The sequence below is a fragment of the Paramisgurnus dabryanus genome, chromosome 13 (assembly GCF_030506205.2).
Source record: "Paramisgurnus dabryanus chromosome 13, PD_genome_1.1, whole genome shotgun sequence".
Classification (NCBI taxonomy): Eukaryota; Metazoa; Chordata; class Actinopteri; order Cypriniformes; family Cobitidae; genus Paramisgurnus; species Paramisgurnus dabryanus.
The window spans coordinates 9061085-9344827 of record NC_133349.1 but is presented as its reverse complement, the minus strand read 5'-3'; the positions used below and the strand labels follow the sequence as shown (position 1 = coordinate 9344827).

The window sequence follows — 283743 nt, the reverse complement described above, 5'->3', positions numbered from 1 at the left end:
TATTTATAGTATTTATTTTCTTGAAATCATTTAAGGCAGAACACAAATAATAATTTAAAATAAACCAAGCATTTTGGATGGAAACAACCCAGCATAGGTTAAATTTCTACCCAACGGTTTGGGTTCGTCCCTTTTTGACCCAACGGTGGACCCAATGAGTGAAAGGAAATGCATCGTAGTTCATATCATAGAGATAAGCATTCTCCCATTTCTTAACTCTTCGCTATTCAGGATTAATGAGGTGAAAAGCCACAGTACCGTCTGCTCAACGTTTAGTTGTTTCATGTTTCAATCCTTTTCTCATTACAGGAAGAGCATTTGTCACTTTGCATTGTTTCTTTCTACATAAAAGGGAAACTAATGGAAGATAGATTGTCAGGCTAGGAAATCTTTTATTGGATTAGTTTTTGCATAACTTGTTGAAACAAACAAGACACGCTTTTTGCTTGATTCTTTTACAAATGTTGTTTCAGTGCTGGTACGAAATCCCACACGTGGCCGTGCACTGAACATCAAATAGTTTATAATTGGCTGTTATTGCAGCACGTTGAGTCAGACCAGACTTTACGCCGATACTTACAGTTCTGTTGTTTTTCAAATACACATAAATGTTTTTTTTTTAGCAGGTTTGTAGAAGATTACAACAGCCAAGCACTAATGAAAACATGCCAGTGTTATTTTGGGGGATATTTTCGGGTAAAATTTCAGGGAAGGTCAGAATATCACTACGAAAATTTGACACATAAAGGCAAGAAGCACAGCGTCACATTCTGTCTAGGGCAGGGTTTTTTTCTGGGGGACCCCAGAAGATTTTTAGAGAAGAAAAACAATGCAAAAATAGTTAAAGTACTATGTAGCCAATTATTTAAGTTTGGAAACTTTAAAATTTATGATTAAAATAAAATATAAATAGATATATATTTTACGAAACGGGCCTTTCTTAATTGGGTGGTTGCTGTCATCATTAAGTTTGAGAACCCCTGGTCTAGGGGGTTTATCCGCCATGTTTATCCTTATAGAAAATAATGTGTTTGAATTTTTAATAGGCTGCACTTCTCACCAAGTGTGGGACCCGTTTAAAGGAAAACACCACCGTATTTCAATATTTTACTATGTTCTTACCTTAACTTAGATGAATTAATACATACATGCACTTTTAATCTTTGTACAGCACTTCTTGAATGTGTTAGCATTTAGCCTAGCCCCATTCATTCCTATGGCTCCAAACAAAAGTAACCATACTTACTCGTGTAACTACTCATGTAACAGTCTTTTAATCGGGAAAACATGGAAGTGTTTGGTGGCTTCTAAATTCATCCCTGTTCGGAGCCATAGGAATGAATGGGGCTAGGCTAAATGCTAACACATTCACAAGGCGCTGTACAAAGATTAAAAGTGCACGCATTGAAAAAAGATCGGTATGTATTAATCCGTCTAGGTCGAGGTAAGAACATTATAAAATATTGAAAAACGGTGGTGTTTTCCTTTAAAGGGATAGTTCATCCAAAAATGAAAATTCTGTCATCATTTTCTCATCCTCACGTTGTTCTAAACCTGTATGAATTTTTCTGATGAACACAGAAGATATTTCGATAAATGATGGTTGTAACCATTGACTTCCATAGTAGGAAAACAAATATTATGGAAGTATTGTGATGAATGATGAAGAAGATATTTTGATAAATGATGGTAAGCACACAGTTGACTGTACCCATTGAATTCCATCATATTTGTTTTTCCTACTATGGAAGTCAATGGTTACAATCAGCTGTGTGCTTACCATCATTTATTAAAATATCTTTTTTGTGTGTGTTCATCATAAAAAAGAAATTCATACAGATTTACAACAACATGAGGATGAGAAAATGACAGGAACTATCCTTTTAATACTCAATATAAGCAGTATTTAATAAAGGTTCAATTTAAACCCATTGCAAAGGGAGTATTTAAATATAGTTGTTTCTTAAAAAAAATGTTTGGATGTAACTTTGTTTCCCAAGCAAATAAGGGTGCTTTAAAACCCATCACGAGTTAAGTGGAGTATTTTGCCAGGCCTTGATGTTTTCAGTTACAAATGTTTAAAAATATCCAAATTGACTCTAATCTCCAGCATTGCTCTTTTGTTTTCAAATGAGCTGTGCAGTTTAAATGGAGTGCTCACGAACAGCCAATAAAACTAATAACCAGCAAAAACAATAAGCACACCAAGAGAAGCATCGAGACTGTTTTATTAGCTACAGATGGCAGCAAAGTAAATACGCTGCTCATTTACCCACACGCACCGGATGATGTTTAGAGGAAAAGGACCGAATAACAATCAACAGTTCTTCTTAGTTCGCTTTTAGCTTTTGTGCCTTCTGATGGTTTACACGTGGCCCTGTCGCTTTTCATCACCACGTTTCTTTTTTTGTCTCGAGTGGCATGAATGTTTATCCGTGGAAAGAACAGGCTCTGTGTTCTTATTGTTTGTGATTTGTGCTGTTTGGTGTTCTCTGTCCTCTGCGATGATTAACTCGAGTTAAAGACCTCACCTTGCCCCCGTCTCTCCTTTACCTCCACCGGTATATGGTATATAAACAACCACTACGGAGTAAAAAATGTCAAAGTCGAAGCTTGTTGTGTTTAAGTAATTTCTCAATGGAGCTCAGCCGTTTTGTGGCTGTTAAATGTCTATTCACAATCTCCGCTGTTGGGATCTGGTTATGCTGGCTCACCACCATGTCGTGGTGTTGTGTATTACATCTTCGCAAGATGAAATGGCAAAACATTCTTCATCACCTGCTGGCCATTTTTTAAGTTTCATGTTTCATATATTAATTTTGTGAATGTTCATGCAGATTTAGTTACTTAAAGGTAACGTTCTTCCTGAACCCATTTTTCAAACTTTAGACAGTGTGTGCATAAATAATATCTGCAAAATGACAAAGCTCAAAGTTCACTACCAGGCGATATATATATATATTATTTTAACACAATTCCCCTTTCAAAGCCTACAGCGAACAGCCGGTTTGGACTACAGCCCTCTACTTCCTGCTTTAATGACGTCAGTAGAACAGTTTTTTGACTAAGCTCCGCCCACAGAAATATGTCAGTCGCCAGCTAAGCTAACGGCAAGCTAAGATGCTGTCGAATCACAACACACTAAACAAACTGCATAATCAGAACTCATTACGTATTTCTGAAGGAGGGACTTCATAGAACAAGGAAGACATCAGCCTGTTTTTAGGACAGTGAACACAGTCCTATACAGATAAGTAAATTGTGTGAAAATTAAGAGATTAAGGATCAAGAGACTTTTTGGTCAATTCCTGTTGTAAATTTTGGAAGTAAGCATCCCTATGCTGTATGCAGAGCCAGTGAAATAAAAGGTGTATGGCATTTGTGTCCCATGTGACCATTTGAAAGACTTGAAATAATGAAAAGCATCGTAATTTTCTCTGGTTCTTGTGGCATCCCTTTACCACAGTGCCCTTCAAGGGCACAAAAAGGCTATTTGGAGGTTACCATTGCTTTGAGTTTTTTGTTGCAATGAGGTGTTTATATAAAACAATGCATGCCTTAACACTAATTGCAAATATTATTATTTAAAATTGTATAATTTTTTGACTTTGTTTTATTCTTTTTATAGCTGCCATAATATACCATATTTTCCGGACTATAAGTCACACTTTTTCCAAAGTTTGGCGGGTACACTGCAAAAAAATGATTTTCAAGAAAAAAATATCTTAGTATTTTTGTCTTGTTTTCAGTAAAAATATCAAAAAATTCTTAAATTAAGATGTTTTTTCTTAATGAGCAAAACGACCCAAGAAGATAAGTCTCGTTTTAGACCAAAAATATCAAATTTAAGTGATTTTGTGCATAAAACAAGAAAAAAATCTGCCAATGGGGTAAGCACAAATATTAAAAAACATTTCTTAAACACTAAATTCAAGAAAAATTTGCTTACCCCATTGGCAGATTTTTTGCTTTGTTTTATTCACAAAATCACTTAAATTTGATATTTTTTATTTAAAAACTAGAATTATTTTTTGGGGTCATTTTGCTCATCAAGAAAAAGCATCTTAATTTAAGAATCTTTAGATATTTTTACTGAAAACAAGACAATTTTTTTTCTTAAATAATTTTTTGTAGTGTACTGGAACTTCTAGTCAGGTGTGACTTATATGTCAAAATGATTTCATATGATCCAAGAGAAACCATTACCGTCTACTCTACAGCCTCGAGATTCCGCTCTATGCTGCTCCTGTATTTATGTAATTCAATGGATTCAGTGATGCGAAATGACTTCGGGACCTTTTTGAACTTTATTTGACTTGTCGTGTTAATTTAGCCTATTCAGCCTCTCAGGTATGTTCTTTATGCTATTGTTTATCGTGTAAATAACTGTTTATGTTACTTTAACATTTACAGACACCTGTTCTGTGCTATTGTTTAGTTGAATAACTTGCCTTTCCAGATTAAATTCTTCAGCTTGGATTTTGTGAAATCATTTTCTAAATAAACGCATTTTTGACTGATGCGACTTATACTCCGGAACGACTTATAGTCTGGAAAATACGGTAAGGTGAAGGCATTTCTTAAAACAAAATTTTGTGTCTGTTTTCATAGTATTGACTTTTTCTGCTCACTGACTCATCACGCTTGTCCCGTTTCCATAAATATATGACTCAAAATAACACGCATAGCGCTTGAGTGTGGGCTGCTGTGTTTTGGCTTTACTCATTCCAGCTCCTAAAGTTATCATCATCTCACTTCCTCCTCTGGACATTCCACTACTGTGCCGACCTTTTCTCACTTCAGTGGAGTGGCTGAGATGCAATAAACCAGATTTGATTATGACTGACGTCTTGTTGAGAAAGCCCAGACAAGTCTAGAACGCACGCCATGCTTTGAAAAAGTGGAAATTGAGGGTCGGCGACCGGGCTGTCACGAAAATCTCGCCCCTTATCACGCCCGTTTCCTCTTGACCCAGCGTGACCCACGACTTATGTTACACAAGTCTTGCGCTCTAATTTTGTTAAACCACGAAGATCCGTTGCGCCAGGACGGTCTGCGTTTCAGAGGTACGCCACAAACTTCCCCTCAACCCCAGTCAGGCAAAGTTGACAAACGCTGAAAAAATGTGTTGCTGACATTAATCGTGCAGTCGGAGGTCTTTAAAACAGCTGCGGAGATGGCTGGTGGAAAACAAATGGCTTAATAGCAAAGGGTCCTGTTAATTAGGCTTAATGAGAGGAGCCTATAATGGGTCCATCCCAACACATTTTAATGACTCCTTGATGCCAAGTGGCAGATGCAGTTACCGCGACAACATCCTTTTCCATATGACATAACCGATCTGACTGTTTTAGACGTTCAGATAGCTAATTATGAAAAGTTCACATCTTGGAAAATTTGAAGTAATTCTCTTCATTCTTTTTTTAATAGCATCATTATAAGATAAAACGGCACAGATAGCCAGAAAACCTACAAACATCTGTCTTAAAAGGATTAGTTGACCCCACCTAAATATAAAAATAGTATAATTTCTTCAATCATATTTTATCTATACAATGAAGGGGGGGGGGGGGGGTAAAATGCCTATGCGCTTTAAAAAAATACTGGGTTATTTTCATCCTTGTTTCGGGTTGTGTACAGACTTTTTATTGATTGATAAAGATATTATCTTTTAATTTCCATCTTTGGTGAGCCTTTCACTTAAAGGGACATTACACTTTTTTTTGAAAATATGCAAATTTTTCAGTTCCCCTAGAGTTAAACATTCGATTTTTATCTTTTTGGAATCCATTCAGCTGATCTCCGGGTCTGGCAGTACCACTTTTAGTATAGCTTAGCATAATCTATTGAATCTGATTAGACCATTAGCATCACACTAAAAAATAACCAAAGAGTTTCAATATTTTTCCTATTTAAAACTTGACTCTTCTGTAGTTACATTGTGTACTAAGACCAACAGAAAATTAAAAGTTGCGATTTTCTAGGCAGATATGGGCAGGAACTATACTCTCATTCTGGCCTAATAATCAAAGACTTTGCTGATGTAACATGGCTGCAGCAAGCGTAGTGATATTACGCACTACCCGAAAATAGTTCCCTGCCATTGATAGTAACCAAGGGGACTATTTTCGGCCAGTGCGTAATATCACTCGGTTATTTTTTAGTGCGATGCTAATGGTCTAATCAGATTCAATAGATTGTGCTAAGCTATGCTAAAAGTGCTAGCTCCAGACCCGGAGATCAGCTGAATGGATTTCAAAACAAAAGAATCAAATATTTAACTCTAGGGGTGCTGAAAAATGAGCATATTTAAAAAAAAAGTGGAGTGTCCCTTTAAATGTGATTCGGTCATCACTGGGGAAAAAGCGATATAAAAAACAAACATGATGTTTTAAGTGAGTTCTGTCAGTTCTCATCTGCAGAGTTTTAGGCATCCGGCTAATGAAATATATCAAAATTCACTGGGTTCTCCAGGCTCAATGGTGTTTACCGTGGGGGTCACTGGGTTTGAGTTTCTGCGATATGCTTGAGTGCATGCAGGGAGGATGTGATTGCGGTGTGAGGGTGTGTAATTGGGGCTGCGCAGCCGCCAACACCAGGCTTTCACGGCTGCCTTGCGCAGCGGAATGCATCTCACATGAGGGTCCACGCTAGCCAGGGCCAGGAAATACGCAAGAGGCTGAAATCTTGCTTTTCTCCCCCATGATTCCTCAAAGGCCATCACCCCTATCGAGGCGAACGATTTTGTGCTGGTAAACACAGCTCTGGCTGCGGCAGCGTCACACCTGTCTATGGCTCACAGGTGAGCTAAATAGACCGGTTGGCCAACGACCTCGGCTCGGGCCCAGAACAGCTATACTCTTAGAAAGCTAAGCCAGAAAAGCGTTTGTCCTCTTTGAACTCTGCAATTTAATGACGAGCGATGGATTTCCGAGCTATAGAAGGTTAGGAAAAAGAAAGCTGCAGCTGTAGATCTTCGGGGAGATTTGTGATTTAGTTGTATTGGCTTGGGGCTGCTGTGTTTTTGTGTGTTAGGGAAAGTCTGGCTTGCAAACTGTAAGGTTAGTTTTAATTCTGAGTAGTTCATTTGTAAGATCCCATTATCAACAACAGTTCAATCTGTCAGGGGTTTTCAAACTATGGTCAAACGGAATCGAAAATGTTTTACTATTATTAAGTAGATTAACTTGTAAGGTTTTTAAATAAAAAATTATCTTAAAGTAAAAACTTGTAGTGTTTCAACCTTTTTAATATATTTTCAAGACCCTTGTGATAGTACATCGACTTAAAATAGGTTAAATGACATGTCTACCATAGCCTGACAGGGTCTGTATCGCTTTTATTCATACTTTTAAACTTGGGGTTTTGGGTAGTAACTAGCCTGGCTAACACCAGATTTTGCTGTTTATTGGGCGCTACGAATGTCTATCAAATGCGTCTGTACGTAGCTCATAGCCAATTGGTGTGTCGCACCAGACGTCGTCATCGTCTTGCTACCCCCTCCCTGTTCTGTGATTGGTTCCCTATTTTAGGCGCAAAATAGGTCCATAGTTTCCATGCTACACTTGTAGCATGAATAAATTTGCGCGCTAGGCAGCATGGGGAAACCCAGGCTAGGTAGTTACCCAAGCACAAAAAGAACTACAAAATTTGTCTGCTTTACGGCATACGTCACTTCCTCCACTTCCTCAAATTCGGACGTGAGAGTGCGACTATTTATTTTCCCGATGTTTTGTCATGGCCGAAGTAGCAACATAGAAAAAGAAACCCAAGGTTTTGTCGGAGGAGACCAGAAAGAGAAAACGGGAAAGTGACCGAATAAAAGGAAGGACGAGAATCAATATTGGACAAGCATTCGCTCGCTGGCGTGAACTAAAGGAGGAGGAGGGGTTCTTGACCGATGCTGACTTGGCTGTCATGCCTTTGGACTAACGTTAGTAAGTAATGTTATATTGCTTGCATATATAAGTCCTGTCTGGTGCCTGAACACATTTTTTTTACGTGAGTTATGCTGGAGGCTGCTTGGGGAGTGTTGGGAGTAAAGGGGATCACACACCAGCCGCGCAGCTCAGTGTCGAGTCGCATCTAGGACAACTCGGCGGTATTGTAAACCGGAAGTGCACATTAAATAAGGCAAGCTTCGTCAGATAGCGTCTACTTCAAAATGCAAAATATACGTTAGCAGCCAATGTTAATCGTAGATATGGGACAAATATGATGTTATTTAATGTTAAACAATGTGAGTGGCGCTGTGTGGCGCGACAGGGAATTGAGCAACTTCCTGAGTCCCACCTGGCGGCGCCTGTGTGCGTATACTCATAGAAAACAATGTGTTAGATTTTTTTAGAACGGTGCGGCCGGTGTGCGATCCCCTTAACTTATATCACATGACTCTGTGGCGCCATGGTATTGTCACGGACCTACGACACGGGCGACCTGGGTTCGTTTCCCTTTTAAGGCGAAATTTATTTTTTATATAAACTTTAACCAGCAACCACTGTTAAAACTGGCTTTTAAATGTGAGCTACGAGATCTTTTGGCGATCTTTTGGAAAAAATAAAACCCATGAAATTATATTCATATGACATGCTGGAAGGCACACCGCAGACTTTGTGACTTAAAGACCGTCTTCTTTTCCTTTGTGACAGTGCTGTGGCCCTTTTGGCCTCTAGGGGTGCTAGACATAAAAAAGGCTAGCGCCCCCTAGTGGCCAAAAAGTTCTAAGGAGTGCCTTTAAATAGTTTGAGTTTTAAAGCTGCAGTCCGTAACATTTTTGTTCTCTGAGCGGACTGTCGGAACATCGATGAAACTATTGCGCGCTCACCTGAGCACGCGAAACTAAACGAAAAAAAATTCTGCACATGAAGGTTTTGCGTGAGCACATGAAACTAAACTTTAGATTTTTTAACTCCAATGTCACTTTAGGGGCTCGGTAGATTTCAAACAGGGGTCCCAAAAAAAAATTGTAGAGAAAAAGACAAAATAGAAAAAGTGTACTGTGTAGCCAATTATTAAGTTTGTAAACATATAATATAATTTGCTGTCTATATAATATCACAATTACTATTTATTTGAAAAAGTTTAAATGTTTCTTTACACAAAATATATATATATATATATATATATATATATATATTTAGGACAGGGGGTTCCTTGCTAAAGCTTGGAGTCCCTGCTATAATAAAGTTTGAAAACCCTTGAATTTAACAACATACAGTATGTACTCATGTTTTATGTATGTTTGTACGTAGAAATCAACTAATGGTTTGACATAATGTGCAATTCGCATGCTTGTAACAGATATTTCCAGAGCGTGGTGATTGGGTTCATTTATCAACGTATGTTTTCATATCATTGTTGTTCGTCATATCACAGAAAGACAGAACCGTATACAGTGGTGTGCCACAAATCTTATGGGCCCCTGCCTACAAATAGTGACATCATACACAAATGAGACTTTACCCTGACAAACTACAGCAGCTCTGTCATGACAATCACAAAGTGTCTCATGTTCTGGCTACCATTCACACAAATCAACAATCAACATTTACGCGGGAGCTACGGTTTCCAATGATTTGTACGTTTTTATAAACATGTAATATATTTTCAGCTTTGATTTGCATTGTGTACTGTGTATCTATAATATAATTACATTGAGGGGGTCCTTGTATATAGTCAGGACGCCAGGGGCTTTGTATGCCAGTGTTTGTGTGGTCCTATGCGAAATTTATTTCATGGTGTGGTCGTTGTGATTATTGTGCCATATTTTTAAACTTCATGTTTTTCCATGCAGGACTGTAGGATCAAAGGTGGCTTGCAAATGTCAGAAGTAATATTTTTACCGGAGGAAAATAAATTAAACGGAAACATTTTAAAGCAAAATTAATCCGCAATAAATTGTACCATGCTTTTTAACCTGCCAATGTTTCTGTTGCTTGGTTGCCACCATCATAGTACTGAAAGGACCCGATTGAACATTGTGATCTAATATGCTGTTCACACTTAATGAAATACTGTATGTCATCGAATAAAAACTTCACAGGCTTTTTATAAAGTCTGCCATCAAGGAACACCACATGCTTTTCCATTTTGTTTCCTTTAAAAAATGATTGAACCTTTCAGGTTTTTTGATTTTGCCTTTTTGTGATTAACATTTCCTCATCTGTAGAAAGCCAACAAGTCCAAGTTTCCACTTTCTAGATGGTTCATTTCTGCTTTACATCTTCAGTTCTCCATTCCTCGATTGTTTGATCGTACCATCTTGATGAATTAAATGATGATGAAAAAGGAAATTATTACTGGTTTGGTAAATGGTTTTAACAGAAAATCGCTATGCAACGGTGAGAAATAATCAGTAGTCCCTTTTAAAAATGTTTTTCCTGGCTTGCAAAAAGAGGAAATTCGCTAAGTGAATTATGGGAAATGATTTTTATCGACACCTCTGACGATGCCATTAAACATCAGTGTAATTATTCCAGCAGCGGTTAGCTCAAGGTTTTGGAGAGCTGAAGAATGAAAGTGCCTTCACCTGATTTAGTGAGTGTTGATCTGCCTTTATGACACACTTAGCACCTCATCAGGCTTTCCCACATGCAGCTGTAAAGATCTAGAGCCTTGCCCGCCACACGTGGAACAGAACTCATATTTACACAACAGATCACACCAGACATGCCTCTTTGGCACTGTGACGAAAAAAACACTTTTAAAGGGACGGGTTACATTACAGCTGCAAGCAGCTTGATCGGGCCCTCGGACTCTGGTGCACATTGAGCATCCCTAGCCACTGAACTGAGGATGTCTGTAACATTCTTAAAAATGAAGGTGCTTAACGTTGCCATAAAATAACCATTGTTGGCTGTATGGTTCTGTAAAGCACCTTTAAAATCAAAATGTTTCTGTTTCACAAAAGTTTCTTTGTCGTGGAAAAGGTTATTTTCTTAATTAAAAGGTAAGAAAAAAACGAGAAGCTCAGATGCAAAAAATAATTTAAATGCCACCTTCATCAAAAATGAGATAATGTTATTAAGATGTTCTCGGCATGTGTTTTATGTTCATTAAATACTTTCGCTTCAAATATGCTTAATCTCACGCCATTCATAAATACTGGTTTGTTGGCAGAATCCATTAAAGGGATAGTTCAGCCAAAAATTTACTCACCCCCAAGCTGTCCAAGTTGCATATGTCCATCGTTTTTCAGACAAAAACATTTTCGGATATTTTAGAAAATGTTTTAGATCTTTCAGTTGATTAAATGTAATGTTACGGGGTCCACCCATAGTCCACGACCTTCAAGTCCAAAAAAAGTGCGTCCATCCTTCACAAATTAAATCCAAACGGCTCCAGGATGATAAACAAAGGTCTTCTGAGGGTAATCCGCGCGGTGTTGTTGTAGAAATATCCATATTTAAAACTTTATTAACGAAAATAAATACCTTCCGGTAGCGCCGCCATCTTAGTCGCGTCCGCATTCAGGATAAGAGCTTACGCAGCCTACGGAGGCTACTCTGCTGCTTCTCTGTGCCCCTGCCCTCCGAATTTGTCATACGTCACTAAGAAAAGTGCGTACACTACGCTAATACTCTCTCCTGAATGCGCGACTAAGATGGTGGCGCTACCGGAATGTAGTTATTTTTTGTTAATAAAGTTTTAAATATTGATATTTCTATAACACCGCGCGGATTACCCTCATAATACCTTTGTTTATCATCCTGGAGCCGTTTGGATTTAATTTGTGAAGGATGGACGCACTTTTTTGGACTTGAAGGTCATGGACTATGGGTGGACCCCGTAACATTACATTTAATCAACTGAAAGATCTAAAACATTTCCTAAAATATCCGAAAATGTGTTTGTCTGAAAAACGATGAACATATGCAACTCGGACAGCTTGGGGGTGAGTAAATCATGGGTTTAATATCATTTTTGGCCGAACTATCCCTTTAAGAATTTGAAAAAAGCCTCACTTACAAAAAAACATGTCAGACGCATTTAGAGGGTTTTTGCATCTGAGCTCTTTATGTGGTTCTTTTAAGAATTTTTTGACTTAAAGGATGGTTCTTCTATGGCAGGGGTGTCCAAACTCGGTCCTATAGACGGTTTCAGCAGTAACAACATAAACAAGCGGCTGTCGCGGTCCGCACGTAACTTCCGGTAAACTCCGCTAAGAATAAATAACAACAAAGTATACTTTAAACGTAGTTTATTTATATAACAAGCAAAAAACAACACAAAGATTACCTAGGAAACCAAAACATTTGTTATTTTCGACGAGGCATTTGTTCAAGAGATCAGTTTAGCAACTAGTCAGACCATTAAAAAAATCCAGACGTTTATTACATGGGTCCGATGAAACCGTCTATAGGGCACTTCTCCTGCGGATTTGGCTGAAACTTCCCTCAACACACCTGCCTGAAAGTATTTCTAGTATGCCTAATAAGACCTGATTAGCTGGATTAGCAGGTGTTTTTGTATTAGGGTCAGAGCAAAACTCTGCAGAGACACCAGCTCTCAGGAGCAGGGATCTCATTTACTGTATACAACTGTGCGTAGGATCCTTACTTAAAGTCTATACGCACAAAAGCCAAAAAGGGCATACGCCAAAAAATATTAACACTTATAAAACAAAGCAATGTTTTATAACATATTTTTCGGATGCATTCTCCGGAAGTCGCGTTGCTCGACCGCATACGTGATCGAAGTTATCACATTTCAGTTAAAATGCATTAGAAAATTATGATTTATTTCTTTTAAGACATACAATCATTGTAGTTTCATTCTTACCTTGAAATGTAACGGTTGCTTTTCTGAAATTGTGAAAATTGTAAACTGCAGCCTTAGACTCCCAAAATCAAAGACGGCAATATATTAATAATTCATAAAAAATCCACGGCCGTAAATCCATGTCTGGTCATCTCGGATTTTGTTATGCAGATAAAAATTAGGATTGGGTGTTTTGGTAGTTTTTCATTATGATAAAAGTGTATTATTTTTTGTTATTTCTCTTTGACATCTGAACAAAGGGTTTGTTGTAACACCTGCTTGAAAATTTGGTTTAAACACAAATAATTCAATAAAATTCTGTCTATATACTGAAGGTGCATATTGTTTATATATCTGCCTATAATAGATAGATATCCACACATTCATCCATCCATGATCCTTCATCCTTGTATTATGCGTCAATGCATATAAATTCGTGCTGGGCATAGATTAATCTCATACAAAATAAAAGTATTTTTTTGCATAATATATGAGTTTGTGCTGTGTGTAATTATTATCTATATATAGACGGTTTCATCGGACGCACGTGATACACGTCTGGATCCGAACGTTACTTCCGGTTTCGTTTTTTTAATGGTATGACAAGTTGCTATACTGATCTCTTGAACAAATGTCTCGTTGAAAATAACAAATGTTTTGGATTCCTAGGTAATCTATGTTTTTTTTTTTTTTTGCTTGTTATATAAATAAACTACATTTTAAGTACTTTGTGGTTATTTATTATTAGCGGAGTTTACCGGAAGTTACATGCGGACCGCGACAGCCGCTTGTTTATGTTGTTACTGCTGAAACCGTCTATACGCACAAATTCATGTATGTATTTAAGAAACATTTACATGTGTGTATATATATTTATTTATATTTTTCTATATTCTATATTATATATATAAATAAAAAAATTAAACTCAGCACAAGTCATATATTATGCAAAAAATTACTTTATTTTGTATAAGATTAATCTATGCCCAACACTAATATAAATAGATTTTTTTTGAAAGGGCTGCACATTTATAACAACGAAACATAATTATGAGTTATTTATCTTGATAGTATTTACATTGTTTTCATTTCATTATCATTTTATACCTGAGGTTTAATTGTAACACTGTGTTACAACTAACCCCGCTGTGTAAAAATTTTTTCAATCCCAGCTATCAGTTACTAGAAGTTTGACAAATTCACAGGAGATCATATTCTGACAGTAAGAGAAAATGACCAAATGCACAGATTGCCTGGCCCTGTATAAATATGTAAAGTAGCTGTGTTACAATTAACCCCGCGTTAGTTTGTGCCCCGCTCACCTCAGCTCTCTCTGGTACCAGCATGCATCTCTGTGGTAATAATATGAACTATTTAGGTGCAAAGCTCTCCAGAAGTTCAACATCCTGTAGGGAAAAACGAAATGGTGCTTCCAAAAGTCATTTATCACTAATACTTCATGTCTTTAAAGCAACAGTGTGGCTTATGTGGGTAAAAACAATATGATTAGTGTAATGAGAAGCAGACACTGTTTCTGGTCACTAAGATACACTTCCCATGATGCTGTTTACCAGACTAAAATGTTAATGTATTGTAAACTACCCAGAACTACTCAATATAAGACCTGAACTGCACACAATTCGTGGCATGTTTTATGATGTCTGTTTTTTTAAATGTAATCTCATACATTATGCATTTTCCTTTCAAACGGAGCATTTCGAGTGATTTATACTGTGAAATTTGAAGAATGTGGTCAAACACCATAAAGGGATCAAACTCGGGGTGTTGAATGCTGCATTGAGGGAAATGTTGCAGTAAATCAGCATCATTTCCAGCCTCCTCATCAGCGGCTTAAATGCCTTTTAAGCACAGACCATTTTGTGCTTTTAAAAGCATGTGTTGATGTCAATGTGCCATAACTGAAAATTTTAATCAAGTGGGCATTTAGTCAAGTGAGCATTGTTACTTTTATCCCGCGGCAAATGCTCACTGACAGATGCTTGTTGGTGCCCAAGCTCTGCTCTGTATTTAAGAAGGCTGGATTAACTTTGACTTACTGGCCTGAGTAAAAAGAGTTTGATTTTGGACATGTTATTGGTCCATAAAATGTCTTGGAATGATACTTGACATTAATAAGTCTATAAACAAGATGGAGCTACATTACCGCATAGGAAATACTTATTCACAGTACTTTTACTGTTTTCTTGCTGTATAAGGTGTTTACAGTTTGTTATTGTTGATTTGTTGTTTACAAAGTATTATTAATGTCATTTCAACAGTTTTTTACTGCATACGCTTTGTACAGTAGGTTATTGTAGTTTTATGAGGCATTCTGGGAAAATATTACTGTAATTTTAAATATAGCATTTACTGCAAAAAACAACATCAAACATCCATTCATATCTTAAAGACATTTGTGTAATATATTTGGTTCAATGTATGTTTTCACTTTAGATCTGAGATAACTTTCTGACTTTCACTTCGACACGGTAAGATTAATATTAAGTATAATAGTGCGTTCACACAAGACGCAGAAGAGGCGGCAAGTGCTAGTGGTTTACATGTTAAGTCAATGCAAAGATGTGAATAGGCATCCTGCGGCGTGGTAAGGATTTTGAGTTGAAAATTTTGAACTTTGGAAGATTTTTGAGACATGTTAACCAATCAGGAGCTTGCTCTAGCAGTGACGTGATTACAGGGAGTGAACAGAGGCAGATAAACTAAACAACAATGGAGTACAATCATCATCACTACACGAGACATCTTTGTACTTTTACAGGAATTTAAAGGATCTTGTTTTTTTCCCAAACAAGAATCTGGTAAGTTTACTCAATTTGACTTAATTTGACTCAATTTGAGTTTGAAATTTGATTTAAGCGTGAATGTCTCGAATGACAAAAATTTTACGTGCGACTTTCACGCGTGAATTAAGCGAGTAAACTCAAAATGTTCAAGCATCCAACTACACTCGAATGGCCCGTTTTTTTTCACGTCTGGTGCGAACGCACATTAAGGGCCTGTTTACATGAGAACGCTCGAGGGTGAAAACGTAAAAATATTTTATTGGATGTGCCTTTCGTTTACACGGTGATGCCGTTTTTGGTGCTTAAAAACACAAAAAAGTGAAACCACCCTTAAGAGGGAAAATCTAAAAACTGATTTACCCTAGCGTTCCCATCTTAAGGGTAAAAACGCAAAAGTCTGCCCTCGTCGCGTACGCGTGTACATCACAAGCATACACCAGTTCATGAAAATAGCTACAAACATGTCGGATTATTTTCATATGTCGGACCTTCATGTTGCTATAGCAGCTCTGATAAATATACAAGTCTTTCCAGCAGTTGTACGAAATATTCACAGCTAGTATTTCTGATCAGAGCATAAATTACCTTCATCAAATTGTTGATGCGCCAGTTCGTCTGAAGCAAACCAGACGGCTTTGGATGAGACCTGGGAGAACAAGGAAGAAGGTTGTATGCAGACGTGCGGTCTTGGTGGTGTTGTGTGTCAGTGTTTCACATTGCCACCTAGCCCCCTGGAGTGCATACTACATCTAATATCACACACTTTTGCGTCACCATATGCACGCAGATTTCCCCCTCAAAACGCTTGTATAAATTAAAAGTGATAACGCAACACCACTTTTGCGTTTTCTTTTCAGAACGTAGCCTAAGGCCTTGGTGTTGACTTAAAAGTGCATTGTGTAACTCATTTTATCTACATAGACGTCGGGTTAGATAGAAGTCGCCATTTTGTGCCGCCATGTTTCTACAGTACAGTAGCCCTAAACTGTTCATGTGTTGTGACAAAGTGGCCTCAAATAATAACGTGTTTGTCCTGTGGGGCTACAGTAGCTTCTCTATGCATTTCGAAAGGAGTGGTGAGCTGTGGACTGAGCCATTGGTTGCAATTCACAGTCTCACCACTAGATGCCACAAAAAATCTACACAGTGGACCTTAAAGAGCACCTATTGTCTGATTCATGATTTTACATTTCCTTTTGTGTATAAGTGTGTATTAGTACATGTTACAATATGCAAAAGGTACAAACCCCAAAGTAAACGATGACACGAGTTATCGTCTCCAACATAAATCTCTTTTCTTGGACTACAACAAACACACAGATTGTAGGCAACAGTTTACTTCCTGGAATTGGTGAAGTAGACAAGACCGACTTTATCATAATTCCACCCGCCTGGACTCACAGCCTGTAAGTTAACTCCTGTTAGCATTGCATTGTGCGAAAATCTTTCAAACATGGTAAATAGCGTCACATTTTCAGCTGACATCAGAGGTATTCAGTCCAATCACAACGCACAGGTTAGCTGACCAATCAGGCACAGTTTTGTAACAAATTCGTGCATTTCAGGAAGACAGGGAAATCTGAAGCTATAAAAATGTCATAGATATGTACACTAGATGTCGCCTTGGCTACGGCAGTTCATTGGACCGAATGCGTCAACTAGAGCGGCCATCTTGAAACAGGGGACCCCGCATCAACGTCATTGTTGGCAATGGTGTAACAGAAATAAAATCACCATAAATCGTCATGAACGTGATTTTCTTGTTTTTCTTTTGTTTCGTTTAATGTATTTAGCATTGAGTCCAGAAAAAATTAAAGTTTTGATTTTATGAAAATGTACTTTTTCTAACTATAATGCATAGTGCTAGTAGCCCTTACATCCATACGCAGCACAAAAGTCTGGCATCGTCCATGAATTCGAAGTACAGGCGGAGATAGCAGCACTACCTAGCTACCTATGACAAGACCCCTGTTCTAAGATGGCAATGGTTTTGACGCATGCTTAGAACCCCAAGGCGACATCTAGTGTATACTGTATATCTATGCAAAAATGTAAGGTATGTGGAAAATAATGTGTTTTTTTTAACAATAAACCACGTGAACGCATTGTATTATACCAAATAGATAAAATAATGTTGTTTTTTAGCAATGAAATAGGTGCTCTTTAAAATCGCTAGTCAGAAATAAAACATTCACATAAAACATACATAAAAGCATACATTAAAATTAGGGCATGTTTGTATGTCGGTTTACTGTTAGGATCAGGAGTGTACATGAGGATAGTGTGCAGTTTACCACGTATTTACAATATATGTACATTGTATTAGGTACATAGCAGTTAAAGACATTTCCTGATTGATTGATTGAATAATGGGTTCATTCTTGGTGTGGGAACTCTCATATGGGAAAGTATGCATACGCTCACTGTCACTTTGAATGAACTACTCTTCTGTAAAGCATCTGTAACCATTTGTCAGAGTTAAATAAAAGATCCTGTCATATCCTTATATATGCTAGTCACAGCTGAGAGTTGAACTCTTGGGAAGAGCCCCATTGTTTGATTTGACAGAGTACAAGAACTCATCCTTTTGAGCTGCAGCTGTTGGCCGGAGCGGACCGGATTGCGCTTACCCTCTGCAGGTACGTTAAGGTGAGCAATGACAGGCTTTTAAAGCCTCTCCTTTGATGTTTCGCCCCCCTCTAGGAGCTAAAAGGGTAACGTGAGCCGCAGGAGAGCACAATGACTCTCTCACCTGCACCCTTTGAAGATCCAAGCATGCCTAGAACATCTCAATCAGAGTTTCTATGAACGTTTATGGTCCTTTATCTTTCGTTTTTTTGTTTTGAGTGGCTGTATGTTTCTCAGCACTCTGGTTACAGCGGCTCTTGTTCAGGATGGGACCAGTGTCAGCTCTGCTCCGCGCTCCGATCAGCATCAAGTGCTCGGCCTCTGTACGTCAGTGAACCTTGAGGGACGCTTTCTGAGCTGACCGATTCTCAGGCTGGATTTGTTTTTTTAGGAAGGTTTCCCATGACTTGCCTTTGCAGTTTTGCACTTTTGAAAGTTAGAGGTGCAGAAGGTTCTTCGCAGCGATGCCATGAGAACCACTTTTGGTTCCTCAAAGAACCATTTACTGTACTCACAGGTTCTTAAAATAACCTTTCATCTCTTACCTTTCTAAAGTCTGAAGGACCTTTTTCCATTACAAAGAATCTTTTGTGGTACCAAAAAAAAGTGTTCTTCAGATGTTCAAGATTCTTTATGGGACCATACAGCCAAATATGGATCTTCAATGGCATCTTCCAGCACCTTTTTTTTTAAAAGTGTGCTCTGACCTTTTATCTTTAAAAAATATTTAAAGAGCACCTATTGTCCGATTCATGATTTTACATTTCCTTTGGTGTGTAAGTGTGTATCAGTACATGTTGACGATAAGCAAAAGGTACAAACCCCAAACTAAACGATGACGCGAGTTATCGTCTCCAATGTAAATCTCTTTTCTTGGATTACAACAAACACGGATTGTAGGCAACAGTTTACTTCCTAGGATCAGTGATGTAGACAAGACCGACATTATCATAATTCCTCCAACTTTGGACTCACAGCCTGTAAGTTAACTCCTGTTACCAACCGAATCTTTCAAACATGGTAAGGAGCTTCACGTTTCCGGCTGACGTCAAGCAAATCACAACGTACAGATTAGCTGGCCAATCAGGGACACAGAGCTTTCCAAATCAATGCGTTTCAGAAAGAGAGTAAAATCTGAAGCTACAAAAATGTACGGTATGTGAAAAATAATGTGTTTTCCCAGGTGAAAAATTAGTACACTTCCATAGTGTACTTAAAGTGCTTTATTTTCGCACACTATTTTTGTACTTAATATACTAAAAATTCATCTTTAGTACTTCTTAAGATGTTCTTAAGATTATCTAAGTGTACTTCACTGTGCTATTTTGAGACACCATGAATATTAACTAAAATGTGCTTTTAACATACTATCTCTGTATTAAAAAATGTATTTAGTTAACACTTTTACTAAACTTGAACTCAACTTTCATACAAAATGTACTAAAAGTGGTACCTAAATAAATTTTTAAAATACATTTTTAGCACATTTTAGTTAATTTTTATGGTGTCTCAAAATAGCACAGTGAAGTACACTTAGATGATCTTAAGAACATCTTAAGAAGTACTAAAGATTAATTTTTAGTATATTAAGTACAAAAATAGTGTGCGAAAATAAAGCACTTTAAGTACACTATGGAAGTGTACTACCTTTTCACCTGGGTTTAACCATAAACCACGCAAACACAATGTATCATACCAAATACACAAAATAGTGTTGTTTTTTTGCAATAAAATAGGTGCACTTTAATGTATTCTTGCTTTTTAATTGATCCTGGCCTAAATGTCGCTGTAATTTTCAGGCACACTGCATTGATATTTGCCCAAACAATTACTACAGCACAAATAAAAGAGTTTTAAAGAGTAACTAAACCCTAAACCAACTTTTTTTAGTTAATGATCTGTAAGAATTATGCTTTATTAGTGTTGTTCATTGATTTTAGTAAGTTTTTTGACATTTGGATATAAAGTGTTTCAATACTACAATATATGGTGTAAAAACGTCTGAATGCTGCCCTCTTCAGGTTGAACGGTGGCTACTGCAGTTGAATTTTCCTATTGGATGTTGGGTCCAAGAAATAACTCGTGACGTAAGCAGGTTCAAGCTCACCACGCCCTTGTTACGATCTCACCACACACTTAGTTCGTCCCCTCTATCTCCGTTGGGATCTGCCCACTTTTCTTGCATTTTTCAAATATTGCAGTGGGTGGAGTCAGGCTCTGACCAGGGGTTTAGTTACTCTTTAAAGACACAATTAAATATAAGTAGCGATTTTTCTCTATGTAACGTATATCCTAGTAAAACGGCTTCTGAAATGAATAAAAGGTAGGTGGGACTGGAATTCGTCCATCAAGAATCCCTTACGAAAATTAACCATGGTTTTACTACAGTTAAAACCAAAAAACCATGGTTACTGTAGTAAAACCATATGGTAACCACACAATAACCATGGTTTTCAGAAACCATTGTAAAACCATGGTTAGCAGTGGCGGCTCGTGACAGCTCTTCCGAGGATGCGCTAATTCAAAAAAAGTGTTCGGATTGTCACGTGTGTGGTTCCCTTTTCCAAAATGTGTCGTGTGTGGAGAGATCCTGTGTGCATCACGTGTTTTGTCAAAATAAGTGCCGTTTATGATAAAAGAGACGCTCACGTTCCCTAAATACATGCAACACACTCCCTTAACAGTAAACTCTGATTACGCATGTGATTTTGCGAGTATCTGGCACACGCGAGCGTCTCCATTCATGTTCAAGGCAGCAGGCACTTATTTTGGCATGACACGTGATGCACACACAATCTCTCAAAGCACAGAACACATATTTTGAAATGACGAACCACACACATGACAAGCTACATACATGTTGTGACGAACTTCGCATCGTGAGCTTCAAAAAAAGAAGTCACCAACCCCCACTGATGGTTAGTGTAGTAAAACCATCGCTGTGTCCCAAACCGCATTTTTCCATACTATATAGTAGGTGAAAAGCACTACTTCTCGTACTCTTTGCCTACTTTATAGGATGGAAGTAGGCAGTTTGGGACGCAGCACATGGTTTTGCTGATAGTTATCAATACACCAAAAAAAACATGGTAATTTTTTTTCATAAGGGATTGATTGGATCGTTGGAAGTTGGGTCATGTTGCTATTTGCTAATCGGTAATCTTTTCCAGTTCCCTGCCCTCTCTCCATTCCTCAAGTTCGGAAGTAATGAGAGATAGTTTCGAGGAGATTTGTGTTTTTGATTAAAGATTATGAGGGCACATGAATTTAAACAAAAATAATGAAACTCACAGTTAAGTCATTTATAAAAATACCACAGTATTCCAAAAATTTTTGATTTTTAATGTTATAAACATAATGATTTTTTTTAACTAGTTTCTGGCCACTGGCTCCTTCAACATCTCAAACAAATGGACCACTTTATGGATTTTTGTTTGGGGGGTCTTTTGTGGTTTTCAAATTGAACAGGTTTTTTTTGTGAACTTTATTTCTATAGCTCAATTGGTAGAGCATTGCATTTGCAACACAAATGTGATGCACTCTAAAAATGGTTGGGTTATTTTTTACCTTTAATGGGTAAATATTGGATAGAACACACCGCTGGGATAAAATTGACCCAATGCTGGGTTGTTTTAACCCAACTGCTGGGTTATTATAAACCATGGTTGCATAACAACAACAACCCAACGTTGGGTCATTTTTCACCCAGCATGTGTTATGTCCAAATAACCCAGCTGTGTGGGTATGATTCCCAGGGTACACACATACTAATCAAATGTATAGCTTAAATGTAATATAAGTCGGTTTTGGTGAAAATGTCTGTCAAATTCATAAATATAAATGTTCAAAATATGGCATAAATGGGTGATTCTCACGAAACCATTGAAACACCACGGCACTAATGATTTTAGCTATAAAATGTGTAATATAGTAATATTAAAAAGCATCAGAATTAACACAATAATGTGTTCTACCTTGCACAATGTGTGATTTCAACATAAGAATTTATAATTTGTCAATTTTATCTCATTTTCTGCTGAAATTCTCATTACCGCAATGTGTCCGGCTGTGTTTGATCATGCGTTATGTTGTAATTTAATCAAATTAACACAAAAATATTTAGAAAAAAAATAAATGGATGTTTTGCTAGACTACTTTAGATGACAGAAAAAATATTTACCGAATATTCATGTATAATAATAATGAAGAAAAATTAGGAAAATGATGTGTCCATGCCTGATGTTCTCATCCTCCGCAACACTTTTTGAGAACAGGTTAAGCACACATACAGAATTTGAATAAAGTTTGATTTTGAGTGACCAAGCACATGGACCAGTTACTTCAAGATGGCTACCAGGTAAGATAATTTTTTTACAGTTAATTTGAAATATTGTCTTGTCAGAATGCTTACACGACATTTTGATTATCATTACCGCAACAGATGCTTATTAAAGGTGCTCTAAGCGAATTGAAGCGTTTTAGACCATAAAACATTTTTTGTTACATACCGGAAACATCTCCTCACTATCTGCTTGCTGCCTGTCCGCTGATCAAACTGTAAAAAAACGTGATCTCTGTAGACAGCCCAGGATTCACAAACGGCAATATCAACAAATGGCCAAACCTACAAACAGAAACCATAACAAAGTGTTCCAGCCAATAAACGACAAGAAGGATTTGGGGGTGGGGGTTGGGCGCGTTCATGAAAGCACGGAAGGGAGGGGGAGGGGGAGGAGTTAGCTACGCTCTGTCTGTTTGAAAACAGTTCAAACATCAACAGGAAGTGACGTCGCACATTATTCGCTTAGAGCGCCTTTAAATGTTCATTTAATTAATAGAAGCATAATACTTTGATTTTAAATGCATGTGCAGAATCTCCAAATTATGTTCTTTCAGGTTTGTCATGTCATTTTGAAAATATGTCAGGGTTAATGTTTTCTGACTGTTGTGGTAATGAGATTTTTTAGGACAAATTTTTTAAATTATGTTACAAAAAGTGTTAAATGATAAGTAGAAGTGTTTAAATTAATGTTCCCATTTACTCCAAACTTTGTTTTTCAATGTCTGGTGGGAAAAAAAGTAAATTTAAGCAAAGTTTTTGTGAGAATCACCCAAATAATGGTCCCTAGCTGTCACTTGGGGTACAATGATGCATCTATAGAGTTCATATTAGTTCCTCAGAGGTACATTTTGGTACAAAAGAGTGCATATTAGGTACGTTTCAATGTGTCAAAGACACATATTGGTAGCAGATGTAAACACATCTATACCTGTATGGTACATAGTAAAGGGTACTCGTTATAATAAGCTTACTGTTGTGAATCAAGCTAAGGACAGTTTTCCGCACTGATCGTTTATGTACTTTCTTCATATTCTTTCCTGTATTTTAAACAAAAACTTTACAGATTGCAGCTTTAAGTAAAGAAAGATTCTCCACACCGATCAAACATCTCTCCCCCTAGCATGGCCACAGGAGGGAGTCAGAGGGTCAAGAACCTTTCCCAGCATCATTTAAACAGGTCATCGGCGTATTAACAGATACTATTGTTTCCACTCACCGCTACAGCTGGACCAGAGGAGCCTGTGCGAATCAAAGCCAATATAGCCAATGGCAACGTTTTATGTGCAGACAGGTGAAAAAGATACTCCCGTAGGTCAGGGTAAGGTCACCAGGCAGAGGACAGATGAGTGACTCTGCATGAGGTAATATCGCAACAGCCACACACACCTATTTGGCTTGGCAAAGGGAGCCCTTTGTTAGGGCAGAGAGGCGCTGATAGCTTCTGTCCCCCTCTGATGGGGTCACAGGGGCCCTTGGTTGAAACAAAATAGGCCATGCACCTGAAAAGGTCCAGCATCATCAAATATTGATCCATATTTACAGCCTTGAATGTTTATGTTGCTCGTGATTATACAACCGTTTAATTTTAAGGCTTGTGCTTAAATGTTTAATTTTAGTTGTACAGTTAATTAAAAACTGACATTTTCTGCAAAATCGTACCCAACAACTCAATTTACGTGCTCATGACGCTTTGGATTTCTAAAAATGCAAATTTTCAAACTTTTTTGCATGTTTTTGAGAACCCCATTGCTTTTTTTAGTGCAAATGTCAGGGGGTTCGATCCCATGCGAGGCACAACCTAACGCTTTTTGGTTTTGGCTCAATCATTCAAAAAATATTTGAGTTTGATTAATTATATTTTTACACAAGCAAAACACACATCTCTGCTACAAATGAACATTTGAAGTTTGTTTCTATTACTTACCATTCTTGGACAATTACACCAAACGTGACAGAAGTGCAAACGTAACAACTTACCCCATAGGTGGGGGTTAATTGTAACAGGCAGGGGGTTAGTTGTAACACTTGCTAAAAAATTATGTTTTGCAGGCAAATATTTCAATACTATTTTGTCTATATACTTGAAGTGGATATTGTTTATATATCTGTCTATAATAGACAGGTATCCACACTGTATTCATACATCCAGCCCTTTTCTAACAATAGTTCAATTATAAATGGATACAAATGTCAAAATATGTGCGAAAAAGCAGCACAATAATAACAAAACATTTTTTTATATGTGACCCAGTCTGTGATAACCATACTACAGTTTCAAAATCAAATTCTGATATAATGAGCATCAAAGTCTGATTTTAGCCATTCATTTCATTATGATTTCAATCTTTGACGTGACCTTATTCAGTCAATATTAAAGATATGAACAAAATTACATTTGAAACACAATTTTTTATAAGACACATTTATGGCACATTTATTTTGTTAGCAGCCAGCAATCATTAGTGTGTAGCTTAAAACAACGGCAAGAATTACGCAAACATTAGCAGTTTACATATTGTAAGTGCTGAGGGGTTAGTTGTAACACAGTGCACCCACACTTATAAAACATATACCGTGCAATGCACTGTAAGTGACTTTGGATTAAAGTGTCTGCCAATAAATGTAAATGTAATATGTACTCGTCACAGGCCAAACACTGTAACAGTTATTTACTGCAGTACAGACCAAGACCCCGGCAGTATTTTCTATTTATATCAGCAAGTCTTAGTTGCTAAGATGTTGTGATCTATAACTTTCTCTTCACAACTTTGTGAGTCACTCCGAGAGTTCCGATCCTTTTTCCATCTGGAATTAATGACCACATTAATCTGGCCTTTCTGTTACTCATCACCCATAATTCCCCGCTGTGACCCCTGTGACCCTCACCTCCTCTTGTGTCTCTCCTCTTCTCTTCCTCATCCTCTCTTCCAGCAACATTCACCTCTGCATGACTCTGGTTCTGGCAGGGAAACAGCTCCTGTCTGTCTGTGCAAGACCTGCCTGAACCAACACCAGTTTAATCCCCCGGATCACCTTTCTCCCGTGAGGACGCAAGTGTGGATCGGTGGGACCAACTCCAGGAATCTTGTCTTTTAAAGTGGGTACATACATGAAACATTATTGTTGGCACAGTTTTATTTTTAAAGGAAAATTGACTTCCAACTTTTGAGAATCATATTTTAAGAGAAAGAAATTATAACTACTGACTTTAAAAGTGGAAAAAGCCTTTGCCAACATCTCTTAACACACATGGTAATTTACTATGGATGGCTACCGTTTAGGTGTTATTGTACAATACTGATATTAGAAGGTAATACCATGGTACTTTAATATATGTGACCCTGTCTGTGAAATCCAAGTTAAAGTCTCAATCTATGATATTTGGATCATTTTAGTTTTTCAATCATTGATTTCAGATTGATTTCAATCTTTGACATGACGTTACTCAGACATTATTAAAGATATCAAGGTTATTTTTCACACAATATTTTTATAGACCCCTTTTGCGCGGACGTCACAGATACGTCACGGCGCTAGTTGAAGGCAAAACAAACGGAAAACTTACTGGAGGCGGCTACACAAGGAGCTTTTAAAATGTCGTCTTGTTGTGTTGTTGGTTGCCAGAATCGACAGAGAACAGGCAATTTGAAGTTTTATCGGATACCTGCTGCCACTGCCAGACAAAAAAAAACCGACGACAGCTATGGTTAAAGCTAAGAAAACTCACTAGCTACCGTCTGTTAAAGCGTTGAGGGGAATCTTTCTGCCTCCAGCTAAGCCCCGCCCACACAAATACGTCACATTGTTTACCAACTGTAAAAGGGTCTATAGAGCAGGGAAATTAAGTATATCACCAGATGTAGCCATCAAGCCAAATATTGAATTCATACTAAAAAATCAGAACATTTAAGTATACAAGTTGAGTCATAATAAATATAGTGAAATGACACAGGGAATAAGTATTGAACGCATGAAGAGAACAAGGTCCAAAATGGCATAGAAAGCCAGGAGATCACCTGAAATCTGTCAGTATTGAGAGAGAAACCCTGCCCCTATCAGTACTAATTGATATCAGCTGCTTTAGTCCTAATTCATGGCCTATAAAGACTTCTCATTACCCAGGAGGCACACAGGAAAGACTTCATGATGGGTAAAAGCATGCAAAGAACTCTCTCAAGATCTTCGTAATCTTATGTTGAATGGGGGGGAACAATTCATAAAAACTAAATAGCTGGGTTTAAACAAACTGGGGAAAAGTACTTAATCATTTCCATAGTGTAATATTTAGGCAAGGCAATTTTACCATGGAATCAAAGGACACCACAGTAATACAATTGTACGTGTAAAAACTATTGTACCATTTCTGTGTTTTTGGGAGAACAAAAATGGCAAAGCTGAACACTATGCTTAGTCTTAAGGATTACTGTCCTTTGACTTTGATAAATCTGTTTAAATTGTTGCAAGGAGGATCTTACTTATAAGAAACCTCAAAAATAATGTCCCCCGTAGCTGACGCGGGCCCATCTAGAATCGGTAGCTCTCCCATGAAAAACTGCTCACATCTGCTTAATTTCACCTCCCTGTGGCAGATCACAGAATAAATTACCGAAAGGGAGGATTTATTAGCCATGTTGATTTAAACCCATCGGTGATCGCTGTTTTGCATCCTCTCGAACGCTGGACTGCGGGAAGCATATGTAGGAATAACGTGCGAGCCAGTTACTGCAACGTCTGGTGTTCGATAGTCAAAGAAGACATGATGTACTGCAATGGTAACATGTCAGATGAGGAAGTACCCTAAAACAGCAGAAACAGAGGGGGGTCTGCAGGCATGAGAAGCATCTTAGCTCTGTACACTTATATGTGCAGAGACTGAGGTCAGTGAACCTGAGAGTAAAACAAACCGTTAAGCTAACAGAGGACGTCGTGCATCACTGCACATGCATTTTTGTCAGGGGGAGATCTCAAGGCTCGCAGACTGGTGGGTATGGGGCTTTTTTTAAGCACAGTTTATTAAAGTCAAGGAGGCCGCATTTACATCTGATGTAATTGTTTCACAGGCATCTGGCACAGATTGGATCTTGGTGCGTGTGGGTAAATAGCAAAAACACTTGGAAAGGTCCAAGTGCGAATGAGGTATGAATGGCACTATGATGGCCATTATAATTATAAAATGTAAGCATACAGGTGAGTTTAAGAGCTAACACTATATTTTTCATTTTATTGTTATCGTTGAAGTTATTGCCATTTACACCATTACGCATAAAGTAAATAATGTACAGTGTTTAAAAGTATAGAAACACTTGATTAAAATGTTTTACATGATCTTAAAATATTTTAATCTGAAAGCGTATTCTTAAATTAATGGTTCTCAAATTGGGGGGCGGGTCCCTCTTGAGGGGTGCGAGATGGTTCCAGTTTAATTATATGTAATTAGAAATATAAGGCTACTAACCAGCAGCACTACATTGTATCATTTAAAATGTTTTGTTTAATTCCAATTTTTAAGCTTGAGATTGTTTTATGTCATGAGGATGCACCCTATACAAGGCTTAAATGTTTGAGATGACCTTTGTAAAAACATTTTTTTTATTAAAAAAATAAAATTTTGTTTTAAAATATTGTTTTTGAAATCAATGATGTGAACCAAAAATGAACCAAAACTACCCCAAAATAAATGGAAATTCTTCAATATTATTTAAAAATCATCTCAGGTTGTGATGTAGAGGAGGTGATGTTGAATTGCTTCTGCAGAGACGTGAGTTATTTTGGATTTTTACGCTTCAAACGTTATCACCTATGGGTATGAATGATGAAGCATTATTCAATGTGATGTTATAATCTTTTCTATGTGAAGATATGATTGTTGTCTTAATTATGTGATGTGATGTGTTGTTTGATAAATGTGTTGATGCCTGATGAAGATCATAGATCGAAACGTTGCAAATATTTTTTTTGCTAGAAGATAGAAGAGTGTACTTGATTTTCTGTGTTTGTGTCTACATTTGGACTTCATTGTCTTCTCCTACTGTACGCACCTAGTGATCACCTACAGGTGTGCGACATTGACTAAAAAACTAAAATTTTGTTTGTAAATATTTTTTTAAATCAATGATGTGAACCAAAAATGAAGAAAATCAAGCCCAGAATAAATGAAAATTCTTCAATATTGTTTAAAAATTATCTCAGGTTGTGACCTGAACAAGCTGCTTGATAAAAAGCCAAGTTTACAATTTTCGAAAGTAAAGAGTGACTATAAAGATCCAAAAATATAGTTTTGCTTTATGCTTTTAGTCACAACATGTTATCCTTTGACTTTTTTTTAAATTGCATCTTGTATTACTGTACACTCCCAAAATAAAAGGCACCACTGGGGTACCGTTTGGTACCTCTAGTTAATACCTTTATAACTTGTTTTGGGTACATAATTGTACCCTGCGAACCTATTGTGTTAAATGGTTTGTTCCTCTAGGAACAAAATTTTACCTCCATGGTATCTTCTTTCTGACAGTATGTTATATTGTTCATATTATTTATTGTCTGTCCAAAATGTTTATATTGCATTATTTTATTTAGTTGTTTCATGTTCGCTGTTATTCTGAAGAGCTGCTAAATTATCTTATAATTATCTTATATATTATTTTCTGAAGAATGACAATAAATGTTTATTCTATTCGAATTCCTATAGTTACCTTTGTTTATCCATATGCTTATCAATGGGTTTACTGTTACTCTAAAATGTGAACAAATATCAATAAAAAAGTGTTAGAATAGAACAATATTTGACTGAGATACAATTGTTTGAAAATCTGGAATCTGGGGGTGCAAAAAATCTAAATATTGAGAAAATCGCCTTTCAAGTTGTCCAAATAAAGTCTTTCATAACACATATTATTAATGATGAATAATTTTTTAAAATATATTTGTGGTATGAAATGTACAAAATATTTTCATGGAACATGATCTTTACCTAATTTCCTAATGGTTTTGGCATAAAAAGCGTCAATTTTGACAACTTATTGTTGGCAATTGCTACAATTGAAGAGTTTCGTTGCAAAACGAGATAAATCCGTTTTTAACATTTTTGTCAAAAAATGTTTATTATTATGTTATCATGTTATTATTTTGTTTTATGGTGCTACTTAGCTGTATTTTTTAAGTAATAAGGTTTAAATAAAAAAACAACAACTGCAGTTGAATTGATATTAATTGGAATGCTTAACCAAAAAACAAGATTCCTGAAAAAAAAAACTGAGTTATCTCGTTTTGCAACAAAACTCTTCAATTATACCTGTGCAAATTTGTGGTCCAGGGTCACAAATGGTAAGAGGGAGAAGTGTGCAAACAGTGGGCAAAATACACCTAATCCTACGGAAATTTGTGTTATAGTCACTAAAATGTTTATTAATGTATTTGTGTTGCTGACACGATTTTCCGCTGTTTTTCGTGCCTTATCATTTCATTTTATATTTTGTTTTCTCATCATTTCTTCCTATTTTTTTTACCATTTTTGCTTGGGGTTTGGGTTAGAATTACTTTCTGCGACTTTTGAACCCAAAACCCAACTCTAACCACAACTCTAGGCGAGAATAGTTTTAAAATTGGACGAAAAACATGTAGAAACCAATGTCTAAATTACATAAATATAAAATGACACAATAGAGAAAGTCGTGGCACAGACACAAAAACATTTGTAGAAATTCTTTCTGGGTGGCACGAAAAAACATAAGTGCTCCAGAGGCACGAAAAACAACAGAAATTTGTGTCAATAACACGAATACATAAATCTAAATTTTTGTGACAATAACATGACTTGCCGTGAGATAGGGTAGGCAAATTAATAAGTCATGCCATAATTTGCACAAAAATGTTCTGAAATATATGGTTTTATTTTATTTAATAATTTAAGTAAAAAGATATTGGGAACTCTCCAAAATAGGAATTAAACTGCACCACTTGACTGAACAGCGATGCATCATTATCCATCCAAACTAACTGGGCAGTGACAAACTAAACAATTTACTTCCATAATCCACTGATAACACACCACAGATCTGTGTGACGCTGTGCAGTCTGCTGTATAACTATTACAAGGTACTTATGTAAACAAATTTACATTTTTTAGATATGCCTGATGATAAAAAGTCAGATATGTGTCAAATATCAGATATTTCACTATACATATGCGATTAATGTGATATGCATGTTTTCGAAAGGTCAGTTGAGTTTTAGTGTATGTGTGTGTGTATCAGAGCGAGTGCCCTGTGGTTAATTGGATTCAGACAGGGGTAACTGTTAGGAGGGAAGAGTGTGGCTCTTGTTATCCGAGGGTCTCCGAGCAGCATCGGGCGGATAACACAAGCTCTGCACCCCCCAAAAACTCTTACACAAGACCCTATGGCACAGCCAACCAAATACACACACATACACGCACGATCTAAAAGCTCATAAACATTTACAGGAACTCTTCCTTGTCTGCTAAGTTCAGCTGGGACCTGTGAGCAAATGTGTATTTACGGATGTGCATTGCACAGGGGTGGTAACTCAAGTTTGGACAGTTTTATATAGTTAGAGTACAGCCTGAAAACGTGCCATAAATCTGTTTTATTTGCTGTTTGCTCTGATCACACCTCTCTTGACCTGTGACCTCTTTGGCTTGACAGATATTGTGGTGCTTTGGGTTTTCTGGCCTTTTTTATGTTTTCCTCTTTTAAATGCATCCACCCTTCGCTTTGGGGTGGTCGGTGCATTTCTTCTGAATAAAAGAAACTTTACAATTCAAGTAATTTTTTATTTCATTCCATTTTTACAGCGTACGTAATATAATTATGTAAAAATGTATATAAAATGTATAAAGTGGAGCATGCAACAAGTAAGCAAAATACCAATCGTGCCATCATTTGAGCAATATAAATAAGTAATATTTTAAATTTATGCATTTGGCAGATGCTTAAATTATCCAAAGCAACTTAAAGTGCATTCAAATCTATACATTTTTATCAGTATGTGTGTTCCATGGGTTCCAACTCAGGACTTTATGCACACCTAGCGCAATTCTCTACCATGAGCTTATTTAATCATTTAAGTAAAAACTGAAGCACTAGCAATCAAGCCTTCATTTTAAGGAAAATAATACAGTGTTGAGAGTAATCTCAAATTGACAAAATTTGAGACAAAATCTCAATTTGTTCCATTACTGTCCTTCAAAAGAAAAAAGAAGAGATCTGGTATGATGCAAAATACTCCAGCAATGAACTCTATCAAAGTGCACAACATGATGAAACGCTGCAGTCGATCTGTACTCAAAGACAGCAGTGGGAGCTCATGATGTTCTGATAAGACACAAAGTTACTCAGAATATCCACTGTGTCTCTGACATCAAGGAATGCCATCAGATAACAAACCATATGAAGTCAGACAGCACCGTAAGTCACTCGTTGTGAAAATACGTGGTGAGGAGAGAGAGAGAAAAGTGAGAGGAGATGAATGTTCAGTAGGAGCACAAACCTCCTCACCCTTTTCATCAGCACGTTTGGCTTGAATTCAGACAGCACTACTGAGGCCGGTGCATTTATGGCTTATTCTTCAGTTAGGCGAAGACGTTTTGTTATGATGAATTGAGACTGGGCAGTTTGAATACACTGTAAAAGTTAAAAGTTGGATCAACTTAAAATATTACTTCAGTTGATAACATTTAAAACATTCATTTTTTTTTCAACTTAAATTTTTCACCTAAAGTGTTTCCAATTGAAGGAATATTTTAAACCGATCCATCTTTTTACAGTGTATCAGATGTGGCTTTATTTATGTGTTCATTAAATAATTTGAATGGTCAGCTCAATGTAGCTCAAACATTGCATCAGCAGCGCAAAGGTTGTGGGTTCAATCCCAGGGAACACACATACTGAATAAACGTATACACTGTAAAACTTTTATACTCAAAACTTTTTTAGTGATTTTGATTAATTTTGCTTTTGTAATTGCAGGTTTATTATTGTGGAGGTTAATTATATACTCAAAACTTTCGTGGAACCCGATTACCTAAAAGATACTTTCAATTTGTAAGTTAATTTATATATAAATTACAAGTAATCCAAACTTAAACATTTTTGGAGTAGTTTCTTGGACTGAGTTTAGATTAAGCTAGGACTAGCCCTTATTTATATTAGGACATTTAAGTTGTTTTTAAACTATACTGATCTCACGGAAAGTCGTGTTATAGTCACGAAAAATTTAATAAATTTATTTGTGTCCATGGCACAAAATTCAGCTTTTTTGTGCCTTGAGCACGAATGTCTTTGTTGTGTCACTCGCACAAATTTCTATAAATAGTTTTTTGTGTCCGTGGCACGACTTTCTTTTTCATTTCATTTTATGTATTGTTTTCTCATTGTTTTTTTCTATTTTCTTACCATTGTCGCTTGGGGTTAGAATCACTTTCTGTTACAAATTTAGACATCCTAACCTAAACCCCAACTCCAGACGAGAATAGTTTTAAAAGCGGAAAAGAAACCAATACATAAAATTCTATTCAATTTTATTTATATAGCGCTTTTCACAATTGTTAATTGTTTCAAAGCAGCTTTACATGAGTAGATGTAGAGGGGAACATAGAATAATCAATAGATAATATAGGAAGTATAATACACAGGCTAAAGGGGATCGCACACCAGCCGCGGAGCTCAGCGCCGTGCCGCGTCGAGTCGCGTCTAGGACAACTCAGAGGTATTGTAAACCGGAAGTGCACATTAAATAGCGCGAGCTTCGTCAGATAGCATCTACTTCGAAATGCAAAATATACGTTAGCAGCCAATGTAAATCGTTAATGATTCGGGACAAATATGATGTTATTTAATGTTAAACTATGTGAGTGGCGCTGTGTGGCGCGACAGGGATTTGAGCAACTTCCTGAGTCGCAGCTGGGCGGTGCGGAAAGGCCCCACCTGGTGCCACCGGTGTGCGTATACTCATAGAAAACAATGTGTTAAATTTTTTTAGAATGGCGCTGAGCGGCGCGGCCGGTGTGCGATCCCCTTAAGAATAAACCGTACAAGCGAGCGTAGTAATAATGTAACGTATACAGTAAAGTGCTAAGTTAAGCCAAAGTTGGCTGACTCTCCCAGGGATGAAAAAACCCCTAGGAGAAAAAACCCTCTGGGAAAACTCCTTGAAGGACAAAAACCCTTGGGAGGGATTAACATATATATATATATATATATATATATATATATATATATATATATAAACACGGTAGGGATAGGACGGTGGTCGTTGGTCACATATCAGCTGGGCATCACGTTGAAGGACAGCCAGTAGATCAGTGGTGCAATGACCTTCACAGCAGCAGGAACTGGGTCCGTTTGTCTCATTGTCCTCTGGGTCGAGGATGAGACAGGGAGAGAAAAACAGAATTCTATTAGCGTAGGGCTGTTCGCATGTAATGCAAGTGTCATACAGTATTGTGGTTTAAAATCCGCTCGGTTCCAGACAGGCTACCTATTGCGGCATAAGTATATTACCCATATGAGGTATGTGAGTGCTTTGTAAGTGCTTTGTTCTAGACAAAGTAGACAAACTAACTATTGCGGGATAAGTACAAACCCCAAATCTAACCCCAACCCCAAGCGACAATTATTTAAAAATAGAAAAAAGAGAAAACGATACATAAAATGACATGAAAAAGAAATTCGTGCCACGGACACAAAAAACTATTTATAGAAATTTGTGTGATTGACACGAAAAAGACATTTGTGCCATGGACATGAATAAATTAATAAAAATTTTTTGACTATAACATGACTTTCCGTGAGATCATGTTGTTTAAAACATACCTTTGCGAAAACACATTGCTGCTGAGCATTTTGCTGCTGACAAAAAACTAAACACGGTGGCACTGATTAAAAATAGGTGCAAGCTGTTTTTTAGTTAAGACATCTCAAACATGCATTTTAGTCTGGGACTAGTTTTAGGCCCAATACCATTTCTCTGTCTTACCCCTTACCCTTAGTTTTGCACGTTCACGTGAGATATTCCACCAGTTGGGATAGCCCTTACTCTCACGTGAATGTGCAAAACTAAGGGGTAGGGCTAAGGGAAGGGGTAAGACAGAGAAATGGGATAGGGGCCTAACCACTGTCTGGAAAATTGCCCCATATTTCATTGTAGGTAATATTTAAGTACACTATAATTAAAACTGCTGCTTTACTTTAAGTAGTGTTTATCAATTATTTATTTTTTGTTCACAAGTCACAGAAACAGACAACTTGAATGTAAGTGTGAAGAATCTGAGCTCAGTTCTGGCATGGACTTTGCACAGTTATTGTTTATATGATAAAGCAATACATATCCGACCTACAGCCTGAGCACAGGCACTGCACTTCTGAAGAATGCTAACAACAAAACCAAAAAATAGCAAACTTTTTTAAATCTTCAACATAAAAAATGAGTTTTTCTCTTTACTGAAAACCACATAAAATATCACTTAATAAAAAAAATGCTCTCATGCAAATCATGCTGAGAAATCCTCCTCAACCAATCGTGTTGATTTAACATTAAACTGAAGTAAATTTGTGCCAGAATCTTTCTTAGCTTAACTGGCAGATTGAATGCAATAAACCTCACCAAACATTTGTAATTATTTGCAGTGTTTGGTAAAATGAGGCTGTTGTATTGAAATGACTCCGTTTAATTTGAGTTAGTTAAGTTCTTTGAGTCATTTTATCTGAGTTTGTAGAACTCAAAGCGGTGAACACACATAAAATTTCAATAGACTTAATTTAAACTTTTTTAACGTTTTCTCATTTTAAATGAGTACATTGTACACTCTAAGAAAGGATGTGTTTATTATTTACACATTTTTGTGTTATGCTTTTAACACATGTGTCTTTTTGTGTTAAATAAAACACAAGTTAAAACAAAAGTAAAACAAAATGTGTTGTTCCAATAAAAACAGAGATGTGTGTATTCTGGGACAACACATTTAGTGTGTTGTCCCTAAACTAACACTGATTGTGTTGTTTTTAACACATCTGTGAACTGTTTGGGTGTATAGCTGGAATGCACTGTAAGTCGCTTTAGATGAAAGCATCTGCTAAATGCATAAAAGTAAATAAAAATAAATAATTAAGTGAGATTTCTTGCATAATCTATTATTTATCATTACATCACATAATACCAAAATCCAGGTATTACAAGGTATGCATTTTTATTACCATGTGTGTTCAAACTCGTGACATTTTGCACAATGCTCTACCACTAAACTATAAAGGAGCACAACATTGTTTTTTTTTTAACAAGGTGCCCATAATTAAAAAGTTTCATTATTTAAACTCACAAACATTAAATATTTTCTTTATCTGCAACTTCCAAAAGTCTGCTTGTTATTCTTCAGTCAGAAAACGTTTGTTGTGATATGTGTCCCTTGAATCCAAAACCTCTCTGTTATGTGTCATAATAAATGCAGGGTGTTCCAGTGTATCCCGCTTACATGGCTATACTCAGGCCTGCAGTCATTTACCGTACCGCAGCGAACATAAACACCATGTGGGAATGCAAACAAACTACCCCTCTCTCTCCTAACTGTTTCCGCTTTCACTCGCACCCGCTCTGGCAAACTCACTTCCCTTTGTGATTGTGTTTCAAAGGGCCGCTCGGGCACAGCTATCGGGAACTTTTTAAAAATGTCCCTTGAATAAGCACAGACGTGATGGATTGAGTTTGCAATTAGGCTATGTAATGATTTTAATGGCATAACGAGATGTAAGCAGACAGATGTACGCCAGACAGGAAATACAGAGCAGTGGGGGAATGCAGGTACACTCGCTCCTGACCAAAATGCCTTGCTGGAGTCAGGTATCTGGCCAGCTCTCCACCACATGGGAAGATGACTTTGTATTCAGTGAAGTTCCTTTGAAGTTGTACTTCAATTGGAATTATGGTTGGGTCTGATTGATTGTATATTTGCTAAAAGGATACTGAAAATACCTTTACAGAAAACGTGTGGAGAACACCTTCGAAACATCTGCACATGCTCTAATGTTGCCACAAATCATTTTTACAGATAATTTTTTATGCATATGGCAGGGATCTTGAGCATTTTTTCGTCCAAACGTGACATTACATCACATTTTTTCATCAGTATAGTGAGTGGGGCATAAATTGTAAAGTGCAGCATTTCTCGAATAATTTTAAAAATTTGCAAAATAATACGTGCATTTCTCAGAGCCATTTGTACAAACTGCACAACATCATGGATTTCCTGCAAAAGCGTTTAACTTGTTCAAAATCCTACTTCATCTCTAGAAAGTAAATTTTTATGTCAGTGAACATGTCAGCTCCATTAAAAATGGATGTCATTTTCATGTTCAGCCATGTTGTCAGTATGACAATTATATGTGTCAGTATTTTCTGATGTGAAACTTTATGGCTACATAATGATGATAATGATGATTGTAAATTAACATGGCTAAACTTTTAATTTTAACATGAAGTTACTCATTTGTTAATGTGAAATATTGCATTGCAAGAGTTTGCACAGAATTTACATTTACACCTTTACTTTTTCTTTAAAAAGTTACACACATTGTGGTATTGAATAAATCATGTTTTACAGTATAAATACAAAATAATAAAACTAAAAAACTGTAAAATAAAAAAATATTAAAATCTCAACTCTTAAAATTTTCTCACCATGGACATCCTGATGTCCCACGCTGCGTAGCAAATAATCCCTCAAAATGTCATACTGTGGGTTCACACCAGACGCGAGTTCAACATTTTGCGTGAGTAGATTACATACAAAGTCAATGCAAAGACGCAATCAGACGTGTCCTCGCATGGGGCAATGCTAATGACGCATTATGGGCGGCGCGTTTGCCGCAAAAACATACACTATTCGCCTCAAACGCGTCTTTGCCCACATTGAAAATATTCAACTTGAGTAAAAAAATTTGCATGACACGAAGTTAAATCCCGCGAGTAATATAGAGCAAGTAACGCGATGCCCTGCCTTTGGTGTGTACATAGCATTAAACATGTACAGTGAACTAATGCTGCGTTCAGACCAGCCACGGTAGAGGCCTCAAGGGCGAGTGATTTAAAGTTAAGTCAATGTGAAGACACGTTTTGAACTTTGGCGGAAAAACACGCCGCGTTAACCAATCAGGAGCTTGCTCTAGTAATAACGTGATTACAGAAAGTGAGTAGAAGCCCCTCCCATGACTAGAATTTCACACGCGGCTTTCACGTGCGAATGAAGCGAGTAAACTCAAAATGTTCCAGCGGCAAACTAGACTTGGTAGACGCGAATTTGATGCCCACAGTAACGCTTCACACATTCATTCCCCTTCAGCAATTTTTCACTTCAGTTTAATTTATTAAAGTCTTATATATATATATATATATATATATATATATATATATATATATATATATATATATATATATATATATGTGTGTGTGTGTATAAAGAGTTTGGTTTCTGCCAAAATCAGTATTATATCAAGTCTGCATTTAAAAGTAAATTCTTAATTTTATGCAAAATCCAATAGCCGCCGTGTTATTCTGTCATCTTTTCTCCATTTTATCCCAAAACCCAATAAATGCCACTCCTCCTTTTCTACAGAATGCAATAAATCAGCTCCACAAATTACATCTCACCTTTCCACGCAATGTAAACAAACAATGGCGGCACGTTGAGTACACAGAGTCCTAGTTTTTGTCATCTACTTTGTACGTAATCAACAAACAAACAAAACCAAAATAATACTTTAATAGCATTGATAAACCTGTGGTGGCTGTGACGGGAAAGAAACGTAAGCCCATCAACTTCTAATAATTTACGCGAGAGGCAATCGGTTGTTCTCCCGACAGCATCTTCTCTCGTGCTAACACATTGACCCCAGGGGATCTTATGAAAAACTTTCCATAATTTTACTCAAAGTCAACGAGAATCACAGCTGATCTCTGTGATAAAAAGGTTAAGCGACGATGTCAAGTATAACCGCGCAGCAATGACAGTGTTCCTAATATGACAAAGTAAGTGTTTTGATTAATGCCATTAATGTTTATTTTTTTAATCATTGTGTACAACTGTTCAACTAAATGAATATAATAAAATGTCATAAATGAATGCACATTTATACATTGATTGAATAGATTCATAGAATTTTGAAAAAAAAAAAAACTCATGGATTTTTTGCAGTTTGTGGAATTTTTTTTTCGTTTTTATAATAAATCTTTGAAAATCAAGTTATGGATTTGAATTTTTTATGTTTTTATAACCTATACAGTAGATGCTAAGTGAAAGTTTGTAACAGAAAATAGTGGTTTTCATCTTGTCACTTTCTTGGGATAGAAAACACGTTTTTACCGAAATTTGTCAAAATGGATTTATTGCGTTTTGGAACCAAACTTTTCAATATAAACTATATAAAAAAGTAAACTCTCCTTAACCTTGAGAAATAGCAGGAAACTGCAGGATTTCCTAAACCTAAATAAAATTAAATCCTAAATTCTAATTTTAAAGAAATTAGTCTTTTTACATCATTCTGCTTAAAAACGCTTAAGATGTGTTTCGTGCCAAGTCACATTAAACACTGAAGATGCCTAAAGAAGACATTTAGTCCTGAACATTTATTATTTTTTTATTTTTGGTAAATATTTCCTGTATTTTCTGTTTGGATCTTAATAAAATAGATTGAAAAATAAATATGGATGGACATTAAAACTTCTACAAAAGTCTGGTGGTGGACTTTTGATGAAAATTACATATAAGCAGTTAAAAATGTAGCAAACAGCAGATAATTCAACAACGAGAATTTGCTTTTATGTTGTACACAACTGACTTGATAATGTGGAGGTTGAACAAAGTGTTTTGAAAAATTTATTTCTAAATTGAGAAATGTTCCAAAGCGACTGAGAGAAACTGTAACACAGACTGAGCAGTTTGATTTCCTGCAAATTTGTGAAAGTTTATAAATAACTTTAATTACAATATCAGGGGAATAATTGATTATTTTAATTTTTTGTCTTAGTTGTGCGGCCCTTTCAAAAGTATCTATCCATGTATCCATAATAAAAGGATGCATAGATAGATAGATAGATAGATAGATAGATAGATAGATAGATAGATAGATAGATAGATAGATAGATAGATAGATAGATAGATAGATAGATCGATAGATTGATAGATAGATTGATAGATAGATCGATAGATAGATAGATAGATATCTAACTGACTACTCTTAGTACACTCTTAACATGACTGAAGACCTGATAAATTAGATGCAGATTAGAACAATGTTTAGACAAGGTAATGCCTTAGTCCATATATATGGCTTATGCTGGTCCCCCTTGATCCATCTGTCCTTATTGCTTGATTTATGAAATGGTGATATCCACAGAATATTATAAATCTGCTGCCTTTTAAGTGGGCTGGATTGATTTTTAGCACACATCTAAAGCAGAAGTATATCAATGATGACATCTGCATTTGTGTAGCATTATGTCTGTCAGACTTAATGAAGCATGTGTCTGGTCCATATACTATGGTAATTGTGGGAGCATGGGGCCAGATAATGAAGGCCACGGAAGATATCCCATCACCATCATTTCTGTGTCACTTTTTGTGAAATAGACACAAGGATTAAAGGATGAATGTAACCCTAATTATCCATGTGAACCAATAGAAATGTTTCAGTTAAATTAACATTGGCAGTTCTTATAATCTTTTTATTATCATTTGTAAATATGTTAAAAGGAATGCGTGTATTTTAGGTGCTGCATTTCTCTTTGTTTGTTTGCTTTCCCATCTAAACACGTGTCCACATTTCCACAAGTCTTTCAACCCACTAATCACAATGTTTAAAATACTTTTTAGGCACGATATGAAGCATTTTGTTATTTTCAAAGCATGGCAAGTATTCAATTAGATATTTGCAATTTCATTCTTAACCCCTGGGTGAAATCTGATTGTGTGTCCATTTATCCATGTAATTACAGGAATTCTTCTGCTGACAATATCTGATCGTGTATTCAGTGCTGAAAATGCTTTGATCCAAAGGATTCCAGCAATCTGTAAATGAAACCCACATGAAATACCAGAATAAGAACTACCACTAATCAGGCCTTTGAAGTGTTGATATGTTTCCTTGTTATTCTGTAGTAAAGTCCCACAAGTTCAAATTGTGTCGTTTATGTGGTGCTCTGGGTCTAGAGTAAAATAAAAAAATATATATAAGCAATAAACACTTAAAAATAAAGGCTGCAATTAAAGCAACCACATTATTCCCTTACAGCACAGTAATTTAACATCACGATCAGTTAAGAAATCAGTCATGTCCATGCATTCACATTTATTACAAACCCTAATTGAGGATGAAAAAGAATGAGTGGTCTTACATTTTATTAGTGAATGAATTGTGTACAGCCCACGGCTACTCTTTCATTTTAAACTCGGCCTAAGCCCAGAGCAATTAATAGAAACCATACAGCATGAGCCATTAAAATGGACTCAAAGTTCTGGCGTGGGTTCAGCTCCATCTTATATATTAATTAATTTTTAATTCAACAAATGCTTTGCAGATGTGCTACATTCTTTGTGCCCAGCAGACAAAAATCAGAAAAAGTAAGCTAAAAAGGACTGCCAATTTTAATTATAAACATACACCTTTTAAATTTCACCAATTGTGTATGCATATATTGTATACTGTATAAAATAATACTATCCAATAAAATACATGTATGTATATTTGCTTAAACTTACAGCTAAGCACAATTCACACAGAGGTTTGCCACATTTTCATAATATCTAAATCTTCATTAAATGAAACATTTCATTAAACCTAAACAGCTAAAATTACATGTTTATTGTGTATAACTGCAAGTTGTTCAACAAATGTAGGCTATATACAAATAGGCTTGGAACAGATAAAAATAAATTACATTTATCAAAAACAGACGTATTTCATTGTCAACAGCCATAGTTCATATATGAAATTAAAAAGAAGTGTAAGAAATTAAACAAATATAAATAATAATCAATTAATCAAACAAAAAAGAGAAAGAAAAACATAAAATCATAAATAATAATAAAATTAATAAATAATAAACTTAAAGTAAAATATAATACAATGGGTTACAAATAGTTATTGGGTACAAAGATCTTTGAAAAAATGTCTAGCTTTTTCATTTGAAAGGTTATCAAGAGATTTTGCAAAGTCTATTACAAAAAGTGTATAAGTTTGCAAGTGCAGTCAAACGATTTGTTACGTGCTGCCAATCTTAACCAATGAGCATCCTACACGTCATCAACACGAGCCGGTAGTAAAACGCGCGATATTTTGAACAAAACAAACAACTTACAGCCGTGAGCTTAACTTTTAACCGTTAAATCTGTTAAAACCGAACGGCAAAGAGTGACTTTAATCCTTCAGTCATGTCTAAGAAAGCACCAAGAGCAACACTGAAGTTTCGTATGAAGAAGAACGCGGATGTACGGATAGGAAAAAACGCCGATTTAATGGTGAGTGAACGATCATGAACCGACAATATAACGTTACTCTTTGTTTAATTGTAAACGCAGTTCAGCTCCTGTCCACAATGTTGTCGTTTTATCAGACTATTGCGTGTTTTATGATCTGTATTTTAAATATAACAGCTGTCTGTGTCTTAAAACCCTGTCGCGTTTCCTTAAAATACAGGCTATGCCCACACAAAACATTAAAACCTGGCAGCGCTTTAGCACGCATTTTAATGGGTGAGCCGTATCTATTTGTTTAGAGAAGGGAATACAGAACATGTAAATGAGCTCGATACATGTGATTTTGTGAGTTCATTTAATGTTGCTCCTTGTGATGAAGTTGTTTATGGCTGTTTATTTGTTTGATGCGACACCAGTAACCAGTACTATTGAATATCTCAGTACAAACATCTGATGTATCGTTAGATATCAAGTTAAAGTGTGTTTCTATTCCTTATTGCATTATATAGTCAACCAAGCAGCCTTTAGATGGTAACCAGCATCATTCAGGTTTAATTGTATTGAGCTTTTAATGTATTTTTTTTTTTTTTTGCTTTTGCTTTTGCTTTTGCAAAGCAGCTTTACAAGGTTATTTTAGCACAAAAACAGTAGAGACAGGAGAAAAGCAGAACATAGCAAGTCATATAACACAGCAAGTGTGGAAAATACAGTTTTGTTTTTCTTTTCATGTGTAAGCTCGGCATGCATTGCAGAATGCGATTTGTCTGTTGAATATTAGGTCTGTTGTCTGGCTGTTAAAGTATTGTACCTCTACCTTACCTCCTAAGCTTTAAGTTAGTTTATAAAGCTTTTAGTTTGATTTCAGGCTTAGTAGCAAGAACAGGACAATATTTAAATTCAGGGCATTTCTAATCTGGACCTTTCACCTGTACAATATAATAATTGTAGCAGGACATGCACAGCACAAGACAGCAAAATTTAAATGGTGTGCAACCTGTGTATGTTTCTCATTTACCTTGTCACTTAGGCTTAAAATCTAAGTTTATGATCAGTAAATCTGTACTAACCACACAAGGATGAACTACACATTAAAACTAAAGATAGGTTCACAGCTGCCGTTGTCTAACTTAGTTTATTCAGTATGTTCTGCGCAGTAAGTCACTAGCTACGTTTACATTAATAAATCCTATCATCGCGTTTACATGAACACTTAATAATGTGTTCAGATTCATGTGTGTGTTTATTTGGTACAAGCTTTAAATCAAATTTGATCATTTGACATGCGCATGTTGCAGAAATATGGTTTCAATATACACATACAAGCCATCCTCCTAAAATAGCTGTGCGTCTTTCAGGTCATAATTAATAAACGACGAGCACATGGAGCTTTGTGCCGTGCTGATTATCAAGCAGCAGCAAAAACACCCATTCACATGTGCCCCAAAAGCGTGTTTGATTTCACCGTCCGCAAGAGTGAGTCCAAACGCATTTGTGAATCGGAGTATAAATCATTGAATGACCGGACAACGCTGTCTCGTATCACTCACTTTACAGAGGATTGAAAGGAGATTAGGAAAATTTTAGAATGATAAGACAGTCACTTCATGTGACATCCTTTAACAACAAAAGCTTGCATTCTGTGAGTCCTACATCATTACGCCAATTGTAAAGTCATTGTATTTGCTCTCCAATCAGGTAGGTGACAGAAATGCACTTTAAGTGGGTATGCCAACCACCATTAAAAAATAAAAGAAGTTTGCACATGGGCAGAGCTTTCTAGTTTGTTATCAACCTGATCAAGTGTTTACGTATACCTTTTGTAAGCTGTTAAAAAGGACAAACCACCCCTTTCAAACCGATTACATTTTTAATCCGTTTGGTTCTTCTTATTCCGATTGAGGTGTTTACATGCATGCCTGGGAGTCAATCATTCTGATTGGCTGTTCAGCATAGCCAACCAGTGCACAAAAATGTAAAACGCAAGTGATGAAGCACACAAACAACAAAGTCAAGAGGTAACATAACCAAATGCATATCTTATTTTTTTCATGTCTCATTCCAATTTCATGAATATTTTAAAAAGATATGGCTTTAAAGACATTACAAATATATCACAAATTCCATCTGTGTTGAGCAAAGTTTGTGCAAAACTGTTAAACGAGCGATGTTATTTGTTAACATTTAGTTAATGCCTCAGTTAGCATGAACTAATAATGAAAAATACTTCTACAACATTTATTAATCTTTGTTCATTTTAATTTCGACATTTACTAATACAATTATAAAATCAAGCATTGTAACCGTTATCATTAATTAATGTACCATGAACTAAAATAAATAACTGTATTATAGACATTAACTAACATTAACAAGAATTAAAGGAACAGTATGTAGGATTGTGGCCAAAACTGGTATTGCAATCACAAAACTTGTGGCTAAAACTGGTACTGCAATCACACAGTCAGTGGCCAATACACAAAATGACAACATAAACATCAGTTGAGGGCTGCAACTCCACTTTTTAAATCACAGTATCCTGGCCAGACCACTGTTGTCAGTGATACAAGTATTTAAAATGAAAATGATTTCTTAATGCCTAGTGATATATCAGGGCCATTTTATGATTAATTGATATACATTTCTTACATACTGTTCCTTTAATACATAATTTGTCACTGACTGTACTATGGCTGATTATGCATTGTGTGTGTGTGTGGAGGATGGGGAATGCTGCCCATGCACTAACAGGCTCCTAATAAAAGGTCCATTGCAGCTGGTCTTTCTTTATGGAGACTGGAGGTGGGATGTAAAAGCCTACTGAAAGGTGCTCCGCTTTACAGGGGTCTAATCCAGCCATTAAACTGAAAGGAAAACTTCAGGAAAATGAAAGAAAGGCTCAGTTTACCCTCCTATGAATATGTACCGGTTTGATCTGGTTTCCTGTGCTTTTAATGGCAAAATTCCTAATAACGTCCTTCGCACATAGCCTACTGATCCTGTGGATCAGTAGCTCTGCTTGTAATGTTGAACGTTGTTATTAATAGGTTTTTGCTTTCAAATGAAGTTCCCAGATTGTATACCTTCAATTTGAATGTTTTTGGATTCTGTATTTATTTTAGTTGCAGAGGCAATTTTACGCCTCAGTTAGCTCAAGTAGGCTATGAGTAGGTGCCTGTCAAAATACGAAACGAGAACAGGTTTGTTTACACATTGTTGAATCATAAAACAATGACATGATTTTGTTTGATCAGTTTGGTGAATCATATCTGATCCAGTTTACAGTTCTGCTAAACTTGCATGAAAATATATCAGCCTGCACAATTTTTTTGGATTTAAAGACAATTGACTTGGCAGCGACCCTTTTCCATGTCCTGTCAATACAATCACTAATCTTTGTGTTCCCTCTCAGCTGCATCAGTTTTGACTCTCGGATGCTTTGGTAAAGACCGGTCACAATCCCATAACAAGTGCAGTCTCTCTAAGCACAACAACAGCTTGCGAGATTATCCCAGCCATACTATTTCATCCCTCCTGTTTATAAGAGCTGCTTGCCCGTTGGGTCAGTGGCTTAAGACGTTGCTTTGTTCTCTCATTGAACTGATAGAGCCTGTGCTGCATTTGATGGTTGGTTGAACACGAAAATAATCCGCTTCATCCTGCAAGGAAGCTGTGAAAGTATCTGTTTTCTTTTTCCAGATTTTGTCCTGAACCAGGACCCCCTTCTGCCCCCTGACAGCAAAGTGTGCTCCCTGGTGTTATAGCTCTTTAGATTTTGGAGGTCAGACCAGAAGCTGTTGGCATTTTTCACACTGGGTTATTACGAGCGGCGCTGGCTTGTTTAATGTAATGGCATGATAGGTCATTGAAAGCATTTGAGCCGAAATTTGTGTTTATTTAGGCACTGATTGGTGCAGTTTTTCAGAGATTTAAAAATGTGTGGTGAGGTAACTGGGAAATAATGTCAGCCAGAAGCGTTTGGGTATTTAAAACGCTATATTTGATGAGACATTCGAATTAAATTGATTTGTAATCTTCATAATAAACCAGGATTCTGTCTTTCTTTCACATCATTAAACATGGGCTTACCTAAAACTTTTTTAATTTTTTTTATAAGATGAGAAACTAAAATCTCGCTCGTCTCGTTTTTCTCTCTTGTTTTAATTCAAAGGAAAGTCACCTAAATTTTTTTTTTGCTTGCTTCCTGAAATCAAATGCTGAAATCTGTTGGGGTGGTTTTCCAGACAGGTCTTATCCTAGTCCCAGACTAAAATGTATGTTTGAGTTGCTTAAATTAAAAAAACACCTGTTTCTGACTAATTTTAACATAAGAAGAGTTTGGTTCCAAAACGCGATAAACGGCATTTAATAAAAAATAGTGACCACCAAAATCAGTATTGTATCAATTCAGTAGTAAAAAAGTATATTCTTAATTTTATGCAAAATCCAATATACACTGTGTTATTCTGTTAGCTTTTCTCCTTTTTAAAAAAAAAAAAAACGCGATAAATGCCAGTCCTAATTCTCTGCAGAGTGCAATAAATCGGCTCCACAAATCACAGCGCAACATTCCACGCATTTCAGTAAACAATGTAGGCGCTTTGAATAAACATGGAATCCTAGTTTTCCTCATCTACTTTGGAGTTAGTGATCCACAAACAAACAAAAACAAAATAACACTTTTGATGGAATTGATAAACCTATGGTGGTTTTCTGTGACGGGAAAGAAACGTAAGCCACTCGGGCGAAGGAAAATGCCAGCTGTTTCTCACACAACAGCATCAAACTTCTGTCATGCTAACACATTGTCCCCAGGGGATCGTATGAAAAACGTTCCAAATATTTTTACGGGAAGTCGACTAAAATCCAGCAGGACCAAAACCTTTTACAGCTGATCAATGTCAAATTTTAGCGACGATGCCCCAAGGATGACCTCAGCAATGACAGTGTTCTTAACTCTTTCACCGCCGTTGACGAGATAACTCGTCAATTAAGAGAAAACGCTTCCCTGTCAAAGACTAGAATTTCCGGCTTTCCGCACTTCTGCAACTTATAAAACCTGGAAGTAACGCCTCACGAGAGCGATAAAGAACTCCGTGTATGTTTTAAAGATTGCTCTGCATCTGATCTCTATCAAAAGTCCTTCACAAAAATAGAATTATCTCAGTTTTTGCTCAAAATTGTTGTTGAGAGGAGATAAAAAAGAACTAATGAAGGTTTTTTGTTTGAAAGCAGAGGGTCTGTTCTTTCATTTGATATATTGTTTGTTAATATATTTAAAGAAGAACATTTTCTGGAAGGCATAAAACTTTTGTGAAAATCATGAAAAATGCATGCCGCTGGCTGGCAAGTTTTTTTATAAAAACGCTGGTGGGGAAAGAGTTAATATTACAAAGTAAGTGTTTTGATTAATGCAATTAATGTTTCTTTTTTTATCAGTGTACCACTAGTCAACTTAATGAATATAACATGGCAAATATGAATGCAAATTATAATTATTATAATTAATTGCACTTATTATATTATGATTTATTGCACTTTGCAGAAAAAATAATTCGTTTTTATAATAAATCTTTGAAAATCTTATGTTTTAATAACCTAAAGATGCTATGTGAAAGTTTGTAACTCATCTTGTTTTTCATCTTGCCACTTTCTTGATATAAAAAACTGAAATTACTAAAAATGGACTTATTGTATTTTGGAACCAAATTCTTTATATATCGGTGACGTTTTTTTTTTTTTGTCTCAAGATGCACCACCGTGGTGTTTTTTGTAAGGTATGTTTGCAAAAACTTCAATGACCAAATATAAATAAGGCCTGGTCCTGGATTAGCCTAAACCCTGTCTGAAAAACCGCCCCATAGTCTTTAATCACTTGTTAGCCAACAGACAATTAGCAACCATAAGTTTTTCAGCAGTAAAATTGTGCCAGTGTCAGTCCTGCAGTAGAGCAATTCCAGTGTTATGGATGTGAAATTTGCAGTCAAAACTTGAAATATAAATGATCAGAGTGCATGTATTACCAATATATTGAACCATCTGTTTATATTTTTCGTAACCCCTGATGATAGAGTCCAGACATCAGAAAAATATCAGTCTATTTGCGTGCTCTCTATTTTAGATGAAGGGAAACTAAAGATGACATAAGTTTTTGGGAGAAAGGATGACACTTCAAATAACATTCAATATTAATTTTTTTATGGACAATTATGAGGAAGATACAGCGTTATAGTCATAGATGTGACATATCTCCTTTATGCACTTACTTAAATATAAAAAAATGCTAAACTTTAACAGAGTCTTTGCATCGGTATTTAAACCACCAAAAATTGACATATGAGATATCAGTATGGTTAAAAACTTTCCTTTTCATAATAATTTTGACATTTGCATGGCATTGCCAAGTGTACATCTCTACAATGTACACCCGTCTTAAATCTTAGAGGTAGATGACACAGATTCTTTTCTCTGCTCCTATCGGATTTCAAATCAGTTTTTTTTTTGCACCTTTCTGCCTTCAGTAAAGTTTCCATGTGCTTTCCGTGTCTGCATGAGGCAGTAGATACCGCCTCTGCTCTAATCAGTTCAGCCCGGTTGTTATGTTTTGGCAAAGCCTCTGGCACAGGGATCTCGAAAACACTCTCAACACCAGCTGTTGGACAAGTATTCAGACGCCCCTGCGATGACCCACAATTATGAAAATGAGGTATTAATAGATTTAAATTGCATCCAAATGGCTGTCGTGTAGATGTACAAGGAGTGCTGCCTTTTTCCCCGCTGAAATCATTAGGGAAATAGCTGGATTAGGTTCAGTAGATGTGGCCACTTGTTTCATTTGTCTGTGTTTAAGACATGGAGTGCAGAAGATGATTGATTTGGTTTGTTTGACTGAATGAGTCTTGTGAATAAAGAAATACTTTTAAAGTATGCACAGACATAAATGCCTCTTTGTATTTAGATTATGTAATTATTATAATCTGAAATCAAAGGTGATTGTTTCAAAGTATATTAATAATACAAATGATGCAGTTTGATAAGATCATGTATTCATCTTAGCAGAAACTAGTGCCATTAAAGCAACAATTGCATGTTGTGATCATATCAATAACAATATATGGAAAATTTTGGCAGTTTTGTATGTTGATTCAGAGTTGACATCATCTGAAGTCCTCGCAGGGTTTGGCATTATCTCCTTACAGATGCTGGGTCATAAAATCTGAATCCAAACTGGAGCTAGTTATTAAAGTTGCCAAAGAATGCATTGAAATAATATGTTCAATTGTTCTCTGATATCTAAGTTATGTGGCTTTATTAAGTGCAAAAATGATCCAGAAACCGTTTTATAACCCTAATGTCCATTTATTACCCTAGGATTTGCCCGCAGAATGAAATGGTCTATTATTACCTTATTTGAAAGTGTCATGAATAATAATAATGTTGAGCCAGGGCTCCAGACTAACTTTTTTCACTAGGAGCACAGTGGCCCCCAACTGAAAATTTTAGGGGCTCAACCAAAAAATTTAGGGGCACACATCGTAAATCAACATGCTAATCAAAAAATGACATTTCTACAAATTTCCACTGTATTACTAATAAATACTTTGATGATAGATGAAGAAAGTACAATGTGCTGTTTCAAATTCAGTGTCACGTCACAAAAAAAAGGTCAAATTTACTGGTCGCACATGTGCGACTGGATGTAAAATTCAGTGGCACACTCTCAAATTTTGGTGGCAAAATTCCACCATTTGGGGGCAGTCTGGAGCCCTGTGAGCTCTGCTCTGATTGGCTCTTTCACATAGGACCGCCTTTCAGTAGCTCTCTATAGCTGTGTCCCAATTCAAGGGCTGCAACCTTATGAGCATTCGACCTTAAAAGGTGAGCACTCTGTCTTTCAAGGTGGAAGCCTCAGAAGTTCGCGAAGAGAACTGAAATGAGACGGTATAACCTTCGGAGGACCCATAATTAGCGTCACCTGCTGCACGCGCCCACCTGCATGTTTCTGACTTATTAAAATAAATATGACATCAGAAAAATCATTAATTTATTTTAGAAATATGACACGTTGATGTATATTAAACTATTCAACAGTATACCAAATTAATCAACCTTATAAATATACGCAACATAAAAAGAATATTATTAACACAAAACATAACTTATAATACTAAAACAGTGACAAGAAAAATTTTTTTCTGATAAATACATTTTTATTTAAAAAAGGTTTTAATTGTTTATTTTAGAATATCCACCAATTATATGCAGCCGTTGCAGAGGCACAATGACTCTTGGGATATCCTCGGCTGTTAAGGATCCATTTGTTCTATCCTTAACAGCGTGGAGAAATGAGGATGCATTTTGAGGCTTCATTCTAAGCATCCTTTTAATTGGGACGGCCTTACTGGCCTTAAGTCGCGCTGCTGTGACTCAGTCGGTCTTAAGCTGTGTCCCAATTCAAGGGCTGCGACCTTCTAAGGACGTATTTTATGTGTGTAAACAGACCTTATGTGTGAGCCTGTATCTTACAAAGATGCAGACTTTGAGGAATAATCATTTGTTTGGAGATTGTTATTGGACATTTCTGTGTGGTATTTTTTTGGTGTTTTTGTATGGACCTGCAAAACGTAACTGTAACGTCAATAGTAGAACTACAGCCTAAACGCTAGCATATAGAATTAACTCAGCAGTCACAACTTTGTTTCAAACATTGTAACAACATTGTACTTAATGTATTGTTTGGCCGTACATGACAACTGTAACATCACAGTCAGAGTTACAGTGAGGAAAATTTGATCACCCTACTATATTGCAAGTTCTCCCACTTAGAAATCATGGAGGGGTCTGAAATTGTCATCGTAGGTGCATGTCCACTGTGAGAGACATAATCTAAAAAAATCCAGAAATCACAATGCATGATTTTTTTTTAACTATTTATTTGTATGATACAGCTGCAAATAAGTATTTGAACACCTGAGAAAGTCAATGTTAATATTTGGTACAGTAGCCTTTGTTTGCAATTACAGAGGTCAAACTTTTCCTGTAGTTTTTCACCAGGTTTGCACACACTGCAGGAGGGATTTTGGCCCACTTCTCCACACAGATCTTCTCTGTCGCTGTGAAACACAGAGTTTGAGCTCCTTTCAAAGATTATTTATTGGGTTTAGGTCTGGAGACTGGCTAGGCCACGCCAGAACCTTGATATGCTTCTTACAGAGCCACTCCTTGGTTCCCTCTAACTGAAGGAAGGAGGTTGTTCCCCAAAATCTTGCAAAACAAGAGGGGCCTGTCATCCTCTCCTTAGTGCAGTTGCCCTGTCCCATGTGCAGAAAAACACCTCCAAAGTATGATGCTACCACTCCCATGCTTAACAGTAGGGATGGTGTTCTTGGGCTGGTGCCCATCATTATTATTCCTCCAAACACATTTAGTGGAATTATGACCAAACAGTTCTGTTTTGGTCTCATCTGACCACATGACTTTCTCCCATGACTCCTCTGGGTAATCCTTATGGTCATTGGCAAACTTAAGACGGGTCTGGACATGTGCTGGTTTAAGCAGGGGAACCTTCCGCGCCATGCATGATTTCAAACCATGACGTCTTAGTGTATTACCAACAGTAAACAACAGTAAATTTTCCTCACTGTATGTTGAGATTGACCTGTTTTCTAGCGGTCTTTTGTGTGCACAAGATTTACAAAAGAAGGAGGAAACAATCGTTTTTGAGCTTTCCATTCTACGGCACTTTTAATAAATACCGTTTAGAGAAATTGACTGCAGACATGCTCACGCTCATAGACATCCTAGGATCTGATCCAGTTTTGACTGTAATCCAAATACAATATTCAGTCATGAATGACACATGTGTTGGGATGTGTATTGTGTACATGAATACAAGATGTGAAACCCAGCCCTATGGCTTATTGTGCAAAACAAAATCATGTTTTTTGATGCAGAAAAGCTTTCCTGATGTTATAAGCATGCTTTAAGTTACATGATCAAATTTATTTATATAGCACATTTAAAATCAACAGTTATGCCTAAAGTGCTGTACAATAAGAGTTGTTAAGAGAAAACACATTGTATCTGTCAGGCACACAAAAGTCTTTATGATCTACAAAAACAGATCTACACACTAGTATTTTTCTTCTGTTGTGAAAGGTTGTTTATTTAATATCAATGTCTATAGATCATTTCTGTTGTGTCCATAGGCTCAGTTGAATCTTCTGGTTGTCCTACATCGTCTAGCAGAGGAGTCCAGGGTCAAAGCCTTTGAAGAAAAATCAGCAACCATCAAAGATCACCACGTCAGAGCTGTCGCCAAGGTATCTAGGGCAACTATACTGATGAAGAGACATGCATTAACCTATAATATATCTCATCTCATATAATATAATATATGGTGTTAGAAAGTGCCTTTGTCTTTATTTCTGAAGCAAATCTATTATATATTGAAGAAGATGGCCCTATGCATTATAATATGCTACATTTCGCCATTCATTATTTTATATAGTCCATATATATTGGTTTTCTTAGTACATTTTTAACTGATTGAAAACAGTTTTTTTATTGTCACGTAGGCTTTATTTGTATTGATTATCGTTGTAAAAGCCAGAAAATCCCTGGTCAATTGAACAGCATTGAACTTTAAAACAAAATGTCCTTCCAAGTCCGTTCTTTATACTGCAATTGATTTATTTTAGCCGGAGGTCCAGCGTGTGTTCAGGCAGTGATGCTTTCATGTAAGGACAGTGGGTACTTCAAATTGACTGGGTTAGGTTTCAGATGCATATTAAATGAATCAGGCTGCATTGTTAGCAGATGTCACCTATGGCCGCTCTATTGATCTTCTCAACAGTATGCGTTACAGCAATCAGTTTGATCATTGGTGACCTGCCAAGAGGTACATCAGGTGCAGCTTATCTCTGTCCACTTTGTTACCAGTTCAAACCTTTTTTGCCATCTGACTGGCTGAGATCACACCATCACGTAATAAACAGGAAGAAATAAACATCTGTACTGATTTTGAGGCTGCATAACAACTTAAACATTGTGCAGAAACATTTTTGGGAATTTGAAGTTTTGTGCCAGTGCCTAGCGTAACAACATAAAACCCTTAATGTTTGTTGTGATGTTCTCTTGAAACCATAATTCGTAATCCGTCCAATTTTATTCTATTACTAATAATAATATTAATAATTATAATAATAAAATCTGTTTTTAGAACCCAAAAGAAGGTCCCTCCCAAAATGTTAACAATACATTTACATTGACTGAAGTATATCTGAAATTGCTGTGTTGATTAATGTTGGCGTTTTGAAGTTTAGCTATGCGAGTCTTGTGCTTTAGATTAGGCCCAGCTGACGCTCCCCTTATTGTTATTTATTTATTCATGTATTGTTTTGAAGCCGAGGTCTTACGTGACCTAATCCTCAGCAACTGCACAAACTCACATCGCAGCCGGAATCCAGCCACGTCATCTTGCAAGCACCTTTTCGGTGGATTTTTTTTCTCCAGGGCTGTGGATGCGAGCGGGGCACCACATCAAATGAGTCAGAAGAACACTGAACAGAGATCCGGCCAATTTTAAGTCATCGCCCCGCGTTTATTTTCACTGGGGAGGAGAGCTTATTTGGTTTAGATGTAATTGTGTGCAGAGACGAGTGCTTCTTGCACAGATGCTGTAGCGCAGCAGACCTCACCTTATTTCAAATGAAGAGTGTTCGAGATGACCTTAAATGAAGATGTTAGAAGTTTCACGCTTTACAGAGTTCAGACACCGACTGGTTCAGCTTGGCCACCTATGAATCAGGTGTGTAATGTAGAGAGCTTGTGTATGGAAAGGGGGTGTAAAAAAAGAGGGCGTATTTGCCAAAGTGTACCCAAGAAAGTAGCCAATTAGCTATTTTTGGCTTTATTTATTTATTTTTGTGTTCAGTTTCTAACTAATCATTTTCTTCTCTGTTACAGAAACTGTTAAAGAGTGTACGTGGATAACATGGACAACTTCCTATCAAACTTTTTTTAAACAAAAGCTTTGACCCCGTGAACAGTTTAGTAGTCATCATGATGTGTGCTAGACACCAAGACAATTGTATTTGTATTAATTTTCTATTTATGTCGGCATGTCTCATAATCCCACATGGATGTTATTAGTGTTGGATTTTTTTTGCTTTTTAAAGGTCATGGGAAAGATTTATGTAAACTTTAGATGATGGACAGTATCAAGCCCGGAAATCTAAAGCGGCAAAGGTGACCCTCAGCTCTTAAGATCGAATTATTACGCAACACCTGTTAATAAACAATTTGTACCACTTAACATGGGTAACAGACGGTTGAGTAACCGTGCAGTGTTTCTTTCCCCGCTCTGTAAAACAACAAGATGTTTGGCTGTTGGCCATCGACAACAGTGGGACCATTATCTGTGGCTGCTCACGAAAGCAGGTCTTAGCTGGAAAGTTAACTCGGATGATGTTACGCCGTCCTGTGTTGACTTGGTATCAAATGCACCACTTGTAATGAGATAGTAATGATTCAATTTGAAATAAAAATGATCTGTCTAACCTATCCATGAGAAAATTAAGTACTTTGGGTGAATGTTGTGAAGCCTTTCAAGAACATGTCCTGGCAAATTTTAAATGATGAAACATAAGAAATTTTGTTTTTTATATTATCAATGAAGCTTGTTATTAATTTGATTTGTGGTTTTATTTTCATGTGAATGTTGTATTTATTTCATGAAAATAAAAAATATCTATATACTTCCGTTTCATGGTGACTTTAATACCATCCCAGCTTATTAAACAAAGGCAACTTTACGTCTGCTTTGTAGATTTTTTCAAAATGTGTGACCACTAGGTTTTGGTGCTCATAAGTGAACTTCTCTCATGCTCTGAAATATAGCATTTATATTTTTTTCATTTCTTTTCTGTCAAGTTGCACAGACTGTGGTATATTATAAGCACCAACTGCCTGGTACATCTTCACTTTATTCAAGAAGAGGTAGAGGTATCTTAGTAGCTAGATGTAGTGTCGACACAAGTGACAATCAGTTTGGTTTCAGCTTAAATAACTTGTTTTAATGTCTTGTTTGTGTGGGACCAAAGGGCTTGACCCCCAAGACAAGAGGAAAGTAAATGTTTAGGTCTCACTTTGCTTGTGTATTTACAAGTGTATCCCACTCATGGTCACGTGACCTGGGAGAGACCCTTCTCTAATCCTACTGTCAGAATTAATTGGGCTGTCGGCGATTGATCTGCAGAGTGTTTGTGCTCTGCCTAAAACAGACCTTTACAACAGTCTTTAAAGAGAAACCTGTTGATAACACTTTCCAGTAGGTCTTGGGCGGCTCTGTTATCTATGTATGTTGTCTTCATAACTGTGAAGGGTGGTATCTACTTTTCAAATCAGGGAGTTTTGTCTGTTGTGCTGTTTGAGATGTTGGCGAATCTTCTGCATAACCAGGCATTCATGATTTAATCCGTCTTGCTGACCAGAAGAGGGCAACACTGCTGAAAACACCCGATAGCAGAGTTGATCAGTGTTGTACACAATTTACACAAAATGCTGACCTTTGGAAAGGGGTACATTTCTCTGTATGTTGGTGAAGATGGATGCCACACATGCAAATACACCTTTTGGCCTTTATGGACATTTCCCACAGTCTTTGCTGATCTTGTTTAACTTCAGAGTGTGAAACTCCGCTTGCACATTATAGACGCATAACTTCAGTTGTCATGAACTCGCAGCAAGGAAACGGTAAGACGAATAAGTTGACCCGCTGCAGTTCCAGGCGTTTCCCATTTTGTTCAATTACTGCATTATAAACTGCTATTTTTGATTTACTTGGCATTTCAAATGATGCTTAAGCTATTTTCTAATAATTACATGTATAAGGTATCACAAGTACATTACATCTCAATTTTGCAGTCAAGACTTATTTATTCCCATTTACCACAGACAGGGTGCAAATACAGAAGTCAGTTCCAATCTAAACCTTTTCTTGCGGTACAACTGAAGATCAATTGAGACTGCACCGGCCATTAAACCTGCTGGTGTCAACACCAGTAACCGCTCATGTCAGTGGCTGGGGATGCGTATAAAGTGATTCATTTTACACAAAACAAAATTAGTTCAGTTTTATTTTAATGAACTGATGGAAGCCACGGATGCATGGTAATGGGCATTTAGCATTTCATGTCTATTTTTATTTCCATTACTTGTTTATAAAATTGTGTATTAATTAGACTGTTTGTTATATAATTCAATTATGACAGCGCATTTATACATTAATGCATTTGATAGGCACTTTTATACAAAGTGACTTACAGTATATTCAATTTATATGTAGGATCGAACCCATGACCAGTGCATTGCTAATGTAATGCTCTACCAGTTGAGCTACATGAATAACTGTATCTATACCAATTTTACGGGAAAAAAGTATTCAATATTTTACAAATTATTTTTATTACAGTAGTAGTTGCTTTTTTCTATTATGTTTTTTCTAAAAGGGGACATATTATAAAAATCTGACTTTTTCCATGTTTAAGTGCTATAATTGGGTCCCAAGTGCTTCTATCAACCTAGAAAATGTGAAAAAAATCAACAAGCTAGAAACGTAGTTTTGGGAAACCATTCTCCACAAGCATGTAAAAAATAGGTAATTTTGGCTCCCCTTGTGATGTCAGAAGGGGATAATAACCCCCCTTAATCTACACTATTCAACCACGGCACTGCCATTTAGTGCGGAGATCAGCTCATTTGCATTTAACAGGACATGGCACATTTTTGCTCACACCTACAAAGTGGTAAATTTAACATAGAATAAATTATCTATATGTTTTTTTAAGCAATAACTTCACATACATACTCTGCGGACATAAAATCTTGTGAAATGCCCCCTTTAAAACTGAAAAACTACTTTTGGTTTTGTGGCGCTTTCAGTCATTTGGTCTCATTCACTAAGCATGCGTTCGCACAAATTTGTTCGTAAAATGTGCATACGGACATTTTAACTTACGAATCATGATTCAACAAAAACGTTAGTACTAAAATGTATTTTAAATGTATGCAAAAATGTAAGAACAACTTAAACACACGTACGCAATAATCATGAACAAGGAAAAATATATAAAATATATAACACAGATATATATTATAGGGTTGTTCGTGATTATTGCGTACGTGTGGTACGCATTTTACGAACAAATTTGTGCGTACGCATGCTTAGTGAATGAAACCCAATGTTCTAACGTATAACATTTAAAGGGATAGTTCACCCAAAAATAAAAATTATGTTATATTTTACTTAAACAAATCCGTATCAATTTCTTTGTTCTGCTGAACACAAAGGCAAGGCAAGGCAAGGCAAGTTTATTTGTATAGCACATTTCATACACAGAGGTCATTCAAAGTGCTTTACACAGAAATGAGAAAACAATATATAAAAAAGAAAAAGAAAATGTAAAAATAAGATTTACACGATAAGATCACAATAAAGACAAAGATACATGAGAATTTAAAATAACAATTAAAGAAAATACATGTGATTTTAATAAAACAGTTTAAAATGTTAAAAAGAATAAAACAGGAGTAAAAGGAAGATATTTTGTGCAATGTTTGTAACCAAACCGTTTTTGAGCACCATTGATGACGTCCATATATTTTTCTTTCCTACTATGAAAGCCAATTGTGCTCCTTTTTCCTGTATGATTACAAAACAAAAAATTATACAGGTTTGAACTTGAATGTGACTAAATAATGACAGAACTTTTATTTTTGGGTGACCTATCCCTTTAAAGGAATATTCCATTTTCTTAAAAGAAAAATCCAGATAATTTACTCACCACCATGTCATCCAAAATGTTGATGTCTTTCTTTGTTCAGTCCAGAAGAAATTATGTTTTTTTGAGGAAAACATTGCATGATTTTTCTCATATTAATGGACTTTAATGGACACCAACACTTAACACTTAACTCAACACTTAACAGTTTTTTTCAACAGAGTTTCAAAGGACTCTAAATGATCCCAAACGAGACATAAGGGTCTTATCTAGCGAAACGATTGTCATTTTTGACAAGAAAAATAACAAATATACAATTTTAAACCACAACTTCTCGTTTAGATCCCGTCCTGAAAGCGTCAGCGTGACCTCACGCAATACGTCATGAGGTCACAGAGAACGAACGCGAAACTCCGCCCCAGTGTTTACAAGTGTGTTGAAAGAGGACCGTTCCTACGTTGTTGTATGTCAACTGATACTAATTAATGTCTTTGTGTCAGTTTATTGTTTACAATGGTCCGCAAATGTGCGTTTTATATATGTAACACGTGACCTCCCTACGTCACTACGCATTTACGTTAGGTCACGCTGGACCGGACCTAGACAAAAGTTGTGGTTTAAAAGAGCATATTTGTTATTTTTCTTGTCAAAAATGACAATCGTTTTGCTAGATAAGATCCTTATGCCTCGTTTGGGATCGTTTAGAGTCCTTTGAAACTCCGTTGAAAAAAACTGTTAAGTGTTGAGTTAAGTGTTAAGTGGTGGTGTCCATTAAAGTCCATTAAAATGAAAAAATCCTGCAATGTTTTCCTCAAAAAACATAATTTCTTCTGGATTGAACAAAGAAAGACATCAACATTTTGGATGACATGGTGGTGAGTAAATAATCTGGATTTTTCTTTTAAGAAAATGGACTATTCCTTTAAGCATGTTTACAAAATGTTAATTTAGTTCTTTCTCCAAGGTATGCTAGTTTTTATTCATTCTTTTATTACGCTTTTGTTTTAGGGTTCAATTACGATAGTAACTATGCATTAAACATCACCAAAGAAACATCATATACAGTCATATACTCCATATTCTCAGAATTTCCTTTTATATAAAGAGAACATCATGCTATTGATGTGTTTTTTTGTGACTCATGTAGGGCTGAGCTAATGGAACGTTTCCTGAGATGGCACTAGGGTCTGGTTTTTGTGGGCAGAGGGTCCTTCTGCTTATCCAGTCCAAACCCAGGTTAATGAACCGGAGGCCTTCTTATGCCCACACCCATACACGCGTCATAGTGATGCTGTTGCCCCTCTGCGGTCTTGCACGGTTTGTGGTGAGGATTCCGCTTACGTTATTCAGGGGACTGCACTGACCCTTGCGGTTATAAAACACTGTGAAGAGAAGGTATCCAAGCCTTCTGATGCCATTCCAGGCATGTGCGTGTCAGGTCGGCGTCAATCATCGGTTGGTTTTTTAACTTAACCATAACTTGTAAAGCACTTAGCTTATGTTGAGCTGGAAACACGCCTTCGCTCGCCAAAATGTTTGCCACGACGCATTGGAAAGAGTTTACTATGGAACAGCGGTCAATTAGGGTATTGACGCAATGCTGGATTCTCACAAAAACTACTTTATGCTGAAAGCTAATTGTAGTTGTTTGCTGTAGACTTTGCACCATTGTTTTATTTTGGTCTTGCGTCGTCTCCAACAAAACTTCTCCATCCCCAAGCCCATAAGAAACAACATGGCACCTTCAAATGGACAACGTGTACCACAAGAGAATGTCTATGGTATGTTTATTTATGTGCAGGACCCGCAGCAAACACTAAAGTTTCCTTCAAGTCACTTTAGATAAGCTTTTATAATCCCCCATCATAAGATACAAACCTTTATAGTATAAAGAAAAGCAAACAGATTAGATCCTATCCAATGTTTAATAGATATGTTTCTGCAGGTAATGGGCGGAAGGTGAGAATTAAAACGTCTGCTATGCTTGATTTCATTACACCATAGAAGTCATTACTTTTAAAAGGCTTTGCATTAGTTTGTTTGCGTTGTGGATGCCCTCATGCAGGGCACCCGGCCTGGGGCCCTCTCTCTACACACCGGTATTTGTGCAGCTGGATATTTACAGATGATGTTCCAGGTGAAGGAGTTTAACACAGTTCCTCACCTCGCTAGTTAACCATCAGTGCTTGCTGGCTTGCGGCCCAAACGTATACCTCTCTCGCTGTTGAGTTTGTGTGCTTGGTCTCTGTCTCTGGGGCTCTGCTATAGCTCATTTGCACTTTCATACCCCCAGGCTCCTTCACATCACCCCCTTCGCCTGGCCTGCTTCTAATCTGGCTTTTCGAAACTCTTGATTTGTTATACTTGTCCAGAAACCTGCATAGCTGTGGCCTTACAATGCCTGAGACCAACTCAGAGCAGATTTAATCAGATAACCTAATGGAATTTACTGGGAATTGAAACTGGACATCGAGTTTGGAGACCTGACTGGCTGGGGTGTAGTGCATGTCTTTGAAAAGGCCTCTGTTGGGAGGTATTGTGCATTGATTGACAAATGGTGTAGACACAAAATCCTTTTTCTGGACAGTTTGGAGTCTTTGAGATCAGTAGATCATAATGTAAAATAACCACACATGCAGAATGGTACTTGGGCTTAGTAAATTCTATCATTTTTTTGTTTAAAGGAACAGTCCATTTTCTTAAAAGAAAAATCCAGATAATTTACTCACCACCATGTCATCCAAAATGTTGATGTCTTTCTTTGTTCAGTCGAGAAGAAATTATGTTTTTTGAGGAAAGCATTGTAGGATTTTTCTCATTTTAATGGACTTTAATAGACACCAACAATTAATACTTAACTAAACACTTAACAGTTTTTTTCAACGGAGTTTCAAAGGACTATAAACAATCCCAAACGAGGCATAAGGGTCTTAAAAATAACAAATATCCACTTTTAAAGCACAACTTTTCGTCTAGATCACGTCGTGATGCGCCAGCGTGACCCCACACAATACGTCATGACGTCAAGAGGTCACAGAGACGAACGCGAAACTCCGCCCCAGTCTTTACAAGTGTGTTAAAAGAATACCGTTCCTATGTTGTTGTATGTCAACTGATACTAATCAATGTCTTTGTGTCAGTTTATTGTTTACAGTGGTCCACAAATGTGCGTTTTATATATGTAACACGTGACCTTTCTACGTCACTACGCATTTACGTTAGGTCGCGCTGGACCGGACCTAGACGAAAAGTTGTGGTTTAAAAGAGCATATTTTTTATTGTCAAAAATAACAATAGTTTTGCTAGGTAAGACCCTTATGCCTCGTTTGGGATCGTTTAGAGTCCATTGAAACTCCGTTGAAAAAAATTGTTATGTGTTGAGTTAAGTGTTAAGTGTTGGTGTCTATTAAAGTCCATTCAAATGAGAAACATCCTGCAATGTTTTCCTCAAAAAACATAATTTCTTCTCGACTGAACAAAGAAAGACATCAACATTTTGGATGATATGGTGGTGAGTAAATTATCTGGATTTTTCTTTTAAGAAAATATAATATTCCTTTAAGGGTCTTTTATGTGTTAGAAGATAGTAAATCAATCACGTCTAAAGCTCTAGATCCTTCTGGACTGTAGCCCTAATGTTTAAATGTATAATGGGATTTACCCATATAGCTGTCTGGAGTCTGGGCCAAACCTTATTAGTTACAGATACCTTTCCAAAGATACCATTTAGGTTATAACTTCCTGTAGCTCAACTAGTAGAGGAGCGCAAAGGTTGTGTGTTCGAAACAAAGAGAACAAGCACACACACACATAAAATGAATACCTTGGATGCCGGTTGTCTGGATAAAAGTGTCTGCCAAATGCTAAATGCTAAAAGTTTTGTATTTAAAAATCTCCTTGATCTGCAAGAAAAAGCTTGGTTTTGATATACAAACCAGCTATTTTAATTTCTGGATGGTTGCTGCGAGACTACATAGTTGAGGTATGCCAGAGTCCAATAATAACCGTTTACTCTGGTTCAACCCCAGGCAAAGTATGGATGATGTAACAAGAACTGATAAATTTGTTCAATAACAGGGCTTTTAATATTAACATGGTCTATAGAGGGAATTAGAGCCAGCACGAATCAGGTGCATTTGATTACAGGAGGGTCCAGATTTTTATTAGAGTTATTAGAGGTGGAGAACTTTTCGAAAGACCAATGCCTGTTCCTGATCTGCTCCACAACTCACTTTCTACTTTTGATCTGATTTAGCCCACTCAACCTGAGTTGAACTCTTTATTATTGGCATTATTACATCTGATCGGAAGACAGCGACATTAAATAGATGCTTCTTGTACAAGCATCAGAACGTTTTACAACAAACCAGGTTTATGGAAACTATTTTATGAGTTGGCAATGTTAATCGCACAAATAGACATAATTATTGGAAAAAAGCAATCCCATTGTCACTTGGGCAAAAGCAGAGTGAAATAAACGTACAAATAGATTGTAATGATTCATACTATTCCACCACCTTGTAGAATAGCATTTTATTGTGAGGTTGTATTAGTTACAAATAATTTGCAAAACACAACATATCCTCCAACCAAGTTTTGGAAGCAGGTAAAACTTTATATATTAGGGTGTAAAATTATATTTTGCAGTATAATTTTGCTATGATGACATGTACTGGGATAACATTTTCAATTTAAAACACCAGAATTAATTGTATTTTATTACACGTTACACTATTCAACATTTAGGGCAAAAAACATACCCGTTTATTTATTATATGATATAAACACACCATACAAAACAGTCACAACTTTTAAAAAATGAACTTTTAAGTGTACCAAGGTCAAACAATCGATTTATTTGAAGAAAAGATGCAAAAGCGATGACAATCTGCTGTAAATATCAGATCCGGTGTACACTGATTCAAAAACTGCTGCCAGAAGAAGCGATAAGAGTCATTTATTATTGTGAAAAGGCATTGGCTCTCGTGTGTCTCGTAACCGATCACATCATAATGCCAGCTAAGAATGTGAAGCGCTATTGGCTCTTATGATCGACTACGTCATGCTGGTTTATGTCTGAATGAGATCTGACTGTGCGTTCTTCATATAAAGTAATCGTATGTTTTACAACGCGAATGGTTTGTAATACTTTTATACTGTTTATGCAATAAATACCTGACTGTACTTTTACTTGCGTGATGTGTTTTATATGGTTGAGAAGTGGTTGGGTTTAAGGGAAGGGTGAGGGTGGGGTTAGATGCTCCAAAATATCTTTAAACCATAAATGTTAATGAAACCGTTTCTACATTTACAAATTTATACAATTAAATGTGTCTAATCTGATGTATAAGGCAAAAAAACTTAAAACGTAACTGGTTGTAAAAGCTACTGCCACTAGAGGACACTAATCTCTTAATACATGACTTTACGTCGTAATAAGGTTATTGCACAAACGACTTATGAGGTCGTTATTTTTTGGAGAACAGTCTCGCAAAACAACAACCTGTTAGATGATAATGATCTTCAGTAGCCGATGCATTGTGATGTCTTAACAAGCTTTGTTGTCTTTGTATGATTGTCAAAACTAGGGCTGCACGATAAATCGCATGTGATTGTCATTGCGCATCTCGTCAGTAAAGCCGGTTTCTTAATTGGTAGTAAATCGCCATGATCTGCTTTCAGATGAAGCGACATTTACTACACAGAGTCGTAGTTCACTGATAATCGGGACACTTTTGCATTCGTAATTTATTGCAGACATATCACCTGCGAAAATGTATGCGATATGGCTCAGCTTGTAAGTGAACTATGGCTTTGTGTAGTAAATGCCGCTCTATCTGAAAGCAACTAAACTAGAAACTGACTTTAGGGGGCGTGCACACCAAAGCTTTTACGCCCGCGGCCGGCGTATTTTTTCATTTGATTCCAATGGAAACTCAGCACTTTTCAAATAAGCCAGCAGCTAGCGTTTTTTTCGCGCTGAAAACCGTGCCATTGCGGTTTTTCTGCACACGGCGTTGAGCGTCGAGAGTTGTAAGAGATTCAACTTTGGGTGAAAAGCTCCGATCATCAATGTCTGTTCTCACACGGCCGTTCAATCACAGTGGAGGAGGGGTGGGACAAGTAACACAACAACCAACTGGCTCAGAGCTAAAGTATCATAGCTACCAAAGTGTTCGGCTGAAGAAAGTTGGCGCTTAGCAACACATTATTTTCCAAAAAGCGCATTGTGCTCCAGTTGATCAGCTATGGAGTCCATTGTTATTGGCCGAATACCTGAAGCGTGTGCCAGAAATGTGACGCCTTTACCATATTTGGAAGATCAGCTCTCAACAGGAGTTAATATCGTCTTTACTACCTTATCAATACGAGGCTAAATTTGATCCAGATTAAATAAATCATAAACCATGTCTACATTTGTGATCGTAGAAACATCACACAACAAGCGCTACTGTACACTGCTCAAAACGTGTGTTTAAATCATGGTTTGAATAGTCTGTAGCAAATTCTTTAATTATGAAAACATAGGCTACTTACAGGCTATGAGTAAAAAGCGGGCAGAATTATGATATGTGCATCGAGTCCACATTAACTTGCTGTTGATGTAAACAGTTTCCTACAATCCTTGCGTAGTCCAAGAAAAGAGATTTCAGTTGGAGGACTCGCGTCATCGTAGACGTTGGGATTTTTAACTTTGCAGATCGTTAACATGTACTAACACACACTTATACATCAAAAGAAGTCTAAAATCATAAAATCGAAAATAAGGGCTCTTTAAAATAACTTGGTTGCTTTTGTTTTTGTTTTGTTTTTTAAGCCAGTGGAAACACATTTTTGGAAAATAAGCTTAAGGGTGTGATCATTTATTCCCCTGCCCTAAAGACAAAAAAAGTTTGAAAAACTTCACCCTCACCCACACACTCACAAACAAATTAATATGTAACATGACATATTACTTCACAATCACAAATAATTTGGGCCTTCGTGTAAATATCAGTTGTTTAATTGTATTGTATGGCATTGTAAAAAACAGATGTCACCTTATTAAAAAGCCAAACATCTGGTTATTGGCACATAGCGACAGATCTGCAGTAGATTGGTGTGATGCACGAATACACTTTCACTTAAAAAGCCACACTCAGTTGTTCTTGCTTAATCCCGCAGCGTTTCATTTTCACTTCATTCCCTTGAAACATCTGTTGACAGGAAAGCGTGCATTCAATGGCCGAAATACTCCAGCACTTTATGGCTTTAAACAGGACACAGAGGGTCCAAAAGATGGAAGAAGACCCCCTGGAGGTTTTCACAATCAGTAAAGCTGATTAGATAATATAATTATGCAGATAAATGTTAAATCAAAACTCTTTGTTGTTACTCTTGGTGGTTTGCCTGGAAGGAAAATATTGTGATTAGCCTGAATAAAATGACACATCTTAGGAAAAAATGTTACACAAATGGTTCAGATTTTTGCATTATATTTGCGTAAGAGATCACATTTTAAGGGCACCTATTTCGTTGCTAAAAACAACGTTATTTTGTGTATTTGGTCTATATTATACAATGTGTTTGCATGGTTTATGGTTCAAAAAACCTTGTTTTCCACATACCGTACCTTTTCGTAGCTCCAGATTTCCCTGTCTTTCTGAAACCACAGATTTTTGTACAAAACTGTCCCAGCTAATCTGTACATTGTGATTGGTCTGAATGCCTCTGACGTCAGCCGGAAATGTGACGCTCCTTACCATGTTTCAAAGATTCGGTTGCCAAGTCCAAGCGGGAGGAATTATGATAATGTCTGTCTGTACTACATCACCAATCCCAGGAAGTAAACTGTTGCCTATAATCTGTGTGTTTGTTGTAGTCCAAGAAAAGTTTTAATATCTATTCTATACCTCATTTGTAAGTCGCTTTGGACAAAAGCATCTGCTAAATTACTAAATGTAAATGTAAAAGAGATATACGTTGGAGACGATAACTAGCGTCATCGTTTACTTTGGGGTGTGTACCTTTTGCATATCGTTAACATGTAAAGGAAATGTAAAATCGTGAATCAGATAATTGGTGCTCTTTAATGCCTGATTGAGCTCACTGAGTGCGTTTACATGCACAGTCTTACTCTGACCGTGCTTAATAAACTGATCATGTGTAAGATCATGCATAATTTTCTTTAATTGGGAAAAGATCATGAACAGCTAAAGCAAAATCGGCCCTTCAATTTTATACTTCAGTTTTTATGGTTATCTTTTACACACAGAACCATGCGCACATGAACAAAAACTACGTATATGTAACGCAAAATCAGTGTAATGGTCAGAAAACTTGGTCTGCTCTCGACTCACGCATTTGGTATATTTTCAAATATTCAATGAATATTCTTGTACACACTTAATCATTGATCATCACCATATTACAATTTTGAGTATAGACAATAAATGCACATAAGAATAACCTGCATGTAAACACTTTTGATACTTTAATATTGTTTTTAAAACTAGTCCAGTTGTGCTTGCCCCACAATTAAAGTGGAGAATAGGAGGTTAATGATTAATGGTGGCAGGTCCAATGAAATTTAAGTCTGCAAAAAAAGGAGTGATGATGAATTCATTGTTTAAAGGGGGGGGGTTCAATGGTATTTCAAGCATTCTGACTTATTAACACAGTTATAGAGTTGTTTCCTCATGCTAAACGTAGGCAAAGTGTCAAAAAAGCATTTGGACGTGTTACAGAGTATTTCTGTGCCGAATGCACTTCGCCAGGGTTCGTACAAGTTTCGGAACGTTTTTTTCGATTACAGGTCCAACTGACGTTTCAGGGGTTTTCTATACGTATCACTTCTTTATATGGGCACTTTCCCCCGAAAAACCCCGCCCACCCGTCAATCAGCGGGAGACGCTAGAGCTTGCAAACATATTATCACGCGACACAGCTTTGTTTAATTTCAAAACTCAACAATGGCACGAAAGATGAAGTGTGTTTTTGGATGTAAGGAGAAGAAATCCATGCAGCCTTATGAAAACAATGGATATAGTTTATTATCCGGGGTAGCAGCAGAGTTTTGCGTGTGTGTTTGATGCGCTGGATTTTCCCAACCGGGTCACAATTGCATGCGGTAAGACTTCTGTCTTACGTTCGAAATAGTTGCGTGCATATTATATAAATGACACGAACATGTAGTGAATCATAAGTTATAAGTGTTGTATAGTGTTGCATGATTCGTACTCGCTCCTCCCGTGGTATAACTACTCCTTCTTCATTTTTTCGTACGTTATCGGAAAGATTTGGTAAAGCTAATCTTTCTTTTATAAATCTGAATAAAATAAAGACTCTTCGGAGATATAAAGGATGTAATACTACTCTATAGGTACTCTAGATTAACATCAGAAATGCAGAAACAGTGTGTGTTACGTGAGCTTTGAAGTCTATTTAGTAGGGATTCAGATATTGAGATTGGAGATGTTTTGGGGCATCCCAGCTTTGTTGTTCGAACAAGAGTATTTTTGTGGATAGAGAGATCGATTTGACACAATGAAATGGGTTTCTACAAGAAGTTGATTTTTAATAGTTATCCGCTTATTTTGTGCATGTAAATGTATATTCACTGACAGTTCAATTGAATTGTTGTTTAAATTTGGGATGAATCTTTTTCGCATATGGTTCTTCTGGAATGTTTGTTATTTGTGTTGTATAGACTGTTTCATCATACGCACAAATTCAAAATGTGTCATGTGTGTTGCTTGTATTTTCAACGCTTCAGCTAGAATATGAAAGAAGGTTATCTACTTATTGTTTTAGCTTGTTATCAGAAGTGAACTACTCTAAAAGGACTTTGTTTGTTATTGATTCTTAGTGGAGTTTACCAGAAGTTACGTGTGTTCCACAAAAGCCATTTGTTTATGTTTTTACTTCTGAAACCGTCTATACCCAGATTTTATTCCTTGTTCAAATGTTTTCATCTTAACAAGTTTCCCCTGTTTGCGATGGCGAGAAACACCTGTGTCTTGTCCGCATCTTGAACGTCCTCCAGCGTAAAACTGTTCTCTTTATCTTGGTACAAAGTCAAGGACATTGTGAAAGTGAGATGGTAACATTGCTAATGTTTTTAAATCCAAACCGCTCACTCCCGCAGAAGTGTGCAGAGGTGAATCACGCGAGCTGATGATTCCAAGAGAAATGAACTTGTCACAGATGTAAGCCAATCATAACTGAAGGACACCATGAAAACATTTATTACGCTCCCAGCAGCGTGAAGACAATCACATAAAAATTCCAGGTAATGTTTTTTAACGTCAGTGTTAAAGCCAGCAGGGTCGTGTTTGAGCAGATGGGGGAGAACTGGCCTCGTCTCCCGAGGGATGAAATCTATTCTGCCATGGATTCCCTCCCCGTGTTTATCTTTAAGCTTTATTGGATGTTGATGTTGGCCCAGGGAGAGAAGCTCTTGTTTAACGGCTATTTTTTAGGGGTGAACGGAGGGGGTCGATCTCAGACTTCGGTTGCAGCAAACTGTTGTGCTGTCTCACAAAATTCTGTGCAGTGGTAAACCTGGTAATTCCCCCCAAAATACCACACTTTGTAGACGAAAAATTAAAATAAAAACAATGTTTTCACAAAGAAACGAAGACAGAGTCGAAAGCTGGTCAAAAATTGCAAACATTGAGTCAAAGCTTTAATATTAAGCAGTTTTGTCACACTTTAATTCTTGTTATTAAGTTTATTTTCCATTAAAATCACTTTTCTTATTTGATACTAATCTATAACACATCATATTGTTAAAATCATATAAATTGTGCCCCCCCAGTGCCCCCTTTTTGGTTTGGGCCACTGCCCCTCAAAATGTGTGTGCACGGCCCTGCTTTTCAGATAATGTGTTCTGCACCACACCAGGCTAACCAAAATATATAAATGTGCTGTTCAGTAGATCTTATCAGTGATTTATTTGTAATGAATTATTTTGAAATATCAGGTTCTGTGTTTATTTTAAAAATATTTAAAGATTAACCAGAGCCTCCAGTCTACCTCCAAACAAACAAAATTGGCAGATTATATTAAAACTGAAGTATGTGATTTTTTTCAATGATGAAATACTTTCCCAGCTTAATACACCCTTAAAAATTACTTGTTGCACTTACATTTTTAAGGTTAATCAACTTGTATTTAGAAGTAATTTCAACTTTCTTGACTACTAAGGAGTTGCTATAAATTATTAAAAGGAAGTTCAATTATTTAAACTTTATAATTTATAGTAACTATTCAGGTTGCTAGTCAGGAAAGTTAAAATTAATTGTAATTAATTAAATGCCATTTTTTATGCAATACTGAGTTTATGGTGGGACATGGCAATTTTATGCCTGCGACCGGCGTATGTTTTCAATTATATCCAATGGAAACACGGTATTTAAAAAAAGCCAGCAGCTAGTGTTTTTTCCACGCTTAAAATGTTTTTAACTTTGGGTGAAAAGCTTGTCAATGACAGTTCTCACGTGGCCGTCCAATCACAGTGGAGGAGGGGTGGGACAAATATCACAACAACCAAACGGCGCATCGTACAACGGCTGATAAACAAAGCAGAAGTATCACAGCAACCAAAGCGCTTAGCTGAAGAAAGCGGGCAGTCGGCTGAAATAATGCTGCCAGTCGACATCCACCGGGCGTAAAAAAAGCTTTGGTGGGCACGCCCCCTTAATGTGCATTCAACCTACCTGTAAATTTTTATCCAGCCCAGTCTCACAAAATTTCGTTATATAGTCACATATTTTTTTTTTCGTGATATTATCACGAATTTACACGTTTTTCGTGATCGTATGACGAATTCCTGTTTTCGTGTGATTATCACGTATTGGTTACTCAACTTTTTTGTCCTATTTTCTTACCATTGTTGCTTCGGTTTAGGGTTAGATTTACATAAAATGACATCCCTTCCCAATCCCAACTCCAACCATAATGCCAGGCGAAATATAAAAAAATAAATCAGAAAAAATAGTATAAACCAATGTATAAAGTGACATTCTAATCCAAGCACCAAATCTAACCCTAAACCAAAGCGACAATGGTTTAAAAATAGGAAAAAGCAGTTGAGTAACCAATACGTGATAATCACACAAAAACAGAAATTCGTTATATGATCACGAAAAACGCGGAAATTCGTGATAATATCACGAAAAAAGAATACTAAAAATACGTGACTATCACGAAACTTTGTGAGAATGGGTAGTTTTTATCAATATGTGGGTTCCCTGGGATCAAACACATGACCTTTGGTTTGGTAACACAATGCTCTACCGATTGAGCCACTGGAACAAGAAACGCGCATAAAAGTTTTTCGATGACCATCAAATTGTGTCTCTGTTTCTTTGAGTGTCTCACGTATATCAACACAACCAGCAATGCTTGCTTAACCTATACTGAGTTTATGGTGGGACAATCTGTTTGTCTGATGAGATGGAAGAAGAGATGAATGTTCAAATGTTAATCAAAACTTCCAGGATTCTGTTTAGTGATGCTTGTAAGTAAGGAGAAATTACACCACAGCTTGACGTAAACCTTGACCTTTGTCTTCTATATTATTAGGAGTGACCCACCAATTCCAGCTCTTCACAATATTTAAGTAACCATAGAAACCAACACATAGACTTTTTGAGGTTATATATTATTTTTGCTCTGCTGGTGACTGAATGACATCACACGACGTGTGTAAAACGCTGGATTAGGACAGTGCGCACCTGAGCTGAGTTTATAGATGACTCATGGGAAAACAAACCCCAGGTCCAATGGCCCCTGACTGAGACTGGCAGGCCCTGATTCGCTGGGTAACACAGGGCAATGCCAATATTGACGCTGCCACCGGAGTGTTGACGTGACGGCACAATGGCAACTGATTTGAGGTCAATAGGACAGGAAAGTTCATATAAATGCTGCCATATAACCTCACATATAGATTTGCTTTGTTTTAGAAATTGTTATTAGGTTAGAAATGCAATTCTGTTCATTTCGAAACCTTTTTAAAAATTAAATTCAACTTAATTGTTTTAAATAGCATCATTCCCATGTGCACTCGGTTTCTTTTTTTGTATACTTGTTTTGGACCGATTTTATCAGAGTTGAAAAATATTGCAGCGTGATATCTCTGCATCAAGGAAACATACCGAATTTTTTGGCCGAGCTTCACTAGTTTCCTAGTTCGATGTGTAATTAAGTTGTTTTCTTGCATTAACCGGGTCAACGTCACAACCTAGCCTCTCACTTTCATTCCTGTCAGTTCCTGTCAGGTTGGTTCACAGCACTTATTTGACATAAGCTGGATGTTTTCTCAAGAAATTTAAGTAATCCCTGACAGATGTAGTGATATACACAAACGTCGCCAATGCATAACTGCGATGGAATTTTGAGTAACTGCATCCATTTTTGTGTCGATTTAAGTGATTCAATATATTGCGATTGTTTTTAGACCCAAACCATGTTAATTGAGAGAGTTTTCAAACCCCGCTATCCTTCGAGCGTTCTGGTTTACGCACCGGCCAGAACCTGTTCAGCTACGCCTCCGTGTTAGCATGACTGCCAAACAAAACATGGAGGTGTATTTGGTTTCAGAAGACTAGAAAAAGGCACCAAGTTGAGAAATGTGGCATTGGCCTGGTCTTAGTTTTGCTTAGTCTGCAGAATAACATGCACTGGTGAAGAGACGTGGGCTTTAGTCACTGCCCAGTTTTAAATATGTTGAAGACCTTTTTTGGCACACTAATGGCTTTCTTCGGTGCATGTGAGATCTTTGGAGCTGTTCACCCTAAACAAGTCTGTCGGTCATGATCTCACTACTGTAGGGTTTGACTGAAGGTGTATTATTCATATCACCCGTTGTGATATTTATTACCTGATTTGTGAGAAATCTCTTTGATGCTATCTTAGGAACGCTAGAATCCTTTCAAACTGTGAAATATATAACGCTGCCTCTCCGGGCTGAGGTCTTTTATCACTCCTTCCTGACACGTAAATCCACCAAGGAGGCCGTTTTATGAAGAATTGGTTCTGGAAGGAGATTGTTTACATTTCCTCTACCTCTCTTCACCATGCCTGTCATCATTTATGGCTTTTTGTTTGTAAGATGCGAGACTGTGACCGGTTAGATGATGGCCATCGTTTCTAGCTGTGCCGTGATGACGAACAGCCTTTATCAGTGGATGCCATCTCAACCTGTCAACAGGGCCTTGCTTGGTCATAGATGGGCTGAATGCTCCATGGCTCCTTTTCAAAGCATGTGCCAGAGGTGCCCCTTTCTTCTCCATCTCTTTATGCTACATTTATTACTCCACTTAGATGATATCCTGTATAATTGTGCTTTTTATAAGGTAATGAGGTCATATTGCAGTGACTTCGAAACCACTATGCTTTGGAATAAGGAATGTGTTGAAAAGCACACTTCACCTCTTATGAAAACATTTTTCTTTCGTTCACCTCACTCCCCAGCAATGGGTGTGCGTAAACAGCCATCAGTTGTTCGTTTGGCACATGCGTTGGATAAATATTTAAAGATGAGAAAATTTCAAATAAATTGCACATTTTATTTTGTAACATTAAAGAAAATATGGGTGGGGTGCAACCAGGGTAGCATTTCTTATTTACAAGATAAAAAGGCTCAACTTGTCGATTGCAAAATTGATCTGGACAGTTCCAAAAATGTGTCTTGTGATGCAAGAAGGATTCAGCACTTTCATCTCTGGAAAAAAGCCTGCTATGAAGTTATGCGGATCTGCTTTTTGAATATGAGGAGCTCAGATGCAAAAGCCACTAAATGCCAAATGGGAAAATTATATTAAAGGATAAGTAAATTTTCTTAAAAAAATCCAGATAATTTACTCACCATCATGTCATCCAAAATGTTGATGTCTTTCTTTGTTCAGTCGAGAAAAAATTATGTTTTTTAAGGATTTTTCTAATTTTACTGGACTTTAATGGACCCCAACATTTATAATGTGTTTTAATGCAGTTAAAATGGCAGTTTCGAATGACTCCAAACGATCCCAAACGAGGCATAAGGGTCTTATCTAGCAAAACTAGTGATTTTTTGCAAGAAAAATAAACAATATGCACTTTTAAGCTACAACTTCTCTTCTTCCTCCGGCTGTGTGACGAGGCAGCGCGACCTCACGTAATTGCGTAATGACGTGGAAAGGTGACGTGTTACATATATGTAACGCACATTTGCGGACCATTTTAAACAATAAACTGACACAGACATTAAAGGAGTAGTCCACTTTAAAGATGGGGCCCATTGACTTACCATAGTATTTTTTTGACCTACTATGAAAAGTCAATGGACCCCATCTATAAAGTGGACTACTCCTTTAATTAGTATCATTCGACATACAACAACGTCGGAATGGTCGTCTTTCTCCACACTTGTAAACACTGGGGCGGAGTTTCAATACGTCATCCGTGACCTCTGGACGTGAAGACGTATTAAGGGAGGTTGCGCTGACGCGTCACAGGACCGGAGATAGATGAGAAGTTGTGGTTTAAAAGTGCATATTTTTTAATTTTCTTGCCAAAAATGACAATTGTTTCGCTAGATAAGACCCTTATGACTCGTTTAGGATTGTTTAGAGTCCTTTGAAACTGCAATTTTAAACTGCATTAAAACTGTTAATTGTTGGGGTCCATTAAAGTCAATTAAAATGAAAAAAATCCTGGAATGTTTTCCTCAAAAAACATAATTTCTTCTCGACTAAACAAAGAAAAACTTCAACATTTTGGATGACATGGTAATGAGTAAATAATCTGGATTTATTTTTTAAGAAAATGGACTAATCCTTTAATCAATTACTTTTGCTTCAAATCCACTTAATCCTGGCCTCAGTCCTTTCAGAAATACTGGTTTGTTGGCAAAATCCATTAAGAGTTTGAAAAAAAAAACTCATAAGAAAGCATGTCAGATGCACTTAGAGAGTTTTGCATTTGAGCTCTTCATTTATTTGAACGCAAATGAAATATTCTTCGTAATTTTACTGTGAAATCCCTAAATGCACCTTTAATGAGGTGAAGATTGGAGACCCCACATCGACCTGAGTGACATAACAACCTCTTTGGAAATCTGTCCTTGCAGGTTCCAGACCATTAAAAACCAGACTTTTTCTATGGTATGTGAATGCATTATTTTGTGTCTGGTGGTGCAGGTCCTGCTAGCTCACAAGGTTTTTCTTTAGTTTTTCAGTTATATAAGAAAGAACAGGGTCCAGATCAGTCACGTGCCATTTTTGGCCTCCTTTGACTGCCATTTATTACTAAATTATAGAACTGGATTATGCAATCTCCTAATAGTACATTTTCAGACTAATGTGGAAAACATTAGATGTTAGATTGCCTGAATCAACATTTTTGTGTAAATAGTCATATAAAATGTTTTATATATGACTATTGATTTATTTTTAAATATTTTTAAATGATTACTGCATTTGTAAGCTATGAAATTGTAGATGTTCTGAATTTGTGTATTCCATATGCCTTAAATTAAAAACAGAAGTGTTTCTACGAGGAATGTTGCAAAAGCAACAAAAAGGATATCTAATTTCGACTATCCGATTTTGATGATATATAAACTTTGCTAAGTAAACTCATGTGATAACAGACCCACTTTGTGTGTGTGTGTGTTTGTGTGTGTGTGTGTGTGTGTGTGTGTGTGTGTGTGTGTGTGTGTGTGTGTGTGTGTGTGTGTGTGTGTGTGTGTGTGTGTGTGTGTGTGTGTGTGTGTGTGTGTGTGTGTGTGTGTGTGTGTGTGTGTGTGTGTGTGTGTGTGTGTGTGTGTGTGTGTGTGTGTTCGTAATGAAAGGTTACCAAAAAAGTCATGCAGCCAATAATAAAAAAAGTTGTCATTATTTAATCATCCTCCTGTTGTTCTAAACCCATATGCTTTTATTTTCTTTGAAAAAAATTTTTATACAATAAAAATTCATGTTTGGCAAGCTTCGAAACGCTATAAAATATTCCATATGATTTGTGTGCTATGTTCCAAGTCCGTCTGAACCACGTTACGTCTTATAAATATAGGTTGTGAAAAGGTTTTTTTGTAGCAATGCCGTATAAGAACCATTTTTGGATCCCCACCAAAAATTTTGTACCTTTGAGGTACTAACATTCACTCTTTGGTACCAGTATATACCTCTGAGGTCGTAATATGAACTCTTTAGGTGCAAAGGTTTTGCCTTGAGCATGAATGTCTTTTTCGTGCACTTTCGTGTCACTCAGCACGAAATTCAGCTTTATTTCATGCCTTGAGCACAATCGTCTTTTTTGTGTCACTCAGCATTAATTTTTTATAAAAGATTTTCTATGACTTTCTATTTCGTGTCATTTTATGTAATGTTTTCTTATTTTTTTCTATTTTTAAATCATTGTCACTTGGGGTTGTGGTTAGATTTGGGGTTTAGGTAGGATGTATTTTTATTTATTGGTTTATACATGTTTTTTTTCCTCTTTTAAAACTGTTCTCGCCTGGAGTTGGGGTCAGAGTTGGGGTTAAGGGCGATTTATAGTCGTGCGTAGGTCCTACGGCGTAGCTACGGCGTAGGCTATCCGTAGCCTGTGCGTAGCTCTGCGTAGCCTGACGCGCACCTCACAAAATTTCTAACAGCGCGTCGGCTCTACGCGGACCGTAAGCGCTGTGATTGGTCCACCAGAACCCCTCCCGTCAGGTAAAAAAACTGCGTCATAGGTATTTCCGTTTGAGACGGTGAAAACAAAGATGAGCCAAGTTGAGGAGTGATTTAACTCAAACTGAAACATAAGTCGCTGTTTATTTACTTCCATCATTGCTGGTCTTCTCAAATTATACACAACAAGTTGCTATTTCTTCTTCGTTTGTGGGTTAACTTGCTTAGCTTCTTCTTCTGTGACGACTTCTGCTGCTACTGTGGTTACACGTGTGATTACTGCCAACCAGTGGTTTCGCGTGTGTTTGCACGTCGACGCGGACGGCGACGCACAAGTATAAATGAAAACCGACGCGGAACCTACGCCGTCGCTGCTACGCCGTAGGACCTACGCACGACTATAAATCGCCCTTTAGGATGTCTAAAAACTAACAGAAAGTGATTCAAACCCTAACCCCAAGTGAAAATGGTAAGAAAAAAGGTAAAAACAATGAGAAAACAATACACAAAATGACACGAAAAAGAAAGTTGTGTCACAAACACGAAAAACTATTTATAGAAATTTGTGCGAAAGGCACGTAACCATAACACGGCTTTCCGTGAGATCAGTCTGAATGTAAGACATTTCACACAATAGTTAGCGTTCTGTTGTGGAAGCAGCTTCATCCATCTCATATGCAAGACATGTTTTGAATTCTCGTATGCAAAGCTTTCTTGTTTCGTGTGTTATTATTAATTATATGAAAGAAGCGAGTTATATGAGGTCTCTTCTTCCTGTTGTATATGAAGGTTTGTGGGACGTCCTGGCATCACCCTGAGTGGGTTAAATATCTGGGAACAGCTATAGAGAGTGTAATTAACTTTAGTTGGTGCCCTGCTTTGCTGAACCATGACCTCACTCAGCCCACCCCCTGTGTGAGGCATGTTAGAGCAACATTAGCAGTAATGAGCTTTTATTTGACAGATCTTTCTGCGGCAGGTTGCCTCCCAAGACTTACACTCAGAGGGAAAACCAAGGAGCAAAAACTGCGCCTAGTGGGAGTATGGTATCTGCTTTAGAAATGATAGAGGCTTTGTGTATGTTTTTTAGTGGGCTCCAAAAGGCCACCCTAGGTGGAGTTTTTACCAGATGGAGGGATTCACCTTAAATCATCTCAATATTATTAACTTGCTGAGGAACAATGTTGGTGGAAAAAGGAAAGGTGGACGAAGGAGGTTGTTTTTTATACACTACCGTCAAAAGTTTGGAAACACTCATTCTTTAATTATATTTTTTCAATGTTATGGAATAATTGTGAACTCTTCAAAATTATGGAATAACACAAATTTAAGGCTGTGACTAAAAGCATCTACAATAAATAAAAACTGGTATATTATGCGTACAATTTGCAAAATCCTGCTCATGGCATTTTATCAAGCAGCTTCTCGAGGTTTCAACCTAAGATGAATTTTAAAGAAAATTGATGGAGTTCACATATTTTCTGGGCTCGTATTGGCTGCATTTTCTTCAATATTTAATCATAGTCATCTATTTCAGATATTTTGTTAAAAAAATAGTTTTCTCGAGAAATAATTATGTTTTGCTCAAGTATATTTTTGTCTACGAAAGTTATTTTAAACATTAGGGGCGGTTTCCGGGAGAGGGATTAGACTAGTCCTAGACTAAAATAAATGTAAGAGCTGTCCACACTGAAAACAACTTGCACTGACATCTTTTAAAATACACCAGTGCCCTTTGTTTTGCCCAAAAATGCACACAAGTAATGTCTTTAGTAAGGCGTGTTTGTTAGTTATATTTCCTAATTAAACTACTTAGTCTTGACTAATCCCTGTCAGGGAAACCACCCCTTAAACCTTAAGATTTAAAGATTTTTTTTACAGATAATTTCAGTCAAGTAATTCCAATTTTAAAGATTTTAAAGTTTAATTTACTTAAAAAAACTTAAAAAAATTTTTTTTGAAATTACATTTTTCACTTAAAGTGAGAACATTAAAGGTGAAAAAACTAATTATTACTTTTTACTTTTTAAGTTACAGTAACATAAAAATATAAGTTAAACCATTTCAACTTGTTTTTATAAGTTTTGTCAACCTATCAAAGGTCAAAACTAATAATATGTTGAATTGACTTGCAAAACCAATTTTTTTTAACATCATGCTGCATTTTTAACAGTGTATAAAAAAAGTTTATAAACATTAACATTCTTATGTATTGTAATACTTAAATATTAACGAATTCTTCATTATTAGCCACACGTTCAGAGTCCAGTCTGAGGTTACACAAAAGACATAAACTCATCAGAACTGTGGCAAGATTGGTTTGGAAAAAAGTATCCAACTTAAAAAATGTGTCGCTCTAAAAAAACAGAAATCTCACATATGTCTCCTCTAGAGTTGTAGAAGAGATCTCAGCAATGTGAGAAAGTGTCAATGATTTGCCTAGTCTACAACAAATATTATTAATTGCATATTATTAAAGGTCAAAATTATTAAATATTTTTAAAATTAATAAAATATCCGGCAACACTTTATTTCAATAGATATTTCACTTTAGACATTTTACTTATTATAAGTAACTTTGCAACTTATTAACTACCAATCTTTACAGTATTAGACTTTCTGCTTAAAATCTAACACTTTATTGTGATGATCCCTCAACAAACATTCATCTGACTATATGTATCTTTGCAGGTGCATTTCTACTTATTCCACTAACCTTAATCTCTTCCCTAACCCTAACACTTACAGTCTACTAATACTCTAATGACAGTTAGTTGAAATATACTGTAGTTGCAAATTTATTTATAGTTAGTAGAATGTCTAAGGTGGACCATCAAAATAAAGTGTAACCAAATATTCAATCTTATTTCAATGTATTTCAACAATTGCCTTCGTTTATTTTTTCCGATTTCTCCTAAGCAAGTTCATCAGAGCAACCTCTGAGCAAAAAAATGTTCCTCAGACAAAAGAATCAAGTCTGCAATGTGAGATGTGTGATTAACTTGGTAGTCAGAGAAATAAAGCGAGCGAGTGTAGGAATCCTGACCTGCGGACCAGGTCCTCGCTGCCTGCCGGGCCGGTAGAAAGAAACTCTCCACAGAGGCGTCCTGGAATCTCATCCCTCCCACCCTCCTTTTTATTACTCTCCAACTCCCGCTGTGGACCAGGGGGGCGCAGGCAGCTCAGTCTCCCCCGCTTCATCTACACCTATGGAGGAGGGCCCGGTATGTACGGCCCAATCGTGAAGATGGAGACCTCCTGCTCTTTAACTCCCCCATGTCCTCCTATTGTTTAGAAGAAAGGAGCGGTGTGTCACATGGACGTTCAAATAGGGAAATGAAAGTCATTTCCCGCATGCCTGTGGTCTAGGTAGATGGCTTTAGTATAGTTTCCTCTCAGGGGTCTGCTCACTGAGGAGATGAAGCACAGCATGCTTATGGGAAATCACCTTTTTGGCTTTGTGTCTTTAAGCAAGCTTTGTGTCTGCCTGATGTAGTGTTGGGTCGCAGTGGTCACCATAAAATCTTCTGAATTGTAGCTTTAAAAAGAATGTAAAATAAATAAATATGTTTATTGGACTGTTTAAAATGTTTGTGTAATGGGTTTCATGATTGGAAATGGGGATGAACGCAATGACATGGCAATACCAATTTTATTATTTTTTTGTTAAAGGGACACTGATTTCCCTTACGAAAAAGAAGTACACTTCAAGTTAATTTTAATAAGTATACTTAAGTAATGTTGGAGTATAGTTTTAAGTATACTTTATGTAGTAAGTGTACTAACATTTATGTTCTAGTAGTATACTTGTAAGTGTACTGCTTGAATACCGCTTGGGACTAAATTGGCCCACTTTTAGTATATAAAAGTATACTTCTAAGTGTACTATAAGTGTAAGAGTAGTCAACTTTAAGTGTACAACTAGTGCACAATTAGTTCTTCATTTGTAATGCAAGTGAACTCATGAGTATACTAGTAGTTTTCTAGACTTATACTTCAAGTGTACATGCAAATATTCTGTTAGTGTACTCTTAGTAAACTCGAAGTTACTTATTGTGTGCTGCAGGTATACTTCCAAGTGTTCTTTTAATATACTTTTAGTTAACTAGTAGTTTACTAGTCATATACTGAAAGTGTACATGCAAGTGTTCTGTTAGTGTACTCTTAGTTAACTAGTAGGTTACTTATTATGTGCTGCAGGTATACTTCCAAGTGTTCTTTTAATATACTTTTTAGTTAACTAGTAGTTTATTAGTCATATACTTCAAATGTACATGCAGAAGTGTTCTGTTGGTGTACTCTTAGTAAACTAGTATGTAACTTATTGTATACTGCTTGTGTAACAAAGCACTTTGACACTGAGGATCCATCTGCAGGTTTTTATTAAACACACTCATATTCCAACAGGCAAGGTCAAACAACAGCAAACACAGCAATGTAAGGCAGGCAAATCTCGTAGTCATGAAACAGGCAACATACTCATAAACCGGGTAAAACAAATAAAGATCAATAAATACAGATAGATAAGCAGGCAGGCAAACCACTCAGCAATGACAGCTGGTACAAATCAAGACTTTGCACTGACTGAATGTTTCCAGAGAGTTTATATAGGCTGTCCAATGAGTTTCAGGTGCAGATTAATCAGTCCAGGCATGCGGGATTATGGGAAATGGAGTCCAGAACGAAAGTTAATATTCAGGGGGTTCAGCCATATATATAGATATATATACAACCTCAAATCAGAAAAAGTTGGGACACTGTAAAAAATTGTGAGTAAAAAAGGAATGGAATAATTTACAAATCTCATAAACGTATATTTTATTCACAATAGAATATAGATAACATATCAAATGTTGAAGTGAGACCTTTTTAAATGTCATGCCAAATATTGGCTCAATTTGGATTTTATGAGAGCTACACATTCCAAAAAAAGTTGGGACAGGTAGCAATAAGAGTATAAAAGTTAAATGTACATAAGGAACAACTAAAGGACCAATTTGCAACTTAATTGGCAACATGATTGGGTATAAAAAGTGTGGCAGTGTCTCTCAGAAGTCAAGATGGGCAGAGATAGTCTATATTCTATTGTGAATAAAATATAAATTTATGAGATTTGCAAATTATTCCATTCCTTTTTTTACTCACAATTTCTACAGTGTCCACTGTAGTGTCCCATTATATATATTTTTTTTTTTTCTTTTTTTATTGTTTGATTATCTCACTGATAGCATACGAAAGATTTAGCTTCAAATTGAAAGTACAATTAAGGTATATGTCAGGTATAAAAATTAATACACAGGAACAATTTATTGTACTTTAAGTGCAATATATATATATATATATATATAGTATGATGTTAAGTTCACTTAAAGTAAAGTTGAGTAGTAAACTACTAGTTAACTAAAAGTATAGTAAAAGAATACTTGCAAGTATACCTGCAGCACACAATTAGTAACTTACTAGTTTTCTAAGAGTACACTAACAGAACACTTGCATGTACACTTTCAGTATGAGTACACTAGTTAACTAAAAGTATAGTAAAAGAATACTTGCAAGTATACCTGCAGCACACAATTAGTAACTTACTAGTTTACTAAGAGTATACTAACAGAACACTTGCATGTACACTTTCAGTATGAGTACACTAGTTAACTAAAAGTATAGTAAAAGAATACTTGCAAGTATACCTGCAGCACCAAATTAATAACCTACTAGTTTACTAACACTAAAGATTCTCCATGAAGATAATACACATTTGTACTGTACACTACATATACTTTCAAAATTTACTTAAAATATACTGTTTCTAAAGGATGCTAAATAATGTATTTTATAAATATGCTGTCAGTGAATTATTATAATGATAACTTTAACAGATAAAGTATACCTAAAATAAACTTTAAAATAAGTTCAAATTAGTATACTTTAAAAATTGCACAGAACTTTAACTCCAAGTATATTTTTTTAAAGTATACTTTTAGAAAATATATTAAATTATAATTATTTTGAAATATATTAAAAGTTTAATTGTAAGCAAATATGTTGTAAGCATACTTTCAATATATTAAAAGTTGGTACATGCTAAGTTAAATATACTTGAAATACAATAAAGTATATTTATTTTTTACCAGGGCTATTCATATGGCTTTTTGCAGCTTTCTTGATGTAGCTTTCGTTGTTGCATTTTTACTTAATACTTTTAAGTATATGTCAGTAAACAAGTATAGGCCAAATATACTTAGACATTTCGGTCAGTGTAGGTCAAGTATACTTTAGTACAATTTAAGTATATTTCTGAGAAGTACCTAAAGTACATTTTAGAGTGGTACATAAAAAGTAAACTGAAAGTATACTTTTTTATTTTAAGTTTAAAAGAAGTATACTTATAGCACACTTGAATAAACTTCTTTTTCGTAAGGGTTTCCAGCTCCCCTAGAGTTAAACATTTCATTTCAATCATTTTGGAATCCATTCAGCTGATCTCCATGTCTGGTGGTACCACTTTTAGCATAGCTTAGCACAATCCATTGAATCTGATTAGACCATTAGCATTGCGCTAAAAAGTAGTAGTGATATTATGCAGCGCCTGAAAACAGAATAAGAGTATAGTTCCTAGCCATATTGGCTAGAAAATTGCAACTTTTAATTTTCGGTCGGTCTTAGTACACGATTTAACTACAAAAGAGTCAAGTTTTAAATAGGAAAAATATCAAAACTCTTTGGCTATTTTAAGCGCAATGCTAATGGTCTAATCTGATTCAATGGATTATGCTAAACTATGCTAAAAGTGGTACCGCCAGACACGGAGATCGGCTAAATGGATTCCAAAACTGTAAAAATTAAATGTTTACCTCTAGGTGAGCTGGAAAATGAACATATTTTCAAAAAAAGTGGAGTGTCCCTTTAATTTGACTAAAATGAATGTCTCAGGAAGTGAGATCTAATCTCAACCTGGTGATTCATTTGTGTCATATAAACTCCTTTGATGAACATTTGTGTGTGTTTGTACACATACAGCTCCTGGATTTTTGTCATTTTTGTCATTATTTATACATGCATTGTGACTTTTCAGTCCAGTGTTTTGTTAAATTCCAACAAAAGCAAACCTCAGGAGTGGCATGAAGTCACCCAAAGTCAATATAAAACATTGCGAGCATGATAGGACCCATGAAAGATGTGATTAGAAATCATGGTTAGCTATTCCATTAAATATTCAACTAATTTCAATAAATTTAAAGTTGACCATTCAAGTCAATACGATATAGTGAGGCAAACCTGTGTGTCAACAAATGTTAGGATGTGGCCATAAAAAAGCACTTCCCCTCTAATGGAGAATGATATCGTTCCCTCAGTGGTAAAAACAAACAGAACAGGATGGGACGTCTGGAGCCTGTGAGAAGATCTACTAATCCTTCACCCCCCATCTGTGTGTGTTGTGTTGGTATGTGTGCTATGGATGAGACCTCCAACTGGCTTTGACAGTGATGGAGACGGGGTGAGTCGATCATTCATCGTAGCACTTCAGAACTCAACCCTGCACCTCCAGAGACAAACCCATAAAAAGTCCCACTCGAAGTGATGGTATCATTCCCTTATATTGGTAAAAACAGATCCCCTGTCCGTTTTCCCGTGCCCCCTCTGACAAACACTCACTGCTGAAATTGTATAAGCAGCACCTGGTCTCTTTCCTTCTCTTAGCCAGTTATAGTTAATGTGTGGCTTGAGCTAACTGTTCCTCGGCAAATCTGTCGGGACAAGTTTTAAGAATAATAGTCTTCTTCTCCAAATTGCAAATGCATTTTAACAGGGTAATTATTCATATGAGTTTTTATCAATGTTCAGTTTCATTTCTCACACGAATGCTGATATATATCTCAATACCTCATCAAAAATGTTAGGAAACATCATATTTCTTTTGCTGATGGTCTGTTAGGAGTTTTCAGCTCAGGCTCGTACTGAAAGTACAATAATTACATCTAATATTTGGAACATCTGGATATGTTGTTACATGTGAAATCTTTATTGGCTGTCTTAACTTACTCTCTCTCATCCAATCCGCTGTCTTCCTTTCCACAAAATATATTACTGTTTGGATAATTCGGGCCAAAACTGCACTTCTATTTTTATTCTGTTTAAAATGATGCCCCACGCAATATGTTTTATTTTATTGAAATAACACCAAACACCTGGATTGAATTTTCTCTACCTGACGGTCCATCAAAGTCTATTTAATGCTTCATATATGTTACTTATTGTGCAATGTTTATATCAATATGAAGTCCGGGGGCCTCCAGAATCTGAAACCCAAGGAGATGGTTAGCACAGCCCGAGTGGCCCATTAGCTTAATGGCTGTCTAAAGTTTCACTCTGGATGTTTTGCTGTTATGGCTGAGAGCTTTGCGTTTACCTCTTTATGGCTTCCTCGGATTCACAACGTCCGAGAACAGGGAGGGAGATGAACAAAACAAATGTGAAGTGAATGTGACACTAGTGCTGTAGAGCTGGGATCTGTGCTGAGACACGGCTCTTTAATGGGCTTTCCTTTCCTTAAGTGACTGTTCTGGTCAGTGTCCACCGCGTTGTGAACAGCGCTGACCCCAAGTCAGACCTTTGACCTTAGTCCACAGCTGGTGAATGGAGAACAGAGAGAGGTGTTCCCAATTTAATCCACATTCCCACTTGCTTAGAATGGGGTCATGGTATGTCACATCAACATTGGTAGATCACTGCAGAAACATACAGCTTATCTGCATTTACATTTATGCAGTTGGCAGACGCCTTTATCCAAAGCGACTTACAGTGTAGGTATGCATTTTTTTTATCAGCACACTGTTAAAAAATGCATTTTTTTGTCAAAACAACATATTTTTGTTACTTTAACTTAAAAAAATAAGTTAAACAATTTCAACTTGATTTTATAAGTTATGGCAACTTCACAAGCTAAAACTTAAAGGAAAACACCATAGTTTTTCAATATTTTACTATGTTCTTACCTCAAAATAGACTAATTAATGCATACCTATCTTTTTTCAATGCGTGTACTTAATCTTTGTAGAGTGCGTCGTGAACGTGTTAGCATTTAGCCTAGCCCCATTCATTCCTTAGGATCCAAACAGGATGAATTTAGAAGCCACCAAACACTTTCCTGTTTTCTTTATTTAAAGACTGTTACATGAGTTAATTACACAAGTAAATATGGTGGCACAAAACAAAACGTGACGATTTTTTAAGCGGACACAAATGAGAATTATATTGTATGGTGGAAGAGCACTTAGTTTGCAGCACATTGACCTCAGGCGCAGTAATATTGACGTAAGTTTGAACAAGAGGGGGAGTAGTCAGGAGTGATGATGTTACTGCGGTCGAAGTGCTGCAAACCAAGTGCTCTTTCGCCATACAATATAGTTATCAGTTTTTATCCGTTTAAAAAATTGCCATGTTTATTTTGTGCCACCATACTTACTTGTGTAACTACTCGTGTAACAGTCTTTAAATAGGGAAAACATTGATGTTTTGGTGGCTTCATCCCTGTTTGGATCCTAAGGAATGAATGGGGCTAGGCTAAATGCTAACACATTCACGACGCGCTGTACAAAGATTAAGTGCACGCATTGAAAAAAGATAGGTATGTACTATAGTAAAATATTGAAAAACGGTGGTGTTTTCCTTTAAAATAATATGTTGAATTGACTTGCAAAACCAAGTTGTTCTCTGGGTTTGAACCCATTAAGTTTTTGGTTCAATTCGTTTTGGAGTGTACGTCATTGCTGTAATATCCTGAAATTTCATTTAAAAAATCCACATCTGCACATCATGATTTATAATTTCTTGTTATTTAGACACCGTAATGGTTTCATTTACTCTTAAAGAGCCATGATGTCAGCAATCGCCATAGTCTCATTAATTATCCATCACAAGGACGTAAGATTCCCGATTAGCAGTATATTGACATCCTCTGCACCCGGTGTTTATCATATTGACCTGTTGACTCAACAGAAGAGCTGAGACAGTCATGATGATTCACATACGGCCATGACTCAGTAATTAATGCTGATTTGATTTACAAGCCCCTCTGTGCTGTCTCAAGATCACGGTTCCTATGAAATACAAATACAATTGCAGCTGGGAAATACAAAGCTAACTGCGTCACTCGCTTGGCTCCTTCCAGGAAAGAAGTGCAAGCTTCAAAATTATTGGATCCGACAAAAATGTTTCACAATGTCACTTTAAAAATATACTTTTAAATTCATGAAATTCTTATAAACACATTACCCACAAACAGTCTTGGCTCATTGGAGGCAAAGTCATTAAATCCCAGTCTGTCTTTTCATGCTCAATAGCAAAGACTTGAGTTTTATTTCGACTCCTGCAGTGAAAACCAGCATGCGGCTGCCCGCATTCATGCTTGTATAAAGCTGGTATGAGCACATTAAGAGAGACCTGACCGATTGTCCTGTTGCTTTTATCATGACCGGTTTGGGGCTGAAGGGAGTAAATATATGAGCTCTGACTCATGGTAGGGTAGATGTTTGACACTGACCATGGGGCTGTTATCTTTACTTTCCTTCGACTGTAAGGAAACTCTTCTCAGTCACCCCTGGTTCTCTTGACCCTGCTTGACCCAGCCTGCCCATTCCCCACTTGCTGTCTAAACAAGAGACCTAGCCGACGGCTTGTTTGAGCTATTTTCAATTGGTACAAGAGGCTGGACGAGTGTCACATTTGCCTGCCTTGAAAAAGAAGCTTCTTCTACTTGAAACCAATGTGTCTATGTAAGGAAGGAGGCTCTACAATCTATGATTGTATTTTATTTGTTCCCCAATCATGGTGTGAGTTATTATCACTGTGGTTTTGACCTCGATTAAAGTTATTTTCTTTTTTCTTATTTCACTTTTTGGCCGCTTACATAAAAAATATAACCTTTGGAGAGAAATAGTGATCATATAATCTATATTATGTACGGTTTGTTATTTTAACATGGAAGCTAGTTTTAATATTAATTAACTTTGTGTATTTGATATATGTACATCATTGCATTTGCTATGCACTGTAGATCACTGATTGGTCTGAGAGAATTGTCACTACCAGCGTCATGGCTATAATGTTAAAGATTAGCTTTACCTTCATGCTAGCCTGCGCTGTCTCGAGTAAACCTGTTGTCATCTGTGCTTTGCTATAAGTTCCCAGACTCCCTTTTAGTGATGAAAAACATCCACAGGTTGAGAATCAGGAACAGCGTAACAGTTTTATTCCAGACTTGCAGTTTTTGCCGGCACATTCGTGACACGCATGTACGCATATATGTTTAAATGCAACTTAAATGAGGTTCAGCGGAGCGCATTGACCGACGCCACGGGTGTTTGTACAGAATCTTTTATGTGATAAACACGATGTGCAAACATCTATTTGTGGTGGTCAATTTTAATTTTGTGGTGGACTGAGAAATAAATAAATGTATGGGAATGTACAACGACACTCTCACTTGTATGATGTCACAGCAGTAGGCAGCGCAAATATCACGACACACCTATAATCCCTCCCACTCTGATGTGATACTAAACTTGATGGAAAAGCTAACCAAGCCAAAGTGAGGTGAGCTGACCTGACCAGACCAAACCAAACCGTGGGGTACTATGCAATGGAAAAGCGCCATTACAGGCTGAGTCCGAAGCGGGAGGAATTATGATAATATCGGTCTTGCCTACATCACCAATCCCAGGAAGTAATCTGTTGCCTACAATCCACGTGTTTGTTGAACTCCAGGATAAGAGATTTACGTTGGAGACCAAATCATGAATTGGACCACAGGAGCTCTTTAAAGTTTCTTTATAGAAATAATTGTGCATTTAGTATTTGTTGAGTTTGGTAAGCGAGTGTTGAGGTATATGGCACATGTCACATTTTGATTTATATGCTCAAGGTAAAATATATCCCAAACTCACTTTCCCACTTTGTCATCTTTGATTAACAAGCAGTTCGCACTCACCCCTAAACAAGCAGCAATTTTTCAGACCTCCAATATCCGTCACCCTGTCTGCTCCCAGCGACAGCCACTCACTTGAGCCTCTTCTCCACACATCCAGGGCTCAGAGGTCAAATCAGTGAGAAGTCACATTGTTTAGAAATACTTCAGCTCAAATACTGATTTAAACAAGCCATTGTGAATTATACTTAAAGACGCCATGAAACAGAAGTAGCGATTGTCTAATTCCCGATTCCATACCCCTATTTCCTTAAATACCTCCTATCAAATTAAGGCGAAAATGGCAAAAAATTAAACATACATAAAAGAAGCCAATCTAATATAAAAAATATGTAATAAATAAATATAAAAATGTAGGCTATTAATAGAATGTGCTTTGGCAGGCAACTCATCTGGAGCAGTTGGTGTTAGGTGTCTCTATCAAGGACACCTTGACACTTGGTCAGGTGGAGCCGGGGATTGAACCACCAACCTTCCGGTTTGTAGACAACTACATGAACCACTGAGATCATGCCTCCCTTATATAATTGCCCAAATACTACTCTTTTCCCCCTAATATCTACTGTATCCCAACCAATAGCATGAGTTTGGCATTATTGTACCTGAAGCCTGGAGGTGAATCACAAGGTGTTATTTTTGCAATTTCATTGGGTGCCACTAGTGGTGCATAAATTACACCCTTAAAGCATGAATCTGGGAATGCTGTGCAGTATAAAAGGGGAAACATTCTTATCTTTAGTTGATTAAGACCACGGGCCCTTGACCTTACACACTACTTACATAATGCACAGAGACTTCCTAACATCTGCTGCACAGAAGAGGTGAAAACAAAACCTTCAGAGACTTTTCTCACACTCTCTGCGCGGTTTAAGCGTGAAAGCGTATTTACAGTAAAAGAATTGTGTGGACCATGTGGCTCCCATTATCACTGATCTCCCCTCCGGTCCCCGCCATGGACGGAGCCCCTTTGCGCACCAGCACATGCTCGGGATGCTAGAGTAACTTTAGTGCACTGTGGAAAGTCACAGCTGATCACCTGTGTTGATTTGAACTCATATTAGTCAAGTTGAGAGCGATTAAACTTTGACATCACACAAAGATTATGACGAAGTTAACCGAGGGGAGCTGGTTATTGCTTTCATTAGTTTTTCGTTCCATTTATAAGTGACATCATCTGACACAGTGGCCTATTCCGGCTCCGAAACCGAGAGAGTATTGAAGCGGTGCTCTATATACGTCGCTTCCACGCCAAACGGGAGAATTTATTGGCCATTTTAGGGTCGGTAACAGTTTACTGTGGAGCACGGAGCCGAGCTTCCATTGTCCACAGTCATCTGGCCAGAAAGGCTCCTGGGAGCAGATAAATAGAGAAATTCTGTCCAGGGTGAAAGACTGACCATGTGCTTCTCTCCATTACTCATCCTTTTATTTATTTATTTGTTCAGGGAATAAAGTGCTAAATTTATGGCCTGTGCTGGCTCCGTAGTCATAGAAGGAATTTGCAAGGCAGTAAAAAGTTTCATTGTTCCAGTTGCTTCTCGCACACTACCCTAAAACCAATCCACTTTCGCTCTGCATCTGTTTTCTTGGGGTTTTTTTAATTGAGGAAGGTGATTGTAGACACAGTGACAACTTAATTCTGTTCTTCAGATGGGAACGAAGAGAAAAGGAAAGCTGTAGAGATGATTTTTAGTAGTTAGCCACACTACGAATAAACACCTATTATTGGACATGCAAAAATAGTTTTTAGCTTTGTAACAACATTTACCACATTTGCACCCTCATGATGCGATTATAATAGGATTTTGGCAATGATTATACTTTACCTCGAAGTAATCGAAGTAAGTATAATCGTATTAAAAGAGAAGGCGTACACCGTTTTTAATCGCAGTGTGTGTCCATGTGAACGCTTTAATCGCATCTATACCGTACTAACTGAAGTGCGCATGTGTTTAAGTCACACACCTTCAGCGCAAATTCATTTTAAACTTGACATTAGGGAGTTATTCTTGAACTCTGTCAACACGACTCGCTGTCAGCAGTCTGTCTTCATCCAGAAATAGCTCAATTAACGCCACAGCAGTGTATAAAATCGTTATAATATAATATTTATGTCTTCATCACAGAATAGCGAAATACGTCCATAAGAACACGTTTGTCATTTAACGTAAGTAAGTTTAATTTGTGCTCTGCATTGGCTACATGTGAATAATCAGAAAAAAACTGCATGTAAACAGGAGTGAAGAGTTTAGCTCCAGTCATGTAAACACCTTAAGGGGGTCGCACACCGGACGAAAAGCGCAGCATCGCATCTAGGACAACTCGGAGGTATCGTACACCAAAAGTGCATCATAAATAGCGCGAAATTAGGCAGATAGCATCTACTTCAAAATGCAAATTATACGTTAGTACCCAATGGTAATCGGTAACGGATTGGGACAAATATGTTGTTATTTAATGTTAAACTATGTGAGCGGTGCTTTGTGGCGCGACAGGGATTTGAGCAGTGTCCAGTGTCACAGCGGACTATTTTTAGATTCATGGTGCGATGCGGCACTGCGCTTCTCGTCCTGTGTGCAACCCCCTTTACTGCAATTAAGTCCTTATTCTGATTATCGGAAATAATTGCATTAATGGTGTACATGTAAATGTCACGGCCGGGGCGGACCCAAGCTAGCTACCAGGCCACGCCCCTCTCTACTTTCCACCTCGAGGAGGTTCCCAAGACCACCCCAATGACCAGACAGACGAGTATACTACAATTAAAAGGAATCTTTATTAAATATTTAAAAGGAAGGGGAAAAAGGGGAAGGGCAGTTTAAAAACAATCTGCTTCTCCAGGGGATGGGGGCCAAGAGTCTTCTTCCTTGTTTCTCTTGAGCTCGTGGCGCCCTCCGCTTCCTCCTGGAGGCAAAACAAGGAAAGTACAATTAATGTTGGTCCAGCACCGAGTCACAACTTATCTGACTGTTGTTTCTGTCTCTCTCTTGCCCTCACGTCACCCCGCCTCGACCTCACTGGACGCAGGGGATCCACCACAAGGCGTGGCTGCAGACACAGGTAAGTTACCCTCTGTACGGGTAGGTTACTCACAACACTTGGGCCTTTGGTTCGCTCCAAAGCATACGTGGAGACAGAGGTAAAGGGTTTCTCACCACTGACACTGCTTGCTTTTCTTCGAGGCGTTGCTGCAAACACAGATAAGTAATACACTGCACAGGTAGGTTACTCACAACACTGGGGCCTTTGGTTCACTCCGAAGCATTCGTGGAGACAGAGGTGAAGGGTTTCTCACTACTGACACTGTTTGGTTTTCTTCGAGGCGTTGCTGCAAACACAGGTAAGTAATACACTGCACAGGTAGGTTACTCACAACACGGGGGCCTTTAGTTCACTCCAAAACATTTGTGGAGACGGCGGTAAAGGGGTTCCCACTACTGACACTGCTTGGTCCTCTTCGAGGCGTTACTGCAAACACAGGTAAGTAATACACTGCACAGGTAGGTTACTCACAACACTGGGGCATTTTGTTCACTCCGAAGCATTCGTGGAGACAGAGGTGAAGGGTTTCTCACTACCGACACTGCTTGGTCTTCTTCAAGGCGTTGCTGCAAACACAGGTAAGTGATACACTGCACAGGTAGGTTACTCACAACACGGGGACCTTTAGTTCACTCCAAAACATTCGTGGAGACGGCGATAAAGGGGTTCCCACTACTGACACTGCTTGGTCCTCTTCGAGGCATTACTGCAAACACAGGTAAGTGATACACTGCACAGGTAGGTTACTCACAATACTGGGGCCTTTGGTTTACTCCAAAGCATTCGTGGAGACAGAGGTGAAGGGTTTCTCACTACTGACACTGCTCGGTCCTCTTCGAGGCGTTACTGCAAACACAGGTAAGTAATACACTGCACAGGTAGGTTACTCACAACACTGGGGCTCTTGGTTCACTCCAAAGCATCCGTGGAGACAGGGGTAATGGGTTCTCACTACTGACACTGTTCGGTCCTCTTCGAGGCGTTACTGCAAACACAGGTAAGTAATACACTGCACAGGTAGGTTACTCACAACACTGGGGCCTTTGGTTCACTCCAAAGCATTCGTGGAGACAGGGGTAATGGGTTCTCACTACTGACACTGTTCGATCCTCTTCGAGGCGTTACTGCAAACACAGGTAAGTGATACACTGCACAGGTAGGTTACTCACAACACTGGGGCCTTTGGTTCACTCCAAAGCATTCGTGGAGACAGGGGTAATGGGTTCTCACTACTGACACTGTTCGATCCTCTTCGAGGCGTTGTTACAAACACAAGTAAGTTACACACTGCACAGGTAGTGGTTGGTTTCTCTCCTCTGGCTCGGGCCTCAACATGGTATTTTCTTCGCACAATCTGCACGGGGCCCGGGCGGCTTCGGTTACTGTCAATACAGCACACACACAGCAAGCTTAGTGAAACACACAGTAAAAGTCACACTCACCACAGCACTCTGCACACGCACTCCACGTGAAGTTAAGACTTGGCCGCCTAGGTCTTGGCTGCTCGAGAGGCGGGTTGGGCGTTCTACACGCCAGCAAGAGAGAAAAGATTTCACAGATGAATATGTTCAACAACGCCCCTCTGTGTCTCCTGGTTACCTCTTCGGCTCACCTACGCATTTGTTCCCCGCAGGGCCGGTAACCTTCAACACCCCCACAAAGACACCAGTAACTCCTCTTCTAGATAGCACAGAGCGTTTGTTTCGATTGTTTAATCACGCTTTGTTGTCCAACCGATTCCCCAATCATGCATCCAACAGCGTCGCGTTCTCTTTTCCACATCCAAATCACACGATAACTTCCTTACTCCAACGTTTCCAACATCTCGTCTTCCCTAAGGGATTAAAGTGAGTCAACCCAGCCGATCTCCACCGTAGCAACAAGCGCAAGCAGCAGATTCACAAAGTGCCACCAACCACACCAACGGACATCTTCAAAGGTCTTTATATGCTCAACCTTCTCTCCTTATCGGCCTATCAGTGATCGCTGTGTCGATCGCTCTCACCTGAATGTTATCGGGCTTGATTTAGTGTTTTTGGGGAAACCCCGGGAATTCCGGTGTTTTGCATCAGTCGTCCGAGCGGAACCAATCTCACACACTTTTGGTTCCGCCCTCACAGATCGTCACTTGGTGACATCAACGTAGTCAATATACATAATTTAATGTTAGGGCGTACATTTGTAACGTCACAGTCGGTGTTATGTTGAGATTGGCTTGTTTTCCAGCTGTTTTTCACATGCACAATGTTTACATAAGAAGGAGGAAACAATCGTGTTTATGTCATTACCATGTACAGGGCTTGTATAATTCATCTACACCTAGGTAAATACAGATTTACATTCTAAGGCACCTTTTAAAAAATTTAAAAAATAGTAAACACCAGCTGTAGTTGACCTTATTTGACTCTAATTTTGTAAAAAGAAGAAAGAACAATTACACTGTGTGTTAGCATTAATTCTGAGGAACCACAAGGCCTCAGTCATTTGCACCCGCTATCCTGCCCGCTAAGATTTTGATGTACATCTGTAGTCCTAGATTTGTATATTGTACTTACACTTTGTTTATTTTCTAAGTAATTATTTCCAAATCCTGAGGCGGGCTGCTTTGGCACTACATGTAACGTGTGATGTAGCTGTTAGGCCCCTTTCTAGTTTCCTGTTAACATGCATTGACAGCGTTGCGGCCGCCACAGCGCAAGATGGATGAGAAGTCTGCGTGTGACATCTTTAACCCGTTACTAGTGAGTGTCTGTTTATTTGAATTCTTGAGAGCCGTGATCACGTTGAGTGGAATTCTCTTGGATTTCCGCTATATGGGTGAAAGTAGTGTGGATAACCGCTGCGAAATGAAAGTAGTTTTATGTAGAACATTGGTTTATTTAAGTCAGACCTCAGTCTGGGGATGTTATTCGGCACTGTTGTTTATTTTTTATTGAGCGTATCTTTAATTGTTGAATTTGCGTAGATTTTAAACGGCTGAGCAATGTGTTTTAAATTCTCCTTGCTTTGTCGTTGTCACTCAAATTAAAATACGCCCGTAGTCTTTCCGAGGGAATTAGTTGTACTTTTATTTATTTTTAGCCTTTCTGAATTACATTATAAAAGCAAGATGCTTTCAAACAACATCAATAGCTTTACCGAAAGCATTTTGGGATTACTGCAGTAAATAATTTCGACTTGTCACTCGGTTTGAAACAAAAATCATGTTTATAGTACATATACGGTATGCATTTACCATACCATTACATACGGTGCAAAAGTTATGCAATTTATCAGTCTGTGCATGTGCAGCCCAGGATGTATCATATTTATCACAAGCTATGGTGGAAGGTTGATTATTACCTACAAATGGAAATGTTAGCTTTTAGATATTAGGTAATAATTTCTGACCCACTTCTTCATGACAAACGCATACACCATTTCTTTAAATGAAAACAATATTATCCTGGGGATGTAGGTCAGGGGTGGGAGGAATACCTGTTATTATTTTGTCTGGGCTATAATTCAATAAGGCATAAAGCAAATGGATGAGTTGTAATAAAGCAGGTATTTACTTTTCCCACTGTGAGGCTGTAATCCAATACTGAAGATCACCAATATTTAAGAGGATATATCGAGCTGTACGCAATGACCGAATTTTATGTCTCCCAGTCAGATGAATTCAGACTGTATGTGCAAAGAAAGAAGTGTTTCTATATGTAAGTGTATGCACAAAAAAAGATCCTTTTGATTACTAGTTTTATTGCCAAATTCTACACTCTCAGAAAAATGCTCCCAGGCTGTCACTAGGGCAGTCACCTGTAAAAAGGTCCTAATATCATTTAGGTAAGGATCATGGGCAGCATGCACCATTGTAATGTACCCTAAGCATGCAAAATAATTTACAAGTATCTAAGAAAAGGGTTGTACTCTAAAAATACTTTATTTGTAACAAACAGGAAATAAAGAATTTACAAACGGCTCTCCTCACGTTTCAGCACTTTGGACAGCGGTTTTTTAGCAAAGAGTTTTTTTTAAGCGTTACTTAAAAATGTTTCTCATCTCACCATATCCACAGGTACAGAGTCATCATATACAATAAATCCGTGAGGTAGCATAAAAAAAAAACATTTAAAAACAGACGCATTTGTTCAAAGCAAAGCATTTATTTACTTACCAGGCTGCAGGTGAAGCAGCTCTTTGTGCCTTCTAACGTCTCATAATTACTCCTCATTTATGTCCAAGAGATTCAATAATAATCTTTTACATTCAATCCTTTAATCTTTCATATTTAAAAGCATTTTTGTGCTGCTGCGCATTCATGTATCTTGTGATAAGCAAACCCGCGTTGTCCTCCCGTGTATAGGCGCATTTTACTAATGCGCTCTTTAAATAACATAAAACACATTGCCTCAAAATAGCAACGCGCCAACAATGCACCTGAACACACCTCGTTTTCAGACCAGAACGCCCATGGGCGCAAATGCATTTGCTATTTAAACAACGCGGCGCTAAACGTGAAAATTAGGGTGGAAACTAGCGAAAGACACTTGCGTCGCGCATTGCGCTGCATTGCGCCGGGTGTAAGATAGAGCCCTCTGAGTCTCCTGCCTTCATAAACCATGAATGGACTAACGTCTTGTCTAATACATCAATTAATTCAATCAGAATAATGACATATTGGCAGATGTTACATCTGAAATGGCATTTATGTTTATTTAATGGGGACATTTCACAAGACTTTTTAAGATGTCAAATAAATCTTTGCTGTCCCCAAAGTACGTATGTGAAGTTTTAGCTCAACATATTATATATATAATTTATTATAGCATGTTTAAATTGCCACTTTGTAGGGGTGAGCAAAAATGTGCCATTTCTGGATGTTTCATTCAAAATGCAAATACGTTGATCTCTGCACTAAATGGCAGTGTTGTGGTTGGATAGTGCAGATTAAGAGGAGGTATTGTCCCCTTCTGACATCACAAGAGGAGCCAAATTTCAATGACCTATTTTTTCACATGCTTTTGGTTTACCAAAACTAAGTTACTGGGTTGTTTTTTGTCACATTTTCTAGGTTGATAGAAGCAATGGGAACCCAATTATAGCACTTAAATATGGAAAAGTCAGATTTTCATGATATGTCCCCTTTAAAGCTCCTGTTCTTTCTGTGTTTTTGAAGCATTGATTGTGTTTACAGTGTGCAATATAACAAGTGTTCGCGGTTTTTTTCACACAATTTACTTATCTGTATAGCGCTGTTTTCACTGTCCTCCTTGTTCTATGAAGTCCCTCCTTCGAGTTCTGATTGTGAAGCATGTTAAGTGTGTTGTGATTCAATAGCAGCTTAGCTTAGCAGAGCCATTTGAGCCAAAGCTGGTGACTGACGTATTCATGTGTGCGGAGTTTAGTCAAAAAAAAACGTTTTACTGACGTCATTAATGCAGGAGGTAGAGGGCTGTAGTCTAAACCTGCCATCCGCCGTAGGCTTTGAAAGAGGAATTCTATTAAAGAAAATACATCGCCTGGCAGTGAACTTTGAGCTTTATCATTTTGCAGGTATTATTTATGCTCTAACAGCAACATTACACACTAACTAGGGTTTAAAAAATGGGATCAGGAAGAATGTGACTTTTAAAGGTATATTCCATTTTCTTAAAAGAAAAATCCAGATAATTTACTCACCACCATGTCATCCAAAACGTTGATGTCTTTCTTTGTTCAGTCGAGAAGAAATTATGTTTTTTGAGGAAAACATTGTAGGATTTTTCTCATTTTAATGGACTTTAATAGAGCCCAACATTTAATACTTAACTCAACACTTAACAGTTTTTTTCAACGGAGTTTCAAAGAACTATAAACGATCTCAAACGAGGCATAAGGGTCTTATCTAGCGAAACGATTGTCATTTTTGATAATAAAAATAAAAAATATCCACTTGTAAACCACAACTTCTTGTCCAGATCAGGTCGTGATGCGGCAGCGTGACCCCACGCAATACGTCATGACGTCAAGAGGTCACAGAAGACGAACGCGAAACTCCGCCCCAGTGTTTACAAATGTGTTGAAAGAGGACCGTTCCTACATTGTTGTATGTCAACTGATACTAATCAATGTCTTTGTGTCAGTTTATTGTTTACAATGGTCCGCAAATGTGCGTTTTATATATGTAACACGTGACCTCTCTACGTCACTACGCATTTACGTTAGGTCACGCTGGATCAGACCTAGACGAAAAGTTGTGGTTTAAAAGAGCATATTTGTTATTTTTCTTGTCAAAAATGACAATCGTTTCGCTAGATAAGACCCTTATGCCTCGTTTCAGATCGTTTAGAGTCCTTTGAAACTCCGTTGAAAAAAACTGTTAAGTGTTAAGTATTAAATGTTGGGCTCTATTAAAGTCCATTAAAATGAGAAAAATCCTGCAATGTTTTCCTCAAAAAACATAATTTCTTCTCGACTGAACAAAGAAAGACATCAACATTTTGGATGACATGGTGGTGAGTAAATTATCTGGATTTTTCTTTTAAGAAAACGGAATATTCCTTTAAGTTCAGTTCAACGACTGTTTAATGCTGATCGATTGTGGCATTAATGAATTTGCACAACAACTGCCGATCGCCAGTGTGAGTCCCGCTCGGGCGTGTGCGAGTACACGAAATGCTGGGATATTTTTAGACGTTGTGTACTTTTTTTGGGTAATGCCATAGTGAAAACAAGGGATCATTTACCCATGAAACACTAACATTAAAGTGTTGGGATAAGCTGTTCTTTGTTTTAGTACTGTTTTTTTATGTTATTCTTCACAATCAAGGTTTGACTTGTGTCTACTAGTTCACTTGTCTTTATTCTTTTAGTTGTCTGCTTTATAAAAGAGATGGTGACTCCAGTGATTCAGAGTTATAGACATTTTAGAGATGATGTTTCACCCCAGCTGATGATTTCACTTCTTGGCAATAGGTAATGCACTTTGTCTTTGTTCTAGTGTTTACATTTATGTTTTATTTGTCCCTTGATGCATATTTAAAACGTTTACAGTTAGTGTATTACTGTCAGCAAAAGCAATGCCAGTAAAGGCCAACTATTAAATTATGTTCACATGAGATATACAGTAGCAGCAGTTATGTTCATGTACATAAAACAGTGGTTTTATTTAAGCTTGTCCAGACATAAGTCCATTTTAATAATTTAATGATGAATAAAACTGATGGATTTTTTTGAACTCAAGAATAAGATTAAAATATTAAACCATATACTGTAATGTGGAAATTGTCCTTCTTCTGATTTTGGTTTGTTGGTTAGTTTGGCTAATGCTTATTTTCTCCCTGCTCCATAAAAACATAAACTACAGAATGTAAATACATGTGCCGTTCTGATGCATTTGGGCGATACTTGAAGACTTATCATAAAATAAGTTATTCAGGGATCTTCCACTGTTTGAACCATATGTTTCAGACTATGTTGTAGGTAAGTGATTCATTAGCTCGGATAGACTCAGTTGTAGTGGCTGTGTTTTCTCATCAACTCTGTCATCACAGGAAAATGGTTCCGTCTGGGAAGAGTATGGATGGCAAGTGTATTGGAGATGAGTTCAGTTCATTTGTTTGATGTATTTTCGAACCCGTATCTCAGCCAAATGTTAGTGTTGGTTATGTTCAATATGATTAGTATGAACATGATCTGTTGTGCAAACATCACATTGTAAAATTATCCACTATTGATGATATATATTTGGGCATATTTACCACTTCAAAAATCTGCTTGGCTAGTAGTGTTTTCGGAAAGCTTGTGTTTTTTTCAAACAAAAACAACGTTTAGGCAACTGCTCACAGTTATGATGGCATCACATCTCCAAAGATCTAGATACGGCATCTAGTGAAGAGTTCGAGCCCAATGTCCACACCCTTCTATCTCCATGAACTGATTTTATCTGCTTGTAATAAACAGAGCTTGTCATCACAGCTGAATGCAGATGACATTTGAGGTCCGATATTCCATTGCTTCTTCCTGGACACTCGTGTTGTCTCTACAAACCGCCAGCGTGTGCTAAGAGGGTATTTTCCACTCACTCCCCCCTTTGACGTCTGAGCTCGGTCCTGGGTTTGACCATTTGCGATGGGGTTTTCACAGATTTGGAACAGGCGCCATGGAGCGCAAAGCATGTGCTGAACAGCCCGCAGATGTGCTCATATACCTGCTTGCACCATAACAGATTTAATATGTTTAAAATTGTACTTTAATCAAAGAACGCCCAATTAACGTGGGAGCATCAGGTTGCATACTGGAAGTAAAAATATATTTCAGTTCCTATCGCTTGGAATTTCGGAATGACACCGCTGGGGCACATTAGAGGTTAATATGGGAAAGTGAGTTGGTTGTAAATGGTGACTATTATTCCCGAGAGCCTCAAGACCTTTCCTCGTGACCCTTTGCGGAGAGGAAAACAAGCCGTCAGTGTTTCCCAACCCCGTATCCAACCCCCTACACAAACACCAGACATATGCTTTCTCCCTCGCAATCCCATGAATCTTTGAAGCTGTTGTATATTCAAATCATGGCTCTAAATCTCCCGTTATTTGCACAAAAGCTACTTAAATTATGATTGATAACTCTCCGTTTTTCATTTTAAGTAACCACCGAATCTCGTCCAATGCCGTGACTCCTGCTGCATCTGGCCTGTCATATGTTTTTCCCGGCATCTCTCCACGAAACCTGTTAACTCATCGCATCACAACATGCTCTGCCTCGAATCTGGTAAATTACATGTCACAATCGTTCATGCAGATGTGGCTTCTGTCTGTTACTTATTTCCATATCTATTTGTCTTTTTCCTTCTTTTGTTTACAATAACGCATAAATCGCCTTCACAGTGATTACGTCTGACAGAGGTTCAGTACACACGCAGACACCGGCCAACCAATTGTACGGACGGAAAACCTATCGGCTCATTTGTCAAACTACGCAACGCACATTTAGGTTATGCAAAACGAAAAAAGACTGTCTCACTTTCTCTCTGCTGACAGGTTTCATAAATAGAATCAGGTCTACCATTAGTCTACACGAAGCACTACAAACATGAGACCGATCAGTCAATAGCAAACGGGCCTTTTGAAAATCGACTCTGTAACATTTGTTTCTATAAACATTGCTACGTTTAGGCTATAAATCTAAATTTGCCGTGAAAGGTTTTAACAAACCAGACGCTTGTGTCTAAACAACTTCATCGTGGCTTCTTAAATATAGTTCAGAGGTTGAAATTAATAGTCACGTGTCTCCGAAGACACAAAAATAAATTGCGCTATGAATGCAAAAACATCTGCTTTATAGACTTCATAAAATCTCTAAAATTTTAAAATTGAAGTATTTTTGCGCCTTTTGCCACAGAGGAAAGATGTGTAAAGTAAGTATTGCAACTTTTAGGAGCATACTAGCATATAGACAACCTCATTAACTAAACGTCATTTTAGACGATTATATATTATATTATCACTCTTGTATGACCAGTAGTATTACAAGCATGATCACTGAGTCGCACAAGGCATGAGAACACATTGTAGTTGGTCTATCACACATTCCTGCCCCTGCCCACCTGTATTAGATGACCTCCTAAACAACTCCAATTACCCAGGCATTGACAGACGGACAGATGAGATGCTGCTCCGGGGGTCCGCAGACGTCTGTGGACCCTAAAAGAGCGAGGGAAAGGCGCGAGGCACAAGAAAGAATGAGGGAATGATGGAGAGAGCCGAGTTCGTGGTGGAGAAACAGCAGACGTTGAGGAGAAGCATTGAGTGAGACTGGATAAATCTCTCAGCGGTCATGGTCTGGATGGACCTCTGGTACACCATTAGCAAGGTCATCGTGTTTTTCACCCTCTCAGTGTCCCCCAGGTCTGTTTAATGGGGCCTTGTGTTGGTTGCTGGAGTTTCCCAAAACTGCTATCAATCCTCAGCTTGTTCAGCGGTGCTGCAAAATACAGATGATCCAGGCGCCACAATGTTTGGCCTGAAGAGTTTTAGTCTTGATGGAAACAGCTTCACTGGTGCTAAGTCATTAATAATATTAAACTCATTTTCAAGGAGGAGACGTCTTGTGTTAAAGAAATGTAAAAAAAATAACTCTTAAAGGTTGTAGACAGGGACCTCAGCACACCGCAAGAGTTTCCTGGGTTAAGAGACACCATTAAATCCAGCATTAACTGCCTCTCAGGGACCAGGAAGTGAAATGTTGTCTAAAGATTTATTATTCAACAAATGCATGACTTCTTTTTCATACTATTTGAAACACGAGAATTTGGAGCTTCTGGTGGAAATTTCTCTGTTACACCCCTGAAAGTGTTCTTCAATAATTCTTTGAGGTACTTTAATAAGTTCAACAAATAACCATCTTCATAATATACATTTTTTGCTACTGAGAGTCTTAAGCTCAAGAGGTCCAACACAATCTCATGGCGGTTTGTAACTATTTTACAAAGAAGCTAATTCATATTCATACAATCTCATTTGTATGTTTCTGTACAATCTGCTCTCAGAAAAATGGTACAAAACCTATCACTGGGGTCCTACTTTTTACCTAAAGAGTGCATATTTGGTCCTAATGCTGGGTACACACCAAAAGATTTTTTTACATCTTATAAGATTTTCAAAATGTGATAGACCACAAACATGATGATAAGAAAATCCCAGATTTAACTGTTTTGCACCTATAGTGTCAAAGACAGCACACCACACACGAACAGATTTTCAACCAGAGTCTTGATTGTAAACACAGGACATCTCGCAAAATCTTGCGAGATTTCAGAATAAGCATGGCGGACGATATGTAGGAAGAAATTTCGATGATAGTGTTTGGAATGATTTTCACCGAAAACTCAAGGGAATAATTAAAGGGTTTGGGTAAAGTCGTGGAGACAGCGGAAACATGGTCTGTACAAGTTCACTTTGCATCAACTTCACCATGTGCTGCACAATGACTGCTTCGGTCTTCCATAATATTGCTTTCTGATTGGATATTGTTTCATTTCATGTGATAATCCCAAGAGCGTGTGTGCGTTTGTCTTTGGGCTTCCCCCCACACATCAAGATTTCTGATCGTAAATATTAAACATGTTTAATATTTACAATTTGCGATCGGGGCAGCTCAGACGTTCTTCCGAACAGGTTCGGACACACTTAATTCACCTCACACTAAGGGAAAATCTGATAAGATAATCTGTAGAACCATCAAGATAATCGGGACATAGCAAGGATTGTTGGAAGAGGGGAAATTGGCTAGCCTAGAAATCTAGATGCACCCTAGCGGCCGCAAAATATATTTGCTGCCAGGGTTTAGTCTAGGCACTCACAATACACTTAACAGCTCCAAAAACCAAAATTTGGTCAGGCCAATCACATCGTGTGTAGCGTCTGTGGGGCGGGCTTAACATGATGACGACAGAGCTGCGACGGTTCCTACTTGAAAACTTCGTTCTTCGTTGCTCTGATTGGTCATAGCGCTATCCTATTGCGTGCAGAGGTATTTTGAGGGACAACCTTATATCCCGCCCCTTGCATTGAGCCGTTTGTGTGAAGAGTTGCCAGACCTTACATCTTGATGTAGGTCTGGCTAACCAGGCTAGAAATTGGCCCAATATCAGCCCAATAATCTTTTGGTGTGTACCCAGCATTAATGGAACATATAGGACCATTGTAAAGGGGACAACCAAGGGCATGGCAAATACCAAAGAAAACAAACATACACACAACCTTGACAAACCGTCCCTGTGACAGCTTTTGTGTTAATGTTAGACTATAGGTTTTTGAAATCAGATTGGTATCATCCAGTAACAAAGGAAAGGTGATGCCACCCTGGTTTATGTGGAACAGAAGTATGAAATGCCAGCATTATATACCTTCTTGAAGTGAATATTACATATAAAGTATAAAATTGATGTCTATCATGGGGGATTCAATAAATTCTATACACTTAAAAAATGCTGGGGTCAAAAAGAGACTAACCCAACTCACTGGGTTGTTTCAACCCCAAATGCTGGGTTGTTTTTAACCCACTGTTGGGTAAAATATAAATATCTTCTGGGTTAATTTAACTCAAAGGTTGGGTTTGTCCCTTTTGAACCCACACTGGGTTGCAAACACCCCAGAATGTTTAAAGTGTACCAATTGGTAATTTTTTTTGTTTAATCAAAATGTACAAGTCAGTTTAACTAACTATTATTTATCTTGAGGTGAGTTAATAAACTTATAAAATGTAGTTGAAATAAGTCAACTTCATTGTATAAGTTGTAGCAACTCATCTCTTGTCAAGATAAATAATAGTAATTTGACATGACTTGTGAATCTGAATTGATTAAACATAAAAAAGACTAATATTCAACAATTAAAGTTTAAAGTTCAATCAAAAGTTTTTCAATCAAGCAACTTTTTTCAACAATTAATTAAAAGGAACAACATATGAAGATACTGTAACTGGGTTTTTACATAGCCGTAGTGGGTTCTTGTATAGCATCAGGTTGATAAAGGTTAAAGGTGCATATAAAATGGAGTCTTGGTACACGCTAGATGTCCACTAAGGTCATAACAGAGGTAATGATGTGATGGGACCAGTGGTATGGAGAAGCCTCATATGTCCTTGAGAAGATTAAAACAGTAACTCCATTGTCCAGCATCTCTATACATGCTAGCATACCTGCAGCTCTTTCAGATCCCATATAGAGTGCCAAAGCACAATGTACTCATCCAAGCACCAAACCATTGCTTGCATTCACAAAAGACATATCAGCCCTTTTGTAACCCGAGTGCAAAATCATATTCCCTTGATCAATGGCACATGGTGGTTTCGGTGTCAGTTTCATGAAGGAAACATTTATACAAGGCTAACACACCTAAAGACAACTCACTTTCACATCACCTACACCTGTTAGACGAACTTCTGCTTTTGGCTGAGAGAGCTTGTGGTGCGCTACAAAATGTATAATATGCATTTTAGATTTCGAAATATGTAGGTTAAATGAAGTTGTTTAAACTGTGATGGTTGAAGAATATATTCTTTAAATTAAAATGGACATGAAGATTACCATGTGAATAAATAGGTGCCAAATAACTGGACTGTGCACAGTGTCAAGCTAGTTTAACTATAAGGGTTGACCACTAGAATCAACACAACATTTGTTTCTCAGAAATGCTACACCATCTAATTATAATTTGCTAGCATAAATAAAATCAAAACATCAGCTCGCTTGACCGTCACAAATTGGATAGCTGGAATTTATTCAAACAAACACACTAGTTTATATAACTGCGGCGAAAAGATTGAATCCATAATAATAAACGACAATATTTCACTGCGAATATAATGCGTAAAATAATACTTTGTTTTTCATAATACTTTTGGCACCACTTTAGAGTGTTCGTAAACGAATTTGTCTCTTTGGGGATGAATGTGCTTCGCTGCGAAAACACAATCATGCAGAAAACACAGCTTAGTGCCATTACATGACATCATCTTCTCAAACAAACTTCCTCTCCAAGATTTGCCCCGAAACGCAGATTTACTGTGATAATATTGGAACGGCCTCTGGATCATCTGTAACGAGGTGTCTGAAATGAGTTCAAAGGGATCATTTGAAACCATGCCATTTTTCTTGTCAAGTTCCTCAATAGTCGTAGATATTTTATCGTAGATTCACTTTATCCTGTTTGATTTGACACGATTTTGAAGTGTGTTCAGACTTGGCAAACAGCGTCGGCTTGAAACTTGAATGGCTGAACCTAAACTATCAATCGTTTCAATAAACATTACAGTGTTTCAACAAACACAGCAGCTCCGTCGTATGAAAAGTTAGTTTAACTTTAACATCTTTCTGGTCTTCTTTGTTGAATATGTTTATGTGTGGACAAACTAACATCTGGGATTAAAAAAACGAAAAATAAAAATGTTCCCAATCAATTAAAAGCACACGTTTGGTATCTAACACACCCTGGGATTTAATTTATTCCATAAGCTGACGTTTTACTATTATTTTTGAACAATTGGCCCCTGGTTACGCGACCCTTTTTCCTGTTTATTTTGTCCGAAATGCGAAAGAGAACTCTGTCAGACGGCCCTTCAGTAAGTTCAACAATCAAAAAGGCCGCTCATTGGAAACAGATGATGGTTCTTCTGGTCTGCACCACAGCTTCGGAAAAGAGACAAAGTTGAACGACCTCTTAGATGCCAGTGAAATTTCTTTTCAACCAACATCTTAAATTGTTTGGTTTAGGGTCGCGGTTTGCGCTAGCAAATATGAATGTATATGACCAAAATAAAGCTTTCGTTTTGAGGCTGTCAAGCTAAAGTGCATACTGTGGTATTTTGAAGTTTATCAACCATGCATTCAATGTGGTAACGCTTTTGAGTTCGTGTTTATCCAGAGGAAAACTGAAGCTCATTTTTAAAGCTCAAGAGACCTTTGAAGATTATACAATGCGTGAAGATGGTACTCCTAAAATTTGTATTCTCCCATAAATAGAGCTATGAAACTAATATGGAATTAGATCATATGGATTCGGAAGATGTTGATGAAGAAATGCTATGACTTTCGATTGTAGACTTTGATATTGTGGCAAATCTGAGCAGTTTGAGACCTCTTTAAGATGTCTTGTGAAACTCTAGATGAGCTTTTATGAGATTACAGTTTTTAATAGAACATGATACAATACGATCCATCTGACTTCCATTTAATCTTATTTTTGACTATATGGAAAAGATTATATTTGCTCATAATGTTGTAATGCACCTATATCTTTTACATCACATTTACATTTATGCATCTGGCAGAGTGACTTCTTATGCATTACAATGTACATGTATGTGTGTTCCTTGGGAATCAAACCCACAATCTTTTGGGCTGTCAACCTTAACTACTGTTTAAAAGACCATTTTCATGGACAGTGAAACATCCAGTAGATGACTGTACAGGTGATTTATCCAAAGCCTTTGAGATAAATCACTAGCCACTTCTGGTTGTGCTTTGGATTTTCACGACCAGCGGGGGAGATGTGGAAGGCTCGGAATGAGGGGAATATTACACCCATGCCCGCAGTTTACCCAGCTGCTTTGCATGTCTAAAACAAACTCGACATCTGCTTTTACTTCATGTTTAACTCTTGTAAGGAAGGTTGAGTGAATGGAACTCAAAACACAACTTCTGGTTTCTTCTGGATCATATGAGCAGGATATTAGACTGGGATTCAGATAAAGGCAGATACCACAGTTAGCTCGATTTGTGACTGGAAAAATCTGCCTGCATGATGCCCGCCATTTCACAGCAGGAATTTATTTAGGTTTATGACTCCCGACATGGTAGACAAGAGGTAACGTGTAGTTTTTTCCTTTCGGAGTCATTTTCAGTGACAGTCACCTGCTGTGATGTGGTCCTCCCTTCATAACTTTGACCTTTCTCCTGTCCGTCGCTTTGAGTAGTCGCTTAATTGTTCGCCAGGAAAAGACGAATGATCTGTTATTCCATAACCCAACTCCCTACCAACAAATGGCTTAATCACCGAAAACAAACACAGCCAGCAGTGAACTTAACTCCACTTTATTGATGACTGCTCTTGTATATCCCAATAAACTTTCCACCTTACCACTTCATCCGAGTTCGGCTTAGTGACCCAGCTGTTAGGTTTTGCTCCTTGTTAACTGCGATAAGTGACATTTAGTGCAGCCCTAAAAATAACCGTAATAACACCCTGGTGCCGATGATGAGGAAGTGTTGATGCCCCGTCTTGACGTGTTGCAAAGAAACACCCCACTGTTTCCTTTAGCTGAGTAGCTGTCTGTCGCCATGGCAACGCAGCGACCCCATCCCACAGGTGTAGATGATGAGTGGTTGTTTTGAAAGCACTTATAGTGCTCGGCTTGTCTCAATACACCTCTCCGGAATGTTTGGCATTCTGCATTCTTGCACAATCATGTTTTTTCATATTTCTTATTTTTCAGGTCACGTTTGAATGCCATCCCAAAAAGTGTCAAAACAAGATGCTTTTTGTTGGGCAATTACAGAGAGCATGTCTGGGATGGTCGCCTCTAGGCAGCACGCAGTGTATGCCAAGGAAGGCAAAAAGCATGCAATATGCGGGTGGCTACTCCTGATGCAGATAAACCTTTATAATCTGGCACCGACTCGCTGATGCAACCTGCACACTGGGTGGAGCAAACCTGGTTGTTCTTCAGCTCTGCAGTAAGTCCACAATTGTAAATTATGATACTTTTACTATAAAGTTTTGAAATGCATTTAGGATTTAAGAGAATAGCAAAAAATAGAGCACAACTATAACGATAAAGAAACAGATTAACTCATTGGAATCACTTTTAGCATGATTTGTAATTACAGCTGATAAATGATAAGTATTTAACAGCCAATTGAAATACTTTCAAAGAGCATGCACATTCAAAAGTAGACACACGCATAAAATACACATACAGTAGCATTTGTATTGGTCTTGATGCTAATAAAGTTATCATTATTGTTATTGTAGATGGGACAGTGACAAAAACGGTTTGGCAAGATGAGGAATTCAAAAATCTTTAAATAAAAAGCATGCATCAGGTATATTTCAAGGCACATAGTGTATTTATGTTGATTGTAAGCAATACAAAAATTACATTTGCACCATTTTTATGAAAGTTAAGACTGAATGGACCTGAATATGTCAAATGGTATAACCGCCAATTGCGCCAAGAAATTTGAAATTAGAAAATATTGTATCCACCTTGATGGCATGTAAGCATAATCATAAAGAAAAAAAATATGTTAAAACGAAAATACATTTTATTAGTTATTTCTAAATGTAATTTTTAATGTGTTTTTGTAATATTTGTCCAGAGATATGCTGAAAAAAGCTCTGTTTTATGAATAATCTTTGACAAATGATGTAAAATGTATTTTAAAAAATCATATTACACTAAACTAGATGATTATATTTTATTCCACATTTTTTATGAATATATTTATATTTTCATTAAAAAATATTAGTTACACCAATTGACACAGACTGGTTACACCACATTGACATCTTTGCAAATATCCTCTGAATATTCTTTTAAAATGTAAAAAAAACCCAGACATTTTAGACTTGGTCCTCAAAAAAGAGAATGTATGCATTTTTTTTTAAATTTTAACCCTTTAGATGTAATTGAACCATACAAACACAAAATAATTCACGTCATTGACCCAGATATTGATATATATATATATATATATACTATCAGATGATATGTTATATATATACTATCAGATGATATGTTATATATATATATAACATTGCGTTCCTCGCTCTAGATTACTCAAATTTTCCGTTGAATTTAATATTTTGCACGAAGACGCATTTGAGGCGAATAGTACGTGTTTTGACGGCAATCTCGCCACCCAATTTGCATCATTCGCCCTGCATAGGAAAGCATCTACAGTATTCGTGTCTTTGTAGTGACTTTGTATGTACCCAGTCAACACATGAGATCACATGATGATCACAGTGACATCAGTGTGAGCTGTATGTGAGCTCATTGTGATTTCAAAATGTTGAGAAGGTTAAGAGGAGCCAATACAACACAAGGGGGGCATTCTATATCTCACTAGGAAAAGGTGAATACTGGAGGATCAAACCATTCTCATAACTGCCCAGTCCACAGCAACCTGTTTTAGATTCAATCATAGGTGGACTTTAGTCCTTTTTAGTTAAAACCGGGTGATGTATCCCGACTATAATACAGAACATGCAGGTGGCACATCAAGCTTGAATTGATCTGAGGACTCGTAAATATAAAATCTGCAAACAGGTCAGGAATAAGCTTACTAAACGCATTCAATTGGCAGTCCTGGTTTTAATAAATGTAAAGGCAATCTGCACAGGAAGATTAAACATGACAGATGATAAATTCTCTGAATCCAATTTCTTCTCTTTAATCTGTCCATATATCGTTAACATGAGGAAGATCATTTTTCCTATTTTCTAAAATCACTGGGCTCGTCTACTGAAGTTTCATATATCTTCCTCTGGTTTAATCTTCCCACTTTTTCTTTTTCTCCCACTTACAATCATCTCTCCTCAAGAGTCATACTAATATGAAACAAAGCAGCTGTTCGGTTATAAAAGCAATATGTTCATTGTGCAGTGATCGGCTTTTCGTTTGTTCCTTATTGTCTAGTTTGTGAGTTGAGAAATGAGGACGAGGCACTTGTTTAGTATAGACTTTGACCGTAATGCTAAGATGCTTTCATCACAAGGTTGCAGGACTCTTAACCAGCTGAGGTCAGACGACGTCCGCCGATGCATGCGTCCTGGTAACTTTGATGTGTCCTAATGGCGCATAAATCTAAAAGACAAAGTTAGGAATTACAGAAAAATAAAATGATACCATACAAATCAAATAGATTAAAGGACATAAACAAGAACAAAGACTTGCGTGCACATCTGTGACCTGTTTGCAATTTCAGAACGAATAAAATGTAGGTTTTAGTACCTGAACTTTCAGTGCCGAAGCACGAGAGCGATCCATTGCTACGTACGTGTCGAATGCATGTGCGTGAGCCGGGGTTGCGTGGACTTTTTGTCATTATAGTTTAAGGTAATTAGTTTTTTGGGTTGCATGCAAGTAGACCTTTGTCTTCAGCGCATGGCTTGGGGATCTGATGAGACTTCCTGACCAAATGCTTAATTCCTCCCCGCTCAACCGCATGCACATTAAAAGTCTTTAGATGTATTTTTATAAAACTTTGTAAACAAGTTTATCACAAGCATGAACCCTTAAAGGAAATTTCCACCGTAAAACGTTTTTAGACTTTAAGTACTCGATGCCTTTTGTTTTGAAGCTTTAAGCTGTATGTAGTTATGCTTTTGTTTGGCTTCTAGCCTGACTGGATGCAATGATGTAAAATCATTAGCGTACCAGTTTTGCTTGCCATAACATCACACATCACATGCGCAATGTTATAGTATCCTGGAAACTGTAAGTGACGTCTGCAACTGGATTGTTTCAAAATGGCGGATGGTCTGCGGATGTGAAAAACCCTTTAAAAGGACACTCCACTTTAAAAAAAAACAAATTCCCATTTCCAGCTCCCCTAGAGTTAAATATTTGAGTTTTACAGTTTTGGAATCTGAAGCTGATCTCCGGGTCTGGTGGTCCCACTTTTAGCATAGCTTAGCACAATCCATTGAATCTGATTAGACCATTTAGCACCATGCTCAAAAATATCCAAAGAGTTAAACATTTTTCCTATATAAAACGTGCCTCTTCTGTAGTTACATTGTGTACTAAGACCGACTGAAAATTAAAAGTTGAGATTTTGAAATGGCTAGGACTATACTCTCATTCTGGCGTAATAATCAAGGACTTTGCTGCCGTAACATGGCTGCAGGAGGGGCAATGATATTATACAGCAGCCGAAAATTGTCCTCTAAGTAACTTTAAATAGCAGGGGACTATTTTCAGCATTGCGTAATTTTTTTTTGTAAATAACCAGTTTTTAATCTGACTCTTGGTATTTCTGAATTGCCAGAGGCTGAGATTAAGTGGATTTGGAGTGAAAGTATTTGATGAACGTATAATACGAGGTGGCATCTGAGCAATCTCTGTATTTACTAATGATTAAGACTAAGAGTCAATATTTATCAATAAAACGAGCCAATGAGGTATAGGGCCCTATATTGCACCCAGCGCAATTGACTTTGTCAGTGACGCATGTATCATTCGTATTTTCACCGGCGCACAGCGGGTTTTTCCCTCCACAGACGCACGTCGGCAAACTAGGGAATGAACTTGCGCTCCCTGGGCGGTTCAGCGCAAAAAAGGAGGCATGTTCCGGCGCAAACCATCCCTGATGCTATTTTGCAGTTTCAAAAAACAATTGCGCCACTGACCAGAAAAAACTAGCCTAAAGTCAGTGGCGCGTTGCGCGTTGTTCATTATGCTATTTTAAGGGCGCATGCTTGACCATAATATACACTTTGCTTATCTAATCTACACCGATGCAACAGTTATTTTTGCAAATCATAAATTGTTACAATAAAAAATATTAAAACATGAGATAAGGGAAATCATTGTGGTAAGCATTGTGGTGATAGTTTTTATTTATTTTGTGTGGCTGGCTGCGTTAAAAAATTATTTAACGTTATGTCCAAACCACACCTATGAATAATGAACCTACTTCAGACCAACCCCTTATTGATTTGCGCCTGGTGCAAGAGTTATTTCTCCCGCCGGGAAAATAGCAACAGCGCTCAAGATCCACCCACAAACTCACTTGCGCTTTCCGCTTCGCACTTGCGTTTTAGATCGTTAAAATAGGGCCCATAGTCTCATCTGAATGAAATAGATCACTGTTGGAGAATTTGATTCTAAAATTTGTTAAAACGTCTAACTTTTTATTGCACTTCTTATATTATTGTGTCCCTAAGATGAATTACTTCATTTTCGTAACTGTTATAAGCAACTGCTATATGACTCTCTTTAAGAGAGAAATAAATGGATAATAAGTTCCCACTTTTGACACATTTTCTAGCAGTGGTTCTCAACCAGTTCAAGACTTCAAAAGCCATTTTACAAAAGTAAACACAAAAGAAATCAAACATCGTGAAACAAATTTCTAATACAAAAACTACGACTAGAAAAACTCAGGCTTGCTTTCATAGTTGAAGTGTTTGGTTTGTAAATGTCCCTAAAATTCAATGGTTCATGCCAGTAATTCACCGCACATAACAAATTGTGGTTGGCACACAGCATGTTTATACTCGTTGCAACTGAACCCTTATTTATTGTGCTGAGTTGCATTTTCTGTATAACGTTACTTTAAGCAACTCGTTTTATGCATCCCCAATAATCTGATTAGTGGTCAATCAGTATGGTTTTTGTGTTGGGGTGCATCCTTAGTTATGTGAATGGTTCGGAGATGAGCACATATCATGCAATCTGTCAGTTCTGAAGTGAAGCTATAGCCGCAAGAGGGGAAAGCTCGATACGCTTTCTGGTTACAAACTTAAAAGAAATGTTGTTTGTGCAGGAAAAAGCAATAGTGGTCACTGGTCCTGTTTACCGCTTGAATTGGCTTGAGCCATAATAGCATGGAAAAAGTTAGATAGAAACTGAAAATCTAATTTTCAGTAACACATGGCGTTGTTAAACTTTCATTTTCATAGCAAAGACATTAAGAGATAATTGCTTGAGTATAGTTTGAAATAAACAAGGGTTGTGCTTTAACTAGCTAAAGTCAAATCTGTACCTCATTTGTTTTCTGACTTTAGTACTAAACTACTATCAGATGAAATATGCACGAAAGCATTTGACTGTGTAACCCGTATGATTTGCAAGGTCTGATTCTCATATGATTCATATCTAAAGGTTTTTGAAAGCTAAGGAACAGACATATAAATAATATTATTATTTGCTGAATTTAATTGATTTAAGTATATTCAGTTAGCAAGAAAAGGCCATAGGTTTGACATCAGTGTGTTATTAATTTCTGCCACGCATCATGTTTAAATATGTAGAGAAGTCCAAATGAGATACTTGATTGGAAACTCATGTACATCATTTATGCCATATTGATGCCATTACCTTTGCCTAAAAGCATTCAAATTAAAGGTTCCATGTGCAGTCTGTCCAGTTCATCTGTATTTACTAAACTCATGTCGTGCGTGCGGCATTAGTCAGTACTAGTTGTAGTGTGTGCGGATGGAGAGTAACTACTGTGCAGTGTGCATCAACTTGAACTGATATCCGTCATCAGTTTGGCACTTCATCGTTTCTGTCCCATGTGAGCGTGCGATGCACTGGGCACTTGAGGAAGCGGTTTTCCGTCAATGCACATGAAAGTTAATGTGTTTAAGGTTCTGCATGTGTCTGTGATTGTGGTTTGACCGGGAAGAAGGTTCAGTTCATTGACGAACAGCTACTCGTGTCCTCAGCTAAGAGCCGTAAACTACAGTAATGTATTAATAATGAAAATGAGCTTTCATCATTGACTTATAATTTATCACATATCAGCGTACTAACCAGGTGCAATGCGATAAAATGTCAAGCAATATATCTTTTGGGAGTGTTTGTTTAAACCAAGTTCAACACGCAAAAAGTTTTTTGGATCCTGCTGGCCAACCTCATTACATTGATCAAGAATCCTGCCGCACAGAGATGGATTAAATATCAAACGTTGATTGTTTATATTTTGTATAGACATCCAAAGTTTCAGTGAGTACACAATTGCTGCTTCAAACTTGATGTGGGTATAACAGGTGCAAGATCAAACGTTTGTGGCCAGGTTGGCTTCAAGAGATCTTTGTAATGATTTGTATTAAGCTTCCAGTCCCTGTCTATTGCATGTAAACACCTGTAATCCAGCTGCTGTCTTTCAAAAAAGTGCTCAACATTCACTTTCTCACTTCGCTTATCTCACTTTCTGTCTGTTTTAGGCCTGATCCACACTTATAAGTGGCATGTAGGCTATTTATTCAGCGCCAATATATTAACAGTTTGAAGTACTCAATTTCCTCTCTAAGCACACATAGCATACAATTAGTTGAAAATGCGTTGTAACACTTTACAAAAAGGATTACTATTATTTAAAGCATTGGGTATCATAAACTAACAATGAACTTGAACATAAGCTCTTCTAAAAAGTTACTAATCTAGGTTACACTGTCCAAAAACGCGATAGCTGTCATATCATGTTTAAGAAGGTTGCGGTCGTTATAGTGTTGCCAACTGCCTTTAAAGTTAATCTGCTTCTGCCTTTTGTCAACCAATTCAGTGGCTTGTCATAAATTAGTAAAACATAAATAAATATTTTAGTAAGCTAATGCCCCGCCCCCTGATAATATCATGTATCGCGATCTCACAGGCTGACAATCAGTGGCGGCTGGTCAATAAAAGTTAAAGAGGAAAGCAACTTTTAACACGTTACCAAAACTTTAAATATATAGTGCAAATTAAAACAAAATAAAATCATTAAGTTGTACTATTTCATGTTATCATTTAAAAAAAAATAAAACTGATTTGTAGCGTGTGTGTCATATGTGTGTGTCTGGGCTGCCACCCAAGCAAGTGTGTATGTAGGTCAGTAATCTTTATTGGCTTGTTTTAGATCCGCCGTGGGGCACAGTGCTGTGTGCCCCAAACCCTCCCACTTTTTTGTTAGCAAATCAATATTGTATTTTATGTTTTTGGCCTTGTGATTGGGTCGTTCTCAGAGTCTCATAACCGCATTGCAGATTGTCATGTAACTGATAGTTACAGTACTGATCAGTGGAAGCAGGCGAAATGAAAGAAAATTTGATTTTATCCTTACAAAATTACCCTTTACAAGGCATTCAGTTGAAGAATAAATAAAGGATTAAGAAGCTTGGACCAGATCGACCAACGAAGTCAAGTGATTGCAGTCTGTGTGCTTTTCCACCGTTTTCATGGCAAACGGAGTTGGCTAGCTGGATGCAATGTAATTCATGCCTTTTATTGTTTTACCAGTTTGCCGTTTTAAAGTCTGAATGCGTGATGAGTTGTGGCGAGTTTGAGTTGGCTTTGCATGGACATAATGAGAGTGAGAGTTCAGATAATCCCAGTAACTATATATTCCATGGTGTGTGTGTGTGTGCATGCGTGCGTGTGTGATAATAAACCCACATTATACTCAGATTTAGAGATTTATAGTACATTTATTTCATGCTTTAACAGTCAACTGTAACATTTTCAGTATTTTAGCTAAGCAATAATGATACATTATCACTTGATACATGGCTATTAACAGTCCTACATTACTACAGTAGAGGTTTGATTTTGAGTTTGTTTGTGCCCACCCAAAATTTTAGGCACTAGCCGCCACTTCTGACGATAGGGCTCACTATGGGGCAAAGTATACTATTATATTCTTATTCATATTTGTTTTTGTTTATTATTACATGAACTTGTTAAAATGATTGCATATTTTGTTGCTTTAATGGTTAGACAAATTGAACCTTTTTGTAAAGCATTACCGTGCTATTTATTAACTCATATTAAAATGATAGAGCGAACAACAGTATTTTTTGTGCCAAAAATATGTCTGATGTGATTCATATTACATACAGTGGCAGTCAAAACCAACAACTTTCATTCAGTCATTGTTTTATTCAGAAGCGGTTTAAAGCACAAATGCAGCAGAAATCCTGTCAGGCTTTCGCTTATGGTCTGTTTAGATAAGCAGTCTGAAGCGAGCCTTAAACCAGCCCAACACTGGACAGAACCGGGCATTGAAACAAAAATTGCATGGAGAAATGACGCAGGGAAAAGATTAAATGTTTATAGTGATCCGAGACAAAACATTAAACGTGGCAATTAAACAGTTAAAACTGGTATATTTTCCCAAGTGTGAAATAAAGTTCATCCTGATGTCCGTACCTGGCAATGTCCTCCTAAATTTTCCAGAATATGGAGGCTTAAGAAATCCCTTTCTATTTATGCACTGAATCAGACCAGGACCCTGAATTTAGAAACTTCTGTGAATGCATAAAATGAGGAGAATCGGGAAAAAATGTCTTCTTTTAGATGCTGCCAAACTGACGTTTCCTTACAGTGCCAAGGGCATGCATCTTGAGAGACTTAATAAAATCCATAAATCGTGTGCATGGAATGCTGGGAATTGTTTGGCAGACGGGCAGCAACAGTCCAGCGCAAATGAGAAGCAGTCAGTGGGGGAGCTACAGTAGAGACCAATGCTCAGAGGCAGACATGAGGTCACACAGTCATTAATATCACACTGATCTCAGGTCAGGTTTCAATCTGCCGGGTCCCGTTCTCTCACTTTTTAGGCAGACGCGAGCGTGTGTTGGGGCCACGGGAGGCACGACAGAACTGTGATGGACAGCTGTGTTGTGCAACGGTTAAATAAACACACACAGCAGATGCATGGTCTTCAAGAAGAATTTGGCAGCTTTGATTGAAGAGGAATTTACTTGCAAAAAATGAAGGCATTGTCATTTGTAATTAACAAGATAAATTATGCCATTAACGCTTTTTTGTGCTGAGATTCCATTCTTGGTGAAGAATAATTTTTCTTTATTTATTTATACAAGGCTTTTTGAAAACCTCAGTTCATTTTTATGTCTTAAAATAGGAAGACACCCTCCTTAAGACAATAAAGGTCAGGGACTAGTTTACCTCACTGTAATCAATTTGTTTGAAACTTTTATTCCCCACGTCTGCACTGGTAAGGCAGATTGTTGCCAAAATGCAATTGGTTTGTTTCCAAGAAAACACAGCACGTGCTGATAAAAGCATGCCTAGAATGCACTAAAAGTCTATGTGGAATGATATTTGCAATTCATTTTTTTTACATCTGCATTTCATTGGATGGAGGAAGTGGACGCTCGAAACTCTCAAAAGGTACAAAAGCAATCACTGGGGCAGTACTCTTTCAAAAAAGTGCATATTAGTACAGTCTAAAAAAACAATGCTAAATAGCACTAAATCACTGGCTCATAATCATAGGGGAATTATTTTGAGTGCCATATAGCACCTATGTAGTACCTGTGTAAAACCCTATTGTGCTATATAGAACCATATCTGGTGCTAGTGGTGCTATATCACATGTATGGTTCTTCATAGTTGCTATAGTCGGTTTCAGCAGTAACAACATAAACAAGCGGCTGTCGTGGTCTGCTCGTAACTTCCGGTAAACGCCGCTAAGAATAAATAACAACAATCTTCTTTAAACGTATATATATAACAAGCAAAAAAATTTCCGACGTGACATTAGTTCAGATCAGTTTAGCAACTAGTCAGACCATTAAAAGAACCGAAACCGGAAGTAAAGTTCAGATTATTTTCAACTAAAAAAATCTTAGTATTTAGTCTTGTTTTCAGTAAAAATATCTAAAAATTCTTAAATGAAGATGCTTTTTCTTGATGAGCAAAACGACCCAAGAAAATTAAATTTAAGTGATTTTGTGCATAAAACAAGCAAAAAAATCTGCCAATGGGGTAAGCAAAAAAATCGTGAAAATTTTTCTTAAACACTAAATTAAGAAAACTTGCTTACTGCATATAAACACATACACATTCATATATATATGAATATGAATGTGTATGTGTTTATATATACATAATAATTACAGACAACACACTTATAAATTATGCAAAACAAAATCACTTTTATTTTCAGTGCAAATAACCACGATTATTCTTTGCCTAGCACTAATTAATATTAATATAAGTGGATTAATATTTCTAAAATTCAATCATTTGTTTCTTTAGAGTAACACACATTGATAAACCTCATAAAAATTAGCCATTTTTAAAAGTTAACCATTGTTTCTTGGCATTTTGATTTCCATTTGTAAAACAATGGATAAACTATGGTTACTGTCAGTGTTGTAGTCAAGACCTAAACCGAGACCAAGACACGATTAAGACTTTGAGGGGCTGAGACCAAGACAAGACCAAAATCAAAGAAAGTCGAGACTGAGACAAGACCAAGACCATCAAAAATGTATGGAATTTCATCTTGGATATTGCGGGCCTTTGCATTAATTTTGTTGACAGATTTATTTATTTTTTTTACTACCCCACATTCATCTCTTATCAGCACAACAGTAACAAAAGAAACCAATGTCAATGATTTTAAGTCAGTGATTACTTTTAAAGCCAGAAGTTTTTTTATCCAATCACATTAATGATGTTAACACATCATTGATGTTAACACATCATTGATGTGAAATTCCCGCAGCTGTGGTTTTGACCGGTATTGAAATAAAATCCCAAAATCACTAAGTCTGAGACCAAGATGAGACTAAGACCAAAGGCATTCGAGACCGAAACAAAACCAAGACACTCAAAAAATGATCTTGAGACTGGTACAATGCCAGTTAATGTGGCAAAAATCATAGTTAAACTGTGTTAACCATTGTTTCACTATTGTAACCATTTTTTTGTAATAAAACCATGTTTAATTTTCATCTGGAAAATAAGACCAATTTTTGCATGCTGATTTTAAGCCTGTATATCTCTGACTGCCATAAGAAAAACTGTAATGCTATGCTCTGTGCTCAAAGAAAAATAGAGAAAGTGTAAATTCACGTCTCTCTTCGAGCCTGGCATGGAAGGCTTTAGCCCACCCAGCACCTGTACTTCAATATGCCAAGTTGGTAATCAAACCTTACTCAGCATTCAGCACCACATGTGAGGTGGCCATCTGAAGAATGACCTAACAGTCACACAGTGCGCTAAAACACACAAACGCTCTGATTGGCCATCTCTGGTGGGGAGGGTGTGATGAGAGCATGCGAGCTGCGGGAGAAGTTTTTGCAGCTCATTAAACGCTCTTTAATCACGTCACGCAGCATGCCAACACTTAAGTCCCCTTTCTCTTCAACAATTGCGAGATGCTTGATAAATGTGTTTAATAACTTCAGGAAACGAGAGCACTTACGCTAACCATCAATCTGGCCAGAGGCGACGATTCCGAGTCCAAGGGATTTGACTTTGGCTCGTACCAGGGACTTTTTTTACATATGTGTAGACAAATTGGCAGGCGAGGTGTGTACCAGTGTGTTTGTGCCTTTGGGAGTGAGGGATTGGGGAGGGTTTTTTTGGTATGAGACAGACTCTTTCCAGGTCGTTTGAGTCCTTGAGGGCTCAAGGGGGATGAAAAAATTAGGATGAAACTAAAAGTGTTAAATAGATGAAGATGGAAGACATTTGGAAAATCTGTCATGATTGTGGCTTGATTCATTGTCTATGAACTTAAAATGTACACCTTATAAAATGCTAAAATGTCAATTGTTTCTTTGGAATAACACACATTGATTAACCTTTTTGCCATTTTGATTTACATTTGTAAAACAATGGATAAACTATATGGTTACTGTCAGTGTTGAAGTCTAGACCTAAACCATGACTAAGACCAGAGGGTGTTGAGACCAAGACATGATTAAGACTTTGAGAGGCAGAGACCAAGACAAGACCAAAACTAAAGAAAGTCGAGACTAGGACAAGACTAATTCCCATCAAAACATTTATGGAATAACATCTTGGCTATTGCGGATTGACAGATTGCTTTTTTTTGTAAACAATAAACTGACACAATGATATTAATTAGTATCATTCCACATACAACAACGTCGGAACGGTCCTCTTTTTCAACACTTGTAAACACTGGGGCGGAGTTTCGCGTTCGTCCTCTGTGACCTCTTGACGTCATGACGTATTGCGTGGGGTCACCCTGGCGCATCACGACCGGATCTAGACGAGAAGTTGTGGTTTAAAAGTGCATTTTTTTTTCTTTTAAAAAATGACAATCGTTTCACTAGATAAGACCCTTATGCCTCGTTTGGGATCGTTTATAGTCCTTTGAAACTCCTTTGAAAAAAACTGTTAAGTGTTGAGTTAAGTATTAAATGTTGGGCTCTATTAAAGTCCATTAAAATGAGAAAAATCCTGCAATGTTTTTCTCAAAAAACATAATTTCTTCTCGACTGAACAAAGTAAGACATCAACATTTTGGATGACATGGTGGTGAGTAAATTATCTGGATTTTTTTTTTAAGAAAATGGACTAATCCTTTAAGTTAGTGATTGCTTTTAAAGTCCATTGTTTTTTCTCCAATCACATGAATGATGTTAACACATAACAATGCAGCAGCAATTTAGTGAAATTCCCGCAGCTGTGGATTTGACCGGTCTTGAAATAAAAAAAAGTCTGAAACCAAGGACAGTCGAGACAGAGGCAAGACCAAGACCATCAAATAATTACCTTGACGTATGTCGAAACTGAGACAGGACCAAGACCATTAAAAAATTATGGAATTACATCTTGGATGTGGGAAAGGGAGGGGGTTTCTGGTTTTAGGTACGAGACACTCATTTGAGGTCGTTTGAGTCTTTAAGGGCTCAAAGGGGATGAACAAATTAGGATGAAACTAAAATCAAAGTGTTAAGGACATGAAAATCGAAGATATTTGGAAAAACTGTCATAATTGTGGCTTGCTTACACAAGATATTCTAGGGACGAACCCAGCTTTTGGGTAAAAAATTAACACAGAAAATTTTTATTTTTGACCCAACATTGAACATAACGCAGCCTTTTTAGTAGGGATGTGCAAACATATTGATACAGCTAACTATCGTGATATTTTTTCCACAATAGTGTATCGATATGTCGATCTCTACTATCGATATTTAAACAAAAAACAGAAAACTGTGTGCATCAAATGACCTCCTCCTCTGCCACTGCTGTAGTTGTCGCTGTCCAGTTGTCTTTCATATACGGCCATTCGGCCAATGTCTCAGAAGTTAGCGGGAGTAAGAAAATAGCAGAAAAATTAAAAACACCTACAGCTTTCAAATCGTATCGTGATACGTATTGTATCATGAGGCCATTGCCAATACACAGCCCTAATTTTTAGTTAGTGTGTAATGATTGTAGATATTGTTGGATTTATTTTCAAATTTACAAGGTAATAATAATAATTTGTTACATTTATATAGTGCTTTTCTGCAGCACTCAAAGCACTTTACATATGAATGGGGGATTCTCCTCAACCACCACCAATGTGCAGCATCCACCTGGATGATGCAACGGCAGCCATATTGCGCCAGAACACCCACCACACACTAACTTATTAGTGGAGAGGAGACAAAGTGATATTGCCAATTAGTATATGAGGGGATGATTAGTAGGCCAACGGGCAAGTTTGGCCAGGATGCCGGGGCACACCCCTACTCAGAGGTGGAAAGAAAACTAATTACATTTACTCACGTTACTGTAATTGAGTAGTTTTTTGTGTACTTTTACTTTTTTGAGTAGTTTTTAAAATATGTACTTTTACTTTTACTTAAGTATGTTTTGTTTAAAGTATTGTACTTCTACATTTTAAATCATATCCGTTACAGAGTAAAAAATATTTTAAAAAAGCAAGGTGAAAAGACGCCCAACTGATGATTGATGGGCGGGGACGCGCAAAAAGAACCATGGAGACGGACGAGACAGGCGCGCGCTAATGCAGACCCGCCTCCGTTCAAATCTTACTAAAGAAACCCATTGTCAAATTTAAGCGACCACTTTCCACTGACGCGAAGCGAGTGTTTCTTTCATATGAAAGGTAGGATTCATGCTTTTGAGTACGAAATTGCCGAGCGTGTTTTTGCCGCTCATTTGCACGACGCGTTTTTAATATATGCGCATTATCTTCCGAGGTCTAGCAGCTTCGCGTCAAGTCAATCACAACTTCAGAACGTCCTCGAGAATGCGCAGGTCATTAGACATTGCAGAGAGAGAGAGAGAGAGAGAGAGAGAGAGAGAGAGAGAGAGAGAGAGAGAGAGAGAGAGAGAGTGAAAGAAGAATAAAGGTCTGACATCAGGTACCCACACTGTCAGAAATAGGGGTACAGTAGGGGTCCATTTCTGTCCCCCAAGGTACAATCAACACAAAAGTACCCCATAGGGCTCATTATTGGACCTCAAGGTACACGTATGCACCTTTTTGAGGGTCAAAAAGGTACATATTTGTTCCCAAGCATTAAAAGGTACATATTTGTACCATTTCTTTAAAGGATAAGGTACAATGTTAAGAGACAGCCTCTTGCCATTTTTTTATTTTATTTGTTGTTTTAGACAACTGCTGTAAATCTGGTGAGTAACGTAAATAACTATTGTGTCAATTTTTGTTTCCTTTAGTTGGACACATGGGTATTGAAGTAGTATTAGTTTTCTTCAGTTCATTGACAGTGTGTTTAATTTTAAATTTAAATTTTAAATTTTAATGAAAAAAAAAGTTAATTTCACTTAATAAAAACTGTGATATGAACTCAAAAACTCCAATTGATTAACCATTATTTAAACTGAATAAATACTGAATAACTGAATCCCTCACACACACCGAAAAAAACCCGCGCTTTTATTTTGACACGCGCCCATCCCCCCACATCTCACGGTCGGAGTCAGTTTCACACAACAGTATCTGTCTGCGTCCTGCAAGACGGAGGCGTGGGTTGTAGTAGGCGTGACTTGTAGTAGTTGGAGGCGTGTCTTGTACTTTTCTAAATCGCGGTCCACCACGCGAGATCTACCTCAAAGTCAGAAGTGAAATTATGAAAGTTTTAAGACTTATTTTAAAAATAAGCTTGTATGTTAGCAATTTGGGCATCAATGTGTTTGTAGTGAATTTGTCATTAAATAAGATTTAGAGTCTGTTTGAAAACAGGTCAGGTTAGGACAGGCTGAGGATATATGATGAAAGCCTTTTAATGGTAAATTTCGTTTTGTGCATACATTTGTGCATATTTCAAAAAACGTATGGGTGGAATGTTTTTGGCACTGTGATTCTGCTGGTTAATTAAATAAAATACAATGAATTAATTTATTAATTACTCGTATTAATAAAATGTATATATTAACACGTTCAGGGATTAATAATAATTGAAAGTGATGACAATGGCATTTTTCATCAGATGTTTATATTAACAACAAAAAGAAAACGACACTAAGCCAGGGGTTTTATTATAATTTATAATAAATTAAAGAAGTTCCTTATGAGTCTATTTTTTATGTTATCCTTTGTATATTTATAAATCAAACCGTATGAGATACATACACAGCACACAGTCAAGTACATTATAAACAGTATAAGCTTATACTGCAGGCCTACAAACTCTCTCCCGTTTTAATAATAACACCCTGACCTCTGCATTACATCTGAAGCCTCCAAATTAGGCAATTTTGGGAAAAGATTATCATCTTAACTTTCGAGATGTATAGGAGAGCTCGCGTGATCCGTGAACCGCGATGTACCGTACACACTGCATATTAATTAGTTGTCACTAATATGGTTGTCACTTATTAATATGGTTGTCACTTATTAATTCGGTTGTCACTTCACCTTTTAATGCTTAATCCTGTTCTGACAACCGCATAATACAACCGAATTAACTTCCGCAAAATGCAGGGGACAACCGCATTTATAAAAACTCTGCATAGTGTGTACATTACAACTAAAGTGTACAAATGTGGATCATGGATATGACAGGTCTCTCTTCTGAAAAACTAAATTCCTAGAAGGGGAAAAGTCTTTTGCGTGCGGTGCAGAAATTGACAGAGAGCGTTTGCTGACTGTTGCCATATCTTGCACTAAAAAAAGCGAACAGGAAAACTCCAATAATAAACCGAAATAAATCCAAGTGCTTATATCAAAATATTGGGTCCCGGTACCTTTACACTTTAATAACACCAAAAACTTGTTCGCTTCATGAGCAAAAAGCAAGCCATAAACGGTTAAGCGCCAAAACAGTACGTACAAAAAACCCGAGGACCTGGCAACACTGCATGACAGCGCGCTGTTTTACAAAGGCGTGCAATGCACAACTCCAAGACGGTGGTTTATTGCAAAACATAATAATGTTAAATTATTTTGGTCAAAGCTTTGAGACGAGACGGCAGAACGTTGCTATGGTTATCTCTGTGTCAATCATCACATTTTCGGGAGTGAGTCTTGTTCCATACAGACATGTAACGAACATTTAAGGGATTCACTCCCGCATTTAAATGCGGTTGTCACTCCCGAAAGTTTGCAGTGTGTAATAGAGGATAAGAGCTTTTTTACCGTGAAAGAGGAAGATCTCGCGTGGTGGACCGTGATTTAGAAAAGTACAAGACACGCCTCCTACTACAAGTCACCCCTACTACAACTGACGCCTCCGTCTTGCAGGACGCAGACAGACCCGACTCGTTTCACAGAGCAGCGCAGGAGGACGACAGACACTTAAAGAACATTAACAGGTAAGCACTGGAAACTCATTCATCATCTTTAAAACATTTTTAAACTTTAAAAATGTGTTGTTTGTCGTGGTTCTTCATTTTAATACTGATTCGGTTACGGTTATTTGTGTAAAGTTGTATAAGACGAGTCAACGCGAAATTGACACAGCACTATTGCCTCATACTCCTCAGACTCATTTTTATGAGCTGGTTAATGTTCATTAAGTACACCACAGTTATGTAAGTGGAGAAATAATTCATATTTATGTGTGTTTTCTCACAGTTTAGTTTGAATCTCTCTCAGTCAGTCAGGGGGAGATTAACTGACAGACTGTATAACGTTACACGTCTTACCAAGAAACCTTTTAAAGGTAAGTTAACGTTACCACATTTATTAATTTATTTATTATGTTGTTTGAGTACACCACAGTTCTGTAAGTGGAAAATTAATTTATATTTATGTGTGTTTACTCACAGTTTAGCACAAATGTTTCCCGTGGAAGTTTGAATCTCTCTCAGTCAGGGGGGAGATTGACTGACAGACTGTCTACTTGCCACCAAACAGTAATTTACCCTGAAACCTTTTTAAGGTAACGTTTTTCCACATTTATTAATTTATTTATTATGTTGTTTGAGTACACCACAGTTCTGTAACGTTAAGTGGAAAATTAAAAATATATTATGTGTTTTCTCTCTCAGTAAGGACTAACGTAAACTGACTCTCTGTCTGCTCTCAACCAAACAGTCATTTAAGACCTTCTAAAGGTAACATTACCACATTTATTAATGTATTTATTATGTTAAGTGAGTACACAACAGTTCTGTAAGTGGAAAATTAATTCATATTTATGTGTGTTTTCTCACAGCTTAGCGCAAACGTTTCCTGCGCAAGTTTGAATCTCTCAGTCAGGGGGGAGATTGACTGACTGACTGACTGTCTACTCGCCACCAAACGTCAAAAGTCAGTTACACAGAATCCTTTTAAAGGTAACGTTACCACATTTATTTATTTATTATGTTGCGTGAGTACACCACAGTTATGTAAGTGAAAAATAATTCATATTTATGTGTTTCTCTCTCAGTAAGGACTAACGTTAACTGACTGTCTGTCTGTCTGCTCAACCAAACAGTGGAAAATTAATTCATATTTATGTGTGTTTTCTCACAGTTTAGCACAAACGTTTCCCGCGCAAGTTTGGATCTTTACCATTGAGGCTGGCTGACTGTTCTCGACCAACCATCATTCACACGCAAAAACTTTAAAGCTCACGTAACACACGCTGTTTCTGCATTTCTGATATTAATCTGGAGTACCTATGGAGTAGTATGACATCCTTTATATCTCTGAAGAGTCTTTAGTTTAATCAGATTTATAAAAGAAAGATTAGCTTTACCGAATCTTTCCGATAACGTACGAAAAAATGAAGAAGGAGGAGTTATAACACGGGAGGAGCGAGTACGAGTCATGCAACACTATACAACACTGTTTTAACTTATGATTCACTACATGTTCGTGTCATTTATATAATATACACGCGCCTATTTCCAACATAATACAGAAGTCTTACTTACCGCGTGTAACTCGTCATGAAAATCCACCGCATCAAACACACACACGCAAAACTCCGCTGCTAATCCGGATAATAAACTATATCCATTGTTTCCATAAGGCTGGATGTCTTCTCCTTACATCCAAAAACACACTTCTTGTTGTGCCATTGTTGACTTTTGAAATTAAACAAAGCTGAGTGGCGTGATAAGCTGTTAGCAAGCTCTAGCGTCTCCCGCTGACTGACGGCTGGGCGGGGTTTTCCAGGGGAAGTTTTCCGGCGGAAGCCCATATAAAGAAGTGATACGTATCGAAAACCCCTGAAACGTCAGTTAGAACCGTAATCGAAAAAAATTAGCCGAAACTTGTACGAACCCTGGCGAAGTGCATTCGGCACAGAAATACTCTGAAACACGCCCAACTGCATTTTTGACACTTTGCCTACATTTAGCATGAGGAAACAACTCTATAACTGTGTTAATAAGTCAGAATGCTTGAAATACCATTAAACCCCCCCTTTAAAGGTACCACATTTATTTATGTTGTGAGTATACCACAGTTCTGTCAGTGGAAAATGTATTCATATTTTTGTGTTTTCTCACAGATAAGTATGAACGTGCCCAGAGCAGTTTTCGATCTTTACCATTAAGGAGGCTGACTGACTATCGTCTACCACCCGTCATTAACACAACAAAAACTAAAGAAATGTTACTCCATATGGACCTATTCATTTACTCATTATGCTGTGAGTACACCACAGTTTTATCAGGGAAAAAATTTATATTTGTGTGTTTCTCACTGCTTGGCAAGGACAGATGTGGCCCTGTTAAAAATGTTTAAATGTCGTTTGGTTTAAGGAACAGCACACTGATTTTGTTTTAAAATATTCCTGTTTGGACAGTCTGTTAAAGCCATAAAGGAATACTTGATATATTTCATAAGTAAAGTGTAAATGTAATATTAGTTTTTAATGTTGTGAATTTGGACTGAACAGCACACTTCTGTTTTATATCTAAACCTTTTGTAAAATAAATGATTGTTCAATAAACTGTGTATTTTATCTTTTCTGTTATCATTTTTTATACTAATGTTTAAAATGTACCTTTACGCTGAACGATTGGCTAAACCAACACAAATATATTGAGTCATATGCACTTATAATTTAAAGTTTACAGTACTTAGATTGAGATATATGTATAAGTTTTAAAACCATAATCAATGAGTGTACCCTGTCAAAGCCGATTTTGTACCCTTTTTGAAGGGTCCATATTTGTACTGTTAAATAAAGGTACAAAATTGTCACCAGAGGTACAAAACTGGTCTCTTAAGGTACAAATCACAAGGGTACAAATTTGTACCCTCTGCCAAGGGTACAAAAACTGTACCCTTGAGGGTACAGCCCCAGTGACAAGCCATTGTACCCCTAAAGGTACAATTATGTCCTTTCTTTTCTGAGAGTGCAGGTCAGGGAAGCTAGAAGACAATAAACGTGTCAAAAGTATATAGCCATGGCATTTATCTCATTATATGCTCATTTAAACTATATGTAGTTTAATAAAATAATGTATGTTACCAGCAATACATCAATTACAACTATAGTGATTGTATTTACTAGCTGCTGACCACCTTCAAAAGTGCCTAACTCACATGTAAAAATCATTAAACAATTCCATAAATGTTTCTTAGTTTAAAAAAGCTTTTTATTTTATTAACTTTTTGTTATTGCACTTTAATTGTAAAGATGTTCCTACAATTAAAAACAACTAGTTTGAGATTTATATCCCCATGTCGTTTTTGAACTATACTAGAATCCTCCACCTCTCCCGTTGTAAATTTAAAATGAGTTACTTTTTACTTTTACTTGAGTAGATTTTTAGACCAGTAACTTTACTTTTACTTAAATAAAATATTATTAAAGTAACTTTACTTTTACTTGAGTACAATATTTTATTACTTTTTCCCCCTACTCTTTTTCGAAAGACATCCTGGGATTTTTAATGACCACATAGAGTCAAGACCTCGGTTTTACATCTCATCCGAAGGACGGTGCTTTTTGACAGTGTAGTGTCCCCGTCACACTATACTGGGATGTTAGGACCCACACTCACTAACACCTCTACCAACAGCAACCTAGTTTTCCCAGGTGGTCTCCCATCCAAGTACTGACCAGGCTCAGCCCTGCTTAGCTTCTGTGGGCAAGCTGTCTTTGGCCATAGGGTGATACTGTATGGCTGCTGTCAAAACTCTGCATACAGGATTTGATCATTAAAATCCTAAAATCAAGTAAAGCTCAATCGACAACATTTGTGTCAATTACCAAAAAACAGTCAAATTGTAGAAGCACCGTTTTTATTTTTATTTTTTTGGGTTCTCCAAAGAACATCTCACAATTTTTATATTTTTTATCATTTGTTGAACCTTTTCAACTACAAAAAAAATAATTTTGTGCAACAGAATGAACAGAGTCATGTGCATGTTAAAAGATCTTTATGGAAGCACACAGTCTGACAATTTTTAAGGCTGTAGTGTTATAAGATCACTTACTAACCTTGTCTATATAAAATGATGCTCAATCTTTCAGGTTAGTTGTCATGACAATGTGATGCTGGTTAAAAGCTAAGTAATGTTTACATGAAACTGCCCAGCAAGCAATAGCCTCTGTATAGGTTATACATAGACCCGATATAGTCCCGCTATGTGTAACCCACTTCTAGCCAAAGTAAACTTGAATGTGGTTACACATCGTTTTTGCCAAAATAACTTGCGAGATTCCATCATGTAAGCAAAGTCAACAGTGATTGCAAGTTGTTTGGTTTCATTTATTTATTTTATTTATTTTTTTTTAGCTATTAAATGTTCACTTAAAGCCCAGATTTTGTCTTGTTTTTGCCTGGACGTCTGGGCTGTGTTTGGACGGGTATTAGACACAGCTAGTTTGTCAGTTTATTCACTTAAATCAGTGAAAAATATACTTGTCTATTTTTTGTTGTCTTGATATGTTTATACTAACAGCCAGAAAGATACGACTTTCCCAGACAGCAGGTGTGTCACGTCATGTTGCGCTATATAAGAACTCCACATGTTGGCCGGTTTAGTCTGACCTGATGACGACGACAGGTTCAGATAAAGTATGTGTTTGTCAATGTTGGCTTGCTTTGTGTACAAAACAGCGCGAGCTTTGATCCGTGATGTTTTTAGCACTCAGCACCCAGAAGCCTCAGGGAATGATGTAAGGAGCTCTTACCTCCTTGAACCCCAGCTGTGTGTTAAACTGTGAAACAGAGCGAACAGCAGGGCTTCTCAGTCACGACTGCTTTTGAGCATTGTTGAAAATGAATGAAGGATTCATTTTTAAGAATTCAATTTGTTCAATTCAAGAAGTTTCTCAGCAGTTTAATCTTAGGACTCTTTTAGGTTTCCGAAGAAGCAGTTCTGGTTTGTGTGACGGGAAGTACATTTAGTCAAAATTAATGAATTTGTTAAAACGTTACAAAATTTTCAAAATGAGGCTATCAACACTGTAAGAAAAAATGGTCTGAATAAGTACCCCAGCTGTCAATATGGCTCTACCCTTAAAAAAGTACAGCTTTGCACCTAAAGAGCCCCAGCCTTTCCTCACCTGCATTAGGGGCCGCACCCCCGATCTGAGCTATCATTGAAAGCCAGCATCCGTCTGCTTGAGCGCTTGGACTGAGGGTCGGATTTACTGTCGTAAACTCCTTCCTCTCACGCTGCGTACCCTAACAATATCCAGCGTTGTAAGGAGCGTGGTCATCCGTACATTATTAAGCCTATAATTCCACCTCCTTATTTAAGATCTCTTTCATAGTAAATCAAAGAGGTATTTGTCAGGTCTCGCAATAAACGGCATATTGCTCCCTAACGTTCCTCACAATGTTTCCGTGCCAAGTGCGCTGACTGTTCTTTACAGCAGGAAACCAGCCTTCATTTATGGCCACCTCACATACCGGTTCCAAGAAATGGCATTAGGGTGTAGATACGTTTACGACCAGCAGCACGCACAGAAAGTTCATGGAGCTCAGTACTTGAACTAAAGCAAAGCAATTACTATCGAAACATTGTGAGGTGATCTAAAGAGAGAGATGACGAAGAAACACCTGCTTGCAATTTTGAAAACCGAGACTCCAGAGTCTGATCTCAGCTCGGCTCAAGCAGCAGAACAGAGGATGTTCTTGACACATGGCCAGTTGATCAGAGAGACTGGCCACATTAAATTTAAAATACATAAACTGATATTATGGGGTCACTTTTTTCCCCTGAATCCCATTTTTGGAGCGGATACATATGGGCCTTGTTTCTGGAATAGAACATGGAGGGATGTTGTAGGTTTTCTCTTTCTGCAAGGAATAGATCTCTCCTTTTTTGTGCATTTGTTCCATCTTGTTGCATTTGTGAGACTTTGAAAACTCGACAAAGGGGAAAATGTCAACTGGGTATTCTTTTATGTGTTTTTAAGGATTTTGAGAAAGGAAGAATGTTGTTAAAGTTTAATATTCAATTTTGTTACAGTTTTGGTTACGTAAACATAGATAAGAAAAGTTATAATTTAAAGAAAAATTACATTTGGATGTTACACTGTAAAAAAGTTCACTTAAAATGTTACCTGGTTGCCTTAAAAATTTGAGTTAATTCAACTTCATATTAGGTGACACAATTTATATATATATATATATATATATAGTTCTTGCCTTTATTTAACAATGAGTTTTAGGAGAGGACAGGAAAGTACAGAGAAGAGAGAGAGGGATTGGCAAATGACCATAATCCGAGAATCAAGCCGAAAGTGCGAAAGCACCACATGTTGGAGGGCTGACCACTACACCATCGACTCCGACAGTTGACACAATTTTTAACCAACTTTTTTAATTGAATCAAAATTTTAAAGCAAGCAGATAACTTACTTTTTTAAGTTGAACCAACAAATCTTTTACAGTGTGTACTATTGCTCCTTTATTATCTCTTACGGAAAATAACAATGGCTTGCCGTAGTTTCCATGTTTTTTGGCGTATTGATTACCATTTACAAGTAACAATCATTTTACCACAATTTTTGTAAAACAACCTTGGTTATTTTGTGGTAACTGTGGTTTAACTAGAGTAACCCTGGACTTTTGGTTTGAACTGTGGTAAAAACTTGTTTAATTTTTAGGGTTACTTACGATTCTGCTGTTACATGATCTGAAACATATTCTTATACTTACATTTAGCAGGTGCTTTTTAACCCCTTCAGGCCCACTGGAATGGACATCACATGGTTTAATCCAATAAAAATGTTAAGTAACCAGTCAAAATCAGGCACACTTATTAAACAACTGAAAATCATTTTAAAATAGAGTTTATTTCAAGTGTATGATGTTTAAGAGAAAATACTGAGTATATCATTAAGTGTAAAAAGATGGTTTTCAATATGTGGGATGTTGGACCACCATCCAAATGAATTAAATTTAAGTGTGAAATTAATTAAAACAGCAAGAAATAATAATGAGTCAGGCATTCTATGATTTTCTTCTCATGCCTTTGAGCAAGGATTTCAATCTCCTTACTTTGACGTGAATATAAGGTTTGGTACTGAATTCCTGAGAGCCTAACCACACGCATTATGTTGCAGGTTATGTGTGAGAGTCTTTTCCCCATGTACTGTACCTGCTTTGAATTTGATGCAGATATCCATTTACTAAAGTGCACACATGCCTCTGTCCTCCTGTCCAACTGGAAGCTAATTTAGTGTCTGATTCCCAGCAACATTTAAGTATTGGGACAGCTTGTCCACCTTTTGAATTGTCCGTCAGAGAGAGCAAAGTAAATTTCTTAATTTTCTATGATCATTCGCATCACCGTGATGTCACAAGTGACAGCGTTGACAGAAATGATGACGGTGATGATGACGCTTGATGCCTGCATGACCTGCACAGGGGGATAGGCACACCCACAGGTCAGAGGCTGGCACGTCCGACACGGCGGGTGAAGACAGAGTGCGTCTGAGCTGCGGGAGAATATGTGAAGCAGTTCAGTGCGCTGCGGTGATAAGAGAGACGGAACAGTGATTCTGATTGTGTACCTAAAGCCCTGAAGCTGAGCGAGGAGCCGTGCAGGAATGTACACAGCCGGCACAAGTTTGAAAACAAACAACTTTTGGAAGTGGCCTTCTATTTCACGCCCAGATTGTGTCCCTGAAGTGTTGGAAAGGTGTTTTTAACCTTGCGTTCCCTTTATCATCACTTTAACTGGGTTTGTACCAATAATTGAATAAAAGTTTGCATAGCCTACGGTGCATCATACTGACCTTTTCTGTGCTTAGGGGAAGATGTTGATCTGTTTCTTTATCTGTATTTTAGTCTTGATTTTTCAGTCAAAAATATCTAAAATACATTAAATTATGCAAGATATTAATACTTGTTTTAAGGCAATACTGCCTAACATTGACTTGTCGTATCTCTTGTTTTTATGTTTAATTCATAAATCTCACCCAGTTTGTTAGATGTAAGCACACAGATTTTATCAAAAAATACTTTTAAAGATAAAGTACAATATTTCAGGTAAACAAACACAGGAAACTCTTCGTATCAGGGCATGTATGGCCAAGGCGCACGACGGCAACAAACAGAGATGTTGGAGTTCTTATCAATCGCACTTAATGTGTAGCTCGTCTCTGAACCTCTCTGTGTAAACCTCAGAAAGATAAAAACTCTTCTTCCCCTGTGAGAACAGATTTTACTGCCTAGATCAGATGAAAGATTTCCTTTCAACACGAAACAGAAATAAACAGATCCGCAGAGATACACTAACACTGTAAGATAAGTTCTGTTTTGCTCTTGTGCTTTTTGTCCTTTTGGGGCCCCGTCAGACATCTAAACATTTGACAAACTGCACATTGTACTTCTTAAGTGCTTTCTGTTGTACTGTAAGTGTTATAATTACACAGCTCTTTAGAATCAAACTCAATGACATCCTCCAGCAAATATTTATGTATATTGACCGGTAAACTGTAACATTAATCGGTGCCATGGACAGCTGTGTTAGTTTAGTATCTCTTTCTATTCATATATAAGACTAATCATTTGCTTCATATTTATTTATGTATTTATTTACTTGAAAAAAAAACGTCTGCTAAGTGCTTAAATGTAAACATAATTGTAAATGTCAAGGGTTTCCACCTAATACGTTAACATGTAAAGTTTAACTATAAAACAATTTGGAATAAAATCATTTTTAAATATAAAAACTGTTATATGCAGATAGTTTTTTGCTGAAGTAAGATGAAATGATAAAAAAGGAGAGTGGTTTGAAAAGCAGGTCTAGGATTATCAGCTTAGCCTTTTGTTTGGGCGAGTGAAAGTATGGGAAATGGGGGAATATGGGTAGGCACAAGAACTCCTTATAAAACTAAGACTATTAAATGCAACCAGTTAAATCTGTTCTGTTGTGATCAGTTATTTTACAACAGCAGAAGAAATCTGTCATTGAACCTCCCTTCATGGTACAATTCATATTATTTACGTGCGATTTTTGTTGTCTTCTAGTCAAAATTTCTATAAACCCTTAAAACAGAATTGTCCTGTGAAACAACATTTATTTAATTTAGATGCATTTTGGCTCATTTTACTTGTTATTTACTTGTTTGTGGAAGAGCTCAGATGCAAAACCATCTAAGGCTAGTCAGTAATTGAAATGTCTTATTTTAATAACTGTTACTTAAGTCATTTTAATGCAAAACCCTCTATAGGCCTACATAAAACAAAAATCTCAACTTACTCTTTATGTGCTTTCTAATTAAAGGTAAACAGCTCAAAATTGCAGTCAATATTCTTATATATTTGGTAAACCTACATTTAACCATGTAAAAAATGCACATTGAAGCACTCTCTTCGTCGATCATTCGAACTGTCTTTTGTTCATTTAGAGGACTTTGCTGAAAAATTGTTGTGGTATTTAATGGATTCTGCCACAAACCAGTATTTCTGAATAGCCTGAGGATGGAATTAAGCAGATTTGAAGTGAAAGTATTTGTTAAACTTATAATACATGCAGAGAGCATTCGGTCAATATCATCATTATTATCAATATCATAATTTTTGACGAGGTGTTTAGTGGCTTTTGCATACAAGCCCTTCATATGTTTATTGTGATAAAACTGCAGTGTAACTTTGCAGCACACTTATGTCCAAAATACATTCTTTTAAGCTTCACTATATCTATTTCAATACATATCTACTATATCTACATGCAAGGTTGTGTCATATAAACTTTATCATTGGGGCATTTCACAATGCTTTTTTGGGATGTCAAATAAGTCTTTGGTGTCCCTAGAGTAAATAATTTATTATAACATGTTATCATTTTTGTAGGTTTGATCAAAAATTTGCAGTTTTTGGATGTGTCCTTTAGAATGCAAATGAGCTGATCTCTGCAATAAATGGCAGTTATATAGTGCAAATTAAGGGGTGGTATTATCCCCTTCTGACATCACAGAGGGAGCCAAATTTCAATTCAGTTTTTTTCATATAGTTGCAGCGAATAGTTTACCAAAACTAAGTTGCTAGGTTGATCTTTTTCACATTTTATAGGCTGATTAAAGCACTGGGGACCCAATTATAGCACAATAAAAGTCCGTTTTTTGTGATATGTCCCCTTTAAAACATTTATAGTTCATATATTTTTGTAAACCTGTTAAAGAAATTGTTGCAGTGTTCTCACTTTAGTTCTAAACAAACTGTGATGCAAGCAAATGGCGATGCAAGCCGATTGAGATCAGTGGTAATTGTTGAATAATTAAACCTGACTTTTTCTATTACTGTTCCAGATGAACTCTCTCCAACTGAACCTGGAAAGGTGGCTTGTACATATCCAGACAAACTTTCTTTGGATCACTAAGGCACAAAAGAATTTTGGATCTGTTGCAACTTTGCTGAAGATGTTTAGAGAAGTAAAGGCAAAAGCGCGTGGTGAGGTAAAGAAGGTGTAAAGAAGATGAGGGCATCATAATCTGCTCTTAACAAATGCGGGTTTAGGAACAACCCCACAGCAAACACACACACACATTCAAACCCATATACTCAAACAAATGCCTGCACCAACGCATGCCCCATAAAGTCCACCAGGGTCAAAGAATTTCAAAACAGTTTAGGCGATCCATCATAACTGTCATGTAAAAAGGTTGGATCTGAGCATTTAAAGAATAAAACATCTATGCTCAAAATCCTTGCTCTTAAGACACATAACAGCTTTTTAGATGAAATAACAGCACAAAAATTATTGGATGAAATTCTGGACATTGGGTGAAATAAGGTGAAACCTGTCAAAAATATTCCAGATAATATATAACCACAAAGGAAAAAAACAAAATATTTATCCAGCCATCCATTCTCAACATGTTTACCAATTATGGGGATGGAGCATTTTTAGTACCAAAAATGTTTTGTGAGTTAATCACACCCAGCCTGTTTCTCTATAGAACTACTGAAATGCAAAGCAATGTTCATAATGTGTAGAAAAAACAAGTATGTGCATTATTTATATTTGATTTGATTTATTCAGCATTGTAGTAGTAATTTGTAAGGGTAATTGGGTTTCACAAACTAATGGCAACGTGCATAAAATCTGCAAATTTTATGCACAAAGAATGCACAAAGATCTTAACTGTTCCAATAATATGTGACCCTGTCTGTAAATCCAAGTTCTTATAATCTCATTATGCACTGTAAAAAAAATGCACCATGAAGTTAAAATAACAAGGTTTTCCTTCATTTCAACCTACTAGTTTCGACCTGTGATAAGTTCACATAAGTTCACAACCTTTTAAAATGGTTTAACTTACCGGTATTTATATTTTATGTTACATTAACAAATTATGTTGATTTGAAAAAAATCCTGTATTTTCTGCTCATTGACTTCATATTAATTTTAATCTTTGATGACCTTACTCGATCAATATTAAATTAGAAGCAGAATAAAGCTTCATGTGCTCTTATGATTTTTTGTTGTTGTTGTGTTCTCTTTTCGGCAGTTCTGTTCTCTCTCTATATTTGTATTTGACTGACGCTTCTCCATTGCCCAAGGAGTCTCGCTATCTGATGTGTCAACCGGCATGTAATTGCTGTACGTTCAAGGTAAAAAAATTTAAAGCCTCTCCGGAAATTGACTAAATGTGAGGTGCTGGTGGCGTCTATGCTCTGAAGAAACTTGTGTTGTTGTCTCACAAGCAAAGGCACATTAAATAAATAAAAAAATTCAAACTTACTCAAATACTATGATGGGAATAGTTTTGGTCTTTGTTCCTAACTAAAACTTATATTCCTTACTAGACGGCGTTCAGTAGACCTTCAAATAGGGCTTGCAGGACTGCATATCTCCATTGTCAGATTCAAGCTGCGTGCATTATCAAAATGATGCAGAACATTGTTGTCAGCCTCTGGGGAGTTTCTAAGAAGTCTGGCTTATATTTAAACATGCTAAATGAGCTCAGACCATCTTGAATGTCTGTGGCACGTGTATATTGAGGTTAATCTACAACATGTTTTGTGATAACATGCTACAGGTTTGTTTTCGCTTTTACTTTCGTGTAGCTTCAAATATTTAAAAAATGCATCCATAGCTGGTAACAAAAGCTAATGAATGCAGATATGTGACCCTGGACCACAAAGCTAGTCAAGGGTCCAATCTGAGGGTGCAAATAATCAAAATACCTTTAACCCTTCACTGGCGCTGTCTCGTGTGTGGGACACCTAAGTTTACTTTAATATTTTGCATGTATATTTTAATCCATCACAACAAACTATGTATCATTGGAAAGGTTTAAGAAGGTAGCTTTATGTTTCAAAACCTTTTAGCAGTAATAATAATGCAGTGACAGTCATTTATTAATTTGTGACAAGAGTATGCAGCAAACCGTTGACACCTAGTGGCCTTTGTTGGTAAAACCACTAAACATGAAACACAAACCTATTTTTGTGATAATTTTATGTATAAAATATATACTTTATTGCATTCTTTTTATTTCTTAAAATAAATGTATAAACATTTTCCACCTCCAAACACTTCCGTGAAAACTTTAAAGTGTTTTCTTAAAAACAAGACCAAGGTGTACATCACCTTCAAGTTGTCCAAATGAAGTCCACATATTACTAATGATAAATACATTTTGTTCATTTACAGTAGGAAATTATATATCTTTATGGTACATGATCTTTACTTAAACCTTTCCCCGCCATCCTTTACACACTGAAATAAATGATTTTCAATAAAAAGTTTTCTTAGTATTTTTGTCTTGTTTTAAGTCAAACAAATTAGCGTCGCACACCTGAAGTAGATAGGTGCGTAGGATAAGAAGACACAAAGTCTCGTAACATACACAAAAGGCAATTCCCGCACACTATCTGCTTGCTGAAAAAGTTTTTAATAATCGTTGCGCTGCAAAGTTTCGATTATTAAAAACTTTTTTAGCAAGCAGATAGTGTGCGGGAATTGCCTTTTGTGTATGTCTTGTTTTAAGTAAAATATCTAAAAATTCTTAAATTAAGATGCTTTTTCTTAATGAGCAAAACGACCCAAGAAAATAATTCTAGTTTATAGATCAAAAATATCAATTGAAGTGATTTTGTGCATAAAACAAGCAAAAAAATCTGCTGCTGCTACTAGGGCTGCACGATAAATCGTATTTTTATCATGATAACGATATGTGCGCCCCACGATTAGTTAAAGAAAATCGTCGCGATTAATGTGTAAAGACCCAGCACAAAGCAAACTGTCTAGAATAAAGCAATGTGTTTGCTTCATATGGGCGGAGTCAGAGTAAACGGAGTGGATTTTTGCAACGCGGTCTGTGTTATGGTATAATTAAGTTGACATCACGAGATTTACAGTCATTCATCTTGAACGAACATAATGGCAGAGCAACAAGAAGAAAGTGCAGAAAGACATACGTTAGTTCCCCGAAAAGGGTCATATACTCCAATGTTTGGATATTTCGGATTTGAGGAAAGTGATCTTGATTAGGTAAGTTACGAGTCTTGTGCAAACTGTGCTTTTGTTTCGTCCAAACGTGAAATATCAAGATTTTTTAAAAGCTGAAGACAAGCCGCAACCATAAAAAAGCCAGATCATCCACAACATACATATATATATTAGAGCCCTGCATTTCAGCCTTTTTACCCCCCTCTGGTTGGGTTTCGGGACAATTTTTTGCAAAATCTATGCAGAATTTTGCGGAATGATTTTAAATGTTTTAAAAAGAGAATTGGAGCTGTGAATATTACAAAACAATAAAATATTTTATAATATAAAATATATATAGCCTTATATTATATACATGGCTGTAAAGTGTAAAAAAAAATACTGAAGTGAATAGAAGTTCTTCACTTAGAGAATGATCGTGATTTCTAATCGTGATCAAAAGTTTGAGCAAAACAATCGTTATTATCATTTTTCCTGGAATCTTGCAGCCCTAGCTGCTACAGTCTCACAAAGTTTCGTGATATAGTCACATATTTTTTTATTATTTTTTCGTGATATTATCACAAATTTCCGCGTATTTTCGTGATCGTATAACAAATTCCTGTTTTTGTGTGATTATCACGTATTGGTTACTCAACTGTTTTGTCCTATTTTCTTACCATTGTCACTTCGGTTTAGGATGAGATTTGGGGCTTGCATTAGAATTTCACTTTATACATTGGTTTATACTATTTTTTCAGATTTATTTTTTATATGTCGCCTGGTGTTAGGGTTAGAGTTGGGTTTGGGTAGGGATGTCATTTTATGTAAATCCAACCCTAAACCGAAGCGACAATGGTAAGAAAATAGGACAAAACCGTTTAGTAACCAATACGTTATAATCACACGAAAACAGGAATTCGTTATACAATCACGAAAAAACGCAGAAATTCGTGATAATATCACGAAAAAGATTGGGCTGGCCAATGGGGTAAGCAAAAAATCTTGAACAATTTTCTTAAACACTAAATTCAAGAAAAATTCAATAAAAATTTGCTTACTCCATTGGCAAATTGTTTTGCTTGTTTTATGCTTAAAATCACTTAAATTTGATATTTTTGGTCTAAAAACTAGACTTATTTTCATGGGTCATTTTGCTCATCAAGGAAAAGCATCTTAATTTAAGAATTGTTTGATCTTTTTTACTGAAACAAGACAAAAATACTAAGAAAACTATTTCTTGAAAATATTTTTTTTTTTTGCAGTGCAAAACTGCAATTATTTCAGCTTTTTGCTAAAAAAATAAAGTTTTAAAGAAAAATACCATATTTAAGCACTGAATGTACTGAAGTTGCTGCTAAATTAATAAATGTCAATACAGGACTGTGCAAAAGTCTACGCCATTTGTTGTTTTTGCAGCGGTACACTGCAAAAAAAAAAAAAATCTTAGTATTTTTGTCTTATTTTCAGTAAAAATATAAAAAAAAATCTTAAATTAAGATGCTTTATCTTGATAAGCAAAACGACCCAAGAAAATAGAAAAGATTTTTTGCTTGTTTTATGCACAAAATCACTTATATTTTAATATTTTGGTCTAAAAACTGGACTTATTTTCTTGGGTCGTTTTGCTCATCAAGAAAAAGCATCTTAATTTAAGAATTTTTAGTTATTTTTACTGAAAACAAGACAAAAATACTAAGAAAATCCTTTCTTGAAAATCATTGTTTGCAGTGTATATCGACCATATAACTATTTTCTCAGTCTCTTTATTATAATAAAAAAGAAAATAAAGGAAATTTGTTTGCAGTAATAAAATAAACAAGATAAAATAATAAGCTGAAGTGTCGAGGATTTAGTACGACCTGCAGGCTCTCCTGAAATCTTATCTAATGACTTCAGGACTCGTCAAAAGAGTTCAAGGTGTGCTTAGTGCCAAGAGAGGTCACACCAATCACAGAGTAAAAATAAATCTGAATGGTCATTAAAACATTGCTAAAACAACACTGGTGGTGGCTTTTGCACAAAAATGCATTTAGATGTCATTTTACGTGTGCTTGTCATATTAACCAATATAACATTTCATCCTATAACCCAAAATTCTAGTTTTCTTTTCTCTCCAAAAACAGGACTTAATGGATGATGATGATGAATGTCTGTAAAGGATACGCTGCAGGTAGGATATGGTTACAGGTTGCGCTGGTGGAGGGGAGGACGGGGAAGAGAACAGATAAAAAGCCACAAGGCCCAGGCAGGATGTTTGTGTTCCAATGAGGCATGACCCTGAGAGATTGGGGCAGGGCTCTCTATCTTCACAACCTGGCCTTTGAACACACCTGAGCAGGAAAAAGACTCGCATGCCGATTCTTCATCTCATATCCACCTTCCCAAATGCGCTTCTTTCGTTGCCTCACTTCTCCGTACCGTCCCGTGTCCCCTCTTTTCAATCCGCATCTTTCTCGCTCTGTCAGTCTTCTCTCTGGGGAACAGTACTTTTACTCTCTGCTCTGAGCAATTGTCATCACCCCGGACTTCTGACTGATGGCAGTTCTCAATGGGAGCTCTGAGATGGCGTTATCTGCCTGTGTGCAGTAACACAATGTGTGCGTGTGTGCCTGTGGTCAATCAGAAGGTCTGCGGGTTTGTTGACTTGCTTTCTCTCTAAAGTTCTTCAGACGACATGTGAAATATAAGCAGACACAAGGGCGAACTGCAACCTGCCTTCAACACGCCTCGCAGACGCCTTTGTAGACGAGAACGTTTGCTTAGTGCCACCCCAAATAAGCCCTTTACATCCAACACTGTGAGAAAAATGGTCATAAAATGGGTCCCTAGCTGTCACCGGAGTGCTACCCTTTTAAAAATAACACCTTTGCACCTAAAGAGTTCAGATTAGGACCTCAGAGGTACATATTAAAATGTGTACATATGTGAATGTAATGATGAGATTAGGAACATCAAAGTAAAAAAAATTATCATTGATTTCATCTTTGAGATGACCTTACTCAGTCAATATTAAAAATAGCAAGGTTTAATTTTCACTAAATGTTTTTTACATTATGTAGGATGATTTTATGAAGAAAACAGTAAATCACAAACAAATGTCTCACAGGCAGGGTCACGTTTTATCCACTGCTAAAAAATTACTTTTGTGTTGTTTAATTTGTAACATATAACTGTATATTTACATACTTACTTGTTCCAGCCCGTTTCGAATGAGCATGAAAAGAGCACTGCATCTGGGAGCATACTGTATAAGACAGGGATCTCCAACTTTTTTTTGGATACAACAATCTCAAAGCTTTTTGTTTTACTTGCTGATGTGTTTTTTCATTGTTTAAAATGTTAACATAGGCCTACATAAAAGAAGCCAAGCTAATATAAAAAATATGTAATAAATAAATATTAAAATTGAGGCAATGTGCTTTGGCGGGCAACTCACAGACTCCGTGCAGGCAGCCTGGTGCCCGCGGGCACCTATTTGGAGACCACTGGTATATTAATACAATATTCCTTTTGGGCTTCAAGTGTGTGCCGTAAAATTGATGAGAGAGGACTGCAGTCATGACTTTGGACGTGTGTGTGCCAGGTCACTGCTAAGGCTGTGTTTTTCCATTCTCATGAAATACCTCACAGTGCTCGTAAATCTTGTTTTTGCAAAAGCGCTGCATTAATGTCTTGTAGATTAAATAGGTGGAGGTTGATTGCTTTATTGATGCTAGAAAATACTAATAATTTTTTGGGGGCCGGCCAAACTGTTATCTGGAGTGCTCCGAAATCCAATAGGGCTTATCAGTATGGATGGAAAGTGAATAACTTTTATATTAAGGCAGTTGGTTGTCTGAAGTTTCAATGATGCAAAAAGTAATACAGAGATACCATGAGTGATTTTTAAAAAGAACAACTTTGTACCTAACGGGTGCATATTAGTACCTCAAATGTACATATCGGTACCGGTAAATACTATTAGGACCAATAGCTCAATCTTAAAAATTGTTTCTACACGGAAAGTCGTGTTAAAGTCACAAAAAATGTGATTTATTTATTCATGTCCATGGCACGAAATTCAGCTTTTTCGTGTCACTCGCACAAATTTCCATAAATAGTTTTTCGTGTCCGTTGCACGACTTTCTTTTTCGTTTCATTTTATGTATTTTTTCTCATTGTTTTTTTTCTATTTTCATACCATTGTCGTTAGGGGTTGAGGTTAGAATCACTTTCTGTTACATTTTATGACATCCTAACCCAAACCCCAACTCCAGGCGAGACTAGTTTTAAAAGCGGAAGAAAAACATGTAGAAACCAATACATAAAGGTAAATCCTAACCCGAACCCCAAATCTAACCCCAACCCCAAGCGACAATGATTTAAAAATAGGGGGGAAAATAAGATAACCATACATAAAATGACATAAAAAAGAAAGTCGTGTCATGCACACAAAAAAATTATTTATAGAAATTTGTGCAAGTGACACATAAAAAAACTTTCGTGCTCGCACGAAAAAAACTGAATTTCGTCCCATGGACACAAATAAAATTATTACATTTTTCGTGACTATAACATGACTTGCCATGAGATCATGTTGTTTTAAACATTATAACTATTAGAAATATATATGGCACAAAGACTGTGTCAGGAAAAACTCCGAGTCGAGTCTCATGCGAATGAAAGGAAGTTTATTCAGAAAGAAGAGCTAGAGAAAATAGAAAACTCAATAATCCTCAGTCCACTGGAGATGACGAAGACCACACGCGGCGCCCGGCGATATACTCCTTACTGAGGAAAGGAATTCCGACGGAGAGGTAATCCACACAATCAGCACGAAACTCCTCAGAAAACCGGAAAGGCTGGTGTACTGCCTAAAGGCGAGGCAACCCAGCTGCACCGGAGAAGGACAAAGTTCAGATGAGGACATCAACACAGTCACACACCGGCTGAGGATTCCGAGCTGATGCTAGCATCCAAATGTCGGCGACAGGATCTGAGACGAGAGCAGAGAAAGAGCGACAACAACTGCCAAACAACTGTCTGGACTGGACGCGTGACTATGATCAACCTTGACAATGAGCGCGTGACAAGAAACAGAACAGAGGAACATAAATAGAGATAGGAAACGAGACAGAGCTGGCAAATGATTACAGAAACGAGCGGGAGGGGCAAGTGCACACGTGAGGAACCGTCACCAACCGGTAAAAAACAAACGCACACATACACACCACAGATCACCCAGGAGTCGTGACAGTACCCCCCCCTCCATGACCGGCACATGACGGACCAGAGGGGGGCTCACCTTGTCGCCGACGAAAGTCCTCGATCAGACCGGGGTCCAGTATATCCCGAGCCGGAACCCAACACCTCTCCTCCGATCCATAGCCCTCCCAGTCCACTAAATACTGGAAACCTCTGCCCCTGCGGCGAACATCTAGTAACCTCCTAACCGTATAGACAGGGGCACCATCCACTAGACGAGGGGCGGGGGGGTTGGGGGCAGAGACAGGAGAATTATTGCGGGCAAAGATCACAGGTTTAACCTTGGATACATGGAAAACAGGGTGAACCCGACCAAGAGTAAGTGGTAACTTAAGCTTAACCGCTACCGGACTAATGACCTTAATAATGGTGTATGGCCCAATGAAACGAGGAGCCAGCTTACGAGAAGGCTCACGGAGAGACAAATCTTTGGTGGAAAGCCATACCTTCTGTCCACACACATAACGGGGTGGAGGTCGCCGGTGACGGTCAGCCGCAGCTTTGGTTCGTCTGGAGGTCTGTACTAACAAGTCTTTGGCTCTCTTCCAGGTGCGTCTGCACCTGCGAACGAAAGCTAAGGCAGACGGAACCGCTGCATCGGGTTCCTGTGATGGAAAAAGGGGAGGTTGATAACCGACGGATAATTCAAAAGGAGACAAATTAGTGGATGCGACAGGAAGGGAATTGTGTGAATATTCGACCCACGGAAGCTGTTGGCACCAAGAATTCGGATGTTGTGACGACAGACAGCGAAGCGTTCGACCGAGATCCTGATTAGCCCGTTCACATTGCCCGTTGGTCTGCGGGTGATAACCAGAAGACAAGCTGGCCGTGGCGCCAATCTGCTTACAAAACTCCTGCCAAAACCGAGAGACAAACTGAGGACCCCTATCTGAAACCACATCAGACGGAAGACCATGCAACCGAAAAACGTGGTTAATCAGAACCTGAGCCATCTCTTTGGCAGAAGGGAGCTTAGGTAAGGGAATGAAATGAACCGCTTTAGAGAAACGATCCACCACAGTCAAAACGACAGTGTTACCATCAGACGCCGGTAGCCCGGTGACAAAATCAAGGGCTATGTGTGACCAGGGGCGGGAGGGAATGGGCAAAGATTTAAGCAGACCAGCGGGGGGTTGATTGGATGCTTTACTACGAGCACAGACTGAACAGGCTAATACAAACTGTCTGACATCCATGGCCATAGAAGACCACCAAAAACGTTGACGAATGGCAGCCAACGTCCTCCGAATTCCCGGATGGCCGACAAACCTGGATTCATGACCCCACCGGATGACATCGGAACGCAAACACTCAGGAACCCATAGACGACCCGCTGGACACTCCTCCGGCACTTCCCCCTCTCGGCCGGCCTCCCTCACCCGCTGCTTGATTCCCCAGACGAGGGCACCGACCACCCTCCCTTCCGGGAGGATGGTTTCGGTCCGCTCGCACTCGGAGTGATCGAACAGACGAGAGAGGGCATCAGGTTTAGTATTCTTAGAGCCAGGCCGGTACGAGAGGGAAAAGTTAAAACGGTCAAAGAAAAGTGCCCAACGAGCCTGTCTAGCTGTTAATCTTCTGGCCGAACGGATATATTCAAGATTCTTATGATCCGTCCAGACCAGAAAGGGTTCCGAGGTTCCCTCCAACCAGTGACGCCACTCACCCAGAGCAAGTCTAACCGCCAGCAGCTCCCTATTACCTATGTCGTAATTACGTTCCGCTGGGTTTAACCGGTGAGAGAAAAAAGCACACGGGTGCACCTTCCCATCAAGGGACGACCGCTGAGATAAAACGGCGCCTACTCCGACATCAGAAGCATCTACTTCCACAATAAATTGATTAGCCGGATCAGGAATAGAGAGAACCGGAGCAGAGATAAAACAGGACTTTAACTTATCAAAGGCTTCCTGAGCCTCTCCATCCCATCGGAAATGCAGCTTAGTGGAAGTGAGAGCAGTAAGGGGTTTAGCGATCTGACCAAAATTCCTGATGAAACGCCGGTAAAAATTGGCGAAACCTAAAAATCGCTGAAGCTCCTTACGAGAGTCGGGTACTGGCCAATCGGCGACCGCTTTAACTTTTGCGGAATCGGGACGAATCTCTCCCTCGGCAATAACAAAACCCAGGAACGAAACCGACTGTTTGTGGAACTCGCACTTCTCCGCCTTAACAAAGAGCTGGTTCTCTAAAAGCCGTTGTAAAACTAGGCGAACATGCTGGGTGTGTAACTTCATGGAGGGAGAAAAGATGAGAATGTCATCAAGATACACAAACACAAACTTATTAATCATGTCTCCCAGCACCTCATTTACCATAGTTTGGAAGACAGCCGGTGCGTTACAAAGCCCAAATGGTAAAACGCAGTATTCCCAGTGTCCTGATGGTGTATTAAAGGCTGTCTTCCACTCATCGCCCTCTTTGATGCGTACCAAATGATAAGCATTGCGCAGATCCAATTTGGTAAACACGCGTGCTCCCTGTAATAACTCGAAAGCCGAAGACATTAACGGTAAGGGGTACTTATTCTTAACAGTAATGTCATTAAGCCCTCTATAGTCAATGCACGGACGAAGAGACCCGTCTTTCTTCTTAACAAAGAAAAAACCAGCACCCGCTGGAGACGAGGAGCGACGAATGAGACCGGCATTAAGTGCTTCATTTATGTATTTATCCATAGCCTCTCTCTCTGGTTTAGCAAGGGAAAAAATTCGACCCTTAGGCGGAAAAGTACCTGGGAGGAGATCGATGGAACAATCATATGACCGGTGAGGAGGTAGGGATGTGGCCCGAGCCTTACTGAACACTCGATGCAGATCAGAGTAATCCGCCGGGACCCCCGAGAGATCGGCAGCAGGAATCTGAAAAGTAGAACACAAAGAAGCAGAAGGAGCCGGACCAAGACATGAAACATGACACGAAGACTTCCAAGACAAGACAACACTGTTCTGCCAATCAACGTGAGGATTATGTTTGGACAACCAGTCATGCCCTAAAATGACTGGTGATTGGGATGAATCCAACAAATAAAATTCAATTTCCTCACGATGATTGCCAGAAACAAACAAACTCACAGGGGGTGTGCGATGGGTGATCATAGCCATGTGCTGTCCTTTTAACGTCCAGGCAGAGAGAGGGGATGACAAAGGGATAGCAGGAATATCCCAGGATCCAGCCAACCCGGCATCTAGAAAACTCGCCTCCGCCCCGGAATCCAACAAGGCCTGCGACTGGAAGTTAGACTGATTAAAAATCACAATGACAGGAAGAACAGTGCGGCTTACGGGAGGTTTGAGAGATGACACGCCCACCGAAACTCCCGAGCTCATCGGCGGGCGGTACCTTTTACCGGACATGAAGCGGCGATGTGCCCCGCCTTACCGCAGTATAGACACAATCCACTCGACAGGCGACGTTGTTTCTCCGCGGCGGTAAGGCGGAGCTTACCCAGTTGCATAGGTTCCTCTGCTTCCAGCGATGGTGATGAAGCCAACTCCTCTGATGAAAAAGCGATTTGGCGAAACGACCGGCGGAGCTCTCGCTGATGGTGTCGTGTTTCGATTCTTAGCGCCAGGTCGATCGCCGCCTCTAGAGATGTAGGAGGATCCCGTGCAGCGACCTCGTCCTGGATGGAGGGGTTGAGACCCTCGAGGAACTGAGCCCGAAGCGCCGTATCATTCCACCCGCTGGTGATGGCTAACGTCTTAAATGAGATGGCGTAATCCGTAACGGACGATCTTCGTTGTTGTAGCCTCACCAGCTCGGCTGCCGCCATGTCGCCTCGGAGTGATCGATCAAAAAGGCTCAGCATTTCACCCTCGAGAGCCTCAAACGAAGCCGTGCACGGGGCCTTGGCCCCCCAAGCAGCCATTCCCCATTCCCTCGCCCTCCCGGTGAGTAAAGTCAAAACAAAAGCTACCTTGGATGTAGCGCTGGCAAATCTCCGGGGTTGGAGGGCGAAAACTAGGGAACACTGCTGCAGGAAGGCCCGGCAGGTGTTGGGGTCGCCGTCAAAGGTGGGAGGAGTCGCCGCGTGTGGCTCACGATCAACGTTGGGTGGGGCTCCGCCAGACGTAGGAAGAGATGGCCCTCCGATCGGCTGGGTGATTTGGTCCAATCGGATACTTAACTCCGAAAACCGTTCTGATAAAGTACGGAAGTCCTGGCAGCCGCAGTGAGCAGCGATGAGTGCTGAGCGATAACCGCCCCTTGTTGATTAAGAGCAGACTGCACCGGATCTGAATCCTCTGAATTCGCAGACTCCATCTCTGACGCGCTCATTCTGTCAGGAAAAACTCCGAGTCGAGTCTCATGCGAATGAAAGGAAGTTTATTCAGAAAGAAGAGATAGAGAAAATAGAAAACTCAATAATCCTCAGTCCACTGGAGATGACGAAGACCACACGCGGCGCCCGGCGATATACTCCTTACTGAGGAAAGGAATTCCGACGGAGAGGTAATCCACACAATCAGCACGAAACTCCTCAGAAAACCGGAAAGGCTGGTGTACTGCCTAAAGGCGAGGCAACCCAGCTGCACCGGAGAAGGACAAAGTTCAGATGAGGACATCAACACAGTCACACACCGGCTGAGGATTCCGAGCTGATGCTAGCATCCAAATGTCGGCGACAGGATCTGAGACGAGAGCAGAGAAAGAGCGACAACAACTGCCAAACAACTGTCTGGACTGGACGCGTGACTATGATCAACCTTGACAATGAGCGCGTGACAAGAAACAGAACAGAGGAACATAAATAGAGATAGGAAACGAGACAGAGCTGGCAAATGATTACAGAAACGAGCGGGAGGGGCAAGTGCACACGTGAGGAACCGTCACCAACCGGTAAAAAACAAACGCACACATACACACCACAGATCACCCAGGAGTCGTGACAGACTGTAAATTCTGTAGAACTGAATTGCAGAGTTAGATTGTTAAATAGTTTTTTTTTGCCCCTAATACAATAGCGAGCATCCTTTCAGGTTGTAACGTTTTTGAATGTTGAGAGAGAAACCAGCTTTCATGTGAGTGGGCGTGGTTTCAGCGCAGACAGTGGACACGCCCCCACCGCTTGAGAGCAGAGAATCCTGCCAGTTTTCCAAGATTTTGCTAACTTATTTAATTTATTTTTCCTTTTTTTACGTAATTTAAATTTAGTTGGGGGGTTAACAACAGTTTTTCTGTGTTGTGACAAAATGAGAACAGATCCAATATTTGACTTTACAGGGACTTTAAAGGTTACCATCCCAGTGACGGCTTTTGTACCATTTTTCTGAAAGTGTAATGTATAGAAATAGCACACTTAATATTTTTAGCAAAGACATGTGTTGGTATTATTTGGTTGTCTGCTAACCCCTACCTACAGTGTAGTAATAAAAAAAAATTTATGAATTGTTTTTCTTTTTGTGTGTGTTAATGGTGATGGATGTCATGGATGCTGGAAAGTGCCAGAGTGTTGTGTTTATTATGCCTGTCTCTAAGTGAATGTAGAGAAAATGAGCAATGTGAGTTATGTTTTGATTTTCTTAGTATAATTTGGATACACAGAGAAAAAACATCACTCTCTTGTTTCCCTCACATATTTTCTTTGCCACCTGTTGGCCATTACAAAATTCCAGTAAAAATAAGACACACATGAGTCATCTATAATGGAAATTGCTAATCTCCGGGTCACGTTTAAAGACTGCCCCTATCTTCCACATTATGGTGTTAGTTGGTATCTCTCTGATGGCAGACTAAGCAGTGATTTCCTGTTTTATGAATTTATAAGATCTGTACTTTGAGGACGTAGCTGGCTCCATACTGGATGTAAATACATGTGTGTTTCATGTGAAGTATGTTTATATGAAGTGCGAAAATCTACTCCACTATATTTGAGAAACACTGTTCGTTGCGCTTTTGAAGTGAAGTAAAGAAGTTTTCATTAATATTAATTTTACAAAATTAAAATGCTTAAAAATTTATAATATTTTTATACTCAGTGTTTTACAGTAAATCCAATACAATGCACTTTCAGAAGTCTCTAGAGGTCACAGGGGCAGTGCCCTTTCCAAAACCACACCTTTGCATTTAAAAAGTTCATATTAATGGTGCAAATGTCATATAAATGGCACCAAATGGTGCATGTTAGGAGCTTTTTAAAAAGTACTGCCCCGGTTATAGCTTAGGACCAGTTTTTGACAATATACTTTTATTTTAAAAATATTTTATCATAGTTTTCTCTAACTTTAGTTTGACTATAGTTTAATTTGTTCGAAACAAATGTTTCAAGCATTAAAATGTCCCTCAAAATCTGATCTGCTGGACACAAATGCAGGATTGAAGAAACTCATATTGAAGTAGCATTGGTTACTAACTGGTTACTTACTACTAACAGTTGTGTGACCACCAGCATAATTAGCACAGGGGCTGTTAAATACAGGGGCTATTATCACTCACTATAAACAGCCAAAAGTCGCCATTCTCCACCCCAGCAGCTTTTTACGGGCCTCTTGAACACCCGACACACGGTACACATGTGTTTCTTTAGCCATTACGTTCGATCAGTACTCTATCACTTCATACAAAGTGTGTAAGTCAGTGCTAGCGAGGTCCAGTCTTTTTCAACAAATGTTGGTCTTAATTATTCAGTAGGTTTTGATAATAAAATCACAAAATTACATTCCTTGAATCACACTGTTTTATGGGACTTCTGTATATTTTTATAAGATGGCTTTTTGTAAGAATGTTCAATGAAAACATGCAGAGCGTAATTAGCGCCACTGAGTTTTAACAAGTTTGGGGGCTTTTATTTCGCTTTTAAATCATTTAGAAATAAAAATCTTGCTATTTAATGGCCAGAAATTTAAGCTTAATTTAAAACAGGCATGTTTAGGGCCCAGCATTGCTTAAGCAGAGGTTTTGTACTTATTGAGTCAATATAATTTAAGGTGCTTTTAATGAACATAATCATAATCATCTTATTTAAAATAGTTAAATAACTTTTTTCCTGAAAAGTAAAGTAAAGAATCATTCTTAATTTTTAAGTAATTGAATTACTTACTTGCATTATTTTATATACTTTCAGCTACTCTGTATAAAACAATATTAAATATAACATTTATTTTAAAAGAGTTAGATATTATGGAAGGTATTTTTGGACTTTTTTAAATTAATTAAATAAATTATAAATAATTAATTAAATTATAAAATAAAAAATAAAATCGCAAAATATGTGTCAGGATCCTGCTGGAACCTTGTCTTGTTTTAATATTTAGTCTAGTATGGCAGGGTTCTGACAGTACAATGTTTTATGTGGGAAAGCGTGGTCTTAGTATTATTGTATCAGGCCACGTTTTTCCCGTGTCTCGTCACTTTTGCCCCGCTCCCTTGTCATCCTCTCCTCATTATTGTTTGATTTATTTCACCTGTTCCCCCCTTGATTTGCTCCCCTATTTAATCCTCTTGTATTCATTGTCCTGTGCTTGTGCTTTGTTCCTTACCTGTGAGTATTTTGTCTGGTAAAATCAAGTCTAGTCTAGTCTATGTTTAGTGTTCAGTCTAGTTAATTGTTAAGAGTTATCCTGTTTAGTGTAGTCTTGTATCTTGTCCAGTTTAGTGTTTATTCCTGTTCATGAAGTTATCCTGTTTATGTTGTTTTGCCCCCTCGTGGGCTTTATTTTCTGTTTGTTCGAATAAAGAGTTTGTGTGCATCCCCACCACCGTCTGCGCTTGGGTTCCTCTTGTAAATCCCTAACAATATGTCCCAAATTTGAAAATGAAATGCTAAAATAAAAATTAAAACATTATATTAAATTATTTCATTTTTAACATGATGAAGCCTCATTCCGGCCAAATTGGAAAATTAAATTGATGATTTGACATTTCATTTTCAATATAATCTTGAGTCAAGACTGACAATATCAAAATAAAAAGGCAAGCTTGAAAAAGAATCTGTAAATACATTTTGAAAAGGCTTTTTATTCATACCCAAGCAATAATAGGGAGAAAATTAAAATGTAAAGTTCAGTTTTTATTTTATTTTATGTTCTGTTTTTCTTTTTCATTTTAATTTTCGTGTTCATTTTTATTTTCAACTTATATGCAAATTCAATTTTAATCAGTTGGTGGGGCTTACTTGCTTAAAAAAGGGGATTGGCTGAAGCAGTGTTGCCAACTCAGTGACTGTGTTGCTTGCCAACTTAGCGACTTTATTGCTACATCTAGCGACTTTTAGACCCATTTAGCCAAACTTAGCGACTGTTTGGATGAATCTTAGCTTCACATCTGTACAGATAGGCTACTGTGTCGATTGTACTGGCCAACGAGTGCCGGGTGGCGTTGTCATGGTGAAATGTGCGTCTACCCTCTGTGCATGGAGCTGAGCAGTGAGCAACATTTTTTCAATTTGGCCGGAATGATGCTTCATCCCGTTAAAAATGAAAATGAAATAATTTAATATAATGTTTTAAGTTCATCTTAATTTAAAATGTAAAAACATGTCAAGATTGAAACTTTTTTTATTTTGATTGTCCATGTGGTTACATTTGATACAGATTTTTTTTTAAGTAACTAATAATGAGTAATGCAACTTACACTGTAAAAAAAATATAATTTTTTTTGTTGAATCAACTCAGTCAATTTAACTTACTATTATTTATCTTGACAAGAGATGAGTTGTTATAACTACAAATGAGTTGTTATAACTTATAAAATGAAGTTTACTTTTTTCAAATATATTTTATAAGTTGTAGCAACTCATCTCTTGTCAAGATAAATAATAGTAAGTTGACATGAATTGTAAATCTGAATTGATTCGACAACAAAAAAATTAAGGCAGCAAAGATTTTTTACAGTTATTAGTGGGTAATATAGTATTACATTTTTGAAGTTACTTACCCAACACTGATCATTATTATGCAACATAATGCATTAATACAAATATTGATTTTAATGTAAGCTTATTTTTAGTTAAACCCATTGAACCCATTTCGTTTGGATCTGTCATTCATTTTTAGCTTTATAGACTTGCTTCAGGCCACAATTAGTTGCATGGTTATGTGAAAAATACCTTGACTAATGTGGGTTATAATGTGGGGATGGAGGGTCGTTACAGGACCCAAATCTGACCTAGACAAAATCACAGTAACACAGCATTACTCTAATGAGCAAGCTTTTACAGGGCACTCCGGTCCGGTGAGGGAATGGATTAAAGTCACTGCGTAGGAAAATGGGAAAAATGTACTGGCTGCGCAGGGACAAGTGTGTTCAATACAGCTTCCTCTGTAATGGGCAGGGGGCACATAAAATAATTTCCATTCCACTTAATAACTTAAAGAGATGAATTTAGTCTTTCATGTGTGTATTTTTTATTTCATAGGTTTCCATTGAGAACACCAAATAGAAAGAAAGGCTTTGACTTACTGAATTAAATATTTTTGCCGGATAGGAAACTCTTTAATGTTTTAAAGGGTGGAAATAAATGGCTTCAAATAATTAGCTTCTTCCTCTATCGGAGATTGGTCATGATTTTTTTGACTCCAAAGAACTGCTGGCATGTTTCTATGGAAGGTTTTTTTGGTCTTTTTTAAATTAATTAATTAAATTATAAAATAATTAATTAAATTATAAAATAATTAATTAAATTATAAAATAAAAAATAAAATCGCAAAATATGTCCCAAATTTGAAAATGAAATGCTAAAATAAAAATTTAAACATTATATTAAATTATTTAATTTTCATTTTTAACGTGATGAAGCATCATTCCGGCCAAATTGAAAAATTAAATTAAATTGATGATTTCACATTTCATTTTCAATATAATCTTGAGTCAAGACTGACAATATTAAAATAAAAAGGCAAGCTTGAAAAGGAATCTGTAAATATTTTTTTTTTAAGGGCTTTTTATTCATGCCCAAGCAATAATAGGGACAAAATTAAAATAAAGTTCAGTTTTAATTTTATGTTCTCTTTTATTTATTGGTTTTCATTTTCTTTTTCATTTTCGTTTTCGTTTTCATTTTCGTTTTCAACTTGTATGCAAATTCAATGTTAATCAGTGGGTGGGGTTTACTTGCTCATAAAAAGGGGAATGGCTGAAGCAGCATAGATATGTGAAGCAGTGTTGCCAAGTCAGCGACTGTTTTGCCAACTTAGCGACTACATCTAGCGACTTTTAGACCCATTTAGACAAACTTAAGCCCTATTCGGACGGGATTAGTTTTACAGGGGGACCTCTGAGAAAATCGTGCTTCTCAGAGGTCCTCTGTGTTTTTAATCCCGTCAGAATCGGCCATGTCTGTGTTTTTCTCTGACGACCTCCGTAAAAATTCCAGAGCAATTTACCTACTGTTTTTCGCCGAACTCAGAGGTCCTCTGAGAAATTTAATCCCGTCCGGATGCAAATGTCTGTGTTTGCCCGCAATATCTTTTGAAAACGCGGTTCATTTCGTGTTTTGGCCAACTTGATCTGCCGTAAGGTCTTACTAATGCGCGTATATTGTATTTCCTGAGTCCCATTCATTCAGATATGAATGTTTTTTCGCATTCGGCAAAATAAAGTAATTAAATCAAGACGAGCTGAATATCATACACTGTTAAGACTAAACACTGATATATCATTAACATTATAAGAAACTCCGTTCAAAGTTGTTCAACTCCGGAATGGTAATGTTAATTAATAAAGATATTAAATTGTATTAATCATTATTTCTTCATTATTTTTTGTTTGTTATAAGCAGACAGTTATATAAAACACGTAGGCTAATGTTACTTTAATAGGATTTGTATATTTTATTTTGATTTGTTAAAATTAAATTAATAAATTACATGTTCTGTCATGATTTTACATTTAAAGCAAAATATTAAACATTACAAACACGCGTATCCAGAGCACGTGCTACTGCAACGCCCAAATGCATGAAACAGACACTCCCATCTCTGGAATAGCCTGCATCATTTTAATCCCGTCCGAATCGGTACATAAAATCACAGACGTCCTGGGGGACACGCTGAAACTCAAACGTCGTTTGGAAAACTAATCCCGTCCGAATAGTGCTTTAGCGACTGTTTGGATTAATCCTAGCTTCACATCTGTACAGAGAAGCTACTGTGTCGCATGTACCGGCCCACGAGTGCTGGGTGGCGCTGTCTCGGTGAAATGTGCGTCTGGTGTCTCTGTACATGCTGAGCAGCAACATATTAGACTGTACGAGCTGACGCGTGGATGAGATTCGCGAACATTGTTTACATGTCAAAGGAGGAACAAACAATAAAAAGGGGCTGGTCCACTGTTATATATGTGCGTATTTTCACACATTTGATCCGGTGAGGCGTCAGTCATTCTCATCAAATGCATACACATAGCACAGTGTGATTATCGTGCAATACATATGCCAAATTCCGGAAAGTATTGGCGTATCATATGCTCGCAAAATTGGAATTTGGCTTATGTATAGCACGATAATCACACTGCGTGTTATTTGTATGCATTTCATGAGAATGGACATACAAGTCACTTACTTTTGCAGCGGGCACACTGGTACAGAACAGACCTTCAGCCTTTGTGACGGGGCTCAGCTTCGGCCCAATTTAAACCCTTCATCCTCATGTGTTACGCTGATTTGTGAGTAGGGCTGTGACCGTACAGGATTTTGTTTTACCGCGGTGAAGAAGCAACAAAATCACGCGGTTACAGCACAACAACCCACCCCAGGAAAGCAGTAATCTTATATATCATTAAAACAACAAATTATATTAGCAATAACAGCATGAAATAATATGTATTTCTTTATGTTAACTTTTGTTTTTTATATCTTTTGAATATACTATTGATTATAGAACTTTTATGTCACCGTTTATAGCCCATTTTATACAATACATTTCATAGAATAACAACCTGAAAAGCTGTAGAAAGAATATGCAGTTTAAGATTGTTTCTGGTGAGTTGTGCAAAACCTGATTCCTATTTCTTTAGACATTGTTTTTCGGTTAACTTTCCGTGGATAGAAACGCACTTCTCCAAACTTGTTGAAACGCTGAATAATTTATTGTACAAAAAATGGGTTAAAAACAATGACAAAAACGGTTCCATAATTGATATTAAACTCAAAAGATATCGAAAATAAATAGTTTTTAATGTTATTATGATTAGTATGTTTAATTCGATTTTTTCAAAGTGGATACAAAACGAAATAGCCTATTGCATCATTCCGTAAATAACTGCGCAAAACTTATGGATACTCCAATCAATGCTTTCAATTTCAGCTGTCCATTTACATCATCAAGAAGATAAGACTTTTTTTTAACCCGAGCTGGAGAAATTCAATTACAGCAGCTCCAGATATAAACACAGCATTCAACCAAATAACGAGTCGTTCTGTCGGTAAGCGCTCACCTGCCTTCATAACGATAGTTGTCATGTTTGCCCATTATAGTTTAAAATTATTATTATGCTATTATTATTATCACCAACACACAGTGCCTGCTTCTCCTTGAACGAGAAATAATGCGCGTGGCTCGGACTCCTTGCACATGAACTTGCATTGCACTGACATTTCCTTGCAGAGATGATGTTATTCGCGCAGGGGTTTAAAACCAGGGAGTGAGTCGGTACCGTTCAAGAAATCAGAGCACCTGTGCATGACACGCTTCATGTTTAAGAAGGTTGCGGCCGTGACATCACCGCAGCTGGCATCTCACGTATGGCCGTACGCGGTAAGCGGCAAAATCGCCGAGCGGCTTCAGCTTTTCTCTTGTATTGGAAGGGTTTTGTGCAGCATTTAGTGCAAATATGTTTATCTTCAACGGTGCCTGTCATGAAGTACCATGTCCGGAGAAGGAATAGGATTTTGGGTGCACGAGCAAGGCGTGTGGACCAACTCCGCTTCCCCTCTGTAACCGCCCCCGTTTTGCCGCTTTCCGCACGTCTCCTATTGAAAAAGAACTAAACACTCGCGGTTGCCGCGTACCATGTGAAACGGCTACTGCGGTGATGCAGTAACGCGTTATCGTCACAGCCTTTATGTGCTTGCTTCAGCTATGGTCAGAACTGTATGTTGTGTCCAGTGCAGTGTACAGGGTAGACCCTGAAAGACTTGCATTTCACAGAGGACGCAAGTCCTGATACGATACTTGTAAAGACAACACATAGGCTGAATAAACAGATAATGTTCATATAAAAGTAAGTGACTGGTCGGTGTATGTCTTCAGCTCGTTAAACTGACGCCTCACTGGATCAGATGTGTGAAAATACACACATACATAACAGCGGACCAGACACTTTTAGTGTTTGAAATGTAAACAATGCATGCGAATCTCATCCACGCGTCAGTTCGTAAATTGTTCACTGCTCAGAAAATGCACAGAGGGTAGACGCCAGGCGCACATTTCACCGTGACCGCGCCACCCAGCAATCGTGGGCCGGTACAAGCGACACAGTAGCCTATATGTGCAGATATGAAGCTAAGATTCATCCAAACAGTCGCTAAGTTTGTCTAAATGGTTTAAAAGTCGCTAGATGTAGCAATAAGGTCGCTAAGTTGGGAAGCAACACAGTCGCTGAGTTGGCAACACTTCAGCCAATCCCATTTTTTTTAGCAAGTAAACCCCACCCACTGATTAACATTGAATTTGCATACAAGTTGAAAATAAAAGTGAACACGAAAATGAAAATGAAAAAGAAAAACAGAACATAGAATTAAAACTGAACTTTACATTTTAATTTTGTCCCTATTATTGCTTGGGCATGAATAAAAAGCCTTAAAAAAAATTATTTAAAAAAATTATTTACAGATTCCTTTTCAAGCTTGCCTTTTTATTTTAATATTGTCTGTCTTGACTCAAGATTATATTGAAAATGAAATGTCAAATCATCAATTTAATTTAATTTTTCAATTTGGCCGGAATGATGCTTCATCACGTTAAAAATGAAAATGAAATAATTTAATATAATGTTTTAGTTTTTATTTTAGCATTTCATTTTCAAATTTGGGACATATTTTGCGATTTTATTTTTTATTTTATAATTTAATTAATTATTTTATAATTTAATTAATTAATTTAAAAAAGTCCAAAAATACCTTCCATATGTTTCAGCCCATGGTTAAGTCAAAAATTGACATTTTCTGGTTTAATTTAAGCCAACGGTTGGGTTTGTCCATATTTTACCTGATCATAGGTTGAAACTACCCAGCACTTTTTAAGAGAGTTTTCATGGCGAGTCTTGTTATAGTCACAAAATATTTGATTAATTTATTCGTGTTCATGGACACGATTTTCCGCTTTTTTCCATTGTGCCATTGATCACGAATGTCATTTTCGTCTCAGTTAACACGAATTTCTATAAATAGTTTTCGTGTTCGTGGCACGACTTTCTTTTTCGTGTCATTTTATGTATTGTTTCCTCATAGTTTTTTCTTATTTTTTACCATTGTCGCTTGGGGTTGGGGTTAATATGACTTTTTGTTACATTTCAGACATCCTAACCCAAACCCCAAATCTAACCCCAACCCTAAGCGACAATGATTTAGAAATAGGAAAAACAATGAGGAAAACAATACATAAAATGACACAAAAAACTATTTATAGAAATTCATGTTGACTGAGACAAAAAAGACATTCGCGCTTAATGGCACGAAAAAAGCGGAAAATCGTGTCCATGAACACAAATAAATTATTTAAATATTTTGTGACTATAACACGACTTGCCGTGAGATTGTGTTGGTATTTTACTGTCTTGTCAATTTTCTTTGTGGTAGCGATGTTTCCAGTCACATAACGAACTTTAAGGAGTAGTCCACTTTGAAGATGGGGTCCATTGAATTTTCATAGTAGGAAAAAAAATACTATGTTAAGTCACTGGGCCCCATCTTTAAAGTGGACTACTCCTTTAATAGGGCAAAAGGGAAATTAAAATTTAGGCTAAAATGTGGATTAAAAAGTTAAAAAAAATTTTTTTACTGTTGGCTGATGCAGATAAAAGCACATTATAGTGCACAACTCTGGCATCTTTGCTCTCTATTCAAATATTTTAATAAAAATGCATAAAAATGTTGTATGCATGTTGCATTGGTGTGTTTGGGGTATAGACTAAAGCTCAGATTTGAGAAAATCTTAATGAGACTTCGCAAAAAATTACATTTAACATGTGCAAAGTTTATAAAGACAAAGCGCAGGACAATGACTGCAAAATATTACCACAAGAAACCTCTCCCATTCCACCGTATTAAGAGCTTGTAAAAATGTTGGGGTGGCATCATATAATCCCTTTTATAATGAGCGGTTAAGTGCAGACAAACAAACACGGTTGAGGTCAAGGGCACACGAAACACACCACCCGTAGTGGACTTATCCTGCAGATAAACTGCAGACTTTCACACACAGGACTGATCATTCTTCATTTCACCATCCCATGTCCAGGCCAAAGAGTGATTACGGCTGGACAATGGGGCAGCAAGGAACAGACAGACCACCTGTCAGGAGGTAGAGGGGTGCCTTAATCAAAATGAAAAATCAAACGGCATCATGCTGATTAATATAAACCCCCATTCCCTTTATAGACGCCCGATCCCCTCGCCCGGAATGGCCCGGGTTGGCACGCTCGTTGCCGGGCAACATCCTGACTAAATGAAGTGTTGGAATGACTGTGATTATAAAGCGTCGGAGAGCTGCGGGTTCGACTCCACTGTACCAAGCAGCTGTCTCGCCACAGGAATTCAGCAGCCTGCAAATCCCGCTCGGGTCTGTGAAGGTTTTAGGCTTTGCTCGGTCTGTTTTCCCAGATTATATAGATTCTGAAGGTTTATTATTAAGCACATGTGTGTGATGAAGCGATGATCATTCATGAAAAGGCAATGCTGGAAAACTCTCTGTTCTACGTGAAAGATCATCAAATGTCTTGGTTAACATTTTTTGGTCCACCAACAAGATGTGTGCTTTAGAAGGAATGTGTAGTTAATGCCACAATCCTGGTCAAATATTTCAAGATTGTTCTGGAGTCTTTTGATGGGGAGGTGTTGGCCGCTCTGGGCCAGTCAAAAAAACGTCTGCAGAAAAGCTTCAGCACATCTGTCGAAAGACCTTTAATTCAGCAGAGGATTTCACAGAACAGGTGAAAGTGAGCCTGTGGTCCACAGTGCACACAGGTTTGCACTTTGCTTAAGCAGCTGACAGGCCCAATAGCCTGGCTCCGCCCTCCTACGTGCTTCCGCTTAATTTTCATTTCGCTTCAGCAGTACGTCTGGGATTTCTCTATAGAGTTTCGTTTTCTCCTGCAAAAATCTGCAGGACCAATCAGCGAACAGATGGGGGTGGCTAAGAACGATGACGTTGAGGTCGTGCCTCAGTTTGAGTTGTAGTTCAGTAATGGCAGCGAAGAAAGACGTGAGAAAATCTATTCCGTTAGAAAATCCGTTGTTGCAAAACTGCCGAATATATGGGATTTTGTTTGTCTGATTATTCTGACTTGTTGTTTCCGGACGGTTTCGGTGCATGATATACGTCACGACCATACGTTAGTGATTGGCTTTGGCAGATCCTGAGTGACTCTGGGCATATCCAATAGTTTTAAACTTCAACAATGGACCCTCCTTAACGGAAGTAACGCTTTGCAGTGGAGCGTGGCCAGACTCTCTGTAGTCTGGTTGGACCAGGCTACAGGCCCAAACCCTTTGATTATCTTTCCTTAGCACACATCTTAATCTTCATCCAACAAACATGATACCCTACTTCTGACCACTAACAACCTCATGAGGTTTTAATCTTTATGACTCCAAATAAGAGAACTTCTTTATACAACTGCCTGTATATTAGACAGTGCAAAATAGCACATTATACAGATGTTTTATCAGTGAGGTGTATGGGTGAAGAATGTAAAGGGTTTGCATGGAGCCATGTGGTCCACACACTGATGCTAGAAAAACGTATTGACCCCAATGCACCCTGTTTAATCTTTGGCTCTGTAATGCCTCTTGGAACAAGTGTCTGAAATGAAAATATACTGTAAGTTCAGTCTTCTTAAAGGGACACTCCACTTTTTTTGAAAATTTGCTAATTTTCCAGCTCCCCTAGAGTTAAACATTTGATTTTTACCGTTTTGAAATCCCTTCAGCCGATCTCCGGGTCTGGCGCTACTACTTTTAGCATAGCTTAGCATAATCCATTGAATCTGATTAGACCATTAGCATCGCGCTAAAAAATAACTAAAGAGTTTCGATATTTTACCTATTTACAACTTGACTCTTCTGTAGTGATATTGATGATATTACGCAGTGCCCGAAAATAGTCTTCTGCCATTGAAAGTTACTTCGGCGCCTTCTGCAGCCAAGTTACAGCAGCAAAGTCCTTGATTATTACGCCAGAATGAGAGTATAGTTCCTAGCCATATCTGCCTAGAAAATCACAACTTTTAATTTTCTGTCGGTCTTAGTACACGGTGTAACTACAGAAGAGTAAAGTTTTAAATAGGAAAAAATCTGAACTCTTTGGTTATTTTTTAGCGCAATGCTAATGGTCTAATCAGATTCAATTGATTATGCTAAGCTATGCTAAAAGTGATTCTGCCAGACCTGGATCGGCTTAATGGATTCCAAAACTGTAAAAATCAAATGTTTAACTCTAGGGGAGCTGGAAAATGAGCATGTTTTCAAAAAAAGTGGAATGTCCGTTTAAATACTGCAGGCATTTTCAAAAAGACATTTTATTGCTCAGGGTTTGCTTTTTTATTAAGGAGATCTCACTTGAATTTATTCGAAGTACAGACTTTGTCTCACATGTTTCCTAGAAGACATAAAAAAAATTTGGTCTAGAAGCCTAATCTTGGTCTTGTTTTAAAGAAGAAATTTTAAGGTTATTCATAGAAGTGTCTGGAAGTAAAAATATAAAATAAAAAAATTGTTATTGCAGTTAAATTTATTTTAAGAAATAAAAATAATGCAATAACATAGTAATTTTATAAATAAAATTATAAAAATGTAAATGTTTCACAAAAGTAATACTGTAAACATGAAGCCTCAAGTCTCAAGTGGTTGTGATCCAATTTAATCAAGTTAAAATCACAAAAAGGCACACTTTTAGTGGTTTTACCAACAACAGCCACTAGGTGTCAACAGTTTGCTGCATACTCTTGTCACAAATTAAAAAATTACTGTCACTGCATTATTATTACTGCAAAAAGGTTTCAAAATATGAAAACTACATTCTTAGAGCTTTCCAATGATACATAGTTTGTCAACATTTTTGAAGATTTATACTAGGATATAGTGTTATAAACATATCAAATTAATTTGCATGCCTGTGGGGGGGGGGGTCATGTAACAGAAAAACTGTCACTTCATTATTTCTATTATCAGATGACCTTGAAATATGAAAACTACATTCTGAGAGCTTTCCAGTGATATACAGTTTGGCATGATTTTTAGGTTTAAAGTAGGGTTTTAGTGTTATAAATATGTAAAAACAAATTTTGCCTACCTATGGGCCCATGACCTTTTAGAAACTGATTCTCACTACATCATAATTCTCCCAAAAAGGTGATGAAATATGAAAACTACACTCTTTGAGCTTTTCAACAATATATAGTTTATCAAGATTGTTTAGGTTAAGAATAGGGTAATAGTGTTACAAATATATAATAATAAAAAGGGGGCCCACCTGTGGACCGGTGGCATTTTAGAAACTGGCTCTCACTATGTAGTTCCTTTACCAAAATGGTGATAATAAATGAAATCTACACTCTTAGAGCTTTCAAACGATATATAGATTCTCATGATTGGATAAGAATTCACATGAGGTTGAAGTAAATGTAGACGTCTTGCTGGCGGGACAGTGACATTTTGCAGGATATAAATGTTTTGAGGCACACTCTCTTCATAAATGAATCAATTACTCTTCCTACATAATTTATTTTATAAAACACTGTTAGAATATGTATTCTAGAGGTTTAGACCTTTCCAATGATACATAGTTTGTCATACATCAGGGCTCCAGACTAACTTTTTTCACTAGGAGCACAGTGGCCCCCAACTGAAAATTTTAGGGGCGCAACCAGAAAATTTAGGGGCACATACCGTAAATCAACATGCTAACCAAATATTCACATTTTTTACTAAGTAATACACTGTATTACTAATAAATACTTTGATGATAGATGCAGAAAGTACAATGTGCTGTTTTAAATTCAGTGTCACATCACAAAAAAAGGTCAAATTTACTGGTCGCACATATGGTATGCAAAATATTGAAAGTCAGGTGTCCGCTTACGGGATGGTGCCAGTCTTAGTTTTAGTTAATGCCAAAACAATTGTTCATTGTTTGTTCTTGTTATTGTATTAGCATTAACTAATGTTTACACCTACTTTCGATTTTAAAAATATTTTAGTATAAAATGATTAAAAATCTGAAAGAGAAAAACATTTGCCATCTGTCACTAGACCCTAAGTACAATAGAGATATGAGAAGAGATTATCTTTTGTATGGGGTGTAATGATCGCCCAAAGTACCAGTTAGCACCCATGAACCTGTTTAGCGTTGGCTAGCACAGGTTGACTCTCTCCATGTGTGATATTGCAGCCCTCACACTTTTAAAGTTACCTTTGCACCGTGTTGGAGTGGTGCACCTGCCCGGTTTCATTTCAGGCTGCTGACGGTTTCTCTCATCGGCCGTCGCATAGAGTGACCAAATGACCTCACCTCCTCTTTCCCGCTCCCAGTTAGAGCTTGTCGCTGGGACTAATTTATCAGAGGAGTAGGGGCCACAAAGGCTGGCTTTATTCTGCCCCCCTTCCCATATGAAGATCAACTCCTTTGGAATGTCCACCCCCCACATCGACAACCGCAGACATTTTAAACCATGTTTTATCCCTTACGGCAGAATTTACAGAAGAGTACTCATTAATGAATAATCAAGAACAAAAACTGCCCCAAAATCCCTCTAATCTGAGACCCGACCTCCCTCCGCAGAAGTACCGGCCTCTGAAAACTACTCTTTACTGGGAGTCTTACAAAGTTATTGCTTTTTCCCCCTCCGCGCCCACTGTGATTGATGGAGCGCCCGCAACGGGGGAAACGTCGGTCCGCCTCATATTCTTATAAACATCAACATGCTGGTTAAGAAAAGCAGGCCTCTTCCACCCGGTGCCAGACGTGTAAATAAGCTGCCCTGTGGGAAAAGAGGGAACCACTGCGTTGTGCAGAAGTCTCATGTACAATAGTAATCATTACCACTGTTCATGTGCGACAGCGCACACAGGGAAAAATGCAGGGATTTGTCTTTATGCGGCTGTTGCTACATATCAACTGCAAATATATCGCAGGCATCATGAAACAAAAACCTCACAGTTTATTTGCGCATATGCAGTGTGTGGCTCTCACAGCACTGACTCCCTCTAGAGGCTGAAAATGGAACTTACGCAATAATATTTACTGCATACCTTCATAAAGCTGTTCATTTTAGATCTGAAGAAAAGTGTAAAACATAATTTAGTTTCTCATAAATATTAACATTAACAGTTATTAGCATTTGCATCCAATTCCTTTATATGCAACCATAATCCCTTAATCTAAACATCCGCACATTTCTATGCCTATGTAAAAACGATATATTTAAGGACTTTCTCTAGATAAGAGGGCTCCCTGATAGCAATAAGCTCCGGGACGGATCCGCAACGGATCCAGACCGGAGCTGTCGGCTTCGGAGCAGATCCGTTGCAGATCCGTTCCGGAGCCTATTGCTATCAGGGCTTGCATAACTTTTGTAAAATTTTGCTGAATATGCACATAAACATACACATGCATTTTACTTTTAAAGCTATAAAACACGAAATGAATTACACTAAATCTGCAGTAATAACTAAAAATACGTTTTTGGTTAATTTATTTATAAACTGTAATCTATCTATCTATCTATCTATCTATCTATCTATCTATCTATCTATCTATCTATCTATCTATCTATCTATCTATCTATCTATCTATCTATCTATCTATCTATCTATCTATCTATCTATCTAAAGTTTTGGAAAACACATAAATATAGGCTATTGGTGCGGGGAAATTACACTCGGTCGTTTTTCTGCAAGTGTTGTTAGCCCGTGGGGTGTCTGACGTGGGGGGCTCGCCCTCTAAATAAACTTTAGAGTTCAGAGAGGGGTAGAGAGACTGCAGAGAGCTGAAGTCATCAGTTACCAAACGAGCAGAGAGCAGGCGAGAGTAAAGGAGATAGTGAATTGCTCAACCGTGCGCCACCGTGATTGCGCTGGATACACACGAGCAACTATTTACCAATAAGCAAGTTTTCCATGAGCCGCAAAGTTTCACTGAGAGTTTTTGGATGAGATGCTGCTGGGATGGTGGTGATGGTGACGCGAGGACCACCTACATGTCAGGCTCGATAAATAAAGTCACCTTCACACCTGGACGAGTCGTGGTGGACCACAGAAAGGAATACAGTCTTTCGGGAAGACCATCCAACTTCAGCACCATGCCAATTTAATCCGATTCCTCCTCCCCTTAAGTTTCGCCTGCAGTGCTCTGGATGGAGAACTAACACTTATGTTGTTTCCATGGAGTGAGTACCTTTCTCTGCGGATAACTTTCAGTGGCGCATATGTGGATTTCTTCCAGAATGTTGCTGCCGAAACGGCCCAGGTGCTTTTGGGCCATTGTCAATTCTATTTCTCTTGCGTCTGAGCAGAGCCGGGGCGAATTCTGTCCGCTTTAGGAATAGCTTGCGTATTGCACAGATCACGGTGCAAGTCACAGGTTGGTCGACGACATTGATATTGACAAGACCAGCATCATTCCATTGATTACTATGCAATTACAACTGATCTCCATTGTTTTGATCTTGCATTGTATGGAATACACAAACTGTCAGCAGCATCACGCATCCAGTCACCGGCTACACAGTAAGTCCTGCGCACTGCTCACCTGATGCTTTACGCACACCTGCACTCTGACTTATTTTTGTCTTTTGAATGTGTGCATGAACTTATGTTTGCTAAATCTTGTTCTCTGAGAATTTGGACTAAAAATACATATTTTTTAATAAAATTAATTACATTGCGTATGATCTTAAAAAGCGTATTGATATGACAGACAGAACAAGTGAGACTTTAATTGATGAGTTAGGAAATACGTTTTTAAAAAAGATTTTTATTTTATGACTGTGCCAGTTAATATGCATTGCAAAATTATGTATATTATAAAGCAAAAAAAAAAAAAGGAAATAGAGAAACATCATCACTAAAACAATCTTCTGTGAAAATCTCCGCACACAGCGTTTATACAATATTGGCATTATTGCTAAATATATAGACTATTAAATATGCAATATATATTTGTTTTTGTCTATCTAATGCTATCAGTAGTATTTTTTTTTCAAGCAGGTGTGCGCACTGTCGCGTGCCTTTTTTGTGTAAACCGTGTGAATGCGCATCGACTTTATTGGTACCATAACTTCCCTATGCATATATATATCGTTCTCGTTTCTCACGGTCAGCCCAAATTCTTGTTTTGATCGCTCTCTAGCGGCCATACATTACGCAGAAAACCTGCAAATCTGGCCGGGTTTGACTTGCTTTTGGTACAGAAAACAGCTTGAGTAGTCCAGAAATCCAAGATACAGCACGGGTGCATCAGTTTTGCGCCATTTAGCTGAAGAAGTTTATTTCTAAAATGTATCCAAAGTCTATTTGTTTCTCTTTGTTTGCTTTATATATAAAGCAAACCATTTTTGGTTCATCAAATAACCTTTTAACCTCTTCAAAGAACCATTTCTTTCTTACTTTTTTTAGTCTGTTAAATCTTTTTTTAATTATTTGTTTTTAAAGGTTCTTTTTGAAACCGTACAATCAGACAAAGATCCTTTTAGGGCCATCATTTATATTTACAATGTATATACACTCTTAAAAATAAAGGTGCTTCAAGCGTTCATACACCGTTGCCATAGAAGAACCATTTTGGTTCCCCATGAACCAATTTTTATACTCTAAAAAAAACCTTTTTCACTACAAAAAGGTTCTTCAGATGTTAAAAGTTCTTTATGGAATCAGTTTTTTCTATGCCACCATAAAGCGCCTTTATTTTTAAAAGTGCATGAATATTTTTGGTTTACATTGGAAGGGGAAACCAAATCGTTTAACTTTACTAGACCAGACATTCTAGACTTTGAAATAACAGTGCGTGACAGGCTACAGAACTGCTGAATTGTAAATTTTCTTTTAGCGAGTGAATTTCTACGCCACAAATAGAAGTGGAAAGGCGCGATTAGAGTGAACGTGTAAACATGTGGTCTGAATTAGTGAATGACAAAGCCAATTAGATGTAAGGGAACACATTTTGGTGTCAGGAGCCACAAAAATGCCATCATAGCTATGTGGCACCAACAGTTTTATTTCCATTCTCCTACTTCAGACTGCAGTAATACAGAGGTATTCAAAACATGAACGTGCTATCCATATTTTCTCTTGATGCCAAAAATGAGGTTTGAGGTCCGGGCATTGTCTTCAGCATAAAAAATATGTGTGCTTATGTGGCATAAAAATGTGCGTCTGGTTAGCACTCTGACAGCTTATTCGGTACACATCTATGAGGTTAAGTCAAAGACAGAACAGTGTTTGGTTATCATTAAAATGTGTTTTTACAATTTAACATCGGTTCAAACCCGTGACCATTTGGGCTCCTAATGCAATGCTATACTGCTGAGATATACAGGAGCACATTTTTGCATATTTCATCATATTATAATTTGATTCAGAATCTAAACGTTAGTTAGGTTTTCAGAGTGATGCATATTCAGGTCAATGCTAAAGTTGGTCCACTGGTGTTTGAAGATGGTGGGGGGCAGTCCCGTGTCAGTGACAAACACAAAATAATGATAAGTCATCCGTTTATTCATATTCAGCAGTTATGATTCAAGACTGCTAATTAAGAGACAAAACTTGGGTGAACGACCATAACAAATTTATCAGTTCACAGCAAGTGACCAAACGGTCAGCCGACCTCATACATTTCCTGTCTTTTTTCTCTTTCTCTCTGTGTGTGTGTGTGTGTGTGTGTGTGTGTTAAAGCATAAAAAGTGCAAGCCACAAGCTTTCATTTACACATTTTAAATGCCAAGGAATTTAACGCATTTGGTGTGTGTTTATGTGTGTTTGCAAGCCTTTAGTTAGACCCCTATTTTTAAGTCAGTCTATGCACTTAATTGTTGCATCTGAGATGACAGGTTGACATAGTATACGCTTTGTAGTATGCACTTTCTAGTATGCACTTTTTCAGTGTTAGTGGATCACAGGGGTAGTTAAAGATGAGGTCATTATTCACCAATAAACTTTAAGGTCTTATAAATACCATCAATGCCAAAGGCAGTGTTTGCTGCATATCCAGTGTTAACTCATTTCCTAGCGGACAAAGTCGTGTGTTTTCTTTCTAATTTGCTTGTGTGTGGCCTCTCCATGTTGTAAATATCCCAGGAAATTGCCTCGTCAGCTTGACTTTTGGGCAAAGGGTAAATTCTCTTCTTTAATTTCTACGTCTGACATTATGTTATTTAATTAAGTTTTATCCGTGCCTCTTCGCCGATAGATTCTGGGAATCCTTGTTTTTGCGGTCAAGGAGTTGAAACCGTGGCAAAGCGATTTCAACGTTCTGATTTCAGGAGTGCCTGTGCGGTTGTTATGCAAGCTGACCCAGGGGCTGTGGCGGCGCGAGGGCAGGCAGAATTCCTCTGTGTAAAGGGTTCTGTGAATTAGAGAGGTTTGGCAGGAACATATGTGGGCAAATGGACAGCAGTTGTAAAGATTGCTTAGATATGTCAAACAGAATATCCTTGATCTATGGCAATCTGGCGGCCAAGGCTGAACTCTGGGAATCAGGCGAGGGAGTTGGAAAAAAATGATGCCCTAGCCCTGTTCAGTCGTATGGAATGTAGGACCAGGCAAAGAACAGGTTGAAAACAGCTTTTCTGCTTCGGTAGCACCACAGGGATAAACTTATACTGTTTGTTTATTTGTTTTCAACTACAGGAGCTTTCTGAGAGTTTGTTGAGGTTGATATTATAAACAACCTCTTGCTTTTTGTATGTTTATCTATCAGCTTTCCAGCACTTGTTTTGTAAATTTGCCTGTAAAAACCCAAACTGTCAACACGTAACATCAAACCCTGTCAATTCTAATTATATACTATTGAAAGCACTATTTTTAACCTTTTAGAAGTTGAGCCACACTATTTCTTATTTTGCCCTGCCGTGCCCCCATCCAGATGCCATATGCCTAGGTCTGTCCATTTTAAACCCCAGAGCCTTGTATCGTCTTGAAATGACCTTGGAGAGACACCTGGAATCAATTGACTTCAATCAGAGATTCTCCATGAAACAGACAAGGAGCAAATTTCATTATACACTACTAGCATATTTAGGGAGTCCTGGTCCTTTGATTTGATGTCTTAAAATAGCAGAATGGGACGTTCCACTTATTCACTTCTCAGCCTTTGTTGCATTCCAGACAGGCTGTCAATCAGTGCGTTGCCCAGCAACAGGCAACTGTTCATTCGACTCTTTGGGGGGCATATTTTTGTTGTGATTTTTTTAAGAATATCTTGACCATTTTTAAGGGATGCACCAAGAAGAGCTAAAGCAGATATTAGGTTACACTCAGAAAAAAATCTGGGATATTTTGAACTCTGCGTTGGGTCAAAATTGGGTTAAATTAAACCATAAAATGTTTTTTTCACCCAACAATGGGTTAAAGCAACATAGCATAGGTTAAATTACAACCCAATCGCAGTTGGGTTCGTCCTCTTTTGACCCAATGTTGGGTTGAAAATAAGGAGTGTAAGGTCTTGCTCCAGTCCTCATTCACTTTTATTAAATGAAATTTCCTTCAAAAAAATTCACAATTTGGGTGCTCCGCTAAAAAAGTCGGAGCTGCAACAGTCCACACGTTTAAAAAAAAAATGTTGGGTTATTTTCAACAGTGTTGTGTCAAAAAGGGACAAACACAAACAGTTGGGTTGTAATTTAACCTATGCTGGGTTGTTTTAACCCCAAATGCTGTTTTTAACCCATTGTTGGGTCAAATATAAACATTTTATATCCTAATTTAACCCAAGAGATGAGCTTTACCCTTTTTGGGTTGAAATTAATCCATACTTTTTGTAAATTGCAAAATTCAAATTCGTACTTTGGTTTTGGGGTCATATATATATATGGGGGGGGGGGGGGTAAAACATTCAAGTTCCAAAGACTTCAATTCAGTTCAAAGTAAGATTTGTGGCAGCCACAGTGTTTATAAAATAAATAATTTTAAGACAGACTATTTGTTGTTTTTTTGTACTGAAATTTTATGAACCGTGACCCCAAAACCAAAGTACGAATTTAAATTTTGCAATTTACAAAAAGGATGGATTAATTTCAACCCAGCAATGGGTCAAAAAGGGTCAAGCTCATCTCTTGGGTTAAATTAGGATATAAAATGTTTATATTTGACCCAACAATGGGTTAAAAAAAACAGCATTTGGGGTTAAAACAACCCAGCATAGGTTAAATTACAACCCAACTGTTTGTGTTTGTCCCTTTTTGACTGTTGCAGCTCCGACGTTTTTAGTGGAGCACCCAAATTGTGAATTTATATGAAGAGTTTGATTCCAAAACGCAATAAATCCATTTTGACCAATTTTGGTAAAAACATGTTTTTATACCAAGAATATATGAAGAGTTTGGTTCCAAAACGCAATAAATCCATTTTGACTAATTTCGGTAAAAACATGTTTTCTATACCAAGAAAGTGTCAAGATGAAAACCACTATTTTTTGTTACAAACTTTCACATAGCATCTTTAGGTTATAAAAACATAAAAAATTCAAATCCATAACTTGATTTTCAAAGATTTATTATAAAAACGGATTATTTTTTCCACAAAAGTTTTTATTCAAAATGCTATAAGTCTATTGAATCAATAGCCTATATAAATGTGCATTCATCTTTGCCATGTTATATTACTAGTTGTACACTAATTAAAAATATAAACATTAATGTCATTAATCAAAACACATACTTTGTCATATTAAAAACACTGTCATTGCTGCGGTTATACTTGACGTGCGTAAATTATTAGATGTTGATGGCTTATGTTTTTTTCCTCTTACAGAAACCATTACAGGTTTATCAATGCTATTAAAGTTTTTTTTTTTTTTTTTGTTGATCACGAAGTACAAAGTAGATGAGGAAAACTAAGAGTCCGTGTACTCAACGCACCGCCATTGTTTGTTTACATTGCGTGGAATGGTGCGCTGTAATTTGTGGAGCGGATTTATTGCATTCTGTGGAAAAGGAGGAGTGGCGTTTATCGCATTTTGGGAAAAAAGGGAGAAAAGATGACAGAATAACACGGCGGATATTGGGTAAAATTAAGAATTTACTTTTAAATACTGACATGATATAGTACTGATTCTGGCAGTAACTATATATATTTTTTTTAATGCCATTTATTGCGTTTTGGAACCAAACTTTATATATATATATATATTAAAACTTTTTGTTTTCGGTTACAAGTCATTAATTTCGAGTTAAAAATCTTAGTTTTGAAATTTAATATGTATATGTATCACGTTTCAAATTTGGAAATTGGGCGTAGAAATGTATCGGTGAATAATAAATTATCTATCCACAGTCTCCATGTCTCCATGTTAACATTATTCCATTAGGCTTGTTTTTTATGACTTGGCTTATAAATGACAATCAGTGTGTGTTTCTCTGCTTATTTTAAGATTTCAGTCACATATTTGGGCTTGTTAGTGCTTGGCCACGATTATAATAAAAGTACAAGGGCTTGACAGAATGTGTTTTTCTTTACAACTTCTGCCATCTTCAAATCTTAATTCAAAATAATGAAGCTATGGTGTGCAAATATTAGTCACAATCCATATTCGTAGGAAAAATAGACAAACCCATTCTAACCCATCCATACAAACAATCCCAGCAAACAATTTTTGAATTTGCATTAATGCATTTGACAGACACTTTTATTCAAAGCAATGCACTTATCACTTATCACAACTTATGTGTGTCTTTCTTGGGAATCAAAACCCATGACCTTTGGGCTTTTAATGCAATGTTCTACCAGTTAAAGTGGTTGAATATTACATTCATTTCTAACTATGTCACCAGGACGTTGAGAAACCTCTTCGTCATACATTTGTGGTAGGTCACGTATTCTCTACCGGTGGAGAAACGCTGTTGATCATGGCGGGTTCCTCTCTCTGTGCGCTTATGATCACAAAGACTACTGTGCTGCCGTTTGCGTGCAAACCCCGGTATGCACCGTGTCTGTGTTGATTAGTGTCTTTGCCGGGAGAATCCACAGATGACCGTGCTTCCTGTCGTGTTTATTATTACACTACATTATGGTCGCCGTTGTAGCCCTAATTGATGGCTCTGTTCTTTTCTCTGTGAACCTGGAAGCATTTAACTTCACCCCACCATTCCTGTTTGCTTTTATATATGTTGAGCATACCAAAAAACCTGAATGCCAAGTATGTTTTGAAGGTGTTTGCTACTTAAAAGTACTGGCAGAAGAACACAGGTTTTTATTGTATGTCTACTATAAGATCTGGTATATCTATGCTCTACATTAAAGCATTTTTGAGACGTAAGACTATTTTGATTCAAGTGACATTTTGAGGAAATTATGGGGCTTAGCATAATTGAGGTCACATTGCACATATGACAACTAACATGACTTTTTCAATGCTCGAAACTGATAATCAGCTGTTGCAATCTTCAGTTGAAATGTTTTTTTAAATACTTTGTGCTAAATTGTTTGTTTTCTCAGACAACTAATTCCCTTTATACATGTACCACTTTTATATCACTCTGTGGTTTTATGACATTTTATTAAAAAAAATACATTAATTTATCATAAATTATGTATAATTAAACCTCGGAATTCAAAGTTTTAAAAAGTTTTAATTTTCTTTGGGCGGCACGAAGGGATGCACCAGACACAGGGGGGGCTCTTAGACAGCTGATCATTCTGTGAGAACTCACTCTCTTCTGATTCTAATGTAAAACTGATTTTTGTACCACAGAGTGCCAGGTAGGCTGTCAAACCTGCTCGGTTTACAATGGCTGTCTGACGTGCAAACCCAAGCTTTTTATTCACCTGGAGAGGGACGGCATGAGGCAGATTGGAGTGTGCCTGGCCTCCTGCCCTAACGGTTTCTACGGCATCCGTTCCTCCGACAAAAACGACTGCACAAGTAAGACGCATGCTTTATCTCAGCATCTGTTTAAATATTTATACTGCAAAGCACTTTAAGTCTACGTTACTCTAATAGAGTCACAGACTTAGACGTAAGGGTTAACTGGTTTGTTTTTTTCAGAGTGCGGGTCAGAATGTGACTCGTGCTTCGACAAGAATTTTTGCCTGCGATGCAGAGCGGGCTCCTACTTACACAAGGGCAAGTGCATGGAGAGCTGTCCAGATGGGCTGGTGCCTAGTGATACCAAAAAAGAATGTGTACCTGGTGAGAAAGACCACATCTTTATTTTCAAATCCAGTCTTTACGATTGAATGGCCACAATGTCATTTTGCAAGTGATGAAATCTTATGTGTCTGTTTAGACAGCATAGGTGTCATTTACACTGGGGACGCTGGGGACATGTCCCCACCACTTTTTGAAATGGCTGATTTTGTCCCCACCACTTTTTGAAAGTATTTGGTTAAAATGTTCTGAAAAATCACACAATACCTGTACGACTTACATTGCAAAAATGACTTTCTTACTTAGTATTTTTGTCTTGTTTTCAGTAGAAATATCAAAAAATTCTTAAATCAAGATGCTTTTTCTTGATGAGCAAAATTACCAAAGAAAATAAGTCTAGTTTTAAGACGAAAAATATACAATTTAAGTCAATTTGTGATTAAAACAAGCAAAAATATCTTTCAATGGGGTGAGAAAAAAAATCTAAAATAAGCAAAATTTTCTCACCCCTTTGGCAGATATTTTTGCTTGTTTTAAGCACATATTCACTTAAATTGTATAGTTTTTGTTCAAAAACTAGAATTATTTTCTTACTTCATTTTGCTCATCAAGAAAATACATCTTAATTTAAGAATTTTTTGATATTTCTACTGAAAACAAGACAAAAATACTAAGTAAGAAAGTCAGATTTTCAAGAATTTTTTTCTTGTATTTTTGTCTTGTTTTCAGTAAAAGAGATGCTTTTTCTTGATGAGCAAAAATCTAGTTTTTAGACCAAAAATATCAAGTTTAAGTGATTTTGTGCATAAAACAAGCAAAAAAAATCTGCCAATGGGGTAAGCAATTTTTTTCTTGAATTTTTCTTGAATTTTGTGTTTAAGAAAAATGTTTAAGATTTTTTTGCTTACCCCATTGGCAGATTTTTTTTGCTTGTTTTATGCACAAAATCACTTACATTTGGTATTTTTGCTCTAAAAACTAGACTTATTTTCTTAGGTCATTTTGCTGATCAAGAAAAAGCATCTTAATTTAAGAACTTTTATATATTTCTACTGAAAACAAGACAAAAATACTAATATTTTTTGCAGTGTATGGCTTGTTTTTGTGATCCAGGGTCACAAATGTTGCGTTGTATGCTTATGGTGTGTTTTCTTTTACATAATAATGAATTTCATTGTAATCATTGACTGAACGTGCTGCTGTTTTCTACAGTATGGTGCTTTGGCACTGTTCGGTTGAACTGGTGTTGTAGGTACTGTTAGTCGACATTGTTGAGGGATTTATGCTAAGTATTTTTGTGTTGTTGACTAGCCTACGCTATGCCCATTTTTGATGCGCCGTTATTCAATATTTTTCCCGTCCTGCTATAATGTTTTTTTATCTGATTTTTTGTCCCCACCACTTTTCAACACAAACTGACGCCCCTGTTAGACAGTATATTCAGTATCCTCTGTGTCTGCATCTGTTGCTATGGTAATGAAAAAGTGAATGCAACAGAGTTTGCTATATATCGTCTTTTAAATAGCCGCCTTGTAATGCACCAGCGTGACCTTACGTATTACATAATCACGTGGAAAGGTCATTAAAATAATCCAGTCTTACTACCGAGATTCATGATAGGAAATCTGATTGTGAAAACATCTTTCCAAACTTAAGTATAAAAAATCATTGCTTTGCTGTTAACTGAAAGTCCATATCATCTGACTTTACAGCGTGTCCAGCGGACTGTGACTCCTGTCAGAATAGTGACACATGCACACGGTGTGTCCCGGGACACTACCTCCTGCATGGACAATGTCATCACATCTGCCCAGAGGAGTTTGAGCCCAACGATCATATTATGGAGTGCATCCCCACAGGTTAGTCTCCATCTCACAACAATAAATACACTACATCTTATCTCTTATACATTTTACTACAGGTTGTATATGCATATAACCATGTATGTGACAAATAAATATCTTGAATCATACTATACTTCTCTTCATCATCCTGTTGTTGACTGTCTTCCAGTGCACTGTGAAGTGGGCGACTGGAGTGAATGGAGCCCCTGTTCGCGGTCAGGGAAAACCTGTGGCTTCAAATGGGGTGAAGAGACGCGAACACGAAAGGTCCTACAAAACCCCACTCCGAAGGGGACTCCGTGCCCGCTGGTTTCTGAAAGGAGGGAATGCTTTGTCAAGAGAAAAAGATGTAAGTTGTTTAGCTGGTCATCTTGAGGTTAAGCATTGGTTAGACCTTTTTAGACCGTGTCACTGTTGTACCTTGGGCTGCTATGTAAATCATTTTGACTGAAAAGTAGGAATATATCGCCCTATAATCAGTTTCAGCATATGAAAGCATTTTTCCATCTTTTTTTGAAAACAGCCAATAATCCAATTAGTTTTTATCCTGGCAATCAAAAGGGAACAACAGAACCAATGCTGTGGGATTATTTTGAATTTGGTCACATTTTCTAGGATTTAATGACTTTATAATTTGAAACATGGAGTAAAGGCTAAACTAGTTGTTTAAGTTTACTTAATGGGGACATTTCACAAGACTTTTTTAAGATGCTAAATAAATCTTTTGTGTCCACAGAGTACATAAGTAAAGTTTTAGCTCAAAATAGCGTATAGATAATTTATCATCACATGTTAAAATTGCCACTTTGTAGGTGAGTCCCTCCAGAAAAACATGATTATTACAATTTCAATTTCATTATTTCATTATTTCATTGCATAAAATTGCATAAATATCCCGCTTATTCCATCGCATTTTTTAAGAAAACGCGCCACAAGATTAATGATTTTTGCCCGCAACAATCACAAAAAACTCTTTGTTCGTGAAGGACTGTGTAGATGTGAACAAAAATCTTCCGTATTGGTTGTGTCCTTTTAAATGCAAATGATCTGATCTCTGCACTAAATGGCAGTGCTGTGGTTGGATAGTACAGATTAAGGGGCGTTATTATCCCCTTCTGACATCACAAGAGGAGCCAAATTTCAATGACCTATTTTTTCACATGCTTGCAAAGAATGATTTATGAAATCTAAGTTACTGGGTTGATCTTTTTCATATTTTCTAGGTTGATAAAAGCACTGGGGACCCAATTATAGCTCTTAAACGTAAAAAATTTCAGATTTTTATGATATGTCCCCTTTAATATACAGCATTATTGTAGTATATTTACAACAAATGAACAATGATAATTTCGATACTTTCCTAACCAAACACCAGCAATGATGTGCAACCGCTATTATTGGTAAGCCTTTACCCAGATTCCAATTTTCATTCCAAAAACGCTGAATCTGACCAATTTATTTGCATACAATGGCTTGTTTTGCATCTTAAATTATAAGCGTAGGAGCCAGAAATATTTTTCGGACCAATGCAAAACAAATACATGGAGCAGAATCAAGCATGGACTCGAGTTGTTACTGTAACCATATTTGGACAGTTCGAATGTTTATTTTTTCAATGGTATTTGTGGTACATTACTGCTTTATGACAGACAGCAGGCCAACTCAACGTCCCATCGTCCTCCACCTCATAAACACTGAGGACCTCAGAAAAGAGAGGAAGAACAGAGAGGAAAAAAGCAGGGCTGGCGAATTAGGAGGATATCGGTTCTTCGGCTCTAGAGAACAATGATACAGCTCGCAGCCACAAAAACACAAAACAGCCACGTCACACATAACATCATTAACAGACCAGTGTTAACTGTTGGTACCAGGCAGGTTGGAAGGTGGACCAGCCAGCGAGCGTACCCGTGATATGTCGTAAAGTGTTTTTAGCTGTTCAGTCTGTTTATAATTTTTATGCGTTCCCTGTGCGAAGATGTTTTTTAAACAATGCAAATCAGTTAAGAAGTCTGACAAGGACACCAGCATCCAATGAAAAGCGTATGTTGTTGATCTCCTCAGCAAGGTTGAATGCAATACAGCATGTACAAGAAAAACATTTTGTGCACTTTTGCAAGTTAAATATGAGTCAGTGCAGTGTGTGGATCTGCCGGGGGCCACGGGTAAGGTTGCCGTTTACACACTGCAGGCTCGGGTTATCGACCTCACCCCTCGCTTGTGATTACCCCGACTCCTGGAACATCAACTGAGTCCTAATTATCTGCCGGGGCTCTGTCCTGGCCATGTTTATGTTCCACATACACGAGTCGGGTCAGTGGTCTGCCCCCCCTCCACAAGCTTAAAGTAATCCCCAGCCGTCCTCTGACAATGATACATCCTTGTCCCCCTCCACATGATACATACGCTCAAACACATGCAGCTGCTTTACTTGTGCATTGCTCCAACCAGATCCACCCTTCATCTCCCTTTACTTTTCCTTTGTTTTTTTCTTCGTGTTATTTCTCCTTACCTTTTTCTGACATGGCTTTGTTCAGGATTTGCTGGGCTTAAAGTATATTTGATGAATGAGACATTAAAGAGCCAATATGTTGCCCGTTTTTACAAAATGTAAGTGTCAGGTGTGCCTAGAATGTGTTTGTGAAGTTTAAGCTCAGAATACCCTACAGATCATTTATTTTAGCATGTCCCTTATTTGGGTGGGAGCAAAAAAGTGCTTTTTTTCGTGTATGTACCTTTAAATGCAAATGAGCTACTGCTTTCGGTTAGAAATATATATGATTCCTGTCTGGGACAATAGTGTATTTAGCTGCATGCTAACATGTGCTAACAAACACATGTAGAAAAGCTTTTGGGTAAACGTAACTAATCAGTCAGTGGCTATGGGCGGTACTTTGTTAGTGTGACATCACATTAACAAGAGAATCAAAACAGCATGTCTAATGAGACTGCTCTGGTTTAATTGAGATTATAAAAGGATGAGTGGGTGGATTTGTTTTCTATTGTAGGGTGGTTGTGTTCACACATTGACATACTGACCTTGTAAAGTAGGTTTTGCATAATATGGGCCCTTTAGCACATGAAAAATTATTATCATCAGAAACGTTGGGGGTAGCATCATATAACAGTGCCTTAGCGTCTTCCCTTCATAGAAATATGGTGGTGACCATGGGCGAGCACAACTCGTTTTCAGAAAAGGAGCTCAAATGCAAAAGCGGCTAAATGCCACCTTCGCCAAAAATGATCCGCATGTCTGATGAAAAAAATTGCATCCCACCAGCATTGTTTTGCGTGAGTGTGTTCTTGTATCCACATAACACACCGAACTGAACTGTCAAATGTTGTACGTGCCTCACTTCTGCCCTGCACACATGCGCCAACCTCCCTAAGGGAGAGCAACCATACTGGGTCTTTAAAGCCAGGGCATTCCTCTTGTGGGACGAGCCGGAGCCCTTAATCCCTGCCTGGCTCCTGCCAAAAGCCCCCGGACGACAACACGCCTGCCGGGGAGGATGTAAACCCTCCCACCCCCAGGGTTCATTTATAAAATCGTGCCCGACATCGTATCCCGTTTCAACCATCTCCACCTCTAAGTCCTCAAATCCAGTAAGCCGAGACGATTTGGGCCGTCAGGGTTGATTTTAGCTTGTTTCGCATTTTATTGACTGTTACGCCTCCTCTTTTCCATCTGGCTCGACACACTTTTTTTGCCTCTCATCTCCTTCTCCAAGATCTCCTCCTTTTCTCCCCTCTCAATCACTCTTTCAAGCGTTATGTATAATCATAACCAGACGACTTATTTTTCATATGTTGAAACATCTAGATAGATGCAAGTATGAAATTCCAAACTTGTAAGTTCCATTCCAAGCTTGCAACATATCTTAAAGGAGTATTAAACTGCAGTTCACACATTTGCCCAGATTGTTGATGACATAGAAGTGATGGATAGAGCCATTTGCATGTACTTGTGCACCTGTAAATGCTTTAAAATGCAACTTACACCTCTGTCTCCTACTTAAGCCAAGAATAGGCCTTATTTAAGTCGTTTTAAAGGGACACTCCACTTTTTTTTGAACATATGCTCATTTTCCAGCTCCAGTTAAACATTTAAGTTTTACTGTTTTGGAATCCATTCAGCTGATCTCCGGGTCAGTACCTCTTTTAGCATAACTTAGCATGATAATCCACTGAATCTGGTTAGACCATTAGCATTGCGCTTAAAAATAACCAAAGAGTTTAAATATTTTTCCTATTTAAAACTTGACTCTTCTGTAGTTACATTGTGTACTAAGGCCGACGGAAAATTAAAAGTTGTGATTTTCTAGGCAGATATGGCTAGGAACTATACTCTCATTGTGGCATAACAATCAAGGACTTTGCTGCTGTACCATGGCACTGCATAATATCATTGCACCTTTTGCAGCCAAATTACGGCAGCAAAGTCCTTGGTTATAACGCCAGAATAAGATTATAGTTCCTAGCCATATCAGCCTAGAAAATTGCAACTTTTAATTTTCTGTTTGTCTTAGTACACAATGTAACTACAGAAGAGTCAAGTTAAAAAGGGAAAAATATCCAAACTCTTTGGTTGTTTTTTAGTGGGATGCTAATGGTCTAATCAGATTCAATGGATTATGCTAAGCTACGCTAAAAGTGCTACCGCCAGACCCGGAGATCAGCTGAATGGATTCCAAAACTGTAAAAATCTAATGTTTAACTCTAGGGGAGCTGGAAAATGAGTATATTTTCAAAAAAAGTGGAGGTGTCCCTAACAAACTTACCTTACAAGAAAAATACTAGTGTGCGTCTTTTTACAAAATAGTAGCACTGATATATTTTAAGATATTTAAGTGCAAACTGTTTTTAGTCAAGACCTCTCAAACATGTATTTTAGTCTGGACTAGACTCCATAGTGTCGTTTGTGTCTATTTTTTATTTCATCATAAGCACAGTCATTAATCATGAATGCATTAGTTGCAAAAGTGATAACTAGATGCTTGGAGATGTTGGTGTTGTGTTCCTTTTGGATACAAGTCATCGCTTGACAGTTTATTGAAAACGTTGACAGCCTTCCAGCTCTGAAAGGGTGACGGTAAACATATCCATAATAATCACAACAGCACTCTGCCCAGACAGCACACATACATCTGGCCGACGTTGTGCCGACTTTCAAAGTTCCATCGGCAAGATGTCGCTCAGGGAGCGTTTGCTCATTGGGAAGATGTCGTCTAGATGTCGGCATCTCGTCGCAAATGCCCTCGGGCCGATGTTTAAACGATGCAATTACAGCCGCTCTGCACGGGCTTTACCGTGCATTTATTTATTAAATTAAACCTTTATTCATTCACACTTATGCAGAATAATGTGCTTCTTTGCAATAATAACTAAAAACAAGTACACCACTGTCAATAACCGTTGCAAATTTATTCATTTGACAAATATAACACATAAACAACTTGGATAAATCAGTAACAGAATATTTACATGTGTCACACATAAATTACATATTCTGTAACTATTATACACTGCTATACTACTGTGTAAACGTTTTACTTACACTTAACTAAATTATTTCTTATACCCTTCAAAATAATATACTCTTAAGGTATATGATTCAATTACGTTTGTGGACAAAAATATAGTCTCAACATATACATTTATTTCAATTGAGAACTAAAATTTAATTTAAAACTTTTTTCAAATTACTTGGACAAAATGATAAAATAAACAAGTAATTCAAGCCCATAATACATAGAAATTTCTTAAAAAATATCTCAGGGTGAGATGTCAAAAAATTACTGAAAAAACCCAAGGGTATATATTTCAAATTCTAGGCAAAGGGTGGCTGCATTTGAAATGCTAAAATATAACAGTTTGGATTTCAGAAGTTTTAGTCTCAAGATAATTCACATATGTTGTACAAATGGGACACGGCCTGTGAAAACCCAGCAAAGTATTTCTTTGTGACTTACTGTTTTCTACATAAAATCATCCTACACAATTCAGAAAACATTCTCTGAAAATATAATCTTGACATATTCAATACTGACTGAGTAAGGTCATGCCAAAGACTGAACTCAATGTTAAATCAGTAAATTCAAACTTTAGATGTCATTAGATTTTAAGACAGTAGCCTGGATTTCATATACAAGGTCACATATTTATGTATCTTAGAAATATATTGTAAATAATAATGTGCATGTACATAACAAAAACATTTAATCATAAAACATTCTCGACAGGTCTTCTGTCTTTATTTTCTGCACTCGTCTCTGCAAGCAGTGCCTTTAAACCTTAGAGGTTCCTCTTTGTTGCCTTTGTTTCCTGTCCCGAACACCGCATTTTAAACATCTGGATACCACTTCTTCCTCTCCATGGTTCCTCTTTGTTGCTTTAGGATCACCTAAATGGAAACATCCAACAAAAAATTATTAATCATACGATCACATTTTTATATTTAAATTTAGGTGCCTATGGCAAACATGAACAATCGTGTATATTGGATAGATAATCAAAAAGTGGACCCACAAAGCATACAGTACTTTATGTAAGCATATAAAACATCTGGTCTACTGTGTTGTTGCATTCCTGAGTGTCTGGCTGTGCATTATTAACAGTGTTAATTCTTCTTTGCATCCTCAGCTATACTTAAAATGAGTGCTATAGGAGGAATTAATGCAAATGTCTTGAAAATTATACATTTTATTGTTAGAGATATCTAAAGTTAACAGTCACCCACTTGCTTACCACCAAACTGTGTTGAACAAGTGCTTGCATCAGTGTTCATGTAATCGAGTAAAGTATAACCTTATTCACACAGCACTTTGGTCCCAGAAAATATCCGTAAAATTGGCAGACAGGCATTTGTGTGAACGCAAAGATGTTCTGGGATTGTTCCAGGAAAGAGGACCTAGTAACATTACCGTAAGATACCTGGAAAGCCCTCTTTGTGAATGAGACACAAAAACAATGGCGTAGTTTTGAAGTTATGGTTCAGCTCTTTAAAACAAGGGTTTTACAAAGGTCGGCAAACTGGACTGAAGCAGAGATCAGGAAACTTGTCACTATCCACGCTGAAGCAGAGATCATTTAGCAGCACAACAGTTCTAGCACATCAGGTGCTCAAATGAGCTTATATTAAACAAAATACATGTGCGTCATAGCAACAAGATATACCGTTCAGCTCTTTAAAACGGGGGTTTAAATGAACATTTACATTCACAATGAGAAATGTCTGCAAACTGGACTAGAACAGAGTTCAGGGAGTTTCAAAAATCCACTTTGAAATTGGGTTAATTCATGTGCATACTAGAACAGCGCATCACGCATTCCATTATAGTCTTATCATAAACAAAAATCCAGTCATCTGCAGAGAGAAATAACCAATAATAACAAACCTTCAGACACTGTGGATAAAACCTATCAAGTGCAGGACTTTAAACACATCATGTGTCTTTACGGCATAAACACAGATTCCGGAAAATCATTGGCAGTGTGAATGAACCAAAAATCAAATGGTCCTGGACCAAGTATAAGTATAATATGAATGGGCCCTTCTTCAATGTATCGTGTCTAACAGATACCAAGTAGCAAAGTTTGTCTCACCTGTGGGCCACAACACTTAGTTCTGTCCTAGTATACGCCTTAGTCCTCGGTCTAGATCTCACCCAAACACTGTAAACGGAGCAGAACAGAAATGTTCATTTGTAAGTAGAAATGATAAGTGGACCCAGATTTGTTCCAGAATGTATTAAATGAAAATAACATGGTCTGCTTTGTCTAAGATAAAGGATAAAATGCACTGTTAAATAAAAGACATTTTAAAAGGGTTGAGTTGTCTGAACCAAGTCATCTTGTTGCTTTGACGTCTTTGTTTTAGTTTATCTTTACCCTTCTGCTTGTTAACAGCACACATCATCAGTAATGTGCAATTATCACTTTATGCATTACTTTATTATTTTAATGTTAAACACACCTTCAGGATCGTCAGTGTACTTAAATAGATAAGACTGAGCAGTGTTGATTTACCACCAGGGATTTTGATCTGTAACTGAATTCAGTCAAAGCAACAAGATGACTGTCTGATGACTCGAATGAGTTAAAGGATTACTCCTCCCACCAAAATGAAAATTGACTGATTATTACTTTTTTAACAGAACACAATCAGAGTTATATTAAATCATTTCCTGGTTCTTTACATTTATATATTGTATTTATATTTTTGCTTTATAATGTCATTGACTGGGATCAATGTTTTTCAAAGCTCAAAAGTATATCCATCCATCATTAATGTAATCCATATGTAACCCAGTGGATTAATAAATGTCTTCCGAAGCGAAACAATACTGTTGAATCATCCCTCTATCATCTGTGTGTGCGTGCACATAAGCGCTGGAGCGCGCTGCGACACTTCGATAGCATTTAGCTTAGCCCCATTCATTCAATGGTACCATTTAGAGATAAAGTTAGAAGTGACCAAACACATCAACGTTTTTCCTATTTAAGACGAGTAGTTATACGAGCAAGTTTGGTGGCACAAAATAAAACATAGCGCTTTTCTAAGCTGATTTAAAAGAGGAACTATATTTTATGGTGTAATAGCACTTTTGGGAGTACTTCGACTTGGCGCAGTAACACTCGCCCTCTCCCATTATGAGAGTGAGAAGGGGAGCGGACTTTTCAGGCGAGTCGAAGTACTCCCAAAAGTGCAATTACGCCATAAAAAAATAGTTCCTCTTTTAAATCCGCTTAGAAAAGCGCTACGTTTTATTTTGTACCACCAAACTTGCTCGTATAACTACTCGTCTTAAATAGGAAAAACGTTGATGTGTTTGGTCACTTCTAACTTTATCTCTAAATGGCAGCATTGAATGAATGGGGCTAAGCTAAATGCTATCGAAGTGTCGCAGCGCGCTCCAGCGCTTACGTGCACACACACAGATGACAGAGGGATGATTCAACAGTTCTTAGTTAAGGTAATAACATATTTTAATATTGAAAATGAGTAGACTATTCCTTTAAGCATTGAAGAACCAGGACCAGTGGCGGACAATGACTTATTTTCCGAGGGCGCACAATGCAATGCGAAGCTCATCCCAACATGTATGTAGCCCGTCATGTGTGTGGTTCGTCATTTTAAAATATGTGTTAGGCGTATCACATGTGAATCACGTGTCATTTCAAAATAAGTGCCTGCTGCACACACGTCATAATGGTATGATAAAAGATACCTGCATTATCTCATGCGTAATCAGAGTTTAATGTTAAGTGAATGTGTTGTGTGTATTTTGTGAACGTGAGCATCTCTTTTATCATAAAAGGTTTTGACGCGTGTGCAGCAGGCACTTCTTTTGACAAGACACGTGATGCACATGGTTTACATGATGTAACAAACACATATTTTTGAAGACACGAGCAACACACATGACACTCTGAACACTTATTTTGAATTCGCACCCCTCAGAAGAGCAGTCACGAGCCGCCACTGGCCAGGACAGTATTTAATATAACTCTGATTGTGTTTGGCTAAAGAAAGAAAGACAAACATCTTGGATAACATGGGGTTGAGTAAATAATCCTTCAAAGCCAAAAGTTTACGTAAAAATTATAATTGTATCATTTACTCACCTTCATGTTGTTATAAACTTGCCAAAAATTCTTTAATCTGATAAATGATGTCAATCATACAGTTGATGGTACCCATTGACTTCCATAATAGGAAAAAGACATTTTATTGAAGTAAATGAGCAGCTGTGTACTTAACATCATTTATCAAAATATCTTGTTTTTTGTATATCACAATAAATAAACTCATGCTGGTTAAGAACATAAACCGGGCCTGTGTGACCACTAAAGCACAATAAAAAACATGTAAAGCTATCTTACCTTGAAAGAAAATTTGACATGGACTACTGAAAATCTAATGAAGGAAAAAGACAAAAAATCATATATTATGCACAAACGTTAAAAACAACATTGCAGTGTAGTGTTTAGTATAATGCTTTTCAAATAAGTAAATTCAACTTATATTATTTGTATAGTATATATCAGTACAGGGACATGCACAAGTTTGGGCACCCCTGGTAAAAAATTCTGTTAATGTAAACATTTAAGCGAGGGGAAGATGAAATGATCTCCAAAAGTATCCAAAGTTAAACATGAAACGCACATGATTACCACTGTATGTAGTCCAGTGCTGGGATCGTCTGAAGTCCTTGCAAGGGTCGATGTCATCTTTCCATTTGTGTTAGGTCATCTGACAGAGGCAGGATCCAGACTGCAGCTCACATAATTGCTAGTAGAAATAGAAAAGCAAATTGAGAAAATTTGCATGACTGCTGTTCATAGCTTTTTAGGTAGTGGATGGTTGTGATTATTAAGTTATTTATAACCTGAGGCAAAGGTTAGTGAATGCAATTATGTGCATGCTAGACTTAGAGCTGTTGCTTTTGGTGGATAGAATCAGCGGTGTCAATTTCAACGTCGATAATTAGTCAACATAAATATTGTGTCATCACGACAAAAATATAGCCTTTTCCCCTTTGACATGGCAGATTTAAATGCAGATTAACATTCACAATGAGAAAAATCTGCAAACTGGACTGAAGAAGAAATCAGGGGGCTCGTCACTTTCAGCTATGAACATTCACCAGCATAACAAAACAGCGTGTAACACAGTGCTTCCCAATCCTGGTCCTCGAGCACCCCCTCCCAAAAACTTATTTAAAACACCTGATTCAACTTAGCCTCCTTCCAAAATGGTAAACATGTCTCCCTAACAAGCTGATGAGTTAAATAAGGATACATCTAAAACTTTTTGAGAGGGCGTGCTCGAGGACCAGGATTGGGAAGCACTGGTGTAACGCACTCCTTTATGATCTTATCATAAACCAAAAATACACGTGTGGTTTCTCGAGAGAGAAATCACGGATAAGCAAACTACAGATACTACGAAAAACCTACCAAGTGCATGTGTGTGAAAGCACAAACAAATCTAGATAACTATTGGCAGCGTGAATTAACCAAAATCAAATAATCCCGAACAACTCCCGGATGTGTGCTCTGTATTTTTTCCATAATATGTGTGTGAAAAGGGCTACAGACATTAACCATTCATTGAAAGCAAGTTGTCCATTGAACCTTAAATGTCCTTGTCAGTATCGGGAAAGCGGTCCTGAAACAAATATCCTCGTCGTAAGAGATGTACGGCGTACTGTCTCGACTAAACATATGGAGTCCTTCTTTAGGATCTCTGACTGCCGCACTCTGATGTTGTTCACCTGGCGTGTAACACGACAACCCAAATTGTCTTCATTATCCCAGGCACCTGCACAGAAACATTGAGAACACAAGCACCAGGGAAGCAGTGAGTGTGCGTCTTACCTACACCTAATGTAGCGTGTACATGCCGGCCGATGGAGGCCCCGGTGATCCCAACATAGGGGGGAGAAGCAGTTATAAGTCGGTATCTCAAAAGCCTGAGGCAATGTGGTGGGAGAAGTGCTGGCTCGTGTCTTCCACTGTCGGTTTGCTGGCATTGGAGAGAATCTCATCTGGATTGATCGCATCCTAGATGTACATGCCCTGCACAGAGAAACAGATGGCTTAGTACCTCTATGTCCTATCTCCGATAAAACTAATATGACAGTATGGTAAAGATCAAAAACACTTAGGGTTAAAGTCAAATAATAAAAATGTTTGTAACAGCTGGTTAAAAACAACTTACAGCAAATGATGTTGTGATCTGTTTTGCAAAGACATAAAACATAATAATTGAATATTACAGATTAACATAAATGATGTCCAGTTACACCCACTAAAATGTCTTGAGGTGTCTGTCAGTGAAATACTTACACAGCAGTGCCAATGACCTGTTAACACACAAGAAGAGAGGAAACATATATGAGGGAAATATTAGCTAAGGAAAAAGGCAAGAAATTTATTCAGTCATTTCCAGCCCTTGATGTGTTTAAAATCCACAGTATGGCAAAGGACTATGATATGAAACACCTGTTCATTAAATCACTGTACATTTCATACATCTGATATACAATAACGTAAATCAGATTGCACTGTGCATAACAAAATGGTTGTCAAAAAATCTGAACTAACTTAAATAATGTCAATGTAAACATCTTTTGTTTGTTTTGTTTTTAAATTTGCTGCCATTGTAAGCACTCAAACTATCATACAGATCATAATAATACACTTTATACAGTAACTAAAACTGCCAGAGCATCATAAATATATATAGAGACAAAAATCATATTATTCACACTCACTAAATGTGTTTAAAATGACAATTTACCTCAGACAAGATATTTGCAAAAGCTTTTCTAACAAACGGGACAGAACAATTAACCATGTTATGTTGATCATTTAAACATCAAACAAACACTCACAATGAAATGAACAACAAAAATTACTATGTTATTGAACTCAATTATATAATCATCGATAATCATCCTCATATTTTTCCTAAAATTTAAATTACCTCAGAATACTTCCAACTGCTGTTCAGAAAAGCAATGGCCATCTGCCTATATTAAGTTCATCGTTTACATAGCAACAAAAACACAATACTGAACAAGTGAAAGGTATTTAGATTGATAAAAATAATGGAAATTATAATCTCTATTAAATAAAACATTTTAGCAAAAATGCATCAAATCTAAATAGCGCTGCTAGTACTACAAACGTTATGACTTTATTTGCTGTGCTGTAGTAGACGGAGTGCCTTATACTAACTTTTAAGACTTTAAATATAAGATTTTTGTCGAAAACTTACCTGAACCACGTACGTCTGCGAAGTCAGCTCCCGCATTTTTTCCTTGTTCATGGCAAGACGAGACTGGAGTGGCTTCTCTGGGTTAAGGAATATATCGCCATCTGTTGGTTTGGCATGCTCATGACAATGCTTCATACCGGGGTTTTGCGTGTTCGAGTTGACGTGGAATTGTCTGTTTTTTTACAAAGGAGGGGAACACAAAACAATGATACGTGTAAAACAAGCCAATAATCCCTTATTTGTACTCACTTTCCCGAGTTACCTTTTCTCTAACTTACTTGAGTATTAACGGCGGCTGGCAACCAGCGTATGTACATTACTACCCCCTCCTGCTTCGGATTAATGGAACTTAGCAGCTGTGTGTCATTAAAAGCAAAGAAAGCGCTGCTATTTTATTTATTTTTACTTTTATTGTTGAGAATTACCCCACTGATTGCTAGTTTTAAAGGCTGTTAACCACTTCAGTACTCTGATTAGGGAGGAGTCATCAGATTTCGCTTTTATTTATGCAAGTTTCAACCTTGTACACATGCCTGTATTCAACTGAGGTAGTTTCTGTAATAAACAAATAAGACATAAAAAATAACCTGTCTACATACGGATTCAACCGTATTACAAATGAAACATCATGAACTCTCATATATACACTAAGCAAGGATATAAACTACGGAAAGAAAATTATAATAGCATAAATCACGTTATGCAGCATTATTATAGCAACAGATAACAAACTGTAGAATAAAGGATTATGCCCATAATAAGAAGAACTAAACATATTGCAGGTATTAGTGTTATAAGCACCCGTGCTAACGCAAGTGTTAGCGCGATTACACTGATAATTATACAGATCACGAAACAGCGGCAAAACTGGCGTAATGCCAGAAATAGTTACGGTGCACACAAACATTAATCATTAAACATAGTATAATGATATGAACTTACTGTGTCATAAACTTTAACTTGCACAAAAGGATGCTGCACACGAGTGAAAAGCTTGCGAACTCTACGAAAACTCCAGCTAGTATACTTTCGTAACAGAGAATACCACACTTACGCTAGAAACGTATATGCTTTAAACTATGCACTGCGCATTTCACGTAACCCAACACATTAACGAGATAAGTTACGTACAATAATAGATAAACCATAAAGAATTCGCAACATGTATATTATATTAAAACATTTACATTTACTTAACGGATTCCATTTTTCTTCACTTATTATCATTTACTTAGTTCTTGTACATACTTGATACACCCATGATGTCGCCTTTGCTCTGGTGGGTTGCATAGCAAAGGGAGGAGTAACTGGACACGCACCAACAGAGAGAAGCGCGGCATCGGCCTCCGGTATAGTTATCCGACCCAAAGCCGACGTAACAGACAAGCTTGATGAGCGGGAAATACCGTTGACTTGACTGAAGATTTGGCCGATGCCTGGCCGATACTTATTAGATGTTTCAGATAAGGAGGCCGACGTACGCTCTTGAGCCGACGTCGGGCAGACGTACGTGTGCTGTCTGGGTGGCAGTGTTGCGCCTTGGTTTGTAGGAAAGTCCGAGGATTATGACTAATCCATTGATCTCCGAATCGCAACGACAAAGAAAACAGTGTGTGCAGATGGAACTTCCTGTGTTTAAAGAGACGGGACAGCGAGAGGGGAGGTGACGACAGCGAGTGGAAGGGAAATGTGTGTTTTGATGGGTCAGACACCCCGCGTGAATCAGCCCGTTTAGAACGCACAGTACAATCAGAACACAGTCACCGGATGAGGTTATAGCTGTCTGAAGACTAAACAGGCGTGCTTGCAGCGGCCCCCTATCGCTTTGGCTGGACCCCAGGAATGTGTGGGTCAGTGTGGGTTCTAGCGGGCAGAGAGTCGTGCTCCCCGGCACCAGAGAGAGGGCGGCTGATTAATAGAGTCAGTGCAGGGTGAGGGGGGTATATGCGGGGGAGAGGTAGCTGTGCACCTCAGCGTTTTTCGATGCTCGATAAGCCTCTAACAATAAGCAAGCAATTGGCTCGCTGTGAGCGTTGTGCAAGAGGTGATAAAGTAATATTAAAAGATTTTTATTGTAAGGTTTTCTATTCCCAACAGTGAAGATGAGCTCTGTGTAAACAGTGCAACAGCAGTTTATCTGTTGTTGTTAGATTGTTCTAGTGTCAAATGTTCAGCTGGGCAGCTTCACCTTGGTTGCACTGCCTGACAGTTTTATTCCAGAGAGACTTAAAGTACTGTAATTGCAGAATGAGTTTTCCTGGAAGAAACTCGTGGACTTGTTGCTCAAGAGCACAATGGTGATAAAGCTCTCTGATTCTGCAACTGATGGGTCACCCCCACCTGGGAGTAACCAATGCGTTTCAACTGAGTAAAAATCAAAAATGAAAGTGATGTTAGTATTTACACTGTAAAAATTCCTTATAAGATAAAATAAGTTGTTGTACAAGACTGTCATCTTGTGGTAAACCAGAACACAAACAGCATAGATCACCAAATGGTTCTGCTGTTTCACAACCTTATGGGCCTTGTAATTCGTTCAACGTGGATTTCAAATTCTAAACAATCAATGAAATCTACTCATAAATGTAGTGATGATTACAGGATGAATGTCTCGCAAGAACAACGGTCAGCTTTAGTTAAATGCGTAATGCATGATGGGACAACCATCAAAGCTTGATTAATAGTCTGATACAATAATTGAACAAACCTGTATGGCAAATTAAGCGGCCCAGATGCCTGCCATATTTTAACTTCGTAGTGTGATTGATGTTTGGCTAATGGTGACGTGTGTCATATTTTCAACTTTAACATACAGTATGATCTCAGTAGGACGTTCAGTAGGGTTAAAGGTACGTTCCACTTTTTTGGAAAATATGCTCATTTTCCAGCTCCCCTAGAGTTAAACATTTGATTCTTAAAGTTTTGGAATCAATTCAGCTGATATCTGGGTCTGGTGGTATCACTTTTAGCATAGCTTAGCATAATCCATTGAATCGGATGAGACTATAGCATCACGCTAAAAATTACCAAAGAGCTTCGATATTTTTCCTATTTAAAACTTGACTCTTCTGTAGTTACATCGTGTACTAAGACTGACGGAAAATTAAAAGTTGCGATTTTTTAGGTAGATATGGCTAGGAAGTATACTCTCATTCTGGCGTAATAATCAAGGACTTTGCTGCTGTAACATGACTGCAGCAGGCGTAGTGATATTACGCACTGCCCGAAAATAGTCCCCTGCCATTGAAAGTTACTAAGGAGACTATTTTCCGCTGCTGCATAATATTATTTCACCTGCTGCAGCCATGGTACATCAGCAAAGTCCTTGATTATTACGCCAGAATGAGAGTAGTTATTCTTTAGCACGATGCTAATGGTCTAATCAGATTCAATGGATTGTGCTAAGCTATGCTAAAAGTCCTAGCGCCAGACCCAGAGATCAGCTGAATGGATTCCAAAACGGTAAGAATCAAATGTTTAATTCTAGGGAAGCTGGAAAATGAGCATATTTTCCAAAAATGTGGAATGTCCCTTTAACTTTACTTTTTTGAACATCCATACCAGCCCCATCTAGCAATGCCTGCCCTGCCAATGAGTTTAAGATGGTACTGTTTATCTGACAAAGAGTAGGTGACTGGCATATGGTTTTACAGCAAAACCTCACTCTGTCAAAATCTATCTTCGCAGGTAAGCCAGGAAAAGGTCCGCGGAGGGGAGAGAAGAAAAAACGCTTACAGGAGAAGGAGAACACGGAGGGTCGTCGCGAGAGGAAGAGAGAGCGAGAGCAGGAGTCGAGGGACCGTGAGGACTCGGATAACAGAAATAAAACAGAGCATAGACGCCGGAGGCACCAGAGCAGTGAAGTTGGATCTGTATAGAGAGATGCTGCTCCTCATATCTCCCCTGCCTTTCTTTTCCCTTTTGGTCCATGTCAACCCACCCTCTTAACCCCTCGTGGAGGGGGTATTGCTGCTACCTGTATAATTTAAACTGTATATTTTATACTGTAAATGCACAAGAGAGAGGGGACACTTGTCATCCACACCATTGCAGACAGTGAGGACAACCTTAACCTTCTCTTTTAAAAGGGCACCTCTCACTCCCTCGGGCCCGGACTGAGACTGAACTGTATACCGTGGGGTATTCAAGAAAATGCAGTCCAATGATCCATAGAATGGGTTTTATAAGGGGGTCCAGGTACAGCGCTGTATCATGGTTTGAATGTAGGTTTTTGAGACATTACGTAGAGTTGTCGTATAAACGTTTGTCTTTTTTTGGCTGAATAAATTAAAAATGAGTACGCTTACTGCTTTTGTGGACATTACCTGCCTTTGAAGGCCATACCTGCTTGTTGATTTGTGTAAAATGGAGCAGGCTGACTGATGAACTGTCTTACTTAATACTGGATGAACAAAGTGTTGATTTGCCTGTCTATATAAACAGGATCTGAGCTTATCTGGAGCCATCTGACCAGAAATCAAAAGCACCTGTATGTCAAATAAACTATACTGTGTTTTTATGTGTTTGTTTTTTCTTGTCTTAATAACAAGATTAAGTCTATAACAGTGATTGACACTAAAATAAATGATCCGTTATGTGATACATGAAATTTTTATGATACAAAGTTGATTAGCATTAGTAATTTATTCAAATAATAACATCTGTAAGATCTGCACTAAAATAGCTATTTGGCTTATAATATATAACATCAGTTCATCCATATACAATGTGCTTACATTTTACACATTAAAATTATATGTTGTCATCTGGTAATCTCAATAAAAACAAACGGTGCTATATAGCACCAAAAGTGGTTCTTTGCTCGTAATCATAGAAGAACCGTTTTTAATGCCATATAGCACCGGTGAAGCACCTGTGTAGAACCAAAAAGTGCTATGTAGAACCATATGTGGTGCTATATGGCCCCTTTTTGGTTCTACACAGGTGCTTCACTGGTGCTTCACCGGTGCTATATGGCACTAAAAACGGTTCTTCTATGATTACGAGCAAAGAACCACTTTTGGTGCTATATAGCACCGTTTGTTTTTAGAGTGTATGTCAGTAAAGGCTATCAATTATTAAAACTCACACAAAGAAATATAATATGTGTCTTTGGTTAGTTTTGTGTTTATTTATTATTATTTTTACAAATAAATTAGTGGTTAAAGGGATTGCTCACTTTAAAATAAAAATTCTGTCATCATTTACTCATCTTCGTGTTGTTCTAAACCTGTATGAATGTATTTTTTCTGATGAACACAAAAGATGATATTTTGAGAAATGATGGTAAACACAGAGCAGATAGTGACCATTGACTTCCATAGTAGGAAAAAAATATTTTGGAAGTATTGTGATAAATGATGAAGAAAATATTTTTATATAAGTGATGGTAAGCACACAGTTGATGGTACCCATTAAATTCCATCATATTTTTTTATTCCTACTATGGAAGTCTATGGTCACTGTGTTTACATCATTTCTCAAAATATCTTCTTTCGTGTTTAACAGAAAAAAGAAATTCATACAGGTTTAGAACAACATGAGGATGAGTAAATGATGACAGAATTTTCATTTTAAAGTAAACTATCCTTAACAGATAGTCTGGTCTCTACTAGTTATGACCGGTTAATCCTCCAGTCCAGTAGGGAGCGATCACGATGGTCGTGTTTGTCCATGACTGCACTGACATTCACACGAACAACAAAAACAGCTCGGAAATGTATGCAAATGTGATGTTTCCAATACAGCGATCTTTAATCGATATAAAATAAAGCATTTGCAGTGTTTTTAGCCTTATTTTTGTGTAGTGTAGGTGACGGGTACGTTTTATCATGCGTTAGTTAACGTAACAGGGAGCGTGTTTTTATGTAATGCTGTGACTTTTATAATCGGATAGCGTGCCCATCTTAAGTTTTAACTAACTTAGTTGTCTTAGTTTTTGTCATTACGTCAACGAGCTAGAGCAAACATGTCGGTGACAGGTGAGTTGGATTCTGCTGAATCCAGTTCTGGTTTTCCCCATCAGTCCACTAATCTGGGAGAAAGGATGCTGACGGTAGAAGAGATGGAGAAGCTCAAGAATGACAGGGTCTTGGTGTCCGACTTCAAGCAGCAGAAACTCGAAACAGACGCTCAGAAAAACTGGGACTTATTTTATAAAAGAAACACAACTAACTTTTTCAAAGACAGACACTGGACCACTAGAGAGTTTGATGAATTGAGAAAAAGCAGAGAGGTAAACGCATTGCTTTATATTGCTCTATGCATTTGTCGTAAAGGATACATTCATTGGTCTTTAGTCTGTGTCATTTATATCTTTCCATGATAATTTTAGACTAAGGGGCAGAAATTGGTTTTATTAGAAGCTGGCTGTGGAGTTGGAAACTGTATTTTCCCACTTTTGGAAGAGGATCTCAGTATCTTTATATATGCCTGTGACTTCTCTCCACGAGCTGTTGAGTTTGTGAAGGTAAATTGTCACAAAAGTTTTATTAATCTCACTTTAAAACACAGTTTTATGATGTGGGGGTTCATGTTTGTTTTTACTCTGGTTATATGTATGCACTTTTGTTGCAGCAAAATCCCCTGTATTGCACGGATCGATGCCTTGCTTTTCAGTGTGACCTGACTAAAGATGATCTACAGACCAACATACAGGCAGAGACGGTGGATGTGGCTACTCTCATATTTGTTCTGTCTGCAATTCACCCTGACAAGATGCAGCAATCCTTGGAAAATATTTTTAAGGTAGTGCTCCTCAAAGATGAAGCCAAGTATATCAAAATTAAGTGAAGTGAATCAAATGAATAAGTTGCCGAAATTGTTTTTATATTTAATATAAGCATGTTTTGCAACCATATTTATCAAACATTCTGTACAGTTTTTTTTTTTTTGAGTTTTTACCATGGCCAGTAAAGATGTTGTTTAATTTGTTAACTGGCAGGTATTAAAACCAGGAGGTATTGTCCTCTTCAGGGACTATGGACTTTATGACCATGCCATGCTGAGATTTAAGTCAGGCAACAAGCTGGGTGACAATTTTTATGTGAGACAGGATGGGACGCGTTCCTTTTTCTTTTCAAGAGGTCAGTTTAAGCATTTGTCTGTTTTAGTGCATTTAGTTAATGCTTTATTTACAACTTTATTTATTTTGTTTTACAGAGTACTTGGACAGTTTGTTCCAGCGGGCAGGATTTGAGGTTGTTGTGAATGAGTATGTGCTGAGAGAAACAGTGAATAAAAAAGAGGGTCTGTGTGTTCCTCGAGTGTTCCTGCAGAGTAAATTCTGCAAGCCTGCTCCGTCACAACCTCCATGTTAACCGGTCACGTTTTCAATACATGCGCAATCCCAACATGCTATGTGTCAATTTATTGTTTTACTGTTTCATAATAAAAGTTATGTTTTAAAATATTTGAAAGATTTTATGTACTGTAATAGAAGACTTATTCATAAAGAATGTTGTGTTCATGTTATTTTGACGCAGTTTTGGAGATTTGCAGCGTCCCTGGTGGTCTAGTGGTTAGGATTCGGCGCTCTCACCGCCGCGGCCCGGGTTCGATTCCCGGTCAGGGAACACAGGTTTTTTCTGCTGTGATACGGTAAAATCGACTATAGTATCTAGGAATTTTAAGTTATTCTTTGACGTTTTAATAAAGCCATAGAAGTTGAGAGGACCTATCTTTTTGTACGATTTAAGTTGTAATGTAAGTTAGTAATTTAAAAAAATTGCTAAACAAGCGGTAACGTTACTGTCTGTACGAAAACTTCTGTAAGTCACGATATTTTTATACATAATACAAACGCACTTTTGTTATCCCTTAATTATCTTTAAATTTTGTTTACACGACATCGTATTGTTGCTGTGGAAAACATGACATCATGGGCGTCGAAACCATTATATGTGGGTGGGACAAGACTTTTTAAGACCAATGATATTGGACAAACTCACGTTTTCTCTAATTTAGCGCATATATTTGCTCACTTGTCAGAGTGCCGTCAGTTAATTCCAGGAATGCCCTAATAAATTAAACTCCGTTCCGGTTTTTAGCTACAGCCTAGAGACGTTTACGCTGCTGCTGCTAACTCCATTTCGTACTTTAACCAACTGCACTGCGCGACACAATAAGGTAACAGAGTAACAGAGCTTTTAGGCTATAAAAGCAACTGATTAATGAAAGGCGCGAGAATACAAGAAAATTGCATCAACTCAGTAAATGTTTTGGACCAACCCACATTTTTTGCTTCCGACGTCCATCCATGACATTGTTTTTGTGAAATTCAGGATAAAGTCTCAGAATCTAATCATGAGATCAGGAGCTATAAAGTTGTATGTTAACTATTCATTTGTCCATGGTTTCAGTCTTTGACATGGATTTTGTATATAATAAAGATATCAATATCATTTTAAAATGTTATTTACATTATATGGTACTGTATATGGTGGCATATATTAATTTTTTTAGCATTTTTTTCTACACGTAAAATGTATCATGTACAAGTTGTCGTGGCCGAGTGGTTAAGGCGATGGACTAGAAATCCATTGGGGTCTCCCCGCGCAGGTTCGAATCCTGCCGACAACGAAACGTTTTGCGTTCAGAAGCGAAATACCGGAAGTATAACGACACAAAGACGGCAACATCCTAATTACGTGGTCACGTTAAGTTGACATTTTACTAAAGATCTACAAAAAAACCTGCAAGCGAACAGGAAGGAAGTGATCTTCACGTTTCTATAGCGACAGACGTGGCGTTCTCGCCGGATAAATATGGCGGATGATTTGGACGATTTGCTCGATGAAGTCGAATCAAAGTTCTGTTGCAGCACATCGACATCAAAACAAACAGCTTATGATTTAACGCAAACGGACCGAAACTGTGGGACTCTTCAGGAAAAGAAACAGTCAAGGTAGCAATGCGACATTAGCACGTGAGCCAGCACAGCTAACTTATTTCGCATAAAGCTAATTGTTTACAACAAAAACCTTTATTTGTACAGCCGTAGCCGAACACTTGTTTATTATGATACTTGCACTTTTGGTATTATTTCTGTACCTACAATTAAAGTCTGAATAAACTGATTAAAAAAGACACTGTTACTATAAATGTTAGGCTAACGGCGCAACACTACATATGTGGTGCGTTTTGCATGATTTGTTTCAGCCAGTGCGTCCATAACATAATTTGTACACATGCAGCCCGAAATCTGATTTAATACTTATATTTTCTATTTTATTTCCTAGAAAACATGAAAGCAAAACAACTGATGATATTGATGCTGTGCTGCAGGAAATACTAGAGGACGATTACAAGCATGTAAACTCACATGTAAGGTATCCAACTAAATAAAACCTGCTTATCAAAATCGTTGTACATAGTGTAAATAACATTGTGTGAAAATATACCCCTCGTATCTTTAACGTTGACTCGGTAATGTTATGTCAAAGATTGAAATAAAATTGATCATAATCTCCTAATTGGATTATTTTGATCTTTAGTCTGGATTTTACATCAGCGTCACATATTTCTCAAGTCATCAAAGGCCCAGTGTTTTTGCATTGCACATAATCTAATTATTCTTAAAATCTCCTGAACAGGAACCCATTACTGCAAATTCTCCCCCAAGTGATCCATGTTCTCAGACAGTGTTCAAAAAGTAAGTAGATTCAATTCTTTACATTTGCATTGTTGTTTTGTTTGACATGAAACATCCAAACAGGCCTACAGAATGATAGTTACACAGGGAAAATCAATAATGAACTTACGCATCACTTTTTTGTTAAACAGATGTTGCCCTGTGTTTCTTGGTGGAAGCTCTGTACTGAATGGTATTGGAACCAGTGTTTCACACAGGTAGAAAGATTTAAGATATGTCTGTCTATTACAAGATCTGTCATTCCTGGACTAAAACGGGTTAGTTCACCCAAAAAATGAAAATTCATTTACTTACCCTGATGTTCTTCTATACCTGTATGAGATTCTTCTGTTGAATACAAAATTAAATATTTTAATAAATAATGGTAACTGCACAGTTGTCTGTACCCATTGACTGCCATATTAGGAATACAATAAACAAATACTATGAAAGTGAATGGGTACAAAATATCTTTGAGTTCCAATTGACCGAATTTTCATTTTTGGGTTAAAGAGTAACTAAACCCTCAAACCCTCAAACTTTTTTTAGTTAATGATCTGTAAGAATGATGCTTTATTAGTGCCGTTCATTGATTTTAGTAAGTTTTTTGACATTTGGATATAAAGTGTTTCAATAATACAATATATGGTGTAAAAACGTCTGAGTGCTGCCCTCTTCAGGTTGAACGGTGGCTACTGCAGTTGAATTTTCCTATTGGATGTTGGGTCCAAAAAATGACTCGTGACGTAAGCAGGTTCAAGCTCACCACGCCCTTGTTACGATCTCACCACACACTTAGTTCGTCCCCTTTATCTCCGTTGGGGTCTGCCCACTTTTCTTGCATTTTTCAAATATTGCCAGTGGGCGGAGTCAGGCTCTGACCAGGGGTTTAGTTACTCGTTAACCATCCCTTTTAAGGGCCGCATTCATTTTCAGATATTTAGATGATATGACAACAGTGTTTAACATATTTTATTAAAATGCACTAAAAACCCTGCATTTACATTGTTTCCTTTACGAATACTCTTTCCCCACCATTGACGAGTTATCTTGTCGATTAAGAGAAAACGCTTCCCTGCCAATGACGAGGTTTTATTGCAATCCATATTTCCATTATCCACTAGGTGTCACTCTCACCCAACTTATAAAACACTGAAGCATCCACTGACCCAAAAACAGTAAAAACTTAGTGTATTTTGATCATCGTTCTGAATCTGATTTTTAACAAAAGTCCTTTACAAAAATGCAATTATGTCAGCTTTTTGCTCAAAATGTGGTATTTTTAATAAACCTACCCATATTTGAGAGGTGATAAAAGAGAACAAATGAAGATGGGATGAATTTTTTTTTTTTTGAAAGCAGAGGATCTGTTCTTTCATTTATATATTGTATGTTTATATACAGTATTTAAAGGGAGTTTTTCTGGAAGTCATTCAACTTTTGTGAAAATCATAAAAAATGCTGCCGCTGTCTGGAAATAAAAAAACGCTGGCGAATAAAAAGATAAAGGTGGGTGCATGATCTCTGAAAACCAATGTTGATATTTGAAATCACCTAAACAAACACGACCCTACCTAATAGAATCTGGACCTTCTTTTGATAGACCCGCCCCACACATACGCAATCCAGGTAACAATGTTGGTTAGTAGACACGCCCCATATTGCTGATTGGCTACAAGTGTGTTTTGGTAGTCGGCCCGACTCCCTTTTTCAAAGTGTTTTTCAAAAATCATGCACCCGCCTTTAAGGACCATTATCTGTTTACCATTAAAGCCATTAGAAATTTCCTGTAAGGCCTTATTCCAGTAGGATTTAATGGTGTTCTGTTCCTATCTGCCAGATAGCGTCCCGCCAATAAATTCCAACACATTACCAGGCAGAAGAGACCCACAAAAAACAATAACAGTGTCCTTTAAAACGAATACAATTCCCATTATAACCATGAAATCACGTCACTTTCAAATCCATTAGAATTTCTGTAATGGTTTTTATTGTTTTAATAAGCATGGAAAATAGTCCTTCTTTATGTAAGAATGTAATTGTGAAGTCATGAATGAGTCAGATTTAATAGATGTGTTTATGTGTTCAAATGTGTTTTTTTTAAGGGCCTGCAACCAATTAAGATGTACGTCATGTGACTTTCGCGTGGCCATGTTTGATGATCACGAGTGGGATTCATCCTGTGACTATTTGTTTTTCAGGTAAGGCATCTACAAACATAGGAAGAGGTAACAACTAATAATCAGTAGGGGGCAGCATTGATCTATGTTGCATAGGTCAACAGGTTCAGCAATTTATTCATTTATATTCTTTTAAACTGCATCACTCACTTTTCACTCCTTTGGCCCTTGTTTGTACGTTGGAGTGTTAAGTGATTATCCATTTTCTGCTGCCATCCTGTTGCACCTTCATATTAGGAAATTTGGACGAGCGTAGGTCATTGATAAAGAATTGCTTTTTAACTCGAGCATTCAACTGTGCGATGCCGATGTGTGCAAACCCAGTTTTCCGCCGGACTGCGTCATTTCCTTATTATCTTCATTTCAGTGCATTGCAGTCTCTTGCTCAGTTGTTGTGGCATCAAACAGACAATGAATCATTCGCATCTCTTTTATGTTGTTTTCCGTATTAATGCAATGATGCACTTTTCTGTGTGCTCAGATGCTGTCGAGCTCTTCAGTTTAAAATGATTTGTGTTTTAAAGATCAACTGTTGGATTATTAAAACTGTATTTAAGATAGCACATGGTTGAAACTTGATAGTGATGAACTGTGCATTAAGCATCATCACCTTTAAACAGCAATAAATGGGAAAGTCAGCAGTCATAATAAAAGAACAAGCCTCATAATCAATACATTATTTATACAACAGTCTCTGAAATGTAAATGCACAGAGGATAAGGTCTGTAGTCATCGGTCTGAATCCAGGGATAAACTTTGAGGGTTTATGCAAGTTCTGTGATCATGTGTAAATACTTAAATTCTCAAAGCGTAATTTTTCCCCTCTTTAGGAATAACATGCCAGACCATCACAAATTAAGAGCTAAACTGAAGAGAAGAAAGGGTGGTCGAGCCTACGCCTGTCAGTGTAGCTGGTACACAGCCCGCACACTCTTAAACCTGAACACTCAACAGCAGCTCAAGTGGATTTGTGCTAAACATAAAACATGAACCAAAACCTGTGACATTTCTTTATCTGAAAGACTAAACTGATGTCCTCCAGACAGAAGCGTTGTGTGCTGTCCTCATCGCAGACGAGAATGCTGGACATTTTCAAAACTGTATTTGTACAGACGGGTTTAAAATGTTGTCTGTTACTGTAGTATGAGTAGTAAGAGTTTGGTTCCAAAACGCAATAAATCCATTTTGACTAATTTGGGTAAAAATTTTATTTTCTATACCAAGAAAGTGACAAGATGAAAACCACTATTTTCTGTTACAAACTTTCACATAGCATCTTTAGGTTATAAAAACATAAAAAATTCAAATCCATGATTTGATTTTCAAAGATTTATTATAAAACTAATAATTTTTTCCACAAAAAGCAATACATTTTTTTTCCAAATGCTATAAATCTATATAAATGTGCATTCATCTTCGCCGTGTAATATTCATTTAGTTGACTAGTGGTATACACTGATTAAACAAATGCCTTAATGGCATTAATCAAAACATTTACTTTGTCATATTAAGAACACTGTCATTGCTGCTGTCATCCTTTGGACGTCGTCCCTAAAAAATTTAGTCAGCGATCAGCTGTAAAATGTTTTGGTCCTGCTCGATTTTCATTGGCTTCGAGTAAAATAATGGAAAGTTTTTCATAAGATCCCCTGGGGTCAATGTGTGAAGCTTGATGCTGTCGTGTGAGAACAACTGTCGTTTTTTCTTCGCCCGAGTGGCTTACGTTTCTTCCCCGCCACAGAAAACCACCGCAGGTTTATCAATGCCATCAAAATTATTATTTTGTTTTTGTTTGTTGATCACGAAGTACAAAGTAGATGAGGAAAACTAGGATTCTGTGTGTATTTAACCTTTTTTTTATGGCATTTATCGCGTTTTGGAACCAAACTTAATTTTGTTGTTGTTTACTGTGTGTTATAATTGTGTGTTAAAATTCTCACTGCAGAATGACATGTAACTCTGAACCAGAAACCAGTCACAAGGGTAAATTATACATAATTACATCATCTGAATAAATAAGCTTTCCATTGATGTATGGTTTGTTAGGACAGGCCAATATTTGGTCAAGATACAACTATTCGAAAATCTGGAATCTGAGGGTGCAAAAATCGAAATATTGAGAAAATCACCTTTAACCCTTTCCCAGGCAGCATTTTCACAAAAGTTTTACAAAATGCCTTTCAGAAAAAAATCTTTTATAAATATATAAACATACAAATATATCAAATGAAAGAACAGATCCTCTGCTTTCAAACAAACAAAAATATACAAACATTTCGTCCTATCTTCATTTCTTTTCTTTTAATTACCTCTCAAATATGAACAGGTTTCTTCAAAAATATATTTTTTTTAGCAAAAACTTAAGATAATTGCATTTTTGTAAAGGACTTTTGTTAGAGATCTGGGATGTATTACAGAAACCGAGGTTAACCTCAGTGGAATCCTAAACTTTTTATTGATTAAACCAAAATTAGCTTCCCCCGATCATGTTAGTTCCAAAACACCTGATAAAAATTAGTTCAGTCAACCTCCTACTGGTAACCGAACATTAATGCGCGCACACAGGGAATACATAGACATTTTTTAATTCAAACATACCCGGGTATGTCACATAACCAGCTTTCTGGAATACCCACCAGATTCAAAACATTCACAGAGTTTTCTATGTTATAAATTAGTTGATTGGTTTTATGGTCCAGGCAATGGCGGCTCGTGATTGCTCATCCAAGGGGTGCAAATTCAAAATACGTGTTCGGAGTGTCATGTGTGTTGCTTGCGTTTTTCAAAATATGTGTTTGTTGCGTCATGTGAACCATGTGCATCACGTGTTTTGTTAAAATAACGTTCACAAAATACACACAAGACACTCCATTAACAGTAAACTCTGATTACACATGAGATTGTGCGCATATCTGGCAAACGTGAGCGTCTTTTTTATCATAAACCCTTTAGATGCGTCTGCAGTAGGCACTTATTTTGACAACACGTGTGATGCACATACGCACTCGATGCCCAGAACACATATTTTGAAATGAGCAACCACACACATGACGGGCTACATACATGTTGTGACAAACTTTGTATTGAGCGCCGACAAAAAATGAAGTCACCGGCCGCCACTGGGTCCGGAATCACATTTATATCATAGGATATATATTATGTCTATTCAATTTAAATGCTACACAAAGCCACAAAAAAACTATGACTTAAATATGAAATATCAAGGTTATATTTTCCACAGAATGCTCTTTACATATGGAGGATGATTTTATTTAGAAAACCTTAAATTACTAAAAATGATTTTAGCTGGGTTTTTCCCAGACTGGTTCACATACATTGTTTAGTAAAATAAAGTTTACCAATTAAATAAAAAATAATGAATTATTTAGTTTTATTATTTGTGAATGTGATTGAGCTTTGGTTGGACAGTGTTTGTTATAAATCAAGTCAAACACTGTTTTTCTTTGTTTTTCTGAAACAGTCTTTAAAGGCTCAGGTATTGTAGGTGCTTCTTTACATTCCACGTCTTGACATTCCACATCCAAGTGTTTGTGCTGCATTGTTCTCATTAAATAAGAAATGCACAACATTGTGCACAGAATAAAGAGAGTTAAGTTTTTCGATATTTCACACGATCCAAAAAATATCCACCAGTTTTCACGTCGAGTTCACCAGTTTTCAGGCTGGTCATATTCGCTGTCTGAAGAACATTCTGCTGGAGAACATTCATCATCACTCGCATTTCTTGGTGGAACGTTCACGTAGGAATTCTCAGATGATGTGCTGCAACTATCTGCTTCTAAAAATAAAATAGAGGTTTTAATGTTTTATGTTTTTTTTCTTCCAAATTTCCACCGTCTGATCTGAGTTCAAAGCAGTTGAGAACAAGGAACAAAGTTGAGAACAAAGTTCAGTGCGAGTGGTACCTTGACTGAGTTTTCTAGGTATGTGATGGTCTTCGCAACCAACAGTACTTCCTGTCATACTGTGGTGATTTAGGGGCGTCTGTAGTGATGTCTCAGGAGGTGCTGGGCTTTCCTTACCTGAAAACAGAAAAACAAGAGAAGAGACCTAACTGTAGTTCAATGTCTGACTAAATAAAGCAGTTTATGGGCAGCTAACATCTGGATCCCAAATTCATAACATACCAGACTGAAGAGATGCATCTGCATCCAGCTCTATGTTTTGATAGCACTCGTCTGAAGATGTGCTGTCTGAATCATTACCATCTGTTGAAACGTCACATATATGCCACAATTCAAACGTTATTTACTATGGCGTCAATATTAATTCTAATTCGCAATGAAAAAAGATACCTTGACTGTGGGTGCCACCGTAACCAGCAGTGTTTCCTGTCATCTGAACGTCATGTGGTGTCTGGAGGGACTGCTCAGGAAGTGATGGGCTTCCCTCGTTTTCTAGAGAAAACAGATAAATCCACTAACGGTTCAATAAAAAAAGTCTTTAAAGGGATTGTTCGGCCAAAAATGATATTAAACCCATGATTTACTCACCCCCAAGCTGTCCGAGTTGCATATGTCCATCGTCTTTCAGACAAACACATTTTCGGATATTTTATAAAATGTTTTAGATCTTTTAGTTGATTAAATGTAATGTTACCGGGTCCAAAAAAAGTGCGTCCATCCTTCACAAATTAAATCCAAACGGCTCCAGGATGATAAACAAAGGTCTTCTGAGGGTAATCCGCGCGGTGTTGCTGTAGAAATATCCATATTTAAAACTTTATTAACGAAAATAAATACCTTCCGGTAGCGCCGCCATCTTAGTCGAGTCTGCATTCAGGAGAGAGTATTAGCGTAGTGTACGAACGTTTCTTAGTGACGTATGACAAATTCGGAGGGCGGGGGCACAGAGCAGCAGCAGAGTAGCCTCCGTAGGCTGCGTAAGCTCTCATCCTGAATGCGGACGCGACTAAGATGGCGGCGCTACCGGAAGGTAGTTAATTACGTTAATAAAACTTTAAATATGGATATTTCTACAACAACACCGCACGGATTACCCTCAGAAGACCTTTGTTTATCATCCTGGAGCCTTTTGGATTTAATTTGCGAAGGATGGACGCACTTTTTTTGGACTTGAAGGTCTATGAGTGGACTATGGGTGGACCACGTAACATTACATTTAATTAACTGAAAGATCTAAAACATTTTCTAAAATATCCGAAAATGTATTTGTCTGAAAAACGATGGACATATGCAGCTCGGACAGCTTGGGGGTGAGTAAATCATGGGTTTAATATCATTTTTGGCCGAACTATCCCTTTAATGTTCAATATATGTATGAAAAGTTCAGATGCAAAACCCTCTAAGGTTTTGAGGTTTTCTTGTACAGTTCTTGCTCCCAGTTTTAGTCATTCACTTTAATGGAAATTAAAAAGGTTAATAGTAAAAATGTTACTTTAGTCATTTCATTGGTATTTAACAAATTTGACTGTCTTTCGCTGCAAAATCCTCTAACTTCATGCAATATTTCCACTTCTTAAAAAAAAGTGTCCGGTCACTCTTTATTATCCTTTCTGAATAAAGGTAAAAGTCCCAAATTTTCTATTATATTCAGTAAACCACATTGTAAGTGTGCTGTTGTTCATCCAATTATTCTTCTGTGCAGAAAAGTTTGCTAAAAAATCGTTGTGGCGTTTAATGGATACAACAAACCGGTATTTCTGAATGACCTAAGGCTGGGATTACGCGTATTTGAAGCGAAAGCATTTGATGAATGTATAATACGTGCCGAGAGCATTGGGTCAATATCATTATCTCATTTTGGACAAGAGGCTTTTGGATCTGAGCTCCTTATATGTTTTTAAACCTACCAGGCTGGAGATCATCATCTGTGTCGACCGCTGTGTTTTCATAGACCTCTCCAGAAGATATACTGTGCAAATCATTTGGATTCTCTGCTATAGACAATAGAAAATGAATAAATTTAAAGTTTATTTCTCTACTAAAAGATAACACATCACCTTAAATGGATAGTTCGGCCAAACTTATATTAAACCCATAATATACTCACCCCCAAGCTGTCTGAGATGCATATGTCAATAATTTTTCAGACAAACACATTTTCAGTTATTTTCGAAAATGTTTTAGATCTTTCAGTTAATTACATGTAACGTTACGGGGTCCACGTCATTCAAGTCCAAAAAATGTGCATCAATACAATCCAAATGGCTCCACGATGATAAACAAAGGCCTTCTGTGGGTAATCGGTGCCGTTTAGTGGTAGAAATACACATATTTAAAACTTTATAAATGAAAATAACTGTCATCTTAGTCGCGTCCGCATTCGAGATGAGAGCGTACGCAGTTTACGGAGGGTTCTGTGCTGCTGCTCTGTGCCCCCGCCCTTTGAATTTGTCATACGTCACTAAGAAAAGTGCGTACACTACGCTAATACTCTCTCCTGAATACAGAGGAGTCTAAGATGGCGGTGTTAGCGGAAGCTATTTATTTACATTTTATAAAGTTTTAAATTTGGATATTTCTACAACAAAACGGTGCGGATTACCCTCAGAATGCCTTTGTTTATCATCTTGGAGCTGTTTGGATTTATTTTGTGAAGGATGGATGCACATTTTTTGGACTTGAAGGACGTGGACCCTGTAACTTTACATTTGATTAACTGAAAGATCTAAAACATTTTCTAAATTAACTAAAAAATGTGATTGTCTAAAAAATGATGAGCATATGCATGTCTGACAGCTTGGGGGTGAGTAAATCATGGGTTTAATATCATTTTTGGCCGAACTATCCCTTTAACATTCGTTTCTCAGAAGCCTTGTGAGCAGAACGTCAAAATGTTCTTATGCATTAGAAGTGAGTAAAACCATGCCGGTCCCTGGTCCCTATTGACTTTCACTGTATGAGAAATATCTGCTAAATATGTATTTTGTTTAATACAGGTCTGAAATGACATGAGCGTGAGTAAAATGACCGAATTTTCATTTGAGGCACAATTAGGTTTCATTACAAGAAAGATGAGAGCTTTATAGTTACTTGGTGGCAAGTGCTGGTTATAGTTAGACAGGGACATCAATGGGGACTTTTCAAGTGAAGCTTCGTCATCCTCTAGATAAATCAAATATTGATTAGATTAATCAGATGAAAGTACAAGATATTTGTAAATGAACCCAACATATACTTTGTGTACGTACGTGATTTTTGAATGTTGTCTACGTCAGTCGTTGTGTTTTCATAGAATTCACCAGAAGACGTACTGCTCGAATCACTCAGATATTTTGCTGTGTATGAAGCAAAGAAAAAATTCATCCATTTCCACACTAAAAAATTATTCTTACCACATGATGCCACAGAAGAACTGTTTTTGGTTGTTTGCTTCTGAACCTTCATCTGAACAACCTTTCTGTTTCACTAAAGGTTCTTTGTAGTGAAAAATTTTTCTTTAAACTTTAAGAAGAAAATTATTCTTTTGGAAAACCAAAAATGTTTTTTTCTATGACATCGCTGCCTGTGAAGATCACATTTTCAAGAGTATGGAGGCCATTTTTACAGAAGATTAGAGCTAAATTAGAGCTTAACCTTGACATAAGTTGATGGGTAACTCTGCGCCTCTAGTAGCCAAGGGTGTCAATGATATTGAATCCACATGAGATGGGATTCCATCACCTTCAAGAGAATAAAAAATGAAACAATATATAAAAAATGTGAAGATACCTCTTTATTAAAGTTAAATTAAGGGGACTGAAATGTATTGCTCCCAGGTTTAAATCTTAGCAAACACACATGATATGTGATCCTGTCTGTAAATCCCAGATTATAAAGACTCATAATCTAATTATGAGATTAGGAGCATCAAAGTTTAATTTCAATAACTGATTTCACATAAATTTCGATCCATCCCACATGGTCTTTAATTTATCTAAAAAATGTTAGGAATAATTAATGAAAATAATGCAAACATTTTCAAATAATTCAAAGGAACGGAGTCAATTATTTTTATACACACAGACATTGCTCTGGTGTATGGTTCTTTAAAGACAATTGACAGGACAGGTGTGCGTTTATCGAAATATAATGCAAACCCATGAAACATTTCTCAACCAATCAGATTAAAGCATTCAACAGCCCTGTGATAAAAATAATATTAAAGATATCAAGGTTATTTTTCAAATAATGTTTTTTTACATTATGTAAGATGATCCTATGTAGAAAACAGTAAATCACAAACATGAGTTTATCAGGGTTTTCACAGACTGGGTAACATACAGGCTACTGAAAAAAAAATGTTTAAAACTTGAATGTACGTTAAGATGCTTTAGATAAAAGTGTGTGCCAAGCTGTCCCACACATCAAGTCTTGCTTAATTTCATCCTACCTAACTTCTGGCTAGGTTCATGTTGGACACGTGTGTAATGATAGGCTTCTCCCGATGATGTACTGCTTGAGTCATCCACATTCACTGTTAGACAGACCAGCAAACAATTCACATTTCATTAGATTTGGTTCCTCATAGAAATGAATGCTAAATCATTTAATGCAAAACCTCTCATTCAAGAGGTGAGCCAACAATGGCAAACGTTATTTTTTAGTTCTGAACATTCTGTTGTTGTCTTTTCCAATTTGGTTGAAGTGATACTACAATGTCTCATCTAACTATTTCATAATTCATTTGTCATTTTTATTTTCAATTAAATTCAATAACAAGGAGTTAAATCCCATTAATTGGATTTGCATTGTATTTAATGCAAACCATGCATGGTAAAACGGATACCTCTATATAGCACCAAAACTGTTGATTTGAATCGTAACCATAGAAGAACCGTTTTTAGTGCCATATAGCACCGGTGAAGAACCGGTGAAGCACCTGTGTAGAACCATATAGGGCCCATATAGCACCACATTTGGTTCTACATAGCACTATATGGTTCTACACAGGTGCTTCACCGGTGCTACATGGCACTAAAAACGGTTCTTCTATGATTACAAGCAAAGAACCACTTTTGGTGCTATATAGCACCGTTTGTTTTTAGAGTGTATGAACATATGTTTGTTTTACTTTACTTTAAACTTACAAATTAAGTGAAATAATTTTAACTTTTTTAGAAGTTATTTCAACTAAATACGTAATATTGTAGGTTTATTTGACTTGCATAACCATTTTGATCAACCTTGCACGCAGCACCAGAGCTATTTTTAGCAGTGAGGGTTGAAAAAAACAGCATTTTTCTTTCTGTTATTAATTTCTCATTCCAACTAAAAACATATTTTTTTTTTGATAAAGCAATGGTGGATCTGTATTTTGTGATCGAGTGTTGTTGCCATGTTGTTAGTTTAGGACAGTTACCTGGTAAGTTGTGTAGATGAAGTTGTTGTGCTTGATCCCTGTTGTGATCTGAATCAGATGAACAGATGGAGTTGTGAGCAGATTGATCTAACCTAGAACCATAGTTTGAGCTCTGTCTTGGGACAAGACTTTCTGAGGAGTACAAAATTAAAACATTATTCAAATCAGACATGAAAAGTATGAGAATTAAAGAACTAAAACAAGAGTTTCATGAGGTTGACTTTAAAATGCAAAAGTAAAAAGAAATACTTAATAATTTAAGGTTTACTACGCAATGCTATCCAAAAGTCTGAGACCATTAGTTAAAATTAAATTTAAGATTTTTTACAGTGTGGCTTGGCTTCCTGTTTGATTTGCAGAATCTTAATAATACTTGATCATGATGTCAAAAAAACGTATTATTTGTTTACAACCCTAAAACTTTCTGTGCATTCTTGTGGTGAATAAGTATGGGGGCACAAACCGTATCGCTGTGCAGTAGTGGTAGGTTGTGGGTTGTACATTGCTGTGTACTGGTGGTAATCTTCTTGCGAATCGCTGTGATGTTGCTCAATCTCACATACTGTTGACACAGAGAATTAACAGAAATGGTTTTTATTTCATCATCCAGCACTAATCTGCTGTCGTAATATATCATTATCAACTTTCTCCATGTCTATATAAAATGTTCCTGTTATCTGAATGGAATGTATTTTACACACACTGAGCTGTCTAAAAATCTTAAGAGAAAACTGAAGAAAATGTACTTTATTGGCACAAAAATATTGAAGAACGTAAGAAGAATAAACATAAAGAAAGTGCTTGCCTTTTCTTCTTCTGAAATGCACACAGACCGCAGCATTTGACAGAACTAACAGAAGCAGAGCAATAGATAAAATGATACAGCCAATGACTGCCGGTGAAGCTCCAGTTACTGCAGCCGCTTCTGTGCTTGACTCTAAAAAAAAAAATAAAGAAAAATAAATGAAATGACTTCAAATGTGCCAGTGCTCAGTGAACAAATACACTGTTAGAATAAAAGGTTTAAAATGTACTTTTCTGTCACTGGGGTGTTACCCTAAGGCAGGGGTCTTCAACTACTCTTTTTCAAGGGGCAGATTTTAAAATTGTAAGTATGATGTGGGTCAAACTTTTACCCCTGTTTTTACCTTTAATATATTTTTTACTTTGACCTATATTATTATTATGTTATAACTTATGTTGGTTTTGTTACTTTTGTTATAGGTCATAATAAAAAAACATGCATTTTCCGAAAATATGCCGACTTCTTGTATCCCGTATTTTGCCTTTTAAGTATTGAAAACTCATATTTTCTTTTTTAATATTTTAAAAACAATTGCAGTTTAACATGGCGAGAACCAAATTTGGATAGTTTAACTATTAACATACTACAAAAAAAAATGCAAGGGTAAATAATCAACACATGTATTTTTGTACTAACTGTAATGCAGAGTTCTTAAACTTCTTTTATTTATAACTGTTTAACTTTCATAAATTGTTACATTTCAAATATACACAACATATAAACGGTTTCAGCAGTAACAACATAAACAAGCGGCTTTCGTGGTCAACACGTAACTTCCGGTAAAATCTGCTATGAAAAAATAGTCCTTTTAAAGTAGTTTACTTATATAACAAGCAAAATAAACAACACGTAGATTACCTAGGAAACCAAAACATTTGTTATTTTTGATGAGATATATTTTTAAGAGTTCAGTTTTAGCAACTCAGACCATTAAACAAACAGAAACCGGAAGTAAAGTTCAGACCAGACGCTTAATACGTCACCGCACGCGGATCTGATGAAACGGTCTATAGCCAGTCTTCTCATAATGACTAAAATTGCACTCCATGTTTTCTTTTTTAATATTTTAAAGATATATAGACTAAACTGCCTTTCAATTGTACACTACATCCAGACACGACGGTCGGAGTTCATGACTCTAGTGGCAGTCGTAATGAAATTTCAGTTTAATCGTAAATCTGTGTCGAGGCAAGAGTTATTGATAAAGTTAAACTAAAGAAGATTAACAATATTGACCTTGCACACAGTGTTTTGATTGGAACACACTGAAATACATCACTTACGGAAATGTAGTCACACAAGTGTACTTTTTTAAGCTCAAATTGGAACCGATAACCCACAGATGGTTGGCATCTCATGCAGCCTCTTTCTGATTCCCTTTCCGATTTTTCGGCTGTCATTTATCATGTATAGTGGAAAGGTAAATGTAATCACGCTAATTTTATATCAGACAAATATCAGGGCCGGATATAGATGATTGGAGGGCTGCATTTGGCCGCCATGTGAATATCCCTGCCCTAAGGTTCTGTTTTGTACCTTTACAGGTATACAAAACCTAATGCAATGTCGTACCTCTTTTGGGTAGATACAATTTTTTGTACCCCTAAAATTTTATTGGTACAAAATTGGACTTAATATAATGGTATAATATTGTGCCCCAAAAGGTACAACATTTCAATCTATACTCGGAAATAAAGAGATAGTTCACCCAAAATTAAAATTCTGTCATCATTTATTCACTCTCAAATTGTTACAAACCTGCATAAATTTCTTTATTTTGATAAACATGAACCGTTTTGTAAGCAAACCGTTTGTGGACCCTATTTACTTTACCATAGTAGGAAAAAAGAATACTATGGGTGAACTTTTTTTATTCATTTTTGGGTGAACTATACCTTTAACCTTTGATGGTATACCACCCCACAGAAAAGGTACAGTTTTAAACATTTTTTACACCAGTTACTACACTGTAAAAAGATTCCGTAGAATTTACAGTATTACTGGCAGCTGGATGCCAGTAACTTACTGTAGATTTAAATTTATGTTAATTACCTGCAACAGTTTGTTCAAAGTTAAATGAAAATTAAACATTAGCAAGTCTGTATCTTTACAGAATAAAACTAAAATAACAGCCTCAAGCAAAGCATTCTGGGAAACAAAATCTGAAGGAAAAACACAGAAAAAGGTTGATGAGGATTTTTGGTTCCCAGAATGCTTTGCATGAGCCTGTTATTTTATATTTTTATTCTGTAAGACAAAGACTTGTTAATGTTTAAGGTTTATTTAACTTTGAACAAACTGTTGTCAGTAAATAACATAAATTTAAATTTACAGTAAGTTACTGGCATCCATCTGCCAGTAATACTGTAATTTCTACGGAATCTTTTTACAGTGTAACCATTTATAAACACATATATTTTAAGTTTATGATTGATTTCTTTCACCTGTAGTCCATTTCGTGAACACTGTGGGGGTTGTGTTGCTGGTTGTGGATGTGAGCACTGTACTCTCTATTGTGAACAAGAAAAATACATAAATATTAAATTATTATTCAAATTAAAAATGTTGAACATTAACAGAATACAAATAACCAAACACTTGTCATTCAGAATTTCACATTTTAAAGTTGCAACCCTGTCCTGCTTGTTTTTGTCCTATTTTTAAACCAACTGAAATGGAAATGGTGCCCCACCACACAAAAAATAACATCTGACCTACATGAATTACTTTACACCTGAAACCAAATTATAGTAACATTCCACCCCAAGAGGTCACATACACTTTTAAAAATAAAGGTGCCATAGAAGAACCTTTTCACAGAACCTTTAACATCCAAAGAACCTTTCTGTTTTACAAAAGGTTCTTTGTAGTGGAAAAAGGTTCTTTACATAATAAAAATGTAAACAAGAATGTTTCCTCCATAGCATTGCTGTGAAGAACCTTTTAAGCACCTTTATTTTTAAGAGTGTACCTCATAACCAAAGGAAACTTGGTTTTTAAATAATACATTTAAATTATACAATAATGAATTTAAATGAAATTATAAATTATACTCTTAAAAATAAAGATGCTACAGTAATATCTTAAAATAAATGTTTCTTACCTTTTACATTCTAAAGATTTTTTTTCATTGAATGGATGGTACTTACCAAAATGGCATCGTGTAACACCTTTATGTTTAAGAGTGTATGGCAGTGCTTCCCAATCCTGGTCCTCGGGACCCCCTTCCAGAAAGGTTTAAACGTATCCTTATTTAAAACACCTGATTCAACTTATCAGCCTCCTTCCAAAATGGTAAACATGCAAGCTGATGAGTTAAATCAGGTGTGTTAAATAAGGAGACATCTAAAACATTCTGGGAGGGGGTGCTCGAGGACCAGGATTGGGAAACAGTGGTGTATGGAACTTATGCAATGTACAAATGCATTCAGTACCTGAACAAACAATCCCAACATCTTCCTTATGTCCACAGTAGTCTTTGGGAATGGATTTGTTGACATTGCATTCCCATAAGTTATCCTCCGTGCCATTGCATTTCATCTTGCTGATGTGGATAGGCCCAGAACCAGCCCCCCAAAAGCCATATTTTATCAGAATTCCACAGCCCAATTGGGCACAAACTACATTTCCACTTTTGTCATTAAAATCATCATCACACACGGTGCCCCACTGCCCGGTGTTCACCAACTCCACCCGTCCAACACACCGATCCTGACCTCCAGCCAATCTGACAACTTGATGTTCTGGGGAACAGATGTGTCGTCCAATCAAATCACAAAGCAATATAACAAAAGCATACACACAGAAAGATACAAAAGCAGTATTCTTTCAAAAAGTACACCTAAAGGATGTATAATATCTCACAGGCACTAAATGGTGCACATTGGCACCTTTTTAAAAGGTACCGTCCCAGTGACAGCTTTTCTACCTTGATTCTGACAGCGTAGATGACTCACCGCAGATGACTTCGGTTGCATTTGTGCAGTCGCCTTTTGCAGTTGTAGTGCAATTGTGCAGCTTTGACTCTTTCAGAATGCAATCTGCAAGGCAAACCCCACTGCGATCTGTCGCAGTCACAACGTGATTTTGCCCACAACCAAGGCTTTGGCATAGTTGGTCGGCAAGATCTTTCTGCTCTTGAGCATCCAACAGGTTGAGGGTCACATCCACTGTGGTGTCCCTGTGACGGGCCCTTAAAACGCCAGAGCAGCCACGTGATAGACTTAGCATGGAGATCTCAACTAAAACGTTTAGAAAGAGATAAAATTATCATTAATGAAACAAAACTGCATTTATTGTCATCACACAGGGAGGGGCGATAGCAATGTGAACATTTTCCAGCATTGCATCCCTATATCTTCAGACTTTCTATCACAGCCGTAGCTAGAATTTTGTTTAGATATACACCAAAGTGAATATCTAAACCGTGGGGCATTGTTTTGTGTTGCAAAACTGTGTAGCAGTACACTGCAACACAGCCACATCCCGTGAGTCACTTCCTGTGGAAATGTCATTCTGTAGTATGGAGGACACTGGGGAAAGAACTTTTTTTAGAAAGTTTATGACACGTGCGGTTTAAGCTCATGTAATTCTCCAGATCTTTTACTACGGGAAGCAGATTGCGTCTTTGTATACGGCTTGTGGAATTATGAGTCATTGTAAAGGTCTTTGGGTCAAACTTTAAAAAGGGTGAGGGGTCATTTGTATGGTGTCACATATTATAGTTAGTGGAGAAGCGGTATGGACATCCGTAGGGACTTTCTATTGAGTTTAATGTCTTGGTGCAAGTGTGCACTGCGTTTGCAGCATTTTTTGAATGCAGTAAGTCTATGATCTGGTTTATCTCTGGGGTGGTAGATTGCTGTCACAGTTTTGCACAATATTGCGGTGGTCTCTGGTGGTATTTTGGGGGGAGATATTGGGCTTTGGGTTGGTCTGGTCACAGTAGCCTTCCATCAAACACCATTTTCTTGCATACTGCTTAACATCTCGATGAACTGTCTGTCTGTAGTCGCTCTGCAGGCCAATCAGTGTTAAAAAAAATGTCATTACCGCAAGGTGTCCATGACTGGATTTGGGTTCTTTGACATGGAAATATTTATAATAAAAAAATAAAAAGCTTCAGTGCATGTTATACTATAAACATTTACAGTAAAGAAACATGGGGTATTTGGACAATAATAAGGAATGTAAATGTGTCCAAGAAAAATTTTCTCATCCTCCGCAACAATTTCCAATCATTGTTTAAGCCCTCAAGGAACTAACATTTTCAAAAAAAAATTGTTGGAAGGGACATAATTGACTGTGACACTCAAGATGGCTACCAGATAAGCAGTTCTTATTTTTTCTCTCCAGATAAAAGTTGAAATTTTGTTTGTCATAGTACCTAAACAACTTTTTAGTTCTCATTACCGAAACATGAGTTTGTAAATGCATATATTTAATGTAATATCATGTTGCGGTAATGTTCATTTTTGTAAATGATAATCTAAAAAATTTAAATAATTCTAAAGAAATTTTTTTAAATCCTCTAAAGATAATGGTTATAGTAAGTTCAGACCTTAATCTTAGATGTGCAAAAAAATTGGCTTAAAAAAATCTGATGCTGGACACCTTCTAAATCTGGATTTCGTGAGACTCCCCCAACAGTGATCTTGACTTTCAGCACATGAACATGTAAGTTTTTTTTAAAGGTAGAAACTCACTGGCTGAATTGTCTGCAGGCTTTGTTTGATTCCTACGAGAGAGATCACGCGTAAAATCCAATCCTGAAAATAAAGGAAAATTATAGAAATCAGGAATTTTGTAAGATGCTGTAAAGCAGTGAATGCATGGGTTACACTGTTAATTATAATTAGATTGAAGTCCTAATACAAGACACTGTATGTTACGATGTCTTTGTTACACATGTTACCCGTAATTAATAACAGTAAATGATGCATAACAACATGCAAACTAAACCCTAATTCTAACAGTAACCCTATATTTAATACATGTTGTTAATCATTATTACTCATTATACCACGGGCTGTTGAATGCTTTATTCTGATTGGTTAAGAAGTGTACCACGGGTGTTGATTATTTTTTCCGTGAAGCGCACCCCTGACCAGTCAAATGTCTTAAAATAATCACCAGAGCAATGTCTTAGCAGTGTCTGTGGTAACTGTGGTATAATTAACTCCTATAAATTATTTGAAAATAATAAACATCTCAGGTGTAACCCCGCTTTGCATCGCGCCGCATTACCACCTTTGGTGTGCATTATATTCAAATAATTCAATGTCCTGTCGTCAATTATTCCCAAAGATAAAATTAAACTGTAACATTTACTGTAAAAAAAATTGTTACTTAAAATTTTTTTAAGCTGAAAATTAATTTACAAACAGCTTTGCAATTCAGCACGCCACATTTTTGTAACAATCATGATTCAATATCATCGCTGATCTGGAATTTCTTTCATATAAAATGATTTGCATGTGACATCAAACAGATACTAATAGTAATACTCAACTTTTTAACACAAAGTGAATATTCTAGAATTATCATGTTGTTTCAAACATATGACTTACGTTTTGAAGATACATATTTGAGAATTTCACTTTTTTGTTTTTTCCGAATTCTGTAATTGCTTTGAACAAAAGCCTTAATGTAAATCTTCTTTTTTGTGTTGTTTATTTTTAAAGAAAGTCATATAGGTTGAAATAAATTAAGACATAGTGACAGATTGACACATAAATAATTTTTTTAAGAATGCATTAATATAATCTGATGAATAAGATCAACAAGTTGCCTACATTCACATTTACATGCAGCATGAAGTAAAAACAACTTGGTTATGCATGTCAATTCAACCTAATATTTAAAGTTTTGTCTTGTGATAAGTCGACAACTAATGAAAACAAGTTTAAAATTGTCTAACTTAATTTGTTTAGTCAAAGTAACATTAAATATATGTTGATTGAATATAATTTTTTACAGTGTACCATTTATATTTTGGCTCAAGTTGTTTGTTCTTAAAATGTCCTTAAGCTATAACATTTTTGCTTCACCGATTCATTTTAGATTTGTGTGCAGATACGCTTAGATCTGCAGCCCTTTCAACTTATCATCTTCAATAAAAAATACTCATCAGAAGCAACGAGATACTGTTGAACAAGATACATAAACAAAGCTGTCTTAGCTCAACATAAAATCATAAAAGTAGTGTTCGCTGAAACTTTAGTAATGATTACGCTGGGTTAACGGGTTAAACTTCATGGCCTTAATCTTCAAACGCAGGACTAATTTAGACAAGATGGAAACATTTGGATTAACGTACAAAACGTTAAAGCAATGTTTCATGTCAAAAAGTAAATATTTGTGTAACTTAATTTTTGGTTTTACACAGCGAGACCAAAATTGTATTGTATTGTGTATAAGCTACATAAAGTTATATATAACTAATTCATCGTTTTAAACTGTAGGACTTTTACTAAAGAGCAAGCTGTAGTAACATGGATGGACTAAAACACCTGCTGTCCGTGCAGTCCGCATACTTAAAAGTAGTTCATCTTTATCAAATGGTTACAGACAGTGAAGGTTCGCATGGTCTCGGATATTAAAATATCACCGTACGAAGTACACTAGGGAAAAAAAACTACTTTTGTAACTAACTGATATATTTTCACACTTTAAATTTAAAAATACTTCTCAAGATTTGCCACATTTAGCACATGCACATTTATTGCCTGTGTGGATAATCCCTCATTTGTAATCAATAAATATTGCACATTTCAGTTACACAGTAAATATGAATTAAATCATAAATCTTAAAATTAGTTGTAATCCTAAAGCATCTTATTTGATACATTTTCTGTGGTTTGAACAATATGAAATGATAAAAACAAAAATTGGCATTCACTTAGAATGAATGGGATGAAGTATTAATGTATTTTTGTGATAAATGTATAAACAGTACAAGCCAGATCTCGTTGATATCAATCAAAATACATTTTGTATTCACATGCAATGTGCATTTCCGTAATGTCCAATGTGTACTATGCATTTGTTACAGCATAAAATACACATTTACCTTATTATTGAAATCTGCTTTTCATAAATTTAGAGTTCTGTAAATGCCTTTTATCGTGTTAATAACAATGACATCTATAACCTTAACATCTAACATATAATAACACCCGTCTCCATACGATCTGCGAAGTTGATTTACCAAAAGCAGGCAAGCAGATTGCAAGCACATGAATGTTTAGTCGCACCGTGTGCAAACAACTCTTTAGTAAAACCGTTATAATGAGCTCAGGCATCTTTGTACTTTTAGTCTTTTATCATTTTTTTAAATGGCATTGTGCTCCATTAGTTAAACTTAGCTTTGTTTAAACCACAAAGTCTGTCTGGCACAAAGCAAAGTCTTTTGACAAGTGAACTTGATTTTCCATCTACGATAAGGATTTACTTTATCTAAGGAAGTAGTCAGTTTGAATCTATTATTAAAAAATTGTGCAATCACATTTAAGTAACCACGTATAGATTTATGCATAGAAGGTAATTTTTATAGCCTACTACAGTATTAGACAAAACATAGGTTTACGTATAAAATATATATATATATATATACTGGATGGCAGTTGAGCCCACACTGTTTGACCTATAAAAACTTAGTCTGCCTACTCAACTGTAGATCAATGACCATTTTACCTTGAGATAAAGACAAAGTCTGAAGAACAGTATACAGCAGTAAAGGTGACATCTCTCAGTCTGAAGTCAAACAGCCAGAAAGATCTCCGCTTGTGACCTTGAACCTGCAGCTTTAGTGTTTGTGCAGCTGCTCCTTGTGGTTTCCACTACGGGGCGAATTCGAGCATCATGCCTCACACATGCAACCGGCACCACAAACGCACGCCCTTCTTTTGCTATCGTCACAGGTCAAATGCAATGCTTCTTTTTGATATAAACAGGGATGTGCCGATATGTTTGAATGCATAATCAAAATCAAGCTTTGCTGTTTTCTTTTTATTTCCCCTCTGGTTTATTTTAAATATGAAGAGTAATAAAACAAAAGGCTCTAGCTATCTATAATTTATCTTGAAGTCCAAATGTTCAGATTGGACTGTTATGTATGGAGTGGCCTGACCAGTTTCAGGTCAGGTGTTCGAGTGAGGGTGGAGCTTATGTGATCAAAATGTTCTGCAAAAAGAAGTGACCAGCAATGATGTAATTAAAAAAGTGTTATGATGGGATATATTGATTGGCTCCTCCCTTTTTTGAAATAACCAATAGTGTTTGGTTTACCTTACAGTCTAGAATCGGATGAGAAGTTGCACAGTGAAAAGTGAAAGGATCTACTTTAGAAATGACTTCAATTGCTTTGCAACTTAAATGTTTTTACTTTAAGTAAACATTTTTATGTGAAATAACTAAAGTAATTCCTTGAATTGGTAACACCTAAAAAAAGTAAGCTTTTTTAACTTACATTTTTACTTAAAGTGAAAAATTTTAAGCTGGAAAAAGTCACATTTTTAGGTGTTAGCAATTTAAGTAATTTTTTTTAGGTTAATCCAACTTTTACTTTTTATAGTGTGAAGGGCAAAATTAGCACAAGTTAGAGACTGTTAGTTTTGAACGCTTATTGTGTGTCCTAGAAATGGGAATTGTTTTTTGGAGCAATTCACAAAATTACTTTCTCATTTCCATGTTGCACAAATAAATGTAAAAAGAAATGCAGAAATGTAAAACGAAACAAATATAAATATGAAAATAAATAATTGTGGGGATATTTAAATACACAAATAAATACTTATGATAAATAAAAACTTAATGAATGCAAAAAGAAATAACTAAAAGAAAAGCATAAAAATAAAGATAAAAAATAAAAACAGAAAAGAATAATTAAATGGAAAGATAATACAACAAATATTAATTTCAGGACTACATTTAATTTAAAAATTATTCGTATTTTTATTTATTTTTCTATTTTACTTTATTTATGTTCCTAATATTTCATGTATTTGTGTATGTTTTTATTTATTTCTAAGAAATGCAGGTTTGGTTCTCCAAATCCTTTTATTAAGGATTATACTTCCAGTAAAAGCATGAAGTTTGAAATCATGGGGACTTTGATATAGTAGCGACACCTAGAGTTTATAAACGTAATTTTCTTTTAATAGATCTATGAATTATTTCTCCCTTGGATTTAGTTTTGATCTACGATATTTAACTACAATACAAGTTTATAGATCCATAAGTTATGATGCACAATGAGCAATTCATTTATCAATCTTGTTTGATATTAATGGATACATAAAAGCCCTTTGCTATTAATTTACATAGCATGAACTTATGCGAACATAACCATTTTTTATTTAGGAGTATGCAATATTTAAACCAGCATTGATTAATATTGACACGTGTGAAGTATTGCTTTCTTTTCTTGCTATGTTGATTAAAGTAGGGATACTGCATACATGTGCACTGCCACAAGATGGCGCTCAATTTTTAAATATATGACAACTTCTAAAATGCCGTAAAATCAGAGAATAAACAAGTAATTTCTTATGTTCAACAGAAACACAAATACTAACCTTCAAAATGTGTGCAGGCAGAGTCTTTCAAGAAATGTCCACACCGAAAATCCAGCAGCTTTATCTCGCATGCCATGTTTCCGTGGAGAGGATGTTTTGAGGATTGTTGTCCTCTTGCAGTTTGTCAGTATGGATCCGTTGCATCATCACGCTCCCAGAAGATATAGGAATTTGGATAATGCATTCCAATTATCCTAATTAAAAGAATTAAATGGTTTGAAAAATTAAACTGTTTGCATTTTAAACCCGTTCTGTTGAGCATTTGCCTACTGCTTGGTATGTAGGGAAAACAGTGCACTACAGTCTGCTGCCAACAGGGGGCACCTAAACCTTGGTTTTAAAAAAATGATTTTTTTTTGTGAACTTCACATAAAATTAGCTCAGAACCCACTGAGTTGCTTTTATTACAGGCATGATCTGTATGCAGTAACGTTAGTCATCAAACTTTTCTAAAACCAAACGACGGTCAGTTTGGCATTTATATGTTCACATTACCCATTAGACACACTCATATCATGACTTTCAAAATCTTGATGGGTTGAATCTAATCTAGACTAGTCATTCTAGTCAACATTGTCACTGTGTGTAAAATGAGTTTGTTGTTGTAAATGGGGTTATACACGTGGATGAGTATAACCATCATATTAGCAAACCAGAAATGACTCAAGTTGTGAACAGCGGAAAGGTTTGCACACAAATTTGTCTTGTGAAGCAACATTGCACGTGATATTGTCGCTTCTGCGCTACGCACTTCATAGTTGAGGTCAGTTTAAAACCCACTACTCTAATTTAAACATATAGCAGTCAGGGTCTGCACGTGCAAATGGGCCCGGCCAATAGGGGGCCCGGCCCACCCCAGCTTTTAATAAAAAATAAAATAATTTCAATTACATTTTTATTTGTGGCCGCTATAAATATATTTTGTATGAATATCATGTGTAGTCATTTCTTATTTCTCCATAATGTCTAATTTCTCCGTCATTTCTTGTTTGCGGTTTTTTTTTTTTGCACTTTTTTTGGTGTTGTAGAAATATCCATATTTAAAACTTTATTAACAAAAATAACTACCTTCCAGTAGTGCCGCCATCTTAGACTCCTCTGTATTCAGGAGAGAGTATTAGCGTAGTGAACGCACTTTTCTTAGTGACGTATGACAAATTCGGAGGGCGAGGCACAGAGCAGCAGCAGAGTAGCCTCCGTAGGCTGCGTAAGCTCTCATCCTGAATGCGGACGCGACTAAGATGGCGGCGCTACCGGAAGGTATTTATTTACGTAAATAAAGTTTTAAATATGGATATTTCTACAACAACACCGCGCGGATTACCCTCAGAAGACCTTTGTTTTTCATCCTGGAGCCGTTTGGATTTAATTTGTGAAGGATGGACGGCCGCACTTTTTTTGGACTTGAAGGTCGTGGACCCCGTAACATTACATTTAATCAACTGAAAGATCTAAAACATTTTCTAAAATATCCGAAAATGTGTTTGTCTGAAAAACGATGGACATATGCAACTCGGACAGCTTGGGGGTGAGTAAATCATGGGTTTAATATCATTTTTGGTCGAACTATCCCTTTAAAATAACGTTTCCAAAAAAAGTTTCAGTCGTTCATCCACTCGAAACAGGGTGAACAGCACTTTTTACATTCGCTTTGCATCCGTCTACTGGCCAAAACCGCACTAAAGAAGTTTCCAACCGTCGGGTCGCGGTCCTGTAGTTAGAGTGAAAACTACAAAAACTTGCTTTAAGGCAGACCTACAATCCAATCAGAGCAAGCTTTGCTGCACAGTAGGCTAAATTATGTACAACAGTGGTAATGGACAATTCCGCTTTCAACCTGTAGAGGGAGCAAAGAGCAAAAACTCTTTACCTGTCAGATTTAAAGCAACACTATTTAGCAACACATGACCAAAAAATCTTGCCAACTGTGTCAACCTGGTTATTTTACTGCTTTGCTATCAAGTGGATGGACGTTTGACTTATTTTCAAAGAGACATCAATAACAGTTTAAACTCTTAAACCGGATTATTCTTGATTAAGTGTTTAAATGTAGGGCAAATACGACATTATGATTACATAAAGACAAAAGATTCCAAACAAAGACTCTCCACCATTAATTCAACAGCACAAACATGCTGATCTGAATTTAAATCTAAAGCAGTCAAGACAGGAAAAAACTGTCTCCTGTAGAAACCCTAATGCACACTTTAGAGTTTACTAACCAAAGGTTGACACAAATAGACTGAGATGTGACAAACAGATTAGCAATAATCCTGTGAGAGGATATACCCAGCCCAGACATTTAAGCATTTGTGACCCAGTTTGTGAAAACCCAACCTGTGAAAACCCAGCTAAAGATATGTAGGGGAGGTTTCAAAGATGTTTGAGCTACCCTTAAAAATATCTTCCACTGACTTATTTTGACATATATTAGTGCCACTGTTTTATCTCAAGATGCACACCAGTATTTTTTGTAAGGTTTGTTCGTAAAAATGACTTAAAGGGGACAGAGAATGAAAAACCATTTTTACCTTGTCTTTGTTGAATAATGGTAGTCTACCCGCATTCACAAACATACAAAAAGTGCTAGACATGCTAAACATCTCAGTCTCATAGAAATTCCTCTTTTAGAAATGTCAGCCAGAAAACGGCCCAATCTGAAAAACTAATGCTTATTACATCACAGGCATCTAACTGCCCCTCCACTTTAAAATAATTGGCTAAATTTTTTGAGTGGCAGCAAAGTCAGCCAATCAGTAATGAAATTGCAAGTTAAGCCAGTAGGGGGAGCCAAATAGGTGCAAAACCACTTGTTTAAAATCCCCCACCCTAATAGGGCTATCTGGAGAGAAGTTTTTAGGAAGCTTTTAAGGCATTACAGACCCAAACAAAAATATTTTTGTCTACATGTCACATCACAGAACAAGGATAAATACCCCGTTCAATCATTCTATGTCACCTTTAAATATCCCACTATCCTGGATGAATCTAAACTCTGTACAGGAAACTGCCCTTTAGTAATTAACTGTTTTCTACATAAAATCCTAATTTCTACATAATGTAAAGAACATTCATGAAAATATAATCTTGGTATCTTAAGGTAATGGTGATAAGCTTAAGGTAACTGACTACGGTAATGTCAAAGATTGAAATGAATGCTCCCATCTTGTAATATTAAAACTTTCTCCATCACACATGCCGAGCTGCTTGTTCATCCAGTGTGGGATTTAGTGACAGAAGACAAGACACAAGAGTGTAAGCAATGCATATATTTTCCTCAAAATTAGTATCTAGTGATATGATGATTACAATCAGTTTTTAGCCCTTTCAGAATATTACATGTAAATTATAATGTCAGCATTGACAAGAAAACAGAAAATATCCAAATCCATCCAAAAATGAGGGAATCATAAATGAAAATCTCTAAAGCTCAAGTATCTGCCAATTTTGTTTACCCATCCGCAATCCAAGGTTAATAAAATCAATAAAAAGACGAGAACTATCCATTCACGTTTCTTTGCAGACAGACTCTATGTGTGAAGACATGTAGTATTCCCCGCTCACATTCTACCCATACCCCGCCCCTTCTCAGGCCCCGCCCTTCTCTTGTGGTTTGCAGAAATAGTAAAGTGCTGGTAACTGATCCAGAAGTGTTCAGGAAACACGCATGAACCACACGGAAAAAAATTATGAAACAAAAAACACCTGCGGGCCCAAATATGAGGATATTCATATACACATACAAAAAAAAAAAAAAAAAACTGTACAAAGTTTACAACATATGCCAAATTAAAAAGAATATTACAACATTAGCATCATTAAAACACAGAAATCATCTCAGAATATCATCAGGTTACATATGGAAAGATTAAAACAACTGTTCCATCCAGAATGAACCTGCAATCTATTGTTATATTGCAAAAGCAAGATAAGATAAATACCTTTGAATCAATCACTGTAAACCTATTACTATATCCCACAAAAGTCTCGCAATCTGAACAAGCAAAAATACTTTAAGTTTATCTGTTATTGCATATGATTTACAGGATCATGGTCTGAGCAAGATTTATTAAACATCCCTTTTTAATGTTAGTTTTGTTAATCTGACATCTTCACAGGTGATCATCAAGTATTCAGTACTGAGACGCAAGGTTCTCAAAGATACAGCTGGTTTAACCACCAGCTTTACTTGTATAATATTTAAACAACTGTAAACCTGGCAACCTCTCGATTAAGTCTGCAAACAAATACAATGATCACTTTGGAAAGCGTTTAGTGCAGCTCTTGTGTGAAACAGACAAATGGAGGCTGTGTGTCAGTCACTTCCTTATAATGCTTTCAATTCCCATTCAAAATCGGTAGGATTGACCGCCATGCATGACCTCGCTAACACAAAGACTCCAATGAGACGATGAGGAAAACGGGCGACATCTTCCGTTATAGTGATGTGCGCTTCCAGTTCCTGTGGGCTGCATGCTAATGCGCATTTCTCTTAGAGTTAAAGTCATTGTGAGACACCAGCATATTTAGAAACATGTAAAGCGCAGACACCGCAAGATCTCATGTTATGATCAATCTTAGGACACGATCTGCCATTAGACTTTCTTAAAAAACAATTTTGACTGATATACATGACTAATTCGGAAAGTTTACACAATGAAATTGGTACACATGTTTATCTGTGTGAGTTTATACAAGGGTACACCACTAACTCCATACTGTGCCGTCAAACGAAGGCAAGTGTCGTAAAGAAAGGAACCAGTCCAGAAGTGACGAAATTCAACTGTAGCCTCAATAGTTTCTTTACCAGGACGTTCTTCCTGAAAATAAATTATTAAGAAGGCACTAAGTCGGCAACAGCCCTGTCAGTTGGATTCTGCACTAGACGAGACTACATATACAATTACAAGCTTAGAAAAATCTTCCATCTGATTTGTCACTTGCAATTACTAGAAACAGTCAACCTAGAAATTTCGTCAGAAGATGGTTTATTAGTGGTTAGTTATTCAAAGCCTACATGCAGCTTCTTGTTTAAAATAATTGAACCTAGCTTGCATTAAATGCAGCTCTTGTATTCAGTGTACAACAACTGCATCAGTTGCTAATCTGCATGGCTTCACCTGAGGGTCTGCAGGGAGTGGACGGCTATGACAGCCTGCAATGACGTCACCCAACATTCTCCACTCCAGCGAATAGCAGCATAGTAGTAGAGAAAACGACAGCAAAAAGCAGCAAATAAGGGGAGAAAAGGAAGCAAACTGGATATATAAGAGTTTTAAATGATCAGTGTAAGAGGAGTATAAGAATGAGAGGTGCCATTGGGACGTGACAAAGTGGAACACTAGTTGCGCGCACGCAAGTAGTGACAAAATAGTGTTCGGAAATACGCAGGAACTTACAACAATTCCCCTCAAACCTTTGTTTATATGCACAGTGTTTAATTTTTGCTTAAGGAGTGTTGCCACAAAATAAAATGGTTGCAAAAGATGGAACCTTTGCAAAAACGTTAAACCCTGAAGGAAAAGCAGAGAGACTAAAATATTGGGATGTGATTTAAAGATTGTCAATATTCCTGAAAGTGGGAAGGCAGACTGGTGCCCTCAGTCACTGCTGTCATCCTCATCATCGTCATCAGAAAGGTTACCGGAGGAGAAATCGCAACCGGGCCGACTGTAGGAGTCCGAACGGGGCGGCAGCGTGGCGCCCGTGGAGAGCTGTTTGTAACAGAACTCGCACACGCGAACCGGTTTGGATGCCTGACTGGGAAGCAGGAATTTCTTTTCCGAACAGGGCCCGCACACAACATAGCCGCATTTCCTGCAGTGATGGCGTCTGTTGACGGGGGTGAACTTTACTTTTTGGCAGCGCATGCATATGGTCGCCTCGGAGTCGGGCACCCAGACGGCAGCATGTTCCCCGGTGGGAGATTTCCCGCTCTTTTCCAGCAGGTCTGAGACACACTTGCTGATATGGCTCATCCACTCCGTCTTCTCATTTGCCGTGGCGGCGTATACGGCGAAGGATTTGGTGGGCGTTTTGATGAGCCAGCCGTTCCGTAGGTCACCCTCATCTTCTACCGTGTCTATGGTGACGCTCTCCAGAGGAATTATGTGCTGCTTATTGTACTTCTTCTTCTGGATGACGATGTTGCCGTATACCAGTATGTCATTGAAGAGGAAGAACTGCCGGGCTTTGGGCTTTTTGCGGCACAGTTTCGTGAGAACCCCCTCGCCGATGAGAACTCGACCTGGGATGGCCAGCGGTTGGCCCGCTGTGCCGAAACAGGCTTCCACTACTGCGATGCGTTTGGAGTTGGCCTCGCTGTTCGCCAAGCGGTCCACCATCTTTCACACACCTGGGAGGAGAATAAATAATTACTATGAGAGAAAACACATTAAAGGAAAATACTTAATATTTAATATTGGTGTTAGGTGTCCTTTGGGTCCTCAACTGAAATTATCATCTTGATGTTAAATGAACAGTTTAAACAGATCAATGGCTATCAAAGTAAATAAGAAAACTACACCCACTACATAAAATTAGTACTGTGACAACAAAGAAAAGATTTAAAAGGTTGATTTGAGGTTGAATTTAAGGTCAATTTGAGGTAAATTAACCACAGTTTATTGAAATAATTTTTTACGCAATTGAGAACAAATTCGAAGTTGTACTGAGGTCATACTGCAAAAATACTGTAGACAATTCGTTATGTCTAAAGGGACTACATCTAGGACAACTCGGAGGCATCGTACACCGGAAGTGCACATTAAATAGCGCAAGCTTAGTCAGATAGCGTATAATTCAAAATGAAAAAAATACGTTAGCAGCCAATGTTAGTGATTTGGGACAAATATGATGTTATTTAATGTTAAACTATGTGAGTGGCGCTGGCGCGACAGGGATTAGAGCAACATCCGTAGTCGTAGCTGGGCGACGCGGACAGGCGCGTATACTCATAGAAAACAATGTGTTTGATTTTTTTAAGAACGGCGTGGCGCTCAGCTGCGCGTCCGGTGTGCAACCCCCTTAACAGGGATTCATGAGTTCAGTATGTTGTGCGCTCAATCTGCGCAAATGTCATAACTTTCAGCAGCATGCAAAGTAACTATAAATTGTAAAACATAACTCGCCAACCTTCAAAATGTCATTCACTGCAACCCTATCCAAAGACTGACGTTGCAGATCCCCTCACCCCTATTTTAAAAAACATATTGGATCTAAAAGAATCACAATTTGGATTCAAAGCCGCAAATTTCCCCAAAAGGTGACTCTTGCATCCATGATACTGTTGATGTCAAATTTAATTGTTGGTCAGAAATATTTTGTTTAAATATAATTTCAGCACACAATTTTAAGACATACCCATCTTTCCCCATTCATGTAGATACGACTTTAATCTTGCATGACTGACATAACTGCCTGGAAGTGGCAAATAAGGCAGCCTAGTGATGAGATATCACTAAAGGGACTTTGGGTATAATGTCAAACCCTAGTTATTAGGATAACCTCTTACAATGCTATATAGACCGTGAGAGGGGAAAAAAAGAGCAACATTATCTATTCAAGGCAGAACAACAGGGTCTGATCCCTCACATTACATACCATCTGTTCGCCTCTTCAGGAGCACCTGTCCTGGTCAAAAACGTAAACCGCAGCAGTTGCAAAATCAATTGTAAAAAAGCATCCTCATAATGCTATGAATTTATTTAATAAGCAGGTCAAAATCATAAACTTCTTGTTTATTCATTGCAACAAATTATGTAATGCGTACCTTTACACAAAAACGGCTTACCACCACATTGCATTGTGGCACAGATGACAACCACCAGTGTAAATCTTTGCTATTGCATGATTTCCTCTGTGTAAAAAAGCAGTGATCTGACGGGTCTCACAGGCAGGTATGAAGGGATTTAGGGCATTTGAAAGTGGACAATGCAAGTTTTGAAAACAATACTGGCTGTATGTTGTTTTTTTATTATGTCTTGGATAAGGCAAACCCCAGTCCTCATATCATGACTATCATACAGAAGTGTAATAAGGCATACAACACCCCCCCCCCCCCCCCCAGGAAAGTAAACACAATGACATTTAAAACATCCTACACTTTGACCTCAATGCTGAAAAACCAAGTTTGCCTGTCGGTCTATAATCTCACACCCAAACCACAAATTTTATTGATGTGATCTCCAAGCACAACACCCCGTGAGCCGGAAAAATACCCACACGGCTAACCTTACCCATGTAACATCCAGGCTTAATAGTTGCTCATTTTGCTCAGTTGTGGACTTTTTAGAAAGACCAAGACCAAAAGCAATCGGTAAAGCTTCAGGCCAACTTTGATCATCCTAAGAACCAAAAGTAAAAGCGATAACAGTCCCACATCCTATTCAAAGCATTAAAGGAACTGGCACTTCACAAAGACATAAACATGGCTGTAAGTATGATAACATACACCTCAATTTTGAGGTGTTAGGACTTGATAAAGGTGAACTTTTACACCACACTTTCTTAAAATATATTGCCTAAGAGGAACTCAGCAAGCAGGTTGAAGTAACGTGAGGGGCCGACGTCCCCACAAAGCTGCACTTTCCTAAATCACACTTCCTCAAGTAATGAAATCTACTGCAGGGGTTTCCCACACCCTGTATATGTATGTCATGTTAAAAAGGGTAATACACAGGAGGTTTCAAATTATGATTAGTTATTCGAAACCTCCTGTGTATTGCCCCTTGTAACATGTGACAGTTCAATAACCAGTGCAAACCACCGTTTCTAATGGGCACTTGGGTTGTTAAGGCTATACATTTCTAAACCAGTGGAAGCCGTTGACTTTTTTCACCTTTTCACGATGTGAAGCTGGTCACAACATGCATTTAGCCCATCATGTGTGTGGTTTATCATTTCAAAATATGTGTTCTGCACTTTGAAATAATGTGGTGTGTAGCAGACATGTGTGGTTTATCATTTCAAAATATGTGTTCTGCACGTCAAGTAAACCTATGTGCATCACGTGTCATGTCAAAATACATGTCTGCTACACACGCGTCAAAGGTTTTGATGAAAAAAAAAGAGATGCTCGCATTTGCCAGATTCTCGCATAATCTAATGCGTAATCAGAGTTTAATGTTACGTTTGTGTCTTGCGAGTATTTTAGATGAATTTGGTCTGGTGTATTAAAACTTTTGGTAGAAAACACAATAATTAAAATTAGGTTTTTAATCCAGCATTAGAGTTGGGCGATGTCCCCTAAATTGGCAGTTGATGATGGTTACGTTAAACCATCGCGATAGACGATGATATCGTTAGGCGGGGGGGTATTTTAATTTTTCATTATTATATAATTATTATTCGTTATTTTACTTTATTACTTCCACTTAAGAAGAGTTGTGCACCTTTTTATTTTAATATATATTTTTACATAAATACTATTGTACTTAAAAGCTATAATTTTGTTATTTTACGAACCCAATGACTCCTCCGTGCTTTCCAATAGGTTGCATGTAAATATCTGTGCATATGTGCCACCAGTACTCTGTCAGAGCGGGTCTTCAGCACCGCGGGGCGCAGCCAGCACTTCAATCCGCAGCTTATTAAAACTAGACAAAGTGAACAAGTTGGTATTTCTGGCCAGAAACATTGAAATTTAAACATGGTCTGTGCATGTAAATCCCGGGTTCCGGTGGGAGTGATGTTCCAGTTTTCTTGTTCTTGGCGTTTTCTCTGAATTCTGGGTTTAAGATCTTAAGGGCTTGTTATAGTCGTGCGTAGGTCCTACGGCATAGCAGCAATGGCGTAGGTTCCGCGTCGGTTTTCATTTATACTTTTGCGTCATCGTCCACGTCGACGTGAAACACACGCGCGACCGCTGGTAGGCAGTATCCACGCGTGTAACCACAGTAGCAGTGCGATCATCAGAGAAGAAGCAGCTTGGCAAGTTAACCCACAAACGAAGAAGAAACAGCAACTTGTTGTGTATAATTTGAGAAGACCAGCAATGATGGAAGTAAATAAACAGCAACTTTTGATGCAGTTTGAGTTAAATCACTCCTCAACTTGGCTCTTCTTTGTTTTCACCTGGTTGTTTCGATCCAAAATGCTCAATTGTGGGGTCAAAAAAAATTCTGGGTTAGTTTAACGCAATGGCTTGGTTCATCCTTTTTGACCAAACCCTGTGTGTCATAAATGACTCTAGGCACATATCTGTGACCTCATTACATCAGTATTACTGTGCTGCTGCCATTTTTTTTGGCCATTTTTGCCTTTATTTAAAGGAAAACACAACCATTTTTCAATATTTTATTATGTTCTTAGCTCAACTTAGCCAAATTAATACATACCTATCTTTTTTCAATGCGTGCACTTTTAATCTTTGTATAGCGCATCGTGAATGTGTTAGCATTTAGCCTAGCCCCATTCATTCCTATAGCTTCAAACAGGGATGAATTTAGAAGCCACCAAACACATCCATGTTTTCCCTATTTAAATGAGTAGTTACACGAGTAAGTATGCTGGCACAAAATAAAACTTTTGTTTGGAGCCATAGGAATGAATGTGGCTAGGATACATTCAAGAAGCGCTGTACGAAGATTAAAAGTGCACCCACTGAAAAAAAATAGGTTTGTATTAATTAATCTAAGTTGAGGTAAGAAAATAGTAAAATATTGAAAAACGGTGGTGTTTTCCTTTAAACAGTGACAGAGGAGAGGACAGGAAAGTACAGGGAGGAGAGAGGGGTATGGAAACGGCAAATGACCACAAGCCGGGAATAGAACTTGGGTCTCCGAAAGTGTGAAAGCACCAAATGTCGCAGTGCTGCCCACTGCAGCATCGGCTCAGACTAGAAACAAATATTTAATAGAGATTACATATCACATGTGAACAAGATCACATGTACAAAAATGCAAATCTGTGCCCCATTATAAGTTGCATTATTAAACACAAACCTTTCAGACCACTGATTATTCCCCTTGGTCTTGTGGCATAAATATAAGCCAGTGCTTTTTAACACACTATTAATAACATAACTAGGACAAATGTGTCATATCTAGTTTTCCAAACACCCACGGTTTACAGAGGTTTTCCTAACCTTCTCGCTGGTTTAAAAGAGAGAAGTTCACAGCGTCTTTTGAGCTGTCTTGTAGGTCCGCTATCTCATTGCAGAGTGGCATAAAGGTCAATGATGAGCACTTTAACACAGTAAAGCTCTGCCAGACCTCAGACCCCTCTCACCTACAAAGAAGCTGTTTGCAATGGTGCGACAAGCAGGACCAGATACATTTTCCATCTCAACATGCATGTACACATCAGGGCTTGGTGTTGGTCTGTAAAGCCTCGGCTTATGAGAGCGTTCCCACATATTGTTCAATGACTTACAACAACTTTAACACCAACACACCACTAAAAGGCACGTACCAAAGCCGCATACAACTGGCATTACATATCAAAGCAAAATGATTTAAATAATTGTATTGTTAATAGTTGAAATAATTTATATAATGAATCTGATCTGAATGAGAGACCTGGAAGGGCTTCTTTGTATGCACTGACCATGTAGTGTCTATAAAATAGTGACTAAACACGAGACTTCCTTTAACTGCTGCTAAAATAATGATTTAGATAAAGCAAAATCTGTCTGACAAAATCACCATACATTTACATTTAAGGTGTACTCGCATTGTACTAACTTAAAGGAGCATTTCACCCGTGGAAACATTCATCTTTATTGAAAGTGTGTCATATTTGTAGTCGAATTGTAAAATACATTTTGATTTGGTGCCTATTTGACCGAGAAAAGGGGTGTTTGTAGTCTCACCCCCTTTAACAAAAATATTGGACTTCCTTCTTTCAATGATGCAAAATGATGATTTTTACATCATTGAAAGAAGGAAGTGCAACACTGAAATCTGTATTTCTCCTGTCTCAGCAGCAACTGAGGAAATGATGCACGACCATTCAAAAACATGACTGGGGTTCTAACTATACAAAGCTTAAAGGGATAGTTCACCCAAAAATGAAAATTCTGTCATCATTTACTCACTCTTGTGTTGTTACAAACCTGTATAAATTTCTTTGTTATGATGAACACAAAGGATGATATTTTGAGAAATGTTTGTAACAAAACTGTTTGTGGACCCAGTTCACTTCCATAGTAGGAAAAAAGAATACTAGTGCTGCCGCGAATAGTCGACGTAGTCGACGTAATCGACGATGAAAATTTGTCGACGGCAATTTTTTTAGTCGAGGAGTCGCATATTTATTTTTTTCCGTCTCAAACGGCCCACTGTAATTCTGTCTCCTGTCTCAAATGGCTCAATGTAATTCACCTCCACACCAGTCTGTGCGCTGTGCGCGCCCTGCTGGTTAATCTGCTACGCTATCATCTTTCTTCCCTCTCCCCCTGCCTTCACTACTTTAATTTTGAAAAATTGGCGGTGGCAGGTGAGTCTATGGAATTATGAGTCGGAAAGCTTCCGAAGTATGAAAGTATTTTAAGGCAAGTTGTGATAAAAGAGTGGTCTGTTACACCGTGCCAAACGTCGCCGGCTTATCACGGGAGCACAACAACAATGCACGAGCATCTCAAACGAAAACACTCGGGAGTTATTGACGATACACCCACAGAGAATAGGACAACGTAAGTAACTGTTATATGATTATTAATGAAACGGCGAGCTAGTCAGTACTGTTTTATTAACTCTTATGAGAAGTACAATGACTCTGTATTTGGATGTTAAAGGCTATCAGTGTTTGCTCGTGATTCCGCCACGGAATCAACACTGGACGCAACAAATAGATTTTTCATGATTCCCATTTACATTTTTATTTTACTATTTTAAACGGCTCAATTCATTGTTGCGAGTGTTCAGCACGTCTCTCTCTCTCTCTCTCTCTCTCTCTCTCTCTCTCTCTCTCTCTCTCTCTCTCTCACACTCATGTTGCTTGCAGCGCCTCAACAGCGCGCGCCTCTCTCTTACGTGACAGTGAAAAGGTGGCAGTGTTTTTAATGTACTTTCTTTTTTGCGTAAACGTCAACATTCACAGATGTCTCTGACAAAGACGACTGATCGAGTTAACATGACTTGAAGAAAAATTAGCAGTAGTGTGAGTCTGTGTGCGAGCTTTCTCCCTCCCTATGATGCTGTATGCCGTGTTCTGTAGTCTATGTAACAACAACAGTGTATTCTCTTATATTTCTGAATTTGCACCGAATTGTCTGCGCTATATCACTCGCATTTAAAATCAAGAAATGGCTCAAAACACAACAACAATTATGAGAAGAGCAACAGCAGTAAAGCTACAATGTAAATGTATGGTGATTTTTGCATATCTAAATCAGGATTTTAGCAGCAGTTAAAGGAACAGCTGGTTGGATAAAAAACGAGGTGATGGGTCATGTTTAGGCACTATTTTATAGGCTACAACAGAACAGATAATATGTAAAAAAGCATTCAGTTGTGTTAAAATGCAATATAAGATCAAAGAGTAGAAGTGAAACATTTCATATTTCTGTTATGCATCTACTTTGCACTGGAAGTTTTTATTATTATTTATATTGTTTACATTGTAATTTTTTATTTGGTAACATTTAAGTTATTCATATTGTTTATGACACCGGTGAGTTCAAAATAAAATGGACAATGAAATAACAAACACTTGAGTTTTTTTTAATTAGTCGTTTAGAATAGTCGACTATTCGAAAAATTAGTCGAAAGATTAGTCGTTAGAAAATTAGTCGTTAGTGGCAGCACTAAAGAATACTATGAAAGTAAATGGGGTCCACAAACAGTTTGGTTACAGACATTTCCCAAAATATCTTCCCTTGTGTATATCAGAACAAAGAAATTTAAGTGGGTTTGTAACAACATATAATTGAGTAAATTATGACACAATTTTCATTTTTGGGTGAACTATCCCTTTAATGCAAATGGGTGAAATGTCTCTTTAACTGAAGTACTGACCTCTATTTCAGTCAGATCTCTTTTACCATTTTGTAGTCAGGAAATGAGTGGGATGCTTATAAATGGGTGTTAAACTGAAACATTTGTTTTTCACAAGCATGTACCAATTGGATATTTACATTTTTAATATTGGACATTGAACTTTAGTATAAGTTTACTGGTTTAAGGTAGAGGCCCTCAAACTTTGCGTCACCAGAGATGCAGATATGTATATTATATATATATATGCAGACATATAAGACCCTGCCTATGAAAATTTAATTTTTTATAATTTAGTTTTCTGCATATAAATCATCCTACATATGATATAACCTTGATATTTTAAATATTGACTAAGGTCATGTCAAAGATTGAAATCAATGCAAAATCAGTTATTAAAATCTTATTTGAAATTGCTAATTTCAGCATTCGATTATGAGACTTTAATCTGGATTTCACTGTCACGTGCAAAACAATTATTTGAATGATAAATGTATGGTATTTTACAACGAATCACCCCCACCCCAACAAACACAGTGGGTGTCATGTTTTTCCAGCATTTTTTCACAGTTGCTCTGCAACACATCAGCTGCTAAGCCCAGCTTTGCTCTTTAAGGACTTTGTAAAAGAGATCAGAGACAGCTGCAGGTGGAAAAGAAGCAGGTGCAGACCAGACTGCTCTTTCTCTGCTGAACACTAACACATCGGATCTAACAGCCAGCACCTGACCTGACCTTACAGATACTAACCAACTTAACGGTCCATCTGCAAGAGTGAAGCACAAGCTGTCAAACACGCCAGACACAACATATAAAATATAACTTACATTTGTGTCCCTCTCGACTTCTCACGGCTCTCACCTTAAGTGTCAAGTCACAAATGTGACACAAATAAGATGAAAATATCCTATGACTAAAATCATAAATCTTAAACAGAGTTTAGGCCAAAAATCACTAAAATGCCTTTAAAATATATTTAACATATTTGAAAAGGCCCTATAGCTATATGTTGAGTGTTTATTGTGTCATTTTGTTTGCTACTTTTGCATTTTGATTTCATAGGGGATTGCAATACTGGATGTCTGCATTAATTCATTTTAAATATATGACATGAACAGACAACATACTGTAAATTAAATGAGCCCTAAACAGGTAAAATGACACAATGCAAACAATACAGTCCTTTAAAAAAATAAATAAACAAGTTAATTTTTGATACCGGTTCCATGGTATCTTAATACAAGAAAGATCGAGATCTAAACACAAGAGATGGAGGCTCAGAGACGAGAGAAGAACTGATGGCTCAGGTTTCGCCGATGTTTAATGAATGATCTTCCTAGTTTACATGTTCATCTAAGCATTTGCCAACTGGAACTCATGAAAGACTAATTTATTTTCTAGTAAATAAAATAAGTTATCAAAATCTAGAAAAAACAAGCAGCATTCTCTGCTCTCAAATTCTGGGGTGTGTCCGCCGTCGGTGCTGAAACCATGCCCACTCACAGCACAGGAAAGCTGCCATCTCTTTGAACTTTCAAATACAGCTAAAACCCAAATGAATGCTTGCGATTGTATTAGGGCCGGGCCATGCTTCAGTGCATCATCGAGCCAACATTTTGTAGCAACGGCTGATTCTCGGTAATAATTGTATGCAGACTTTAACTGAGGTGCATGTCCAAATGATTTTAAGGTATTTGGCAGCATGTTGCAAATATTCACCATAGTCACCAGATTGTACATAATCTGAAAAACGCTTAAAGCTATAGTTCACCCAAAAATGAAAATTATGTCATTTTCTCACCCTCATGTTGTCACAAACCTGTATAAATGTCTTTGTTCTGATAAACGGGAAGGAAGATATTTTGAGGAATGTTTGTACCCAAACCAATCATGAGCCCTATTCACTTTCATAGTAGGAAAAATAATACTATGGAAGTGAATGAAGCACATACTGGTTTGTTTACAAACATTGCTCAAAATCTGTATCTTTGTGTTCATTAAAACAAAGAAATTAAACAACATGAGAGAGTAAATGGTCAGAAGAACAATAAGGAAAAACTATGACACATTTTGTATAATAAGGGCGTGAATGCCCTTCTGGCTAAGTAAGTCAATGACATTTGCTTTTAGCTGTGAGGCTAGCTTGTTTATATCACTTTCAGATCCTTCCATTCTGAAGCGAGAGTTACATAATTTACTTTCCCCAATACAGCAAAAGTACAGATAGGATTACTTCTCATTTTAAGCTTTGTGCATCTTTCAACTTCAATGAGATTCTAATATGAACATGTATAAAACAGTGTAATGACAATAATATGTAAATTTTGTTGCCATTATGGTTATTCAATAAAAAGTTCCTGTTCATTGTTTCAGATAGCTTAGGACAGCTAGATTATTCCAGATTCAAAAATCTACGTGCTGTCACTGTGACTAGAGGTCGACCGATTTATCGGCCGGCCGATTAATTGGCCGATTTTTGGCATATTTTTAAAAAACGGCTTTGGCCGATTTTGCTGCAAAATTACGCCGAATAATAGGCAGGCGCATCTGCGGGCACCTAAGCGTTGTTGTAGAACTCGTGACGCTGCCTCTTCCTGCAAGCAGATCGCTCCTATCCCGTGTGTGTGCAGCCGTGCCTTGTTCACAAACAGCTTTAGTTAACGATGGCGAGATCGCGCGAATTAAGCAGCCAGTACAACAGCGCGACGGGCTTATGTCTCGCGGTGCACTTTCCGTTGCAAAGATTAGGCTCATTTCATGTGATTAATGAGTGATGATGAGTTTTGTTTGCGTGACAGAGAGAGCAGAGCCGCTCGCGCACGCTTTCTGTCTTTAAACTGTCTCCCTGCTTTTATTACTCAAAACAAAACTGACTCGATGGCAAAAGGTCGGATGACCAAATCATAGATATGTATATAAAGGCTAGATGGCTCGTCCGCGCTGATGGCCAATTGAGTGGAACGTCCGCATTTTGGCGGCCATCTTAGGACAGGGCGCTCGCTCACTCGTAGCATTGAGTTTTAATGATGCAGGTACTTTTAAATGACCATAACTTGCTTAATTTTTTACCGATTTTCAAACGGATTGGTTTGTTATAAACGTCAAAGATGTACCTATGACACTGAATACGTATACTAAAAATAAAAAAAAATTCATGAAACATGTTAAAGCATCCAGAATTATAGCCACGTTAATAACGTTTGTAAAAAACCAAACCGTTTGTAAATCCGTCAAGAATTCAGCAAGTTACAAGCATTTTAGTTGGCGTATGTCACTCACCTTCCGTCCACAGCAGCAGGGAGCAGCACTATGGCAGCACTGACCTAAGATGGCCGCCAAGTGACGACACAGCTGACTCCGCCTTGAGCCATCTAGCCTTTATATACATATCTATGGACCAAATCATATCCACCGAGGAAATGTTTTTCGTGTTGTTACAGTGACACTTTGTTTACAGTTTTGCGCTGCTCAGCCTGGATTAGAACACAGCGCGTCCGATTCGCAAACTGACTCCTTTGAACGGATTCGTTTGAATGAATGGTTGAAACAACAGATCTGTCCAACACTAAACTCAAAAGACGTCACTGTCAGCACAACCAGTCACTTATAGCGCCTCAGAAATGAGAATGTAAATGTGTTTAAAAAGATTTGCCCTAAATAACAGTCTCAACTAAAAAACATAGACATTTACTATGTTAACTTTATGATGAATAAATATTTTATCAGGTCTACCAAATAAGGATTTTATCCTACAAAGCAATAAAAGCCATGGTAAAAAACTGATCAAAGATGATGACAGCAGAGTGTCAGGTAATATCTGTGGCTGATAAATGCATGGTGCAGAGGAGGTTGTAAAACTCTTCAGAAAGACCAGTCATAATTTTTTTAAATACTTTTTACATTTAAAATATCTGCTAATGATGAGAACATTTTGATTATTATGTACATATAGAAAATCGGCCAAACGTATCGGCCATCGGCTGCCCTGATTTCCAAAAATCGGCATCGGCCAGAGAAAAAGCCATATCGGTCGACCTCTACTTATAATACTAAAGCAGTGACAAATTAATTTTTTTCTGCTAAATAAGCACTTTTAAATAAGGTTTTAAATGTTTATTTTTAATATCCCAGGCATTAAATTCTGCCGTTACAGACGTGCAATGAACCTTGGAATAGCCTAGGCCATGGTTTCTCAAATCATACCCTGGATAGATGGAGCACCCGGACGTGAGCATTATAGGGTTACACCTGGTCACTTCTCTGAGCAGTTTGCTATAGATAGACTTGTTAAAACTGTTCCATTTAAATTCGACCACATAAAGAGTCTTGGTTAAACAGATATTAATCCGATCTTCTATTCCTGTGCAAAATGCAAATAACCTATTCTTTACTCTGCTCTACAATGCTACCACTAAACTATTAAGCAGTTAAATCAGGGATGGGCAACTTTGATAATGACGAGGGCCAGCATTTTTCTCCTTTATACCAAGGGGGTCAGAACCACACGCACAATTTGCATCATTCTTAAATTTTTTTATTAAGAAACCACAATATACAATGAACCGGTCTTTAAAGATTTTAACTATTAAACTTGGCAATTATGCTAATTCTAAATCATAACTTTATTTTCAGTGGACAAAGCATTTTTAGATAAAACTTCTTAACTGCATTGCTTTAACATCTGTAACAAACAAGGCCGTTTTAAATTAGTATAGAGGAGTTTCTCATCCTGCCCTCAGAGAACAAAATTATTTAAAATAAATATACATAATAATAATAAATACATACAAAACAAAATATATAAAAATGTTAATAACAATGTATTTTACCTTTCAAATCTAAGAGTAATTCTGTCTCGAGTCCGATCCGTCACTCAAACCAGTGGCATTGTTTTGAACCCGACTGGACCCGAATGTAAACTGACGTGTGTGTAGTTTGCAGCCCCGGTGGGCTCGCAACCAATTTGGCGAGCTGCTCCATTTATTTATATGACGATGACACCAAAGGTAACCGCTAAAATGTACATTTAAAATGATCTGACATGTCTGTCTCAACGAAAATGTACCTATCGCCAGCCACACAATGTCGTAATTAGGCGCTCTTGGCAAACAGAGGAGAGGTTTAAGGACATTAACAGACACACACATTAACACACACATAGTTCAGGGCTTCTCGGGTCCGTTCAGCAAAAACACATTCATTTTAAATAACCAGAGACCCGATTATTGTACCCGACCAGTGTACGAGGCACGCGTGAAACATTTAGACCCGAACCTGATCAGGTCTCGGGTCAGACCTTGGGTTTTTGGACCCCGTGAAGACATCTTCTTCACATAAGCCCATACACTGTGACGATCCGTGAGAGCTAGCGCCCCCTCCTGGTTGGGAGGTTTTACATCGGAATACAAAAATCATCATTTTAAAAGTATTTGATTTATTATAATATGGTCCAGCGGGCCGTATTAAAATTTACCCCGGGCCGCCAGTTGCCCATCCCTGAGTTAAATCGTGCCCAAATGGTTACATTCAAGCAGAACCATACTTGGCTACACCACAGGATATTGTGATATGAACTGATTAAGACCAGTTTCACTTTGGGTGAATCCTAACCAACTCAAGACATACACACTGTAAAATAAAATACAGCATGAAGTTAAAACAACTTAGTTTTGCAGGTCAATTCAAACTACTTTAAGTTTTGACCTGTGATAAGTTGACATAACTTTAAAAAAGTTACAATTGTTTAACTTAATTTGTTTAGTTAAAGTAACATAAAAATATATGTTTATTTGACAAAAATGCTGCATTTATTTTTACAGTGCACAAGATCGTTGATATGCATGATTTCTAAGCATACGAGACAACAAAATTAAACATGCACAAAAATAAGCATTCACACATACAAAATGTAACCGTACATCCTGTCACTTCAGCACACCTAAATAACCCACAAGTAATGAGATAAGATCATGGTACAGATGTTAGGAAAAAGCTTGAATAGCGATACAGTACATTTAAATGCACTTTGCAAGCATTACCGTTTATAGTATAAAGTTATAATCGCCATCCAATATCAATAAACAGCTTGATGCACCCTAAAAATAAGTTGACAATAAAGAATGATTCCTGTGTATTGACTGGCAAATCATTCAGCAATGAAACCTGTTGCTTCATAAGGAACACAATGAGCTATACAAAGCATGCACTGTGTTTTAACTTGAACAACCTTCTTGGTAGTAATCCGCAGATTATCTCAGTCAAAACAAGTTCAGACTACTGGAGGCTAAAATTCTCTTGTTCTATTTGGCTTACACACCATTGGCTTCACCAACTGAAGTGTGTTGGACTACAACCCAACATGCACTGGCATTTAAATAAGAGGCATTAGTGAAAAACAGTGTAGCTCAATGGAAAAACATTGTATTAGCTGTACAAAACCTTGTGGGTTCAATCCCAAGAACATACGCATTGATTAAAGGTATGCTCCGTAAACTGTAAGTCACTTACAGTCGCTTTAATTGCTAAGCTAATCCCCTACATATCACCACTGCTATGAATTACATAAGTGTTTGCATGGCTCAGATCTTGGTCTCGAATCTAATCAAGCATTCAAAAAAAAAAAAGTGCTCAATTGAGGATCCATGCATCAAAGGTCACATTGTGCAAATCAAAATTTGACTCTATCCTGTCTTGCTGACATTTGGCTAAAGATTGATCTTATGTCTGTTTACATTATTACATACATGACAAGTCAGCACTATTTCAATAACCTCTACTTTGACAACCAAGACAGTCTATCATAAGTGCTGGCTACTTCGTGAACATACAAAATGTGTTATTATAATAATATGCTCTGTAAATTAACTTAGATTCAGAACTCTATGAATGGCTGACTCATTGTCTTCAATGAGTTTACACTTTAAAGGATAATATGCATCTCATTTATAGTTCAGATTATACGCTTGTTAAGTATGACGTCAACTTCTGGCTCTAAAAGCTCCATCACGTGCCTTAAGCAAACAACAATGTACTAAAAATAAACACTCACAGTGCAGTGTAACACTGCTGAAAATTGCAATCCTAACTTTTATCTTCATAATAAAATCCCAGATGGCCAGGAAGTAATGAATCTTTTATGAACTGTTCAAATTATTGTTGTCTGGTACGTCTTGAGCTTGGTTCATCAAAATATAGCTTAAATGTGTGATATGAATAAATACCACTCATAAACAGCTTTGGAGATTATAGTCTCATATGAAGCGAGTGGAGACTTGGACCTGGAAAAGGTAATTTTACAGAGCTAATAATTACACTAAATCACAGCAGAAAAATAAGCAGTTTTGACAGAAACACGATTTAAATGGTTCATCTTGACATATGAATAAATTATCCTTATTGTGCCAAGGGACGTTTTTGTATTTTGACTTAATAAAAAAAAAAAACAGAACACATTTAGAGTGATCTTAAAAAAAAGTGAAGATACATATTTTAAACTACTAGCCTGGGTGTCTAAAAGCATGGTTGGACCAATGATACGAAATAAAGCAGAAGGAAGGAATGCACAGAACATCTGTTTCTCTCATTCTGAAAACAGGAGTATTCTGAGAGGGCTCTTTCAATAGGTCTGCACAACAAAAGACAGTCCAAAATAATCCATAAAGCAACAAAGATAAATTACTCTGCAATAGTGGCTTAATTTCACACATGCAGGAAAGTATTTGTGTAAACAGATACAAAGAACAAAATACACTTAATATAAAGTGCAGGTGTGAATCAAACAACTCCATCTTAGCTATACACTGAATGCAGAAGTGAAAACTTCCATCCTCCATGAAACAATGCTTGAGACTTAATTCGACAAAACTGGTGTTTTACATGAACGCCCTGTCATGTCAGGTGTCGGTCTGTCAGTCATATCAAAAGAAGAGTCATGAACATACATTTCTATAATAAATCACCAAAACAGTACAGGAGACAAAAGTAATATTAAACCAACTTGACTTTAGTTTGGGATGCTTCCTTGTTTTCTACTTCCTAATATCCTGTAATTGGCATATCTGTACTCTTTGTACAAACACAAAGGATGGACAGATCCAAAACAATCCAACGACTTCTTATAGTGGGAAAATGGTTTTATCGGCCGATATAGATCACTGGCCGATATATCGGTTCACCCCTAGAAAAACCATCAAAAACGTTATGAAAATGAATTAACTACAAAGCATTAAAACAACTTTGAAAGAGATTGGAAAGAAAGTGAATCTGTTAACAAAATTACGTTTGTGCCTGCGGGTTACTTCAATGTTTACTATGAATGTCCTTATCATATTTCCATGATGTTTAATACTATAACGATAGCAGGTCGGCTAACTCCATATGGGTGCAAACCATACATCTTGTATAACTGGTTATCCTACAATATCTGGTTTAAATGATAAAGAAAAAAGCTACTCGTTATTCTTTTAATTTGCCTGGCATCGTGCTGTTTAAAAACAGGATTGGGTGGTTTCAGTGGGAAGTTTCGGCTAGCTGTCAAACTCACGAGGTAAACGAGGTGTGATAGCCATTGGTACAAAAACACAAAGTTTTCTCAGATGAAAATAGTTACATTTTAACCAAATTCGCTAAAACTCTCATTTCTGTGGCTGAAATAACTTTATCTTACCAACCAAGACAGCAGAGAAGCTGTAAAACAAAATGTTATATCGATTGACACAATACTGGTTAAATAAAAGTTTGAGAAACACGCCTGGGCAGACGAGCCCTTAACTTGCGTCAAGTTGGTTTTACGATAACGTTAAGTTCTGACAAAGTTTTTCCTTACGCTAGTAAGCTACAAGCTAACGTTAATATGATAATGAAGACACGAGCTGTTCCCTGACTGACAAAACGACACGAAGCCTTTGAATTTAGTTTAACGAAACACATTTTACTAACACTGGTTTAGCCATAATAATTAAAGTAAATCGCATAAACAAGGCAGGGCCAAAGCAAAACTAGCTATGACACAAACAGCAACTACACTTTCAACGAGCGCCCCGTAAGTTTAGAAACAGGAACGTGCGAGCTTACCTCAGTCCAACCGAAAAGCGACAGTAAAAGCGAAGCCACAATCGCCAGTAACTTTATTCCGTGGGCAAAATACTGAAGTTTAAAATTCAAAAAGCGTCAAAAAGTCTTTCGACTACCTTCCCGGGCAGCAAAAGTGGGAGTTTCAATATGGCTGAGAACAGGATCGGGCCATCGGGGAATGTAGACGTCACGAGCGTGACTCTCCGGGTCGCGGCTGGCGGTGTGGTGTGGGAGAAGGGGCAGGACTAATCTGGATAAACACTGATTCACGCACTGTACTGCTGCTCATAAAGTCACTTGATTTATTTAAGTTATTAATTTATTTTGAGATAAACATACACTTGCATGTTTGTAAAGGATAAAGCGCATGGATTTAACTGACACGTTAGTTGTGTGAGTCTGTAATAATCAATAAAGGAGCTAGTTAAAGTAGTCAAACTCATAAAAGAATAAATATTATTCGGTTTTGGGAACAATGGCTTTTAGATATCTGTGAGATGATTACTGTTACACCCAATACTCCATACAGAAGCATCTCTTTTGCAATGTTAAAACATAATTAAGAAAAATACAATTCAGCAGATCAAATATAAAAATGTAGGCCATTTCTTTTATCTGCACAGGGTGGCTTTGTCATTTAAAAATAATACCAGAATTTAAATATAACCACTTTGCTGATCAAAAGTGATAGCAGATATGCTATATACCTTATAAAATAGCAATATAAATAATTTTTCATAGTTTGATTAGTTGGATTAGTTTTTTACATTTCTAATCATTTTACTGTCATCCAACCTTGAGAGTTTAACACTTTTTAATATAACAATTTGGCAGACTTTGCATTTGAGACTTTAAGTCACTTTTCCCCGGTCCGTGTTTACCAAATATATATTAATATTAGGAACTGTACCTATTCGTGTGAACTGTTAGAAACGGAAATCGTCTTTAGATAGACCACATGCTAGATTTATTTCTGGAGATGTATGGTTTAACAGAAGTGCATTTTAACAGTTTAACGCTCTGGTGCCCTCAGGTGCTTGCCCGTGAAAGCGCCATATAGACAACGTGCTTTTATTGTGAATTAGTCTATTAATGAACTATGCACTTTTTCCTGGCTACATCGCCGATGGTTTTCAGCAGTGATCGTGCATTGGAGTACAATCCTTAGAGTAGAATGTGCAATTACGCATTGGGAAGCATTGGCTCCCATCCCAGTCCTGGAACATAATTACTTTTCCCTGTCTTTGGTTTTTACTCTCGTAGGTACTATTTTCATCAACATCATATTCGCCAGCATGCAAAAACGAAGAAAGCAACTAGCCAAGACCGCGAGTCAAAGCGCATCGAAAAACCATTTCTGCGAGATCAAAGCTGCAAAGAAGATAGGGACGCTGACAGTGGGTTTCACAGCATCTTTCACCCCCATCGCGGTATTTGTAGTTGGAAACGTATTTGGCAATGGTTGGTGCGGTTTTTCATTCTTTGCCTTTTGGATTTTGACCACGAATGTTATTATATATAGTGTCAGACACCAGAAGTTTAGAAACCGAGCTTATCAATTACTCATGTCGGCTCGTTGAATAATGCGAATGAGTGTGAGAATACTGAGAAAAACTGTCGCGCAAACTAGATACAGTCTTAAAAAATGTGCTACAAAATCGTTTTACAACGATGACAGTAGAATGACTATTCTGGTTCCCCTTACGAAAATCAACCATGGTTTTACTACAGTTAAAACCCAAAAAACCATGGTAACCACAAAATAAACATGGTTTTGACAACTATGGTTTTCAAAAACCATAGTTAAACCATGGTTAATGTGGTAGAAAAACCATAGTTTTGCTGATAGTAATCAATACACCAAAAAAACCATTACTACACTTTTACCACAAATAACCATGGTTAATTTTCGTAAGGGCAAAGAGACAATTAGCCAAATGTTCATAAATAATAATTTCTTTACCCTTTTAATAACCTAAAGAACACTGGCAGAAAAAACTATAAAAGGGTCCCTAGCTGACACTGGGGAAGTATCCTTTCAAAAAGTATACACATATGCAAAGAGTCCCTTATTAGTACATCAAAGGTAGGCTACATATTTGTACCAATGCATAAATAACACATCAGTGTAACAAATTCATCAATGTATACCTGTAACTAAATGGTTAAGACCCCTTTAACCTTCTAAGACCTGGATCACATTTTTTTTTTTTTTGCACCATAATACTTAATTTCATGTAAAAAAAAAAATGGTTATTATATTTATCGGTTCTTCCTAACCCCAAAATAGCTGGAAGAAATCTGGAAAAAAAAGACAAACCAAAACACGTGTCTTAGGAGGTTAAAGGTTACTGCTCCAGTGATAACTTAAAGGTCAACGATAAACGCGCACGAAAAACATTGCGGTGTGTAAAGACTTTAAGTAAACAATATATCCTATACTGTGATTGAAATACAGTTATTTATTATTCATTCAATACGATTAATTTATTTCTGCACAGATTTGTTTTCATGTTAAAGGAACAGTATGTAGGATTGTGGCCAAAACTGGTATTGCAATAACAAAACTTGTGGCTAAAACTGGTACTGCAATCACCCAACTAGTGGCCAATACACAACATGACAACATAAACATCAGTTGAGGGCTGCAACTCCACTTTTTAAATAACAATATCCTGGCCAGACCACTGTTGTCAGTGATATACGTATTTGAAATAAAATGATTTCTTAATGTCTAGTGACATATCAGGGCCATTTTATGATTAATTGATATAAATTTCTTACATACTGTTCCTTTAAATAAAGACATTTTCTATAAAACTTTGTTTTATGATGAATCTCAAACATACTTACTTTATTAATGGTATTTAATTCAACCATTAATAAACCATGAAACGTATGTTATTAAAATAATGGGAATATATTGAACAGTTCAATGTTAGTGTCTCATACTGTACATGCAGCTCAAATATACAACCTGAATCTCTTGTGTAAACCCACTCATGATTTAACTCAGGGGTCTCCAACGTGAGTCTACTACTATATAATATCAAAAAGTAGCCCTCCAGATTGTTGTATCCATTGTGGTAGCACTTGCTCACAAAAAGGTTGGAGACCCCTGATGTAACTACTATGCATCTGATGCTCCAACGGAGTAGGCAAATGTTGCGCATGTTAATCTTTAAGTCATCCAAAATGATTACGTCTGATAAATCTCCAGTCATTTGTCCCGTGTAGCTGTGCAGAGGGCTCAGTTTTGAACCCAGAGGCTGTTCAATTCCTAAGACCTCGGGAGGAAGGCAGAAGGCCTGGCTTTAGCTATTTTTTATTCCACTATGTCATTGCTGTCAAGCAATAACAAGATTATTATTCAGCACAACAAAATATGTCTTGTGCCTTACTCACTGGGCCTTTGGTAAACAATGCGTGTTTGTACAGGACATCATGTGAGTTTATTTCATGTTTACCACTGTAAAAAATCTAAAAAATCTATGAAATACACTCTTATGGAGGTTTTTTTTATTTTTTAAATAAATATTGTTCATTAAGTGTTATTACACTTTAAAAAATAATTTTATAACTTATAAAATTAAGTTGACTTTTCTCAACTTTATTTTATAAGTTGTGACAACTCATCTCTGTTGACATGACTTGTAAATCTTTGTTGATTTAACAAAAAATTTTAAGGCAGCAAAGTTTTTTTACAGTGTACTTGTATTTTAGAGGGTTATAAAGCATAATGCTATTTGCTGTAAAAGTCCTTCTGTAGCGCTATATTTTCAGAGGTGGTTTGGCAAATTTTTTTTTTAATTGACCCTGTATTTCCAAGTTGTCCATTTACTTTCTGTGAATACGCAAAACAACTTCAAACCTATAGATAATGGAGGATGCCTGTCTGACATACTAAAAAAATATGACCTGGAATTGCTTTGGTAAAACGGCAAAATACTGGGAGGAAAGTCACATTAAATTAAAATGTCTTGGCTGGTGGCTTTTTAGTTTGGAAAGTCACATACATGCATCCTCTGTACTTGTGTTCTTGAGGATTGGAATTGAATTTCGACGGTTAATGATGATGTAGAGCGAGGACACAAGTGTGCAAGATTGCTGAAGAACGTATATTGAGAAACAGTCATTGTCTCGCTGATAACATTTGTCCTGCAACAGCTACCGTAGCTTCTCTCTGCGTTAAGAAAGGGAGGGGTGAGCTGTGAATTGAGGCGTTGCTTGCAATCCACAATCTCACCACTAGATGCCGCTAAAATCTACACAGGGGACCTTTCCATAAGGAAACAAAACTATTATAAACACAGCTAGACAATTTATTCCATCATTAGCTTTGACAGAAAATTCAGCTGCATATATTAACTCATATTTCAATAAAACAAATCAGTAAGTCTTCTTCCATGAGCGTAAATACAACTGAAGGGGAAGCAGTGGATTTCTCTTCTGTAGACTGGGGTGGAACACATCAAAATCTGCTTTCCTCATTCTGTGCAAGTAGTCCTCCAATGCAACCTGAGAAAGAGGATTGAAAAAAATCAGGCTTCATTTCATTAGTTTTAGTCATTTAACCCAAGCAAACCTGGAGGATGATGATTCATGGTATAAAGAGTGTAAAACTGTTTAAATGATAAATGGAGGACAATGTGTTAATGAACAGCTTGTGGGAAGAATATGCAAAAGAACCTAAATGACAGTTGAGACGTATAACTAAAGGTAAGGACAAAATGTATTAGATTTACATTAAGGCACTTGGTACATTTTTATTCAAAGCAACTGACATTACATTAAAGATACACATTTTATTAGTGCATATTTCCATGACCTTGTCATTATTAGTGCAAAGCTCTATCAAATGAGCACTGTTTTGCTTGCAAAAGCAATCCAAACATTAAACATGGGCCACCAGGGCATTTGGACTTGTCATAACATGCTACAAACTATTATATCGGCTGTTAAATACGCTTAAGATGTGTAATCGGAGCATGGGTTTGTAGCCGTGCCTCCAGGGAGCAGGAGTCATGTGAGGATATTAGTCTCTGCCTCTTTGGATGCAAACCGAGGATAAGCCATGAGCTTCTCTGTGTCACATTATATTAATGAGGTGCAGGGGGAGAGAGATGCTGAAAGAGATTAAATTACTCACCGTTTGCAAGAAGGCAGGCATGGCTGCATGTGGAACGTTCTTGATAAATGATCTAGCCTGTAAGACAATGCAGTAATGAGTCAGGTTGTCAAAAACAAGATCTAAAATCTTTGATTCAAAATTATCGTATACGTTTTCGGTCCTGAAAATTCGGCAAGCACAGAAACCTTGCACACTGAGTCTGGCGCATATTAATTAATCAGTTAAAAAATATATATAACAAGAGGTGAGCCATGGACGTGACTACATACGTGTTCAAGATGGACATGAGCTTGGCTTGCGATGTCAAAGACAACATCCTTAATGTTCTGCTCTCTGCTGCCACGTATGAAGTCCTCTTGAGATGCACCATGCTGAAGATAAACAAAAAATCTTTCACATTACTGCATTACAAAATAAAAGTCTTTGCGATGTTTAACTTTAAATTAGAACACAATAGAAATTGGCATGCATTGATCCAGAATAGCAAGTGCTCAATAAACACATCTGCAGAAACATTTTGCATCAATAACTTAAAGAAAATTAGGCTCTCCAAGAAAAGCAGTTTGAAAGAATAAAAGAAACAAATGAATGATCCGTGGCCGATGAGCATCATAAATACACAGTAGATGTAATTGCAGGGAAACTATAACTATTTATTCATTATTCGCTCATACCTTAGTTTAATTCACCCAAGTCTGTTCTTGACGGCATTAATATTGTTTTTATTCAAGAAAATAATCTCTGAAATACTATAATAACTTTAATAACTAAACATTCAAAGTTTGCTGTTGTAATACTTCAACTTCTATTCGAAGGTTGCACAACTTCAATCATTCACAAAAAAAAAAAACTTCTGGACATCAGTTGCACCTGATTAAATTAGGTTTTCTTAAAATGAATTTAACATTAATTCTTTTAAAGAAAACTTGATTCAACTATGTTGAACTGTGTACATAATTAAATTATGTAGATCCAATTTTTTTAAGAAAAATCATTTTAAGAAAACTTGATTACATTTTTTTTCAGTGTTGCATTAGGATAAACATTAATCATGTATTAAAATCCCTTTCCTATTTTAGGAATATAATGAGATATAATTTTAGGAAGGCTGTCAACACACCACCATATGGTGTGGGGATCACGATTAATCTATAGCAGAATAAAAGTTTTGTTTACTTATATGTGTGTGTGAACTGTGTATAATAACTTTGAATAGATGTAAACTACAAACGAAACAACTGCCATGCATCTTAAAATATCGATACTGCATTCCCCCTAAGATATGAATTTTGGTCAATATTGCCAAGCCCAATGATGTTCTTGTAAACATGACATTCAACTGAGAACTCAGAGCTATGCAAGTTTGCATAGGTTTAATGTAACAACAGTGTCCCCTACTGGTGAACCTGCAATCATGCAGCACCGAAGAAACTACGTGGGCTAAAGTCTATAGACCAGGGTTCTTCAAATCTTACCCTGGAGGTCCGGAGCACTGCAGAGTTTAGCTCCAACCTTAATCAAACTTACCCACCTGTGATTTTTTTGTGATCATGAAGACCTAGATTAGCTTGCTCAGATGTGTTTAATTAAGGTTGGAACTAATCTCTGTAGTACTCCGAACCTCCAGGGTAAGATTTAAGGAACCCTGCTATAGAACATTGTTTACAGTGTTTAGTTGAGAACAAATAACATCAGCCTCATCATTTTAAGTACAGGGTGTCATTAGAGGCACAGAAACTACACAAAAAGAGCAAACAAGCACTTTTAGGCATTCAAAACTTTTTATGGGGAATTACAGCAGATACTAACCAGCATGCAGATGTCCATGGGCAGATAGACCTTGCGCCTGCTGCTGTTGTAGGGAGTGGCCCTGAGGCAGGTCAGGATGCCCTGGGCTTTGCCAATGTGGCTGGCAGCGTGGTCTGCATGGACATTTTTTACACCTACGTAATCACATAAAGCGTACAAGTTTATTAAACCAGCTTTGAATTAGTTCAAACTCAGTTTGGCATCAAAAATAGTTCATTTCAAAAAGTCTTTCTAAAATTATACTTTAAATGGGTCATATCTTGAAAAAAAAAATGAGTATGATGTGCAATAACAACACTAGGTTTTAAAAAAATCAATACTTTCCCTAAATGTTCAAAGTTTGAAAAAGTGCAAAAACATATAGGCCCGGACAAGGCTTGGATTAAGCCAGGATTAGGCAATGGTTAAATTAGAACATTTAAGTACTTTTAATAAACATTCGTTAGAAAAAAAAACCTTACTGGTGTGCAATGCAGCTTTTACAAAACAATGACACTGATATATTTTAAGATATACCAGGACAAGTTGTTTTCTGTTAAAGACACCTCAAACACGCGTTTTAGTCTGGGAGGAGAATTAAGCCTTGTCTGTGAAACCAGGCAAGGTTCCCAAACCTTTGAAAATGAAACGTTAAAAACCTGAATACGTTGACATGAGCTACCTATGGGGTGGTTTCTCAGACAGGGATTATCTTAAACCAGGACTAGGCCTTGGTTTAATTAGGAAATATAACTAGTTTTAACAAACATGCCTTACTAAAAACGTTACCTGTGTGCATTTTGAGGCAAAACAAAGGGCACTGATGTATTTTAAGTGTGTCAGTGCAAGATGTATTCAGTTTGGACAGCTCTTAGTCATATTTTAGTCTAGGATTAGTCTAATCCCTGTCTGGGAAACCACCCCTATGTTTTACATGTTCATACAACATTATATGCCAAAACTTTGCATGCCAAGTGAAGTCATTAAAGTGCCCATGTTATCCAAAATCCAATTTGTGTTTGGACATAAATGCGTGTTGGCGGCAGTGTGTGTGAACACGATCACCCTACAACAAAAAACACCCACTCCTCCTTTCTAATCCCCTTTAAACCAGAGAAGTCTCATTAGACATGCTGTTTTATTCTCTTTATAATGTGATGTCACACTAACAAAGTCCCGCCCACCGCAAATGACTGACTGGTTTATTTTTCCCCAAAGCTTTTCTGAATGTGTTTGTTAGAACATTGTAGCACTAATGCAGTGAAGATATTATTGTCGCAAACTGTATTCACAGAAATCAGATCTATTTTTTACCGAAAGCAGTAGCTCATTTGCATTTAAAGGTACATACATGAAAATAGCGCGTTTTTGCTCCCTTTTTGGACATGCTATAATAAATTATATGTGGGGTATTTTGAGCTGAAACTTTACAGACACATTCTAGGCAAACCTGAGACTTATATTACATCTCGTAGAAATTGGCATAATATTGGCCCTTTAAGACAACACAATACACACTATTGTTCCAGAACACAACAATGATAATTATGTGGCTATACATAAGTAAAAAATCATGAGCTCACCGAGAGTCTCCAGCAGCAGGTAGAGAAGAGAGGACTGTGAGTTTTCACCATATGCCTCAAGCTCCTGGAGGTTCCTGTACGCTCTGTCCTCAATGTCTTTCTCCTGTTTAAAGCACCAACAGAATCATTCATTTATTACACAATAATATGAAAGATCCCTTATCCGTTTGCTAGTTGTACTTAGATTGTGAATGAGAACAGAATTGTGTAAACAACTATTATAGCAATAGCAATGTTTATTTTGTGTTTAAAACTGTCAGAGAACAAACTTCATAACGTGGCTACCTATTTAATCAGAATGTCAAAGTTGTAAATTATTTCAAGGAATAATTCACCTAAAATACATTTTTTTTTATCATTTACTCCAAAGTCAATTCAATACCACATGCACTTTTATCATAACTTACTCTTTCAGATATAATTCTTAACATCCACCTCTTTGTTAATGTGTGTTTCCTTACAGCCTGAGAACAAAGAAAAGTTGTCTCAGTGCAAAAATGTACTGTTAACATCCGCAACAAAATCTTACACGGACGTTATTTTACATTTGCTCTTCTAAAACCCACCCTCCATAGTTCTGCACCGACAGGCTGGGCTGGAGGGTCATTTCTGTAAATATCTTCTACAGCGCTCTTCCAAAACTGCATCCGCATTAAACCAATGGTTTTCTGGGAAACAGAGTCCTTAATCTAAAGGATCCAACATGCAAATATATTAGAAACAAATCACATAAAGTGATACAGTAATCAAACAGGTTATTATGATGCACATTCAAAAACATAGATAAACATCTAATTTCTTACAAATCAAATAAGTAAAGAAGACATAATCTTAAAACTAACTACTAAGTTAAAGATACAAATTGGTTCACAGTTGAAGTCATAAGTTACCTGCCTGTGCCACTTCCACATTAAACGCTCTTAGTGCCAATGAGGAGCGGCGAGCATCATCAGGTAGAAGAAGTGAACACAAAAATCCCTCATAGTCCTTCTTCCTATGAATGAGATTACTGACATTATTTAAAGGGGACATTTCACAAGACTTTTTAAAAATGTAAAATAAGTCTTCGGGGTCCCCAGAGTACGTATGTGAAGTTTTAGCTCAAAATACCATATAGATCATTTATTATAACATGTTAAAATTGCCACTTTTAGGTGTGAGCAAAAATGTGCCATTCTTTTAAATGCAAATGAGCTGATCTCTGCACTAAATGGCAGCGCCGTGGTTGGATATTGCAGATTAAGGGGCGGTATTATCCCCTTTTGACATCATACGGGGAGCCAGATTTCAATGACCTATTTTTTCCACATGCTTGCAGGAAATGGGTTACCAAAACTAAGTTACTGGGTTGATCTTTTTCAAATTTTCTAGGTTAATAGAAGCACTGGGCACCCAATTATAGCACTTTAACATGAAAAAAGTCCGATTTCCATGATATGTCCCTTTAATCTATTGGGTCACTGACATAGCTAAAAACTAAACTTTACAGCATAACGAATGAAATATGAAGACACTTCATAAACGGGTAGTTGACACATAATATAAATAATGGGAGAGAATCCTTTATTCAATTTTTGTAAATCTAAATAAACAAATTACTTAACTTACCTCACAATATCAATGCAGTATTTTTCATGGTGTTGACCTGCCGTGTTTGTTAATGCTCTGATGCATTTAATCTCTGCTGGCCTCTGTACACATGTGGGATAAGGAATATTTAACCGAAAGCATTTTGTGGTGTATAAAAGTCCATTTTTAAAGTTGATACTGGATGCCATAATAAACCTCACGCATCCAGTACCCTTCAACTGTTGGCTCCTATCGCGCGTGCATCATATTAAAGATTCCCCTGGAAACATGAACTTCAGATTTTAAGTTCTACTCCAACAACACGTTAAGATCCATACTAAATTAGGTTTAAGATGGAACTAAGTCTGTGCCATTAAAACTTTTCATTACAACAATTTAAAATGGCTATAGATACTTTTTTATGTAAATATAACGTAATTTACTTTTTTATTGATTTGGGCACTCTAGCATACTAAAGCTTTCATCAAAAGGTTTCTCAATAACCAGTTCAGGTAACTTACGCGAAATAATTATAACAAGCTTGCTACAAAACTAAATACTTTAGTTAACTGCGATCATACAAACGCTTATATATATTTTTTGTTGTGTACACAGATGATCAGCTAGCCTGATCACGTGATACACATCATATGACACACATCACACTTTGGACTCTTTCAATTGAAGTGCACTGAAACGTTGGTTCTTTTATATCTACGGTTTATATGTGTCTTATGGCAAGATCGTCCGTCAATTTCGATCAGATATGTTTCCTTCTTATATGTGTAGGAGCATGTGTGTCCCATTGCAAAGACATCCGGTAAGAACGTGCATTCGTTAGTGACGTTAACTTGTGTAACTGTTTTATGAGTAACGGATTAACACTGTTAAGATTGTATTCCCTTATCTAACGTCTGTCATGCATACACATGCAGCATCTTATAAATGTGGAGATTTAATAATTGTTTTATTCTTGTATTTCGCAAATTTGCTTTATTTCGTAATCCTTCATTTATCTGTACAAGTACAAATTGCGCATACATAAAGAGGGATTACAGAAAACTTCTCAATTGTTGCCTAAATACACTATAAGTAATTTGTGTAGTTTAGCTCATAAAATTGTCTATTTTAATAAAATGCTTGTTTCGGTTTTAAACTATATCATACCAATACTAGAAAGCCTTTTCGCCACTCACAGAGAATAATAGCCAATCAGAAAACAAGGAAGTGCGGCACTCAGCCAATGTCGTGAGATTTGGGTGGGACTAACTGTTTGATCGACCAATAGGTGATTAGAAACCTGTTCAGAAACAGGCGTCGCTTTGACACTACAGCGTCCTCTTGTGTCACGCTGTGGTGCCAACATATATTTAAACCATGTATAGTTTGAAACTTTAATTAATGTATAGACACTGTGTAAAAAGCTCTATGCTATTCTAAAGAGTTGATATTAGAGTGAAAATGAAAGGCTTTTTAAGGATTTAAAAACTTTGCATATGAACGCTAAACGTTTTACTCCAGCTCACTCTACAACTAATTTACATCAAGTTTGCATGATGTGTAAGGAAAGATAGCAGCCACACTTATCTATTATTTTAACAATCAAGTATTGCACAACCAAGCATATAAGTCTAAACATCTGTTGCTCTCTAATTGATTTATACTTGTTCATAAATAAGCACGTCTTCTGTTAAACTGAGAAATATGCAAAACAACAGGTGTTTTAAAAAAAACATGTGCTTAGGTGCTTTTATTGCAAAACAATGAATGAACCACATCTGCATGTTACTGTTAGAACTGGCTAGAACTAATACTTACTGTCCTACATCAATTACACAACGTAAATTAACCTGACTTGCCTTACAAACACAATTGACCCTTTTTCTATGATTAAATTTCCCTTTTTTTCTCAACAGACACTCTTTGGATGATGACCTTTTGTTTCCTTACACCAACTCCCATGGCCCATCTCACTCTCATCGTCATGTAAGGGACTGTCAGCCCATTGCTCATGGCAAAGTGACCCATGAAACTTGTACAGCAAGCAAGGACTCCAACTCCCCAGTGTTTGAGTCTAAGATATTCATCTCCGACATCGACTCGAGATGGGCAAGTGGCCACATCACAGTGGTCCATGATCCACTGAAAACTATATCCATCCTGGAGCCAGGGGGTCCTGGGGGGTGTGAGCAGAATCACAGAGAGCTAGTGGAACTCACCGCCAAAACTAGAAAATGCCTTGTTGCTCAAAATGGAGGCTATTTTAATACTACAACTGGACAGTGTTTAGGCAATGTTATAAGTGATGGGAAACTGGTGCGGAACAGTGGAGGAGTTCAAAATGCACAGTTTGGCATCAGAAAGAATGGAACGCTTGTGTTTGGGTAAGGGCACGTTCTGCACACTTTACCCTGGACATGATGACAATTTGCATTACCACAAGGTTTGTTTTTGTGTGGGAAATGTGAAACATTGAAATTGAACGATAAAGTCGAGCAACTGTGTCCGCTTATAGACTAAGGCAGTGTTTCCCAATCCTGGTCCTCAAGGCACCCCTCCCAGAATGTTTTAGATGTCTCCTTGTTTAACACACCTGATTTAACTCATCAGCTTGTTAGGAAGACATGTTTAACATTTTGGAAGGAGGCTGATAAGTTGAATCAGGTGTTTTAAATAAGGAGACATCTAAAACTTTCTGGGAGGGGGGCCTCGAGGACCAGGATTGGGAAGCACTGGCCTAAGGTTATGCATTTAGACTTCAAAATTCATAAAATTTGTGTTTATCTTTAAAAATTATTTTGTAACTGTGGGTTCACACCAGGCGCGAGACGTCTACCGCGTCTATTTTGCCGCTTGAACATTTTGAGTTTACACGTGAAATTCTAGTGATCATGACATTCTCGCGGAAATTCGCTTGGTTAACGCGGCGAGTTTTTCCGCCCTAGTTCACATTTTTCAACTCGCATTTCCCGCAGCAACGCTCAATTTGCACTAGACGCACGAATGAGGCGGAATCACGTCTACCGCGCCACGCTAAACGGCTCATTTGCGAGACCTCCAGACGCGCGTCAACGCATCTTCACATTGACTTAAAATTAAAATCACTCGCGCTTGACGCCATTACTGTGGGTTCACACCAGCCGCGTTTAAGGCGTCAAAATCGCATGTACCACGTCTAGTGAACATTTTGAATTTACTCACTTCATTCACACGTGAAAGCAGCACGTGAAATTCTATTCATTGAGACATTCACGTGGAAATTCATGTCATGGAAGGGGCTTCTGTGACTACACTGGCTTTCTGTAATCACGTCACTACTAGAGCAAGCTCCTGATTGGTTAACGCTGCGCGTTTTCCGCACTAAACGCCTCATTTGCGCCGTGAGACCTCCAAACCTGCGTCAACGCGGGTTCACATTGACTTAACATTGAAATCACTCACGCTTGACGCCTCTAACACAGCTGGTCTGAACGCAGCATTAGACAAAACGTAAACTTTTGATAAATATGGATCTTATTCTTTGCAATAATCCAAAAATGAATGGGCTTTTTGGTGAGGGAACCAGTGTCCCACTAAATTCTGGGTTGACCTACAAAAATATTTCATCCTTGCGGCACTCTTTTGTGACTGTTATTAGTGTGCTAAAGCAAAACATTAGTATTAGACTTTAGTGGGAAAATACCTTACAAATGTGTACAATATGACTCCTTTAATTACCTAAGAAACATGATGATGTAACTTGATCATAACTCTGTATGTATGAATTTAATACATACTATTGTGAAAGGTACACTAGTTGGACTGAAACTTCTGGTGAACTTCATGAACAAACACTCATAAAGTTCAGCTTATCATGCTGACCTATTTAGTGTTATAACAATCTCAATGAGTGTATCATCAGTACAGTTAGTTTCAAAGCTCCGAAGTCTCTTTTACTGCAGGCGTATGTAGCAGTCAACAAACCTCAACCTAAATTTGGGGCAGACTTTGGAGGGAAGTGAGCCGTGGGAACGTAGAGCCCCTAGAACATCTGTTTCCTAAAATAGAAACCTTACAAAAACACTTCAATATTGTGTAAAGCATGCAGTGCTCTTCATAATAGGCAGTTGTCTGGAACTCAGTGTACTCTCTGTCATTCATTATGACGTTATTGACTATTAAGCGGAAAGGTTTGCTGTTAGATAAGGTGTTTGCATAGTATTTGGACATTTACCTGGAATGAGTGTAGAGCATCCAAAAACAGAGTTATTGTAGCAGGTAAAGTATTAAACATGGTCAACCAGTAACAAGGGAGATTGGGTATGTGTGGTTGTCTGGTTGTCTCATATTCTCTTTCTTTTATCAATCTCCTAATTTGTAATTTAGCTAACAGGTTTCATCTAAATAAGTTAAGGGACACTTAAAGGTGCGTTGTGTAACTTTTGGAAGGATCTCTGACAGAAATATAATAAGTGTATTATCAGTAGTGTATAAAGACCTTACGTTAAGAACTGTATTGTATTTATTATCTTCAATGAGCTATTTTTATCTACATATACAGGTGGTCTCCTCACATGGAAGTCGCCGCCATTTTTCAACAGTAACCCTTAACGGACAAACTATTCTACAGAGCACGTTTCGTCCCTACATTGTTTCAGACGACGACATGTTTGTCCTTTGGCAGCTACAGTCATAGATATACATAATAAAGGCTAGATGTCTTGTCTGCGCTGCTTGCCAATGGAGGTCGACGTCCGCACCTGGTGGCCATCTTGTCACAGTCAGCTTGCTTACTTGTAACATTGTGTTTTAATGGTGCATGTACTTTTTAAATAACCATAACTAGCTAATTTTTCTAAAGATTTTCTAACTGTTTGGTTTGTTTTACACGTCAGAGATGTACTTATGACAGTGTATACTTAGGAATAATGTTTATGATACATGTTCAAGCATCCAGAATTATAGCCACGTTAATAACGTTTGTAAGAAACCAAACCATTTGTAAATCCGTGAAGATTTCAGCGAGAGAGTATATGTGTTCATGCTGAACACTCACCAAACAGAGCCCGCCGAAAAGCTTTCCTGTGACAAGATGGCCGCCGGTGATGACGTTAGAGACTCCCCCGTAAGACATCTGACCTTTATTATGTATATCTATGGCTATCGTAGCTTCTCTTTCCGTTTCGAAATTGAGGTTGGTCGCAATTCGCAGTCTCACAACTAGATGCCGCTAAAACCCACATTACAAATTAATACAGCGTTTAAAAAATTGTTTCATGTAGCTCACTTTTCAGTATTATTTTTAGATTTACATTATGCATTTGGCAGACGCTTTTATTCAAAGCAACCTAGAGTGCATTATGACGTATATGCATTTTATTGGCTGTTTTCCTTGGGTTTGAACCCATGACCCTTTGTAAGGCAAGGCAAGATTATTTGTATAGACCATTTCAAAAGATGTAAACAACACTGGTCCAGAAGCACTTCCTGTTTCAGTTTTTTTAACACTAGATAAACGTTGGGATAAAATACAACCAACTGAACACATAGAACTGAGTCAAAAAGTTAAACAAACATCTTAAAGATAATTATATGTGTGAAATAAAAAAACACAGTCACAAAATGAAACAGGAAGTGCTTCTGGACCAGTGTTGTTGATCTTTTGAAATGGTCTATAACACAAGACGGAATGCTCTACCACTAAACTAGCGTGTTTGTTCGTTTCGAGGTCTACCAGTTCACACAGTCTTACTTAATATTTCTCCCTATCCCTCTGGACTGGGTTATTTCCTCTGTTTGTAGTTATCTATCCGAGGAAGATGTTTTGGATCAAGTCAACCCTTTTGTGCAGTTGATCAGTGGTGTTGTATGGCTGTTGAGAGACGGTAAGATCTACATCGATGAGAGCACCAAGGCAGAATGTGACAAAACTCAGGAGACCGGTAAGATTAAAATACACTGCATAGTGCTTGTATTAAGAGCCTGTTTATCTAAAGTGTTTGACCTCAATGTCTATATCAGAATCAGTTCTACAGTACATCTTTAATGGCAGATACTGTCAGGTCTATTTATGATGTCTGTTATTTTTCAGTGAAGCAACACATAGACTTCTTGCAAACTCAATATTGAATAGGCCATTCATCTTAAATGTTACAGGACATTTTCAGGAATTTGTGGATGTTGTGTCTGCCCGCACTGCAGTGGGTCACGATGAAAAGGGAAGACTCATTCTCTTCCACGTCGATGGTCAGACGAGAACCAGAGGGTAAGATGAACATTGAACCTGAGCTATTGAACCACAGCTGTTTATCACAGTAAACATTGATTTTGTCCTCCATACGGTCTGTGTGCTTGTGCTACAACAGTATATTAACAAGTATTATTATTGCAATTGTATTCTAAAGTTTTGTAGCTCTTTAATTACCACCTGAATGGTTTCTCTCATTAAAAACAGTTCACATATTGTGAGGGTTAAATACGATTGTTTTCTTCTTTTGTAAACCTTGTGCATGCAAAAGACGGCTTGAAAACAGGCCAATCTCAACATACCACCGACTGTGGCGTACAGTCGCGATATTTGCCCCAACATTAAATTACACATAAATTAAGTACAATGTTATTACAATGCAAAAACAAAGTTGTGACTACTGAGTTGGAGCAATATGCTAGTTAATGCTATATGCTAATGCTTAGGCTGCAGTTCTACTAATACTATTGATGTTACAGTAAAGTTTTGTAGGACCATACTGAAAAAAACCGAACTTACCACTCAAAAAATTCCAAACAATTGATTATTCCTCAAATTCTGTATCTTGTTCTGATACAGACTCAAACAAAAGGTCTGTTTACACATACACACACACACACACACACACACACACACACACACACACACACACACACACACACACACACACACACACGCAAACATAACAAGGAAACACACACACACACACACACACACACACACACACACACACTCTGGTTTCCATGTTTTGTGGGGACATTCCATAGACGAAATGCATTTTATACCATACAAATTGTATATTCTATTCCCCTTACCTACCCCATTCCCTAACCCCAACCATCACAGAAACCATTCAGCTATTTCACATTTTCAAGAAACATCATTCTGTTTGATTTATAAGCTTGTTTCCTCATGGGGACATCAAAATGTCCCCACAAGGTCACAAAAACACTGGTATTCCTATCTTTGTGGGGACAATTGGTCCCCACAACGTGATAATTACCAGGTACACACACACACGCACACACACACACACACACACACACACACACACACACACACACACACACACACACACACACAGAGAGCTATTTAAAAGAGCTGCTTTGAGAAACAGCCAATCAGAGCAGAGCTCAACATTTATTATTCATAACCCTTCCAAATAAGGTAATAATAGACCATTTTTATTCTTAAAGGAACAAGCCCACATTTTGGGAATTTAGCTTATTCACCGTATCCCCCAGAGTTAGATAAGTCCATACATACCTCTCTCATCTCCGTGCGTGCTGTAACTCTGTCTGACGCAGCCCCCGCTAGCTTAGCTTAGCACAAAGACTGGAAATGCATGGCTCCAGCTAGTATACTGCTCCCAATAAGTGACAAAATAACGCGATCATTTTCCTATTTATGTGTTGTGATTTGTATAGTCAAACCGTGTACAAATAACAAGGTGATATGAGACACAGCGATCTTTTAACAGTATACATACTGAGAACTATATTCTCTGAAGACGAAGCACTGCCGCATGGGCGGAGTGATCTGCTCGCAGCACACGAGAAGCCCCTGGTGAGGAGCAGAGAGTTCGGTCAGAGTTGTGCAAATCACAACTAAATTAAGCTAAATTCCCAAAATGTGGGCATGTTCCTTTAAGGCAAATCCTAGGGTTGTAAATGGACATGTAAAACTGTCTCTGGATAATTTTTGCACTTAATAAAGCCAAACACCTTCTATGTAGATATAAGATAACAATTTACCATATATTTTTTAATGCATTCATGGCACCTTTAACATTGTGACCCTGTCTGTAAAATTCAAGCTAAAATCTCAATGTAATTCTAAGCTCAGCAGCATTAAAGTTTAATTTCAATCATTGATTTTAAGATTTAACATGACCTTACTCAGTTTAATATGGCAAAAGGGTAGACTATTCCTTTAATATTGACTATGTTATTACCTAAACTTAGACAAATGAATACATATCTTTCTTTTTTCAATGTGTGCACTGTACAGCGCGTTGTGAATGTGTTAGCATTTAGCCTAGCCCCATTGATTTCTATGGTACCAAAAAAAAGTTTTATTTTGTGGCACCATACATACTGTTATAACTCCTCATGTAACAGTCTTTAAATAGGGAAAACACAGAAGTGTTTGGTGGCTTCCCTGCTTGGTACCATAGGAATGAATGGGGCTAGGCTAAATGCTAACACATTCACGACGCGCTGTACAGTGCACACATTGAAAAAAGAAAGATATGCATTAATTTGTCTAAGTTGAGGTAATAACATAGTTTAATATGGCAAAAGGGTAGACTATTCCTTTAAATATGTCAAGGTTATATTTATATGATCATTACATTTTGTTTGGTGATTTTATCCAAAATCAGTACAAGTAGTCACAAAAATTACGTTAAGTTATCTGAACATGTTTTTGCAACCTAGTTTCTGTAAATGGTCTGGGTAGATTCGGGAGGGAGCTTTACATTCAGTGGCGTGTTTACCCACCACGCAAACCACGCCATTGCGTGGGGCCTCGCGGGCTTGGGGGCCCCCTACTGGCCATAAGGTTTGCGAAAGTATGTTAAGTTTATTCAGACCCAAATCTAAGGTACAGATAAAGCACGTGCGAGTGAGAGATGTGCGAGTGTGCAAACAGAATAATATTTGTGCGCATCCTCGCGAGGGCACATATAGGGTCCATGAGTCAAACTCTACGGGAAAGCACACCTCTGCTCAGCGCGCACAAATGCAGCCACACAAGTGCTGGAATGAGCGCTCGCTCGACTCTCTCTGTCCTCTCGTAACTTTACAACATTCACTCAATGGTCAAGTTTCTTTAAAGACTTTGGGCTTCACACCTGTAATTGGTGGTTTGGTTTGATCAGTGACACGCATCTTTTGTTCCACGCTCGTATAGGTATACACATGATAAAGACACCACCCAGTGGTTTAAATCACATCGAAAATACATAAATCATATTCTGTATCTCATCATTGTCATTTAAATATCATCTTAAGTGTATGTCTAGTCTATATGCTTGTATCTCACAGTAAGTTTGTTTTTGCAATATGAATATTAGAGTTATGTGATTCCCATCCATAAATTCAAGCCATAACCAACTTACAATGTTGTTTGCTGGTGTTTGTTAGTTCAGCTTGTTAGATCAGTCTGAATCATAATCTAATGCTTCCTCTATTCTCATTTTTTTTCTTTTAGTAAGATGTCAGACACTGAAGTTGCAGTATTATTAATTACATTGTTTTAAATACATCCTATAAAACATTTGCAAGCAAAAGATATATCTGAGGGGGATGTTAAACATTTTTTTAACCAAGAATTTTTGTCATACCAAGCTGTAACAATTGAGTGTTATTTTAATCAGTGTAAAACAAAATAAACACGGTTTATATATATCTTACTTAATTCTATATACTGAATAGTATTGTTGTGCAATTCAATTGAAAAACCTTGGGCAATGCTGGGGCATGGGGGGCCCTGGTTCTTGGACTTTGCATAGGGCCCCCAAAATGGGTAAACACGCCACTGTTTACATTTTGAATATATTATATGACTACCTGTGTATCATCAAACCGGTTATTACAGATCCTGCTTTTTATGATATGTGTAAATATGTGTAGGACCCGGTTTGCCTAAACAGTTTGTCTTGTGTTTACTAAAGTGCTGTCTTTGCAGAATGAACCTCAGGCAAGTAGCAACATTTCTGAAAGAACAGGGCGTCATCAACGCCATCAATCTGGATGGAGGTGGATCGGCCACCTATGTTCGTGATGGATCTCTTGCCAACTACCCCTCAGATCACTGGTGTGTAAATTAATTTACATTTTTGTAAGCAATGACATTCATCAATTGTAGTATTATCCATATCATTCTCTGTGCTGAGTTGCAGTTTTAAGCATTTATGAAAATTGAGATAATTGCTGATCAAAGCCATGTTTGACACAATCCAGTACAGAACCAATGTGGCGCTGCCCGCGGTTGGTATCCACTGTGCTGTGTGTTCATGAGAGGCTTTGCCAGCCGGAGGACTGCAGCGGGCACGGACGCTGCGTAGAGGGCGTGTGTGTGTGCCGGCAGGGCTGGAAAGCACCAGACTGTGCCAATCTCACATGCCAGGACGCCGCATGTGGCGATCACGGGATTTGCACTGAGGGTGAGTGATATGCTCTTAAACTTGACCTCTGTGTCAATGTTGAGGTCAGGTTTGGTGTCTGTGTATAGTTATACATTACAGATACAGATATGTTACTTCACTGGTTTGTATTTAGTAAAGCTGGAATCTCCAACAGGCGTTCTGTGATCCCTGCCTGGGACTGATGGTTTAAAGTAATTTTTATGTATATGATGTAAAATTGAATGTATATGGCACAACATCTATTCCAATTATGATCAGAGATTAAAGCATCATGGAGTATGTAAATGTATATTGATTCATACCAGGAAAATGATCTTGAAAAAAGATAGTAGTGTTTAGTTAAGATTTTTAAATATCCTGTTCTCTCTCTCTCTGTCTCTCTCTCTCTCTCTCTCTCTCAGATGGGTGTGTATGTGACTCTGGATGGAGGGGTTTAAATTGTAGCCAAGGTAAATGTAGCTCAAGTCCACTTGGCTGACATAGTTTTGGTCTCAGATAAGGCTTTGGTTGGCAACATTATTACACAACCAGCGTTATATCATTACAGATTGCAAAATATTGTTTATTGCAGTCTGCAGTCCTAATTGCACTGACATTAAGATTGGACTAAAATGTTTTCCTGGTGGATAAACATCTGTTTGCATCCTTACAGTATGTGAATCAGGTTTCTATGGCGACGGCTGCAATCAAACATGCGCATGCGCCAACGGGGGCTCATGTGATCCAGTTCACGGGCGTTGCACCTGTCCTGCTGGTTTCCATGGAGATTTGTGCATGCAAGGTATGCAGTCATATCTCATTCAAACACCTAAAAAATTTGGGTGAATGCACTGTAAGTTAATGCATAGTAGTAGATTATAAATGTTTCAGTAAACTCATGTGCGCCTGTAGGCATATAGCTCATTGGTAGAGGATTGCATTAGCAGCACAAAAGGTAATGGGTATGTATGTATACCTTGTAATTAAAAAAAAATGTATATGCATTATAGTAAACCATTCATTTATAGAACATACATGCATGCAGAAAATCTGCCTACTGCAATAGAAATATAATTGCATTATACTCTTAACATTGTTTCTGATCTCTCTGTCTCACCCAGCGTGCCCTATCGGCTTCTACGGGCTGAACTGTGAGCAGCCATGCCAGTGCCAGGACATGTGCCCATGTGACACTGTTACTGGGAGCTGCAACATTACATATGAGGGAGAAAGAAACATCAGCTTGCACAGAGGTATAGCATAGTACAGCCATCATTAGCACTTACACGACATGCAATAGATTCCATGTGTAATGTCTCTATAGATCATTTTAGTGTTTACACTTCCTCAGCACATAACTGTCAGCATTCCTCATTGCCCTTCTACTCTTGTGTGTGTTCTAGTGTCCGGCTATCCTTTCGTGTTGTGCCTTTTTTCACTAAGATTCGGTGTGATTTTTTTTTTGTTAAAAGGACATTTCATTAAAACCTTGTGTAGATCTGCATCACCATCTCACAGCTGTTTTCTAGAAAACAGACCTTATAGAGTCTCAGTCTAGCCAACAGCCCCTGTGTTACCGATGAGACATATCGCGTTATTAAAGACCAGACTAGGAAAAAACAAACAGCACTTTCCATTCCAGCATTTTGACCTCTGTCATTTAACTTGAGATGGTGGGTTCTTAAGCTTCTTTGCAGAGATGTAACAAACTCCAAAAGTCCCTGTACGTAGGTGTATCGAATACTATGTGTCAAAATTATGATTTATGTTTTAATGATCTGTGCACGACCTGTTTGTTTTTATAGCTTTAACACATACCTGACCCCCAGTAAGCAAGTTAGTTTTATGCAGAATTGGGCATGCCTGAATTAAAATTTCGGGTAAATTAATCAAATTTGTCTTATTTTATAGAAAGCTTTATGCTCCACAACAATTAAAAGAAATGTTTTGATGATGCAGTTTTGGAACTGCCGGCGGGTCTGCAGAGTTTATTAACAGAGCATTAATAACTGGGCCGAGTAAGTTTTACTCTGGATTTTGCTTGAAAGCAGGGTAAATCTGACTCTGTCTATTGATTTTAAAGGGATAGTTCGGCCAAAAATGATATTAAACCCATGATTTACTCACCCCCAAGCTGTCCGAGTTGCATATGTCCATAGTTTTTCAGACAAACACATTTTCGGATATTTTAGAAAATGTTTTAGATCTTTCAGTTGATTAAATGTGAAGTTACGGGGTCCACGACCTTCAAGTCCAAAAAAGTGCGTCCATCCTTCACAAAATAAATCCAAACGGCTCCAGGATGATAAACAAAGGTCTTCTGAAGGTAATCCGCACGGTCTTGTTGTAGAAATATCCATATTTAAAACTTTATTAACGTAAATAACTACCTTCTGGTAGCGCCGCCATCTTAGTCGCGTCCAGAGGCTACTCTGCTGCTGCTCTGTGCCCCGGCCCTCCAAATTTGTCATACATCACTAAGAAAAGTGCGTACACTACGCTAATACTCTCTCCTGAATACAGAGGAGTCTAAGATGGCGGGGCTACCGGAAGGTAGTTATTTACATTAATAAAGTTTTAAATATGGATATTTCTACAACAACACCGCGCGGATTACCTTCAGAAGACCTTTGTTTATCATCGTGGAGCCGTTTGGATTTATTTTGTGAAGGATGGACACACTTTTTTTGGACTTGAAGGTCGTGGACCCGTAACTTCACATTAAATCAACTGAAAGATCTAAAACATTTTCTAAAATATCAGAAAATGTGTTTGTCTGAAAAACGATGGACATATGCAACTCGGACAGCTTGGGGGTGAGTAAATCATGGGTTTAATATCATTTTTGGCCGAACTATCCCTTTAATATAAGGGAATGCCTAATGGGAAATACAATGTTGTTTAACCCTGGAGAACCCACGGGTCAAATTTGGCCAATGTTAATTGCTGCTAAGAGAAGATTTCTAGGGGTTCCCAAGGGTTAAACATCTTTTGTTACAGAAGCAGTGGTCTTAAAAAATCTATTAAAATACCTTCAATTTCATTGCATACTCTCCTTGCCAGGCTGTTAACACATGGCACTGATTTGCCAACTTAAAAACAAACATGATCTCTTGCACTTCTGTTATGTAATATATCTAATGTTATGCAAGCATAGTGTCTGTTAGGAGAATTAATGTCCTAACAAGGGATTTGATTCAGAAACATTGTTTTTATTCCCACAATTTTTAGCTGGTCATTGTCTGGCTACTCTGATGTGGAGGGAATGGAGACAAACAGAGGAAGGTCATGCTCCCAGACCTTATTTATCTGAGTAAGTCCTCCAAACTTCAGACAGACCCATTGAACTTTACAAACATTTTAATAAGCGTTTATGCTTTGAAATATTTTGCGGTAAACTGCATTTGATGTATTTTAAAGGGATAAACGATCTTTCATCAATTACTTATCCTCAAGAATGTTTGTAACCAACCAGTTTGTAATCTGGGGCACCATTGACTTCCATATTAGGAAGAAAAGATACTATGGAGGTGAATGGTGCCCCGATATTTTCAACCTCTTTCACAAACCCCTTACTTAATACACATATAGTAACATCACCCAATTTGTGACATCTGTCAGTGCATTTAAATGCCAGTCTCCATAGAGTTTACCGAGATCGGATTACATAAAAAATCTGTTTAAACAGCTTGTTGCTCCTTATCTGTGTTCGGGTAACTTGATTATCACCATGGAAAATCACTTAGATAAATTCCAGACCTGCGTTTAGCAGAACAGGCTTTCAAACCCGTCTTAACCAAGAGCCCTCACTGTACTAGTACCAGTAAACAACTTTGCCGCAGTGGAGTGACAGAGATGAATTTATTAGTCCGCTCAGCCTTTCACATGCAAGTGAAGGGATTGTGTTACCATAGTTGCAGTCAAGTGCTTTGTAAAGCCTGTGAGCAGCAGCGGTGGAGTCAGAGGTCAAAGTGCAACTCCTCACCCTGCGACTGTTTTGCTTGTGTGCAGACAAAGCTGGTTGGTTGTCTGCGCCATCCTGGCAACTTCACTGCTGGCCAGCCTCACCGGTAACCTAATCCAGACGTGCCGAAAATGCGAAGCGCGCACGAAGAGGGAGGGCTACTCCTACTTGCCGTTGGAAGAGATCAACGGGGCAGCAGAGCGTGGCAGAGGTCAGAGGACAAAGCCTGGGAAAAATCTCTTTCAGCCAGAAGACTGGGACTCGCAGGACTCCTCATAATGAGACCGTGTTACGAAGTGCGTGCAAATGGGCTCACGCCGCTGTGCCAACCACCAGAGGCCTGAGAGAAACTCAGTGGGCACTTTTTTGGCTGGCAGAGAGAAGTGGGCAATGTGTCGTGGGTTTAATCTACATTAGCACAAACACTTTGTCTTTCAGGGGAGGAGAAAAAGGATTTGTTTGTTCCTGCTTTGAATCGATGAGCTTTTGGAAGACGGTCATCTTGTTTGGATCAGGACCATCTAAACTGAAAATAAGGGACAGGAATGGGCGTTGGTATCCAAACAGTTGTCTGCTCACCCCAGCTTCAGCCAACTCCGTTCAAATGTGCCAAGTGCCCTGGTTGTGCAGTCTGACTGCATTTTGCACATCATGTTTGTACTTTGATTTCATAGCAGCTGGTTGAATTCATGTTAAAAGTATTACATCTTTGACCTAAAAAAATTAATTTGACCTTCAGAATAAGAGAACCAAGATAAACGGCAATAACAACACCCAGAAAGCCTTTTTATTGAGTGAACGAGCAATTTGTTCCCGTGTTGCCATAGTCACAGACAAGTTTCAAACTTTTTTTGTGGAATCCTTCCTGCTGTAACTTGCCAGACTGCTATTTTGAAGCATTTTTATTGAATGATTTCCTCCTTTGCGCCAGAGGTCATTCAGTTTATTTAGATTCCAATATCAGACGCTTTTGTTTCCGTATAGGCTTTGCCAGTCGATGTCTGCATGTCTTATCATGGTGCCTTAATGTTTTGCATGTTGCTGTAAATCATCCATCGAAATGTGTTATAAAAATCAATGCATAGATTGTTTTCACATTGTGTAGTTACGTAAAAGCACAAAGTCACTTTAATGAAGTTTTAAAGCAGTAAATCTAGGCATCAGGAAGAGATTCGAGTGGAAGTGTTAAGCTCTGTTTTAGCTCTGGAACACGACACATCGTATGGAAGAGGAACATTTATTTAAGACAGGTTTAGAGTTAGTTCCTCTGCTCTTTCCTGTTTAGCATCATAAAAAGATTTTTGGCTCGTCTTTGTGGCTTGAAGAGTGTAAAGCTTTTGCAAGTTAAAACGTATATACTCTAAAAAAAATCCTGGTTTATTTTCAACCTAGCGTGAGGTCAAAACAGGTTGAACACAACCCTTTGAGTTGTAATTTAACTTATGTTGGCTCAAATACAAACATTTTCTGGGTTGATTTAACCCATCGGCTGGGTTTGTCTCTTTTTGACCCATTTCAGGGTTGAAAATAACCCAGTGGTATTTTTTTAGAGTGTACAGGCGAGTGAAATTAATTCATATGTCACCCCAAAATAGAAATTTATTAATTATTTAAGAAACCCTTAAAAGTGTAATAAAGTGAAATATTAATATATTATTATATTATTATCATTTTAATAATTAAGCACACTGGCAGAAAAAATGGTTCCTGCCTGTTACAGGGACGATACCCTTTCAAAAAGTACACCTTTGCACCCCGAGAGGTCATATTAGTACATCAGAAGTACATATTGGTACCTATATCTGTACCTAAGTTGTACATATATTAGCACCTTTTTAAAGGATCAGTCCATTTTCTTAAAAAAATCCAGATAATTTACTCACCACCATGTCATCCAAAATGTTGATGTCTTTCTTTGTTCAGTCAAGAAGAAATTATGTTTTTTGAGGAAAACATTCCAGGATTTTTCTAATTTTAATGGACTTAAATGGACCCCAACACTTTTAATGCAGTTTAAAATTGCAGTTTTAAAGGACTCTAAACGATCTCAAATGAGGCATAAGGGTCTTATCTAGCGAAACGATTGTCATTTTTTGCAAGAAAAATAAAAAATATGCACTTTAAACCACAACTTCTAACTAATACGTCATCACGTCAAGAGGTCACAGATGACATATGCGAAACTACTCCCCAGTGTTTACAAGTTTGGAGAAAGAGGACCGTTCGATATTGTTGTATGTCGAATGATACTAATTAATGTCTTTGTCTCAGTTTATTGTTTAAAATTGGTCTGCAAATGTGCGTTTCAAATATGTAACGTGACCTTTCGACGTCATTACGCAATTACATGAGATCGCTCTGCTCGTCACAAAGCCACAGGAGGAAGAGAAGTTGTGGTTTAAAAGTGCGTATTTTTTATTTTTCTTGCCAAAAATCACAATCGTTTTGCTAGATAAGACCCTTATGCCTCGTTTGGGATCATTTAGAGTCCTTTGAAACGGCAATTTTACACTGCATTAAAACTGAAAGTGTTGGGGTCCATTAAAGTCCATTAAAATTAGAAAAATCCTGGAATGTTTTCCTCAAAAAACATAATTTCTTCTCGACTGAACAAAGAAAGACATCAACATTTTGGATGACATGGTGGTGAGTAAATTAATTGGAATTTTTTAAAGAAAATTGACTAATTCTTTAAGGGTGCTGCCCCAGTGACGGCTTGGGACCATTTTATGACAATTTTTTATGACACCCACCCTGATTCACAGTACTCTTATGCAAACCACTTTCAATTTTGAAATAATAATTTATGAAAATAATTTTTATATCAGGTTAGGTTTTACTGACATAGGAAAACCTTTTGTTTTGCATTGTATTATAAGAAGAGTAGGGGCCAAAATAGCATTTGTGCTAAGTAATTTTCCTTTGGGTTGAAATCATATTTTTTTTTATTTGTGGCATTCGCCTATAATGCGTCTGTTTTTGGTTACTGAGTTATGAAGACATAACAAAAAGGTGTTTGTCTGCAACTCGATACATTTGACTGTTTATTAACTTCCACCTGGCTCACTGCCTGTTTTGCATAGGATCCTCTGTGAATGACCTCAGTGCTGATTACATAATGTAAAACAGCCAGAGACAAAGATTTCAATCTAGTTTTATATGTACTTTTCGATCTTTACAAGCAGACAGGTGCTGCAGGGGTTAGACAGGGGTCATTTTCACCTCCGCCTGGTCCTAATGCTAATCACTGTAATGGAAATTATTTGTTCTTCTTGTTGTAGGCAATTGATTTTGTGTGCTCCTTTGAATGGCACATTTGTTGTGTTTTGCATTCATTTATTGTGCCATATATGGTAATAATCATGAATCTGAGTGTTATACAACCTTAGATATTTTTTATTACGATCATCTGCTTCAATAAAAAACCAGGATGAATTTCACCCCAGTCTGATGAAAGCAAATCGTATTTGAGTGTAATGTGGCTTTGCTTATGTTTCTGGGTTCATCCACTGTCAGTGTTTAGGTACGTTTGTACCTTTTGAGGTACTAATATGCACCCTTTATTTACAAAAGTAGATATTTACTGCCCCAGTGACAGGTTTTGTACTTTTTGTACCTGTGTACAGTGTTGTTTATTCTGGGAAACGCATAATGGGTTAATTACTAGCTAAAGACATATTTGGGTGTCATTACATAGTTTGAAAATTAAAGGTGTGTCCTTTTTCAAAAGAATGAAAGGTGTGTTCAACACTAAACAGATGGTTGCGGTCAGGGGCATTGCACAAGATCTTGGGCCCTATTCATAGGCAGTCCTGATGGGCCCCCATGCTCCACCCCCATAATATATTCCAGACTTTTTAAGGGCCCTCTCTTCCTTTGGGGCCTTGGTAATCAGTACTGGTTTTACCCCCAGTCCGACGCCCCTGGTTGCAGTATGAGTGTGTGTTGGGTTTGGGTACTTTAAATCCAGTGGTGTTGTTTATTACAGTTTTTTAATGGACAAAATGCAGTATTTGTCCTTTTTTCATGTGTTTTTTATGTAATATAGGCGTTTTTTTAGTTTATTTTTTAATTTTGAGTTTGTGAGTGATATCTGATTGCTAATCAAATAAATTCATGTTAATGTGTTTGCCATTTACTGCGCACTGAAACTATTGATAACATTTATTGTTAATCAAGCTCTGATGAAAGAAAATCACATCAACCAAAATCAAAAAGTGTTTTAAAAACAATTGTATTTAATGTATTACCATTAATAAATTGTATACTTTATGCTTTTTATTATTGTTTCTCGTTTTTTTGGTTCAATCGCTGCAGTTTTAAATCTCAGATTTGCTTTAAACCCACCTAAAAGCTTGATTTTTACCTGGTGGATGATAAAAGCCAACTTTTATTTAAGGAGTAACCTGAGCCTTATCAAAACATCAGACAAACCGTCAAACTTTACATTTAGATGTGTAACTTTTTTATTTTTTATATTTGTTTATAACTTGACACCTTATTTTCAGTACATATTTTCAGATGTACAAATATTTACAAATGCGTGCCGTGCTTTCTACACCACATTCCCCTGGGTTCATAACTGTACTTTGTTTATAAGGTATTGCGTGCAGTCTTTATTGACAGGCTGTCCCCGCCACAAAACCTTTCGTTTTGACTGACAGGATGTAACGCCTGATGTCTCACTGACTCGCGCACAATCCCACCTGTTTGTCAACTTTGCATGATGCAATCCTCTGCCCAGATGTCACACTGTAAGCTCCTATACATTATTTCTGTCCTCCTGATCTCTCTCTACCCAAACACGCTTTCATTTCTGTATGTATTCAAGTTTCAAACGTGCCACATGGAACACAATGGTGTCAGAAAAAAACATATTTATCATCTGTGAACTTAATGTAGTCTGCGCTGATGATTATACTATTTTACGCATTGTAGATCCCTATGCAAATAAGTAAATTTGTGACACTTGACTATGCTAAGCCCCATTGAGGCACATAAATTGATATTTGGATTGGATTTCATCCAAACCTAAGTGCTTATTGAAAAAGAAAAGGCAAATAAACAAGTACTTCAAATTGCATGTCTCGCGGCATGCTAATGGACAGATTATGCTTCTATGTCTCATTTTCATTGTGTCCCATAAGATATGACATCTATCCTGACTTCACAACAACTTTTGTACATACAAACATTAACAGAATTATATTACAGTGCAGTGGATGTCTGTTCAGTGTATAGTCAGGTGTATTATATTATGCTACGTCAGGAATGTTATTGTAATCATAATGGACGTTCTGTTCTGTTTTCCTTTGTTTGATAAGAATCAGTTCACACTACGGTATATGATGTCTTGAAATAAGATAGATGGGAACGGTGCATTGCTTTCTCTGATTGTTATAACTTTCATTATTCATAATCTCTCTTTTGAGATTTCATAATAAAGATTTAGAAGGCAATATAAATGTTTTATTAAGCATGAGGTATTTAATGTAACAGGCGAATTACTTTTAATCAGTAAAGAGATTTTTTTTTTAAAGAGAACTTTAAAGATTTCCAAAAACTCCCTTATTGACCCCTTTTATCAGTCAGTTATGACATGTGGGATGAGATACAACTTTTGCGACAAGGCCTGTCGAGGTCAGGTTGGATTTTCTTATCTTCACGGATTAACTACAGCGAGCAGGTGTGTCCTTGTTTTGGAGGGCAAAAAAGGAAAAGTCCAGAGGGAGAGGAAAAACACGATGACTGTGTTTTGGAGTGCTGATTCACTCTCACGTCACCCTGGAGTGGGAAAATACACAGGGAGGGACATATTTATCCAACAGGATGATTGTGTCCCTCCTGTACACCAGATTGTCCTGAGACAAATACTGAGACAGTTTATGAATTGGAAATGGAAAAAGAGAAAGGACTGTTTGAGTGATAAACCTCCAAATCAGGACAGAAAGTTCAGTTTCTTTCAGTCCCAGTAAAAAGGTCATTCGTCAGTTCAAACACAAATAGATGGAACATAATGTCTTTCTGTTTTTTTTTTGTAAATATAAATGCTGGCCATTCACATGAGTAGATGAAAAATGCTGACTATTACAGATGATGCAATATCTGCTAAGTATGTCAGATCTTTCCTATTTGCAGATTCACTAGTGTGCTTTTGTCACTATGGTCTTAATGGGGGATTAAATGGGCTGTTCCCAAATCTCAGACCAGGCCTTTTCTATCAAAAACAGGCTTCTTAAATACATTCATCTGAGTGGAGGCGAGGGGGGTTGAGTGTTTTGTTCCCAAAATCTGGTGACCTACATCCTCAATCAGGAGGATTTCACTCTTTTGTTCTAAACATATTTCCTCAAAAAGGCCTAAAATGTACTTTTTACTTACGATGATAGTTCATTGCTTTCAGCATTTAATAATAAATTTTTATTATAGTCTGGAATATATATATTTATTTAACTGGAATACCTCAACTTATTCTGCTAATATGTTAATATATTAAGTTTAGAGGGATATTAAAAACGTACATATTTCAAAGTTATGCTGTCAATAATTTTTTTGCATAGAAGATTTCACAATTGTTTTTTTGAAGTTAATGATCTACTCTAATTTTGTTATTTAAAAAGAACGTATTTTTAAACAAGTGCCTTGTTTTAGTACTATGAAATAATAAAGAATATTCGCTTAGCCAATACATTTATTAAGCGTAAACATTTTAAACAAAAAATAAACTTACATAATTTTACATGACACTCCTTATAAAGTGCTATGCCCGGTCTTGCCTTTCCCGGGATGAGGTCACGTGCGTTGGTGACAGTCAGTCAGAGTCGAAGACGGCATGTCATTTGCTGAGAGCCTCCCTGCGAGCCCCGCCCATGGGCCGTCCCGAAGTGCGTCACGCCCGATCAGCTGTTAATTTTCCACAACAATAACAAAGGGAGCAGTTGAGACCTCGGAGGAGAAACGAAAAACAGCGTACTGCGAAACTCCGAAATAAAGGGTCCACAAACTTTAAATTTCTTCCGAGAAGAATTGTATATATATTTTTATATTCGACACGACAAATAATCTACCTCAAACCCTTGAAGTAAACTGTTTTTGAAGTCAACCCTCTTCCTGTTTACATTACTTTTGTTGCCGCAGGTGAGTTAAAAGCTCTTTGTTGTTGATCGACTGACATTTCGTTTTTATTACGTTTGAGAAATAATTGTGTCTTCAGAGAGTACCAAACGTGGTTAACGAAAAAAATAAAAGGCGTTGTTAAAGCGAGTTTTGAATAAAAGTGAAATGTTTAAAAATATGAAGAAAAAAACATTTAAATGCATCCTTCGTGTAATTTTGTGTTTCTGTATTACATTTGCACACTCGTATACGTGGAGATGTGAGATGTTTTCATTGTTTCTGCAATGTGAGCATGTTTGGATTTTACGGCTTTGTTCTGCACTGCCAGTTTAAAGCGTTCGGGTTCGCAGTCCGCCCTGTCGGTCGGTGTAAGGTTTCACTCCTCCGTCCCTCGGCCAGTCTGTGTGTGTGTGTGTTTGAACGGGTCAAAAACCTCAAAAAATGACTATCCAAATAGAGCTTTCAGATAATTCCACACCTGTGCCTTTACACAAAATGTGTTGGTCGAAATGGTGCATGTTTCCGTCATGCATTGCTTCTGATTGTGTTATTATTGATGCGTTACATTGTTTCATAATGCTGTACTTTCAACGATACATGTTAATAAATGATTAATTATAAAAGGTTAACAGTTTTCTTTATTTGTATCGTTGTGTACCATAGATGTGCGAGTTGTCATAAGTATGAAGTATCAGTTTTGCTGCATTCCATTGAGTTTACATGTATTTATTTCAGATGTCTATAGCATAATATATTTGTGTATTGTACAGTATCTGTATTCGACGCAAAATAAACACAGAAATATAGGTGACTGGGCCTACAAAGAGTAATGGGTTGATGCAAAGTAGCCTATTCAGTTGGTGAGTCCATTTACATTTATCCATTTATCCAAAGCGACATACTGTGCATTACAAGGTAGGCTATACATTTTTATCAGTATGTGTGTTCCCAGGTTCAATCCCATGACCTTTTGCACTGCTACTGCAATGCTTTACCACTGAGCATTATGTTAGCTTTCTATTGGTGGGTCATGATATACAAACAACATTAATAGCCTAATTATTTTTCAAATTTTATTTCTCCTTTAATGCCCAGATTTAATAGCATTAAAAATGGATTTGCAGTGCCTTATATAATACACTAAACATGCTGAGTTGTTTGTTTGGGTAAAATATGAACCAACCCAACCTAAAGTGTCCATATTTAATCCAACCATGGGTTAAAACAACACAGCATTTGGGTTAAAACAACCCCACCATGGGTAAATTTAAACTCAAGGGTTGGGTTTGTCTATATTTTATCCAACCAAGGGTTGAAATAACACAGCTTTATAGAGTATTTGAAGAGTTTGGTTCCACAAGGAGATAACATTTTATTATTATGTTATCGTGTATTTATTGTGATTTATTCCTGTAATTTTTCTGTTATGAAGGCTTAAATAAAAACAAACCAACTGCTGTTTGATTGATGATAATAATTGGAATGCAAAAAACGAGAAAATAAGTTATCTCATTTTGGAACCAAACTCTTCGTATTTTGTTCTGCAGGCCTACACAATAGGCTTTTCTTTCCCTGATCTACTCTTGAACAAAATGCATCCATAACATTGAATTTATATGCAAAATAAGTTTTATTTTTTTACAACATCTTATAAAACTTAGGATATCGGTTGTTTCACCTAGACAACAGACATTACATAGAGAGCAAATGGAGACTTTTAGGTCCAATTCTCCTGAGAAAAAAATACCTCCAGTAATCTTACACGGGTCTAAGCTTGAGTTTCAGAATAGATCTCACACTAAGATCAGGTTTACCAAGATGCTGACATCTGTAAACAAATGTCAGAGTCAGAGATCTCATTATAAACTTAACCATTCACAATCATTTCATCCAGTGCTAAAATATCTTATGCTATTCACATTAATCTCACAGCTCTATACTCTTTCACCCTCCCACTTGTCTGTTTTATTTATTTCTTTTTTAGGAAATGGGAAACAATTGAAATTGAGGTTGATACATAATGAAATTCTCAGTTTTTTATGTCTATTGAGCTATTAAAAGCAACCTTTGTTGCACTCCAGAAATAAGCTTATCTATGAAAGTCTGTGGTTAATCCTCTTTTTGGGGTTCTAAAGGCTACTTTCTGTATGTAACCCTATTATATGCCCCCTAACCCCCTAAAGAGACAAAGTGTGCTGCCATGACTATGTGAGCAGGTGGAAGGCAGCTTGAATAGGTTGTCTTGTCCTAGTTAAGCGAAGGGTTCAAAAACAGCTTGTAGTCCTTTATTTCACAGCTGTTTCCCTTTGTTGTCACAGAGAAAACAACAGATAAGTGTACCCTTATGTGGCATGGTCCTGAATGAGATGGGGTGGATCTGTTCAAAGATCAGTTTTCATAGGCATCAGCTTCAGGGTGAGAAACACAGACAGTGACAACTGAGGCATATTAGACTGCTTTGTTTTGGCTGGTGTGTTCACAAGACTTTAATGCAGGGAGATCCAAATATCCAGGAACACTGGATGCTTTGCATATCAGTTTTTGAATTGCAGCACTTGCTTTCTGATGCTTTACATTGCCTATGTTCTTCAGTTGAAACAAGGCCTTTTTGTATTAAGGTGCTACATGATGCCAAAGTAGTATGGTTCCAAACAAAACCTTTAACATCTGAATAACAAACACAAAAGGTTCTTTGTAGTGGAACAAATTTTATACAAAATTTTGTTTGCCCCAACTGTGTCACTGATTCTTCTCCCTCTTCCTCCAGGGCCTTTGTTTTTGCACAATCACCAAGAGCTATGGCTGAACTTTTTCAGGTGTTCTTCAACTAAGAAGGAGTAACTAATGCACTTCAGCACCTTTACCAAGATCTCAGTGAACGGCTCCTGCAGCTGATGACCAAAGAGCCTGGCCCTCGCCTACTGCCAGCAGGACTGTCCAGCCTCGCGCCTCCCCCCAGGACACAACTATGTTCCAGAGGTTCACCAGTGTCTTGTTTGGAGACTCCCTGGAGGACAGCGGGTGTTCTGCAGATGCAGACTTCAACGAGAAGGAGGACGACGATGAATGGATTCTGGTCGATTATCTAGGTGAGACATCTTTTTTTTGCACCCGTGGCATACTGTATATTTTGTATTGATCAGCAAATGAAATATAGATTTAATGTCCAGGGCTGCTCATGTGAGCAATGAAAACTTGACCTTCTGCACATTTCATTGATTTACATTATTATTATTTCCATAGGCTGGTTTAAGGCATTTTAACCTATAGTAGTGTCCATCTTTGAACAATTGACATATTGATTTATATATTTTATTAAAGGGGACATTTCACAAGGCTTTTTTTAAGATGTGAAATAAATCTTTGGTGTCCCTAAAGTACGTATGTGAAGATTTAGCTCAAAATATCATATCATTTTTTGCAAGTAAAAACGTGGCGTTTTGGGGTGTGTCCTTTTAAATGCAAATGAGCTGATCTTTGCCCTAAATGGCAGTGCCGTGGTTGGAGAGTGCAGAATAAGGGGCGGTATTATCCCCTTCTGACATCACAATGGGAGACAAATTTCCACAACCTAATTTTTCACATGCTTGCAGAGAATAGTTTACCAAAACTAAGTTACTAGGTGGATCTTTTTCACATTTTCTAGGTTGATAGAAGCACTGGGGACCCAATTATAGCACTTAAACATGGAAAAGGTCAGATTTTCATGATATGTCCCCTTTAAAGAAGCATACATTTTGTATGCTTGTTGCATTGGTGTGTTTGGAGTATTAACTCAAGCTCAGATTTGTAAGGAATAATTGACGACCTGCCGTTGAATTATTAGAAAATAATGCACATTCAAGTTGGTAATGCGGCATGACTCTGCGAATATGCATTATTTTCAAATAATTCAGCGGCAGGTCGTCAATTATTCCTTACAAATCAATTATACAAATTATTTTTTTATACAATTTATACAAAAAGTCAATTAACAAGTCAATTATTCCGCTTATACCACGGTTACCAAAAAACATTAATCTGGTGGTTATTTGAAGATATTTGACAGGTAAAGGTGTGCTTTTAACATAGCCAAGGACAATGATTACAAAAAACTAGCACAAAAAAGGACCAACAGATGCTAAAAATGGATAAAATTGTAGTCAATAAATGTGTGTTTTATCACCTGCAAGCTTTTGGGTTTTCTATGAACTTTTTGTATATTTAAATAAAACACAGATTTCCCTGACATGCTTTGGTTTGCCTTTTCACCAAATCGATTCCAATAAATACCTTAAAATGTTTGTGTTTTGTCCATATCACTTTTGGCCACTACCATATTGAAATTCATTACTAATAATAATTAATGATAATAAACAGATTTTTTTCCTGGACCTGCGACTAATCCATTATGCCCGAGATGACCCCAGCTAACCCTCGCTGATACTGTTAACATGACCTACTAGAGCCACATTTCTCGCATCGGATTATTTCTATAACCCCTAGCGCACAAGCCATGCCCTTATTAACCTGACGCCCGTCATATGCCGTCTGCTCAAATAGAGGTTCTGCTGTCTGTACAGACCCTTCTCATATTCTACATGCCTGTGAATATTTCAGGTGCAATGGAATCTGGTTGTCCCAGTTCACCTTTAGGTGATAGACAGACATGTGTATGGCCAGCAAGGCTTTTAGCCAGTTAGACAAAAGTGTTTGAGATGAGGACTGTTGTAAAAATAGGACAGATTAAATTACCCTAGCATGGGTAGGTCCTAGACAAGCAATTACAAACATTAATCGTTGCCTGAAGGAAGCTGCTAAGAAAGAGAGTTATATTCCTCTTGTCATTCAAGCATTTAGCTTCACACAAATATGAGGTGATACAACAGCGGTTGTGTCCCGTGATGTTGAGAAGATTAGAGAGGTTAACTGGCTTGTCAAGGACATTGAAGAGTTCTGTAAGAGGTTTAAGAGCCTTGTTAACCAGCTAAATTCAGGAAATATGTCAGCTGGCTGAATGTAAAACTGCAGATAAACAAGGTGTGGTTCCTTTATGTGTGAATCATAACATTGGTGCCATGGGTGTAACTTGTTTAGGGTTAAGCTAGTAAGTTATAATAATAAGCTAGTAAGTTTTGTATTTGATGCAATGTCAATAATAAGCGGTTATATGATAATATGTTTTTACGGTGAAGCCTTTTGTCACAAAAGCTGAGATTTTTGTTATTTTAAGCAAGAAAGTATCCAAATAAAAATGTTACCAAAAAAGAAATGGGTCATTGAACTAAAAACACATCACTCAACCACTTTTTTTTTAAATAGCAGAAGGACCAAAAATCCCCCTGAATATCTGTTATGGTTCTAGCACTAAATTCATGTACGGGGTAAAGGATTGTTTAGTTACACTGCCCCCTAGAGGCCAGTGAGTGTGTAACATTTTAAAGGCTCTGTCCAAAAAGCAAGCTGTTTACACCATTTTTGGTTTCCTTCCAGGAGCTATGAAGAAGAATACAAATAGAATTGAACCACGGACAAAATATTTACTCTTTGGGTTTGTCTGTCTGAACACATAACTCATGTTTAGGAGAGCTAGTGGTTCTTTAATTGTTTTGTTTTTCTTTTATGCAACTTTTTATGCACACTGTTTATATCGAAGATTCATTCTGTTTTTAGATGGTTTCTGTATTAAACATGATTTTGATAACCTATGGTTTTTATAAAACTTTTGTAGCTTCTTTACTTATAAAACTGTATGGGTTAAAGTTTACTACTTAGGGTGTGCGATTTAATCAAATTGTTGAGCACTTTTAAATAATCTTAAATTACAGCACATTTATATTTCATTACTTATTCTCTTTATCCTGTCCCTGCAGCAAAGGCCTGTTCCAGCGCATGTGAAGATGATCTAGTGGAGGTGTGCACAGACGATGTCCCTCCTCCAGATGCTCCCGTGCGCTGCTCATCCTGCTCCTCTTTGGACTCGGCAGACATTGACGCAGAAGACAACAGCTTTATGCGCTTGGACGCGGTGTGTGGCATGGAAGAGAGCTGGTTTATTACACCACCCCCTTGTTTTATGGCTGGGGGCAGAGCTCCGGTTCTCCTAGAGACCAGTCCACTGGAGAACCTGCTGATCGAGCACCCCAGCATGTCCGTGTACGCCGTTCACAGCCCACGCAAACGTCCTGCTAAGGATGGCACCCGAGAGCAGATTTTAAGGTAGAGGGGAGATGTTTTCTTAAAGCATTAGTCCATTTTCTTAAAAAAATCCAGATAATTTACTCCCCACCATGTCATCCAAAATGTTGATGTCTTTCTTTGTTCAGTCAAGAAGAAATTATGTTTTTTGAGGAAAACATTCCAGGATTTTTCTCATTTCAATGGACTTTTGGAGCCCAAAACTTTTAACGCAGTTTAAAATTGCAGTTTTAAAGGACTCTAAATGATCTCAAACGAGGCATAGGGGTCTTATCTAGTGAATTGATTGTCATTTTTGACAAGAAAAATAAAAAATATGCACTTTTAAACCACAACTTCTCGTCTTCCTCCAATCCTGTGACGCGCCAGCGCGACCTCACGTAATTGCGTAATGCAGTGGATAGGTCACGTGTTACATATATGAAACGAACCATTTTAAACAATAAACTGACACAAAGACATTAATTAGTATCATCCACATACATCAACGTCGGAACGGTCCTCCACACTTGTAAACACTGGGGCGTAGTCATCCGTAACCTCTTGACGTGATGACGTATTACGTGAGGTCGCGCTGGTGCATCACAGGACCGGAGGAAGACGAGAAGTTGGTGGTTTAAAAGTGCATATTTTTAATTTTTCAATCGATTTACTATATAAGACCCTTATGCCTCATTTGAGATCATTTAGAGTCTTTGAAACTGCATTTTTAAACTGCATTAAAACTAATAAGTGTTGGGGTCCATTAAAGTCCATTAAAATGAGAAAAATCCTGGAATGTTTTCCTCAAAAAACATAATTTCTTCTCGACCAAAAGAAAGACATCAACATTTTGGATAACATGGTGGTGATGAGTAAATTATCTGGATTTTTTTATAAAGAAAATGGATTAATCCTTTAATAGTGTGCACTATCGAACAGTAAACACTTTTAGATTGGGAGGGGGCTTAATGCCATCCTGTGATAAGGACTGAGGTAGGCCATGTAAAAGATTGAAATTAATGATTGAAATAAAACATTGAATTTTCTGATCTCAAAGATTTAGAGACTTTAGTCTGGATTTCACAAGCATGGTCAAATTGTAAAATTGACTGTTTCTTAGTGCAGTTTTCCCTTAAAAAAAAATCTTATTAACAGAAAAAGTAATGGACACTTTCAACAAGTTTTGTTTGGTTTGGCTTTCCAGATCTGAAGTTCAGCACAGGCCCAATCGACCCTCTGGGTGCTACGCTGCCGCCCTGGTCGCTGCCCACGCAGGCTTCCTGGAGCAGACCAAGAACGTTCGCCTGGCCCAACGCATCCGAGAAAACGTAGAGCGTCAGCAACTCTCCCGCAATGCCCTCCGTCGCCTCAATCTGCTGCGAGATGGCGGTGCCAGGCACGCTAAAGCCACCGGAGGCTACGTTCACCAGCCGGGACAGAGGCAGTACAACTACTGAGACGGTCCCCACCTGCACTCCCAACTGCCCTCCACACCGGGTCCTTCGCCAGAAGGAGAATGGAGTCCTTTTGAATCAATGCCATAGGTCACTTTACTTCAAGGCAGGTTTCTCTCAACCTGAATGTGTCTGCATCATCATGCGTTTCCTCTCTGAACATCTTTTACGTTCTGTCTTGTGTGTCATGAGGGTTAAAATGTGTTGAATGAAAAACCAAGCGTTCATTTGCCGTCACCGGCACTTCCCTTAAAGTAGTTGTTAGACTGAACGTGATGTTTTAATGCAGGCAGCTTGACACGTTTGTTGCCTTTAAACGTCTCTTCTCTGCTTTAGAGACACAATGCGTTACTTTAAAGCCATATTGAGTTCACATCAGTGACTGAAGTGAAGTGTCACCACCAGCACTTGTGGTTAGGAAGGAACCTGTCTGTGGCTCTAAAATAGTGCTTTCTTCCTTTATAATTTTCTTTCCCTCTCTCTCTCTCTCTTAAAAAAAACTTTTTTGTAAGATATACTGGGTTTATATCACTAAAAGCCTTGTTTCCGTAGTAGAATAAAAAATATGTAAAATCTATTTAAAAAAAACTTCCAAAATATTTTCAAACGAAAAAATATAGAATATATTACATATCAGTATGAAGTTGATAAGAGTGTCTGTTATCTGCATCAATATTTATGTACGCAGCAGTTTTTCCTATTTTAGTGACTGATATGTATGACTGTGTAGTGTTTCCAACAACAAACGACGAAATGAAAGCTAGTGTTGTAATGTTATATTTCTTGTTTGCTTTACATCTGCAGTACATGTCTCAGGGTCATCACTGTTCACCTTTGCTAAAATGCAGAATAAAATGCAGATGGTAAATTGTCTTTGTACATACTAGAGAACCTCTAACTATGTTGATGTGTGCGTGTAAACATATTTTTAATTCATGTAAATCTTTAACAAAAACGTGTCTCACAGTTTGAATGAAAGTGAAATGTTGCTCATCCGTGGACTGTGAAATGAACTCTCTTAATTGACTGTTAAAACATTTGACGACGGAGTTAAACTGTTAGCATTTTATTTGTTCTCAGTGTAGTGACACTTTGTGTTGTACGCCTTTATTATGTTTATTTGAATAGTTACAAGTTGTATTTGCTGAATGATATATTTAAAGTAGCAACAAACTTAAAAAAAAAAAACTGAGTTATGTTTGTCTATTCCTTTATCACATAATACCTGGTGTTGTAAATTTCTGGTAACACTGCCAAGGTAAATGTTTCCCCTAAATGAATGAAACTGAAATCGGTAATGCTGACATTCAGCAAGGTGCATATAACATGCATTGGCAACTCAAGGAAAACATCTACGACTCAGTTAACATGATCAGTGTGTCATATGTACTTGGGTATGGAAGGGCTGAAAAACATGCAAAGACTGTGCTAGGCCTGTTTGTTTTCATTTCTGTTGCTTTTTCCTGTCTGTGTTGACTGGTAACATAGCATTGTCTAACGTTTATTTTGTTGGATGAAGGGAATGGAAGGGATAAAAAAGTACTGTTCATTTTCCATGAGTAATCCTAGAGATGCTCTCTTTCCCCATGTGTCAGCAGATGCCTGCATGTTTGGTATTCATAACAGGGATTTAATTTAGCCTTGAATTGCATCTGGGGATCATGTGCCTTCCAGGTGAACAGTATGACAATGCATCCGTAAAGAACTTGAAATTTGTCCAAAGGGACACAAGCAAATGTAATTGACTATGCACAGAGGATTATCTGGTCTCTGTGAGCCACTCGCTCGGTCGACTTTTTACACAAATGTAGCAAATGTTTTTTGTTTAATGCGTGAAGTTTTTTGTCTGTGGCATTGCTAAGTTTTAGAATGTGGTTTGGTTGATTTACGTATACTGGAATAATACAGCACTTTGCCAAAAGTGTAAGGTTTTAGCGTTATTTTCGCATTGTTTATTTATCTATTTCTTGAACTGATATGTTTTGGTTACATGTCATATACAAACTGTTTTATATGCATAGCATAATTTGCAAATCCATTTCGTATGTCTCGAAACCAACTATTTGTCAGTATGTATACTCTCTTCTCAATAAATGTTTTAATAGTACAAGCTAATGTGTGTTTTTTCTATTAATGTAAAGAAAATGCCGTGTGTAATGTGGGTCTTGAGGGCTGGCAGGTCTTTGTTTATTCTGGCATCATGGGTGTCATTTATGCTGTAATTTAATCACAGTACCACATTACAATGAAAGAGGTTCACTTAAGAATAATAAAAGTTGGATAACTCGACCATCTAATCTATATCTCACAAATCATGATAAGTCTACTAATCCTTGTAAAAGTGTGGGTATAAACCAATGTAGATTTCTAACTAACACTTTGTGCCTCTTTCGAAAGATTTTGGGGTAGTGGTGGGTTTTCTTGGCTGTTATAAAATCAAAAATTAAAATAAATGTCTAGTCCCCTACTGAAAAATCCAGCTAAGACCAGCATAAGCTGGTGAGCTGGTCCAAGATGGTCTCCCAGCTTGGTTTTAGCTGGTATTGCTGTTATAGCAAGCTGGTCCAGCTGTGTTTTGGTCACTTTTTAAGGTGGTCTAGCTGGAAGACCAGCTGTTCCACCATCTTGACCAGCTTTGCCAAGCTGTGAGGACCAGCTTAACTACTGCCACCTTAAACCAGCTACCATCTTATGTTGTATTTTTCAGTAGGGCTCGTTATCACAAACATCATATTAAAGGATGTTTTAATCTAAATAAGAAGTTATTTATTCTTGGCTTACACGTAAACACATTCACATCCCGGATGTGACGTAGTTTGCATACACAGAACGTTTAAGCGGGAGGTTTATGACAAGTTGCTAAATGTGTGTCGCTTTCACGTCAAAAACATCTTTAATACAAATCCAAGACATTTATCTTTTGTATGAGCAGTGTCTACTACCACCCTTATTGCATGACATGTGTTCACAATTGACAAATAAATGTATTTCTGCGGATATTGTTTCGCGGTCGGGTTTATTCTTTAGAAATGTTTGATAAATATTATTACGCGTTCACGTGTTTACACTAAATGACCAAAA

General features: G+C 37.3%; 10 protein-coding genes, 1 long non-coding RNA gene and 2 other non-coding genes across 21 annotated transcripts; 10 read left to right on the top strand and 3 right to left on the bottom strand.

Annotated features, from left to right (window-relative positions):
• Positions 1–41850: 41850 nt before the first annotated feature.
• On the top strand, positions 41851–54768 carry cenpw (centromere protein W). Its single transcript, XM_065239877.1, has 3 exons — positions 41851–42055; positions 52219–52332; positions 53978–54768. Exons 1-3 carry the CDS (start codon positions 41969–41971, stop codon positions 54002–54004), a joined length of 228 nt encoding a protein of 75 aa, XP_065095949.1. The 5' UTR covers positions 41851–41968; the 3' UTR covers positions 54005–54768.
• A 68364-nt stretch (positions 54769–123132) lies between these two features.
• LOC135717687 (uncharacterized) lies at positions 123133–125795 on the top strand. Its single transcript, XR_010520338.1, has 6 exons — positions 123133–123207; positions 123470–123557; positions 123664–123776; positions 123886–123951; positions 124053–124173; positions 124355–125795. It is a non-coding gene; the product is annotated as an uncharacterized lncRNA (long non-coding RNA).
• A 37292-nt stretch (positions 125796–163087) lies between these two features.
• rspo3 (R-spondin 3) lies at positions 163088–190535 on the top strand. The gene is made up of 6 exons (XM_065298565.2): positions 163088–163817; positions 170995–171165; positions 171289–171432; positions 173103–173249; positions 173404–173583; positions 189706–190535. Exons 1-6 carry the CDS (start codon positions 163724–163726, stop codon positions 189894–189896), a joined length of 927 nt encoding a protein of 308 aa, XP_065154637.1. The 5' UTR covers positions 163088–163723; the 3' UTR covers positions 189897–190535.
• Positions 190536–191701: 1166 nt separating this feature from the next.
• mettl6 (methyltransferase 6, methylcytidine) lies at positions 191702–193421 on the top strand. Its single transcript, XM_065298576.2, has 5 exons — positions 191702–192253; positions 192353–192487; positions 192595–192765; positions 192962–193103; positions 193180–193421. The coding sequence occupies exons 1-5, from the start codon at positions 191987–191989 to the stop codon at positions 193335–193337; spliced, it is 873 nt and encodes a 290-aa protein (XP_065154648.1). The 5' UTR covers positions 191702–191986; the 3' UTR covers positions 193338–193421.
• Positions 193349–200906, top strand: cfap418 (cilia and flagella associated protein 418). 2 transcript variants are annotated; one of them, XM_065298577.2, is made up of 6 exons: positions 193349–193617; positions 195258–195342; positions 195612–195670; positions 195802–195867; positions 197755–197850; positions 198660–200906. In XM_065298577.2, exons 1-6 carry the CDS (start codon positions 193475–193477, stop codon positions 198817–198819), a joined length of 609 nt encoding a protein of 202 aa, XP_065154649.1. In that variant the 5' UTR covers positions 193349–193474; the 3' UTR covers positions 198820–200906. The 2 variants fall into 2 exon arrangements, with proteins under 2 accessions (XP_065154649.1, XP_065154650.1); XM_065298578.2 differs by lacking the exon at positions 193349–193617 and adding an exon at positions 194586–194923.
• Positions 193521–193592, top strand: trnae-cuc (transfer RNA glutamic acid (anticodon CUC)). The gene has a single exon. It is a non-coding gene; the product is annotated as a tRNA-Glu (tRNA).
• trnas-aga (transfer RNA serine (anticodon AGA)) lies at positions 194517–194598 on the top strand. Its single transcript has one exon. It is a non-coding gene; the product is annotated as a tRNA-Ser (tRNA).
• Positions 200907–201309: 403 nt separating the features above from the next.
• Positions 201310–218766, bottom strand: LOC135789010 (uncharacterized). Of its 6 annotated transcripts, XM_073811549.1 has the most exons (18): positions 218536–218766; positions 213664–213726; positions 211915–212199; positions 211393–211701; positions 210403–210468; positions 207959–208090; positions 207617–207715; positions 207154–207285; positions 206185–206268; positions 205389–205475; positions 205004–205090; positions 204846–204917; positions 203663–203749; positions 202146–202247; positions 201978–202058; positions 201756–201872; positions 201469–201628; positions 201310–201425 (listed from the first exon to the last, which is right to left on the bottom strand). In XM_073811549.1, exons 1-17 carry the CDS (start codon positions 218609–218611, stop codon positions 201498–201500), a joined length of 2010 nt encoding a protein of 669 aa, XP_073667650.1. In that variant the 5' UTR covers positions 218612–218766; the 3' UTR covers positions 201310–201425; positions 201469–201497. The 6 variants fall into 6 exon arrangements, with proteins under 6 accessions (XP_073667650.1, XP_065154640.1, XP_065154643.1 ...); XM_065298568.2 differs by having other exon boundaries at positions 201310–201628; positions 218536–218765; XM_065298571.2 differs by lacking the exon at positions 218536–218766 and adding an exon at positions 216653–216810 and having other exon boundaries at positions 201310–201628.
• Positions 218767–221789: 3023 nt separating this feature from the next.
• plekhf2 (pleckstrin homology domain containing, family F (with FYVE domain) member 2) lies at positions 221790–241731 on the bottom strand. Its single transcript, XM_065298579.2, has 2 exons — positions 241544–241731; positions 221790–224890 (listed from the first exon to the last, which is right to left on the bottom strand). The coding sequence occupies exon 2, from the start codon at positions 224877–224879 to the stop codon at positions 224136–224138; it is 744 nt and encodes a 247-aa protein (XP_065154651.1). The 5' UTR covers positions 224880–224890; positions 241544–241731; the 3' UTR covers positions 221790–224135.
• A 911-nt stretch (positions 241732–242642) lies between these two features.
• Positions 242643–243123, top strand: LOC135717756 (uncharacterized). Its single transcript, XM_065239934.1, is given in 2 exon segments — positions 242643–242794; positions 242796–243123. Coding segments are annotated over 2 exon segments (480 nt in total).
• Positions 243124–245902: 2779 nt separating this feature from the next.
• Positions 245903–252132, bottom strand: ndufaf6 (NADH:ubiquinone oxidoreductase complex assembly factor 6). Of its 2 annotated transcripts, none has more exons than XM_065298582.2 (9): positions 251654–252132; positions 250940–251039; positions 250612–250734; positions 250453–250509; positions 250046–250148; positions 248484–248617; positions 246944–247045; positions 246693–246749; positions 245903–246061 (listed from the first exon to the last, which is right to left on the bottom strand). In XM_065298582.2, the coding sequence occupies exons 1-9, from the start codon at positions 251821–251823 to the stop codon at positions 245933–245935; spliced, it is 975 nt and encodes a 324-aa protein (XP_065154654.1). In that variant the 5' UTR covers positions 251824–252132; the 3' UTR covers positions 245903–245932. The 2 variants fall into 2 exon arrangements, with proteins under 2 accessions (XP_065154654.1, XP_065154655.1); XM_065298583.1 differs by having other exon boundaries at positions 250936–251039; positions 251654–251793.
• A 116-nt stretch (positions 252133–252248) lies between these two features.
• On the top strand, positions 252249–267244 carry nagpa (N-acetylglucosamine-1-phosphodiester alpha-N-acetylglucosaminidase). Of its 2 annotated transcripts, XM_065298580.2 has the most exons (11): positions 252249–252434; positions 253531–253998; positions 257396–257535; positions 257750–257858; positions 261531–261659; positions 261806–262008; positions 262392–262439; positions 262643–262771; positions 263091–263222; positions 265201–265282; positions 265981–267244. In XM_065298580.2, exons 1-11 carry the CDS (start codon positions 252340–252342, stop codon positions 266210–266212), a joined length of 1767 nt encoding a protein of 588 aa, XP_065154652.1. In that variant the 5' UTR covers positions 252249–252339; the 3' UTR covers positions 266213–267244. The 2 variants fall into 2 exon arrangements, with proteins under 2 accessions (XP_065154652.1, XP_065154653.1); XM_065298581.1 differs by lacking the exon at positions 252249–252434 and having other exon boundaries at positions 253927–254057.
• Positions 267245–272844: 5600 nt separating this feature from the next.
• On the top strand, positions 272845–282772 carry tp53inp1 (tumor protein p53 inducible nuclear protein 1). Its single transcript, XM_065298584.2, has 4 exons — positions 272845–273070; positions 275817–276138; positions 278902–279247; positions 280413–282772. The coding sequence occupies exons 2-4, from the start codon at positions 276018–276020 to the stop codon at positions 280663–280665; spliced, it is 720 nt and encodes a 239-aa protein (XP_065154656.1). The 5' UTR covers positions 272845–273070; positions 275817–276017; the 3' UTR covers positions 280666–282772.
• The last annotated feature ends 971 nt before the right edge of the window (positions 282773–283743 follow it).

Bases quoted from the DNA above. Each gene is read 5' to 3' on its own strand.
- cenpw (XM_065239877.1), top strand. From the start codon at position 41,969: ATGTCTAAGAAAGCACCAAGAGCAACACTGAAGTTTCGTATGAAGAAG. The intron at 42,056-52,218 runs GTGAGTGAACGA...TTGTGTCCATAG, and splicing joins GAAAAAACGCCGATTTAATG to GCTCAGTTGAATCTTCTGGT. The intron at 52,333-53,977 runs GTATCTAGGGCA...TCTCTGTTACAG, and splicing joins ACGTCAGAGCTGTCGCCAAG to AAACTGTTAAAGAGTGTACG.
- rspo3 (XM_065298565.2), top strand. From the start codon at position 163,724: ATGCAATTACAACTGATCTCCATTGTTTTGATCTTGCATTGTATGGAA. The intron at 171,166-171,288 runs GTAAGACGCATG...TGTTTTTTTCAG, and splicing joins CGACAAAAACGACTGCACAA to AGTGCGGGTCAGAATGTGAC. The intron at 171,433-173,102 runs GTGAGAAAGACC...CTGACTTTACAG, and splicing joins CAAAAAAGAATGTGTACCTG to CGTGTCCAGCGGACTGTGAC.
- mettl6 (XM_065298576.2), top strand. From the start codon at position 191,987: ATGTCGGTGACAGGTGAGTTGGATTCTGCTGAATCCAGTTCTGGTTTT. The intron at 192,254-192,352 runs GTAAACGCATTG...TGATAATTTTAG, and splicing joins AATTGAGAAAAAGCAGAGAG to ACTAAGGGGCAGAAATTGGT. The intron at 192,488-192,594 runs GTAAATTGTCAC...CTTTTGTTGCAG, and splicing joins GAGCTGTTGAGTTTGTGAAG to CAAAATCCCCTGTATTGCAC.
- cfap418 (XM_065298577.2), top strand. From the start codon at position 193,475: ATGTTGTGTTCATGTTATTTTGACGCAGTTTTGGAGATTTGCAGCGTC. The intron at 193,618-195,257 runs GTAAAATCGACT...TTTATTTCCTAG, and splicing joins GTTTTTTCTGCTGTGATACG to AAAACATGAAAGCAAAACAA. The intron at 195,343-195,611 runs GTAAGGTATCCA...TCTCCTGAACAG, and splicing joins ACAAGCATGTAAACTCACAT to GAACCCATTACTGCAAATTC.
- LOC135789010 (XM_073811549.1), bottom strand. From the start codon at position 218,611: ATGGCATGCGAGATAAAGCTGCTGGATTTTCGGTGTGGACATTTCTTG. The intron at 211,702-211,914 runs GTGAGTCATCTA...TCTGTTCCCCAG, and splicing joins TGCAACCGAAGTCATCTGCG to AACATCAAGTTGTCAGATTG. The intron at 208,091-210,402 runs GTGAAAGAAATC...TTTTTTTTTTAG, and splicing joins GTTCACGAAATGGACTACAG to AGTCAAGCACAGAAGCGGCT.
- plekhf2 (XM_065298579.2), bottom strand. From the start codon at position 224,879: ATGGTGGACCGCTTGGCGAACAGCGAGGCCAACTCCAAACGCATCGCA.
- ndufaf6 (XM_065298582.2), bottom strand. From the start codon at position 251,823: ATGGCATCCAGTATCAACTTTAAAAATGGACTTTTATACACCACAAAA. The intron at 250,510-250,611 runs GTGGGTTTTAGA...CTTTGTTCTCAG, and splicing joins TCGGTGCAGAACTATGGAGG to GCTGTAAGGAAACACACATT. The intron at 248,618-250,045 runs GTGAGCTCATGA...GTGATTACGTAG, and splicing joins CCTGCTGCTGGAGACTCTCG to GTGTAAAAAATGTCCATGCA.
- nagpa (XM_065298580.2), top strand. From the start codon at position 252,340: ATGTGTCTTATGGCAAGATCGTCCGTCAATTTCGATCAGATATGTTTC. The intron at 253,999-257,395 runs GTAAGGGCACGT...CTCTGTTTGTAG, and splicing joins AATGGAACGCTTGTGTTTGG to TTATCTATCCGAGGAAGATG. The intron at 257,536-257,749 runs GTAAGATTAAAA...TAAATGTTACAG, and splicing joins TGACAAAACTCAGGAGACCG to GACATTTTCAGGAATTTGTG.
- tp53inp1 (XM_065298584.2), top strand. From the start codon at position 276,018: ATGTTCCAGAGGTTCACCAGTGTCTTGTTTGGAGACTCCCTGGAGGAC. The intron at 276,139-278,901 runs GTGAGACATCTT...CTGTCCCTGCAG, and splicing joins GATTCTGGTCGATTATCTAG to CAAAGGCCTGTTCCAGCGCA. The intron at 279,248-280,412 runs GTAGAGGGGAGA...TTGGCTTTCCAG, and splicing joins ACCCGAGAGCAGATTTTAAG to ATCTGAAGTTCAGCACAGGC.